The sequence below is a fragment of the Nomascus leucogenys genome, chromosome 15, assembly GCF_006542625.1.
Source record: "Nomascus leucogenys isolate Asia chromosome 15, Asia_NLE_v1, whole genome shotgun sequence".
Lineage (NCBI taxonomy): Eukaryota > Metazoa > Chordata > Mammalia > Primates > Hylobatidae > Nomascus > Nomascus leucogenys.
Genome location: NC_044395.1, coordinates 59,447,523 through 59,691,204, shown reverse-complemented (window position 1 = coordinate 59,691,204; position 243,682 = coordinate 59,447,523). Strand labels below are relative to the sequence as shown.

General features: G+C 49.8%; 4 protein-coding genes across 4 annotated transcripts; 3 read left to right on the top strand and 1 right to left on the bottom strand.

Moving 5' to 3' along the window:
* Window positions 1–12,990: 12,990 nt before the first annotated feature.
* On the top strand, window positions 12,991–69,358 carry CAPN5 (calpain 5). The gene is made up of 13 exons (XM_030829458.1): window positions 12,991–13,178; window positions 30,925–31,124; window positions 39,724–39,855; window positions 55,799–56,007; window positions 57,470–57,662; window positions 58,629–58,822; window positions 59,459–59,536; window positions 61,390–61,585; window positions 62,264–62,386; window positions 63,949–64,145; window positions 65,167–65,282; window positions 65,809–65,945; window positions 66,921–69,358. Exons 2-13 carry the CDS (start codon window positions 30,960–30,962, stop codon window positions 67,101–67,103), a joined length of 1,923 nt encoding a protein of 640 aa, XP_030685318.1. The 5' UTR covers window positions 12,991–13,178; window positions 30,925–30,959; the 3' UTR covers window positions 67,104–69,358.
* OMP (olfactory marker protein) lies at window positions 46,330–46,821 on the top strand. The gene has a single exon (XM_030829459.1). It carries the CDS (start codon window positions 46,330–46,332, stop codon window positions 46,819–46,821), a length of 492 nt encoding a protein of 163 aa, XP_030685319.1.
* A 26,304-nt stretch (window positions 69,359–95,662) lies between the features above and the next one.
* On the top strand, window positions 95,663–165,576 carry MYO7A (myosin VIIA). The gene is made up of 47 exons (XM_030829625.1): window positions 95,663–95,803; window positions 97,439–97,456; window positions 98,803–98,987; window positions 99,557–99,678; window positions 99,759–99,901; window positions 100,155–100,268; window positions 101,169–101,322; window positions 102,338–102,414; window positions 103,054–103,173; window positions 103,847–103,989; window positions 104,993–105,203; window positions 105,727–105,862; window positions 115,088–115,194; window positions 122,106–122,243; window positions 124,115–124,273; window positions 124,731–124,823; window positions 126,903–126,997; window positions 129,915–129,999; window positions 130,608–130,826; window positions 131,270–131,377; window positions 132,263–132,472; window positions 132,833–133,036; window positions 133,388–133,564; window positions 134,032–134,121; window positions 135,550–135,677; window positions 140,349–140,475; window positions 141,031–141,150; window positions 141,740–141,913; window positions 143,084–143,311; window positions 145,118–145,288; window positions 148,266–148,383; window positions 149,115–149,241; window positions 150,266–150,435; window positions 152,057–152,247; window positions 152,896–153,020; window positions 153,630–153,787; window positions 154,647–154,800; window positions 155,986–156,141; window positions 156,557–156,662; window positions 157,742–157,855; window positions 158,874–158,961; window positions 159,147–159,253; window positions 161,487–161,672; window positions 162,156–162,272; window positions 163,284–163,367; window positions 164,191–164,310; window positions 164,938–165,576. The coding sequence occupies exons 1-47, from the start codon at window positions 95,711–95,713 to the stop codon at window positions 165,025–165,027; spliced, it is 6,360 nt and encodes a 2,119-aa protein (XP_030685485.1). The 5' UTR covers window positions 95,663–95,710; the 3' UTR covers window positions 165,028–165,576.
* A 1,672-nt stretch (window positions 165,577–167,248) lies between these two features.
* GDPD4 (glycerophosphodiester phosphodiesterase domain containing 4) lies at window positions 167,249–240,249 on the bottom strand. Its single transcript, XM_004090612.2, is given in 18 exon segments — window positions 167,249–167,582; window positions 172,028–172,043; window positions 178,053–178,105; window positions 179,336–179,418; window positions 183,257–183,404; window positions 194,441–194,505; window positions 194,507–194,596; window positions 197,619–197,840; window positions 210,369–210,525; window positions 220,719–220,801; window positions 221,188–221,333; window positions 222,146–222,223; window positions 223,769–223,862; window positions 223,934–224,032; window positions 228,775–228,834; window positions 231,915–232,008; window positions 237,933–238,036; window positions 240,061–240,249. Coding segments are annotated over 18 exon segments (2,115 nt in total).
* Between the last annotated feature and the right edge of the window lie 3,433 nt (window positions 240,250–243,682).

Below are 243,682 nucleotides of genomic sequence, written 5' to 3'. Positions count from 1 at the left end.
TGGTGATAGCTGGGCACAGGAAGATTGTGAGTTATTTGTGAAGGAGGGCTACGTGTCTTGGACCATGAGGAAAGGCAGATTTATAGCTCATCTGCTTTCTCTTTTTGCTTTCCCTTGGTCCCTCCAGCCTGACTCCCCCTCCCTAATTAGGATTTCACAGTCAGTACAAGATACAGGTCATAAAGACCCCTCTGATAAAACAGGATGCAGTAAAGAAGCTAGCCAAAACCTGCCAAAGCCAAGATGGCAATGAAAAGGACCTCCGGTCACCCTCACTGCTCATTATACACTAATTATGAACTTTAGCATCCTAAAAGACACTCCCACCAGCGCCATGACAGTTTACAGATGCCGTGGCAAGGTCAGGAAGTTACCCTATATGGTCTAAAAGAAAGAGGAGCCCTCAGTTCTGGGAAACCTTGACCCCTTTCCTGGAAAACTCATGAGTAATTCATCCCTTGTTTAGCATATAACAAGAAATAACCATAAAAATAGCCAACTCTAGGCAGGGGCATGGTGGCTCATGCCTGTAATCCCAGCACTTTGGGAGGCCAAGGCGGGCGGATCACCTGAGGTCAGGAGTTTGAGACCATTCTGGTCAACATGGTGAAACCCCGTCTCTACTAAAAATACAAAAATTAGCCAGGTGTGGTGGCAGGCACCTGTAATCCCAGCTACGCGAGAGGCTGAGGCAGGAGAATTGCTTGAACCCTGGAGGTGAAGGTTGCAGTGAACCGAGATCGCACCATCGCACTCCAGCCTGGGGGACAAGAGTGAGACTTTGTCTCAAAAAAAAAAAAAAAAATAGCCAACCCTCGGGGCTGCTCCTCTGCCTGTGGAGTAGCCATTCTCTTGTTTCTTTACCTCTCTAATAAACTGGCTTTCACTTCACTGTGTGGACTCAGAGCTAATTCTTTCTTGATTGAGATCTAATAGCTCTCTTTTGGGGTCTGGATTGGGAGTCCTTTCCAGTAACATCTCCACAAGGCACTACTTGTGGAGATTTGGAAGCACTACTGGTCCCTTGGATAGAGGAAGCACGCTCCCCATTGGATTCTTCTTTATAATTGGATGGAGGGCTCTAATACAGAGAAATTGGATGCTCTGCTAATCTAGAGGTCGGGGCGCTTGTTTGTTCCAGGCCTGGGAAGGCAGGCCATGCCTATTCTATTGATTATATCGGGGAAGTGGGTCACACTGATTCCATAGCTGCCTTTCAACCTGGAGGCAGAGGCTACCACACAGACCCCATTCCTCAAAGTGAGGATATAGCCCCCTTGGTCCCTATAGACACCTTCCCTTGCCCAAAGCTAGGCTGTGTGCCAAGGAAGCCAGATGATCAGGAAACACCATTTGCTTTGAAGGGTCAACCTCTCTTTGCCCCAGGGCTGCAGGGAAAACTGCCAGGCTCTTAGCGTTAAATCAACATTAGAACGGTTTCTTTAGAGATGCTCCTCTGCACCCTGGGACAGTCATTTATGGAATAATTCTGTCGTGATGCAGGCCCCCTCCTCCCAGCAGCCCAGACTCAGCCTAGTCTGTGAATAACAAACAGCTCCATTAACCTATTTTCCCAGCAGAAGAGCAGTCTTTCCAGAAGATTAATTCTGATGCTCCCAAGAACACAGGGATGACGTCAGTTTTTAAAATGTTATCCTTGATTATTGACTCCTGCTCTCAAGAGGTTGTTTTCTTCTTTTTTCGTTTTGTTTTGTTTTTGTTTTTGTTTTTGTTTTTTGAGACAGAGCCTTGTGCTTGTCACCCAGGCTGGAGTGCAATGACGCAATCTCGGCTTACTGCAACCTCTGTCTCCCAGGTTCAAGTGATTCTCCAGCCTCAGCCTCCCGAGTAGCTGGGATTACAGGTGCCCGCCACCATGGTTGGCTAATTTTTGTATTTTTAGTAGAGATGGGGTCTCACCATTTTGGCCAGGCTGGTCTCAAACTCCTGACCTCAGGTGATCCACCTGCCTTGGCCTCCCAAAGTGCTAGGACAACAGGCATGAGACCTGGTGCCCCACCGAGTTTTAGGCAATAGAGTAAAGGATTGGATTTGGATTTGAGCAAGTTCATGCACTGCTGGGGTAGCGGGATCTGGGGCAGGGAGCCCTGGGTATGGTGGGGAGGTGGTGCGCAGTAGTGCACCTGTTCTTTTGGGAAGAAAGGAGTGGAGGGGTCCAGGGGTAACAGGAGCAGGACCCAGCAGGGCATGGTGCCTTGGCGTGTTGAGGGGCGGGAAAAGGGAGAAGAAGAGAGAAGGAAGTGATCTTGGACCTGCAGGGCTGGTCCCTGGAAAGTGGGGGGTGGGGATGGGGTGTGCTTGTCAGGGCCCAGGGAAGACTGGTTCGGCTCTGGCCCCTGGAGTGCAGTGACTGGGGTAGGAGGATTCAGTAGATTGGGACCCCTGGGCCTGGAGCTTGGCGAAGATCTGAGCATCTGTGCCTAGAGAGTGAGTGGTCCTAGGACCCTGTGGAAGCACCTAGGGGCATGGAGAGTTCTCCACGCCCCAACTGCCTCTGACCCTACCCCACCTCTCCCATAGCTTCCCAGCATGCAGGTGAGGTGAGGGCTCTGAGTGTTGCCCGAATGCTCTGCGCCAGGTGTCAGCCAGGCCCCTCCCTGTGTCCCCTTCCTTTATCCGCTCCGTCCTCACTGCTGGGTCCAGGCTGAAGTGTTCTGAAGCACTGCCCTGCCCCTGCTGAGCAATACTGGGCTCTGCACAGAAGTGGGGAAAAGGGAGCCCCCTGCCCCTAAACTCTTGGGGATGCAGCACAGCTGTCTGGGTGGCCTGAGACTCCTGCTGGCCGCCCTCACCCAATCCCTGTTCAAATGGGAGCCCAAGGGCCCAGCTGTGGTGGGGCAGGGGCTCCTTCCCACACTTTGGGACCCCTCTAGGTGCCAGAGTACTTGAAACCTTCAGGTGAAACCAAAGCTTCCTAGCAAATGGGTTCCTGTCCCCACACCCAAGGGGACACCAGATCGACCCCTCCTCTGGGCCTAAATATCTTAAGGCTCAGCCAGGACCCCTTGCACACCCAATCCAGCCATATGCCCCCACCCCCACCCCGCCTCCTCGGTGCTCATTTGTAACCTCCCAACAAGATCATTTTGCCCACTGCCCAGATAGAGCCAATTTATCAAGACAGGGGCGTTGCAATAGAGAAAGAGGTTAATTCACACAGAGCCAGCTGAACAGAAGACCGGAGTCTAATTACTACTCAGGCCAGTGTCTCAGAAAACTTGGACAATGGGGTTTTTAAGAATAATTTGGTGGGTAGGGGGCAAGGGAGTATGGAATGATTATTGTTTAGGTTAGAGATGAAATCACAGTGAGTCAAAGCCATCCTTTAGCACTGAGTCAGTCTCTGGGTGGGGGCCACAAGGCATGATGAGACAGTTTATCCATTTGGGTGACACCTGATCCATCGAGTGCAGGGGCTGAAAAATATTTTCAGCACCGGTCTTAGGTTTTACCATAGTGATGTTATCCCTAGGAGTAACTGGGGAGGTGTAGAATCTTGTAGCCTCTGGCTACATGTCTCCTAAACCATAAATTTCTTTCTTTTTTTTTTTTTTTTGAGACAGGGTCTCGCTCTGTTGCCCAGGCTGGAATGCAGTGGCATGATCTTGGCTCACTGCAACCTCCACCTCCTGCGTTCAAGTGATTCTCCTGCCTCAGCCTCCTGAGTAGCTGGGACTACAGGTGTGTGGCACCGTGCTTGGGTACTTTTTGTATTTTTAGCAGAGACAAGGTTACACCATGTTGGCCAGGCTGGTTTCGAACTCGTGGCCTCAAGCAGTCCACCTACCTCAGCCTCCCAAAGTGCTAGGATTACTGGCATGAGCCACTGCTCCCAGCTGACTTCTAAACCATAATTTCTAATCTTGTGGCTAATTTATTAGTCCTACAAAGGCAGTCTGGTCCCCAGGCAAAAGGAAGTTTGTTTTGGGAAAGAACTGTTGTTATCTTTGTTTCAAAGTTAAATTATAAACTAACTGTCTCCCAAAATTAGTTCTTACACCCCAAAATGAAAAAGGGTAGCTTGGAGGTTAGAAGCAAGATGGAGTCAGGTCAGATCTCTTTTACTGGCATAATTTTCTCACTGTTACAATTTTTGCAAAGGCAGTTTTAGAACTGGGAACCCAGAGCAGAATCAGTCAGAGCCCCATCAGCTAGGAAGTGGGGGCATATGTTCACATATCAGCCTCAGGACAGGGTGGGGGCAGGTGCCACTGCCTCTGGGTCCCAGATTGCACAAGGAGGACACAGGCACCCCTCCTGCCCACCCTTACTCCTGAACCTGTAGGATACTCTCCTGTAGGACGCTGGAGAATCCAGGGACCCTGGGGACCCACAGGCCCCTCTTTGGCAATATGCAGGCAGCAGCCCCAGGTGCCAGCTTGGCTCCAGTTCCCTCCACTAGCTGGGGCCTGGGGCAGGATTTTCTCACTCCCAGGGTCACGGGGCTACATCAGGAGCTTGCAGGGCCTGGCAGGAGGATTTAGGTGGACACTCCTAGCACTTGGGAAAGCAGTCTGGCAGTTCCTCAGAAAGTTAAACATGGAGTTACCCTATGACCCAGCAAGTCCACTCCCAGGCATATACCCGAGAGAGCTGAAGACAGATGTCCACACCAAATCTTGCACATGCAGCCTGGGTGACACAGTGAGATTCCATCTCCACAAAAAATAAAAATAAAAATTAGCCAGGCATGGGGATGCATGCCTGTAGTCTCAGCTATTAGGGAGGCTGAGGTGTGAGAATCAGTTGAGCCTGGGAAGTTGAGGCTGCAATGAGCCGTGATTGCACCACTGCACTCCAGCCTGGGCCACAGAGTGAAACCTTGTCTCAAAAAAAAACCTTGCACATGAATATTCAAAGCATTATTCACAGTAGCCAAAGAGTGGAAAAATCCCAAATGTCTGTCAACAGATGAATAAACAAAATGTGGTATATTAATACAATGGAATATTATCCAGCCCTAAAAAAGAATGAAGTACAGATCCACGCTACAACATAGATGGACCTTGCAAACATTATGCTAAGTGAAAGAAGCTAGACTTTGGAAGGCCAAGGCAGGAGGATCACTTGAGGCCAGGAGCTGGAGACCAGCCTGGGCAACATAGTACAACTCTGTCTCTACAAAAATTAAAAAGTTAGCTGGGCACAGTGGCACACACCTGTAGTCCCAGCTATTCAGGAGGCTGAGGCAGGAGGATCACTCGAGCCCAGGAGTTTGAGGCTGCAGTGAGCTGTCATCACATGACTGCATGCCAACCTGAGCAACAAAGTGAGACCCTGTCTCAGAAAAAAAAAAAAAAAAAAAGCCAGACAGACTCAAAAGGCCACATATTGTATGATTTCAGTATATGAAATACCCACAATAGCCAAATCCATTGAGATAGAGATTTGAGGTTGCCAGGGGATAAGGGGAGGGGGAAATGGAGAATGCTTGGGTATGGGGTTTCTATTGGGGTGGTGAAAATCCCGACCCCTAGATTAGCAGAGCATCCAATTTCTCTGTATTAGAGCCCTCCATCCAATTATAAAGAAGAATCCAATGGGGAGCGTGCTTCCTCTATCCAAGGGACCAGTAGTGCTTCCAAATCTCCACAAGTAGTGCCTTGTGGAGATGTTACTGGAAAGGACTCCCAATCTGAAATTAGATAGTGGTGATGGTTGCACAATTTTGTAAATATACCAAAAACTATAGCATTTTATACTTTAAAGGATAAATTTTATAGCATGTAAATGATCTCAATAAGAAAAGTAAAAAAGATATAGTCAGAGAAGTGTCACAGCCCCCTCTTCTCTGCTATCCTATCCCATTCACCAATTCTTTCCACTCCTTTCCACCTGTCCCTATAGGTAACCAATCTCATCAGTTTCTGATCTTTCCTTCTTGTATTTCTCTGCATAGATGAGCAGACACCTGTGTATGTTCTTATATTGTCTTCTCTCTCCATGTGTGTTGTGGGACTCACAGTGTATCAATTCAATGTGCTCCTTCTCATTTTCTTTTACAGCTGCTTAATGCCCCATTGCCTGAATATACTACGATTTATTCAACCACTCTCCCACTTGTGGGTATGTAGATTGTTTCCAATATTTGCAATCAAAAAGAACGTGTCACTGAAAAAGGCTTTGCATGTGTATTTCCATACTGCCAGAGGTATGGGTTCTGAGTAGATTCTGAGAAGTGGAGTTGCCTCAGGTTAAAGGGGACATGCATATGTAATTTTCTTAGGTATTACCAATTCCCCTAGAATTGTACCAAATTGTATTCCCACCAGCAACAGCTGTGAGTGACTGTTTCCCTACAACTTGGTGAACAGAATGTGTTGTGATCATTTTTATTGTCAGTCTGAAAAGTGAAAAATGGCATCTCACTGTGGCTGTGATTTGCCTCGCTCTAATTACCAGTGTCCTTGAATATTTTTTTCATAAGTTTGAGGGCCATTTTCATATCTTTTTTGGTTAGTTACCTGTTGGTGCCTTTCCCCTCACTTTGACATTGGATTTGGTGGTTTATGGTATTTTGTTACAGCAGCCCGAGCTAACTAAGACAGGTGGCTTTGTTTTTTACACTTAGATCCCTGATCCATTCAGTTTATTCTTTCGTTGGATGTGTGCTATGGTTTAGATGTTTGTCCCCTCCGAGGCTCAGGTTCAAACGTGATTTCTACGGTTGGAGTGGGGCCTGATGGGAGGTGTTTGGCTTATGGAGATGGTCCCTCATGAATAGACTGATGCCTTCCCTGGGGGTGAGTGACTTCTCACTCTCTTAGTTCCTGGGAGAGCTGCTTGTTGAAAGATTCTGACACCCTCTCCCCTCTCTCTTGCTTCTCCTCTTGCCATGTGATATCTGCTCACATCAGCTCTTCTTCACCTTCCACCATGAGTGGAAGCAGCTTGAGGCCCTCACCAGATGCCCAGTCTTGAACTTTCCAACCATCAGAATTGTGAGCCAAATAAACCTTTTTTCTTTATAAATTACCCAGTCTCAGGTATTCCTTTATAGCAACACAACACAAAATATGACAGTGTAACATATGGATTTAATTTTATCTTTTTCCAAATGGCTCCCAGTTGTCCCAGCACTATATATTGCAAAGTCTATGTTTAGTGGGTAGCAAAGACAATATCTCAAATTAGTGGGGTAAAGATGTTTTGGGTCTAATCCTAAATTTTCTAGTCTTTTCCAATTTATCTATTCATGTACCAGAACCATCCCAGTTTTAATTACAGAAGTTTTTTGTTTTTTTTTGTTTTGTTTTGTTTAATGTCTGGCAAGTCTAGCTCTCTCTCATGGTTTTTCTTCTCCAACGTCTTCCTATCTGTTCCTGCAAGTTTATTTTTCTATGTGAACTTTTGTATCAAAATGTCTATCTTCATAAAATACCTTGCTGTTTCTTTTATTGGGATTACATGGAGTTTAACATTAACTTAGTGAGGACTAACACCATTACAATGTTGACATTTCCTGTGCAAACAAAGAGATATTTTTCCATTTGTTTTCCTTTCGTGTCTTTCAAAAATGTTCTAAAAATTTCATCATGGCCAGGCGCGATGGCTCACACCTGTAATCCCAGCACTTTGGGAGGCCAAGGTGGGCAGATCACCTGAGGTCAGGGGTTTGAGACCAGCCTGGCCAACATGGTGAAACCCCATCTCTACTAAAAATAAGAAAATTAGCCATATGTGGTGATGCACACCTGTAATTCCAGCTACTAAAGAGGCTGAGACACAAGAATCACTTGAACCCAGGAGGTGGAAGTGAGCTGTTGTCCAGCCTGATGACAGAGTAAAACTCTGTTTAAAAAAAAAAACATTTCCTCATATAGGTTTATACATAAAGGCCATTATATTTTACATGTTAATTTTGTATCCTGCTACTTCACTGAACTCCTTTACTATTTGAATTAGTTTTATCACTGATTCTCTGGGGTTCTTCAGGTATATTATGCCATATGTAAATAGAAATAGTTCTCCTCCTTCTTTACCATTCTTAGGCCTCCAATTGATTTATCTTGTCTAATTGCATTGGCTAATACATCTAGTACAACATGGAATAGTAGTGGAGATAATGGCATCCTTGCCATGTTTCCCTTCTTTCTTTCTTTCTCTCTCTCTCTCTTTTTTTTTTTTTTTTTTTTTTTAGAGTCAAGGTCTGACTCTGTCACCCAGGCTGGAGTACATGGCATAATCAGGGCTCACTGCAGCCTCAACCTCCTGTGCCCAAGGGATCCTCCCACCTCAGCCTTTTGAGTAGCTGGAACTACAGGCAGATGCCACCACACCTGGCTTTGTTTTTTGTTTTGTAGGGATGGGGTCTCATTTTGTCACCAAGGCTGGCCTCAAACTCCTGGCCTCATGCAATCCTCTCATACCAGTCTCCCAAAGTGTTGGGATTGCAGGCATGAACCACTGCGCCTGGCCCTTGTGATGTTCTTGATCTGGAAATGCTTCCAGTGTCTCTTGATTAAATAAGATGCTGGTTTATAGGACTATATCTTATCATATTGAGAAAGTATCCCTCAACTCCTGTTTCACTGAGTGTTTTGATCATGAATGGGTATTGAATTTTGTTAAAGCTTTCTTGGCATTTATAGAGAAACAAATGAGCATATTATTCTCTCCTTAGGTTCATTCATATGGTACATGCTTGTTGTACATTGAATTGGATCCCATAGAAGGAATCAACCCTGATGATACCTTTATCAGAATTAGGGATACCTTTATCTTGAACTTCTAGCCTCCAGGACTGTGAGACAATACATTTCTGTCATTTAAGCCGCCCAACTTGTCGTTATGGCAGCCCTAGGAAACTAAAGCAATGCTATTAATGGATGGATTTTTCTAATATTAAAGCTACTGTGGAGGCTGAGGCGGGAGAATCGCTTGAACCCGGGAGGTGAAGATTGCATGCAGTGAGCTGAGATCACACCACTGCACTCCAGCCTTGGCGACGAGCAAAACTCCATCTCAAAAAGAAAAAAATCAACCTTGCATTCTTGGAATAAATCCCCTTGGTCTGACTGGTTTTTAATAATATCCAGGATAGTAACAAAATATAAGCAGTGTTTCAGAGAAGGATGGACTTGAAAACAACTCAGAGGTCATCTTGTCTCAATATCCTGATTTCCATCATAACTGTTCTGCCCTGGAGTCCCTTGTGAGCTCCCATTTTTGACCACACAGGGGAGCACCATTAGCAGCTGTTCCCCACTGAAAGTTCTGTGTCTGACCGGCCTTCTCACCCTGCAATCTTGACCCGCCCCTGCTTGCCTGAGCTGGCCAGATAACGGAATGAACTGGTTAACAGGGTGATTTTTAATATTCCTCCTAGAGACACCAAGCCTTAGGAGCCTCCACTTTCAGCCACTCCCCATGCCATGGCTTCCTTTAGGGTTCCCACACAATAGCTAGACAATTAGGTCTGTTGGGATTAAAAAATACATGATTATTATAAGTTTCACATGGGAAATCCTATTACACACAGGAGCAGTGAAGATAGGGGTTTTCTGACCTGGGCAGAGAAGATTCTGTCTTTAGGCTCTGGTAAGATAGAGGGTATAGAGTCTGGCAGAACCAGGAAGAGAGGAGTGGATCAGCTCTGGGTGACAAAAGGCTCTCCCAGGTAGAGGGGAATGGGCTGTGCTATGAGGAAATGAGTTCTCAGTTACAGTGACATCCAAGCAGAGGTGGGACAGCCAGTCAAGGAGCCTGCGGAGGTGACCTTTCCCTGGAGGAGACAGGAAGAGGGGAGGGAAAGGCCACAAGAGTGGAGTCAGACAGGGTAGGTTTGGATTCCAGTTACTAAATGTGTGACCTGGGCATCTCCCTGAGGCTTGGTTCTGTCATCTGGAAAATGGACTAATCAGAGCTGCTGCAGAGGGTGGTTGTGAGAAATGGGAAGTGCACCTCCACATCAGGCCCTGCAGTGGTGCCATTAGATGACTCAGTTTATAAAAACTGACCAGCAGGATCCTGGGGCCAGAGCATCATCAAAGTCCCACCTTTTCCCCAACCTTGTTGGGCAGATCTGGCTCTTCCTGGCTTATCATGGGGACCTCTCTCTCCCCCAAGAGCAGGGCCAATGCTCTCTCCACCCGGCCACCACAGCGGGTGTCCTGGGCAGGTCACTCTCACTAGGCCTCTTTCCTCACCTGTCGGAGAAGGTGGAGCTGCTGGAGATGGTTAAAGGACTGGGCCCTTCCAGTGCTAACCTGCTAGGGTGGCTGGGCTTCTCACTGGCCTTGAGTGCATGTCTCTGCTTCTGGGACTCAGTGTCTTCACAAAATGAGCGGCTGGGCCAGATGACAATAACACCAGCTAGCACATGCTGAGCTCTTACTCCAAGCAAAGGGCCACCATGAGGGCTCCATATGGCCCGGCCCATTTAACCCCACAACAACTCCGTGGTGCGACTGTTGCTATGCTGGCTTTATAGGAGAGGATACTGGCACAGTGAGGTTGGGTCACTTGTCTGAGGTCACTCAGCTAATATGAGCCCAGGCAGAGTCCATGCTTGCAACTATTGCACAATACCTTCTTGTGGCTCCAATGCTTTGAGATACAGAAGGGGGTCTGAGCATCCTCTGAACCCCATTGTTTTGTGGGCTGAGGCAAACATGCCTTCTCAGACACAACCCCAGCTCCACCTTGGAACACATGGGAGTTGCCCAGCCCAGAGACAATGCTGCCCGGTATCCTACACAACTGGGCCTTTATCGAGCCCCATGACTTGCCTGTACCTGGTCATCACACACTCCAGCTAGAAGCCCATTTTACAGACAGGGAAAAGGATAGAGGACCTGCCCAGATCACACAGCCAGTAACTGGCAGAGCGAGGACTGGAGCCCAGATCTACTTGGCTCTACCAAGTGCTGCTGTCTTCCTGACAATGACCCTTGGCCTCTGCCCTCCAGGAACTTTGGCCTTGCAGGGGCAACCTTGGCCCCACCAGCAACTCTGAGAGACGCAGCCTGAGAAGGGCCATAGGTGAGGGGTGGACGCTGAGCAAGGGAGCTTTGGGATGCTGCAGCACAGGGAGGATGGAAGAGTCCTTCAGACGGCCACAGATCAGCATGGGCAAGGTTTCAGGTGGGGAGAGTAGAGCCCCTGAAATGACTCTTGAAGGGCTGGTGAAGCTGCTGCTCCCAGTGCAGGGCATGGAATGAGGTTAGGGGAGATGGGGGAGTCAGATGGGGTGCAGTCTTAGAACACTCTTCTGTGGGTGGCGGGTCTCAGCTGCATATGTGAAAGTCTTCTTTGGTTGGATAGGAGGCTCCTGAGGGGGCTGGGGCTACTCTTAAGGCAGAAGCATCTGGGTGGCCTGGGACAGAGGCAGGGAGGTTGGGGAGAAGCTAGAGAAGTCCAGGTGACTGTGAGGTGAGGCAGATACTCCTCTTAGTGGAAATGAAGGAAAATTGTGAGTCCTTTCAGGGGGAATTTCAGGCAGCTAGCTAGCTTTGAGAAGTAAATGAGCACCTTGACAAGCAAGAAGGTAATTGAAGCTTCAAACAAGGGCCACCCAAATAAGTTAGAGCCACAAGATGTCTGGTTCCCTATAGAAACTAAAGATAACATCTTGACCTATGTCCCTGAATTGTTTTTCACAGCTGTCGCTTAGGCCTCAGATAAGTGAGGGCTGTTCTTTAAATTTTTTCCCAAGGGTTCTGTAAAGAGTCACACCCATAAGCCAATGCTTAACACTCCTATCTGTGGACCCCAGGTTTTTAGACAGTCTTGCTTCCTAAGTCAATTGCAAATCACAGAATCTCTGAATCCACCTATGACCCTGCCTCAAAATATCTCACCTTTTTGGGCCAAGCCAATGTATAGCTCCAGAGTATTTATTTATGACTTTGCCTATAACCTCTGTCTCCCCACCTTTAAAAACCCTTACATGTAAACCATTGGGGAGTCCGGGTCTTAAGCATTAGCTGGCCTATTCTCCTTGCTTGGCACCCTGCAATAAATGACTCCCTTTCTGCTGCTGCAAATCCTGATGTCAGTGTTTGGCTTTGCTGCACTGGGTGGGCGGACCCAAGTTTGTTTCGGTAACACAAGAGATTGACGAAATCATTAACTGAGACTTGGAAACAAATTGGAAGGAGAGAATGAACGGGCCTGAGATGCTCCACCAGCGAGTGGGCTGATGGGCTCATCAGATCAGATGGGCGTCTGTCCTGCTGCCTCAGGGCAGGGGATGGTGGCACCCCTGAGCCCCTACTGTAGGCAAGAACTAGTCACCCCTAAACCTTCTCTATCGGATTCCCCAAGCGGCCTGTGGTGGGTAGAGATTATAGTCCCCATTTTACAGATCAGGAAACCGAGGCTCCGTGCCATCCCAGGGCATTCCGGGACCCAGTCACGGACAGAGAGTCAAACATGAGCCCGAGCCCGGGAGCCCATCGCAGCACGGGATTAAGTCCTCAACACGGGCCGGGGTCAGTTTTCCCACCTGACAGAGGCCCTCTGCTGTTCACAGGAGCCTGGGCTCCCACTTCTCCATCCGAACACTTGGGATGGATGTGAAGGTGGAGCCCGGAAAGGGAGGGGCGCCGCCCACCAAGTCCTGGTTCTGGCAGGCACCCTGGCCCTAGCGGGTCCTCGGTATTAGACGCCGGCCCCAAGTCAACCGCGGCCCGGGCCCGCCCTCTGGGGGCTGAACCCCAGCCCTGGCCCGATCCCTCACGGTGCAGCCAGCCCTTGGGAGGCTGCCCACGGGGATGCGCACCAACCGCAGACAGATAGGCTGGGAAGGAGGGAGAGCGAGGGCCCGACCGAGCCGGTAGAGGCGGTGGGTGCCGCTAGGGGCCCCAAGTCCCCCTTCGACATCGGGGCTGGAACCAGACCGCTCCTCTGAGCGGCCGCCCACGGCGCCAGTGCGCATGGGCGCACCACCCGGCCGCCCACCCCGCCCCACGGGAGACCACGCCTCCGGCTCGCAACGGGCAAATGGGCGGGGGCCCCGGGCGGGGCGGGGCGGAGCCGGGCCCAGCTGGCCGAACCCGGGGAATGAGAGCTCCAGCCCCCGCCCCAGGCCAGTCCCAGCTGGATCTCCGGCCAGAGCCCGAGGCTGCTGCGCCGGGCGGCTGCAGCCTCCGCTCCAGCGCCCGCGCCGTGCCCTGCATCCCGGGAGCCCGGCTGGACCCGCGGCGGCGCTGCCGGTAGGAGGCGGGCGGAGGGAGGCGTGTGCTTGTGTGTGTGTGTGTGTGTGTGTGTGTGTGTGTGTGTGTGTTTCAGGGGGGTGTGTGCGGGGCAGCGCGGGCCAGTGAGTGCTCCGGGACCACGAATCAGTGGAGGGGGCTGCACCTCCCGCGGGCCCGGGGGGAAAGGAAGTGAGCGCTGGCTGGGGGGCGGGGTCCTGGAGGATCCGCCTGGGCCCCCTCGGCTCGTCCCCACCCCCACCCCCACCCCCACCCCCACCCCCCGGCGAGGAGTCTTTTTTTCACCTCCCTCTGGGTGTCTCCTAGTCGTTTTCCTAGTGCGGACGCGTTGGAAGCGCCTAACACCCGGGGCTAGACTGTCACTTCCTCTCATCTTCCTTACAGTTCTCCCTCTTCTCTTCCCTCCTTAACACCCCTTTCATCCCTGCAATCCACCAACCCCTTCTGGGTGCTCCCCCACCCAGGCTTGGGGAAGGGGCAGGGCCGAGGCTCCTGCTGCCCCAGCCTATCCGCTTCTTGGCACTCCTCCCCAGGTTGAAAGGGGGCTTTTCTCCTTGACTGCAGGGCGGGCGCACGTGTGTGTGTGTGTGTGTGTGTGTGTGTGTGTGTGTGTGTGTTGCAGGAGTGTGGGAGAGTGGTCTGGGAGGGAATGGATCTTTGGTTTCTCAGACCTCAGAGTTCCCACCTCTGTTCCTCTGGGTTGGGGGTCTCAGAAGACTGGCCTAGGGGACCAGAGGCGAAATAGGATCATTAACAGGTGCGACGTTCTCTTTCCCAGTCATTTCATGTGGTGGGATTCACCCCCAAGTTCCATACAGATGAGAAGAGTGGGGCACAGAGAAGCGAAGTCAGCTGCCCTCTCAGGACTGCTGAGCCAGAATTTGAACCCGGGTCGGCCTGGCTCTCATCCCAGAGTCTACTCCCTACACCTGTGGTTTAGAGAGAAAAGTACTGAGGGGGACTATCCTAGGACTCTGGGGAAAGAGAGATCTGGGCAGACTTCTTGGAAGAGAAGAGAGGGACTTAAGGGTGAGGCTCAGCCAACTCGATGAGTCTGAGGCCTGCTGGGGGAACCACTGTGTTTCGAAAGGATTGACACCTCCCAGGCTCCTCGGGCTGGTCCTTGCTCCTTTCCCCAGGGTCCAGGGGTGGGGTGGTCTGGCTGCCTTTGCCTCCTGGGCAGGGTATGGTGGGCCCCGCTGCTTCTGCAGGCCAGGCCAGGCTAGTTGCCAGCACACAGAGGTGCTCAGGTGGGGTCTTTGCCCTGAGGAGCCTCTCTTCTGACAAGACAGGCAGTGGGTCCACAGATAAGGCCCTGCCCAGAGTTGTACCCAGTGCTGGGAGCATAAGACAGGGACTGATGGGTGCCCGGGAGCTGAGGATGAGTTCACTTGCAGATTCGTTGGGGCTGGGTCTCGAAATCCACCAAGCAGAAAAGAAAAGGCAGGGCATTGCAGCCCCAAGGAACAGCATGAGTAAAGGCCTGGCAGTGTGAAAATGAATGCTGGTGGGGTGGATTGCAGATTAGATAGGTCAGGTGTGTCCAAGAAGGGTCACCTTTGGCTGCAGTAGTGGGTGGGCTTCCACTGAGGCCTGTAAGGAGGAGGCCAAAGCAGGGAGAGGGCCCTCCCTTCTGCTCTCCTCTGCTCCCCACCCAGGGCTAGGCTTGGCAGGGGAGGAGGGGCCCTGATAAAGGTTCCCAGAGCGGTGTGCTGGGGGCAAGAGGTGCCCAGGGGCTACACAGGGTCCCAGTGCTGGGGGAAGGTAGGTGGGGCTGCCTCTGTGAGATGGGGACCACCATTGGGGGTGGAGCAGGTTGGGAGTAAGTTGACAAGTTGACTGTTGGACAGGGTGGTTGTGAGATGCCTGTGGGTTTTTGTGGGTGACATCTGGGACACTGCTCCCAGGCCAGCACTGTCTCTGTCTGTTTCTGCGCCTGCTTTCCTGGCAGGCTCTCAGATCAGCCCTGGAGTCCTGGTCCCCAAACAGGAGGCCTCCTGCGCCCTCAGTGGGCACCCTCTCCTACCTGCAGGGCCTAAATCATGTGTCTGATCTTCCTCTTGGCTGAGACCATCTCTATACCTTCCTACTTGCCTATGACCTTGAGGCGGAGAACTTCCCTTTTCTGTCTCAGTTTTCTCATGTGCAGAATGGGGATAAATGCTGCCTATTCACAGGGACTCGGGGGATGATGAAGATGAACTTAGATCATGTCACTGAACGCATCTTTCTAAGTACATGGTGTCTGGTAGCCATTGTTACTAATAGCAGCTGGCAATCAGCATCACTTAGTTCCCTCCCTGGGGATGAGGGGCTGACTTTGGGAGAAGAAGGGTGGAAGGAAACAGGCCTCTCCTATTGAAGCGGAAGCCTCTCTTGGCTTTAGTGGGTGAGGGGGACTGCTTATGGGAGCGATCTCTATCTGCCTGACCAAGTCCCCTGGCTTCCCCCAAAAGCTTCTAGCCCCTGAGGAGAGGCAAGGGCTGAGCAGCCGGGAGCACCCTAGAGTACAGCATGTGAAGGTTGAACAGAAAGCCCAGCAGCAGGCCCTGGGCTCCCCCAGCTGCAAAGAGCAGGGTCTGCAACGCCCCCCTCCCCTCCCCGGCAGCCTCCTGGGCAGCTGGCAGCAGTCTCTCTGCAGCTGGGCTTTTCATCCGCTCTGTCTCTGTCCCTATCTATTCAAGTGTTTTGAGTGCCTTCAGAGCCCCTCCCAGGCACCTCTCGAGTGCCCTCAGAGAACTCTTCTGCCTCTCCATCCCTGGTCCCTGCTCAAAACTTTCCTGGGCTCACCGTGGTCCTGAGGCTTGGCCTTCCTGCTGCCCACCTCTGAGCCCTCCTCCGGGCTGGTGGAGACGCCCTGGGATTGCCTTGCTTCAGTGCAGGCAGAGCTGCTCACTTGCCTGTGGCCTCAGGCTTTGCCTTTCCCTGCTCACCCAAGGCAAAGGGGCCAGGTCCCTTTGCGTTTGGAATCTGGATGTCTTAGGAAGCCAGCCTCAGGCTTGGACGGGGAAGCTGTGGATGATGCGTGCTTACCCGCAAGGGCCTGGGTTACTGCTCCACATTCTGGTTGTTTGCACGTGTGCTTCCAGGGACCCGAGCTTTCCCAGGGATAGGGGTCTGGGTGGGCAACAGCTGAGGCTGCTGTGGCCTGTGGGTGTGTGCTGTGGTTTTCTCCCACAGTGGGCATGCGGGAGAAGGGGCTGGTGACCAGAGCACACCAAAGCCCATCCACTGGTCCCCAGCTGCCCTTCACTGTCAGGATGTGCCCCGGGGGATGGTGGGCAGAAGGCTGGGAGCCCATTGGCTTGACCCACCTTCCCTGCCCAGCCAGCCCCTGCTCAGCCAGTGCCCCCTGCTGCTGTGTAACTTCTGCCAGTTGGAGTGAGGTGGGACCCAAGTGATTTGTTACTCACAGCAGGAACTAAGAAACTGATGTGGGGTGACTTGTACAGTGGAGCAACTCAAGATGTAAGAACTTCATTTCCCTCATGGGCTTCTCTGGGCAGGAGAGGTGGGTGGGGCCCCATGACCCCCTGGCTCCCATTAGCTATTCAGGAACGGCATCGTTCAAGAACATACTCCTTTCCTATCACTGTTGTGACAAATTGCCACACTTGGTGGCTGAAAACAACACAGATTTATGCTCTTACAGTTACGGAGGTGAGAAGTCCCCCATGAGTCTAATGGGGCTAAAATCCAGGCTGGCGTCTTCTGTGGGATCCAGGGGAGAGTCCGTTCCGTGTCTCTTCCAGCCTTGGGTGGCAGCTGGCATTCCTTGTGGCAACATCGCCCCAGTCTCTGCTTCTGTTTCATTGCTCTTTCCTCCTCTGCAGGCAGATCCCGTCCGCCTCCCTCTTATAGGGACACTTGTGATTACATTCAGGGCCCACCCAGATAAGCCAAGATCGTCTCCCCATCTCAAAATCCTTAATCGCGTCTTCAGAGTCCCTTGTGCCATACAAGGTGTCATTCACAGGTTCTAGGGATTTGGTTGGGAGTATCTTTGGGGCCGTCATTCAGCCCACCCCAGGAGCTGACTGCAGCGTCACTGCAGGCACCATTCCCAGCTCCCGCCCCCACCCCAGTGCCCACCGAGGCTGGCTTCCCCAGTCACAGTCCTGTTTCCCCCAGGAGGTCACTCACAATGTCTGTCTCCCCTCCAGCCTGGGAGCCTTGGAGGCTGGGCGCTGCTGTAGCCCTGGCCCCAGTGTCCAGCCTGAGCCCCTGGTAGCCAGAGTTCAGGGATGTTTGGAAGAAGGGCATCCCTGGCACGGCCGCATGGGTGGCCCCGATGTCTGGACCCTGCCTGCATTTGACAGTGTGCTGGGCCTTTCAGGGTGGAGTGCAGCTCATTTCAGACATTCACACAATAAGCCCAGTGCTTTGCAGGGTCATTTGATGCTCACCATCACCCTACAAGGGGGTGGGGCTGGGGAGTCCTGCTTTACAGGTGAGAATACCAAGGCCTATTACGGCCAAGTCCTGTCTGGCATGTGGGGTCAGGTGAACAGGCTGGGCCAGTAGAGCAGAAAATACCTTTATTTTACAGATGAGAATTCTGTAACAAAGAGGTTAACTGCTTTGCCCCTCGCTGGCCTCAGTCTCTCCATTTGAGGACGGGTATGTGGACAGGATGTTGCCCAGCCTGACATCTTGGGGCTCTGGTTCACCCTCTGCCTGGGTATGGGGAGCAGGCGCTGGCATTCTAGGCTGCCATGGCCAGGAATAGGAAGTGGCTTAGAGCAGTGCAGTGGGCCTGGAAGTGCTGCTCACCCAGAGACATGGTCTGCCATTGCAGGAGGGGGTAAGCCCTCTGGCGCCTCAGGAAGAACCCTAGCCAAACCCCAGAGCCCCGGCCTGCCTGCTGCAGACCTGCCCCTGTGTGAGTCTCCTTTCCATCCTCCTGGCCAAGGCCACACCGTACTGGGCCCCGCTTCTCTCTCAGGGGCCTGCCTATAGCCTGGCCTCCCTGCCTGCATCCTGGGCCTCCTTTCCTGTTGACCTTCTCATACATCATTGCACCCCATCTCATGCCTGAGTTCTTCGCCTGGCTTTCAGGGCCGGCCGCAACCTGGCTGTGGCAATATTTCTCTACTTCCTCTTCCCTCTCCCCTGCACCCTGTCCTCCAGACTTGGCCTGAATGATTTCTTCCTCCAGAATAATCTTTCCTCCCCCAAACCTTCTACCTCCTCCATCTCTTGAAATCACAATCTACCCTCTGAGATCCCGTTTTGATGCTACTTCCTCCATGCAGCCATCCCTGCCTGGTGTGAACGAATCACTCCCTTTGAGAGCAGACCTCGCTGCCTTGTACCGAAGCCTCTGCCTCTCGCCTTCACCAGGGTGACCTCTAGGGCAGATTCCCATCTGACTCCTCACTGCCCCTTGGTCAGGCACAGGGAAGGTGTGCGAGTGAAGTTGGAATGGGAGACACACCTGAGCAGGACACCCAGGGCTGGAGAGTGGGTCACTGCCCGAGGGAGGGGTGGTGGGCCAGGCTGAGCAGGACTTTGACATGGGACAGGTTCATGCCTCTGCCCTGAATGTCTTCTTTCCCCTCAGAGCCTCTGTCTCCCATTTGTGTAATGAGAACAGCACAACTCATTTCTGAGGTTGTGCAGGAGCTTGCGCTGAGGAATGGCACACTTCGGTTTCCCAAAGTGAGAGATGGGCACTGTCTCACCAGTCTTTAAACCTTGAGTCTTGGAGACAAGTCTAGGGACTCGAGTCTAGGACTGCCTGTGCAGGAAGTGGAGAAAAGGGCTGTCCTGGTGATAAACCCGCCAGATTGAAAAATAGTGTGCAGTGTTCCCCTCCCTGCCACTCAATGGTGAGAGCCTGTGGCCAGAGAGGGCAGGAGCTTTCCTGGGCTCACGCAGCATGGTGAGGTAGAGGTGGCTTCAGTGACCTGATCAAGTCCCATTTTGTTAGGTTGTCTCTCCTGTGGGGAGTGAGCGAGCACACAGCCCCCACCCTACCCCAGGTGAGAGAGAATGTCCTGCACAGGGATGCCCAGCTGTATCTACCTGCTGTCAGCACTTTCTCTGCAGGACCTGGTGCTGGACTGGGAGCCCCAAGGTAGGGTGGCCACCGCACTGGGTTGCCTGGGACTGTGGGTTTCCCAGATGTGGTTCTTTCAGTGTTAAAACTATGGTGAGCTGCTCGCCCAAGGCTTGGCCTAGGGCTGCCCCGTGCCCAACAGTTTCCACCTCCACGAGTGTGGCCAGGTCCTTGGCTTCTTCCTGTCCTGCCCAAGGCCTGCAGGAACCCCTGACCTGGAACACCCTTTCAGAGGCTCCTCTCCCTTGGCCGCTTGCTTACAGATGCTGCTTACACCAGCGGCTCCTGCTGTCCTATACTCCCTCCTGCTTACAGCACCCTGGGCGGGACCCAATTCCCAGATGAAGAACAGCTGCAGGGTCAGGCCTCTGACTCAGTCAGAGTCACACAGAGCCAGGCCTGCAGGCCAGCACAGCCCTCACATGCACCACCAGGGGACATCACGGCTGCAGGACCACCATTCCCCCAGGACCAGCCGGAGACCCCATTCCCCATACACGCTTGGCCCTGCCCGCAAGGCCCTCTGTGTCTCCTAGCAGGGGAGTGGCCTGGTGGGATTTATGTTAGAAAGATCACTCAGCAGCCGGGTGGAGAATGGATTGGACACAGAAACGATAAGGGAAGGGGAGGGGAGAGGAGGAAATAGACAGGATTTCCCAGCCCTGGTGCCAGCTTGCCTGGTGGTGGCTGGAGTGACTCACTGGGCCTGGCTGCCTTGGCTCTGGCGCCAGAACCCAGGAGTCCAGAGCTCTGGGTGGCCCAGGGGCTGGGAGCCTGAGGTGGCTCTGAGCCTGGCTGTCCCTCCACAGCACATTCTCCCTCCCCACCCTGCCATCCATTCCTCAGCACACGGTGCGTCAGAGAGACAGGGGCCTGGGAGGTCACAGTACATCCACGAAAGGACAAAGAGACATGCTTTAAGCATCTTATTAGATGGTGACTTAGGGAGCAGATGGAGGATGGGGTATGGGATAGAAGGGGATAAATACATTAACAAAATCAAAAACACAAATAACCAGGCAGCCACCAAATGGAGTTTCTGCCCTTTCCAGTCCCCTCTGGCTTCTGGCCTTCCCTGCAATGGCTCAAGCCAGGGCTCTTCCAGTCCTGGGTCACTGCATCAGCATCTGACCTTTAGTCTTGCCCCTGGCTCCCCTGTGCCCTAGTAAATGCCGATGCCCCTCTGCCTGGCATCCCCAGCCCTGCAGAGCTGGTCCTGCCAGCTTCCCCCCAGGCTCCACCCACCCAGTGCCCTCCCACCTTTTCCCCCTCCCTGTGCCGCATCGTGCCCTTCTGTGCCCTTGCTGATTCTGGCCTATCCTTCGGGCCCTGCTCAGGTTCCATCTCAGAAGGCCACCACCATTCCCCCCGGCCCCCTCCTCATCAGCCAGCTCAGCGCCAGCCCAGGTCGGGCACCAGCAAAGATGTGCAAGTTGGAGTTGACTGTGTCCCCTGAATAATGAAGCCCCAGCTGTTCAGCCCTCCCCTGTTCATATGGCAAAGGGCAGCAGTGGGGGGTGTCTTCCCTTAAGAGGGGAGAAGAGGTTGAGGAAGGGAGGTGGGGGAAAGGGGGCTTTGATTGGCAGGGAATGGGTGAGGATGTCACCGGCTCCTTCGGCCAGCAGTGGGTGATACCCACTCTGCCAGGCCTGTGCTTTGCGCTGGGCACCACTGTGGGCTATGGGGCAGTGGAGCACAGGAGAAGGACCCTCAGCAGGCATTCCTACATTCTCCCTTCACCCCCACCACTGGCTGGCCATCAGGAAGAGTTGAGGCTCTCTCCCACTCAGCCCTGGAGCCCAGCCCCTCCACATCCACACGTGAGCCTGCCAGTCCAAGTCCTGTGGCCATTCTTCTGGTCTTTCTGGTTTAGTCTTTTCTGGTTAGTCTGTTCCCCATGTGGCAGCCAGATGGGGCTCCCCAAGACAGCCGTGACCAAGTCCCCCCCGCTGCTCAGCACCCTTCCACACTCCCCATCACCTTAGGATGAAGCCAGACTCTGCACATGGCATCCCGGGGCCTCTCGCGGGATCCTCTGCAGCCTCATCCATGATCCCTGCCCCACACCCCTCCCCTCCCCTTTTTTTCTGAGTACCATGCCACCCTCCTCAGGGCTGAAAACATCCCCTTAGGGATGGTCTCTGGCTGGTGTCTCCCCTTCTCAGGTGCAGAGGAAACCTTGCAGGTGTGTGCTTGGTTGGGGTATTGGGGTGCCACACACCTATAGGACCTTCCTGTGGACTGCTCCAAGTATTGAGACACTCTGAGTGTCAAGTCCGCAAGCGTCCTGAGAGCTAGAGGAGGAGGCTGAGACCAGAGAAGTGGAGGCTCGCAGAAGGTCACACAGCCTGCGTGTGACAAAGGCTAGTGCTCAGACCCAGCCTGGGGCACTTTCCCACTCCGCCTCCCTTCCCTTTAGGTCAGCCCACCTGGGTATGTGGTGTCCAGCTGGACAGGGCTACAGCTGTGAAGGGCCCGGATCTGCTGGGACCTGGGTCACCACATTCAGCCAGCCCTTCCTCCCAGGGCCACTGTGCTGGCTTTTTTTGTTTACCTTTTTATTGAAGCATATGTAACTGATCTACAGACAGGTGCATAGGTCGTAAGTGTAGAGCTCAGTGGATTTGCACGGGGACCACACCCATGGAACCACCACCCAGGTCAAAAGTAGTTTTACCAGAACCCCACAAGCTCTCTCATACCCCTTCCAGTCACTACCCCCAAGATAGCCAAGTCCTGCTTTCTGTTCACTGTAGATGAGTTATGCTGGCTTTGCTTGTCTTAAAAAAAATGGATTTTTTAAATAGATAAAAATTGTATATGTTTTCCCATGTACAATGTAATATTTTGAAATGTGTATACATTGTGGAATGGCTAAATCAAGTTAATTATCACACGCGTTACCTCCCATACTTTTTTGTCCTGAGAAGACTCAAAATCAACTCTCGGCTGGGCGCGGTAGCTCATGCCTGGAATTCCAGCACTTTGGGAGGCCAAGGCAGGCAGATCACTGGAGGTCAGGAGCTTGAGACCAGCCTGGCCAACATGGTGAAACCCCATCTCTACTAAAAATACAAAAATTATCCGAGACTGGTGGCGGGCACCTGTAATCCCAGGGAGGCTGAGGCAGGAGAATCGTTTGAATCCGTTAGACGGAGGTTGCTGTGAGCCGAGATCACACTACTGCACTCCAGCCTGGGCAACAGAGTGAGGCTCCAAAAAAAGAAAAGTCTACTTCTAGCAATCTTCAAGAGTATAATCTATTGTTATTAACTATTGTCACCATGTTGCAATCAATCTCTTGAACTTATAGATCTCTTGAACTTATTCCTCTTATCTCACTGAAATTTTGTGTCCTTTGACTGACATCTCTGCAACCTCCCTCCCCACCCTCACCCCTCAGTCCCTGTTAACCACCATTTTACCTTCTGCTTCTATGAGTCCAACTTTTAAAAAATTCCACATATGAGTAAGATCATGTGGTATTTGTCTTTCTGTGTCTGGCTTATTTCACTTAGTATATTGTCTTCCTCGTTTATCCATGTTGTCACAAGTGATGAGATTTCCTTCTTTTTATGGCTGAATTGTATTACATTGTATGTATATACCACATTTTCTTTACCCATTCATCCACTGATGGACTCTTAGGCTAATTCCATATCTTGGCTACTGTGAATAGTGCTTCAGTGAACATGGGAGTGCAGATATGTTTTCAACATACTGACTTCATTTCCTTTGGATTTATACCCAGTAGTGGGATTGCTGGATCATATGATAGTTTTATTTTTAATTTTTTGAGAAACCTCTATACTGTTTTCCATAGTGGCTGTACTAATTTACATTCCCACCAACAGTGTACAAGGGTTTCCTTTTCTCCATATCCTCGCCCACACTTATCTTTTGTCTTTTTTATAAAAGATGTATCTTTTGTAAAAGATTTAAGTCAGGCACAGTGGCTCATGCCTGTAATCCCAGCACTTTGGGAGGCCAAGGCAGGCAGATCACCTGAGGTCAGGAGTTTGAGACCAGCCTGGCCAACATGGCAAAACCCCGTCTCTACTAAAAATATGAAAATTAGCCAGGCATGGTGGCGCATGCCTGTAGTCCCAGCTACTTGGGATGCTGAGGCAGGAGAATGGCTTAAACCTGGGAAAGGGAGGTTGCAGTGAGCCGAGATCGTGCCACTGCACTCGAGCCTGGGCGACAGAGCTAGACTCTGTATCAAAAAAAAAAAAAAGACTTAAAAAAAGTCTTTTTTTATAAAAGACATATCTTTTGTCTTTTTTTAATAAGATATCACACTTTTGTCTTTTTTATAAAAGCCAAAAGGTGGGAGGTGGTATCTCATTGTGGTTTTGATTTTCATTTCCCTAATGATTAGTGATGTTGAGCTTTTTAATTTTTTTTTTGTTTTTCGAGATGGAGTTTCGCACTTGTCTCCCAGGCTGGAGTGCAGTGGCGCGATCTCGGCTCACTGCAACCTCCACCTCCTGGGTTCAAGCGATTCTCCTGCCTCAGCCTCCTGAGTAGCTGGGTGCCCGCCTGGCTAATTTTTTGTATTTTTAGTAGAGATGGGGTTTCGCCATGTTGAGCAGGCTGGTCTTGAACTCCTGACCTTAGGTAATCCACCCGCCTCGGCCTCCCAAAATGCTGGGATTACAGGCATAAACCACTGTGCCTAGCCGATGTTGAGCATTTTTTTCACATGCCTGTTGACCATTTGTATATCTTCTTTAGAGAAATGTCTATTCAGATCATTTGCCCATTTTAAAATCAGATCATTAGGGTTTTTTTGCTATTGAGTTGCTTGAATTTCTTATAGATTCTGGATATTGACTCTTGTCAGATGCCTAGTTTGCAAACATTTTTCCCATTCTGCAGGTTGTCTCTTCGTTCTGTTGATTGTTTTCTTTGTTGTGCAGAAACTTTTTAGCTTTATGTAATCCCTTTTGTCTATTTTTGCTTTTGTTGTCTGTGCTTTTGGGGTCATATCTAAAATATCATTGCCCAGACCAATGTCATAACAGCTTTTCCCATGTTTTCTTCTAATAGTTTCATAATTTCAGGTCTCATATTTAAGTCTTTAGTCCATTTGAGTCAATGTTTGCATATGATGAGAGATACAGAAACTTTTATTCTTCTGCTTGTGGATATCCGGTTTTCCCAACACCAATTATTGGAGAGACTGTCCTTTCCCCTTTGTGTGTCCTTGGTACTTTTGTCGAAAATTAATTGACAAATTAAACGTGTGGATTCATTTCTGGGATTTCTACTCTGTTCCATTGGTCTTTGTGTCTGTTTTTGTGCCAGTACCATGTGGTTTTGGTTGCTATAGCTTTGTAGTATATTTTGAAGTCAGGTAGTGTGATGCCTCCAGCTTTGTTCTTTTTGTTTAAGATTGCTTTGGCTATTCAGGGTCTTTTGTGATTCTGTATGAATTTTAAGGATTGTTTTTTATTTCTGTGAAAAATGTCATTGGAATTTTGATAGGGGATTGGATTGAATCTGTAGATTGTTTTGGGTAGAATGGACATTTTAACAATACTAATTCTTATCTACATATACAGAATCTTTCCATTTATTTGTGTCTTCAATTTCTTTCATCAGTGTTTCATAGTTTTCAGTGTACAAGTCTTTTACCTTCTTGGTTATATTTATTCCTAAGCATTTCTTTTTTCCATAGTAACTATTGTAAATGGGATTGTTTTCTTGACTCTTGAATAGTGTGTTGTTAGTATTTAAAAATGCTACTGATTTCTGTGTATTCCTTCTCTACCTATTTTGTTCAGAATTTTTATCATGAAAGGATGCTGAATCTTGTCAAATGTGTTTTTTTAAATCAGCGAGATGATCATACGTTTTTTGCCCATTATTCTGTTAGTATCGTGTATCACACTTATTGATTTGCATATGTTGAACCATCCTTGCATCCTTAATATAAATCTTACTTGATCATGGTGAATGATCCTTTTAATGTGCTTTTGAATTATTTGCCTTATTATTATTATTATTATTTTTCCCTAGAGATTGGGTCTTGCTATCCTCCTGAGGCTCTTGAGTAGCTGGTACTACAGGCATGCACCATCACACCCAGCTTGTTTGCTAGTATTTTGTTGAAGGTTTTGTATCTGTGTTCATAAGGCATATTGGTCTGTAATTTTCTTTTCTTGTGTCTTTATCTGGCTTTGGTAATGGGGTAATGCTGGCTCTGCTTTTCTATTTTATTTAAATAGAATCATGTAATATTGCTTCTTTTGCTTAATATGCTTGTAAGATCCATCCATAGGGTTGTGTGCAACAACAATTTGTTCATTTTCGTTATTGTTTACTATTCTATTATATGAATATATAAGAACCTATTGATGCATTCTTTCATTGATGAACGTTTAGCTTGTTTCTCATTTTCAGCTTTAACAAATACTACTGCAGTAGACATTCTTGTACATGGTTTTTGGTGAATATGTGCATGCATTTCTATTGGACATATTCTTAGAATTACTAGATTACTAGATTATATGAACACATGATTATATTATTTCTTCAGGTTTTCTAGATATAGTCAAATGGTTTTGCAAAGTGATTATACCAATTTGTCCTCCTACCACTAATGCATAAGAGCTCTACTTGAGATTGTGTGTGTGTGTGTGTGTCTGTGTGTGTGTTTCACTTTAGTCATTCTAGTGGGGGTAATAGCAGTATCTCATTGTGGTTTTAATTTGCATTTCCTTAATGGTTAGGGAAGTTGGGCACTTTTTCTTCCATTTTTAGGCCATTCGGGTATACTTTTTTTCTCATGTTCTTTTCTAAAAGCATTATTGTTTTACCTTTCAGTTAGATTTGAAATCTATCTGGAATAAGTTTTGTATACGGTTTGAGGTAGGGGTAAGACAACTGTTTTTCCTTGTGGATAGCCAGTTGACCCAGCACCATTTATTGAAAAGATAAGTCCTTTCCCCAGTGCATTGTGGCATCTCTTTTGTCGTATATCAGGTGTCCTTATACTTGTGGCTTATTTCTGAACTTTCTGTTCTGTTCCACTGGTCTATGAGACAGTGCCCAGTGAGGTTTGTGATCAGCCTTGTTACTTAGTAGTGTAAGTCCTCCAGCTTGTTCTCTTCAAATGGCTCTGCTTATTCTGGGTCCTTTGTGACTCTGAGGCCCGTTTTGGCTTTGAGGCCCTCTTGCTGCTGGGCTTGGGCTCAGCTGTGTCCTTGGTTCTTATTACACCCCTGGGGCCGATGCTGGCTCCATGACCCCCATCTCTTAGAGGCTCAGAGAGGTAGGTGACTTGCCCCTCCACACAGCTCTGGAGCCTGGCCTTGGCTTCTGCCTCAAGGACAAATCCCTTGGTGTTCCCATCTACAAAATGGCTTAGGTGGTCCAGGGAAGGCTCACGGGTATCAGCCAGCTGGAAGATGAGGCCTTATTCCATCCTGTACACAGCCAGGCTGTCCCTGCTACCTCCAGCAGGTCCAGGGAACAGCAGACTAGGCCACACAGCTCCTGGAAGAGGAGTACAACCATGTCCCAGGTGAGGATAGACTGAGCTTCCCTAAGGCAGGCCTAGGAACAGATGCCACTTTCTTTCTGTCATCTGTCACCTTAAAGACTAGAACCCAGTAAGGCTCAGAGGAGGCTTGCTGATTGACAGCAGCTCAGAGGGATTCCCACCTTGCCCAAGGACACACAGCAGCTAACTGATGCAGTTGGGATGCACACTCAGATCTGACTGACCTGCCAGAAGACTGAGTTCCTGAAGCTCCCTGGTGAGCACCCCCAGCCCCCTCATTCTGACCCAACTCAGAACTTCCACTCTTGGTCCACAGAGGCCTCGCTGTGCAGGCTGGGTCTGACTCACCGCTGCCCTGGCCGCAGGAGGAGGAGGGCTGATACCAGTAAGCCTTCCCTGGAGATGATGGCCAGCTAAGCCATTTTATAGATGGGAACATCAAGGAACTTGTCCAGAGGCTGCAGCCTCTTTTGCAGATCTCAAGCCTCCAGACTCCGTATCCTAGGCTTCCCAAAGCAGGGCCCAGGTTAGCACTGTGCTCATTTTAGGGGGTGCCCTGAGGTGGTAATAAAGATGTCTTTCATACCTCTGAGCCTTTGCGTGAACTGTTCCCTTTGCCTGGAATGGCCTTTCTCTCCTGCCTCTGTGGCCGGGCTTGTGTGGAGGCTTCCCTGCTTTCCTCTTGCTGGAACCTCTGAATGACACGTACTTCATTTGGCCTTGTGTCTGTTGGTCACACTAGACCAACTCAGACAGGAACCCCAAGTTGTGGTAGCCCCCCCATACCTCGCAGGGGTCTGGACACATCATGGGTGAAGCCCAGATGTCGACTGCCTGAGACTGTCAGTCCTCAGGGCACAGAGTGTGAAAGGATACAGAGTGCTGCTCTGCATGGTGGGGTCTTGTTTGTTCCTCACGGTGGCCCAGAGGCCCTGGTACATTGTCTCTTCCAGACAAGGACCATGCAGACCAGTGAGGTGATGCGGCCTGCTCAGGACAGCGGGGGCGTGGGTCGAGTCTCAGGAGCTGGAGAAGGGCTGGGCCGCAGCAGAATGTGCTAGGGCTACAGTCTGGATAGTGGGGATGTGGGCACCGGCTGGCACCCAGCTATCAAGGAGGGGAGGAAAGGAGAGCCAGGCCTGCGCCAGGGTGAAGGGGTGGGCCCTGCTGCAGCAGACCTGAGTGCTGGCGGCTGTGATGTGAAAAGCTGACTCGCCTTGGGAGCCTCCACCACTCTCTGAGCCTTTTTCTCTTCTTGAAGGAATTCCTCCTGCACTCACCTTTGTTGGTTCTTGCAACATAGCGACTCAATCCCTGGAGCCCCACATTGGACCCTGGGATAGAGAGAGGAGCTGGACACGGCCCCTGCCCTGGAGGGGCATGGGGTAGGCTGGGGAAGCAGACAAGTCATGTGCAGATGGGATACAGTGTTAACGGGCGCTGTCCCAGGGGCACCAGGATGGCAGAGGAACAGTGTGTGCAGAGGCCCTGAGGAAACAGTCTTGTGGGAGCTGCGAGGAGCTCCGAGCCCTGGAGCTTCAGCCCAGGGTGGGGAATGGTGGGGATGAGACTGGCAGCAGGAGGGAAGAGGGCAGGCGCACAGGGCAGCTGGGAAGCTCAGGTGGTCCTGAACCCCGCCTAGGGGTTGTGCTCAGCCCAAACAGCTAAAAACACCAGGGAGACAGGAAGTGCTGCGGGCCTAAGCTCAGGCTCAGAAGGAAAAGGCCTGGGTGGAGCAGCTGGCCTGCCTCCTGGTCTATCTGTGGCCTTCAGTGCTCTGCCTGGAGCTAGCAGAGGAGAGCTGACCCTGTCGGGGTGTTGGCCCCATAGATACAGTGGGAGGTGACTTTGGGGCAGATGGAGGGTGCAGAGGGGCAGTCTGTGCAAGGGCCGGGGCCAGAAGAACCTCACATAAGTAGGCCAAGTTTAGCCTGGCAGGCGGGTGAGGCTGGAGGGATGGGGCAACAGTATCAGACCCTCAGCCAGCCAGGCCTGGCCCTGTGCAGCCCCTGGCCCAGCCGAGCTCTCCCTTTGTGGCCTCCACCTCCCTTCCATCCTCCCCAGGAGTGGACCCTCCCAGCAGCGTTGGCCCCTTCCTAGCCTGGAGAGTAGCCAGACCCTCTTTCTCCACCAGCCTGGCTGTGTGACCTGGGCGAGCTTGCTCCCCATCTCTGGGCCCTCTAGGCTCAGAAACACTGGAATTGCAAGAGCTGATTTCTGGGCTCCTGCTTTCAGCTTCTCTGATCTAATTCTTGTAGCTTAAATTGCTTCCTGAGCTGACCCTGCCGGAAACCCGTGGTGCTAATGATGCTCCTTGGTGACTGTGCCAGAAGCCTGAAGCCCGGGAGCTGGCTCTGTGAGCTCCTCCCCTCTCTCCCTCAGACCTCCAAGGCAGGGAGAATGGGTGGGAGGGGCAGGGCTGCTGGCCTCCCTGGGCAGAGGGGCAGCCAGAGAAGTTAAGTGGTTGGCCTGAGGTCACACAGCAGCACTCCAGCAGGCCCAGTATGGATATGGGGGCAGAAGGTGAAGTGGTTTGGGTGCAGAGCAGGGAACAACCGCTCTCAGCTCCCTTGGCAAGTGGGGGGACAATGGCCCCCTTGCCCTCCCTGCTGTCCATCTGTGCCCATGCTCACTGCCCGTGCTCGCCTCCTTCCTTTCCTGTCTCTCCCTTCCCCCTTTCCCCCACATGAGGCCCCAGTGAGGCTCCAGCTCAGCCACGGTGTGTGGGGAGACCCTAAGTGAGAGCGGCAGGGTCACACAGCCAAGGCGGTGGCACTAAAGTCGGAGGATCTGGGTTCCCATCCGGACACCAGGTTTCCAGGGGAGCTTGGGCAGGTCACCTCACCTCACTGAGCCGCAGTTGTATTTTGTGAAAGCTGGCAGCCGTGTGCCCACCGGCACTGTTGGCAGGCAGTACACACGCACCTCTGGCCAGGGAAATGGGACATCTCTTGGGACCACTGGGTGTCTTGTCCCCTTCCCCCTCACTTCTCTTCCCACTGGCATGCTTGGCGGGCTCCTCAGCCTTCAGTTAATGGGTTGACTCCTTCCAGGAGGTGCAGCAGCACTGCGTAATTCCCATCACTGAGATGAGCAAATGGGCTCAGAGAGTTCACATGACCTGTTCAACGTCACCCAGCAGGAGGGTGGTACCACTGGGGCTGGCACTCACACCAGTCTTGCTCTCAGATATCACTCCCACAGCCAACCTGCCTTGCCTTGGTTTCCCTCAGGGCTGGGCTGGAAATTGTGGCCTTTACCCCAAAAGGATTGCACTGTTACCCTGGGCAGGCCCCAGGAAGAGTAGATCGGGGGCTGTGGAGCTGCACCACAGCCCAGATGGAGTTTGAGGGATGGGGGATGGATCATAAATGGGGTGGTCACTCGGGTGCTTGGCCGTCCGAGCATCTCTCGGCGCACCTGATATGCAGGCCCTGCCAGCTGCTGTTCCTTGCCCTGCCCTGCCCTCTACTCCCAGAGGCCTTCCCTGACCATGTTGGTCCAGTCTGTGTCCCTTGCACTTGGTCAGCACATTGGTGCAAAGTTCAGGGCGCTTGGCTGGGCCCACCTGGGCCCCTGGGGAATGGAGGGAGGGTTAAGGAGTCATGGGCCTGCTCTCTACAGAATTGGAGACATCTATTCCCAAGGTGCTGTGAGGAAGGCAGCATGGTGCGGGGAGGACCGGAGAGAATGAATGAATGATGCCGGGAGGGGTACCTGGGGCAAGGTTTTCCCACACCAGGCAGAAATGTGCCACTCTCTAGAGGTGGGGAGGGAAACCCGGAGGCACACACTGCTTTCCTGTGGGAGGCACATCAGCCAGGGAGCTGCCAGGGCTGGCCACTGGTCTGATTCTGTCTGAGGAGGTATGGGGAAGGCTGGTCAAACAAAGGAAGGCAGGGAGGGGGGTGCAGTGTGGGCCAGGCCTGAGCTCTGTGTGGCCTGTGGGCCTGGTATCACCTCTGAGCTTCAGAAATGAGAGAATCCAGTCTGTGGAGTCAGGCCGGTCGGTGCCTGTCCCACTCTGCTATATACCAGCTGTGTGACCTTGGGTAGGCTCCACGCCTCTCTGAGCCTTCCTTGCCTGTGCCATGGGGCTGATGGTGTCCGCTTCACAGGGTGCATCAGGGACCCAGGGAGTCCGTGAGTGACGGTCTTCTTGCCTTCCTGTCCAGGTGTTCCCCCTCCCCTCCCTGGGGCAGCAGCCACCATGTTCTCATGTGTGAAGCCCTATGAGGACCAGAACTATTCGGCCCTGAGGCGGGACTGCCTGCGCAGGAAGGTGCTCTTCGAGGACCCCCTCTTCCCCGCCACTGATGACTCGCTCTACTATAAGGGCACGCCGGGGCCTGCCGTCAGGTGGAAGCGACCCAAGGTCAGTGTCTGGTCCCAGCTGGAGCTGGGTGAGCCGGCCCAGGCCCACCCACAAGGCTGGGTCTGCAGGGACATTGGGGTGGTGGGAGGAGGCATCCCTAGCCCCAGGCTGCTGAGAAAGTGGGGGTGCTGAAACGGTGGGATTTTATCTGGATGGGGAGCTCGGAGAATGGGCTGTAATCCTGTGGCCACCACTGGATTGGTTGAGGTCCAGCCAGGCCTGCACCCCTCACAGGGCATCCACTTCCTCACAGGAAAAACGGGGCAGTAACCTCAGCCCCACTGAGGGTCATTTTTGGAATAAAAATGGGGTGATGTGCATATGACCATTTTTAATAAAATGTAGATTGACATCCAAATGTAAGGAATTTACTTTCCTGATTGTTATCATCATGATTTTGAAATAGTCATTTGTGGTAGAAATGAAAAGGATTTATTATGATGATTAATCAATAATAATAATAATCGTAAAAAAAATAGTAGTACCTACCTCATTGGGTGGTTGTGAGAATTAAAAGAGGTAATGCGTGCAAAATTCCACACACAGCCTGGCAGCCAGTACGGGACCATGGATATTGATAATGATGAACAGGTGGCATCTCTCCGACCGCTCCTCTTGGTCCCTGAGGCTAGAGTGTGTTACACGGAAATGTTTGGCCTCCTGGTGTGATTTCATCCCCTTGAACCCCGATTCCTGGGTGTGAGGGTGGGCTGGGGAGGGGTTCGCTGCTTGTCTGTGGGTCCTGCAGAATGGGGTCCCTGGTGGCCTGGGTGGAGGGGAGGCTGCTGGAGGTTACTCTCCCTGGCCTCCAGGGCTGTGCTAGTGGCACTGAGGGTCATCCCCTCACAATGTGGGAGACCATGCTGTCTCAAGGATGCTCCAGGCCGGGAGAAGACTGTGACTCCCGCAGCCCAGTGATCAGAGGAGGTGTCTTGGAGGTGAAGGGTGATGAGGTTTTTGCCCAAAGGGCCAGGTGGGAAAAGGCAGAGGGAATAGAAACTCACAGGTTGGAGCCCCTCAGGCTCATGTGGGCCTGTGGAGGGCCGTGCCCGGGATGGCAGATCTGGGGCCAAGATGCTCGACCTTGTTCTGTGGGTAGTGAGGTCCCGCGAAGGCAAAGGCTTTCAGCAGCCTGTGACAGGGTCAGATTTGCATTTTCCAAAGTTCCCCCTGATCCCCTGGGCTTTTTGGGAAAATGAAATGTAGTTTTCTAGTTTCCCTCCCAGGCTATGATCTCGAGTCCCTTCTGACTGAAAATACCCTGTAGATGTCCTTGGACTGGGACTCTTGAGAGGCAGAGAAACTGAGGCCAAGAGAGGAAGGTGCGTGTCCTAGATCACCCATGAGCTGCTAGCAGGGGTAGTTGAAGAGTCCTGCCTCCCTGCACCCCACCTTCCCAGCACCAGATAAAGGGCCCCTGGTGCCCTTGACCTCAGTCCCAAGAGCTGTAACAAAATCTCTGGCCCTGTACTGACTCTCTGGAAGGCCCAGGAGCCTCCTGGCCTGGCCACAAGAGTTCTGCCTCTCGGGCCCCCTCTCCCACGCCTTCCTCCCTTCCTTTGTCAAGTAGGTGGGGAGGGAGGCCTTGGCCTCAAAGGGCCTTTGTGAGGCCTTGGCTGCGGGGAGGAGGGCTGGGCACTCGAGCTCTTAGCCCTCTTCCCACTCCATCCCCTGGCTGCCCCCGTCCTGACTCCCTCCTGCCCTCTGGCCATTGCCCAGACGTTTTAGGTTCGTGGCTCCGAAAAGAGCAGGCTGGGCTTGCCGCGGTGAGAGGAGGGGAAGCCAGGTTGGCCCGCTTGGTACTCTTCCTGCTGTGTGACCCAGGGGAGTCAGCTGCCCTTTCTGAGCCCCTTTCCTTGCTGGTTCAGGAGCCATGCCACACCTCCTCCTCTCGTTGCCTTCCTCGCTGGCTCACTTGGTGCCCTGCCCTTTCTAGACACGCAGAGCTGCCCTGCCCTGGATGTGGGGGCAGGTGACAGAGAGCGTATGGTGGCTGGTGTTCAGAGAGCTGTGTGAGTGGGGCCCAAGGGGCAGCAGCGATGGGGACTCAGACCAGGCTGGGGTGGATGGTCCACGGCACTGCCTGGATTTCCTACACCATGTGTGTAGGCACTGCCTACTGGCTAGCAACAGGCCTGCAGGACAGGCAGCCCCTGCCCCACTAACGGGATGGGAGGTTTGTGGAGCAGGAAGTCAGCCAGGCTTGGCTCAGCTTGCTTGGCGGGCCCAGCCCAGTGGGTTATCATTAACGCCCAGCTGCTTGCCAGTGAGAGGGAACTCTGGCCTCAGGCAGCCTTGTTTCGATGGAGTCTTACCTGTGACCATGACCGTTTACAAATGGGAAGTCGTGCTGCATGCCCGTCCATCCCCTCCAGCTGCTTCTCTGTGTGTTGGTCCTTATAGTGGCTGCTCTGTTCTTGGAGGGTCTCCTCAGCCAGCCTCCCAGCCTCGCTGCCTCTCAGATGGAATGCAGAGGCTAGTTTTTGAGCCACAATGAACTTGGCTCCAGCCTTGGCCCTACCTTACTAGAAGTGTGACCTTGAACAAGTCACTCCTGCTTGGGCCTCAGTTTCCTCATCTGTAATTGGGGAAGGATAATTCTTGCTGGTCACAGTTTCTGGAAACTGAAATGACTTGAGGTATCTGTGGTGTCATACACATGGGAGGCAGGTGACAAACTGGTTCCCCTCTCTTGCTCGTCTTCTCCTTGGTAACTTTGTGTTGGAGACCTAGAGCGACCTTGCCTGGGACATCCCATCTCCTATTGACTCTGCAGGTGGGACCAGGCCTTGTCCTCTTGGGTGCCGACCTGGGCACCTGCCTTCAGCCCACACCCTTCACCCACAGGCTCGCTATGTTTTTGTTCTTTCCAGTACAGTGGCCATTCGCCGGCCCCTCACAGGCCTGGCTGGGGAGATGCACGGAGAATGGGGAATGTCCCCAGGCCTGGGAGCTCAGGGTGTCCTTCCTCCTCGCACAGGGCCTGGGCCCTGGTAGGCGGCCTCGTCACCCTGTGGGGGCAGCATCCCCTCATCCAGCATGCTGTCTCTCCCACATCTGGGTATGAGCCTGGAGGTCCTTTGGTGGAATGCAGAGGGGACAAGGCAGGGTAGGGAAGGGGGACTAATGAACAGGCACCGGTTTTGGAACCTCCAGAATTCCCCTAGGGCAGTCTTGGGGGCCCCAGCCCCAGCCCAGTCCCAGGGACTCTTGCCCATCAAGCCATTTCCTGGAGATGACCCTACTCCTCGGCTCCCTGAACATAAGGGCTTTTCATGCCACAGAACAGTCAGTTTGCAGTAAGGCCTGGCAGTGGGGGCACACCCAACTGAACTGCCCAGGAATGACCCCCTTCTGGGCATGTGCTCAGAGATGGGGTTCAGTGGGGTCAGGGAGAGCTTTCAGAGGCCTTGAAGGGTGGGGACTGCCATGGAGGAGAAGGAGGTAGGGCTGGGGGAGGGCAAGTCTTCTGCAGAGGGGATGGGCTGTAGGCTACAACTCCCTTTCCAGTCCCAGATGGAAGTCCCGCGTCCTTCCCGGACCTGTTTCCCACTGTCTAGTTCATTCCTTCTGTGATCCTAGATTCCAGGAGGGTGGTGACTAGGGTGAAGCTGGATGGACAAAGAGTGGGGGAGGAGGACGGACGTGGAGGGAGCCTCTGCAGGTATAGCCCAGGTGCCATGGATCCAGTCTGCTGCATTGCCTTGCCTTGCCTTGTACACCAGGACTAGAAACCTGAATTTCTTGTTGTGCCATGAAGGGAGGTGGGCTGGGCTGTGGGCTGTCAGGTGGAGCTGGTATAACAGGCTGGGAGGGGCTGAGCAGGGGAGCGGTGACTACAGGTGCAGAAGGCTGTCCTAGAGCTGTGTTGCCTGGAGAAATGGTCAACCCCCAGCCCTCAGGGGCAGCCCCTGTACAGCCCAATCCTGTGCGCCGCTTTGTCCCCCCTCCCTCCCAGGGACCTGTCTGTAGCCCCAGTGGAACCTGCCAAGCTTTGCTAAGCCTAGAAGTGGGCAAAGTCAGGCCTGGGCCCTGCTTAGGAGCTCACAGGCTGGTGGTGGGGACCCTAAGGAAACCCAGCGAGTGTGGACAGGGATGGAAGGGAGCACAGGTGGCTGGCACCAGGTAAAGGGCCCCTGGCACCTGAGGACCGTTTCGGAGGCAGCGTCTGCCTCAGGACACTTCGGGCCCCCATTTCCCTCCTGAACCTCCCTGCTTACCAGCACTCTCCATGCCTGCTCTGCCAGCATCACTGCCCTCTGTTTTCTCTCTGGCTCCTGCTGTCACAGCTCTGCTCACATGGGGGGTCAGGGCCTGGCTCCTTCTCAAGGTCCCTGCCTGTGGGCAGAGACCTTCCCTGACTCACTCTATGACCTATGTCCAGCCAGTGGCCCAGGAAAAGTGGAAGGACAAACACTAGGCTTAAGAAGCCTGGCCCCATGGTGGCAGAGGTGAGGGCCTGGGCTTCCCCAACCCCTTGGTCTCGTTGCTATCTAGTGAGACACCCCCTAAGCTGGGTTAGGACAGGTGCAGGGAGACAGGTGAAGGAAGGCTGGCTTTGTCACCCATAAAACCTAGCCCACCTGAGACCAGCCTGGCCAACATAGTGAAATCCTGTCTCTACTAAAAATAGAAAAATTAACTGGGTGTTGGTGGCAGGCGCCTGTAGTCCCAGCTACTCCAGAGGCTGAGGCAGGAGAATCGTTTGAACCCAGGAGGCGAAGGTTGCAGTGAGCCAAGATCACACCATTGCATTCCAGCCTGGGCGACAGAGCAAGACTCCATCTAAAAAAAAAACAAACAAAAAAAACCAAACAAAAACAAAACCTAGTCTACCTGGAGACTGCAGCCAGACTGCCTGAATTTGAATCTCAGTTCACCTCTTCTTGTGTGGCCCTGGGCAAGTGACTTAACCTTTCTGTGCCTTGGTTTCCTCATCCGTAAAAAGGGAATGCCAACAGTGCCCATCTCATAGGGTTGTTTTGCACCGTGCCTGCCACATAGCAGGTGCCCAGTCATTGTGAGTTGTTTCTATTATTGTTCCTTTACAGGTGCCCCAAGGTGGCCCCTGGATTCCAGAGCAGACTCCAGGTGCCACCAACCTCAGGTGGTTTCTGTTGGTTAGAGCTGGTGACTCTGAGCCTCTCCTGGCAGTGGGAACATGCCCGGCTGTCTTCTGCTCTGTCTGCTCCTTCCCAGGCTGCACGATTGCCCCCAGGTTCCTGCTCTGCCACAGCAAGTCAGGGTGATGGAATCTGGGAATCACGACTCCCGAGCTCGGTCTGTCTCTCAAGGACTGGAGAAGTGTCTGGGGCCAGAGCCCTGATCTCGAGCCCAGACCTGGTTGGATCTGCACCTCAGGTCTGCCCCAGCTGTGGTGCTTAGTGTGGGGAGACCCTGGTTGGGAGCCCAGCAGACCTAGGGCGTCCCATCGGATCCGTCCACTTACTTGCCTTGTCACCTTGGACATCACTGTGCTGTCCTGGGCTCAGCCTCCTCCTCTGTGGGATGGGGCAGTCGTGTGTCTGTCTTAGGACACTGGCTGGGAGGATCTGAAGTGGAGGGACACCTGAGTCACTTCCTGCTGTAGACCCTGGTGATGCCAGGTGGTAGCTGTTTCTCTTTCTGTGGCATGATGTGGCTGGGGTCCTCCGTATATGGAAGCCCCTCTCCCTTCCCCGTCTTGCCTGCCCTCCTGGCCTCAGGGAACAGATGCTAAGTCATAGCTCCCTCTGGCTCAAAGGATGGGCTGGCTGTGGGAGGGAAGATAGGAGGGCAGCGGGGAGGAAAGGGAATGTCCCTCCTTCCTGCCTGTGCTTCCTGATGGGGTGCCGTTGGGGGTGGATGAGACCAGGCGGCCTCACTGGGTTTCCTAGACCTGTGCTCTGCAGAAGCCGCTGTGCAGGTTGGCCATGGTGCACCCTGTAGTGCCAACTGGAAGGAGGGGCCGGGTCTCAGGAGCTGCTCATGCCCTTGGGGGAATTCTAGCCCTTTCTCTGACCCTCTAAAACCCTGGTTCTTCCAGGCAAAGGGAACAGCAGGGTCCCCATCTTGGTGGTAACTAGGGGCCCTCTTCCCCATTCTCCCTTGCCACTGCTCTGCTCCACGATCTGTAGAGTCCCTACACAGCCCTGCAGGGATGACCATTTATCTCCTCTGCACAGGTGAGGCCCAAAGTTGCACAGCAGGGAGCAGACATTCAAATTGTGTCTTCCTGCCTCTGGCACCCTCTGCTGGCCGCCTGTGGTAGGACCGCAGAAGCTCTTGGAATGGAACTAGCTCAGGAGCGCCTGCCAGAGTGGAGGCAGGCAGAGGGCTGCAGCCATCTGCCCATGCTGTGTGGTGGGGGCATGGTATTCCACCTCCCTGGGCCTCAGTTTCCTTATCTGTAGAAGGGGATATTGCCCACCTCTCAGTGCCTTGGTGAGGATAGATTGTGGTGTCAGCAGGATGCCTGGTACATGAAAGGCATGTCTCAGTGTTTGCCTGTCCCCACCCTCCACATACCCACAACCCCTGGGGAGCAGTGGCTCAGTGAGGCGATGGGAGAGGAAGAGGAGCCTGCTGTGTTCCCTGGGCCAGAGCTAGGGATCAGGCCAGGCCCTACCCCCGGCTCAGGCCTTGGGGAGGGGTGATTACAGCTGAGGGAACACAGGGTGAGCTGACCCTTCCTGGTTGCATCTCGGTGCTGGAGCCACCCATAGAGGTCTGGGCATAGCTTCCTAGCACCTGAAAATTGAAGGAGACTTTCATTCGCTTTGGGTCAGGCCCTGGGCTTGATACTTTACATACACTGATTCCTCCTCGCAAAGTAGAAATTATTGGCCATGCACATTGGCTCAAGCCTGTCATCCCAGCACTTTGGGAGGCTGAGGTGGGAAGGTTGCCTGAGCTCAGGAGTTTGAGACCAGCCTGGGCAACATAGTGAGACCTCATCTCTACAAAAAATGTAAGAGTTAGCTGAGTGTGGTGGTGTGGGCCTACGGTCCCAGTTTTCGTGAGGCTTAGGCCAGAGGATCGTTTGAGCCTAGGAGGTTGAGGCTGCGGTGAGCTGTGATTGTGACTGCACTCCAGTTTGGGTGACAGACTGAGACCATGTCTCAAAAAAACAAAAACAAAAACAAAAAAACCCCAAAATCCAACAACATAAAGAAATTGTTGTTTCTACTTTATAAATCAGAAAGCCAAGGCTCAGAGAGCTCGCCAGATTGCTGATTGAGGAGCTGGAATTCAGTCTCCAGTCGGAAGCCAAAGCCCGTGCTTTTCCCTTTCACAGCACTGCCTCAGGGGGCTTTTAAGGAAAATACCCCCACAGCAGGAAGAGGTGGAAAGCCCAGGCCAGAGCTCCTTGGGCAGGGTCAGGTGCAGAGGGCACCTGGTACTGGAGCCCCCCTGAGCTGCTCTCTCTTGGCAGGCAGAGCAAGGGGCTTCCAGAAATTAGGAAGGGCTGGGCCTCAGAGCAGCCAGTTGCTCATGGATCATTCCCGGGTCAGCGGCTGCCCTGGCTGGATTCCCTGGCTGCGTCTCCTGGAGCAGCCTCTTGGGCCGTGCCCACCAGTCTCCGTAGAAAATAAAAATGGAGGCTGGGTGCAGTGGCTTATGCCTGTAATTCCAGCACTTTGGGAGGCCGAGGCCGGCAGATCAGGAGTTTGAGACCAGCCTGGCCAACATGGAGAAACCCTGTCTCTACTAAAAATATAAAAATTAGCTGGGCGTGGCGGTGGGTGCCTGTAATCCCAGCTACTCAGGAGGGTGAGGCAGGAGAATTGCTTGAACCCAGGAGGTGGAGGTTGCAGTGAGCTGAGATTGCGCCACTGCACTCCATGCACTCCAGCCTGGGCAAAAGAGCGAGACTATGTCTCAAAAAAAAAAAAAAAAAGAAAAAAAGAAAAAAGAAAAAAAGAAAGAAAGAAAAGGAAAAAAAGGAGTTTTTGCTCCACTTGAGCATTTGCTTGCTGTGTGCCTTTGACAAGTCACAGCCCCTCTCTGAACCTCCATTCCTCACCCATACAATGGAATGACAACTCCTCGCTCCTTGGGTGGCGTGAGGAACTGATGAGACTATGCCAGGCAAGTGCCATGCGGGGCCTGGCCCACCGTTCCCCACTGGCCTTCGCTTTGTGCTCCCCACCTGGGATTTGGGTGTTTGTCCCATGCCCGCACCCCCACCCCACTTGAACCTTCTGGGTCCCTGTGGGCTGGCGGGGCTGGGCACTCAGGCTGCTGGTGCTAAAGAAGGAAGGGAATGGAGCTCCTGCTGGTTAGGGAGGAGCGCAGCGGGCAGGAGGAAGGCAGTGCCCCGGGTCCAGCGCTCTGACATCTTCCCACAGGTTCTTCATCAGCAAACCTTTAGCGGAAGAGCACTCTCCGGCCAGGAAGGGGAGAGGGCATCCCAGGCAGGACCACGGGGTGGGGGGCAAGCGGGGAGCAGATGGGCCGTATGGGGCCCCAAGTCTGTGGTGGGAGGCAGGTGAATCACCACGCTGATGGTCACACAGCAAGTCTGTGTCTGTCATGTCTGTGTCTGTCATGTGTCCTGCCATGGGGGGCATCCGCATGCTCCTCAGCCCCTCACACTCTCTCCTCGCCTTCTCTGCAGGACATCTGCGAGGACCCCCGCCTCTTTGTGGATGGCATCAGCTCCCACGACCTGCACCAGGGCCAGGTGGGCAACTGCTGGTTTGTGGCAGCCTGCTCGTCACTTGCCTCCCGGGAGTCGCTGTGGCAAAAGGTGAGGCCTGGGGTAGGGTGAGCAGGGTGCTGGGGAGTGTGAAAGCAGCCTGTGGCCCTCACTGCCAGACAGGCGGAACCTGAATGTGGCAGATGAGACTTTCAAAAGCCTGTGCCAGGGATGGGGTGGGGGCCCCCAGTACTGGCCAAGCGTCAGAATTGCCATCCCTCACCCTTCAGCTGGACACCCCCAGGGGCAGGCGCTGGGAATCTGTCGGGCTCCCAAGGTCATTCTGATGTGTCCCCCCCAACACTGTTGGGGACACTTGGCAGATTAATACACACCTGTGAAATGTGGAAGCTGTGTGCATCACATTTAGTGTGCAGACACCACTGATGGGGCTCAGGAGACCCCTGACAGACAGAGACCTGCTGTGTGACTCAGCTGGTTGCTGTCCTCCTCTGGGCCTGACTTTTCCCAGTTGTTCAGCAAGGGTGGTTTGGTGATCCCCAGCTTCATGACTCCCAGTTCCAAGCTGCTGTTGTTCTGGACCAGGGCCAAAGGGTTTGGGTTGGAAAGAATGGGCTCTGGTCCTGCAACCCAACCTCCTATCCCAGCACTTGGCAGCAGGGCCTTAGATTCAGTGCACAGGAGGCAGGGAGGCTGGAGTGGAGGCAGAACCTGGCTCCCTGAAGAATTATTGGCAGGGACTGCAGGGGGACTCTGGTCATTGCCCCTTGCTTATCCCTGCCCTTCTGCCATCCCTTGGGAGGGGCTGGCAGTGGGGCTGAGGAGCACTGGACATCTGCATCTCCCAGGCTTGGCAGTGAGCCTCAGCACTTGGTAACTTTGGAGCTGGCCTCAGGTTACTCATCAGCAAAATCAGGACAATCGGAGTAGCTGTCTCTCGGGGAGTGGTGAGGGTAGGACCAAATGCTGCACTCAAAGTGCCTTGTGCGGCATGATGCCTGGCCAAAGGTGGCTGTGCCTACCAGCATTATGATAATTAATATCATAGAACATACAGGTACTCCTGTGCAAGACTGAGTTTTTCCTCATCCTCTGAGGTAGCCCTTGGCCGTCAGAGGGAGCAGTGCCCTTGGGCAAGGCTGAGACTCTGGTAGGTGTCTTGCTCTTGAGTCTGCAGAACGGGGGTGTGACCTCTCAAAGCCACTCCAGGTTGGGCATCCCTGGGGCCTAGCCCCAGTGGTCCTGCAGGGTAGCAGCAGCTGCCTGCTGTAGGGCCCCTGGGGCCTTGGCAGAGGCCACGGTTGCGGCATGTGGATGTGGGTATTCGAAGGGCACCTGAGCCAGGAGGGCTTCCGAGAGCCACCCGTTGGCTCATTTCAATTCTACTCCTCAAGGCCCAGAGAGGGCTGGGGCCTGGTTCTGTGCTGTGGATGTAGGGCTGGTCCTCACTCTCCAGCTTCCAGGCTCCCACCCCCTTCTCTGAGTCCAGAACAAGGTCCCCCTGCCTTAGAGCCCACCCCCCCGCTAGATGAGGGCTCAGTCAGGGGCTGAAAGGGCACATGGGCATTCTGTAGGGCTGTCCCCCACCTCCCACCTTGCCCTGTAATTGCCTGTTTATCTTTCACCTCCCCCGTGACGTGAGCTCCCCACGGGCAGAATTGGCCCAACGTATATGTCCCTGCTGAGCCCACTAGAGACCTGGAGTAGAGAAGGCTCAGGAGAGTTTTGGGAACAGAGCTCCTTTCCAAATTATTGGACTCAGCTACCACCCAGCAGCCCTGTGGTTGGCCTTGCTGCCCCAAACCTCCCAGGGCCTTGTGGCGCCGGGCCTGACTCCAATCTCCCCAGGAGAGGCCATCTGTCTGGCCATTTGTAGGTGGAAGCCTATGTGTCCTGCCCTGGGCTTGACCTCAAGTGGTTCCTGGTGCAGCTCCACCTCTCACCAGTGAAGAACAGGCCCAGGGCGGCCAGGGCGGGTCTGGGCACTCCTGGCTAATTGCACTTTGCCTCCTGTGCTGCTGTGGTGCTATGGGTCCCGGAAGGAGGCTCGGGGCCCTGCGGAGCTCATTACTGCGCCTTCCATCCCTCATCCCTGTTGACTGGGCTGTTTGTTGTCACCCCTCACTTTCTGGGCCTGTTGCCCTGCAGGGCCTCCTTGTTTTCTCCATGGAAGGGCAGTGGGGGCGGGGGCTGCCGAGCCTGAGCTGCACCCCTGCCCTACCCACCTCACACTTGGGGATTCTGAGCCTCAGACACACTGAGCATCACATCCTCGACACATACGCCCCCACCACACACGCCCCCACAGGAAGCCACCCTTACCCCTCACAGGATTCGAAGCCAGCCTGACCTGGATTTGGTTCTGGCTGGGTCTCCTGCTAGCTGTTTTTGTCCTCAGTATAAATTGACCTTTCCAGTGCCCAGGGTCGTGGGGGATTAAAGGGGCCGGAGGAAGGCAAACCCTTGCCTTTCGCGTTCTTTGCACTTGTTAAATTCCCTCCCCAGCCCCCTCTTAGGTGCCCCACCTGTTTCTCTGTTCTGCCAGACATCTCTTGGCCTCCTGCCCTGCTCCTACGAGACCCCTGATGGGGGCATTTTAGCTTCCCCAACTTGATGGTACGTTCCTTGAGGGCAGGGCAGTGGACTTCAGCTGACCAGGTTTTAGGAACTTGAAATCAGGTTGCAACAGTTTGGCTGAACATTTGCCATTGATCCTGGCCTGGCCTAAGCCAAGGTCTGCTGTGAGCTCACCTCTCTGGAGTCTGGGGCAGCCCCGGGCACAGGGGCAGACCTGATGCCTGCTCTGAGACACGGGGCCGGGCCTGGGCCCAGGAGGAGTCAAGCAGCTCCTGGCCAAAAAAAAAGCATGGAAATGACCAGAGTCCCAGTCGAATGCCTGGGTGTCTCTAGGAGGGAGTGCTGGGGTGAGCAGCCCTGGGTGGGGCCTGGGAGGGGCCAGTGGGGGCATTTAAAAATGCCTCCCACGGCCAGGCGCGGTGGCTCACGCCTGTAATCCAAGCACTTTGGGAGGCTGAGGCGGGCGGATCACGAGGTCAGGAGATTGAGACCACCCTGGCTAACATGGTGAAACCCCATCTCTACTAAAAATGCAAAAAATTAGCCAGGCATGGTGGCGGATGCCTGTAGTCCCAGCTACTCGAGAGGCTGAGGCAGGAGAATGGCATGAACCTGGGAGGTGGAGCTTGCAGTGAACCACGATCGTGCCACTGCACTCCAGCCTGGGCTACGGAGCGAGACTCCATCTCAAAAAGAAAAAAAAAAAAAAAAAAGTACCTCCCACTCTGTCCCTGACCCGGTTATATTAGCAGTTCCTGCTCTTTAGTTATCAAGCAGTTCCCTTAGCACACATGGATAGAGCACCAGCTATGCCCTGAGAACCGTAGTAGGTACTGGGGACGAAAGGCTTGAAAAAGTACAAGGATGTACAAAGTCACTTAAGGTTTTCATTCTTCAGACACAATCAGTGTTAAGGGTTTCCTGTGTTTCCTTCTAGTTTTTTTTCCACTTGGTGTTAAGGAGGATTTTGCTTGTTTTGGTTTTCTTTTTTTTTTGAGTTGGAGTTTCGCTCTTGTCACCCAGGCTGGAGTGCAATGGTGCGATCACGGCTCACCGTAACCTCCACCTCCTGGGTTCAAGTGATTCTCCTGCCTCAGCCTCCTGAGTAGCTGGGATTACAGGCACCTGCCACCATACCCGGCTAATTTTTGTATTTTTAGTAGAGATGGGGTTTCACCACGTGGGCCAGGCTGGTCTCAAACTCTTGACCTCAGGTGATCCACCCTCCTCGGTCTCCCAAAGTGCTGGGATTACAGGCGTGAGCCACTGTGCGCAGCCTTGTTTTGTTTTTTTATATGCATTTTTGCAATTACATCTGCAAGTTTAGAGCTTGCTTTTCTCCTCTGTATTTATCCAGGCTTGGGTAGGTCCTCCCAAGGTGTCTGATGGCTGAGCAGAGTCCTGTGGACATCAGTGGGCCCAGTCCCCAACTGCAGCCTCCTGCATCCTGTCTGCTCCCTTGCCCACAAGCCTCAGTCCACCCCCTCTGCCTCCTCCCCTCCCTCTTCCATTCCTTTCCCCCCAGGCCTTCCCTTCGCTCCCACCGCTCATCCCTCCTGCCCAGTCTGTGAGACTCAAGCTCCCGTCAAAACTGCCCCCCACCTTCGGCTTCCTGAAGGTCAGTGCCCCTCTGCTCAGGCCCTCCCCAGGGGTTTTGTGCCCCTGAATCCTCATCAGTAGAAGCTGATCACACCCCCCTCACCCCATCCCTCAGGATCCAGAAATAGGGGATCCTTCTTCCCCAGTGCTGCTTCCGGACCACAGCGTCCCCATACAAGCACTTGGCTCCTTCACTGGACTCCCACCCTCAGCCCACTGTGTTGCTGTCTCCACCAGCCAGCTGCCCTGGCCAGTCACCTGGGCACAAAGGGCTTGGTTCCTCCCATTTCCCAGCTCATTCTACCCCAAGAACTGCTATGTCCCAGGCTTTACTGTGTCCATGTGGCTAACGTCCTGCCCTCTCACTTTGCCCTTTTACCCTTGTCTTAGTTCTCCATCTCCTCTCCATCAGCCTTCACCTTCAGCCGCCTGGGTCACCTGCTGCCACACCACAGCCTGGGCCCGGAACTGCTCTCCCTGGAGGTCTTCAGCCAAAGGCCCAGTCTCTCTGACCTCACCTTCCAGCCATCTTGCTCACTTCCTTTTGGCCCTGGCCAGTACCTGTGTGCTGTCTCCCGACCTTCCCACCTTCCTCTTGGCCTTGGGCTTGTGCCTCGTGGTCCATCACATCACCTGTCCCTTGTCAGTGTCATCCACTCATTCATCCGTTCATTCATTCATTCATTCGATCGTTTGTTCATTCATTCAACAAGCATTTCTGAAGCCTCTGTGTGGCAGGCCCCGTTCTGGTTGCTGGCCTAGAGTAATGACAAGACACACTTCCTACCCTCTCAGGACATGTGTGTCACAGGCGAAAATTGAGCAACTCAACAAATAAAAAGCAGAATGTGGTGCTGGGAAGGTTAGAAACAGCTCCCCCATGTGGAGGAAAGGGAAGCCTCCCATGGTAGTTCCTTAGCCAAGTTGTTCCCCTCTCCCCTGCCCCTCCAGCTACAAAGCAAAAGGTTCTGTGAGGATCAGGCAGTTTGACATCTAGCTGTATGGTTCTCTCAAATACCCTTGGGGGAATTTCTACCAATGACCCCTAGAACTGACCCCAGGGCTTGCAGTGTGGTTTTAACAGGAGCGGGTATTCTGTCTCCCTTGGTGTGCCTCTGCTGTTCAGGTAGCCCCGGATCCCACTGATTGATTAGCCACCATCTCACAATTGACCGTGCTTGTGGTCCACTAGACCCTTCAGATTGTTTTCCATTGTGACACCTTGGCCTTGATTCTGTCCTCTTTTCTGTGTGTGGCGTGTTGTGGTGACAGCAGCTCCCCAACTCCCATCCCCACCCTCTCCCCAACTCCAGCTCCACTCACACACTCCAGTTCTTTCATTTCCCCAGTATAAAGGCTGAGCTCCTTGTTCCGCCCTGGGCCCTGGGGATATAAACATTTGCCAGATTCTTCCTGGGCCCCAAGTCTCCTGGGGGAAACTGAGGATTAATTCAGGTGGAGTAAGTGGTGGGATTTGGGTAGAAGTGAAGCCTGGTCCTGTGGTGGCCATGGTGCAGGGCTGCGGCATGGCCAGCCATCAGTGTCATCCAGGTCAGTAATGCTCAAGGTGCAGTCACTGGCCCAGCAGCATGTCGTCTGGGAGGTGGTTAGGAATGCAGATTCTCAGGCCCACAGAGCCCTGATAAACCAGGAATTCTGGGAAGGGGGTCCAGCAATCTGTGTGTTAAGTCCTGAGGGTGAGTCTGATGCTCACTCAAGTCTTGAGAACCACGGGTCTGGGTGAGAGATATGGTAGCTGGGCTGAGATCCTGGCAGTGAGACTGGAGGGGAAGGGTCCCGGGCTGTTTGGGAAGCAGAATCGACAGGCTTTGGTGTTTGGGTGTGGAGGAGTGAGGGGGAGGTGGGCGTCAGGGGTGGCTCCAAGGTTTGGCTTAGGTGACTTCAGATCTCCAGTCACCAAGCCCTCTCTGGTCCTGGCTTCTCCACCTGCTCCTGCGGGTCTTGCATCTTCTCCTGTGTACCTCCAGTGAGGAGTGGTCCCCACCACCCTCCCCATCACTGCACTTACGAAGTGCTCGCATCTTCACAAACAAGCCAGCACCCAGCCCGGCCCTGGTAGTCAGGGCGGTTGCCACAGCAATTGACATCAGCGACCTGGTCCCCAAGGAGCCTGCCACCTTCCGCCTGCCTGCAGGGCCTGCATTATCGCTTCTGCGGGGACTGGAGTGGAGGCAGATGGGGACTCCCACCCCTTACACACACCCCATTTTGAGAACTGGGTGGGGCTGGGAAGAGCCAGTGGCAAAGGGAGGGGAAGAGGGAAGGGCAGAAAGTAGGCGGGGCCCCCCTTTGGTGGCCTGGTCTCTGCACGGCGTCAGGCTCCAGCCCACTTGGGTCCTTGGCATTGGTGGCAGCAGCACTTGGGCCATGGTGGAGGACAGGCCGCAGCAGCCGCAGCTGGACATGCCGCTAGTCCTGGACCAGGGCCTGACCAGGCAGATGCGGCTACGCGTGGAGAGCCTGAAGCAGCGCGGGGAGAAGCGCCAGGATGGGGAGAAGCTCCTGCAGCCAGCGGAGTCCGTGTACCGCCTCAACTTCACCCAGCAGCAGCGGCTGCAGTTCGAGCGCTGGAATGTCGTGCTGGACAAGCCGGGCAAGGTCACCATCACAGGCACCTCGCAGAACTGGACCCCTGACCTCACCAACCTCATGACACGCCAGCTGCTGGACCCCACTGCCATCTTCTGGCGCAAGGAGGACTCGGATGCCATGGATTGGAACGAGGCCGACGCCCTGGAGTTTGGGGAGCGCCTGTCAGACCTGGCCAAGATCCGCAAGGTCATGTACTTCCTCATCACCTTTGGTGAGGGTGTGGAGCCCGCCAACCTCAAGGCCTCCGTGGTTTTTAACCAGCTCTGACAGCAGCTGCCAGCTGCTGCTTTCCTCTAGCCCACCTGTGTTCTCCCCTGCCCCTGCCACCTTCCCCCCTGTATTTTTGGGGCCATTATTCTCGCTGCTCAGCCTGTCCTCAGCTTGCCCAGAGGCCCCCTGAGTCCCACACCTTTCCTCCTCTGCTTCTCCCTGGTGCCAGCACTCCAGCTCACAGGAAGAAGATTCCAAGGCTCCATAGCCTAGAAGCTGGACTGGCTGCTGCATTGCTATAGATGAGAGAGGCCTACTCGGTGCCAGTGTGCATGGACAGAGAGGCCAAGGCCATCTGCCTTCTCTCTGCTTCATTGTGGGAGAGAGAGACTGAGAAAGACCAAGAGAGATGCAGAGACAGAGATTGAGAAACCCGGCATCCACTTCCTCCAGAGTCAGGGAGACGGAGATGATGGGGCAGTCTCCACGGGGAGCCCAGCAAGCTGGCATTCACTGCTCCCTGGCCTCGGTGCCCTTTGCTGGAGCCTGTGTCTGGGCTGCTGGTCCCACAACGCATTGGCAACCCTCAGGATGTGGGGCAGAGTTGCTGCAGGGGTGGATTTGGGCAGTGGAGAGTGGCTGGCACCCTGGAGGCTGTGTAGGCCCAGCTGTGGCTCTTCTGGGCCTGACTTCAGGGTGGAGAAGTGAAGGGGGCGGTTACACAGAGATCTGTCTCTACGCACAGATATCCATGAGACAGAGTGTGCTATATTCATATGGATGTATTCTAGAGGTCTATTTCTGCCCTAGGAACAAGTGCAGTTTTAGATTATCTGTTGGTCATTGCTGCTGGTTCAAGGATGGCTCTTAACAGGGGCCTGGTCCTGATGACCTTGGCCTGGGGGCTTCCTGAGCTAGGAGACTGCAGTTCAGACAGTGAAACAGGGAGCGGATTAGTAAAGGGGGTTCCCTTTGCCTTGGGGGAAGTTGGAGCTGGAGAGAGTGGATTCGCCAGGGCCTCAGGTATCCCCTGCTGGGAAGTCAGGCTCTTTTGAGCTTGCAGGTCAGGGAAGGCAAGTGCTTCGTCCTGATTTAGCATCTGTTGGCATTTCTTGGGCTTCTTCAGTGCAGCTGAGGGGGGCAGGGCAAAGACGTGGTGGGCAGTTACGACGGCTGATAGTCCCAAGCGGGCTGCAGGTGGCAGTGGTGTGACGGCAGAATGCTAACCTCTGAGGTCATTGGGTGCAACTCACTCACCAAACAGATGGGGAAACCGAGGCACAGTTTTCATCAGATTCAGTTCTGGCTCCGAGCCTCATTCCCCTTCACATTGCGAAGTCCCAGAGAGCCCTCCCTTTCTGGGGGAGTGCCTGACCTGCACCTAACATCAGCCAAGTACAGCTAAGCCACTGTCCCCAGCACCCTGACTTAAGGCCAGCCCTGTGTTTTGTCCTCGGCCAGTCAGGGATGTGTCCAAGACATTTCCCCTCATGAAGCAGAGCTGTCAAGGAACTTGCGGCTCTGGAACAGATGCACTGAGGGCCAGAGGGTCAGGGCCATCCCCTGTGGCTAGGGCTGCCGGGAGGGTGAGCCCCACCTCGGAGGTGTCCAGGCTGGAGCAGCATGCTGGAGCTGAGATTCTGTGGGTGGGAGAGTGGGAGAGTGGCTGTGGGCTGAGCACTGGTCCTTTCTGACTCACAGCTCTGGGGCCCATTCCGGAACAGGCTTGAAGAAGTCCCAGCCATCACCTGCCCTGCTGAGCACGAGGGGAGGCCAGACCCGTGTGCAGTGGCCCTGCCCTTCTGCCTCTTTGCTTGAGTTCTCTCTGCAGCTCTGGGGACCCTCTTAGTCCCGACTGCCTGTCTCCCCAGCCCATCTGTCCCGGGGCCTGAGTGCCTCTGCTGTGCCCGCTGCAGGTCCCCAATAAAGCCTGTGCCCTGGCCTTGGTGATGTGCAGTGTCTCGCCATCAGCCCCCATCTCTTTCACAAGCCCTCATGGCCCCAAGCACTTGCTCCCTAGCCATTTCCCACACTCCCCGAGCCCTTGCCACCTTGCAAGGAGGAGGCCTGGAATAATCGGGCTTCACCGAATCCTGAGGCTGGCCAGGAGCCTCCAGCCCTGACTGTTTATCTGGTAGTCCTAGAGCTGCCTCCGTGTGGGGTGTGCAGAGAGCTGTGCTGAGGGAGGTGCCATCTGGGCACCGCCGAGGGCTGGGGGTAGGAAGGCACCAAACCATGTGCAATCTCGAGTCTCCCTGCCTTTCATGGCCACTGGGCAGGGGGTGGATGGAAGGTCAGAGTTGTGAGGGGTGGGGTGAGGTCAGGCCTGTGCCCGAGTTTAGTCTGGCCTCTGTCACGGATGTGCTGTGTGTCCTCAGGCAGCTCCCAACCCCCTCCCAGCCTCAGGCCTTCCAGAGTGAACAGCTTGGTTCTGTGAAGGTCCTTCCAGCCCCACCCTCTGGGAATTGTGAAACCTGTGCCGGGCTAGACTGACATGGGCAAGATGTAGCCCCAAGTCCACGTGACTTCAGTGCCTCACTTCATCCTTCCTCACAGCTCTGTTCCCTCATCACCACTCTGAAACTCACTCACTTTTGGACAGGGACAACTGAGGCCCAGAGGAGGTGGGCTCCTGCCCAGGTCACAGAGGGCATGGAGGGGCTGGAAGCAGGTGTGGGCGGGCCAGGCTCTTGGCCTGTGGACCTTTGGCCCCATGACACTGGTCCCTGGGATGGACTGGGGAGATGGGCCCCACCCACCTGAGAACCCAGGCTCGGGCTGGGCTGGCTTCTTTTCTGGAGACCAAGTCAAGCCCTGCCTTGGGTGCCTCACCAGTGGTTTTGTTTTGGAATGAGCCCTGCTTCAAAATCCAACCCCACCACTCTCCTGGGTCACACAGCCCCTTTCATGCCCGCCTCAGAGTAGCTGCTGCCCCCTGGTTTCCCTTTCACACACCCCTCACAGCATGCACAGAACCCTTCCCAGCCCCGCACCCAACCCCCGTCCCCGGTCTCTCAGGGGTCTCTGCCTCCCTGACACCTCCTCCCCAAGTTGCCTTCCAGCCACTCCTGGAGTTGCCCGAGACAGAGGAATCCAGCCTCCCACCCTCAGGACAGCAGTAGAGGCCTGGCTGTATCCCCAGAGTGCAGGAATGGCAAATGGCCCATTTTCCCTGAAAACCACAAGAAACCACAGGGAAAGAAACCTGCCTTTCCCTGAGCTCTGTGCCCAGAGAGGCAGCGAGTGTGGTGAGCGACCTAGCCTGCCCCGCCCCGTCAGCTGGGTGGCCCTGGGCAACCTCTGAGCTTGTTCCTCATCTGTAAGTTGGGGCCAGCAATGGCACCTCTCTCGAGGCTGTTGTGAGGGTGAAATGGGCGAGTGTCCACCAAGTGCTCGAGCTTCCCGGAGCCCGCACACGGTCACCCTCCCTCCCTGAGTTTGCCCATGGTTACTGCTCCATCACCATAGACACACGGTCTCCCCTCTCAGTTATCCCGGAGGTGGGGGTACAGGAGAACCTGTGGAGAGCTGAAGTGAGTTGCCTGAGGCATCCCAGGCCAGTGCCAATGGCAGCAGGCGCAGGGCGGAGGGGTGGGCAGGAACCCAGCCTGGCTCTGTGGTCCGAGAGAGCAGCCATGGGGGAGTGTGTCCTCCTCCATCACCATCGCCACCTCAGAGCAGCCCAGCAGAGACCATTAGCCTTCACATGATTGCTGGGGAGCCGGAGGCCCGGGGGAAGGGGGGCTGCCCCAAGGCTGGGGGTCCCTGCCAGGTCTCAGCCACCCCATGAACAGGACTTGCTGTGGCCACTCTGTGGTGCGTCGACACCCTGGTCTCCGGTGGAAAGCAGCAGGGCTCTGCTCTCCCAAGAAGGCAGGGGGTGCCCGCCACTTTCCTGGCCTCCTGCAGTCATGGCATCTGAAACGGGGAGTTTGAGAGTCTTGGAATCAGAAGCTGAGAGTTGAGGAATCTCAGATACTCAGGACCAGGGACCCACTAGTTTTGAGGACTCGCAAAGGCCCGTGGCTCACCTTACCCAGCTTGGGTTATACAGGAAACCTCCCTGTAGCCCCCATTCCACAGCCCTGGTGGCATGGCTCAGAAACGCTCCGCACTGGCCCTCTGGGGTCCCGGGCAGAAATGTGAAAAGCTCCCTGCCTGTGCCCCGCATCTGCACATACCTCCACACACGCACACACCTCCACACACGCATGCACCTCCACACGCACGCACCTCCACACACACACACACACTTGCAGGCTGGTCCTGAGCAGCTTCCCTCCCTGGGCTGCCGACCCCCGCCTTCTCCACTCTGTTGCACAGCTGGGCAGAGAGTCCTGTCTGCCACTACCCGGGGAAGATTTAAGAGCAGCCACTTGGATCGAGGTGGGAGTCTCCAGGGACAATCCAGGAGCCAGAGATGCTGTGGTGCACCCATGGGTGGGACCCTGAAGTTTCTGGGCCCATTCTGCCATGGGTGGCCATTGGTGGATCACATCCCAGGGGGTTATGAGGGAGGCGGCAGATCCCGCCAGTCCTTGCCTTGCTGCCAGGTCAGCCCAAGTCAGTAAAGCCTCGTAAGCATGCAGTAGGTGGTGGGGAGCTTCTCCTTTCTCCTCTTGGGAAGGAGGTTGACCAGGTCATCTCAGTTCCCTCAGGGCAGACTTGGCCCCTGTCCCCAAGGAGCTCCTCCCAGTGGGCAGGGAAAAGAGAGCCATGCTGGGATGCCAGGAGAAGGGGCTGCCAGACGGTTGTGGGGGGGGCTCGGCAGGAGGTCCCTCAAAGCTGCTGCTCAGCTGGCCCCTAAGAGACAAGGGAAGGAGGCAGAGGGAGCCACCTGTGCATGGGTGAGGTGGCTTGAAGTGGCACGGGTGTTTGGTGGTTGTGGTAGATGGGACCCGAAGGAGGGAGTGTTTGAGGGATGAGGCTGAGAGCATGGACTGCCGGGCCAGGTGGCTGGTGTCCGTGGTGATGGGGAATTTCTACTGTAGACAGCGAGAGGGTAGTGAGCACAACCTGATGGACTCCTTGCACCCATCCCTTCACTTTGACACTTGCCAGCCTATGGCTAGTCTTATTTCCTCTACACACCCCTGCACTTTGCCCAGGCAGCATCTCATTTCATCTGTAAATATTTCCGGATGCATCTCTGAACGATAAGAACTCAAAAAAAAAAAAAAACCATAATACCAACTTATAAAATAATCCCTTAATATCATCAAATATCCAGTAATTGTTCTAATTTCTAATTTGTGCTATAAATATGCATAGGTTTTACAGTTTGTTTGAATGAGATCCAAACAGAAGTCCATAATTGCAATTGGTTGATTGCTCTTTCATCTTTTATTTTTTCCTAGTAATTTATCTATCAAAGAAACAGGGCCGTTTGTCCTGTGGGGTTTCCCATGGTGTGGGTTTTGTTGACTGCGTCTTTATGGTGGTGTTTGATGTGTTCTCTGTCCCCTGCATTTCCTGTAACCTGGGACTTAGCTCTAGAAGCTTGATACAGTTTAGGAACAATTTTTTTCTTTTTTTGTCACAGCTGCATCATGGAAGATGTTGTGTACTTCATTCAGGAGGCACATCATGGCTGGTTATCTTTCTTTTTTGTGATGTTAGAAACCATCAGTGACCACTGCCTAAATTCATTCATTCTTCAGTGGTTGTAAAATGCTGGTGGTCTAATATCATCAGTCCTTTCTCATTTATAAGCTAGAAGTCTTTTGCAGTTCAAGACTTCCCTCCATCTACTATTTGGTTACCATCTGGTACAGTTTGTCTACAGAGACAGGATAAATTTCCTGTAATTTTCCAGTTTCAAAAAAATATGAGTTGATTCCCTACCCACCTCCGATAGTGACTAATTGTTTTTGTAAGTATCATTCTGATCTCATGAATTTGAACATATTTGATGTGTTTTAATCCATTGCTGTTTTTGCCCTTATTGATGCTCAAATTAGCCCATCTTTGGCCAGCAGGAACCTCTTCAGGTTGGTTCCTGAATCCTTTGACATGGCCCCAGGAGTCTGTGCTGGCTTCCTTGGTTTCCGGCGTGGCGTGGGAGGGCTTTTGGTGTGTGAGCACATCTATTTAGACAGTCTCCCTCCGGCTCAGCATCCTGGCTGACAGCAGAGCAGCTGAGGGGTGAGAAGGCTGGCTTGGTGCCCACCCCATGCCAAGTGCAGGGGTGGTGAAGCAGGAGGGGAAATGGAGGCCCTTGGGGATCCCAGACTCTGGATCTCCAGGCCCTGGAGCCTCATTAGCAGCTTCTTGAGCCACAGAGGGCTCAGAGCCAAGCCTCGAGTTTGACTAATGATCCTCCCGAGGTCCTAGCAGCCTGCGAGGGCTGCCCTTCCTCCCAGCCATGGAGCCCAGAGCATTCAGAACAGGGCAGGAGCAGAAGGAGGGGGTGAAGGTGGTGGGCCAGGCCCGTGTTCTCAGCTTAGGACTCCCTGTCACTCTGTGCGCTTGGACAGATCTTGTTTCTTTCTGGACCTCAGTCTTCCCATTTGTGCAGTGGGAATGGTAACCCTCACCTTATATGGAACCGCTCTTTTTTTTTTTTTGAGACAGTGTCTTGCTCTGTTGCCCAGCTCACTGCAACCTCCGCCTCCAGGGTTCAAGGGATTCTCATGACTCAGCCTCCTGAAGAGCTGGGATTACAGGCACGCACCACCACGCTCAGCCAATTTTTGTATTCTTTTTTAGTAGAGACAGAGTTCTACCATGTTGGCCAGGCTGGTATCGAACTGGCCTCAAGTGATCCACCTGCCTTGGCCTCCCATGAGACCTGTTTTTGATACAGCTCTCTGTCCTGAAAGCAAAGTGGGGAGAGAGTGCCAGGATCAGGGCGTTTTTACTTAGAAAGGGCACAGAGTTGACAGAAAAGCGGGGATGAGGAGGTGGGGGAAAGGAACAGCCAGTGTTGAGCCCTTGCTGGGTTCCAGACAGTGGCCAGGTTGGGAAGTCCTGGGTTTGAAACCTGCCTCCCTCACTTGCGCCTGTGGGCAGCCTTCTGCCAGCACCTTCCGGTAGTATCGCCTCAAAAGCCTGTCCTGAGGCTCAGGGGTGCTAGTGTGAGCAGCCTGGCCCTGTGCCTGGCACCCAGCAGGGCTCCATCAGGGCAGTAGTACCTCTCGCTGCAGTTAGCTTCAGTTAGCATTTTCATTGTCTTGGTCTCACATGTCCCATTAGGGAGCATTTCCCTTTGCTAACATCCCTGTTGATGGTAAGAGTTTTGTTTGTTGATGCAAACAAAAGTGTCCTTAATGAGCATGCAGTGGGGAGCAGCTTTTGGCTGAAGTCTGTACACTCAGGTGAGTGCCGGCCTCCTGGTGTGCCTCTGGTTCCTCCGCCTGGGTGCCCCCCATACCTGGAGTGGTTTTCTTCTAGAAGGAGCTGCTTATGGTCCCGATGGGGCTCAGCTCCACTTGGTCCCATGCCCAGCAGAGCCAGGGGTCATTCACCCTGACTTGACAGGCTGAGGGGTTTTCCCTTCTCTGCCCAGATTGTGGCTACTGTCCTCATCTGCTTGGGGGACGCCTGTAGCAGCTCTGCGGACGCTGCTGAGTAGGGTCTGGCACTCCCTTCTCGTATAGCCCCGCCTGCACCCTGTGTAGCCTCAGCACTTTGCCTGGGTGCCTCCTCTCCCCAGACTGGGAGCCTCTTGAGGGAAGGGACCATGTGATTCACCTAGTTGTCAGTGTCCAGCTTGGGGCTGGTTGCAGAGTGGTCCACAGTGCCAAGGAGCTTACTTTTCAGAGGCAGGCAGATGTGGGTTTGAATCCTGACTTCAAACCAAGGTTGGTCTGCCTCCAAAGCATGTGTATATTTTCTAGCTGTGTGACCCTGGACGAGTTACATGCCCTCTCTGGGCCACAGTATTGTCATCTGTGAAGTAGGGTTGGATAATAGTCATCTACTCAGAGGTTATTGTGATAATTAAGTGGAGATAAGTCATGGTAGTCACAGGCATTTCCCAGATGCTTCATAAGTAATAAAATCAATGTCTCAGTGTCCCCAGTCAATGTCTCTGAATTCATTCATTCGATCAATGCATGCTTACTAAACATACTCTCCGGGCCAGGCCCTGGGCTAGGTGCTGGGTGCATAGCAGTGACCGAGACCTATATGGCCCTGCCCCCAGAGAACTGACATTCCAGTGATAACATCAGAGCTCAAAGTCACACAGTTACTTAATTATAACTTGGTAAAGGTAAGTATCTCAGATGAGAGCTGCCAAGGGCCATGAGACTGAGATAGGGGTCCTGGCCTCATCTGAATAGTCAGGGAGGGCTTCCTGGAGAAAGAGGATGGACACTAAAGGACAAATGGAAGTCTACTGAGTAATGAGGAGAAGGAAGAACCTGGAACAGGGAGCAGGGGTGGGGGCTGCTGTGGGGGAGGCAGAGAAATGAGGCTGGGGGAGTGCATTGAGAGTTTGGGTCTTATTTTCTAGGGAAGTGACAGGACTGGGTTGGTCTATGTGGGGTGAGAGTAGATGTAGCTGTGGACACTGCTACAGTGTCCCTGGGTGAGGAGATAGGGGATTGGGCCAGGGTGGTGCCAGTAGGATGGAGAGGAGGAGATGGATTTCAGAAGAACGGAGGCACTCAGATTGGGCTGATTGGATGGAGGGAGGGAAAGCGAAGCAGCCAGTGGGGCTGCCAGCCTTGGGGTGTGCTGGATGGGTGGATGGTGGCGCTGGTCACTAGGCAGGAGCTGGTGGTAGATGTGGACAGAAGTCTTGGGGAAGGTTGCAGGGAGGCATGAGAAAGAGGAAAGCTCACACACTCTGAGAACAACACAGCTGGAAGGAGGCGGAGGGAGCCTCCAAGCCTTGTGGAGATGGGAACCTGAGCCTGGAGATGGGGAGGATTCACCCGGGTCTCACGCAGGCTTGTGGCAGAGTTGGAACCCGAACCCAGTATTCCTTTCCATTCCGATTCGCTGGACGCATGTGCCCCCGTTTCCTCAGGAAGCCAGACATCCCCTCACTGTGTCCCCCGATCCTATCCCCCCTCCCCCCACCCAGGTCATCCCAGACTGGAAGGAGCAGGAATGGGACCCCGAAAAGCCCAGCGCCTACGCGGGCATCTTCCACTTCCACTTCTGGCGCTTCGGGGAATGGGTGGACGTGGTCATCGATGACCGGCTGCCCACAGTCAACAACCAGCTCATCTACTGCCACTCCAACTCCCGCAATGAGTTCTGGTGCGCCCTGGTGGAGAAGGCCTATGCCAAGTAGGTGCCAGCAGCAGGCAGGTGGGTGGGAGGCCCAGACGGGGGTGGCACCGGATGGGCTCCTCGTGGTGTTCCGTTAGCCAGGGCTTTAGTCACAGAGAAGCAAGGGGCTGGTGCAGGCACGCGGCAGGCTCAACCGCCAGGCCTGAGGGCATAGTCAGCTGAGCCTGCGTTGGGTGGGGTGGAGGCCTGGGCCCTGTAAGGAGAGGAATGTTGGTTACTCCCATTTTAGGGGGAGAAGACTGAGGTCCAGGCAACATCCTGTAGGTAGCTGGGGGCAGGGGCAGCACTCACATTTAGGACCATTCTCGAAGGTTCATGCTGCCATGCCCTGCCTGGGGCCTTGGTTGGGGAAGTGGTAACTGAGCTGGGGCCTGGTTGTGCAGGGTGGGCCGCGTGCCTGCTTTCCCACCTGCTGGGCCTCCCTCTTGTCCACCGTCTGCCTCTGCCTGGCTGACTGTCCATTCTGTCTTTGCTGACCCCTCCTTCTGCTTCTGTGTCCCCGGTGCCCAGCACAGAGCCCAGCATAGAATGGGCACAAGCAAAGTTTTGCTGAGCTGTGGGGGGCCCTGGGGAAGAGTGACTCGCCCAGGCCATTGCAGGGCAGGGATAGGCCTAGGCCAGGAGGGAGGAGGGAGGAGGGAGGAGGGAGGAGGGGCAGTGGGGTCAGAGGCTAGCCTCGCCAGCTCTAGGGGAGCCACTCCCTGGTTCCTCCTGCTAGGCCCATTTGTCAATCTTGCTGAAAAAATGTGTGTGTAGGGGCAGGAGCAAGGAGGGAGAGAGAGAAAACAAGAGAAAGCAGAAGAGAGGAAAAGGAAAGACAAAAACTCCCAACATCAAAAACCCAAGAAAACACACTGGCAGTTTCCACTTTCAATCCTAAGAAAGGAAAGCCAGCCCCTTGGTGGCCACTGAGTCTCCACCACCTGGATGCAGGCCTGTCTTCCCCACTCCACAGGAGCCGACCCAGTGGCCTTGGTTGTTTTTTGTTTTTTGAAAACACACAGTTTCATTGTGGTAAAATAGACAAAACATAATGCTTCTCATTTTAACCATGTGGAAACATACAATTCGGTGGCATTCATTATGATCACAGTGCTATAGGCCATCACCACTATCTATCCCCAGAACCTTCTCATCATTCCCAGCAGGAGCTCTATACCCATCCGACAGTAACTCCTTCCCCTCCTCCGACCATTGTTGGTACTTTTGAAAAGAGTTGCTTTTTTTTTTTGGACAGCTGATTTTTTAACATTGAGCCACTAAGGCTTAGGGAAATTTAAGCCTTATGTGTTGGCCTGACTGTTAAGAACTGGGTTCTAGTGTTGGCTCCGCCGTGGCCTGCTGTGTGACTGTAACAGGTTGTTTGACCCCTGTGAGTTTCAAAAACCTCCCCATGAGGTAAAGGATGCAGCCTGGCTGGGGAGCATGAGCTGGGAAGTCTTTCCACATTGCTTCCCAGGCTGGCAGGCTGTTACCAGGCCCTGGATGGAGGCAACACAGCAGACGCACTGGTGGACTTCACGGGTGGTGTTTCTGAGCCCATCGACCTGACCGAGGGTGACTTTGCCAACGATGAGACTAAGAGGAACCAGCTCTTTGAGCGCATGTTAAAGGTGCACAGCCGGGGCGGCCTCATCAGTGCCTCCATCAAGGTGAGAACACAGCAGGCCCCAGAGGCGGCCCATTCCCCCTTCACCCTCGCTGACTGAGATGGGAGACAACTGTGACATCCCATGCTCAGGTCAGCTCCTACGTATTCAGACCCTCAGCCTCATGGGGGAGGGGAGAAGTTGGAAGGTGCCACCCCCTGCCCAGACCCTCTAGGCTGTGAAAAGCCTTTCCCACACTGTTCAACCAAAACTTCTTTTCTGATCCTCTTGTGTTATGAACGTCTGTGCACCTGAGGGTAGTCCTGATTTCATTAATTGCTCATGTTTTGGATGAGAAAGCTGAGGCCCAGTGAAAGCAAAGTTCGAACCCAAGTTTAGCACACCCTGTGGTGTGCTGGTAAACTGCCTCTGTAGCAAAGTAAAAAGCCCTGGTTTGTAGCATTTGCTAATTACTGTGGTGTAAATACTCCCACCATGGCTGATTTCCAGCTACCCACGTTTAACAACCAGCTATTAACAACATTCCTGGCCGGGCGTGGTGGCGCATGCCTGTAATCCCAGCTACTCGGGAGGCTGAGGCAGGAGAATCGCTTGAACCCGGGAGGCAGAGGTTGTGGTGAGCCAAGATCGCGCCATTGCACTCCAGCCTGGGCAACAAGAGCAAAACTCCATCTCAAAAAAAAAACAAAAAAACAAAACAATGTTCCTGAATATTTAACAATTCCTGGAATATTTAACAATTTAAATAATCCTGAATATTTAACAACAGCCGAGCCAGTGCATGTGGGCCCCAGCATTCCCCTGGGCTGACCCACTATGGGCACCTTCCTTTACTGAGACTGCTGCCCGTGGGGGTTTTAAAGGTCTGTGAACACAGCACTGCCCCATGACTGCAATTCCCATCCCGTCCTGTGGGTCCCATGCAGCCTCCTGGCCCTCCAGCACCTGAGTCCCTGGTCTGGGTTCCAGTGTGGCCCTGCCTCTCTGAGCAACTGTGTCCTTCCACAGGCAGTGACAGCAGCTGACATGGAGGCCCGCCTGGCGTGCGGCCTGGTAAAGGGCCACGCATACGCCGTCACTGATGTGCGCAAGGTGCGCCTGGGCCACGGCCTACTGGCCTTCTTCAAGTCAGAGAAGTTGGACATGATCCGCCTGCGCAACCCCTGGGGCGAGCGGGAGTGGAACGGGCCCTGGAGTGACACGTGAGGCCTGGGATGGGGGTGGAGGCACAGGGCATGAGGGCTTGGACAAGGACGGGTGGGCTTCTTGGAGGAGGTGGCACCAGGGCTGGGCCTTGAAGGATCTGGGGGAGGATGACGCTAGGAACGAAGAAGGGAGTATTACTTTGGAGTGGGTGTATGGGGTGATGGATGGAGCACAAGAAAGGCCTGGGGCTGCAGGCTGTAGAGGGTGTAGAGACCAGCTTGGTGAGTGGGTGAGGGAGGGGAGCAGGGAGGGAGGCCACAGCCCTGAGCAAATGGGGGACCCCGCTGTGCTTGGCTCATGGTCTTGGTGAGGCCAAGATGGGAGTAGAGCCCAGATGTTAAGTGAAGGAGCCCTTTTCACTGGGGGTCGCACCCCCCTTCCCCCCAGCCTACAGCTTTGCTTTCAGACCTCCCAGCCCCTGGCATGGTGGCAGCTCACAGTCCCTTGTGGGAGGAGGCAGGCAGGGCTTTCTGGAGAGGGGCTGGGCATGGCCCCAGTGCCCCTGGCCACACCGTGCCACTGGAGGCCTGGTGCAAGACTGCCCCTCGTGCCGCCTCGCCTTTGCCAGAGAGATTCTGGTGGGCCCGCCTCTTAGACAGCTCCCTTTCTTCTCCCCGGCCCTCACACCCCAGCTCGGAGGAGTGGCAGAAAGTGAGCAAGAGTGAGCGGGAGAAGATGGGTGTGACCGTGCAGGACGACGGTGAGTTCTGGTGAGTGTGTATGTGCCCTGGGCGTCCGGGGCTGAGGCGGCTTCCCACGGGCCTGGCGGGGAGCACGAGGTGGGGAGTCAGGAGCCAGGCCTCTCCTGCATGCCCCATCATCAACTTGCTGTGTGGCCTTGGACAAGTCGCACCATCTCAGAGCCTGTTTCCTCCTCTGTAAAATTAGTTGGGCAGTACCAGGCCCTTTCATCCCCACCGTCCCCTCTGCCGAACTGAGGGGTCCTGGAGCCGCTGTGGCACCCAGACCGAGCCTTTGGCATGCAGGTCAGGGAGCTGTCTAAGAGGTGGGCCCACCAGGATCTCCCCAGCAAGGGTAAGGAGACATGAAGTACAGTCCAGCACCAGCAGTGTGGTGTGGTCAGGGGCACTGGGGCTATGCCCAGCCCCTCTCCAGGAAGCCCTTCCCGCGGCCTGCCTCCGGGGCCCTCTGGCAGCCTGATTTCTGAAATTAGGTAGCAGAGGCTCCCAGAGGAGCTAGCTTCTAAGCTGAGACTTGAGGTACAGAGTAGCCCTTGGTGGGCAAGGAAGGGGACGTGGCTCAGAGGTGAGAGAACACAGCTGGGTTTGAGAAGGGAGCTAAGCAGGTACATGGGCGAGCTGGGAAGATGACAGCAGCTCAGCTTAAAGAGCCCAGTAATTGGCTGGGTACAGTGGCTCATGTCTATAATCCCAGCACTTTGGGAGGTCAAGGTAGAAGGATTGCTTGAGTCCAGGAGTTTGAGACCAGCCTGGGCGGCATAGTGGGACCCCATCTCTACAAAAATGAAAATTTAGCTGGGTGTGATGATGTAGCCCTGTAGTCCCAGCTACTCCGGAGGCTGAGGTGGGAGGATTGCTTGAGCCCAGGAGGTTGAGGTTATAGTGAGCCATGATCGCACCACTGCACTCCATCCTGGGCTAAAGAGCAAGACCCTGTTTCAAAAACAAAAAGAAAAACCCCAGTAGTAATAAGGGTTCATCCTGCATTCATCCAGCCTGCCTGAGTCCTGAATGTGGGCCAGGCTCAGTGTCACCCTTCAGCAGAACCTGATATGGAAACTCAGTCCCTTCCTGGAGGGGTATTGGCATCCTGTGTGTGCTGGATTCTGTCAGGGCCCCCAGGCAGACCGGGGGCAGATGGCAGTGGTCCTGGCACCCAATAATGAGCCCTTCTGCGGGTGTCAGGTCGGCTGCTGCAGGAGGCCACCCAGGCCACTTTGCCAGTCTTGCTGAGGAGTCAGCAGATAAAAACACAGCAGAACTCCTTGTCTTTAGAAAGAGTTTCTTCCGAAGGCCTTTCTCTTACATGTTCACAGTTAATTCACTATCCCCCTGCCCCCACCAGCCCCCTGGAGGCGTTCACAGTGTGCAGTGACCATAGCAACACCCTAGCCACCGCAGCACGCTCACCATGGGGTTCCCACCATCTGCTTACTCAGGCCTCACAACAGCCATGGAAGATCCTGGATGCAGATGTGCTTTATAAACTGTAGAGGGCAGCAGACAGTAGTTATTAGCACCATTCACAGTAGTAACAGCCAGCGTTTGCCAGTGCGTGCTCTGTCAGCCGAAAGTTGCACTGCCTGCTTTGATTGCATTACCTAATTCCTTCGCTAGCTCTGAGATGGGCACCTGCTGTTAGATTCAGCCCCATTTTACAGGCGAGGAAACAGGTCAAAAGAGAGGTTAAGGGTCCGTGCGATGCCATGCCCGTGCCCTTGTGTGGGCTTAGCTCCCCTCTCAAAGCCAGCTGTGTTCTCTCACCTCTGGGCCATATGGACATATTAGGTGGTTGGGTTGGGGGGCCAGGAGCCTGGGGAGGTGTTGGGGAGGTACCTTGCTCAGCCCCTCCCCACATCCAGGATGACCTTCGAGGACGTGTGCCGGTACTTCACGGACATCATCAATTGCCGCCTGATCAACACATCCCACCTGAGCATCCACAAGACGTGGGAGGAGACCCGGCTGCATGGCGCGTGGACACTGCATGAGGACCCGCGACAGAACCGCAGTGGCGGCTGCATCAACCACAAGGACACCTTCTTCCAGAACCCACAGGTGGGCGTTCTCAGGGACCCCCACCCTGCCCTGTAGCAGCTGCGGGGTGCCTTGCCACTGTCTTGCCAGGGACTCCTGCATGACCTTGGGTAATCCCTGTCCCTCCTTGGGCCTCAGCAAACCTGTCTGTACAGTGGGGGTTAGATGGGCACATCGGTCCCATCTGTGGGTTATGAAGCCCCCAGCCTCACAATCTAACCTGCAGATGGTAAAAATGAGGAAACTGTGGCTCTGAGGGACATTTGGGTGTCTTGTCCTGAGCTACGGGGACACTTAGAGGCTGAGCCAGGGACTCAGCCCCTTGTTTTCCCAACAGCACAATTCTGTCCCTTCCTAGGAACTTGGCTGGGCTGGGCTTCCCCACGGGGCCTCTCCCCACAGCCTCCTCAGTCTGACCCGTGGCGCTGCTTAGCCCTGGTGCTTGGTGTGCTTCTGTTGAGCACCACCTGTGTGTCAGGCTGTGCGCAGAGTGGCCACCCTGGCATTGAGTTTCCCCAGCCTTCATGCAGGGTGGCCATTGCAGGCATTGGTAGGCCCACCTCACAGCAGAGGGACCAAGGCGCAGAGAGGTGCTGTGACTGGTCCAGGCTCTGGAGTCTGAGCTTCCGGGAGGCAGCCAGCCCATGCCTGGTGTGGTCTCATTGCGGTGTCTCTCTGTCTCCTTGGCCACACCTGCAGTACATCTTCGACGTCAAGAAGCCAGAAGATGAAGTCCTGATCTGCATCCAGCAGCGGCCAAAGCGGTCTACGCGCCGGGAGGGCAAGGGCGAGAACCTGGCCATTGGCTTTGACATCTACAAGGTGAGGCCAGCCAGGTCCCCTGCCGTGGGTGGGGAGAGGAAGGGAGCTGGAGTTTGGACTGCCCACGCCTGGGGAAGAACGCTCTAGAACACCTTGGTCACTGCCACCGCTCTGGCTGCCGTGGCGGACATTGTGAGGATGCCGTGGCATGGGCCCCATTTGAATATTCACAGAGGGCCCAGCCTGCCCAGCCTTGGCTTCTATGGGAGCTCTCAGCCTGATTTCTTTCTGCCTAAGACCCACAGGCCTGGGATGTTTGGTGGATGAGGAAGGGGAAGATTGCTGGTGTTTGGGGCCGGGTCCTGGGAGGCCCTGGGCATCTACTGGGCCCCCACTGCCCCTCCTTCAGGGCTCAGGGCCCCTTGCAGCCCCTCAGCCTTCCTGCATTGGAGGCCTTGCTGGGCACCAGGAGGAGGCATCCTTGAGCACAGCCAGGTGGGGTCACCCATGGCCGCACGCCCTGGCCTGGACCTGAGGCCTTCCACGTGTTGTGATGACCAGTGTGTGGTGACAATCAGCACGGCGGGATCCCATGTGCCTGTCAGACCTTGAGAATGGAATGAAGCCACCGGGCCCTGCAGAGGCTGGGTCCATGCTGAGTCCTTGGCGTCTGATGTGCCTGGCCACGCCGTGGCACTTTGTTTATACTCTTGTGCTGGTACATTCATTGCATGCTAGTGTCTTGTGACATATTGTTGTGACTTTGCCATGTGATGATCTTCACTAGTGTGACCAGAACACTTGTTTCAGGATTGTCAGGCAGGTCCTGGCAGTTGGTGATGGCATTTCATGGACACGTGCTGTGACCTCTGCAGATCCCAAAACTTGGTTGTGCTGTTAGAGTCAGAAACCCCACTGACATTGTTACCAGGGGGATTCCTATTGCCCTCTATTTTTTTTGTTGTTTTTGTTTTAAGAGACATGGTCTTGCTCTGTCACCCAGGCCAGAGTGCAGTGGTGCTATCATAGCTTATTACAGTCTCAAACTCCTGGACTCAAACAATCCTCCCACCTCAGTCTCCCTAGTAGTTGGGACTATAGGTGAACACCATCACGCCTGGCTAATTTTTAAGTTTTTTGTAGAGCTGGGGTCTCACTTTGTTGCCCATGCTGACCTCGAACGTCCGGCTTCAAGTGATCCTCCCACCTTGGCCTCCCAAAGCGCTGGGATTACAGGCATGAGCCACTGCGCCCAGCCTCCTTTAATAGTTTTTATTGAGATATAATTCACAGAGCATGCAATTCGGCCACATAAAGTATACAATCTAATGACTTTTGTGAGATCAGAGTTTGTGCAACCATCACCACAATCAACTGTAGAACATTTCATCTCCCCAAAAGAAACCCACTCCCTTTAACCACCACCACCCACTCCCATTGACCTCTTCCCTTCAGCCCTGGGCAAACACGAATCCACTTCTGTCACTATAGATTTGCCTGTTCCGGACATTTCATATAAAGGGATTCCATCGTCCCATCCATGGTGGTGAGAGGGAGACGGGGTGGGCCAGGGTGTTGTAGGGTGTGTCCGCGTGGCCCCCAGCCCCTCCCGCCTCCCGCAGGTGGAGGAGAACCGCCAGTATCGCATGCACAGCCTGCAGCACAAGGCCGCCAGCTCCATCTACATCAACTCACGCAGCGTCTTCCTGCGCACTGACCAGCCTGAGGGCCGCTATGTCATCATCCCCACCACCTTTGAGCCAGGCCACACTGGCGAGTTCCTGCTACGAGTCTTCACTGATGTGCCCTCCAACTGCCGGTACTTGGGGGCTGGCTTGAGGCCAGTGTGGGTAGGGGTGACGTCCACACTGGGCCAACCAGGAACCTGCAGCCTCAGAGATGCTCAGTGTCTCTGGGCCTCCAGCCACTCTGGTCTCATACCAGTGCCCATCTCCTTCCCTTCTCTTCCCTTGTTCCCCTGTCCCAGCATCCCTGGCCATGACTAGGAACAGCTTCTTGTATGTGCACTGCACTCTACAGTTGACAAAGAAGCTTTCACTCATCTCATTTGATCTTCCTGCATCCCTGAGTGGGAGGCCTGACTCCCCCACTTTACCAATGAGATTCAGGGTCCGAGGTTAGAGGGGTTGTCCGAGGTCATGCAGCCAGCAGTGGAGTCGGGCTGAGCCACCCAGCCTGCCTGGTTCCAGGCTTGGGTCTTGTCACCACAATTTCCTGTCCCATGGGGGTGGCTCTGGGCTCCAGTGGACTGCTGGAGCTCTCTCTGTCCCTGTTGGGGCATAGACCCTGTGCGTCCCACACTGCCCTCCTCTGTGATATACAGCCCAGGCTCGGTGTCCCCTGAAGGACAGGTGAGCTCTGCCCACATGCCAGACCCAAGAGGCAGCTTGTGGCATGTGGAGTCAGACAGCTCAGGGTCCTGCCGGCCCAGGCTCCCCAGCTTTCCAGCTGTTTGGGCAAGCCCTTCACCTTCCTGCTGCTTCCTCAGCTGTGACATGGGCATCATAATAGCCTTGCGGGGCTTTGCGGGGATTAGGAATCACCCATAACGCCAGCAGAGGGCTTGGCACACAGCAGGTGCTCAGTAAGGTGCCTTTCCCCTGGGGAAGGATGGGGTACCCTTAATAGGGATAGAGAAGGCAGGAAGCCCATAGGGCTTGGAGCTGGGGACTGCCCATGGGGATTTGCCCAAGACTAAATGAAATCAGGTTTGGGGTAAATACTGCTTCTCTTCCCTCCCCACTTCCTGAACCCCCTCTTCACCCTTGTTTTCCTGGCCCTTCTCCATCACTCCCCTCTCCCCTGCCGCCCCATATCAGGGAGCTGCGCCTGGATGAGCCCCCACACACCTGCTGGAGCTCCCTCTGTGGCTACCCCCAGCTGGTGACCCAGGTACATGTCCTGGGGGCTGCTGGCCTCAAGGACTCCCCAACAGGTGAGCTCTCCCAGGGAAAGTCCCCCGGCCCTCCTGCCAGTTGCCCCATGGCCTCTCTCCGCCAGCACGGATACCAGCCTCAGAGCTCTCCTGCTCTCAGAGGCACTGCAGGCCTGGCCATTTCTGGGGTGATGCCTGATGCTGGGCACATAGAGAGGAAAAGGTTTACCTTCTGCTCTCAGGAGGCTTCCAGCTGGGAGGGAGGCCTCAGGGAAGGCTTCCTGGAGGGAGTGGCCTTTTTCCAGGCTGAGAAGGTATTAAGATACAAAGCCTGATGAAAGGGGGTAAGGGAGAAAGGTGCTCGGGGCAGAGGGAGCAGTGTGGGGAAAGCTCTGGAGGCTGGAGATGGCCAGTGTGCCCCTGCTGGCCGGCCTGTCTCTGGAAACGAAGGGGCCCGGAGGTGGGTCAGGCTCCAGTCTCTCCATCTGAATAACTGAGCTAGGTGGATATCTCACCTGCAGATATCTGTGGCCCTGCTGCAGCCCCCGCCCCCACCCTCACCCTATCTCCCACTCCCTCTCCCTAGGGGCTAACTCTTATGTGATCATCAAGTGTGAGGGGGACAAAGTCCGCTCAGCTGTGCAGAAGGGCACCTCCACACCGGAGTACAATGTGAAAGGTATCTTCTACCGCAAGAAGCTGAGCCAGCCCATCACTGTACAGGTGAGCCCCCCGGTCCGGAGGCCACCTCCTGGGCTCCCAGCCTGAGGCTTCCCCACTCAGAGGGACAAGCCCAGGTGGAAGACCCTCTGACGGGGACCCAGGCATGCTTGGCTCTAGCTGTCTGTCTATCCCTGACCCCTGGTGTGGCTTTGGGAGCTCTCTTGCCACTGCAAGGTCCCTCTGTAGGTGGGTGAATTGGATTAGTCGGTGTGGTCCTGAGACCCATCAGGGTCCATCTCCTGGCTGGTGACAGCAGTCATCTCTGCTGACCTCACCCTCAGCTTTGGGAACTATCCCTCCCATTTCCCCGTGGTGGGGCCACCTGGAAGGTGGCACTGAGCCACTGTGTGGTGGGTGTGGCTGTTTCCCAAGAGCCTTGGGCAGGGCATAGAAAGCCAGTGTCCTCCGCACGGCTTCCTTCTCCTCTCAGGCTGATGTGGCCTGGGGATGATGATTCTGAACTCAACAGTAGGGAGCTCTCTGGCCCCCAGGCTTTGATCAGCATCTCTCTCAGTGAGACAGCATCTGTAAACAAACATTTGGGGCCCCCTGGGGGAGCCACTGTGGCTTATCCAAGTTTTCTTAACACTGAGTCCCACTGGATCAAATCACAGACCTGTATGTCTCAGGGCTGGAAAGACCCCTAGGGGCAGCTGACTCAACCTTCATGTTAAAGATGGGGAAACTAGGGCAGTGGGTGTATCGCTTGTCCGAGTTCACCCAAGATCAACAGCGGAGCTAATAACAGATTTCACTTTATGCATGGGAGGGAGCTTAGCTAGCTGAGGAGCCTGAGGCTCTGGAAGGGGCACCACCTTGCCCATAGTTCGTGGGGAGGCAGACAGCCCAGGGCCCCCGATCCTCAGCCAGGCTTGCACTTCAAGGCCCTGCCACCACCACCAGCACCCCCCATAGACCTATATTCCTGGTCTTGGAGGTAGCCCGCCCCTCCCATGATCCTCTGTCTCTTCCCAGGTCTGGAACCACCGAGTGCTGAAGGATGAATTTCTGGGCCAGGTGCACCTAAAGGCTGACCCGGACAACCTCCAGGCCCTGCATACCCTCCCCCTCCGGGACCGAAATAGCCGGCAGCCCAGCAACCTGCCAGGCACTGTGGCCGTGCACATTCTCAGCAGCACCTCCCTCATGGCTGTCTGACACCTGCCCACCTACCTGGCTCCGACAGTTCCCACCACCATCTGCATGTCCCCACTGGGCCTGAGTCTAGCCTGGGAGCCAGGACACTGGGGTCCTTTTCCCACTCTTCCACTGACTTGCTGTGTGACCTTAGGAAGTCTCTGCCCCTCTCTCAGCCTCAGTGTCCCGAGGGCCCCGAAGCATTCCCTTCTCATGGAGGAGTTTCCTTGCTGAGATTTCAAATAGTCCTTCCCACCTCAACTGTCACCACTGCTAAGGGACTCTATCCGTTGAACACATTTTCCTAAGGCCCTGCTGTCTGCCGAGGAGTGCCAAGAAGATGTCACTTGTTTACACACAAACTGCCACATCCCCAAGCTCCATTCTTGTCCCTTGTGTCCTAGGCCCAACCCAGCCTCCCAGACCTCACTTTCCCCATGAACAATACCTGGTGTTCTCCCACCTTGAAAGGACTCTTGGCTCCTGCCGGGTTCCTGCTCAGGCTGGAATTGGGAAAATATGCAGGTGACATTTGTTCATCCTCTAATCCCGTCCACTCACCCATCCATTTCCTCACTCAGTGGAGATTTGCCAAATGAATAAACGACACCTTTGAGGCCCCAGGTGAAGCGGGGCCCTCCTCCGGCCTCTGCCTTGGGCCTCGCCTCTGTCCTCAGGTCCTCTCAGAGGCAGATACCTAGGGGAGCTGCTGCTGCCTGCTCATTCTAGCTTCCGATTCCATTCCCAGCCCCTGGGTTAAGATCCCTGGAGAGGTGGTGTCAGTGGGGGTGAGGAAGGGCATCTTCCTGACTCCTCTGCCCAGTGCTGGAAGGAGCATGCCTGGGTTAGTGGGCCAGGGGCCAGGCAGCTGGGGGGCTTTGGGGACCAGAAGGGGAGACGGGCTCCCAGAGCCTCTCTGCTGTAAGACCCCAGCTTTTCCTGGAAGATGGGACTCTGGGGTGTGTGGTGCCCACCAGAGTCAGGCCACCCACCGGGCTCAGCAGGAGATAGGGAGCCCCATCACCTGACCACAGCCCCCCACCAACATTCCCCCCAAATGCAGCCTAGGAGGCCGCAGTGCTCTTCTTCCTGTCTGGACCAAAATGTTCCTTTTAGTCCTCAATGTTTTATATTCTTTTTGTTTTGAAAACCGCAATTTTAATCAAGGGTTTTAAAAGAAAATTGAAAGCTTGAACCTCCATTTTTCTTCTTGGCTCCGGTTTTGCTGGTCCTCTGGAGAACTCTTCGTGAGCACTGGCGCCGTGACCCACTTGGGATCTCTGCTGTGCCCTTCTCGGGCTTCCAGACCAGGTGTAGCAAATGAAAAAGTGCAGTTAATTCAAGAACAGGAATCCCTGTGTCCTTGCTGGGAATTCCTTTTGGGAACTTGACTTTTCGACTCCAGATCCTGCTGTCTGGATCAGTGTTCTGGCTGGAGGTGCTGGGTTCTCTGACTTTGCCTCCTCACTCTGTGTCTGGCTTTGCTCCTGGGTCTTGGCCCTGGGCCGTATGAGGGGCCAGGAAATGAACGACAAGGAGGATAAGAGCGTTCTTTCTTGAAAGCCGGGACTTCCCCTCAAGAACCTGGGCCTGGGGCCAGGACTCTGCATGACTGGGAGCAAGTCACTTAAACCTCCTGTGCCTCGATTTCCCCCTTCTATAAAGTGGGGCCAATGATTCTTGTGTGTCAGCACTCTTACTACCAAGTGCTGAGTAAGGGCAAAATAATACCCCTTTCTCTATCTCTGTATGCACACACACTATATATATACATGTTCATGTAATCACGACTTCTCGATGTCTATTTCAAATCAAGGCTCCTGAGTGGGGGGGTGAAGTGAGCCATCTGGCACCTCGGGCTAACACATGGAACTTTGCTCAGCCATGTCCCCTGGGATACAGGGGCACACCAGGAACAAGTGGCAGACCTGTGGGCTTCAGCCTCAGGGCCAGGCCATGCCTGCCACCCCTGACAGAACAGGTTCCACAGTGCTACCCTTGCTTCCTGCCCCCTGAGGTGGGCCAGGCTGGCTCCTGGCTTTGCAGGGATCTCTGGTCCCCAGGAGACCTTGGGGGCCAGGCAGGTAAGGATCAGGGGTGGTAGGGGAGAGCAATTACTTTGTTCACTGTATGCACCCGCAGGGGCCTGAGAGTCCCCATTTGCAGGTGGGTAGGGCCTCCAGCCCACACCACCCAGACCTGGGCTTCACTCTTCTCAGGATCCACCACAGGGTTAGGGGACAGGAAGCCTGTTCTCAATAAATCTTACACAATTCTGAAAAGACTTTCCTGTGTCCCTCTGTCCCACTGGGGGGAAGGGACAATGGAGGAATATTCCCCAGGCCTGGGTGACTGTCGTCTGGTCAGAGGGAAGGCCCCGCTGCCTGCCCGGTGCACCTGTGAGCTGATATTGTGGGGATCATTCAGTCATTCCTTTATTCAGTAGATCTGTATGGGGCTGGCTTTGTGCCAAGGCCTGCCCTGGGCACCTGGGATGTGGGGAACCAGGCATGGCAGTCCCTGCTCTGGAACAGTCTACAAACGAGCAGGGAGAACAAAGACATACTCTGGTCATGACAAACACTACCCCGCACATTACTGATGGGGCAGTGTGGGCCTGCTGGGTTAGAGACGACCTACTCCCTGATCTGTGCATGAAGGGCTGGGAAGAGGAGATGGGCTTTCGGGGCACAGGAAGGTGTTGGGGGACCAGAGCGGAGGCTGCTGACGGCAGACGCAGGCATCTAGGGCCAGGAAGCCGGTGTGGTGGTGGGGAGAAGCAGGGTTGGGATGACTCTGAAAGCAGAATGGACGACTCAATGAAAAACGACTTGGGAGACGGGGTGAGTGCAGTGTGAGGGCAAAGTGAACCGAAATGCCTCGCTTTCTTCACGGGACTGAGAAACGGGCATTGCAAATCGTGTGATCTGCTTAGCATAGTGCCTGGTTCATAGCGTGGCTGAGCACGACGTAGCTGTCATCCTGGTGTTTGGAGGCCGCCCTGTCCCCCACAACAAGCCCACCCCTCTGCCCCATCCCCACAGCTCGCTGCATTTTGTCCCTGTTGCCAGTCGTGTGCCATGGGCTCCCCTGTGCTCCCCCGGGGTCTCATTTCCCCACCCGTCTAGGGCTGATGCCACCGGCCCCGCCCAGCCTGGGAAGATGGAGAGGGAAGACTTGAGGAGTGGCCTGTACTAGGTTTCGGCAGCAGGTGTAAATCCCAGGTGGGGACTGTGTTCCAGGGACTCCTGTTAGGCCCACCAGGCTAAGGGGCAGACGGCATCCTGGGGTCTTCCTGGGTCAGGGTCGTCGGGTCTGAGGGGACCCAGGCCCTAGCAGAAGCTGCCTCCCGTCACAGTCACTTCCCAGCGGTGCTCAGCCCGCCTGACGGAAGCAGCTGGGCAGTGGGGCCTGTGACCAGCAGGCGGCGCTGGCGAGCTATAGCGCCCCTTTGGGTCCCCACCCCAACTTCTGGGCAGCTTCCCTGCAGACACCCCAGTTATGGGGGCTAGGGACCCAAAAGAGACATCCTTCTGCCACCCAAAGCTGCCCTGGAGAGGTGCACGATGGGGCCGCTGACAGGTGCGTGGCTGCCGAGGGCGGAAAGGAGAAACTGCCAGGTCCCGATAGAGCCACGCGAGGTCTCCATCCTCGACAACGCTAATAACAAAGACGTGTGCTCCTCTTTGCTTGGTTCCCCCCACCCCTTTAAATCACAGATTTCACTTCAGTTTATATGTGTCGCTGTCACACGTGGGGTGGCTCCTAGTCAGCTGGTTTGGCAAAGTTTCTGGATGATTACAGAATAACATGTGTCCCCAACCCGCAGAGCAGGTTGTGGGGGCAATGTTGCATTGACCAGCGTCAGAGAACACACATCAGAGGCAAGGGTGGGTGTGCAGGAGGGAGAAGGCGCAGAAGGCCCGGCTTTAGCTCAGCACTCTCCCGCCTGCCATGCTCTGCCTGACCATTCCCTACTCTGAGTCCCAAACAGCCAGGTAGAGGAGGAGGAAATGGGGCTGGAGGAGGACAGCGGGGCTGAGACCCCAGCACATCAGTGATTAAGTCAGGATCAGGTGCGGTTTCCTGCTCAGGTGCTGAGACAGCAGGCAGTGTCCCGCGAACAACAGGAGGCACCTGAAGCCAGCCTGGGGTGGGGCCCAGGCCCAGGTGCGGTGCATTCAGCAGCACAGCCGGAGACAGACCCCAATGACCCTGCCTCCCCGTCGGCAGCCAGTGCTCTGCACAGAGCCCTGAGCAGCCTCTGGACATTAGTCCCAGCCCCAGCACGGCCCGTCCCCCACGCTGATGTCACCGCACCCAGACCTTGGAGGCCCCCTCCGGCTCCGCCTCCTGGGAGAAGGCTCTGGAGTGAGGAGGGGAGAGCAGCAGTGCTGGCTGGACAGCCGCTCTGGGCAGGAGAGAGGGAGAGACAAGAGACACACACAGAGGGACAGCGAGGAAGGGAAAGACACAGAGGGACGCCTAGAGCAAGACTCGGAGCCAGACAGAGGAAGAGGGGACGTGTGTTTGCAGACTGGCTGGGCCCATGACCCCAGCTTCCCGAGTCTTCCGTGCAGGTGGCAGCTGTACCAGGCTGGCAGGTCACTGAGAGTGGGCAGCTGGGCCCCAGGTAAGGATGGGCTGCCCACTGTCCTGGGCATTGGGAGGGGTTTGGATGTGGAGGAGTCATGGACTTGAGCTACCTCTAGAGCCTCTGCCCCACAGCCAGTTGCTCCTGGGACTGGGCTTCCTGCCACCCTTGAGAGCTCAGCCACCACAGCCACTGAATGAAACTGTCCTGAGCCTGGGAAGATGGATGTGTGTCCCCTGGAGGAGGGAAGAGCCAAGGAGCATGTTGTCTATTGACTCTTCTGTGAGCTGGGGCTGGGGTTAGTGGCATCCTGGGGCCAGGGGAATAGACATGCTGTGGTGGCAAAGAGAGAGAGGAGTCCATTCTCTCTGTCTCCTTTGCTTTCTCTCTGACACTCTTTATCTCCGTTTTTGGATAAGTCACTTCCTTCCTCTATGCCCCAAATGTCCCATCTGTGAAATGGGAGTATGAAGACCCACCAGCCAGGGTTGTAGTGGGGAAGAGGTAAAATCAGGTGTAGACATAGAAATATAAATACAGTCTATGCCCCCTGTTGTCAGTTGGAAAAGAAATTAACTTGAATGTGGTCTAGTTCTCATTTTTAGAAATAAAATGTATGTCTTGTCATTTTAACCTGTGTCCCTTAAATTCCATGCCCTCACCACTCTCCTCCATCCCTTGGAGCCCCACATCTCTGGTGAAAGCACTGGCTCTGTCCCCAGCCCTCATGGCTCATGCTGGCATAGGGTGCCGGCTCCACAGCCTGGGCACCATCTTTAGACAAGCGCCCGGTGGCAACTGCCTGCTGGCCCTGTTGAATCCACATCCCCACCAGGCACCCAGACTAGTTCAGGTCTCTGGAAGGACCGTGGGTTTGCTGTGTCCCAGAGCTCCAGGGCAGGGGTCAGGGCTCGGGTGTCAGGCAGTGTCATGGGCAGAGGATCGAATGCCTCAGCGGCTCTGAATGGGCCCTTGTGAAAAATTGATGCGCATTCTAGGGGACCGGTTGTGAGCCAGAGGGGCCTCATACCAGGGCCTGTAGGCTGGGGCTGCCTTTTAAGCTCCCTCCCGAGCCCATCTCTGGGCCTGGCCCTGTGCTGGACAAGGCTGGAGACAAGGCAATGTCTCAGACCCTCTCCCACTGGCCACATCCTGCCCTGGATCAACTCGCCAACTTTAGGGGCAGAGGTGGGACAGACCCTTACCCTGACAACATAATGCATATAGTCAAAATGGGATAAAGGGGAATATAGAGGCTCTTGGCAGCTTGGGGGTGGTCAGGGAAGGCTTCTTGGAGGAGGTATCATCTGAACTGAGCCATGAACCATAGGTGGAAATTCACTAGTCAAAATTTCAGGTAGAAGGGCCGGTGTGCGAAGGCCAGGAGATGGCAAGAGGTGGCATATTTCAGGAACAGTGAGTCACTGAGGGTGTCCAAGTATAAGGGGAGGAAAGGGAATGAGCAGTGACAGAAAAGACTGAGGCATCAGCAGGGGCCAGATTGTGCTGGGCCTAGGGGGCCCAGGCCCAGGTGCGGTGCATTCAGCAGCACAGCCAGAGGCAGACCCCAATGACCCTGCCTCCCCGTCGGCAGCCAGTGCTCTGCACAGAGCCATCCTGAGGGTGGTGGGTGCTCTTGGGAGGTTTCAGGCAGGGTGTGCCGTGAGCAGGTCATGCCCAGCCCATGACCTTCCCGTCAGTCAGGCTTGTCCTTGTCACCCACATTCCTGGGGCAGTCCCTAAGCTGAGTGCCGGAGATTAAGTCCTAGTCCTACATTTGCTCTGGCTAGCTGTGTGACCCCGGGCAAGTCTTGGTCCCTCTCCGGGCCCCTTTACCGTAGGCCCCTGGTGGAGCCAGACTTGCTACTTTCTAGGAGCCCTTTGGGAATCTCCAAATGACAGTGGCTGAGAGAAGAATTCAGCTGCTCTGGGCAGTGGTGCTGGTGACAGTGGTTGAGGCTCAGGTCACGCGGGCTGGGCAGTGGCCAGAGGGAGAGAAGCCAGGGAGGGTTCCCTCGAGGGAGGAGGAGCTGGGGCTTTGGGAGGAGCCCAGGTGACCCCAGCCAGGCCCAAGACTTCCAGGGCTGGCCTGTCCGGAAGCATGACATGGTCTCTCTCCCTGCAGAACTGTGCCTGGCCCAGTGGGCAGCAGGAGCTCCTGACTTGGGACCATGGTGATTCTTCAGCAGGTCAGTGTTCCCACCTCTTTGGGTGGCCTGTCCTCCCCAGCCCATATCCCCTCATCCATATGCTTACCTGTGGGACACCCTCCCCAGGGTGTTCTCTTGGAAAATTCCTACCTAGGCTACCAAACCCAGCCCTCCAGGCCTAGTCTGAAACCTGTTCCCTCTGCTGTGCCGGCTGGGGTTTCCTTTTCTCACTGGCTCACCCCACCGGGAAGAAATGATTTTATTTACACACATCTCTGGATCCCAGGCAGTGGAACAGCACGTGCAAAGGCCCAGATGTGGGAAGGGCCCTGGGGAAGAGGAGAGGAGGTTGGCAAGGCTCCCAAAGCCAGACCAGGAAGGGCCCTGAGCCCAACTTATCCTTAGGGCCTTGGGGAGCAGTGACTGGAGGGCGGGGGGTGACAGGGCTTGAGCTGGAGCCCCCTAGGATTTTATGGGAAGAAGCAGAGGTGCTGCCCCCAGCTGAGTCCTCCAGCCCCCCTTCCTACTGAGGGCCACAGTGGCCTCTGACCCTCAGCCCTTCCCCGTGATCAGTCTGAGGCTCTAATGAGCTCCTGGTCTCCAGAGCAGGAGCCAGGAATGTGGGCCCCGAGCCAGGTGGGCCTGGCAGCAGGCCATAGGGCTTGTGGGGCTGTGCGCTGTGGGGGCTTGGCCAGCAGCTTCTCAGTCTCCAGGGTCACCAGAGGCCAATGGCTCAGCCTTGCCTGGCCACCCTGAGGCTGCACGGACCAGCATGTTTGCATATGAGTGTGTGTCTGTGTGTGTGAGTGAGAGGCAGGCTTCAGGGCAGCATCAGGACAGACATTCTTCCATCCCAGGGGCTGGAGGAGACCCCCTTTAGAGCCCCTTGGCCTGAGAGCCTGTTCAAATGCCCATTAGAGATGGGCAGGATCTAGGAGAGGAAAAGTCCATTCTCTGAGTGTTTGCTGTGTGCCAGGGCCTGGGCACCCATAGCCCTCCAGGGGCGTCCTCCCTCAGGGGACCTCTGAGGCAGGCCTCTGGCTGACGGGACCTCCAACATGGTGGAATCCCGTCTTTACTAAAAATACAAAAATTAGTTGCACGTGGTGACAGGTGCCTGTAATCCCAGCTACTCAGGAGGCTGAGGCAGGAGAATTGCTTGAATCAGGGAGTCAAGGTTGCAGTGAGCCAAAATCATGCCACAGCACTTCAGCCTGGTGACAAAGCAAGACTCTGTCTCAAAACACGCACACACACAAACAAACAAAATCCCTCTTTTCCCACAGCTGCCATTGTGAAGCTAAAATGCCATTTGGTACTCCATGAAAATGCTTCTTCCTTCATCTGCTTCCCTGGTCTGCCCTCTCCTCCTCTCTTCCTGCCACATCCTTCCCTGTCCTGAAAGATCTGCAGAGTGCTTGGCTTCCCCTCTTGCCTGGCTGACTTCTACTCAGGCTTCGTGTGGCCTCTGCTTCCTTCGGGAGGCTTCCCTGCTCTGCAAACCCCAGGGCCTGGTCCACAGTCCTCCTCCTTTCTCTGCCTACTTGGAGCTTCCTGATGAGCCCTGGACATGAGGGACAGCCTTCATCCTATTTCCCATGGATCTTTCAGGATAGGGAAGGAACTGGCAGGAAGAGAGGAGGAGAGGGCAGACCAGGGAAGCAGATGAAGGAAGAAGCATTTTCATAGAGTCTCAAATGGCATTTTAGCTTCACAATGGCAGCTGTGGGAAAAGAGGGTGTGTGTGTGTGTGTGTGTGTGTGTGTGTGTGTGTGTGTGTGTGTGTGTGTGTTTTGAGACAGAGAGTCTTGCTTTGTCACCAGGCTGAAGTGCTGTGGGATGATTTTGGCTCACTGCAACCTTCGACTCCCTGATTCAAGCAATTCTCCTGCCTCAGCCTCCTGAGTAGCTGGGATTACAGGCACCCATCACCACGTGCAACTAATTTTTGTATTTTTAGTAAAGACGGGATTTCACCATGTTGGCCAGGATGGTCTTGATCTCCTGACCTCGTGATCCGCCCGCCTTGGCCTCCCAAAGTACTGGGATTACAGGCGTGAGCCACCGCGCCAGGTAGGAAGAGGTTTTTAATCTGCATTTTGCACATGACGAAACAGGCTCAGGAAGGCTGAGTAATGTGCCCAAGGCCTCTCACTCAACAGCAAAGCACAAGATGGAGCCCACTGGGCCCGGCCTGTGGAACTGCAGAGCGGGTCAGCTCCTGGGGCTCGGGTTCTTTTTAGGACCAAGGAAGCAGCTGAAGCGTACTTCCTGCTTGAGGGCAGGCGGAGCAGGCATTCACCTACTATTCCCTGCCCTGGAGGAGTTCCCGGACCTACGTGGGGAGATAGCTTAGAAACCTAGGAAAGGCACTGTGACAGTGAGTCCCCAGGGGGCACAGGGATGGGAGGGCACCTGGGAATGGGAGAGCCTTCTGCCCTCCCTGGGAGAGGGTGGACAGGGAAGGCTATGAGACAGCTGCAGCAGCCCCTCATGAACATACAGGGACTGAGGTCTCTGGGAGAAGGACTAGCTCACCTGACCTGTGTGGCGTACCTCACTCACATCTTTAAGGACCACAGGGAGGGCTGGCTTTTGTGCTTCAGTATGTCGTGATTCCAAGCTTCATGGTGGGGCCAGGGTAGGGACTCTGTGTACTTGGCCCAGATTTGTGGGCAGAGGGAGGTTTGAAGATAAATGTGTGGGCTGTTGATAACAGTTGGATTGATGCTTTTAGTAAAATATAATGTCCTTCTTTGTTTCTTGTAATGATTTTGACTTAACATCTATGTCCGATAATGTAGTCATCTCAACTGTCTTTTGGTTACTGTTTGCATGGAATACTATTTGCATGAAATCCTTCTACTTTTAACCTATTTGTGTCTTTGGATCTAAAGTGGATCTCTTGTAAGCAGCATATAGTTAGATCATGTGGTTGGTTTTTGTTTTGTTTTGTTTTGTTTTTATCCATTCTGCCAGTCTTTACCTTTTGGTTGGAGAGTTTAATCTATTTACACATGAAGTAATTACTGTTAAGGAAGGACCTCTGCCATTTTGCTATGTTTTCTGTATGTCTTATATCTTTTCCTCCTCAGTTCCTCATTACTGCTCTGTTTTGTGTTTAATTGACTTTTTTTTCTAAAGTACTGTTTTGATTCTCATTTACTCTTCTGTGTATTTTAAAAGTTTTTTTCCTCAATGATTATTCTTAGGTTTACAAATAGCATCTTTTTTTTGAGATAGAGTTTCACTCTTGTTGCCCAGGCTGGAGTGCAATGACACAATCTCGGCTCACTGCAACCTCTGCCTCCCGGGTTCAAGCAATTCTCCTGCCTCAGCCTCCCAAGTAGCTGGGATTACAAGCGTGCACCACCATACCTGGCTAATTTTTTTATTGTTAGTAGAGACGGGGTTTCACCGTGTTGGTCAGGCTGGTCTTGAACTCCTGACCTCAAGTGATCTGCCTGCCTCAGCCTCCCAAACTGCTGGGATTACAGGTGTGAGTCACTGCACCTGGCCTACAAATAACATCTTAAATCTACATCATTGTAGTTTAAGGCCAAATTAGCTTCAATAATAACTAAAAATTATGTTCCTTTATAGTTCTATCTCTCCCCTTTTATGTTGTTTATTGTTCAAATTGCATCTTTATACATTGTGTGCCAGTTAACATAGATTTATCATTATGTTATACATTTGTCTTTTAAATCACACAGAAAAGAAGGTAGTTACAGACCAGAAATACAACAATACTTTTTTTTTTTTTTTAAAGAGATAGAGTCTTACTGTGTTGCCCAAGCTAGAGTGCAGATGCTATTCACAAGTGCAGTTGTGGTATACTACAGCTTTGAACTCCTGGGCTCAAGCAGCCCTCCTGCCTCGGCCTCCCAAGTGGCTGGGAGTACAGGCACCTATCACTGTGCCTGATTAAATATGGCTTTTCTATTTATCTATGTAAGTGCCTTTACCAGTGTTCTTTCTTTATTTTTTTTTTGTATGGCTTTGCATCACTGTCTACTGTACTCTATTTTTTTTTCCAATTTCGTGTTTTTTAAAATACACATAACAACATTTACCACTTAACTTTTTTTTTGAGACAGAGTCTCACTCTGTCACCCAGGCTGGAGTGCAGTGGTGTGATCTCAGCTCACTCTGCAACTTCTGCCTCCCAGGTTTAAGTGATTCTCCTGCCTCAGCCTCCTGAGTACCTGGGATTACAGGTCCCTGCCACCATGCCCAGCTAATTTCTGTATTTTTAGTAGAGATGGAGTTTTACCATGTTGGCCAGGCTGGTCTCGAACCCTTGACCTCAGGTGATCTGCCCGCCTCAGCCTCTCAAAGTGCTGGGGTTACAGGAGTGAGCCCCGTGCCTGGCCCCATTTAACCACTTGAAGGGCATAGTTCAGTGGCATTAAATACATTCACAGTGTTGTGTGACCATCACCACTATCAATTTCTGCAATTCTTTTCATCTTGTAAAATAAAAATTCTATCCATTAAACAATAACTCCCCATTCCCCTCTCCCCGCCACCCTTGGCAACCACCATTCTGCTTTCTGGTTTTGATTTGACTATTCTAGGTACCTCACATAAGTGGAATCATACACTATTTGTCTTTTTGTGATGGCTTACTTCACTTAGCATAATATTCTCAAGGTTCATCCATGTTGTATTAATAGCATGTGTCAGAATTTCCTTCCTTCTTAAGGCTGAGTAATGTTTTATTGTATGTTTATACCACATATTGTTTATTCATTCATCTATTGAGGAATACTTGGGTTGCTTCCATGCTTTAGCTATTATAATTAATACTGTCAGGTGTGCAAAGATCTCTTTGAGATTCTGCTTTTAATTCTTTTGAGTATATATCCAGAAGTAGAATTGCTGGGTCATATGGTAATTCTCATTTTAATTTTTTTAGGAACTGCCATAGTGTTTTTCACAGCATTTGTATTATTTCACGTTGCCACCAGCAGTGCATAAGGGTTCCATTTTCTCCACATCTTTGCCAATACTTATTTTCTGGGTTTTTTTTTTGTTGTTGTTGTTGTTGTTGTTGTTGTTTTGTAATAGCCCTCCTAATGGGTGTGCAGTGGTCTCTCATTGTGGTCTTGATTTGCATTTTCCTAATGATGAATGATGTTGAGCATCTTTTCATGTGCTTCTTGTCTCTTTGTATATCTTTTTTGGAGAAATGTCTATTTCAGTCCTATGCCTATGTTTGTTTGTTTGTTTTGGAGACACGGTCTCACTCTGTCACCCAGGCTGGTGTACAATGGTGCCATCAAACTCCTGCCTATGCCCACTTTTGAAATGGGTTGTTTGTTTTGTTGTTGTTCAATGTCTTTTAATTTTTAGCATTTCTTATAGGGCAGGTCAACTAGTGACAAACTCCCTCAGCTTTTGTTTACATGGGAATGTCTTCATTTCTCCTTCCTTTGTAAGGGATCGTTATGCCAGATATAGAATTCTTTCTTGACAGTTTTTTTATTCTTTCATCATTTTAAATATGCTATCCTACTGCCTTCTGGCCGCCATGGTTTCTGATGAGAAATCAGCCAAGACTCATATTAAGGATTCATTGTATAGAATGAGTCACCTCTCTGTTGCTGCTTTCAAGAGTCTCTGTCTTTGCCACTTGTGGAGAAGAGGCCTATGCCTCCAGCTCAGGGATAGTCTCAGTAGTCGGTCTGGAACCAGGCAAGGTCAGGTTCTTAGCGCCTTGCAGGGTCTCCCCCAGGGGACCTCTCTTCAGCCACCAGCCGCCAGACTTACTTTACAATCTCTTCCCTCTCTTCTCTGATTCTCTGAGTTTGCTGTTCCCTCTTCCTGGGATGCCCTTTCCCCTAATGTCTGCCTAAAAAAAAATCTTAAAACCCAGCTGTCACCCCTAACACGACTCCCTTAGTTAACCATGACTGGCACTCATATACATTTGGTCTAACAGGCACCAATCTGGGTGCATTATGCGTCTTAACCTGTTAAATCCTCATGAGCACATGGAAGCAGTGTCATTTTGTCACCTGACGGATGAGGAAAGAAAGGAACATAGAGGTTGAGGAACTTGCCCAAGGTAACACAGCTTGTGAGTGGCTGAGCTGGGATTGAAACTAAGCCATCTGACTCCAGGGTCCAAACTCTTAGTGGCCGTGCTATCCTATGTCTCCGGGACTGATCTGCCTCTTACCTGGTGGTACCATCCTTATCTGCGCCTGGGTCTGTCCACCACACCAGGCTGGGAGCTCTGAGGACATGTCTTGTTAACAGTGTCCTCTGTACTTTAGTCTGAGCCTGTACTCAGTGAAGGTCAGTTATATGAACTCATGGAAGAATGCCTGGAAGCTCACCACCAGCGCTTCCTTGTGTCTGAGGTCTGGGTCCTGTCCCAATGTACTGCTGTAGATGGGCGGGAGGAGATAGGTGTGCCTGTTTTCGGCTTGACTGGGGGAAGGACCTCTCCTGAGAGCGGTGTCCCTGAGAGGTCACAGGAAGTGAGTGGGAATCACTGATCAGTCAGCTTTGTGCCGGGCAGCAGAGCCCTGGCTCCCCAAGGCTGGGACAGGGAGTGGGGTAGAACTGGGCCCATCCTGATTGTCTCTGAGCCCTGTGTGAGGCATCACCATCTTTTTCCTTGCCATTCCCCCCACCCAGTCCCCTGTCCCCACTCTCCGCTGTTGTTCATTTGTTGGGGAGCAGTTGGCTTCCAGGATACTAGGCAATGCGGAGGGCCACAAATGCAGACTGGAGGCCTTGAAAAGAGAAGAGGAAAAAAAAAGGAGGAAAGAGGGGAGGAGGACAAAGATAGGCAGGGCGAGGCAAGAAGGAGGGAATGGGAGAGGAGTCACAGGCCCTGGGCCTTCCGGGCCCTCGGGATGGGACGGTGGCCTCTGGCTCACAGCCCAGCGTGGACCGACGCCTGGTGTCCAGCCCTGTGTGGCTGCTAGGACGCAGGAGGCCAGTTTGGCCCATTGCAGGGAGAGCTCTGAGCCATCGAGGTGGTTCAGCTGTCCTGGGGAGTTCAGGGGACCCCACACCAGGCCTCCAAGGCCTCTTCTGCAGGATGGACGTGGGCTGCTATTTGACCTTGGGGGCTGCGGGAGGAGGACACAGACTCTTCAGGGGCTTTCCCCCAAACTTACACCAGAAGGAAACTGTATCTGCCCTCACTCCCTAGAGGCAGCCAGGGAGCCAGAAATATCTTCAATGCATCTCTCCTTTAGTCTTAAAAACCCCGGGAGTTTACCGCGTTCTATTCCATAACATCCTCGTGTTTCCTTCCATAGAAAACATAGAAAAAAAACATGACGATTTTTTCCAAAACTGCCGTCAGGTGCGGTGCCAGGTGCCACGTTTATCCCGGGCCTACCGCTGCGGTGCCAGTGAAGCCGCCTGGAATTCCAGGCAAAGTGGGGGTGTGGGGGGTTCTGCCGAGACGGAGGGGGCCGGGGTGGCGCGGGCTCCCCCTCGCCGTCCCGCCCGCGGGCGTCACCTAAGCCGCCGTTGCCATGGGCCCGCGGCAGATGGCCCGGTTTAGGGTTCCGGGGCGGGCGGCGCGCGCGGGATTAGGTGAATTAGGGAGCCGGAGCAGTGCTGCTGTCGCCGTCGCCGCGCCATGGAGGACCCCGCCGACCCTGCCGACCCCGCGCGCGTCCCGCAGCCCGGCAAGTGGGCGCTGGTGCGCAGCCTGAACCAGGCGTTCAAGACCTATGCCGTCCTGCCGGTGAGGCCCGGGCCAGGAGGGGAGACGGGAGACGGGAGGGGGAGGGCCCCTCTCCCCGGGCCTCAGTTTCCCCGCCTGTTAGAAGCTGGGCAGGCCACAAACAGGGTCGCTAGGCTTCAGGGTGTGCATGGACTGCGGCCCTAGGATGCCACCTGCGGTCTCTGACCTCCCCCAGCGTGAACTTGGCCGCAGCTGCCCTTTCCTAGGAGGGGAGGTTTTGCATCTGGGAAACCCAAGCCAGACAGGCCAGGTCTGGGCGGGGGTGTCCTGCATTTGCTGAGGTCCAGAGCAGGGAGCACCTGCAGGTGCACAGAGGGACCCCAGCCATAGTTTATGGACTGGCTAACCACTGGTGGAAGGGAAAGCTCAGCCCACTGCTCCCTCCAAACTATGTTTAGCAACTAGACACTAGCAAGATGCTTGGCTCACGTTTCCCATCTGTGAAAATGGGGTGATAAAACCGGTGTCCCAGAGTGATCATGAAGATAGCGAGGGGCAAAATGTCCTGAAACAGATTCCTTTTCACTCCACAACAGGGACTGACCCCAGGCCTGGTTCCAGAGGAAGGAAGAGGCAGAAAGGGCTAAGGCCCCATGGAGAATTATTAATATTGGCCCGAGACCGGCTTGATGCCTGGGACAAAGGAGGGTAGACAGAAAGAACAACGTGCCTTTGCATGGGTCTCTCATCTTTACATGCACTGACTCCTTCCATTTCAAGGCTGGTGGAAACTGAGGCCCAGAAAGGTTGAGTGCCTCACCCAGAGAGACACAGCATTAGTGGCGGAGCTGGGACTATCAGCCAGATCTCCTATGTGTTCACTGTGGATGTGTGCTGGCTTTCCTGGGGGGAGGCCCCACAGGGGTTTTGGAGAACCCCTGAGAACATTTGAACAGACCCGTTCTAGGAAGTCACGACTCTGGGGCTGGGAGCCTGCATAGCTGGCGGGGCCTGGGAGACCCTCTACCCTGGTCACATATTTGATAGGAGAAAAGCTGGGACTCGCCCCACGTTACACAGCCACACTGAGGGATGTGTCATGTCACAAACGAGATCTTCCATTCAAGATGAGTACCAAACGAGGTGCCCCATACAGTGTGTAAAGTTGTCACGGAACATAGTGTAGGAATGGGGCCAGATGCAGTGATAGGGTGCCTGGGGTAGCCATGGGGATGGGAGGGGTTGGTGGGGTCCTACCTGGAGCCTGGTTCCCCTTTCTCACCTCCCTCCTGCCCCTCAATGAAGCTTCATCTTCTTTCATGGCTTCCTTCCTCCCTTCCTTCTTCCTCTGAGCCAGTGACTCCTGACCCACCCTGATTTTGGTCCTGGCTCTGTCCTCCAGATGCTAATAGTCCTGTCAGTCACTGATTTGATGAGTGACTGTGGCCAGGTTCCTTTCTCTCTTTGGCCCTCAGTTTCCTCAGCTGTAAAATGAGTATCCTTACAACCTGCCTGCATTGCGATGCTTCAAGAACTTTCCCTAGGGCCACAGGAATGTTCCCCTTCAGAAGTCCTAAGACCCCAGAATTCTCCCTGAAGCCTCTCCCCTGCTGTCTGAAACTGTTTTCCTCAAGTCTGGCCTAGAGCAGAGATAGTCTGGTCACTGCCGTCTGTGACAGCCCTAAGTAAGAAGCGTTGTAGTCATGTCTGCTTGCTGTGTGGCCCCAAGTGCTTCACTCAGCCTCTCGGAATCTCCATTTCCTGCTCACATGAAGTTTTTTTGATTTTGGTTGTTTTATCTTCTCCCAGGGGAAATAAACATTTTCTGTGTGCCAGGCCCTGTGCTGGGCTGGGGGATACAGGTGACTCAGAGAGACCCCTGCCTTCCAGCTGCCCTCAGCCTAAGTCTCCAGCTTGCCTTCAGGGCCCATGAGCCATCTGGGCTTGGAGGACTCTATCAGTGCTTCCTGTTTTGCTCACTGAGCTGCATGTGGGGCTGGGCCCAGGGAATGTCAGGAAAGAGCCCTGGATTTGGAGTTTGTCAGACCTGGGCTTCAGTCCTGGCTCTGCCACAAGACAGCTGCGTGGCCTTGGGCACGTTTCTTGACCTCTTGGAGGAGAGAAATTGGAGACAGTCCCCTGGCCACATGCTGTTGCCCACAAGTGAACACGCTCCCCACCCCTTCTCTCTCACCGAGGCCCACTCTGGGCTGGGCTCTGGGGAGCCACAGATGAGGGACTCAGACCCAGCCCTGCCCTAGGGAGCTCCAGGCCAGTGGGGAAGGGGAGCAGACCCGGTGTTGGGCGGCTGTCAGGGGGTAAGCCCAGGGTCAGGGAGTGCAGCTGGGGCTTGGGCGCAAGCAGCTGTGAGGATTAAATGGGGCAGTTTATGGGATGCAGCCTGTGGAGCCCAGGCCCACAGTGAATGCTCCGTAAACAGGAGTTCTCTTCCACTCTCCCAAGCCTCTCCAATTTTTCTTTCTTTTTCTGGGAGGAAGTTTGGGTTTGGGACTAGCCTGACTCTATCATGTGCCAACCTCCCATTCATGTGAAGAGAGGGTCCACTGGGGCAGCTGTGGCTGGAAGACAGCACATAGATGGCAGTGGTCCCATAAGACTATCATGCCATATTTTACTGTACCTTTTATGTGTATGTTTAGCTATGTTTATGTACACAAATATACACCATGGATTATGACTGCCTATAGTATTCAGTACAGTAGCAGGCTGTACAGGTTTGTAGTCTAGGAGCAAGGGGCTACCCCATCCAGCCTAGGTGTGTAGTGGGCTGTACCATCTAGGTTTGTGAAGTACACTCGATGACTCCATATGTTTGCACAGAACTTATCTCTGACATTAACAATGCATGACTGTAGCTGGTTCTGATGGGAACAAGAGGAGGCTGAAAGAGTAATGAGTTGGTCTTGGACTCACTGAGTTCAGCCTTCACTGAGAAATGTGGAAATTGAGGCTCAAAGAGGTCAGCGACTCACCCAAGGCCGGGCAGGGCCTGAAACCCAGTCTTCTGACTCCTAGCCCAGAACAGATTCTGTGGGACTATTACCACGGTTTACTTCATTATGAATCAGTTTTATAAGCTGTTACTTTTTTTTTTTACTTGATATTAAGTTATATTCTTATTAGAATGTCCCAACTCCTAGGGAGTTGGAGTACGACCCAAAAAAGAATACTTTTATTAGGATTAGAATAAAATCTAAGCTTGTATCGCAAGGCCAATAAAGGGCCTATGTGTCCTGGACCCTGCCTACTTCTCTGAGCTCCCTCTCGCCCATCAGGTCCTGCATCCTGGCTGTTCCTTCCTGCCGCAGAGCCTTTGCATGTGCTGTTTCCTATGCTGGGATTACTGTTCCCTGCTTTTCCCTTGGCTGACTGCTTATCACCCTTCAGGTGTCAGCTCAGCGATTCCTTCCATGGAGTGGCTCCATTGGCTACTGGGTCTAGGTTGTTTGGCTCTGTCATTCTCCACCATTGGCTTGTTTGTTCCTTTGAAAGCACTCGCCAGTATCCAAAGTGATCGTGCTGATCTATTTGCTCAGTTGTTTGTCACCACCTCTAACTAGAATGTAGACTCCATAATCACTGCTCAACCCCCAGCATTTAGATTAATCAGTGCTTTGCACTCAGTAGGTAATCAATACGTGTTTGTTGAATCCATCAGTGCTGAATGTGGTTGTTCTTAGTCCATTTCTCTGACTTGGGATTTTATGTTTGGCTCTCACGATCCCTTGCTGAATGAGTAGTGAGAGCCAGGCCCTGGGCCAGGTGCCGCAGGGGACACAAAGCGACATCCTCCCCCAAGGTCAGGGCTCTCCCCACATGCCAGAAGACAATGTGGCTGAACCCTTCTCTAGTGCCCAGCACGGAGTGGTGTCCCTGTGAGGAACCTGTCATGATGATGACGAAAATCAGCCCTGGAGGTGAAGGAGGCTGCAGCATTCACCCACCGTCTGGGTGTCCTCTGGTGTCACCTCATGTTAGAGAGGAAGTGGTTTGAGTGGTCTGGTGTTTCTGTCTAGACCCCAGTGAATCTGTCATCCACATGTAGGGTGTAGATCCATGGGGAGAGCTGGGCTTGGGGAGGCCTTGAGGCCTCTGAGCCTCTGCTAACTCATCTGTAAAATGGGAATATGGCTGTTCTAGAGGGGTATTGATGAGATTGCATAAATGCCCAGCCCAGGGCCTGCACTGCTCCAGAAGGTTGCTAGTAAGTGTGAGTCCCCTTCTCTTCCCTCTTCTGTGGTTGGCTCAGAGCCTCTGATTGTAGCAGAGGGATATAGGGCTGCCTGGAAGGGGCTCCAATCCCCCTCCCTGCTCACCTGGGCTGGGACTCTCTCTCGCCCACAGGGGGACTATGTGTGGATGGACCTGAGATCGGGGCAGGAGTTCGATGTGCCCATCGGGGCGGTGGTGAAGCTCTGCGACTCTGGGCAGATCCAGGTGGTGGACGATGAAGGCAATGTGAGTAGTCCCCTCCCTCCTCCTGCCCCATGCCTTGGGGGCAGATCCAGGCTGACAGCTGCCTTGATGCAGGGAGATGATCTAAAGGAGATGGAGGTCATGCCCATGCCCCCACTTCTGCCTCTCAGATGCCTCCTTCCATGAGCTTTCCCCAGCACCCCAGCAAGAGGGAACCCCCTGCCTGCCTCAGGCTACTTGTTCTGTTTCCACAAGCACTTCAGTCCACTCTGCCTGGTGTTAGAGATGTGTGTGTGTGTGTGTGGTGGGGTTTGAGTGCAAGGGGAGCAGGCTAGGAGCTCCTCAGACACAGAGGTGCTTTGGGGGCAGACTGACTGCATTCAAATCCCATCTCGTCCACTTGTTAGCTGCGCAACCTTGGCCAAGTCTCCTTCCCTCCTGAGCCTCAGTTTCCTCTTTGTAAAATGAGGATAATAGTAAGTATCTCACAGGGCTGTTGACCCATATGTGAGATCACACGCGTAGAACACCTCAGTGAAGTTGGTGATAGTCTGAAAGTTAAATGAACAACCACAGCCTCACTGTGTTGGGTTACTGACATCACATGAATCCACTGTCCACCTTGACACTGCTCTGGAAATTGGTCTCACAGATTAACCCTTTATCTGTGGCCCAGAAGGAAAGGGGCCCCGGAAGTGTAAGTTTTCTAGGTAATGATAGTGGGGCCTTGGGGAGGGAAGGAGAGGCCTGAAGTCTGGGGCCTGCCCTGGAGAAGGTGGCTGGTTCACGTGAGCGCCCGGAGGGGCAGCCCTGGGGCCTCTGAGCATGCGTGCACATGTGTGTGTCACTGGGGGTATGCAGATGGGGTGCAGAACACACAGGGGCAGCTTAGCAGAGATATGAAGAACCCAGGGAGATTCAGCTCTGCCATAATGTGGGCTGTGCCCCGTGGTGTGCCAGGGGCTGGGGCATAGAATTGGACTGAGTCCCTGTCTTAGCCTCCTGGTCTGAGGGAGGAGAGTCAGGAGAAAGAGGGTGCAGGGACTTGAAACCAAGGCTCTGCTGGGGACGAGGGGAGGGCTCAGGACCCTCGAGGCCAGGTGCTTGACGTGGAGTGGGCAGGAGCATCCCAGAGATTCCTGCAGCCCTCAGGTGCATCCCCTCAGAGTTTGCAAGGCCCTTTAACCCAAGTTCTGTCTTTGGACTCTCATGGCATCTGGGGAAGGCAGGGAGGGAAAGAACTGTTATCCCATGAGGAAACTGAGGCACATAGAGGGACCATGCAGCCAGTCACACAGCTAGTAAGTGATGGTGCTGGGATTAGAACCCAGGACCTCTGTCTTCTGTGCATCAGTTTCCCCTGTCAGCCTTATCTCAGCAGTGACTTTGGGGCTCAGATTCTGCTAATCACGTTTGGCCCTTGAGCTGTAGAACCCAAGGCCTGCAGTATCATTCCGGAGGCTCCAGTTCTAGGACCCTCTAGGAAGCTACTGTGAGGGTGCAGCCACAGAAAGGGAGGCACAGGCTGGCTGGCAGTACAGACAGGCCTGCTAACCTGCCCAGAGCCCCCAGGGTGGGGACCAGGGACTCTGTCTACAGGCTTGAGTTTCACCTGGGTCATGTTGCATGTCAGATGGTGTCCCATAACTGCGTCACCGAATCCCAAAGGTCCCCTCCTGCTTCTCCTCCACCCAGGCCCTGAGAGTGGGGGCTGCAGGAGGGGTGGGCATGACTGCTGGCAGGGCAGTTCGGGAGGCTGGGGTTTGCATCCATGGCATTGGACCCCCAGGGCTTCCAGACCCCTCCTTCACAAGCCTTTCCCACCCCCATTCCATTCCCTCCCTCCCAACTCCAGGCTGTCGTCTCTTACCCCTCTGTCCGCCCACAGACTCCTAGCAACTTGAGAGCAGGGAACAGGCCAGTCCCATCTGGTTCCCCAGAGTTCATCAAGGGGTCTGCCCAGGGAAGGCTCTTGGCAAAGACTCGCCGAGTGATGAATGAAAGGTTATGGTTCCAGTCCCCACTGGAATCCCAGTGTCTTGCCTTTGTCCAAGCCATTTCTGTTGCCAGATACACCCCTCCTTCCCTTCCTCTAGGGAGCAAGTTTTCCCTGCTCAGTCCAGGCTAGCTCTTTCCCAAAGGCATCCCTGGTCCCTGGAATTGACCATGTTCCCCTCCCCCAGTTGCTGGCATTTCTTCAGGCCAGGGCCTCAGCTACTGCCCTGGTTACACTTTGGCCCCTGGTAGGTACCTGTGGACCTTGGCCTGCAGGGTGCTGGCCTCTGTTGGGAGTCCTCCCACGCAGGAAACAGTGGGAGCAGCGCAGCTACTGGGCAAGTCATTTTCCCTCTTGAGTCCGACTCGTCACTGTTAAATGGGGTCAGTGATTCTCTTTTAGGGATGTTAGAGGAGCAAAGGTAAATCACAAGGCAGTACAGTGACAATGCCCAGCTCTGGCTGAGCATTTACCCAGCAGCAGCACTCTACAGACCTGGCAGGAGAAAGCTGTTCACAAAGATGGATGTCGTGATCACATCCATCAGTCCTCCCAAAACCCCTGGGAAGAAGGGATTCTTACTCTCATTCCCATTTCACAGCTGAGGACATGCAGGCTCAGGAGGGCAAGTTGATGTGCTCAGGGGTCCGGGGTCAGGCCGTGGCTGAGCACTGTCAACCTGTGTGCTGAACTGTCATGGGGAGGGATGTGGGGACCTGAGGCTGGGGTTAAGTGGGGATGGCAGACAGCCTGCCCAGGAGCCCTCTCCCCTCCTGTCCACACTGGGGCCTAGGATAGAGGCAGGGAGCAGGGACCGCGTGGGGGGATTTTCCAACGGGATCAGCTTGTATAAGAAATAGGGTGCCTGGGAGAGAGGAATGTTCCACACGGGACTGGAAAGTCCAGGCAGGTTCCCTAACGTCAGCACCCACCCCCTCACCCTGGGGCGGCTGCGTGAAAGCCTGCCCCGCGTTGAAGTGCTGCTGGCCCAGAAGTGCCGTGGAGTGTCAGGGAAACTGGGGTGGGGCAGTTTCTGTCCAGCGCAGCCCCTAATCCCCCTGAGGGCCTAGGCAGGCTGCCACCCTCCTCCGAGCCTGTTTTCTCATGTGAAGTGAGGGGGCTGGAATAAGGGACTTCTGGGGTCTCTCCATGACTGACTTCTGCCTCTCATTCAGACCTGGTCCCCCGCAGTCACCAGCCAGCCATCTGTCCCATCAGAGGCTCCCTGCCGCATCATTTGTGCCCAGCCCCTGTGTGAGGCACCGTGGCCTGAGATGTGGCCCTGGAGGCAGGGGGACGGCACAGATGGAGCATGTGAGGGTGGCCAGCACTGTCAGGGGAGGCTTCAGAAACTGGGAAACCTCCGAGCCAAGCCTCGAAGGCTAAGGAGAAAGAAGATAGAGGGAACAGTGGAGCGAAGTCACAGAGGCCTTTGGGGACATGAAACCCGTGTTCCCTGGCTAGGAAGTACCGGGGGTAGCAGGGATGGAGGCTAGGGGTCCCTGTGTCTAGCGCATGCTGGCCCTTGATGCCAGGCTGAGGAGCCCAGGGGAGTCAGGGAAGGGCTGAGAGCCCCAGAGTGACAGGGTCAGGAGGGTGCCTCAGGAAAGGCCTGGGGGACGAGGGATTTGATGGAAGAGCTGGAGGTAAGATGAGGACAGCAAGAGGCCGGGGCCCGGCCAGTGAGAGACGATGGTCTCAATCAGGGTATGGGCTTTAGGGTGGTGAGGAGGGCACTGCCCACTCAGCAGCCTTTTAGAGGGTTGAATGGGCAGGACTGGGTGACCTATTGGACTGGGGTAGTGGTGGGGGGAGCTGATGTCGATTCCTGCTAGTGTCCAGCTGTTGGGGTTGACTATGCCAGAAGGGACCCGGAGGAGGAGCAGGTCGGGGAGGACATGGCATGTGCATCACATCTGCTCAGCGAGTCTCAGGGCCTGAGCTGGGAGGTGGCAGAGAGGTCCCCTTTCCCCCCAAAAGGCAGGTCCTGGGGCTACTGGGTCATGGTATTTGGGGACGGGAGGGCTGAGGTACTCTCAGGCAATGGCCACACTTCCCTGAGAGTCTGGGATTTTGCAAAGGTGCTAGAGACCCTCTGGGGGCGGGGAGGGCCCCAGGGCCCTGAGGAAACCAGGGCTTTGCCAGCTTGTTGAAAGAGCTGGTGCACTTCCCAAATGCTCACCCATCTGCCACCACAAGGCAGCTGGGGAATATTGCAGAGTAAGGAGAGCTGGGCAGGCAACCTGTGTCCTCCACTTCAGCTCACAGGTCCCGAGAGTTCACACCCCTTGCTCTCACAGGTCATAAGCAAGCCCCAGGAAATACCTCCTGGGTGGGTCCACTTCTCCCCATCAGCACTGCTACCTCCCTGCCTTCCAGCTTTCCCTTGAACGTGCCAAGCCTTTGCCAGCCTGAGGCATTGTTTTGCTGTTCCCTGGGCCTGGAGCCCTCTGACCCCCTCCCCCTAATCTTTTTACAGTGGTCTCTTTCTCTTCCTTCATGCCTCAGCTCATGTGCCACCTCCTTGGAGGGGCAGTCCCTGACCACCCCATCTCAAGCAGCTCCCCCCATGACTCCACCACATACACCTGTTGAGGTATTCTTGGCACTATCTGAAATCACTTTTTAATGTGTGTTTTTTTCTTTCTTTATTTTTTACTGGAGCCTGAATTTGAGACCAAGCTTGTCTACCTCTAATTATTACCCTTTCCACTCCATCCTGCAAAGGGCCTGAGGGAACTCTGATCCCCTTACTGACAACAGTCAGGTGGGGCCAAAATCCCTGCCCTGCCCACCTCTTAGGTCTGCGAGAAAATCTCCTAAGAGACGGAGCAGTCCTTGAGGGGTAGAGGTGGCTGATACCATCCTGACTCAACCCTGTTAGAACTGACAGTGTTTGGCTGCGAGAGAGGTCGAGGCCCTTACCCGGGTTGGCACTCACCCCTCGCTCCCGCCCGTCCTGGCCCCTTCCCCTGAAGTGCGCAGCCTGGCCCCCAGGAGAGCACGCTGACGTTCTGGCTCCCCGCAGGAACACTGGATCTCCCCGCAGAACGCAACGCACATCAAGCCTATGCACCCCACGTCGGTCCACGGCGTGCAGGACATGATCCGCCTGGGGGACCTCAACGAGGCGGGCATCTTGCGCAACCTGCTTATCCGCTACCGGGACCACCTCATCTACGTGAGTGCCACCCCGCCCGGTGCCGGTCCAGGCACCCTCAGGCCCCGCCCTGCCCACTCCGCCCCACCCCGCCCGTCTTGCCTCCGGCCCTGCCTCCTGAGACTTTGTCCGCCGTGCAGCTGGGCCCCGGGGCCCCTGCTGGGGCCCATCTGCCGGCAGCCGCTCGGCGGGGGGCTCATCCTCTTGGGCCGTGGCTTTTGTGGTCTGGTTGGGGTGGGGAGCGGTTTGTACTACACAGTTTTCATGTGCCTCTCCAGGCCTTGAAACCAATGGGAGGCCAGGGCGGAGTCAGTGAGCGGCTTGGTGCTTTGCCCAGGCACAGGAGGGCAGCTCTGCTGGGCATTTGCTAAGGGACTAGGACCTGCCATCAGGCCTCAGGGCCAGGAGAGGATGGATAGGGATGGATGGATATCCTCAGGAGGGTGCTAAAGGAGGGAACATGTTCTGCTCCTCCACCCCTCAAACCTTAATATTAGAAACACACACACACCACTGTCCTCCACCTTCAAATGGGGAGGACAAATAAAGATGTCTTCCCCAGCCAGGACAGAGCAGATTCCAAGAGGCTGAGCTCAGAGAAGAGCAGAGCAATAAGAGCCCGTGGAGATCATATACTCTAGAGGTTCTCACACTTTTTGGTCGCAGGAACCCTTTATGTTCTTAAAAATTATTGATCCCAAAGGACTTCTGTGTACTGGGTTATATCTGTTGATATTTGCCATATTAGAAGTTAAAGCTGAGACATTTAGAAAAGTATTAATTTTTGAAAAAGTAACCATAATAAATCTATTATAAGATAACATAAATAACATTTTTACTAAAAATGACATTTCCCAAAATAATAAAAATGGTGAGAAGGGTAGCATTGTTTTTACAGATTTTTTCAAATCTCTTTAATGTCTGGCTTAATAAAGCCAACTGGATTCTCATCTCTGCTTCATGTCCAGTCTGATGTGATATTTTGGCTGAAGTGTATGAAGAAAATCTGGCCTCACAGATGTGTAGTTGGAAAAGAGAAGGCTTTGCAGACTTCCTGCAAGGGTCTTGGACCCCCTAGGCGTCTTTGGTCCACACCCTGAGAACTGCTGCTCTAGCCCAATAGCCCAGTTGCAGACAGGGAAACTGAGACTCCACAGGTTCAGCCAGGCCCAGAGCTGTGCCGTGCCCAGGTCACTGCCTGCTTCTGACACAGCCTCGTCCTCCAGCAGCCCAAGGGCAAAGGAAACCCAGGATGTGCAACCCCCAGCAGGGAGCAGGAGGGACCCCTCTGATGCAGGGCTGGCCTGATTATCTCGAGACCCAGGCCCAGGGAAGGCTGGTACTAGGGGCATTACTGGAGGAGGTGTGGGGTCTGCAGGAGTGATGTCGCTCCCAGCTCAGAGGAGTGGTGTTTGGGCTTCTGGAGGTGGGTGAGGTTGGCTGGTAGAGATGGCATTCAGGAGGGGGCATGGCATGAATAAATGCTGGAGGCAGGGCCATGCCGGCAAGCGATCGGCAGGCACAGTGTCCCTCAGGTTGTCGGGACCATGAAGGGGTGCCAGGGCCCAGGGCTGGAAAAGTCTCAGGGAGCCCCAGGTGTTGTCACTGAAGAATCACAGCAAGGAGCTCTCAGGGCCAGGGGTGCAGTCTCTGTCAGGAGCCCTGGAATTACGGCCCTTCAGCTGCCAGAGCGGTCCTCAGCCACTGTCTGACTCTAGGTCCCTCTGCAGCTTCAGGCTCCAGAGGAGAGGCTGTGTGTGGCTCCTTGCCGTCCGTTGTTTGGGCACAGGAAGTGACTTTTGCAGGGAGCCTTCTAGCACTGACAAAGCCCCTCTCACTCTATCCCTCAGTCAGGCCTCACCTGCACTCAGAGGGGCAGGGCATGGGGGTCTCTTCCAGATGTCATCAGCATCGCCCAGCCAGCGAGAAGGAGCTAGAACTTGAGCCCAGGGCACCCACCCGCTGTATCTCACAGGGACCCGCTGGTGTCTACACCCCACTTCTTGGCAGCCTCTTTGTTCCTCTCCCTGGAGGGCAAGTGGCTACTGGTGGGTCCTGGGGTTGTCTGTGGCCACTCACCCAGGCCTGGGCAGTCCCACCCTTAGGTGAGCAGGGAGCCTGTCCACCTGCCTGCAGGGTACTTCCAGGGCCAATGCTTTGTCATTGTCCCTGTGCTGAGGCTGGAACCCAAGGCCCACTCTCCTGTCAGGATGAGGCAGAGGGCCCCATCTCAGGGGAGGAGCTGGGTAAAATGGAAGTTGTCCCACCGGGCCCCTGCAGACCAGCGTCTCAGCATAGCTCAAGGGCATGAAGCATGTGGGTCAGCCACAGTGCAGGCAAGCCGGTCCTCACGCAAGAGAGTCGGTAGGTCGCCTGCATCAAGGAACAAAGGCAAAAACAGGATTCATAAGGGAGAGGGAGGAAAAAACTTCAGACACCGTGGGCACAGTGAATCTTGTTTATAAAATTAGGAGGGTGGTGAGCTGATCCCTGGGTGGCCAGCAGAGGACAGCTTGGACATTACATCCTCCAGGAGGGTTTCAAAGAAAATAACTTCAGGGATTTATGGGTTCTCCAGAAAGGCTCCAAATCTGAACCATTTGCCTCATTTGAAGTTCTCACCATAACCTTTCTGACTTATTTTCTGGGTGAGAGGGAGGAGGCAGGGCCATTCCCCGTGGAGGGACAGGGTGGAGGCCCAGGTAGGTGTCTAAGCTGCCTTCTTGTCCAGGATTCCTGGCCAGGAAGCCACGCTGTGGCACCTGGAAGGGCCTCAGCTCCAGTAGTCTGCCGACCTTAGATTCTCAGTGTATCTTGGACTGGAGATCCATGCCTAAGAACTGCGGGATTCAAAGAGGTTTCCTTGACTCGCTGAGTTCATGATTCTGTGACTTGGTGGATGAGGTAGGATTAGAGCAGGGCTTTGAAGAAGCAACCGGTCCATCATCCCACCCGGAAACCAAACCTGTCCCTAACCATGGCAACCCCCTGTCCCTTCATGGATTGGGTTACCCTGGGCACAGCACGTGCACTCAGGATTTCCTCCGATTACCATGGCCAGCTCACAGCCTTGGGCCGGTGGTTGCTCTGTTCTTGACTGTCTGTCCTGGGCTCGTCTGCTTCCAGCTTCCCTGTCCCCAGGAGCCCAAGAGAGCATCCCAGGGCCACACATCAGCCCCAGCCACTCCAGAATGAGGAAAGGCCCTCAGAGAACACCTAGCAACCCCTCACTGCATGGTCCCAGAGAGCAAGGACCGTCCCCGCATTGGGTGGAAGGGCTGGTGGGGACCCAGGGCTCCCTAATGCTGAGCAGAGGCTGGAGCCCTGATCTGGGAGGCGGGAGGCTGGTGTCCAGTTTGGTGTGTGCCCTTGGGGACATCCCTATTCCTATCTGGTCTCAGCCTTTCCTAGGCACAACAGGGAGACTGCATGGAGTGGGCACCTTTGTGGCTCTAGGAAGACTTGTGAGCCCCAGAATGTGTTCTTGGTCTCCATGACCTGCTAAATGTTAACGAAGTCCCCAGAGCCGACAGGCCTGGGTGCTTCCTGGAGGAGGTGAAATTGATTCCTGCTACATCTCTGTGGCCTCAGAGAGGCCCCTTCAGCTCCGCCTGGGGAACCCTAGGGACCGCATATGCTGTATCCCTGGTTTGGGAATAGTCCTTCTCTCTCCCCACCCAACCTGTGGCTCCACAGGGCAGATTTTACTACTGTAGATTTGAACAAGAGGTCTGTGCTGGGCATTAATTCTCTGCCAACCTGAATCCTTAGAGTCAGAGAGAGAGGCCAGAGGGCTCAGGGAGCAGTGCTGAGACCTTGGAGGACCGATGGGCACAGAAGCCCGGAGAGGGCCAGGGCCTCATTGCCAGTGGTGGCCAGCCTCCTCTTCCGGAGACCCTGGCTGCTGGCTCTGTCGGTCCCGTGAGTGCGTTCCTGGGGTTTGGGGAAGCCCAGATGGAGAGGCCAGAGCTGGGGCTCTGGTGCCAGGGTTTCTCATTCACCCCACCCCCAACACATCTGCTGTGTGACCTTGGCAAGTCTCCCCACTTCTTGGAGGCTCACTTCTCTCATCTGCAAAGTGGGGATATGACCACACCTCTGGAGGCCTTCTGAGGAGTAAAAGGAGTGATGGGGTGGGAGCTGCAAAGTCCTGAGCCCAACAGGGCTTGCTCTTGCCCTCTTGCTGGAGAGAATCCTCCTCACCGAGGAAAGAGGCCTCGTTTCTCTTATTTGTTTTGTAGATAGATAAGTAGTTAGGTAGATACATACATACATACATAAAAAGTTATCCATTTTTTTTCTGCACAGATGGTAGCATCCCTCCCACGGTATTCTGTGGTTTTCCACTGGCTACATCCCGACCGCCCTTCCCATCAGCATGGCTGGGGCTGCCTCAATGCTGCTGGCAGGCCTGTCCCCTCGCTACCTTCCCTGCAGGTTGCTGTGGCTGGCAGTGGATGCTGTTCACCCAGTACTTCCCCGCCCATTGATCTAGTTGCTCTTTTGGCCGCTCAGCAACCGTTGCTGAGCATCTCCTATGTGCCGTGCATGGTGCCAGGCCCTGGGGGACAGAGGCCTTGAACGGGGACTGTAGAGGAGTCAGCTGGGCATGCTGAAGGAGACCTGTGGGTATGATGATTGTACAGGAAGGTGCCTGGCTTCCTGGAGGAGGCGTCATCTCCGATTGGAACCGAAGGATGAGAAGGAATTATCTGGATGAAGGGGTAGGGGAAGTGTGTCCCTGGTCTGAGATGGCAGGGGATGGAGTGTGGTGCTTTTAACTGAAAGTTTCATATGAATGGAGCCTCTTGGTTGGGAGTTGAGGTTGACGAGGCTGGCAGGGGCCAGGGCTTGGGGCCTTGTGGGCAGGGAGAGGATTTGGACTTTGTCCAGAGGCTGTGGGAAACCGCTGGAGGGTTTTCAGCAGGGATGATGTGGTTAGACTTTTTAAAAGCCCGCGTGGCTCCGAGTGGAGGATAGATTGTTGGGGGGTTGAGTGTGGAAGCCGGGAGTCCAGTGGTGAGGCACCACCTGCAGTGGGCTGCTGAGAAATGAAGGTGGCCTGGCCAGGGAGGCAGCATGCAGATGGAGAGTGGGAGTGGTATGAGGGAGGGGTGTCCAGGGGCTCCCCAGTTTCCTGCCCTGGGCAAGGGATGTGATGGTGCTGTTGGTCGAGTTGGGAAGGCTGGAGAGAGCAGGGTTTGAGGGAAGGGGGAGCTCTGGTCTGGATGTGCTGGTGGCATTAAGTAGGGACATCAGGAGGCTCAGGGCTGAAGGGTTCATGTGCAGGAGGACCCTCTGGGCTGTGGGCAGAGTGGAGAAGGCCGTGGGTGCCATGGGTGGGAGAAAGCCTGGCCCCAGCCCTGGGCCAGCTTCTCACAGCATCTCAGCATCCCCCATGTCCCTCTCTGGACTGCCCGTGCCTTGCATGTAGCCATGGAGCCTGCTCTGACAGCCTCCTGGAAGCTGGTCCATTAGGTCTGCAACAGCCTCTGCCTCCAGCCTGGGTGACCACCATTCATCCTCCACAGCTGCCAGGGTGACCTTTCACCAGCAGACCTCCCAGATGTCACGCCCTTTCACGCCTCTGTGCTTGCTACCAGCGGGTGGGCCCCCTGGCTCTCCCTCCCCTACATCCCTCTCTCATGAAATCTAGGTGCCTCCGTCAGGGCCCTCACACCCCAGCCTCCCCGTGTGTCTCAGTAAAGGGTTGTTGAATGGCTGCATGGCGTCAGCCTGTGCTGTGTGGGGATCATGGGCCAGATGGCTGAGCATCACATTATTAAGAAGAAATCAAGAAGAAAGTTCAGCCGGGCATGGTGGCACATGTCTGGAATCCCAGCGACTCGAGAGGCTGAGGCAGGAGAATCTCTTGAACCCAGGAGATGGAGGTTGCAGTGAGCTGAGATTGAGCCACTGCACCCAGCCTGGGCGACAGAGCGAGACTCTGCCTCAAAAGAGAGAAAGGAAAGTGGCGTTTATGTACCAGGCTCCTGGCAAAGGTTATGTCTTTGCCCTTTAGTCTTTACAACAGCCAAGGGAGGTAGGTGTTAACCTCCCCTTTTACAAATGAGCAAACTGAGGTTTGCCAAAGGGACATTCTTTGGGCCTGGTTCCTAGTCTGATGCAGGTTTCCACCAGAATCTAGCCGGTTCCCACAGCTGGGCAGGGCTGAACTGTAGGGGACGGTGGCTGAGGGGTCTGAGGGCAGGGCCTGGTGGGCTGGGGGTCCACAGGTCCTGATCTGAGAATTCAGCAGCCCTGGGCCATGTGGGTGCCATTCATGGAAAATGCCCTTGTAGCACCTGTTCCCCACTGACCAGCTTCCTTTTCTTCTGCTCTGCACTTTGCAACCTCAGACCAACTGCGGAGGGCGGGTGAGTGTGGCACAGAGAGCCAGCTCCAGCTGGTGTCTTATTTGGCTGCCTGCCTGCTTGGCCTGGCTGCTCCCCTCCAGCCTCCTGCCCCCACCCCACCCCAGCTCTTCCTGCTTGGCTCTCGTGGCACGGTTAGTAGGTCAGCACAGTGAGGCTCAAGTGCTTCTCTCCATGGGTTGATTGGAGGAAGAGGCTTAGGTGGGAAATGAAGGTCTTCCTGGGCCCAGAGAAGGGCAGTTTCTGGCCAGCCCTCCTGGTCCAGGCCTGGAGCCTGGGTCTTGGCCCCACCTTCCCCAGGGTGGGCATTTCCCCCAGCATGCGGTGCCTACAGCCACACTCTCCCTGCATGGCCACAGTAGGCTGAGGCTGCTGGGGCATAGCTGCGGCTCTGCTGTGATGCACTGAGCCCTGAATGGGAGGGGGAGGGCAGGCTGTCACCTCCCCTGGACATCTTTCTTCAGCCTCTCCAGGCCCCGGATATCAATACCTCCACTGCCAATTATGGTCTAGGCCTGCCTGACCTTTTCAAGTTTGAGACATGGGGTGGGAGGAGGGAGAAGTAACCCTGAGTGCCTCACCCTGCTCTGGTGGCAGGAGGGCCAGGCTGTTGTCACCTGTGGCAGGACCCCAAGCCCACAACAGGAAGCCTTGCCTACAGACAGCTGATTTTTGCACTAACAGAGGAGCCCAAGTAGAGAACCCCCTTAAGGCTATCTGAGGTGCACCTGGCCCCTGCGCCTACACTGCCCAGGATGGCTGGAGGTGCTCTGTCCCACAGAGCACAGCGTCTCCCTCTGTCCTGGGGCAGTGCTACAGAGAGTGGGGCCCACCCAGCCCCCAAGCCACTTACCCCAGCTCCTTCAGCTCTTTATGGCTAATTTCTCACACCCCTCTTCCTCACCAACCTGGCCTCCCCCTGGACATGGTCCCGTTGATTAATTTCACTCTTAAAGTTTGGGATACAGGGCCTGGAGGCGATGGTGAGAGCCAGCATTTGCAGAGTACCTACTGTGTGCCATGAATTTTAAAAGGTATCACCTCCTTTAATCTTCACAAACAGTTACGCTCATTTTACAGATGAAGAGAAGGAAATCTAGGCTTAGAGACTCCACCTCTCTCTTCATCAAATGTCACTGAGCACTAACTCCGAGCCAGACCCAGTGCTGGACGGAAGGCCCTGCCCCAGCTCCTAAGGAGGCCCGATTCTGGCTCCAGGTCCACCCACATGACTCCAAAGCCAGGACTCTTCCCTCCAGAGCACCGGAGCAGGGCAGAGCCCAAGAGCTTTCTAGAGTCAGAGTCTCCCACACGGAATCAGCGAGCTCCCCATCTCTTGCTGCCCGCAGACATATACGGGCTCCATCCTGGTGGCTGTGAACCCCTACCAGCTGCTCTCCATCTACTCGCCAGAGCACATCCGCCAGTATACCAACAAGAAGATTGGGGAGATGCCCCCCCACATCTTTGCCATCGCTGACAACTGCTACTTCAACATGAAACGCAACAGCCGTGACCAGTGCTGCATCATCAGGTGGGCGGCCCAGCACCTGTGTGGAGCTCCAGGCTTAGGACCTAGAGCTCCAACTGTGCGTTTCTGCTGATACCTCTAGGGATTGCCCGCGCTGTCGGAAATGCCATCAAGCTCCTCAGGAACCAGACCTACGTAATCTGTGCTGTGTAACAATGTAGAAAATCACCTCCCCTTTCTCGGGTCTTATATCTCTATGCTACCAAAGCTCACATTAGCTTTTGAGGCCAGCCTTGTTTACTGCTGGCTCCTGTTAAGTTATGGTCAGTTGACATCTCAGGCTCTTAGTTTCTTTTGGGCAGAGGGTAAAAGACAAAGCATTGACTGAGCATCTAATATGTGTTGTGCTCTATAGCAAGTATGGATGCAGGGGTATTTGTGTCTGAATGAAGATGAAGGAGAGTGCGGTGGAGCACCAGGCCCTTGAGCCCTGCCCCAGCCCTGGAGGGTCCATATTGTCAGCCGATATTACAGATGGGGGAGCTGGTGGATGGTGCAGCCTCGGCTGAGTTCCAGTTGGGTGGGGAGTCCCTGTGGGTTGTTACAGGTCCTGCCACTCCCTCCCTCTGCAGTGGGGAATCTGGGGCCGGGAAGACGGAGAGCACAAAGCTGATCCTGCAGTTCCTGGCAGCCATCAGTGGGCAGCACTCGTGGATTGAGCAGCAGGTCTTGGAGGCCACCCCCATTCTGGAAGGTAGGACCAGGGTTCCAAGGGGGGGACCAGGGAGTGGGGCGGGAGCGGGCTTTGCCAGTGACGCCCTACTCACTCCGCAGCATTCGGGAATGCCAAGACCATCCGCAATGACAACTCCAGCCGTTTCGGAAAGTACATCGACATCCACTTCAACAAGCGGGGCGCCATTGAAGGCGCAAAGATTGAGCAGTACCTGCTGGAGAAGTCGCGTGTCTGTCGCCAGGTGGGCCTGAGCCCCAGGGATGCAGGAATAGACCCAGGACCCTAGCCTCAGGGGTCTGCGTGGCCCTGATGCTCCTCCACCTGCCCGTATTGCTGCCTGCTTGCCTCTGTGCTGGAAATCCCACCGTGAAACTCACCAATGGGCTTCTCCACAAGCTGTTTGTTAAAATAGTAAACCGTCATCCCAGGCTAGTTCCTGATGGCCTCCTCCGGCCCTCCTCCCCTGGACCCCAACACTGTGCCCACATTTTCAGGCCCCGGATGAAAGGAACTACCACGTGTTCTACTGCATGCTGGAGGGCATGAGTGAGGATCAGAAGAAGAAGCTGGGCTTGGGCCAGGCCTCTAACTACAACTACTTGGCCATGGTGAGGCCCAGGCGGGCCCCTGGGTGGAGGGGCACCCACCCTAGGATTGCAGGGAGCTGGCTGCTGCAGACTCAGCCTTGAGGTCTCACTGGTCACAGGGCTTAGATGCCAGCTTCTTTCTGTCTTGTCTGGACACCAAGGAGAAGTGGGCCCCTGGCCATTGCTGCCACCAAGCAAAGGGTGGGGGACCTCGGGGCATGCACACGGCAGGCTGTCTTGGGGAGCACCACTCCTTTAACCATGGGGAGAGCCCATGTCTGGTTGCCTGGGCTGGGCTGGGGGGGGCCAGGCCACATGGATGTAAGTGTGGGCTATGGCACCTGAAGCGTATACGTGTGTGTGCATGTGTGTGTTGTAGGTGTGACAGGTGTCCCTGGACACTTCCTGTAGCTGGCTGGCACACACGTGTGTGCACACACACACACACACACACACACATCTTGTAGACACCAGAGAATGGGGTGTGCCCACTGTTGGAGCCCTGCTTGTATGCAGTTACCTCTCTTCTGTCTACACCAGGCAGTACCTGCCTAGGGGGTCGAGTCCCTGATAGTGGGTATCCCTGGGGGGCTGCAGGAGCCTAGTAGGGCCTAAGGGCTGTGACTGCCAGGTGGGCAACAGGGGCTGGCCTGGCATCAATGACCTGCCTGCTCTTCATGGGAAGAAGGGGCACCAGCAGCCCCAGATGTGGAGAATGAGTTCCTGGGAAGCCCAGGCTTTCGAGACCCTCCAGACTTTCTGGAGGAGTTGTGGTGCTCACCAGGTGAGGTCAGCACCTGGGACCCCGGGCTGGCCTGGCCTGTCAGGCAGAAAGGGCCTTTTGGGTAGGCAGCCAGGCACTGCCCCTCTGGGGGTACGCTGACATCCTCCTGCACCCCACTCTCCCACCCTGCCCACCAGGGTAACTGCATAACCTGTGAGGGCCGGGTGGACAGCCAGGAGTACGCCAACATCCGCTCCGCCATGAAGGTGCTCATGTTCACTGACACCGAGAACTGGGAGATCTCGAAGCTCCTGGCCGCCATCCTGCACCTGGGCAACCTGCAGTATGAGGGTGAGGCTGCGCCGCACTCGCCCTGCCCCACCCCTGCGCCAAGGGCAGTGCAGTGCCTTGCTGCCCACATGGTATTGGTGACTCAGTTTCTGTCCTAGCACGTGCCTCTTTGGGATGGAATCTGGGAAGAATTCGTCTGTGGGTAGATTTGAACAGGTCTGCTAGCTTGAAATCAGCGGTGGGTGTGGTGTTGCTATGCTGACAGTCCACCACGGAGAGGTACAGTTAAAGTATATTGGGAGTTGTCTATGGACCCTTTAAGACTCACTTCAAATTTGGTTTCTTCCTTAAAGTCAGGTGTCTTACAGAGAGGGTAAATCTTTGAACTAATTCACTCTAAGGTGTGAGTGACTGGATAGCCATCTTTGGAAAGGGAGATGGCTAGGGAAGGGAACATGTTCACTCATCTAACATTCTTGGACACCCACTATGTGCCAGGCTGGGAGGTGGTCCCCTGAGGCAAGTGGTGGGTCCCACTCTGCTCTTGCCCCTGGTTCCCAGCGTGGTCCCCAGGCAGAGTAGGAGCCCCAGGAAATGTGCCCAGAGAATGAATGATCCCAGCACTAAGAAGATCACAGTCTAGGCATCTTGAAAGACTAAGGGACACAGGAAAGGGTAAGCTGACAGAAGGAAGAGCTTGTGCAAAGGTCCTGAGAACAGAGCACATGTCGGGGAGGGGATCCAAAGCTTGTCTAACAGGAGCCAGGGCTGCTGCCAAGAGCCCTGGGAGTGGGGAGACAGCTGCAATGACCAGTGTCTATTCCTCGAATGCCAGGCATGGTGCCATGTGCGGGGCATACATGGTCCCTACCCTCATGTTGCCTGCAGACTCATGGTGAGAACATTAACCAAATACACCTTGACCCGGGGAAGCATTTAGTCACAGTGCTGATGCCCTCCCTGGACAGGGAAGGACCCCGGCAGCAGGAGTGGCAGCCTAGACCTCTTAGGACTGTCCCCTTGCCCCTGTTGCCCACCCTCCCTCCCCTGATGCTGTGCCCCTTGCTGCCAACAGCCCGCACATTTGAAAACCTGGATGCCTGTGAGGTCCTCTTCTCCCCATCACTGGCCACAGCTGCATCCTTGCTTGAGGTCAGTGCCCGGCCTCTCTCCCCTCCATGACTTCTGTCCCTCTGAAGGGTTGAGTTCAAGCTCACTGGGGGCTGGGATGTAGGAACCACGTTGCTGGGACCCTCTGGTTTGGAGAGTTCTGTTCAATATGGAGAAGCAACCGTGTGCAGGTCGTGTGCTAGGCACAGGTCCTAAAGGAGTTTCTGTGGGGATGGCAGGGCAGGCGGGGGCCCTGTGATGCCCTGCGCTATGCGATCCTGGGTGAGTCATCCCTGCCTTCTGGGCCTCAGTCTCCACATCTGGGCAAAGGGCACTGGTGTCCCTGGGTCAAATGCATTGAGTCTGTCTGTCTTTTAGCAGACACTTATTAGGGTTGGAAAACCGGGTTGAATAAAGCCAGAGTCAGGGCTGGTCCTAGAAGGGACAGGTGACATGCTGGAGGGAGTTAAGTGGGGCTGTCAAGGAGAGAGAAGTTCCTTCCAGGCAGCGCTGGGGCAGGTTTCCATGGCTGGGGAGGATTTGGCCGTGGGCCCTGGGGCAGGCATGCTTAGTGGAGGCAGTGGTCTGGGCCAGGCCAGTGCTGGAAAGTGGAGGGGTCTGGGTGTGGGTGGAGGGAGGGGCAGGCTGGCGGGTGAGCACCTGGGGTGTTGCCTGCACCAGGTGAACCCCCCAGACCTGATGAGCTGCCTGACCAGCCGCACCCTCATCACCCGCGGGGAGACAGTGTCCACCCCACTGAGCAGGGAACAGGCACTGGACGTACGCGATGCCTTCGTAAAGGTGGGCTGGAGGGAAGGGGCCGCTTGCTCGCCCTACCCCTCGGGAAGTTGGGCTCTTGATGGGCAGGTGCCAAGGAGTCCTGGGAGGTGGGTAGATGCCTGGGCCGCCTCCCCTGCCTGCCCCTGGGCTGCAGTCGGCCTTACTCGAGTCCCGGGTGCCCATGCTCCTCTGGGGCCTTCCCAGCTCTGGCTGCCCCAGGCCCTTGGCTTTTGGCCTGCTTTGATCAGCCATGTTGTTCCCAGGGACACTCTCTTTGGTCTCTTTGCGGAAGACACAGAAGAGGGGGTCTAGGTCAGGTCCTGTTTCTACAGCCACACGTTTGCCATTCATCAAGCCTTCACCCACCGCATCAGGCCCTGGGCTGGGTTCGGGGACCTCAGAGATAAACAGGGTTGGACAGAGAGATGAGAGCTCCAAGGAGGGCTCCTTCCCCTGCTGCAGGGTCAGGGAAGCCTTCTCCGAGAGGAGCTGTTATCTCAACAGAGCCTTGAAAAATGTGTAGGAACTGTTCAAGCAGGATAAGGGGGCTCCAGGCAGAGGGAACAGCTCAAGTAAAGGGTTGGGGGTTTCATGCAAGGGCTGGGCTGGAGCCAGGCCACGAAGGGTCCAGGAGCCTGGCCTGTCCCCCGGGGGAGGGTGTGGCTGGTGCCAGTGGCTGATCACTGCCTTTCAGGGTATCTACGGGCGGCTGTTCGTGTGGATTGTGGACAAGATCAATGCAGCGATTTACAAGCCTCCCTCCCAGGATGTGAAGAACTCTCGCAGGTCCATCGGCCTCCTGGACATCTTTGGGTTTGAGAACTTTGCTGTGAACAGGTACCGCATGGGGCTCTGCTCGTGGGAATTTCCTTCCCCAATATGGACATAAGAAATATCACGTCTCTCCCTTGCGAAGCACATTTACTGGGTTCCTGGCACACTCTGCCAGGCTGTTCCATCATCACGGTGGACCCTCTCCCCTTCCTTCCCATCCCCTTGTGTCCCTGACCTCCCCAAGGTCAGCTGAGCCTGGCTGGGGTTGTCAGGAGGCTGTACGCATCCTGAACACTTGGGGAGGAAACCTCTGGTCTCCAGGCCCCACTGGCCACTGCTGATCTGCCCAGATCCGTGCTGCAAGGCGCCTCAAAGCAGAGAGGCCAGGCCTGTGCCACGCTTGTGTTGGGGTCTCAGCCACCCTTGGGATTCTGTGCCTTTTAGGGGCCGTGTGAGGGGCTGATGGGTGGCGTCACGTACAGGTGGGTCCTGGAGCCCCGCTTCCTGCTGGCAAGTCAGGACCTGGCAAATCATGTCAGTTCCCTTGCTGTTTGGATGTCTCAAAGCCCTCCTCCAGCACCAAAACACCCACACTCAACCTACTGGGCTGTGTCTGTGGCTCGGCCATGTCCGCAGCCGACTTGTTTCCCAAGTCTTGTCAACCCCCTTCCCACCTCCCAAGGCCACTTTTGTCCCTGTATGGCCCACCAGCCAGCCTCTGGGCTCTTTCTCTCCCAGGCGTCTGCCTGGAGTTTGAGTGCCCACCTGCCAATCCCCAGTCCTCCCCAGAGCTTGATCATGCAAGGAAAAGAGTCCTGAAAAGCCTTAGCTCTCTTTCTGGCTCACGGAGTGACCCTAGGCAAGTCTTTTGCCCTTGCTGGGTCTCTGTGTCCTCCTCTGCACCTGGAGGGAGGTGGACTTGACAATTCCCCTCGCCTCTCAGTTTGGACTCCATGATGGGGACAGCTTGCTAAAGGCCATGCTGCAGTTGGAGGCAGGGCCAGGCCCTGAACTGAGCAGGGTGGGGCCTGAACAACACCCTTACCCCATCCCTGTGCCCCTGCAGCTTCGAGCAGCTCTGCATCAACTTTGCCAATGAGCACCTGCAGCAGTTCTTTGTGCAGCACGTGTTCAAGCTGGAGCAGGAGGAGTATGACCTGGAGAGCATTGACTGGCTGCACATCGAGTTCACCGACAACCAGGACGCCCTGGATATGATCGCCAACAAGCCCATGAACATCATTTCCCTCATCGATGAGGAGAGCAAGTTCCCCAAGGTGGGCCGGTCCTGCTGCCGCCTCCCAGGGTCTTGGGTGCGCACAGCTTCCTTCCCTGCTCTGAGCCCCAGCTTTCCTCATCTGCAAAATAGGACTAATGATTACCTACCTCTCAAGTTGGCTCCGGGGCCAATTCAAGTACAGGCATCTGCCATTTGGGAATCACCTACAGTCCACGGGGTTCTGGGCCAGGCCATGAAGATCCATGCATGCAGTTGGCATGGAATGGATGCTCAGGACACAGCATATATCTCAGAGTTGGGGAGGGGGAGAGGGGAATGCATCCATGATTTCAATCTTGGGAAATCGATTGTCTAAACTGGAATGCACTTTCAAAGTTGTGTAGTTCCAATTCATCCACTTAACAGATGGGGAAATGGGGTTCCAGAGAGCGCCTGTGTGAGGTAGAAATAAAAGGAGGGGAAGCTCCTGAAGAAGAGACAGGGTACAAAGACATGGGCAGGGAGGGGAGTGGGGCCCATGGAGGAGAGGGTGGGCTCACAGCTGCCCCTCCACTCCCCAGGGCACAGACACCACCATGTTACACAAGCTGAACTCCCAGCACAAGCTCAACGCCAACTACATTCCCCCCAAGAACAACCACGAGACCCAGTTTGGCATCAACCATTTTGCAGGCATCGTCTACTATGAGACCCAAGGTACAGAGGGCTGCCAGCTGTCTGTCGCTCCCTGCCCGTGGCCCTGCATTCCCCTGCTCCAGCCCAGGAATGAGATATCCAGAATTTTAAAGATTTTTAAAAACTGTGATTATATATATATATATATATATATATATATATATATATATAAACTTGACTAAAATGGCCAAGTGTTGGATTCAGTGGCACTAAGTACTTCACAGTGCTGTGCATCCAGTACTGCTATCTATTTCCAGGGCTTTCTCACTGCCCCAAACAGAGGCTCTGCATGCATGGGGTGGTAACTCCTTCCCCTACCCCCAGCCCCCTGTAACCTGTGTTCTACTTTCTGTCTGTGAGTTTGACTATTCTAGGTACCTCATATAAGTGGAATCATATGCTACGGCCATACATCATTTAACATTATTTCTGAGAATGTGTTGTTAGGCAATTTGGTCATTGTCAATCATCGTAGAGTGTAGTTACACACCTAGATGGTCCAACCTACTACACAGCTAGGTTATCTGGTATGGCCTATTGCCCTCAGGCTACAGACCTGTACAGCATGTTCTTGTACTAAATACTGTAGGCAGTTGTGACAGAATGGTAAGTATTTGTGCATTTAAACATAGAAAAGGTACAGTAAAAATATGTCACTACCATCTTAGGCACCACTATTGTATCTGTAGTTGGCTGAAATGTCATTATGTAGTGAAGACGTGACTGTATTTGTCCTTTTGTGTCTGGCTTGTTTCATTCAGCATAATGTCTTTAATTTTCTTTTTTTAAAATTTTATTATTATTATACTTTAAGTTTTAGGGTACATGTGCACAATGTGCAGGTTTGTTACATATGTATACATGTGCCATGTTGGTGTGCTGCACCCATTAACTCGTCATTTAGCATTAGGTATATCTCCTAATGCTATCCCTACCCCCTCCCCCTACCCCACAACAGGCCCCAGTGTGTGATGTTCCCACTCCTGTGTCCAAGTGTTCTCATTGTTCATTTCCCTCCTATGAGTGAGAACATGCAGTGTTTGGTTTTTTGTCCTTGCGATAGTTTGCTGAGAATGATGGTTTCCAGTTTCATCCATGTCCCTGCAAAGGACATGAACTCATCATTTTTTATGGCTGCATAGTATTCCATGGTGTATATATGCCACATTTTCTTAATCCAGTCTATTGTTGTTGGACATTTAGGTTGGTTCCAAGTCTTTGCTATTGTGAATAGTGCCGCTATAAACATACGTGTGTATGTGTCTTTATAGCAGCATGATTTATAATCCTTTGGGTATATACCCAGTAATGGGATGGCTGGGTAAAATGGTATTTCTAGTTCTAGATCCCTGAGGAGTCACCACACTGACTTCCACAATGGTTGAACTAGTTCACAGTCCCAATATTGTAAAAGTGTTCCTATTTCTCCACATCCTCTCTAGCACCTGTTGTTTCCTGATTTTAGACCATTCTAACTGATGTGAGATGGTATCTCACTGTGGTTTTGATTTGCATTTCTCTGATGGCCAGTGATGATGAGTATTTTTTCACATGTTTTTTGGCTGCATAAATGTCTTCTTTTGAGAAGTGTCTGTTCATATCCTTTGCCCACTTTTTGATGGGGTTGTTTGTTTTTTTCTTGTAAATTTGTTTGAGTTCATTGTAGATTCTGGATATTAGCCCTTTGTCAGATGCGTAGGTTGCAAAAATTTTCTCCCATTCTGTAGGTTGCCTGTTCACTCTGATGGTAGTTTCTTTTGCTGTGCAGAAGCTCTTTAGTTTAATTAGATCCCATTTGTCGATTTTGGCTTTTGTTGCCATTGCTTTTGGTGTTTTAGACATGAAGTCCTTGCCCATGCCTGTGTCCTGAATGGTATTGCCTAGGTTTTCTTCTAGGGTTTTTATGGTTTTAGGTCTAACATTTAAGTCTTTAATTTATCTTGAATTAATTTTTGTATAAGGTGTAAGGAAGGGATCCAGTTTCAGCTTTCTACATATGGCTAGCCAGTTTTCCCAGCACCATTTATTAAATAGGGAATCCTTTCCCCATTGCTTGTTTTTTGTCAGGTTTGTCAAAGATCAGATAGTTGTAGATATGTGGCATTATTTCTGAGGGCTCTGTTCTGTTCCACAGGTCTATATCTCTGTTGTGGTACCAGTACCATGCTGTTTTGGTTACTGTAGCCTTGTAGTATAGTTTGAAGTCAGGTAGCATGATGCCTCCAGCTTTGTTCTTTTGGCTTAGGATTGACTTGGCAATGCAGGCTCTTTTTTGTTTCCATATGAACTTTAAAGTAGTTTTTTCCAATTCTGTGAAGAAAGTCATTGGTAGCTTGATGGGGATGGCATTGAATCTATAAATTACCTTGGGCAGTATGGCCATTTTCACAATATTGATTCTTCCTACCCATGAGCATGGAATGTTCTTCCATTTGTTTGTATCCTCTTTTATTTCATTGAGCAGTGGTTTGTAGTTCTCCTTGAAGAGGTCCTTCACATCGCTTGTAAGTTGGATTCCTAGGTATTTTATTCTCTTGGAAGCAATTGTGAAAGGGAGTTGACTCATGATTTGGCTGTCTGTTATTGGTGTATAAGAATGCTTGTGATTTTTGTACATTGATTTTGTATCCTGAGACTTTGCTGAAGTTGCTTATCAGCTTGAGGAGATTTTGGGCTGAGACGATGGGGTTTTCTAGATATACAATCATGTCATCTGCAAACAGGGACAATTTGGCTTCCTCTTTTCCTAATTCAATACGCTTTATTTCCTTCTCCTGCCTGATTGCCCTAGCCAGAGCTTCCAACACTATGTTGAATAGGAGTGGTACTAAATACTGCATCCCTGTCTTGTGCCTGTTTTCAAAGGGAATGCTTCCAGCTTGCCCATTCAGTATGATATTGGCTGTGGGTTTGTCATAGATAGCTCTTATTATTTTGAGATACGTCCCATCAATACCTAATTTATTGAGAGTTTTTAGCATGAAGTGTTGTTGAATTTTGTCAAAGGCCTTTTCTGAATCTATTGAGATAATCATGTGGTTTTTGTCTTTGGTTCTGTTTATATGCTGGATTACATTTATTGATTTGTGTATGTTGAAACAGCCTTGCATCCCAGGGATGAAGCCCACTTGATCATGGTGTATAAGCTTTTTGATGTGCTGCTGGATTCGGTTTGCCAGTATTTTATTGAGGATTTTTGCATCAATGTTCATCAAGGATATTGGTCTAAAATTCTCTTTTTTGGTTGTGTCTCTGCCAGGCTTTGGTATCAGGATGATGCTGGCCTCATAAAATGAGTTAGGGAGGATTCCATCTTTTTCTATTGATTGGAATAGTTTCAGAAGGAATGGTACCAGCTCCTCTTTGTACCTCTGGTAGAATTCGGCTGTGAATCCATCAGGTCCTGGACTCTTTTTGGTTGGTAAGCTATTGATTATTGCCTCAATTTCAGAGCCTGTTATTGGTCTATTCAGAGATTCAACTTCTTCCTGGTTTAGTCTTGGGAGGATGTATGTGTCGAGGAATTTATCCATTTCTTCTAGATTTTCTAGTTTATTTGCATAGAGGTATTTATAGTATTATCTGATGGTAGTTTATATTTCTGTGGGATTGGTGGTGATATCCCCTTTAGCATTTTTTATTGCGTCTATTTGATTCTTCTCTCTTTTCTTCTTTATTAGTCTTGCTAGTGGTCTATCAATTTTGTTGATCTTTTCAAAAAACCAGCTCCTGGATTCATTAATTTTTTGAAGGGTTTTTTATGTATTTCCTTCAGCTCTGCTCTGATCTTAGTTATTTCTAGCCTTCTGCTAGCTTTTGAATGTGTTTGCTCTTGCTTTTCTAGCTCTTTTAATTGTGATGTTAGGGTGTCAATTTTAGATCTTTCCTGCTTTCTCTTGTGGGCATTTAGTGCTATAAATTTCCCTCTATACACTGCTTTGAATCTGTCCCAGAGACTCTGGTATATTGTGTCTTTGTTCTTGTTGGTTTCAAAGAATATCTTTATTTCTGCCTTCATTTCATTATTTACCCAGTAGTCATTCAGGAGCAGGTTGTTCAGTTTCCATGTAGTTGAGCAGCTTTGAGTGAGTTTCTTAATCCTGAGATCTACTTTGATTGCACTGTGGTCTGAGAGACAGTTTTTTATCATTTCTGTTCTTTTACATTTGCTGAGGAGTCCTTTACTTCCAACTATGTGGTCAATTTTGGAGTAGGTGTGGTGTGGTGCTGAAAAGAATGTATATTCTGTTGATTTGGGGTGGAGAGTTCTGTAGATGTCTATTAGGTCCGCTTGGTGCAGAGCTGAGTTCAATTCCTGGGTATCCTTGTTAACTTTCTGTCTCGTTGATCTGTCTAATGTTGACAGTGGGGTGTTAAAATCTCCCATTATTATTGTGTGGGAGTCTAAGCCTCTTTGTAGGTCACTAAGGACTTGCTTTATGAATCTGTGTGCTCCTGTATTGGGTGCATATATATTTAGGATAGTTAGTTCTTCTTGTTGACTTGATCCCTTTACCATTATGTAATGGCCTTCTTTGTCTCTTTTGATCTTTGTTGGTTTAAAGTCTGTTTTATCAGAGACTAGGATTGCAACCCCTGCCTTTTTTTGTTTTCCATTTGCTTGGTAGATCTTCCTCCATCCCTTTATTTTGAGCCTATGTGTGTCTCTGCATGTGAGATGGGTCTCCTGAATACAGCACACTGATGGGTCTTGACTCTTTATCCAATTTGCCAGTCTGTGTCTTTTAATTGGGGCATTTAGCCCATTTACATTTAAAGTTAATATTGTTATGTGTGAATTTGATCCTGTCATTATGATGTTAGCTGGTTATTTTGCTCGACAGTTGATGCAGTTTCTTCCTAGCCTTGATGGTCTTTACAATTTGGCGTTCTTTTGCAGTAGCTGGTACCAGTTTTTCCTTTCTATGTTTAGCGCTTCCTTCAGGAGCTCTTTTAGGGCAGGCCTGGTGGTGACAAAATCTCTCAGCCTTTGCTTGTCTGTAAAGGATTTTATTTCTCCTTCACTTATGAAGCTTAGTTTGGCTGGATATGAAATTCTGGGTTGAAAATTCTTTAAGAATGTTGAATATTGGTCCCCACTCTCTTCTGGCTTATAGAGTTTCTGCAGAGAGAGCTGCTGTTAGTCTGATGGGCTTCCCTTTGTGGGTAACCCGTCCTTTCTCTCTGGCTGCCCTTAACATTTTTCCTTCAACTTTGGTGAATCTGACAATTATGTGTCTTGGAGTTGCTCTTCTCGAGGAGTATCTTTGTGGCATTCTCTGTATTTCCTGAATTTGAATGTTGGCCTGCCTTGCTAGATTGGGGAAGTTCTCCTGGACAATATCCTGCAGAGTGTTTTCCAACTTGGTTCCATTCTCCCCGTCAGTTTCAGGTACACCAATCAGACGTAGATTTGGTCTTTTCACATAGTCCCATATTTCTTGGAGGCGTTGTTCATTTCTTTTTATTCTTTTTTCTCTAAACTTCTCACTTCATTTCATTCATTTCGTCTTCCATCACTGATACCCTTTCTTCCAGTTGATCGCATCAGCTATCGAGGGTTCTGCATTCATCATGTAGCTCTCATGCCTTGCTGTTCAGCTCCATCAGGTCCTTTAAGGACTTCTCTGCATTGATTATTCTAGTTATCCATTTGTCTAATTTTTTTTCAAAGCTTTTAACTTCTTTGCCATTGGTTCGAATTTCCTCCTGTAGCTCGGAGTAGTTTGATCGTCTGAAGCCTTCTTCTCTCAACTCATCGAAGTCATTCTCCGTCCAGCTTTGTCCCGTTGCTGGTGAGGAGCTGCGTTCCTTTAGAGGAGGAGAGACGCTCTGTTTTTTAGTGTTTCCAGTTTTTCTGCCCTGTTTTTTTCGCATCGTTGTGGTTTTATCTACCTTTGGTCTTTGATGGTGGTGACGTACAGATGGGTTTTTAGTGTAGATGTCCTTTCTGTTTGTCAGTTTTCCTTCTACCAGACAGGACCCTCAGCTGCAGGTCTGTTGGAGTTTGCTAGAGGTCCACTGCAGACCCTGTTTGCCTGGGTATCAGCAGCGGAGGCTACAGAACAGCGGATATTGGTGAACCGCAGATGCTGCTGCCTGATCGTTCCTGTGGAAGTTTTGTCTCAGAGGAGTACCCGGCTGTGTGAGGTGTCAGTCTGCCCCTACTGGGGGGTGCCTCCCAGTTAGGCTACTCAGGGGTCAGGGACCCACTAGAGGATGCAGTCTGCTCGTTCTCAGATCTCAAGCTGCGTGCTGGGAGAACCACTACTCTCTTCAAAGCTGTCAGAGAGGGACATTGAAGTCTGCAGAGGTTACTGCTGTCTTTTTGTTTGTCTGTGCTCTGCCCCCAGTGGTGGAGCCTACAGAGGCAGGCAAGCCTCCTTGAGCTGTGGTGGGCCCCACCCAGTTCGAGCTTCCCATCCGCTTTGTTTACCTAAGCAAGCAACTAACTAGGTAATGGCGGGCTCCCCTCCCCCAGCCTCGCTGCTGCCTTGCAGTTTAATCTCGGACTGCTGTGCTAGCAATGAGCAAGACTCCGTGGGCGTAGGACCCTCAGAGCCAGGTGCGGGATATAATCTCCTGGTGTGCCGTTTTTTTAAGCCCGTTGGAAAAGCGCAGTATTAGGGTGGGAGTGACCCGATTTTCCAGGTGCCGTCTGTCACCACTTTCTTTGATTAGGAAAGGGAATTCCCTGACCCATTGCGCTTCCCAGGTGAGGCGATGCCTCACCCTGCTTCGGCTCACGCATGGTGCACTGCACCCGCTGTCCTGCACCTACTGTCTGGCACTCACCAGTGAGATGAACCCAGTGCCTCAGTTGGAAATGCAGAAATCACCCGTCTTCTGCGTCGCTCATGCTGGGAGCTGTAGACCGGAGCTTTTCCTGTTCAGCCATCTTGGCTCCTCCTTGTCTTTAATTTTCATCCACGTTGTAGCATATATCAATTGCCCTCATTTTTATGGCTGAATAGTATTTCATTGTGTGGATAAACATTTTGTTTATCCATTTATCTGCTAATGGACATTTGGGGTTGTTTCTACCTTTTGACTTTTGTGAATAGTGCTGCTCTGAACACTAGTGTACAAATATCTGTTTGAGTCCCTGCTTTCAGTTCTTTTGGATGGGCTCAATGCTTGTTCGTACATTTAGGGAAACTGAGGCTCAGAACAAGGTGGGGGGCTTGACTGTCCTTACCTGATACAACATAGCCCATGAGGCTCAAAGTCAGGCCTCAAACCAGCCCAGTTATGCCCTAAGACTCAGCAACAAGACCAAGCATGAGCTTTGAAGACCATGCATCTTCTTTTCCCCTGGGGACATGCAATTGGGTTCATGTTAAAGCTGGAAGCTAAGAAAAGTGGTTAGAACACAGGCTTATCTCACTTGCGATTCTTACAGGGTTTGTCAAAAGACTGCAGACTGCCCTTGCCAATCCCTCCCCACCCACCCTGGTATAAAGGGCCAACCTCAAATTGGCATTAGTTATGGGCTGTGTCTACCCTGAGCCCTGCCATACAGCCTCAAGGGGTCCCACCCATAGTCAAAGGCCAATTAACCCGTAAATATCTATACCTACTATGTACCACAAAAAATTAAAAATTAATTTTTTTAAAAAAAAAAGGCCAAAGATATTCAAACATGCTATAACCCATCCGTTTCTTACTCCCTTGCTGAACTGGTCCAGAAGTCAGCAGTGTATCAGTGAGCCAGGCTGCAGTGGTAGAATCTCATGGCAGCTCAGACTCCCTTACAATATTGGACTGTGAGATCCAACCTTATTGTTGGAAGAAGGAAGCAGACATTCAGTTTGAAGGACTGTCGCGCAAACAAATTGGTCTTTTATTTGGAGTAATAGAGGATTGTATTTCTCAGTTCAGTTCAACCAATATGCTCTTAGCACCTATTATGTACCAGGCTTCATGATGTTGCTGAGGATATGGAAGTGAAAATTGAATAATCTCTATGCTGAGTTATAAAGCTATAGAACGCTAGGTCTGGAGGGAACGTAAGGGTAATCTACCTTAATAGAATTGGAAACTGATGGCCAGAAAGGGAAATGGCTTGCCTAAGGTTGTTAAACAAGACTAAATGACTGGAAAGAATTCTACCAGCATTTTCTAGTTCACAAAGAACCTTTTCAATACAGCATCTTATTTATGATGTGGATTTATGAAGTGGGTGTTGTTAGAGAAGAGAAGCAAGCTTGTGGGCACTATCCTTCCCATCCAACAGTTAAGGAAACTGGAGTCCCAGAATGGGGGTCTTTCTAGGATCACATAGTGAGTCTGTCAGAGCTTTAATGAGAACCCAATTACATCCCAACTGCAAAGCCCACCCTCCATTCCTGTGTGCCCCCTGCAACTCGCCCCTCCCCAGGTGCCAGGCGGGCAGCCTAGCACTGGGTCTCTGTGCTGTCTGCCATTCATGGGCAGCCTATGTCCTGCTCTGTACAGTGGCACTCCCCCTCAGGCATCGGCAGTCCCTGGACACCCTGTCTCTTGCCCCACTCTAGCAACCCCCTCCCCATTAACCAGTTTCCAACTCCTCGGTCCCTGCGAGTGGCAGCCTCCTCTGGGGTCTGTGTGGTGCAGGGGAATCTCCCTAGGCTCCTGGGGATCCTGGGTCCTGGGTGCAGAGAATCTCCTTTGCACCAGTGTCCTGGGTTCAAGTCTTAACTCTGCTCATGGCTTACTTTGTGACGTTAGACAACTCATTTAGCTTCTCTGAACATCGGTTTTCTCCCTTTGGGGGCGGAGGAGGTAATCCCTACCTGTCCCACATAGAAGGAGCTGTGAGGGGTCTTCATAAAGCATAACACACTGTCCAACCACAAGGTGGTTTTAATGAATTCCTTTAATATTAGCTTGTACCAGATCAACATGCATTCTCTCCCAGGCAACACACTTACTTAACAAGTCCTTTTGATATCTTAGTTCAAAAGACTCCTGGTAGCTTTGGGGTGGTTGGTCGGGAAGGAGGCCTGCTTTCTCCTGGAGACTGAGACCCCCCTGCCCTTCTTGAACAGGCCTGGAAGACGGGAGCTGTGTCACTGGGGAGATGGCCCCTCACTTTCTCTATGATCTTGGGCAAGTCTCTGTCCCCTCCAGGCCTCAGGGTCCCCCACGATGAAATGGATGTAGTGGAACTAGGTGGATTTTGAGGGTCCTCTTGGCTCAGATGTTGTGGGTTTGGGGAGGGCCTGCCAGAGCTGGTGAGAGGTGACTGCTGTTTGCTGCTCGCAGGCTTCCTGGAGAAGAACCGAGACACCCTGCATGGGGACATTATCCAGCTGGTCCACTCATCCAGGAACAAGTTCATCAAGCAGATCTTCCAGGCCGACGTCGCCATGGTAAGCCGGGCGCGGTTTCCGTTGTTCGGGAAGGGCCCCCACAGGCCAGGCCTGGGTCTAAGCCCTGCCCTTGTCCAACAGCTTCAGCTGAGCCCCCTGGCCACATAATGGGTATGGAGCTTTGCTATGGCTCCAGGTGGGGCCTGGAGGGGCCTCAAAGGCGTTCCCATCTGGTCCTCTTATTGTACTAACAGGGGATGTGGCTGGGGTGCAAGGCCCAGAGAAGGGTCACCTGAGAGGTCACAGAGCAGAACTGGTCAGGGATCGGTTTACTGTGGGGGCCCACCCCCTGGAATCCAGCTGCTAAAGAGAGCATGGGCAGAAAGAGCACGTCCAGCCTGAAGGATGTGGGGTGGGTGTGGATACTCAGAGAAGCTGGCACAGAGGGCATGTCTGCGCCACCCCCAGACCCCATCAGACAGTGGGAGAACAGCTCCCTCTGCCTTTCCTTAGGCCCTAGGGTGAGGGTCTAGTGGATTTTCTCCTGCAGGGTTGCATGCCTTTTTATTTCATATTTTCCTCCTGTCCCATGGCTTCCTGGAGGGTGCATGAAGGCCTCACGCGGAAGACAGCCCCTGCCCCCCTCCATGCCTGTCCAGGTGCCTGGCTGTCCCCTGCCCTCAGGACCACCAAGGCATCACAGAGCTTCCAGTACCCCAGACCTCTCCCTGGGGGTCCCCCTCTCTCCATGGTGGATTTTGAGTGGTTTTGTGACCCACCACATTCTCCCTGCCCCTCCTCTCCCCATCTCACCCTGCACCGTGGTTCCTGCTGTAGTTTCTCTGTGGTTATTCATCGGGCACTCTGCGCCACTCAGCAGCTGCTGCGAAGGTAAAAGACCCCAGCCCGGGGCTGAGGATGGCGGGAGAGGCCTCAGCGGCCTGGGTGGGGCTTGGTCCCGACCTCCCGCAGTGCTGAGGCTCGGGGGCGGGGGAGAAAGGCTAGGCTTTTTCTCCTTTTTTTTGGAGTGTGCTTTTGTGTGGAGTGGTTTGTGGAGTGATTTTTGTGTTTGGTTTTTGAGTTGTGTGTGCTGCAGACATTTCTTTCTTCAAGGAGGAAATTGACTCCTAGGAGAGGGGCAAGGCTTGCCCAGGGTCCTCTGGGAACCAGGGACAGAGCGGGGACTCGAACGCAGGTCTCCTAAGGCCCCTTGGAGGCATCAATCCCCTGTCCTTCCACCAGGCCCTGGTGGGTCCCTATGGCCATGCCTTGACCAGATCCTCAGATAACCTTGCAAGGCGGGAGGGACAGGTGGCATTTTCTGCATTTTGCAGATGAGAGACTGAGGCTGAGAGAGGGGATATGACTCATTCCAGATAACAGCATTCTGACGGGGAGCTGGGACTAGGAGACACCGTTCCCTGGACCTCCTTAGGTCTGAAACAGCAGCCCTGTTGTGTCCTGAACTCTGGTTCGGGCCGTGGCTCCCACGGTGCTCTAGACCCCAAAGGTGCTGGGTACCCCTTAGCAACAGCATAGTGCTGCCAACCCCTTTACCTCCTTTTCTCTCCTCAGCCCTCCATTTCCTCTCTGCCAAATACTGACATCCTTCCACTTTGGCCTGGTGCTGAGTCCCTCTTCCTTCCTGCCTGCCTGGCAGAGTTCTGAAACAATCCACACACCCCCGGCAGTAGACAGGGCATGTCAGGAGCAAGGAGCTTGTCTGGATGGTGGCCTCTCCCCTCTGCCCACGGATCAGCCCTGGAACAACCTGCCATCCCCACTCACCGTGACAGACCAACACTGTAGGCTGGCCGACTGCTGGGGTGCACGCAGGGCCAACCTGAGAGAGGGGAGTCCCAGGCACTCGAAGCGCTGGCACCCAGGAGAGTCCCCACCCGAAAGCCCTGTGCTGTAAGATGGCTGAACTGCTGAGACAGGCGTCACTCTGGCCTCTCCCACTCTTTCCTCTTCTCCTATAGCCCCGCCGGCCACACTCGGTGGGCCCATCCATTCCTCCTGGTCTTGGGCATACTCTGGTTAAATCCCATCTTCCCCTCCTACCCATTCTTCTCTCTCCTCTTTCTTTTCAAAGCTTCTTGAGGCATCTGGGAATGCTCCATGATATTTCCTCCTCGAGTTTCTTACTCCTGGGATTAGAACCCACTTACTGAGAAATCATGGAGAGGTCAAAGTGCAGGAGCCCAGAGTCTCCAGAAATGGCCCACTCCAGGGGAAGTTTTAGGAGCAGAGAATTAGGATACACCAGTGACCAATCTGATACCAGTTACATCTACTGGGCACCTCTTCTGAGCCAGGCTATGAGCTAAGCACTTATATTTATCACCTCATTCACTCCCCCACTGCCACCTGGCTAGTAATTACTATTACTCCCACTTTACAGGTGAAGAACCGGGGCCCAGGCTGGGTGTGGTGGCTCGCACCTATGATCCCAGCACTTTGGGAGGCCAAGTCAGGAGGATTACTTAAGGCCAGGAGTTCAAGACCAGCCTGGGCAACATAGTGAGACCCTGTGTCTACAAAACAATTTAAAATTAGCTGAACATGGTGGTGAGCACTTGTAGTCGCAGCTACTTGGAGAGGGCTGAGAAAAGACGATTCCTTGAGCCCAGGAGTTGGAGGCCGCAGTGAGTTGTGATTGTGCCACTGCACTCCAGTGTGGGTGACAGAGTGAGACCCTGTCTCTAAAATTTAAAAAAAGAAAGAAACTGGGGCCCAGAGAGGCCAGGGTGCTCGCTGAGCTCACACACCTTGCGACACAACAGGGATTCGAGCGCAGGCCGGCCTCAGGGACTTGTCTAAGGCCATATACAAGCGAGGACTAAAGTGAAGTTTTCTAAGTCCCTACTTTTTAAAAAATAATTTTAATTTTTAAAAATTTACCATGCTGGCTCCATAAACGTCACATCTTAGGAAAGAAAACATACTTCGTAACTGCTAGAAACACAATGGCTTTTTAAAAGGAAGACGAAAATCAGCTTGGTTAATTGTGAGACATTAAGTCACAGTTTATTCAATGACAGTGTACTAGTGGCAATGCTCGCGTCAGGATGGAAGCCCACGCCACCTCTTGCAGTGATCTGAACGCCCGTCATGGGCAGGTCCCCGAGCCCTGAGTTTTCAGCCTTTGACTCCTACATCTGCCTCCCTGGGGAAGCCCTGGGCAGCCCCACCGCAGCCCTTGCTGGTGAAGGGCCCAACCCAGCTGTGATAAAGGCAGCTCTTCTAGGATATTGAGCACCCCCTGATTAATGCCTAAGCCCAGTCATATGTCCTGGGGCCCTGAGCCCAAGAGACACCTATTCACTCTGTGCAGGTGGCCTCCTGCCTGAGACTTCCCGGCCCCTTTCATGTCACACTCTGGGGTCTTCCTCTCAGATCCTTTCTGGGGAGCATTTGACATTGGCCTTTGAACTTTTCACTTCCACCTTTACCCCATCCCCATCTGCAGATTATCCCAGAAAACAGCAAATACCAGGAAGGACAGCATTTTCCCCCAGTGAAATAAAACCAAATCAGAAACCCAGATGGCTACCTACAAACCTTTATTGAGTACCTACTATATGCCAGGCATTGTCATGGGTCTTGGGGACATAGCAGTGAACAAAACAGAAAAAGTCTCTGTCCTTTTGGAACTTAAGTTCCAGCAGAAGAGGGGATAGTTAGAAAGCCAAGACCAGGTGCAGTGGCTCACACCTGTAATTCCAAAACTTTGGGAGGCTGAGGTGGGCAGATTGCTTGAGCTCAGGAGTTCGAGACCAGCCTAGGCAAAATGGCAAAATCCCATCTGTACAAAAAATATAAAAATTAGCTAGGCATAGTGGCACACACCTGTAGTCCCAGCTACTCAGGAGGCTGAGGCAGGAGGCTGAGCCTGGGAGGTCGAGGCTGCAATGAGCCAAGATTGTGCCACTGTGCTCCAGCCTGGGCGACAGAGTGAGACCTTGCCTCAAAAATAATAGTAAAGGCTGGGCGCAGTGGCTCAAGCCTGTAATCCCAGCACTTTGGGAGGCCGAGGCAGGCTGATCACAAGGTCAGGAGATCGAGACCATCCTGGCTAACACGGTGAAACCCCGTCTCTACTAAAAATACAAAAAATTAGCCGGGCGTGGTGGCGGGCGCCTGTAGTCCCAGCTACTCGGGAGGCTGAGGCAGGAGAATGACATGAACCTGGGAGGCAGAGGTTGCAGTGAGCCGAGATCGCGCCACTGCACTCCAGCCTGGGCGACAGAGCGAGACTCTATCTCAAAAAAAATAAAAATAATAGTAAATAGATAGAAAGCCAATAAATAAGTAAAAGCTACAGTGTATCAGATGGTGAGTTGCAGTATAAGGAAAGATTAAGGAGGGAGGAATGCGGCAGTAAGGCTCTGTGATTTTCAGTGGGGGGTTGCGGGGGGGCGGTCAGGAAAGGCCTGCCTGAGAAGCTGAGCAGGAGGTGAAGAAGAATGTGCCCAGCCACATTCCGGAGGAAGGGCTTTGCAGGGAGAGGGGACAGCAAGCACAGATGCCCCGAGGTGCTTTGCAAGCCTATGCCTGCATCCCAGGTGCACCCCAGGCAGGGCGAGGAGGCTGGAGGGGCTGGAGGGGCTGGAGGGGAGGGAACAGGTGTTATAAAGACCAGAGGCCCCTGGGACTAGCTCCTTTGGGGCACTGTGGGTCCCTAGAAGGACCTGGGCCTTCATGCGAGTGAATCAAGGAGTCAGTGGAGGGTTCTGGGTGGGGAAAGGATGTGATTTTGTTTTAGCAGCCTCACTTGGGCTGCTGTGTTGAGAGTGGAAGGGTCCCAGGCACTCGAAGCTCCAGCACCCAGAAGAGTCCCTGTCTGAAGGCCCTGTGCTATAGGGTGGCTGCGCTGGTGAGACAGGTGTGGCTCTCGGCTGTCCCACTCTTTCCTCTTCTCTAGCTCCCCAGTCCCAGGGGAGGGTGGCCTGGAATGTGGGGGATGGAATCAAAGAGACTAGTTGGGGGGTTGCTGCAGGAATTTGAGAGCAATGCTGGTGGCTGGGACCAGGCTGACAGTGAAGGAAGTGGTGAGGGGACAGGTTCTGGAGATATTTTGAAAGTAGAGCCTGTAGGATTTTCAGATATATTAGATGTGACAGAAGAGGCACTGAGGACATTTGCTAGATGTTTGGCTAGAGCAACGGGAAGGTGGGCAGTTTCTGTGAACCCATGGATGTCACTAGGAACCAGTTCAATAGCACTTCAGTAGATCAAAGTGTTGACTGTTACTTGTGTCAGGTAGGCCCTGGCCACGCAACAATAAAGAGGCAGACCTGTCCTGTCCTCTCCTCTTGGGGCTCCCAGCCCAGCAGGGAGGACGGGGAGAAAGCAGTCATTTTATTGTGAGGACCAAGACCAAAGAAGGGTGTGCGTGTGTGTGCACATGGTGGTATGCGTGTGCTCCTAGTGGTGTGTGTATGTGCATGCTGAGGTGTGTGTGTGTATTGTGTGTGTGCATGTGTATGCGGGTACTCATGTCAGGGGCCCTAATGCAGGCTGGGTACAGCCCAACTTGGACGGCTCCCCTCCAGTGACTGGGGTCACCCAGTGCTGCTGCTGGATCAAGTTGAAGACAACCGGGGGCCACAGATCTGACCACCACCCTACTACATTGTAAATACTCCCCAAATATATTCTAGGGCAAAGTCCTAGAATATATTCCAAACACAACGCAATTGGAAAGCACTGCAGATTTCAGAATCGCAGGCACTGGCTCTTTCTTGGAAGGCCTCATCACAGTCTGGTGGCACAGTACCTAAATTGAGTATGAGCATAACACCTTTGTCCCCCCAAATACCTCACATATCTACATCTGCACCCCTGGTTTTTGATGCTACAGGGTATCAGATGAAATGGTGACTCTAAAAATATAAAATCTTGCAACATTAATCAAATGAAGTCAAGTAAAATAAAATAAGAAACTCTCAACCAAATGAAAATTGCCAGGAAAACACTAATCAAGATTCTTTGGAACAAAACCTAAGTCCTGTGTCCAGTTCCCATCAGTCCTGCCATTTGGCTTCCTGTTTGTTTGCGGCTCAGGGCTTCCCCCACCTCATTTCACAGTATTCTCAGAGGGGACCCCAGCAGGGCAGGGAGGTGCAGGGGGCTCGCTGGCTGCCAGGATCGCCCAGGTGTGGCTGGTGGAGCACAGAACCCCTGGCCGCGTCGGTGCCACAGTGCGGGGGTGAGGAGGAGGCTGCCTGTGTGCCTTCTTAGGAGGATTAGCTAGGCCTGCCCCGCCCCCAGCCTGCTGCTGCCGGCTAAGCCTGGGAGGGGAGAGGTCACCGGCAGCTCCCGCCCCTCCTCCTCGTGCTTGCCCACAGGTTCCCAGAAGGCGGCACCACCTTTCCAGGTTGCTGTTTACTGAAATATGCCCTGACCTCTGGCCCTTGTCACAGCCTGGTCAGATGGATAGATAGCATCACCTCCACTTAGGAAACTGAGGCTCTGCAACATTTAGTGACCTGCCCAAGGGCACACAGCTAGGAAGTGGTGGGCCAGGGCTTGAATCTAGGTTTGTCTAACCCCTGTCTCTAGAGATGACCTCAGTGTCCTGAGGTGACCAAGTCCGATTATTCCTTTATACAGGGAAGCGGGGATGAGACTCAGGGGCTGCCCCTTGCTCAGAGTCATCCAGCGCACCAGGGGCAGGGGCAGGCTTGAGACTCCCAGTGCGGAGATCTTCCTGTAGGGTTCACTTCCCCCTGGCCCAGAGGTGGTACCTTTGGAAGTCCTGGGAGGCTTCCTGGAGGAGGTATCTGCGGTCCAGGCTCCAGCTCAGAAGGTGGGGAGACGCAGTTTGCAGGAAAACTTCAAATACCGCCCTGTCCCTCAAACCCTGACCCTGCTGACCTCTCCTCCCGCTTCCCACTGGGCGGCTCCTGGGACACTGGATAGGGGCAGGCACAGCCCCTCCCATCTCTGTCGTCCATCCCCCGCAGGGCGCCGAGACCAGGAAGCGCTCGCCCACACTCAGCAGCCAGTTCAAGCGGTCACTGGAGCTGCTGATGCGCACGCTGGGTGCCTGCCAGCCCTTCTTCGTGCGATGCATCAAGCCCAATGAGTTCAAGAAGCCCATGGTGAGTGGCCCTGGCCTGGGGTTGGCGGATGGCAGCTAGGGTGACGTGGAGGAGCTAGGTCATGAATCAGGTAGGGTGGGAGTGAAGGATGTGAGACTTTATCCCTTTGGGGAATGGGGGGCACCCAGGGAGCTTACAAAACAAGGCCCCCTATTTACTGGAGGCAGCAGTTGCCTTGGAAAGAGCCTAGACTCTGCGGGGGGCTTGCAGCAGGTTCAGATCCTGGCTCTACCACGTACAAGTGGGCGACTGCAGACAAGGCAGTTTCTTCTCTTATGCCTCAGTTTCCTCATAGATGGAAATGGGACTGACTGTACCTACCTCCTGAGGCTATTCCATGCAGTCATGCTTGCAGATGCCCGCACCCAGCAAGTGCCCAGTGATTGGCAGCTGTGGTTCTTGCTGGAGCTGCTTCTTTGAAAGTCCCCTTCTCCTTTGGCCCAGCTCAACCACCACCTCCTCCTGGAAGCCTCCCCCATCTCTTCAGCTGGTTGGGATATCCTCATTCTTGACTTTTCTGAATAACATTTGTTGGGCCCTTTCTGTGTGCCCAGCATAGGCTGGATGGTTGGTCCACAGCCTCCTTCAACCTTCTCAAACAACCCGTGAGAAAGGGACTGTGCTGGTCCCAGGTTAGAGATGCAGGACTGGGGGCTCAGGGAGGTTAAGGGGCTCAGGCTGGGGCCACCTCACTGCCAGCCCTCTTCTTTCCCAGCAGAGGCTCTGGGAGGGTTGTTTACCCAGAAGCCTGCAGGGAGGCACAGGGGGAAGCTGGGGCCTCGGGATCTGGGGAGGGAAGGAAGGCCGGGGAAAGTGGCCTGGAGAGAGAGGAAACAGTCTCCGGAAGCTGACAGGCTGCAAGACCGTCCCCTCCCGCTGCCTCCTGCCTGGAAAACATTCCCCAGAGTGGATGAGGCCTGTCCCCTTTAGCACTCAGGTCTGCAGGGGCCTGAGGGTCGCACAGGGCTCCAGTGAGCTCTCCCTCTAATGCAGGGGGTGCAGGAGACTGAGACCAGGGCAGTCGGGCACAGTCTCCCCTGGCTCTGAAGTGGGACCCTTCCCTCAGCCCAGTCCTCAGCATCTGTGGACTGGGCCTTGGCAAGAGCCTCCTCAAGGATCTTCTGCCTCCCTCACCTCCTGTCCTGCCTGCCCTGGCCCCCAGTGACATTGTTATCAAATGCAGACCTGGCGCAGTCTCTCCCTGCTCTAAACCTTCCCTGGCTTCCAGCATCCATGGATGAGGCCCTCACAGAGCCCCACAGCCTCACAGCCCAGCACCTGCCTTCTACTCTTTCTCCCCAGCCCCTCCACCAACCGAACCCCAGGGCCCTTTGAAAAATGTGCCTCTTCCTTAAGGCAGCTGGAAAGTTGTCTGAATAATCACAGATCTACAATAGCTGCAATGTGAAAGGTCCTCCCTGGGGCTGTGCAGAGCACCCCTCACCTGCACAGCCATAACTTGGCCTGGACCAGCCTCTCTAGCTCCCTCAAGGTTCCCAACAACGTCCTGCGCTTTCAGGCTTCCACACCTTTGCAGAGGCTCACCGCCTCCAGCCTTGGAGTACTCCCCCTCTTGTCAGGGTTAGGGGGATAAAGATGCCTCCTCCATGAAGCTCCCCCCTTGGGTGTCCCAAGGGGAATTAATCTGTCTTCTCTGTGCTCCCAAAGCACACAGCTCCACCACGACAGGCCTCACTTTATGCTCTTTTGTGGATTTGAGCTGCAGATCCAGGTGCCTGTCCCAGCTTTGCTCCTCCCATGCCGTGTGGACTTGGCTTTTCTGAGCCTTTGTCTGGGTTGGTCAAGTGCACAGCAGGGCTGCCTCGCAGCAGGAGCCTTGGCCCTGATGCCCTTGGCTGTGTGCCCGGCAGCTGTTCGACCGGCACCTGTGCGTGCGCCAGCTGCGGTACTCAGGGATGATGGAGACCATCCGAATCCGCCGAGCTGGCTACCCCATCCGCTACAGCTTCGTGGAGTTCGTGGAGCGGTACCGTGTGCTGCTGCCAGGTGTGAAGCCGGCCTACAAGCAGGTACAGGGCTGAGTGCACAGAGGGCAGGAGGGGAGGGTCCCAGCTTTGGCTGGGCAAGGGTCCCAATTTTCTTATCAGGACCATGGGCGGGGCTTGACATCTGCTCAACCTCTCAGGTGCAGCATGGAAAATTGGGGTTCAGGTATTGGAATGCATCAGTGGGCTTTAGTTGCCATGTTCAGCTGGTGAGGACTTCACACATGGTGGTGTAAGGAACAAGACCAGGGCTGCCACGCGGGCCCTGGATGTCAGTTGTGAGAAAGCGTTTTGCAATCATACCATCCAGCTGAGCTAAGGAGAAAACTGGGGCTCAGAGAAGGCAGGACCCAGCTGAGGTCACACTTCGAGTCAGGGGCAGAGCTCGGGAAGAGCCCTGCCTCCCAGCCTCGGGGACACTCCGGAGGCCTTCCCACTGGACAGGCTGCCCATTCCCTTGTGTCCCCCATCCTCACTCCAGGGTGACCTCCGTGGAACGTGCCAGCGCATGGCTGAGGCTGTGCTGGGCACCCACGATGACTGGCAGATAGGCAAAACCAAGATCTTTCTGAAGGTGAGCACAGACGCTTTCCCTGGGCTGCCCTGGGGGGCTGTAAATTCCCATGATGTGGGCTGGGGTGCTCAGGAGAGGGAGGCAGTGCTGGGGTTTTGAGATCCTTTTTGCCAGGCTGTGGTGTGGCTGGAGGAGCAGGTGGGATCTGCCCTCTCTGGTGGGGAAGGGTAATTAGGTGTTTGAGATCATCTACCACCTGGGAGCGGGGTCAGAGCACTGACCACAGGTTACAAAGCACATGCCAGGGGCAGGCTGTCAGGCACACAGCAGGAAGGCAGGGGTGCTGCTTGCCTTGGGGCCCTTTCTGAGCCCCATTTTCCAATCTGTAAATTGGAGTGTGCCTATGTGGGGTCTCTTGAGTGTATCTTTAGGTTCCTTTCTGTGGTTTCCGGCCTGGCAGGGTCCATCCCGTGCTGAGGTCTGCAGCATGCCACCTGTCCATCACTCTATAGACAGCTCAGCTCCCATTGCTGCCTGGGCAGCTGGGGAAGGAAGCAGGAAGCGGGGCCTGCGGGAGTCACGGAGTCACAGCCTTGGAGAGATGGCTGGGAGCTGGCAGGGGCAGGGCAGCCTTAGCAGGGACAGTGAGAGCTCCCAGCGCTGGGCTTCCCCATTTGCATTTCCGCTGTGCTAGATTTCTGGCTGTCCCAGATGACAGGGCTCCTTCCTCTGGTGTGGGGGGTGGGGCCTGGGCACTCCAGGACAGCTGCAGAAGGGACAAGAACCAGCTCTGAACTGGAGGGATCCTGTGGCCTCTTCTCATTTCTCTTCAGCCAAGGGGCTTCAGGCCAGGCCTTTTCTCTCCTTGCACCTGCATTTCCTCATCAGCAAGATGTGATGAATGTTCCCTGCCTGTGCCTCCCACAGCTGTCAGCCAGAAAGCACATTCCATGTGCCAGGCCCTGGGTGGGGGCTTTTCATCCATGAGCTCATTTAATCCTTGAAACAGTCCTGTGGAGAAGGAAATATTATACCCATTTCACAGGCTCAGGGAGAAGTTGAGTTGCCCGAAACCAGGCAGCTAGGAAGCAGGGAGCAGGGCTTCTAGTCTGGGGGGGTCTGATGCCCAGCCCCTGTGTGGGCAAAGTGGGGAAGGCAGGAATCACGATGGCATCTAGTGCCAGGGAACTCGGAGGAGTGCCATCAGCCCCTGACTTACACTGCTAGGCTCTTCCAATATGGCCATGGTTTTGAGAGGCCAAACATGCTCATTCATCCATTCATTCATTCAGAATGCCTCGGCTGAGCATCTCTTCTGTGAGGGCCCTGTGTGTCTATGATTATCTGATGGATTTGCCTCCCTCATGAGACTCTACCCTCCCCAAGGGCAGGGGCCATGTCTCCCTGGTTCATTGTGGCAGCCCCTCCCCTCCCCAGCATCTAGCACAGTGCTGGCACGTGGAGGCGTTCAATTCATATGTATTAAGTGAACCAATGAAGTTTTGTCCAACTACAGTGAGGGTTGGGGTCTTGGGTGAGGAGGAGAGAGGGCTGAAAAAGTTGGCAGACACCCTGGATCATAGGTGGCCTTGAGTGCCAGGGTGAGGAACCCAGGCTCGACCTGGGGAACCATGAGGTGTCACTGTAGTGTCACCATCCAGGTTGTGTTTAGGAGGGTCCCTCTGGCTGCATGTGAAGGAGGGCCAGAGAGGGAGCCAGGGGGCCATGAGACCTTTAGTTAGGAGGCTGCTGCCAAGATTCTGGAGAGGAATGGCAACAGCCCAGCCCAGGTGAGGGACTGATGTGACAGGGACATCTAGAAGCAGGGGGCTTGGGCAGATTGGCGATAGGGAAGAAGACGGTGTGTGTGCGTACTGGGCCTTCCCACCCCATCCAGAGAGATTAGGCACCTTCTGCTCCATCTGTCCTGCCTGGACCTCTGGGAAACAGCCACAACCCCTGTCTGTCCTGGTGGCTGTGGGAGGCTGCCCCAGGGGCCAGAGCCAGCTGGGAACTCATGGGGCCCGACTGAGTTCTAGACCTGTGCTCCCAGTGAAGGAAGAGTGGCCCCCGCTGGGACAGAGCAGGTGGCCCTAGAGGAGACCTTGTGGGGCGCTGCTCAGGAGCTCTGCCTCCTAGGACCACCATGACATGCTGCTAGAAGTGGAGCGGGACAAAGCCATCACCGACAGAGTCATCCTCCTCCAGAAGGTCATCCGGGGGTTCAAAGACAGGTGCGTGTTCCTACCAGCTCCTCCCCTCCTCAGCCCACATACAGGTATACATGTGGTGTTTGGCTCTCCTCTGCTCTGCCCGCATGAACACTAGGAAAAAAACATGTTCACCTATGAAACAAGTGCACACATGCATAGCATGCACACATGATCATGTAAACACAGGAACATAGATACATGATTTACATGGACCCATTGTGCCATGTAAGCCAAATAATGCAATACGTTCACCTACATACGCACATGCACACGTAGATGCATAAGACTCACATGTGGACCCACTGTTCATTTCAGATGCTGATGAAATTTTGCAAAGAGGAAATTTGAGATTTTATAAATTATTAATACAAAATGTGTCTCATATTCTATGTAAGGGATATGTGTACACGTGACAATTCACAAATGTGCAGGACTGACTCCAAAGTGTGATTAAAGCTCTGCGAAAATTCCACAACACACCCCTTTGCAGTTCATATGATCACTCTCTCCCTTCTTCCACTCATCCACCCACCTACCCATCCATCCATCCATTCACCCACCCAACTACCCACTCATCCATCCATCTGCCCACCTACTCATCCATCCATCCATCCATCCATCCATCCATCCATCTGCCCACCATCCATCCATCCATCCGCCCACCTAGTCACTCCTCCAACCACCCACCCATTCATTCATCCATTCATCCATCTATTCATTCACCCACCAACCCATCCACCATTCATCCATCCATCCACCCACCCACCTACCCACCCATTCACTCATCCATCCACCCACCCACCCACCCAATCACTCATCCATCCACCCACCCACCCACCCAATCACTCATCCATCCACCCACCCACCCACCCAATCACTCATCCATCCACCCACCCACCCACCCACCCAATCACTCATCCACCCACCCACCCACCCAATCACTCATCCATCCACCCACCCACCCACCCAATCACTCATCCATCCACCCACCCACCCACCCAATCACTCATCCATCCACCCACCCACCCACCCAATCACTCATCCATCCACCCACCCACCCACCCAATCACTCATCCATCCACCCACCCACCCACCCAATCACTCATCCATCCACCCACCCACCCACCCATTCACTCATCCATCCACCCACCCACCCACCCCATTCACTCATCCATCCACCCCCACCCCCACCCACCCACCCATTCACTCATCCATCCACCCACCCACCCACCCACCCCCATTCACTCATCCATCCACCCACCCCCACCCCCACCCATTCACTCATCCTCCACCCCCACCCCCACCCCCACCCCACCCATTCACTCATCCTCCACCCACCCACCCACCCATTCACTCATCCGTCCACCCACCCACCCACCCATTCACTCATCCGTCCACCCACCCACCCACCCATTCACTCATCCGTCCACCCACCCACCCACCCATTCACTCATCCGTCCACCCACCCACCCACCCATTCACTCATCCGTCCACCCACCCACCCACCCATTCACTCATCCGTCCACCCCACCCACCCACCCATTCACTCATCCGTCCACCCACCCACCCACCCCAATTCACTCATCCGTCCACCCACCCACCCACCCAATCACTCATCCGTCCACCCACCCACCCACCCATTCACTCATCCGTCCACCCACCCACCCACCCATTCACTCATCCGTCCACCCACCCACCCACCCATTCACTCATCCGTCCACCCACCCACCCACCCATTCACTCATCCGTCCACCCCCACCCACCCACCCATTCACTCATCCGTCCACCCACCCACCCACCCATTCACTCATCCGTCCACCCACCCACCCACCCATTCACTCATCCGTCCACCCACCCATCCACCCATTCACTCATCCGTCCACCCACCCATCCACCTACCCATTCATCCCTCCGTCCATCCATTCATCCACCCACCTACCCACCTGTCCATCCATCCATCCATCCACCCGCCCACCCACCTATTCATCCATCCATCCATCCATCCATCCATCCATCCATCCATCCATCCATTCATCCGCCCACCTATCCATCCATCTATCCATCCATCTATCCATCCATCTGTCCATCCATCCATCCACCCATCTGCCCACCTATCCATCCATCCATCCACCCACCACCCACCCACCCACCCACCTAGTCACTCATCCATCCACCCATCCACCCACCCATTATTCATCCATCCATTCATCCATCTATTCACCTACCAACCCATCCACCATCCATGCATCCACCCATCCACCCACTCATTCACTCATCCATCCACCTACCCATTCATTCCTCTATTCATCCATTCACCCACCCACCCACCCACTCCCACAGTTGCTCATTTGCTTATGTGTGTCTCTAAGCATTGACCTGTTCGCTCACTTGCATACTTGCACACCCATCCTTCACTCTTCCTTTATTTATTTCTACATTCAGCAGACCCCTGCTCTCTGTGCGTGGTCTCTGTCCTCTGTCAGGCTGAAGATGACTGTTCTCCTGTAGAAGCAGCCTGCTGTGTGCAGGGGGAACAGCAATGGGCTCACTTAGGATCAGTCAGAAGACACGGGCTCTAGTTCCAACCTATCGAGTCTCAGTTGCCTCATGTATAAAATGAGGAAGTTAGACTGTTCAAAGTTTTGATCTTTATATTATTTTAGTTACTTATTTTTTCATACATTTATTCATTCAACAAATACCTTTTGAATGTCTACCTTCATGGGCTTATGTGACAGGCCTGTGGGGCAGGCAGGGCAGGCATTATTCTACGCATTGTACAGATGAGGAAGCTGAGGCACAGAGGTTATGTGCCTTGCCCAAGGTCACATAGCTAGGAAGTCACAGAGCTGGGACTCAGCATGCCCTCCTGATCCCAAGCCCACCTGTACCCTGGCTGCCTCTGGACACTGCTCACCCGCGCCACTACTGCTTTCAGGTCTAACTTCTTGAAGCTGAAGAACGCTGCCACACTGATCCAGAGGCACTGGCGGGGTCACAACTGTAGGAAGAACTACGGGCTGGTGAGCCTCCCCATGGGCTGCTCTTGCCCAAACAGGCCTTTGAACCCAGCCCCGCTGCCATGGCAGCAGGACTGGCCTGCACCCAGGCAGCACAGCCTGGCCTCGTTGGCCTCCTGCCATTGCCCCGGCCAGCCACTACCATTCATCTAGCCCGAAGTCTGGATCTGGCTCTTGTGGCTTCTTCCAACTGGCCAGCAATGTTTGTTGCTCTCCTTCTGGAGTGTTTTTGGGGGTTGGGAGCACTCTGGGATTATTAGAGATCTCAGACGGGGCTGAGAGTGGCTGGGTCACATGGACCTCTGTGCAGCAGCTAGGCTTAGGGCTTGTTGGGGCTGGATGGGGAGCAGACTGGTTGGTTGCAACTCCTGATCTAGGATTCTCTCAGGGGGGCCCCAACTCAGGGAGAGTCAAGGTCACCTAAAAATACGTTGCCTGAGAGGAAACAGAACTTTCTAACGATGGGGGGGTCCTAATCTGAGAGGAGACTGGGCCATGCCTTCTGGGGGTGCCTGTCTGAGAGTGGAGGCCGGTGCCGTGGAAGCTCCTGCAGGCAGGGTCAGTCTGGAATGGGACAGCAGGCTCTGAGCATGGGGTGGCTGTTCTTGCAGATGCGTCTGGGCTTCCTGCGGCTGCAGGCCCTGCACCGCTCCCGGAAGCTGCACCAGCAGTACCGCCTGGCCCGCCAACGCATCATCCAGTTCCAGGCCCGCTGCCGCGCCTATCTGGTGCGCAAGGCCTTCCGCCACCGCCTCTGGGCTGTGCTCACCGTGCAGGCCTATGCCCGGGGCATGATCGCCCGCAGGCTGCACCAACGCCTCAGGGCCGAGGTGAGGGAGCAAGTCCATAGCACCCACAGCTCTGACCCCTGGGCGGGGAGTGTCCACGCATCACCCTCAGGTGTTGGCCAGGAAGAGGGACCTATGGGGAGCGGAGGGACCTGCGGTTATGCCTGCTCTGAGGAGTGCACAAACCTGGGACCAGACCCTCATTTCCATCCTCTCAGCCAAGGGCAGGGCTGGGACCTGAGTCACTCTTGGGAATCTCTGGGAGACCAACGCAGATCTGGCCGAGCTTTTGGATCAGTGGTGCCTCCAAACCCGCTGGGTGACCTAGGGAATTTCTTGGTTACCTCACTTGTCCTATCTGCCAAATTATTTGGCAAAGTCATGCCCAGTTTCAGAACTCAGAGTCGGGTGGGTGGAGCTGGCGGGAATCCCTGCAACAACAGCTACACACATTTCCATGCCCTCTGGATGCCCCCTTCCCTCAGTACCTGCGGCGCCTCGAGGCTGAGAAAATGCGGCTGGCGGAGGAAGAGAAGCTCCGGAAGGAGATGAGTGCCAAGAAGGCCAAGGAGGAGGCCGAGCGCAAGCATCAGGTGAGCCGAGAGCCTCCAGGCGCCTTAGGTGTCCACTTGCTGGCTTGTCCCCTCCCCGAGCTGGCTGCTCATCTGTCACCCGGCGCTGCAGCCTTCCTTCCATCCTTCAGAGTGGCTGCACTAGACCCACTCGGCCAGCGTTGCCTGAGCTCTCGCTGGGCACCTGGTCCTGTGCCATGCAAAAGGACGGAGGGCTGTGGTGGCTCCAGAGGAAGAGGCCCAGGCCCTCAGCAGCCGCTTTCTAGTTGGGAGATAATACCTTGGTAAAAGCACAAGCCAGCTGATGGCACGAGGGTGCCACGCTGCCCAATATAGAGCCACCAGCCACAGTGGCAACTGAACACTTGCAGTGTGGCCTGTCCGAATGACACAGTGCTTAAGTGTGAAATACACACGAGATTTTGAAGACTTGGTGGGGAAAAAATAAATATAAAATATCTCAGTATTATTTTTATAATATGGATTACATGCTAAGTTAATATTTGGGAAATATTGAGTTAAATATACTACTAAGACTAATCCCACCTATTCCTTTTTGTTTTTTAAAACCTGGCTACTACATGGGTGGCTCACATTCTATTTCTATTGGGCAGCACTGGTCTACAGCCTCAAACCAATGGCCATGGGATGTCTGGGTTGGTGTGGTCCCCATGGAGCAGGCGGCTCCCTGAGAGCCCCGAAGGACGGGCAGGATTGCTGTTTGGCTTGTTGAGAGGCCTCTGAGTGGCCGAGAGGTGGGGAGGTCGGAGGCTTCATTCTCCCCGGCTGTCAGGAGGTGGGGACTGAGGCCCTGGCTGCTGCAGGGGCTCCCCAGGGAGAGCTTGTTCCCTGAGGCTGTGGCACCGGAGCTGACCCCATGTCTTCTGTGTCACCCCAATTGCCCAGGAGCGCCTGGCCCAGCTGGCTCGTGAGGACGCTGAGCGGGAGCTGAAGGAGAAGGAGGCCGCTCGGCGGAAGAAGGAGCTCCTGGAGCAGATGGAAAGGGCCCGCCATGAGCCTGTCAATCACTCAGACATGGTGGACAAGATGTTTGGCTTCCTGGGGACTTCAGGTGGCCTGCCAGGCCAGGAGGGCCAGGCACCTAGTGGCTTTGAGGTACCAGGCTAGGGACAGGGGCTCCAGAGGCCCACACACACCGCTTGTGCCAATCCTCCCTCCTCCTGTGCCCTTGGCCTTAAAGCCCACCCAGCCCCTCTGAGCAGTGGGGAGCAGAGATGAACGGGGTCCGGGCGTAGATCCCAGGTCCTGTCCCTCTCTAAGGCCCTTCTCAAGTTTTTTTTTGTTTGTTTTTTGTTTTGTTTTGTTTTGAGATGGGGTCTTACCCTGTTGCTCAGGCTAGAGTGCAGTAGCATGATCACAGCTCATTGCAGCCTTGAACTTCCGGGCTCAGGCGATCCTCCCACCTGAGCTTCCTGAGTAGCTGGGACTCCAGGGCATACCTCTTGTCTCCTTCAGGACCTGGAGCGAGGGCGGAGGGAGATGGTGGAGGAGGATCTGGATGCAGCCCTGCCCCTGCCTGACGAGGATGAGGAGGACCTCTCTGAGTATAAATTTGCCAAGTTTGCTGCCACCTACTTCCAGGGGACAACCACGCACTCCTACACCCGGCGGCCGCTCAAACAGCCACTGCTCTACCATGACGACGAGGGTGACCAGCTGGTAAGGCCTGCCTGCCTCTAGGTCACTGCTGGGTGGGGCCAGGGCTGGGGCTATGGACTCTGCTGCTGGTGGTGGTCGTAGGTGATGAGGGTGGTGGGTCCCTGGGGGCCAGGGACCAGGTCTGACTATAGTCTTCACTGCAGTGCCCAGCCCGAGGGCTGACCATGCGGGAGGGGGTGTCTCCAGCCCGCTCCCCAAACCACCAGGTCATTTTGACAGCTTTAGCAATGTCCTCCACTCTGGCCTCTGACTTGTGCGCTCTGGCCTCTGACATGTGTACTCTGGCCTCTGACATGCGCACTCTGGCCTCTGACATGCGCACTCTGGCCTCTGACATGCACTCTGCCCCAGGCAGCCCTGGCGGTCTGGATCACCATCCTCCGCTTCATGGGGGACCTCCCTGAGCCCAAGTACCACACAGCCATGAGTGACGGCAGTGAGAAGATCCCTGTGATGACCAAGATTTACGAGACCCTGGGCAAGAAGACGTACAAGAGGGAGCTGCAGGCCCTGCAGGGCGAGGGCGAGGTGAGGCCAAGGTGCCCTCTGGCTGATGTCCCTCCCAGGCCGACAGGGAGGGCTGCTGGCATCGCCAGCCTTGGGCTCCTCTGCAGAAAAAGGATCCTATAATTCATCTCTGCCTCACTGACCCCTGCCTGCCACCCTCCTTTGTCACCTTGTGGGAACAAATGTGTGAAACTTTTATAAACTGTAAAGTGCTGACCATAACTGAGGGGCCTCATGGCAGAGCAGACCGGGGCTTTGCGGTTGGAGCCAACTCCCGTACTATGTTTTTCTGAGTCTCAGTTTTCCCGACTGCCAGTTGGCTAGTGGGGGTGCAAGGGTAGGGGTGAGCAGGTGGACGGTGGCAGTGTGGGGGACACCCTGTAAGCTTCACGTGGAAGCGAGACGGTTCCCCGCAAAGTCTTGCTGTCGGGGGTCTCGACATTGCTTTCTGCTCAGCCACTTGACCCTGATCCCCGCTGGTCCTGCAGGCCCAGCTCCCCGATGGCCAGAAGAAGAGCAGTGTGAGGCACAAGCTGGTGCATTTGACTCTGAAAAAGAAGTCCAAGCTCACAGAAGAGGTGAGGGCAGACGCTGGGGGTCTGGCAGCCCACGGGTGGCCGCCTTAGGTGGCCTAGGCTGGAGCACAGCTGAGCTGGGGGCCCACGGAAGCAGGAGCAGGAGTGGACACTGTCTGTCCTCAGGGGTCTTGGCTGGCCAGGGACACGACAACATGGGTGGGTTGGTGGGCGATCAGGCAGACACGAGTGTCTGAAGAGGGTGGGACCTCAGGCTGGGGGCGGGAAGGGCTTCCTAGCAGAGGGCACTGAGCAGGGGAGGCCGGTAGCGGCACAGGTGAGAGGGAATACACTTCCAGCCAGGGCGCAGACCCGAGGCACGTGGTCCAAGGACCTTTGAGGCATGGGAGATTTCTGTGGAACAAGAGTGCTCATGGAGCATGAACAGGATTAATTTACTTAAATTCATTCTTCAGTCACTTTGCCTTTTCAGGGCACTGTCCCAGCCCTTGTGCTCTGGGGTTGTCCAGGCTGGTGTGTGTGTGTGGCAGGATACATTGGAGAGGCAGACACAAACCAAGGCATTCACAGCCTTGGGGGCCAGGCCCCCATCCCCACATTTGCACATGCCAGTCCCTCTGCCTGAAACTCCTCCTTTCTCTGCCTGGGGTCACCTCCTCCAGGAAGCCTCCCCAGCTCTTCCACTGCAGAGTCAGGGGCTCCCACTTCACCTCTGCCCTTGTCCTGTCCCCACCTGAGGCACAAATCCAGCCTTGCAGGTGTGTGGCCTCGGACTTGAATCCCAGCTCTGCCGCTTAGTATTCAAGGGACCCAGGGAAGAAAATGCCCACTCCGTGGGGTCCTGGGAAGAAGGCAGAAATGGCAGCCGAGGGTGTTCAGTGGTGCTCCCTGTCTACACCACCCACTCCTGCCGCTCGCCTGTCACTCACCCTACATCCTCTGGGCAGAGCTCGGGGCTTGTGCTGTGGGCTGTGTGGGATGAGAGAGGAGAAACATCTCATAAGAACTGGTGTGAGGCTGGTCACATTGGGGCTAAGGGTGTTGGTGACAGGGTGGTGGTGACTGGTGGTTGGAACCTGGGGTATACTCCAGGTGCCACAGTTATGTTGGGGGTGGCACCCCAGAGAGATAGGGGTCCTGCTTGGAGTCAGAGGATCATGTCCCTGTCCTGGCTGAGAGGACCTCCCTGGGGTGGGGTGTGGGGTGCAGGGTATCAAGGAGACGGCCAGAGGAGCTCTGTCCCCAGAAGTGGGTGGCACTGGGCCAGTGTGCCCCGGCTGTGTGGGCCAGTTATTGGCCCAGCATCTGCTGTGCACGTGGCAGGGGTAATGACAGTGATGGGCAGCCCAGTTCTTGTGCTCACTCCTTAGATTCTGCTTTCTGGGGAGCAGGCAGCCTCGGGTGCTGGTGCCCTGGCTGGCAGGGGAACGCCCCTAACTTCACCTGCCCTGTCCTCTCCCTCTGGCCCAGGTGACCAAGAGGCTGCATGACGGGGAGTCCACAGTGCAGGGCAACAGCATGCTGGAGGACCGGCCCACCTCCAACCTGGAGAAGCTGCACTTCATCATCGGCAATGGCATCCTGCGGCCAGCACTCCGGTCAGTGCCGGGAGGCGGGGGCACCGGGGCCTGAAAGTCTTTTGGTGGCTGAGTGGTGCCTCTGTCAACCTAGCAAGAGATTAAGCCAAGCAGGCCTGGGTCTGGCTTCGCTGCTAGCTAGTTGGTGGAGTTAGGACCTTGGTGGAGTTATTTCAGAAAGAATCTCTAAGCCTCTGATTCCTTGTCTGTAAAGGGGGAATCATAAAACAGGTATCCCTTGGAGACATTGCAGGTTCATTTGAAGGCCACAGAAATAAATATCACAGTAAAAAGAGCCGCACAAATATTTTGGTTTCCCAGTGCATATGAAAGTCGTATTTATACTGTACGACAGTCTATGAAGTATGAAATAGCATTATGTCTAAAAAAGGTAGACACCTTGATTAGAAAATAATGCCAAAAATGCTAATGGTCATCTGAAAGTTGTATCTGTTTGCTGGAGGGTCTTGCCTTGATGTTGATGGCTGCTGACTGATCCGAGTGGTGGTTGCTGAAGGTTGGGGTGGCTGCGACAATTTATTAAGACAACAGTGAGATTTGTTGCATAAATGGACTCTTCCTTTCACACAATTTCTCTGTAGCATGCAATGCTGTTTGACAGCATTTTACCCACAGTAGAACTTCTTTCAAAATTGGACTCAATCCTCTCAAACCCTGCTGCTGCTTTATCAATTAAGTTGATGCAATATTCTAAATCCTTTGTTGTCATTTCAACAATGTTCACAGCATCTTCACCAGTAGATTTCATCTCAAGAAACCACTTTCTTTGCTCATCCTAAGAGGCAACTCCTCATCCACTGAAATTTGATCATGACATTGCAGCAACTCAGTCCCATCCTCAGGCCCCACTTCTCATTCTAGTTCTCTTGCTATTTATTTCCACCACATCTGCAGTTACTTCCTCTTGAAGTCTTGAGCCCCTCAGTCATTCATAGAGGTTGGAATCCACTTCTTCTAAACTCCTATTGATGTTAATAATTTGACCTCCTTCTATGAATCATGAATGTTCTGCATGGCATCAAGAATAGTGAATACTTTCCAGAAGCTTTTCCACTGATTTTGCCCAGATCCACCAGAGGAATCACTATCTATGGCAGCAATAGTCTTATAAAATGTATTTCTTAAATAAGACTTGAAAGCCAAAATTACTCCTTGATCCATAGGTTGTGGAATGGATGTTGCATCAGCAGGCATGAAAATAACATTCATCTCCTTGTACATCATTCTTTTTTTTTTTTTTTGAGACAGAGTCTCACTCTGTTGCCCAGGTTAGAGTGCAGTAGCACGATCTCAGCTCACTGCAACCTCTGCCTCCCGAGTTCAAGCAATTCTCCTGCCTCAGCCTCCCGAGTAGCTGGGACTACAGGTACCCGCCACCACATCCAGCTAATTTTTGTATTTTTAGTAGAGACGGGGTTTCACCATGTTGGCCAGGCTGGTCTTGAACTCCTGACCGTGTGATCCACCCGCCTCAGCCTCCCAAAGTGCTGGGATTACAGGTGTGAGCCCCTGTGCCCAGCCCCTTGTACATCATTTTTAAGGGCCCTAGAAGTTTTGGAATGGTCACTGAGCATTGGCTTCAACTGAAAGTCAGCAGTGCATTAGCTCCTGACAGGAGAGTCAGCCTGTCTTTTGAAGCCTTGAAGCCAGCCAGCCAGCCAGCCACGGACTTCTCTCTAGCTATGAAAGTCCTAGATGACATCTTCTTCCAATAGAAGGCTGGTTCATCTACATGGAAAATCTGTTGTTGAGTATAATCACCTTCATCAATGATTCTAGCTAGACCTTCTGGAAAACTTGTTGCAGCTTCTCCACCAGCACTTGTTGCTTCACCTTGCACTTTTATATTTTGTAGACAGTTTCTTGCTTTAAACCTCATGAGGTGATCTCTGTCAGCTTCCAACTTACCTTCTGCAACTTCCTTACCTCTCTCAGCCTTTATAGAACTGAAGAGAGAGCCTTCCTCTAGATTAGGCTTTGGCTTAAGGGAATGTTGTGACTGGTTTGATCTATTCAGACCCCTACAATTTTCTCCGTATCAGCAAATAAGGCTGTTTCACTTTCCTATCATTTGTGTGTTCACTGGAGTAGCATTTTTGATGTCCTTCAGGAACTATTCATTTGCATTCACAAGTTGGTTAACTGCTTGGCACAAGAGGCCCAGCTTTTGGTCTATCTCGGCTTTCAACATGCTTTCCTCTCTAATCATTTCTAGCTTTTGATTAAAAGTGAAAAATGTGCGGCGCTTCCTTTCACTTGAACACTTAGAGGCCATTGTTGGGTTATTAACTGGCCTAATTTCAATATGAATGTGTCTCAGGGAATCAGGAGGCGTGAGGAGAGGGAGTGAGATGGGGGAATGGCTGGTGGGTAGAGCAGTCAGAACACATCTAACATTTATCAATTAGGTTTGCCATCTTCTATGGGCACGATTCATGGTGCACAAAACAATTACAATAGTAACATTAAAGATTAGTGATCACAGATCACCACAGCAAATATAATAATAAAGTTTGAGGTATTTCTAGCATTGCCAAAATGTGACAGAAACAGGAAGTGAGCGCATACTGTTGGAGAAATGGTGCTGGTAGACTTGCTCCATGCAGGGTCGTCATAAACCAATTTGTAAAAAATGCAATGTCTGCAAAGTGTAATAAAGTAAAGTACAGTAAAATGAGGTGTGCCTGCAGTAGCTACCTCATACATAGGCTTGTGGGAAGAAGATAAAGCTATGAAAAGTATGTAGCACCAGACCTGGAGCATAGTAAGCGCCCCGTAGATGGTAGCTTTGATCATCATCATCCAACATGCATTTCCTGCTTTAACCCCGCTGCCGCCAGCTCCCCTCCAGTCACCCACCCTAGGCCCACGGTCAGGGTTACTGGGGGCCACGTGCCTGGGAATCCTGCAAGTACCTCCTTCCCCAAAGGGCCAGGAGAGGCCTTTACCCAGGTCCCTGGGGTCTTGGGGAGTTGAAGGGAAGACCCAGGCGTCACCAGGAGCCACCAAAAAATCAACTCAGCTGATGAGAGGAGGGCTAGGACTTTTCTGAGAACAGTCTGCACAGGACAGGTCTGTCGGGAGAGCTGATGCCATGAATGTGTGCCTGCTGGTTGGGAGGACAGCAGGATGAGGCGGGGACCAAGCCCCCACTTTCCTGATGGGGAAACTGAGGTCCAGAGTAGGGAAGAGATTTGCCCAGTGGTGACTAGGCCTCCTGCCTCCTATCAGGCCCCCGTTTTTATCTCCCCAAGGCTAGTCACTACCTCACCAGGGTGGCCACACTGCCCGGGCCATCCGCCAACAGGAGGAAAAGGCAGCTGCTGCAGGCATGTCTCACGGGCAAGAATTTGCCTCCAAATTATCTCACCATCATACCTAAAGCTGACACTTCTAGAAAACACGGTGCCAGGAGCCCTGAACCAAGAGTCCAAAGGCTGGGGTGTCAACTCCTTGAGGGGCCTCACACGGCTAATCCTTCCCTGCTCTCAGCCTCTGTCTCCCCGTCTGTAAAGTGAATGGAGACTCCCAGCTGCAGGTGATAATGTTTCACTAGTCTGTGGCAAAGTGGGAAAAGGAGGGATGTTTCTAAAGCTAAACTTGTTTTCTTTAAAGGACTGCTCTGAGACTTTGCCCTTCCTACTGTTTGGAAATTTAAAATTACCTTTCTTTTATGAGATAATTGGGATCTAGATAGTGGGCAGGTTGTGTGTGTTATCAATGTTCTCATTTATCATGATAAAAAAAATGGGTAACTTCAGAATTTTCTTTGAAATGATAAACTCTCAAAACTGTTGAGCCACTGAGTTAGGTAATCCCAGCCCTATCCTTCGGGAGAGAAGAGCAGCAGTGAGTGGCCCCTGGCAGTCACTGCATCGTCATGGGTCCTGCCCTTGTCCTTGAACAGGCAGGCTGCAGTCTTAGAGTACCCAGTTTGCAGAAGAGAAGAACCATTCCCAAGAACAAGGACAGCAATAATCGCAGCTGGCATTTATGAGGGGTTCACTGTGCCTGGCACTGTGCTAGGTGCATCATAAGCCTGGGCTCATTCATCTTCACAGCAACCTTGTAAGGATTCCTTTAAAATGAACACCAAAAAATTACCTTGTTTTCATCCCATTACAAAAGTCATACATGGCCCCTTAAGTATTCAAACATTACAGAAATATACCAAAGTCCCTACTCATTCCACCCCCCAGTGACACCCCAGGATGCTTTTCCTGTTTCTGCTTTGTCCGTTGCCATGGGTAGAAGTTGCACCTGCTGCCGTGACTATGGGCTGGGATCAGAGAGGCGAACTCACCTGCCTGGGCCACCAGCTGGTTAGGAACGAGGCAGAGGCGGAGACTGTGCTTCTCATTAGCATGGTCACCTGTGGCTGTGGCTGCTGAGCCCAGAGCAGGATACGCACCACCCTGGATGGTGGGGCCCTGGCTGTGGGAACTGGATTGGAGTTGGGGAGGTGCTTTATGCCTGATGATCCTGTCTCCAAAGTCAGATCCCAGCCCTTGGCTCAGCCCTGCCACCCAGACTCACTCTGCCTCCTCCTAGGTGGTCTTGGCAAGTTGGAGAGGACAGCTGTGTGGTGTCCCACCGGCTACTGGGAGGAGGTAGGGACCGGGGCTGTTCCTCTGGGGTGATTCCCCCTCCCTTGCCCTGCTGCCTGCCCAGGGACGAGATCTACTGCCAGATCAGCAAGCAGCTGACCCACAACCCCTCCAAGAGCAGCTATGCCCGGGGCTGGATTCTCGTGTCTCTCTGCGTGGGCTGTTTCGCTCCCTCAGAGAAGTTTGTCAAGGTAGGAAGGTGCCTGGCCTCCTGGAGTGGGAAGGGGAGCTAGGCCCTGTCCCAGCACTGTGGGGACAGCAATAGCCAGCGGCTCCAAAGGGCCTAGTCACAAGGCCCACCCGGCCACCCCCTACTGAGCCCCATCTTCCTGGCACCCCCTCCTCTCAGGCAGCCACCTCTTTGCCCCACACGCCCCTCAGTCCCATTCTACTTAGGAGGGGGCTGAGTCTGACAGGAGCGTGTCCCAGGCCCTCTGCACCCTTGTCTTGGGGCAGGCCCTGGGCGCTGGGGTCAGAGTGGAGCAGGTCATGGCAGGACCAACCCGACTGGCTGGTGCCGTGAAGGGGTATGGGGAGGAGCCGCTAGGCTGAGCTAGGGGGAGGCCACAGATATGGCTGGAAATAGGCGGTGGAGCTGAGAGGGTAGGGAAGCCACGGAAAGCAGCCTGGCCTGAAGCAGTGGCCTCCAAGTGCCGGGGAGGGCCTGGTGGCTGCCCTCGGAATCCACGTGGGGAGCCCCAGGGGCCGCGGTGGGGCCGCCGCCTCAGTGGGTGCTCTGGCTGCAGTACCTGCGGAACTTCATCCACGGGGGCCCGCCTGGCTACGCCCCGTACTGTGAAGAGCGTCTGAGGAGGACCTTTGTCAATGGGACACGGACACAGCCGCCCAGCTGGCTGGAGCTGCAGGTTTGTGCGTGTGTGTGCACGTGCTCGTATGCATGTGCACAAGAGTGTGTGCAAGTGTGTGCATGTGTGCATGCATGCGTGACTGCGTGTGTGTGTGTATGTGTCCAGTGCACTCAAGTGCCCCAGAAACATTCCCCGCTTTGAGATTCTGTGGTTCCTCAAGCACCTACCCTCAAGTTCTGGAACCCCAGGCCCATCGGAACAGAAAAGCCCCCAAAGGATGAGGGACTCCATTTGCTGGCCTTATGGTCAAGACGACTTGGGCAAAGGAGATTCCCTCTGTGTCTCAATGCCTTTACCTGCCACATGGTGAAGGTCATATGAAGTGATAGCAGAGACCCCTGGCCTGCGGCAGTGCCTGACCTCTCAGCCCCAGGCCCTGGCTCGGGTCTTAAAGGTGCCATTGGGGTGGGGTGCACAGCAGGGCTCCCTGGACACCTGTGACGGGGACAAGCAGTGTCCCAGTGAGGTGCTGGGGCCTGGGGCGCTGGGGCAGCTCCAACCCCACAGAAAGCAGAGAGCCAAAGTCCAGAGGGGCAAGCAGGTCTGAAGGGAAGGAACCCCACAAACCCTCTTGGGGCACTTCCAGGCCACCAAGTCCAAGAAGCCAATCATGTTGCCTGTGACATTCATGGACGGGACCACCAAGACCCTGCTGACGGACTCGGCAACCACAGCCAAGGAACTCTGCAACGCGCTGGCCGACAAGATCTCTCTCAAGGATCGGTTCGGGTTCTCCCTCTACATTGCCCTATTTGACAAGGTACAGCCGCCCGGAAGCACCTCCTCCCGGCCCCACTCCGGGCCGCCAGTGCTGCCACCTACTGGCCGGGGCTACTCACCCTTGAGCACCTCGGTTTCCCCCTGAGCCTGTGCTAATCAGCTCTGCCTGACTCCTCAGGACTGCCGACAACTCAGCCAGGTGTGGTGGTTCACGCCTGTAATCCCAGCACTTTGGGAGGCTGAGGCGGGCAGATCACAAAGTCAGGAGTTTGAGACCAGCCTGGCTAATGTAGTGAAACCTCGTCTCTACTAAAAATACAAAAATTAGTGGGGCACGGTGGCACATGCCTGTAGTCCCAGCTACTCAGGAGGCTGAGGCAGGAGAATCACTTGAATCCAGGAGGTGGAGGTTGTGGTGAGCTGAGATCACACCACTGCACTCCAGCCTGGGCGACAGAGCGAGACTCCATCTCAAAAAAAAAAAAAAAAAAAAAAAAAACAACTGCTGAGAGCTCTTCAGCACCCAAGGGAAAAGCCAGCAGTAGGATGTCCTCAGTCCTGTGTCCTCAGCCCAGTGAATCCTCTCCTGGTGCTGAAGGAAGAGCACGGCACAGGCTGATGGGAGGGCTGCGCAGCCTTTGTGTGCAGATGCGAATGGAATTCCCTCTCAGGTTGCTATGGCATCTGATGGAGAAACTCCTCAGCAAACGGGAGTTCCTTCACACTTGCCCTCAAGCAGCCGGAGCGTGGGTGTCCCACAGACTCACCTCGGAGGCTGGAGCCTCCTTGGCTGAGTGGGCCCTGGGGCTTGGGTGATTTTGCCTCCACCCCCAGCAACGTCATGCTCAGCAGAGGGGCCCCCGCCCACAAGCCCAGGGGAGGTACCATGTTGCTGGACACAGTTTGCCTGGATTTTTCTCACCGATGCTCTTGTGTTTCCAGGTACTGTCTGTTCAGTTTCCCAAAAGGCTTCCACTAGAAAATGGGAATTCCCACGTCACTGTGCCCAGAACTGAGGCTAGGAAGGCAATGGTGGGAGTGCGGCTCAGAGCCCAGGGCTGGGATCTGGTCTGCCTCCTGGGAGCCTTGGACGTGTCCCTGCCCCTCGCTGGGCCTCGGTCTTCTGTCTGAACTGACCGTTGGCCCCGTTGAGGCTCCTTATAGTCCTTCCCTGACTCCATGCCTGCTCCCCTCCCTGCTGTGCCCGCAGGTGTCCTCCTTGGGCAGTGGCAGCGACCATGTCATGGACGCCATCTCCCAGTGCGAGCAGTATGCCAAGGAGCAGGGCGCCCAGGAGCGCAACGCCCCCTGGAGGCTCTTCTTCCGCAAAGAGGTCTTTACGCCCTGGCACAGCCCCTCCGAGGACAACGTGGCCACCAACCTCATCTACCAGCAGGTGGTGCGAGGAGTCAAGTTTGGGGAGTACAGGTGTGAGAAGGTGAGTGGGAGGGAATCTTCCGCCAGGCTCGCTTGGCTCACAGCCTCCTGTTTTCCACGTTTGGGCTGAGTGCTCCTCTGTGAGTCATCATCATCACCCAGCTCAGGCTGGGGTGAGCCTGACTACAGTCAGGCACGCTTCAGGCTCCTGGATGGACACTGCCTACTTCAGGGGTCTCATGAGGAGAGGCGAGATGGCGGGAGCAAGGGCTTCTGAGGAGGTCCTGAATTCCACCAGTGGAGCAGGCCCCCACACTGCTGTAGTGACGGTGTGTGCTGCAGAGGATGTGCCGCAGGACCTGCTGCACCATTCTGAGTATGTCTAGTAAGCGCTGCATTAAATGAGAAATACAGCCATTCCTTGAGATCAGAATTTGCAAATGTGTATTCTTTTTTGTCTTTCTGAGGACAGGAGTTATGTGGTTGTTTTGTTTTTGATAATGGTAATGGTAGCTATGGTTCTGTTGGTGGTTGTGATGGAGGGATGAGAAAGGAGGTGATGGAAATGAAGAGGATGGTTGGTGGTAGTAACATTGGTGGAGGTAGTGATGGTGGAGATAGTGATGATGGTTGGTGGTGATGGTGGACGTAGTGATGGTGTTGGTACTGATGATGGTAGTGATGGTGGGTGGAGGTAGTGATGCTGTTGTTGGTGATGGTGGAGGTAGTGATGTTAGTGATGATGGTATTGTTGGTACTGATGACAGTGGTGGTATTGGAGGTAGGGATGATGTTGGTGATCGTGGTGGTGGTGGTGATGGTGGAGGTAGTGATGGTGTTGGGTTGATGACAGTGTTGTTGGTGTGGGTGGTGATGGTGGTGTTGACAATGACAGTGTTGTTGGTAATGATGGTGATGGAGGCAGTGATGGTGTTGGTGATGACAATGTTGTTGGTAGTGATAATGATGGTGATGGTGGAGGCATAGTGTTGGTAGTGATGATGGTGATGATGGAGGCAGTAATGATGTTGGTGATAGTGTTGTTGGTAGTGGTGGTGATGGTGGAGGTAGTGGTGGCAGTTTTGTTGGTGGTAGTGGTGATGATAATGGTGGTTATCGGTGGTAAGCAAATATTCAGGCAGAGTGCATTAGTATAGCCACATCAGTTGCTAAAATTCTGAAATATTTCAAACTGGTTGGAAAATATCTATTGCCTCCAAGACCCCCAAGAGCCTTTCTCTATGCCCTTGCTGCTGGAGCCCTGGGGAGTCCTAGGTAGGCATCACTGGGGCTGCTGCGCACCAGGCCAGGCAGACAAGGGGCAAATGCCCAGTGGCCACTTGGCTCTCTGAACCCTCTGCAGTAGATCCTGCCAGCTCTTAACCACTTTAACTATCCACCAAGTGCTTAACGGTGGTGATGGAGGCAGTCACAGTGATGCACTCCCCTCACTCTGACCCCACCAGCAAACCCTAGGTGTCTCCCGTTCTCCAGGGCAGACACTTCCTCTTCTGCTGTTTGTCAGCTCTGGTCACTGTCTCACAGGGCTGAGTGTGCAGTGGCTGCTCGATGGGCTGGCTTGTTTCTTTGCGTCACTTCGTGTGCCCCTGGGCAGAGTCCAGCTCCATGCCAGTGCCAAAGGGATCCAGGAGAAGGTGAGGGTGTGGCCCTGCCCTTGGGGAGCTCATGGTTCCTCTGAGCAGACAAGAATTCCCTGGTGAATCAGTGAGAAGCCTGGGTCCCAAAGGCCAGGCTCTGAGAGCTACAGGAGGCAGGGCCAGGAGAGGGGCCTGGAGCCTTTGGTGGTGTGGAAGGGCTTCCTGGAGGGGCCTGGGCCAATGCATGACCGAGGCCTCCCCCAACCTAGGAGGACGACCTGGCTGAGCTGGCCTCCCAGCAGTACTTTGTGGACTATGGCTCTGAGATGATCCTGGAGCGCCTCCTGAACCTTGTGCCCACCTACATCCCCGACCGCGAGATCACGCCCCTGAAGACGCTGGAGAAGTGGGCCCAGCTGGCCATCGCCGCCCACAAGAAGGTAGAAGGGCTGGGAGGAGTCTTAGAGAAGGGATGTGGACTTGAACAACCAAGGAGGTCCCAGCCCTCATCTGAACCTGTCTGTTGGGGCTGTGGGGGATGGGGTGGCACCTGACCTCCCACCTCCCAGTGGCCCTTCCTTCATTGGACATCAGCTCACTCATTCTCCTGCCATCTGTGTGCCAGGCACACAGAGGGAATCAAACTTAACCCTGCAGCCTCTGTGGGGCCATGGGTACTGGGGCGCCTTTCCTGGTCTTGCGCCAGCCACTCGTTGGTGCTACAGCTTCCAGAGCTGCAGCTCAGGAGTGGCGGTGGACGCTAGACAGAGCTTTAGGAATTGCACCTCCTTTTTCCTAAAAGAACTCCAGCCCAACTTCCTGCCTGGGGAGCTTTAGGGACAGGCCCCCTTGACCCCCTTGCTTGGAGCCCAGGCCCATGACCAGCCATGAGTGGTTCCCTCCCAAGCTTAAGAGCCTGGCCAAGTAGAGCAGGGGTATCCAGATGGGGAGAAGGTGGGAGCACTGGCTGCTGGCAGGGGACCCAAGGCTGCCTCATCTCCATGGCCCTGGCTGTGCAAGAGAATTGTCCCTGCATAAAAGTCAAGGGCTCCATAGTCTGAGGATACCACAGACCCATGGTCTCACCCCTCCACCTCGCGGCCTCTGTCCTCACCCGGGAGCCCTGTGCCGCCCTCCACCTGACCGTGTGCCTTCTCTGGTCAGCTCCCCGCCAGCCTCCGCCTCTCCCTGAGTCCTGAGTGCTCCCTGCGCCAGCCTGCTTCCCCCGAGGCCCTTACCCTCCTGAACCCCACTTCAGAGGAGGAGCGTCTCCTCCCTGCCACCCCTCTGTCCCTCAAGTGAGAGCCCTGCCCTTCATCCTGAGGCACCTCCTCTCCCTTGGCCCTCACGTGCCGGCAGCCACTGCAGCCTGTCCAGCTGCCTCCCAAACAGCTGCAGCCTCCACCCCCACCTCCCTGGGGGCCTCCTCGGGGCTCACTGCCATTGTGGCATGTGGTACGTCCTGGGTGGGGTGCTATTACTATGCATTCATTTTATTTTGGGCACTTGTCATGTGCTGGGCACGATACCAGGACCTGGAGACACAGCCCTTTGTGGGACAGACATGGTTTCTGCCCTTTGGAGCCCACAGCTGAGCTGGGTCTCTCCTGAACTGGAGCTCCTCAAAGCGTCTGTCACGGAGCCCTGGGCCAGGCCCCTCATAGAATGGACAGTTGTGAATCACAGTTTTTGTAGGGTGGGAGGGTGCATTGTTCGTTTTCTAGGTCTGCCATAACAAAGTGCCACAGACTAGGTGGTTTCAACAACAGAAATAAATGTATTTCCTTCCAGCTCTGGAGCCTGGAGCTCCAAGATCAAGGTGTCAGCAGGGGCTTTCTCCTGAGAATTCTCCCCTCGGCCTGCAGATGGCCATCTTCTCCATCTGTCACCACACGGTGATGTGTGCACATGCACGTCTGAGTCCAAATTATCCTCCTCTTAAAAGGGCACCGGACATATTGGATTACAGCCCACCCAAAAGATCTCATTAGTGACCTCTTTACAGACCTTATCTCCAGGCCAGGTGCGGTGGCTCACGCCTGTAATCCCAGCACTTTGGGAGGCCAAGGCGGGCGGATCACGAGGTCAGGAGTTCGAGACCAGCGCGGCCAGCATGGCAAAACCCCGTCTCTAATAAAAATGCAAAAATTCACTGGGCGTGGTGGTGGGTGCCTGTAATCCTAGCTACTAAGGAGGCTGAGGCAGGAGAATCACTTGAACCCGGGAGGCGGAGGTTGCAGTGAGCCAAGATCATGCCATTGTGCTCCAGCCTGGGGGACAACAGCAAGACTCCATCTCAAAAAAAAAAAAAAAAGACCTTATCTCCAAATAGGGTTACATTCTGAGTTGCTGCAGGTAAGGACTTTAATATGCAAATATGGTGGGTGGGGGAAGGAAGCGCACAATTCAGTCCATAACAGAGAGGTGTTTTGAAAACATCTTATTTTGAAATAATTTCAAACTTACAGAGAAATTGCACGTTCAGAAAAGTAGGACTGCTGTGTGCACTTCACTTCCCAGATTCACTGGGCGATAGCCACACTTGCTCAGTGATTTGTCTCTCTGCCTACATATGTATTTTCTCTGAGTCATTTGAGCTTGGGTTGGTGACATTGAGCCCTTTGTCTCTGAATTCTCACTGATCTCAGGATGGCACCCCTCATGGGCTCTCTCATGGGTGGAGATGGGGCCGTCTGTGAGCTGCCATACACATCCACCCTTACCTACGCCTGTGTCTACATACTATAAAAACCAGGATTTCACTCTGACCCCTCCAGTGCTAACCCAGAACCCCAGAGTTCTCACGAGGGCTTGGGGGAATATTTTCAGAGAAACACAATGCTGGTGCTTTTGTATCTTACCAAGAGCACAGCAGCACCCCTCACGATCACCTCACCTCCGGGCTCCAGTTCTCCCTTGACACACTGATCTTTCTAACTCCCAGATTCACCAGATCAGTTTCTTGCAGTTGTGGCTGCACTCACAGTCCCCCAGGACCTGGCTCCCCACGCTGTGTCCCCATTCCCTCTCTTCCCAGTCTGCCCTGCGCATACCTCTGCTGCACCAGCACACGCCTCCTACTGACCTGGGGCCTTGGGGCTCCCACATTCTCTGGCTGGAATCCTTGCTTCTCTGTCTCTGCTAAACTGGGAACTCCCTGAAGGGGCAGCTATGCTTTCTCTGACTTTGGGCCCCAGCACCTGCATAGAGGTGGCACTCAAAAGTGCTCGCTGATGTTGATGAATGAGAAATGTGGGGACAGGGTGGCTGCAGACAGATGGGAGCAGGGCAAAGCCACGATGCACAGGAGGTGCAGGAGCCCCAAGCTGCTCCTGGCTAGAAGGCAGCAGTAGCTGATTTTTAGAGCAAACTCACTCATACATTGTCTTCTGTCCCTCTGTCCCTCTCTCCCTCCAGGGGATTTATGCCCAGAGGAGAACTGATGCCCAGAAGGTCAAAGAGGATGTGGTCAATTATGCCCGCTTCAAGTGGCCCTTGCTCTTCTCCAGGTTTTACGAAGCCTACAAATTCTCAGGTACCCCCAGCCTGCGACACTCCCAGTCCCTTGCCCTGTAGCTCCAGCCCACAAGAGGCAAGGGAAATGGCTTGAGCCAGAGGCCCCCATCAGTGGAACTCTTGCCTACGGGATGCTTGGTCTGTTGTGGTCAATGCTGCTGAGCGGGTCCTGACTCCATGGCACATCTTATGTGCTCAGTGGTACACGGGATTGAAAAACTGAGTGTGGATTGATTCATTAAGGCACATACTGTGTATCGAACAGGGTGGCCCAGGATTCAGACAGGGCCAGCCCTGCTGGGCCGACTCTGTGAAGTCGAGAGTAGCCGATACAAACCCACACAGGCCACTGGCTCAGCCATCCTTGGGCCATCGTTACTGGGCACCTGCTCTGTGCCAGGCCCTGTGCTGATGCTGCTGTTCACAGAACCACCAAGTACCAGGGCCGGAGGGAGCCCTGGGCCTCAGTCCAACCCCTCCCCAGATCGCACCTTAGTACAGGGCAGGGACTTGTCCAAAGCTGCACAAAGACCAATGGCAGGAGTGGGACCCGAACCAATTTCCCAATTCAACACTCTCTTCCTACTGCACTTTGGGTTTTGCCAGGTAGTGAGTTTGTGCTGAGCCTCAGTTTACCTATCTGTAAAATGGAAATCAGTGTATTGCCACGTGCCTGGCCGTTATGAGACTGGGAAGGGCTGGGCCTGGGGGTGGGAGGCCTGCCTCTCAGTGCCTTGGTCTCAACCCCAGGCCCCAGCCTCCCCAAGAACGATGTCATCGTGGCCGTCAACTGGACGGGCGTGTACTTTGTGGATGAGCAGGAGCAGGTACTTCTGGAGCTGTCCTTCCCAGAGATCATGGCTGTGTCCAGCAGCAGGTGAGGAGGGCCGCATGGAGACGCAGACAGACAGGGGAAGGAGAGGGGCCGGAGCTTCCCTGCGGGTCCCGGGAAGTGAAGAGGCATGAAGTGACCTGCCTGGTTGCACGTGATTGGGCAGTTTGTGCCGCACTGTGCAGACCCCTCTGGCACCTTCTAGTGGAGGGATGGGCTTGGGCTTTACAGCACATTAAGGCTGTTCTGAGACAGGACTGGGCTGTCAGGACAGGCAGGGGCAGGCGAGTGTGTACAAAAGAGCTTGACCTGGGGTTCAGGAGCCTGGGTAGCACTCACTCTATGTCTTCATTCCTAAAACAGGAGTCTTAATACTTTTCTCACACAACAGTGGTGAGGAATGAATGCAATAATAAACGGGAGAGCTCTTTATAAACTGCGAAGGGCAGTGCACATAGGTGGAATGGTGGGGTGGGTTGCTGGGATTGACTGGCTTTCCCAGCAGTGCAGTGGCTCCCTCCCCCACCATCTGGGGCTTGTAGCAGTGTCTTTGGGTTGTGTCTGATATGGGCTGGAGTCAGACTGTGTCCAGCACTGACCAGACACACGCCAGGCACACAGGATGCAGTAGTGACAAGATAGTCCTTGTCCTCTTGGATATTCAGTCAAGAGAGGAGACAGACATTGAATAGGCCATTTTAAAGCATGGTATGATCAGGGCTGTGGGAGGGCAGGGAGGACTTCCTGGAGGAAGTGGCATGTAGGTTGAGATTTAAAGGGTGAGTAGGAATTAGACAGGCAAAGGAGAAGTGGGCCAGGCCAGTGTGGGTCTCCCTCTGGGCCATGCCTGACTCTGGCCAGACCAGCTCTGACTTAGCCTGAGATGTGTCTGAGCTGGGCCACGTCTCCCACTGGTTGGGGCATGTCTGATTCGACTGGCCTTGATCTCCTTCAGGGAGTGCCGTGTCTGGCTCTCACTGGGCTGCTCTGATCTTGGCTGTGCTGCATCTCACTCAGGCTGGGCAGGACTGACCCCGGCGGGGCCCTGTTCTCCGTGTTGGTCCTGCAGGGGAGCGAAAACGACAGCCCCCAGCTTCACGCTGGCCACCATCAAGGGGGACGAATACACCTTCACCTCCAGCAATGCTGAGGATGTTCGTGACCTGGTGGTCACCTTCCTAGAGGGGCTCCGGAAGAGATCTAAGTATGTTGTGGCCCTGCAGGATAACCCCAACCCCGGTGAGTGTATGGGCTGCCTGGCACTGGGGGTCAGGGTGTTATGCAGACTGTATTAGTCCATTTGTGTTGCTATTATGGAATACTGGAGGCTTGGAGATTTATGAAGAAAAGAGGTTTATTTGGCTCACAGTTCTGCAGGCACTACAAGAAGCATGGTGCTGGCTGGGCATGGTGGCTCATGCCTACAATCCCAGAGCTTTGGGAGGCTGAGATGGGAGGATCACTTGAGGCCAGGAGTTCAAGACCAGCCTGGGCAACATAGTGAGACCCTCGTCTCTACAAAACGTTAAATAAATTAGCTGGGTGTGGTGGCATGTGCCTGTAGTCATAGCTCTTCAGGAGGCTGAGGTAGGAGGATTGCTTGAGTCCAGGAGGTGGAGGCTGCAGTGAGCCATGATTGTGCCACTGCAGTCCAGCCTGGGCAAGAGTGAGACCTCATCTACCTCTTAAAAAAAAAAAAAAAAAAAAAAAAGAAAAATGCATGGCACCAGCATCTACTTCTGATGAAGGGCCCAGGAAGCTTCCACTCGTGGCAGAAGGAGAAGGGGTGCCTGCATCAGAAGAAAGGAAGAGAGGAGGAGGTGCCAGGCTCTTTTAAACAATCAGTTCTCGCAGAGACTATATAGAGTGAGAACTCACTCATTACCATGAGCACGGCACCACACTGTTCATGAGGGACCCACCCCCATGACCCAAACAACTCGCACTAGGCCACCGCCAACACTGGGAGATCAAATTTCAACAGAGAGATTTGGAGGGGACAAATATCTAAACCATATCGCAGACCATGCCCTGTGGCCTTGGCCTTGGCACTCAAGGCTGCTAGGATCTTGTTCCCATCTTTGCCCTGAAGCTAGACCAAATAGCAGAAGCCCATGCCTTCAATCTGTGGCCTGTGGGGAACCTCCTCTCCCCCCCTTCTTCTGGCTCTTCAATACTCATCTCCTGTCAGCTCTCCAAGTTAGATCAGGGTCCTCCTCAGTGTTCTCAAAAGACCCACCATCTTCAAGTGGTAACAGCAATAACAACTACTCTGCCTGAGGCCACTGAGGCCCTGGCCAAGTGTGGGAAAGACAAAGATGAAATGACCCCACCCTGTCCTCAGTGGGGAGGTGGGTGGGAAGCAAATAGTGACAGGCCTGCGACAGTGCAGTAAGCAGGGAAGCCCAGAGCCACAGGAGCCCAGAGGAGAGGCCCCACGCAGACTAGGGTCCAGGGAGGAAGCCCGTGTGAGCAGAGCACAGCAGGCAGAGAGCTGAGCGTGATGCCAGCACAGAGGCGGGAGAAAGCTGGCCTGTCCAGGGAACTGCAAACAGCTTGGTTTGGCTGGGAACAGGCACAGTGAGGGAGGAGAGGCGAGGTGGAAGGAGTCCGGGAGGCCCACTCACAACAGGCCTAGGAGTGTGGGGCTTCCTCCCAAGGGCAATGAGGAGCCACGGAAGGCTTTTGAGTAGGAGCGTTGCCCACTCTGGTGATGGTATCTATATGGAGAGTTGTGACAAGGTGGAGGAAGAGTGGCAAGTGGGCAGACACGAGTGATAACACCTCAGTTCTTCTGTGGGAAGATGTTCCAACTCAGCTTGTCTCTGACCCCGTGGTCCCACTCACCTCTGCTCTACAGCGGGCGAGGAGTCAGGCTTCCTCAGCTTTGTCAAGGGAGACCTCATCATCCTGGACCACGACACGGGCGAGCAGGTCATGAACTCGGGCTGGGCCAATGGCATCAATGAGAGGACCAAGCAGCGTGGGGACTTCCCCACCGACTGTGTGTACGTCATGCCCACTGTCACCATGCCACCGCGGGAGATTGTGGTATGTGGCCTGGGGGCGGCAGATGGGTGGGAGGTGCCATTAGACCCCTCTTTGTCCACTTCCCACAGCTGTACAATAGGTTAATGGTCTAGTGCATCTGTGAAGATGATCTTGGGATCTTATGGGACCACACATTTAAAGTTGGGGCAGCTCTCAAACCTGTGCCAGGTGGGGAGGGGCCTAGAAATGGCATCAGATGAGGAACTGCCAAGGGGTGGGGCCAGGGGTGGGGAGTATCACCCGCACTGTCTGAACAGGCAGTGGGGGCACAGTTGGGAAGGGGGCCCTGCTTCTTCTGGAGCCCCCTTGAGAGCAGCTCTGAGGACTCACAGCCCAGCTTCCCCAGTGGCTCCTGAGCCAGGCTCAGTGGATGAGGCAGCTCTCACACCATGTTCCCCTGCCTCGTCCAGGCTTTTCGACCGACCCAACCTGATCAGACACCCGGGGAAGGGCCCTGAGCTCAGCACAAAGGAGGCAGCAGGGACCTCAGAGACCCCAAGGAGGAACGGGGCTCGCAGGGTCAGAATGAGGCATGGGGTCCATCCCCCTGAAGAGTCTCCCAGAGTCCAGAAGGCTCCAGGGTATACCATGTTGATCCTGGTGGCCGCAGGTGGAGAGCTGACCTGAGCCCCGTCTCTTGGCCCGTAGGCCCTGGTCACCATGACTCCCGACCAGAGGCAGGACGTTGTCCGGCTCTTGCAGCTGCGAACGGCAGAGCCCGAGATGCGTGCCAAGCCCTACACACTGGAGGAGTTCTCCTATGACTACTTCAGGTGATGCCTCCTGGGGAAGGATGGGAGCCACAGGGCTGGGAGCTGCAGGCTTCCGCTACTGTCTGGTCATGTGCTGGGGCTGCTCTGTGAAGCTCCCACCTGTGAGCAGGGCCTGGGTCAGAGGGAGCTGGAGGGCTGTTTCTGTCGGCCAAGATGACCCATCCTATGTGTCTCATCTTATCTTCCTTCCTTCAAGAGATGTCACTGCACCCACCCCAGGCTGGGCATTCGAGACTGAGTCCTGGTGGGGATGCGGGCTGGAGGCAGGCAGCTGGGATTCTGCGTGCCCAGCGCTGTGATGACTATGCTTTTGGGGCGGGGGGTGGGGGGCAGTGAGAAGCTTCCTGATGGAGGCGGTGTGCACTGAGCTCTACAGGGGGTGCAGGGTGGTGGGGGAGGCTGGGACACAGCCCGTGGTGTTCTCGCTGCTGGGGTTTCACAGCTGAGAAAGGAAGGCCCAGTGACGGGCAGTAAAGAGCAGGGCCTGGTGCCCACCCTCAGCCTCTGTGCACAGGGGTGGGGGGGGGGGGTGGGGGTCTCACAACCTGGGGGTTTCTCCCCGGGGCTGCCAGTGATGGGGTGTTGCTGACGGTCCCTGTGCTGTGGCAGGCCCCCACCCAAGCACACGCTGAGCCGCGTCATGGTGTCCAAGGCCCGAGGCAAGGACCGGCTGTGGAGCCACACGCGGGAGCCGCTCAAGCAGGCGCTGCTCAAGAAGCTCCTGGGCAGTGAGGAGCTCTCGCAGGAGGCCTGCCTGGCCTTCAATGATATCCGTGCCACTGGGCTGCGCCCAGGGAAGCCGGGGAGTGGGCAGGGCCCTCGTCTGCACACCACCTTCCTCCTGAGGGCCTGCTGTGGCCTGGGCACGCCTGGGGAGGGTTGATGGAGGACCCCCTCCCTGGCACCTTTTGATATGCAAGGGGCTGCCTCACCCACTGTCTTCTCTGACCCTGTCATTTGGGTGCCAGGTGGATTTGGTGCCTTGTGCTGGGCCAGGCATGCAGGTAGAGCAGGGACCAGCCCAGCCCCTGGCCTCATGCGACCATACACACATCCAGATCAGTGCTGAGATGGGGCCAGGCAGCACTGTGACCTGACCCATGTGACCTGGAGGGGGCAGGGGGAACTTCCTGGAGGAAGTGGTATCTAGGCTGAGCCCTGAAGGCTAAGTAGGACTTAGCCAGGCAAAGGGGAGAGCTGGGGGAGTGTTCCAGAGAGAGGGAGCAGTAGCAAGGCCCTGAGGCACACACTGCAGGGCTGTTCCAGGGCTCTGGGACTTCAGCACAGACAGGATGGGAAGACTGGGCTTAGGCAGGGTTCCCGAGCCCTGTGAGGAAGCTTGGGCCGTGTCCTAAGGCCAGGGTGAACCACTGGGCAGGGGGTGGCATGGTCAGATTCGCGATCTGGGCAGTCCATCCCAGCTGCTGTGAGGGCTTGGAATGTGGGGCTGGTGGCTGTGAGGAGGCGGAGAGAGGGTGGGGCAGATCACGCCGAATTTGTGAGTGCGCAGCCTGAGGGCTGAGGGTCACAGCTTCAGGTGATGCAGGCCCTGTGGGGAATGGGGCCTCTGGACCCCAGGCCAGTGCTCCCTCTATTCGGCACAAGCCCTTCCTTGACAGTCCCCACCTGTGCTCAAGTACATGGGCGACTACCCATCCAAGAGGACACGCTCCGTCAATGAGCTCACCGACCAGATCTTTGAGGGTCCCCTGAAAGCCGAGCCCCTGAAGGATGAGGCATATGTGCAGATCCTGAAGCAGCTGACTGACAACCACATCAGGTGAGCCAGGCACGGTGGGCGGATGAGGGGCAGACCCCCACCTGCTGTAACGGCAGCTCTTTCCCTCCTGAGGCAGCCGCTGGCTCTGCCTGGATGCAGTCCTTGCTCACACAGCCAGGAGCTGCTCATGGGCCCCCTCACATCCTAGCTTGGCCCCAAGGCCCAAGGAGGGCCTAGCAGGAACTGGGAGGTGGTGGCTGTCTTCCTTTGAGTCTGTCCTCTAAGGGTAACAGCCCCAGCTCCTCCTAACGTTTGGCTAGAGCCTCGTCTGGATGCCCCTCCCCTGCCTAGACCCTGCTGTCTGCCTGCAGGTCCAGCTCAGTCAAGTGTCCCCTCCCTGGTGCAGGCTGGGCCGGCTGTCAGCTGGAAGCGCTGGCTGAAAACCCTCATGGGTTTGAGTGTTGGGCCCAATGCCCAAAGAATGCCACCTTCTCCTCCCCCTGGGACAGCCTGAGGCAGGAGTAGGAAGTCAGGCACAGGCTCCTCTCAGTCTGAGAGAAGCTCCACCCTCTCTCCTTACACCCAGCCCCCCGCCTTCCTCCCCAGCTGTGTCACCCTCTACATCTCTTCCACAAATCCATCCTCAAACTACATATCAGCTCTTTTGACAATGCCAAACCTTTGTACATAATGTGCCCACAGCCAGGAAAACTTTTCAGCCCCTTTTCTGCATGCCATAATTTGCTTCATCCTTCAAAGCCTAGTTCAAATGCCACCTCCTCCTAGAAGCCCTCCAAACTTCCCACTGTCAGGCCCAAGAAGCTCAGAGTGGTGGCTGAAGGAGCCTGGGGTGGGACTGGTCTAACTCATTGACACTCAAAGTATAGGTGAATTAAAGAGCTTCTGCCAAAATATAAATCACACTGCTTCCTTCATGGAGAAAGTTTTGCCATGGAAACAAAAAGCCTCAGCTGAAGCAGAGTGCATGGTAACCTGGTGGCTTTTCATTGTGGCATAAGCCCCTTATCTCCATGTGGACTGGTAGCAGTGTGTGGCCTGGCACAGTGGGCCAGGCACACTTTGGGTAGCACTAGTTGCATCTGGCTGTCAGGGAGAGGGGTCAGGAGGGACGGTGCTGCTGTGATGAGCAGCTGAGGGGTATGTGGCCCCCTCACCCGGGGGTGCACAGGTCCTGTGACTCCCGATGGCAGCTGCCCCTGCTGGAGCCCGCGCTTCCTCCTGCAGGTACAGCGAGGAGCGGGGTTGGGAGCTGCTCTGGCTGTGCACGGGCCTCTTCCCACCCAGCAACATCCTCCTGCCCCATGTGCAGCGCTTCCTGCAGTCCCGAAAGCACTGCCCACTGGCCATCGACTGCCTGCAGCGGCTCCAGAAAGCCCTGAGGTACAGCGGCCGCCAGCGCAGGGGCAGACACTGGGGCGGGCTCCTGGCCACACCGGGCTTGTGGGATGAGGACCACCTAGCAGTTGGACCCACCCCTGGGGTACCTCAACTGCCAGCTGGAGAGTCCGGCTGCTCGGGAGTGCTCAGCCCAGAGCTCCCAGGCTATCGGGTGGGCACAGACACCCGGGCCCACTTCATACTCTCCAAGGGCACTTGTGTTCTTCACTTTGCTGGGCCTCCATCGTCCCATTTTACAGATGAAGAGCTCAAGGCTCTGGGAGACTCAGTGGCCGGTCACATCATAGGAAGTGGCAGGCGGGGATCAGAATTGGGGTTGTCTGCCTCCAAGTGTCCTGGTCCCCTGGTCTCCACAGTCCCACGCACCTGCCCCCTGCTGCCCCTGCCGCCTTTTCAGAAATGGGTCCCGGAAGTACCCTCCGCACCTGGTGGAGGTGGAGGCCATCCAGCACAAGACCACTCAGATTTTCCACAAGGTCTACTTCCCTGATGACACCGACGAGGTGAGGGTCGCCGGCTTCTAGGTCTGCAGTGTCCAGGACAGGGCCGGGCTTCCTGGGTGGACACCAAAGGCGGCCTTAAGCCTCTCCCCCATCACCTGACATTTGCCGCCTCGTCCTCCTGCCCCGTAGTGCAGTCGGGGCTCGGGACAAAGGCCATCGACTCCCCAGGTCAGGGGCCCTTGGTTCCTGATCCAACCCCTGCTTCCTGGAGCAGCTTCCTTCAGAAGGGCGCCCCTCCCTCCCTGTCTCTGAGGAAGACTTGCCTTGGAGAAAAGCGCTTCACCCTCTGAGCTGGCTTTGCACCTCCTTGGTGTAGGGCCCCACTGGCCCCCAGGTCCAGGCCTCCCCTGTCGCCTGAGCCCACTTTCCTGCAGGCAGAACCTCGACACCCCTTCCTCCCTCCCCACCTCAGGTGGTTGAGGTTCCCTCCGTCCAGGTCCTGTCTGCCAAAGGTCCTGTCTGTCATGCCCGTAGTCATGCTGCCCCTCATGGTCCCCAGCCCCTGCCTGTCTCAACACAGTGTCTCATTCAGATAAGCTTTTCATTTGAAGAGTCATTTATGAAACTTGTCTGAGGCTGGAGACTCAGAAATGCTATGACAGGATTTCATTTGCAAGGACCAGAGACTTCCTCAAATCCCTTCCTGTCCCTCCAGACATCTCTCCTCCCGCCATCTAAACTTCCCCAGACGCTCAAACCCTCCCATCTGTCTGGGCTGCTTTCCCCTCCACTTTTGGGTTTGCTTTTCCTCTACCTCAAGTCTCCTCCTTCCAATCACCCTTCCAGTCATCCTGCTGTGCTCCCCGGACCCCTCACTGTCACTCAGGCTTGTACACCCTGGCCCAGGACTCTGGACGCCAAGGCCACCTTCTGCTTGGAGGGTGGGGAGTAGGAGACCTGGGAAGACCCAGGCAGGAGTAGCCCTTTCCTTTTGTGAAATGCCATGCCCAGCTCTGGGCCCACAGGAGGGTGTCTGGCATGGGAGGGGGCTCAGTATAGGAGGCATAGCCAGAAGGGCCCGGGAGGACCAGGTGCCAGGAAAGGCCCTGCAGGAGCCCAGTGCTCACCGCCCCTCCCAGGCCTTCGAAGTGGAGTCCAGCACCAAGGCCAAGGACTTCTGCCAGAACATCGCCACCAGGCTGCTCCTCAAGTCCTCAGAGGGATTCAGCCTCTTTGTCAAAATTGCAGACAAGGTGGGTCCTTCGCCACCTTCGCCAAGGTGGGAGATTTGCTGGGGCCATAAGAACTTATGTACAGCAGAGGGAAGAGACAGGAACCGGGAGAGAGAGGGGAAGAGGGCGCTGGCATCTGGCCATCTTCCATCCCTGCAGCCTCCCCTTACATGGAGTGGCTGCCCCCAGCTCTCTCTCTTCTGAGGCACTGCACATGGCTCAAACCCTCTTAGGGGCATGTGCCCAGGTGCTCTGTGTTCTAAAAACACCAGACCCTCACCCTGTCCTAACATGTTCTTTCCAGATTTGCTTTGACTGACCCTTAATTGCCATGCTGGGTCAAATTAACCCTTGAAATAAGGTGTGATCATCCCCACTTGATAGATCACATAACTAGGGCTCAGAGAGGTTAGGTAACTTGTCCAAGGTCACACAGCAGGGACTGAGCTCCAGGTGGGTCTGACTCTAAAGCTCATGCCCCTGCCACCATCTCACATCATGCTTCCCCCAATACCTCTGTCCCTGGAAGTCTTCCAGGCCTAGCTAAAGCCCCCTCCACGGGAAGGCCTCCCTGACCTAGTTAGGTGCCCCATCCTGTTGCCTGCTGATGGCTCTGTGTGCATCTGTGTCTGTCTCCTCGCTTCATGACTGTCTCTGTGCCAGATACTGGGACCCAGAGGTGACCCCGATGAGATCCTAGACCCAGGGGAGCCCAGAGCTGCAGGAGGAGCTGGACATGGATGCCAGAGAATGTCCAAGCCAGGGGCTGGGCCGCATTCTTGGCCAGTTTCCCTTGAGTCTAAGGCAGCGTTCAGTGTCCCAGGCACTGAATGGAATGACCATCACTCCCAGCAAGAAGTGGGCTCTTCTGGGGACACGCAGCAGGCACATGGGGCAGGGTGGGGCTGACACACAGAAACCCATTCTGGCTGGGAGTGGAGTCTTCCCTGAGAAGGAGCTGCCAGACAGGCCTTAGGTGGGAAGGTCAGAAAATGCAGTGTTGCTTAAACTGAGTGTGCTTCGATGGCCCTGTCCCCAGGTCATCAGCGTGCCTGAGAATGACTTCTTCTTTGACTTTGTTCGACACTTGACAGACTGGATAAAGAAAGCTCGGCCCATCAAGGACGGTAATGAGGCTGGGTCCTGGGATCATCTGAGGCCCAGAGCAGGGAGGTGCGGGCTCAGGGCCGTGCTGTGAGGCCCACCTAGGCAGGCCTGAGTGAGGGCCTCCTCTGGGGCTGGGGCTGGGCTTGGGACGTGAGCACTCCTCTGTGCAGGGACCCTCTGGGTGACCGACTGCCCTGTGCTGCAGGAATTGTGCCCTCACTCACCTACCAGGTGTTCTTCATGAAGAAGCTGTGGACCACCACAGTGCCAGGGAAAGACCCCATGGCCGATTCCATCTTCCACTATTACCAGGTGGGCACCTCTGCACTCTAGTTGCCTTCATGCACGGCGAGTGTTGCTGTACTTTGGCCCTGAAAGCACAGACCCACTGCCCTTGCCAGATGTGGGGCCTGTACCAGCCTGGCCTCGAAGGGATTCCTGCCAAGACCACTGGAGCCCCAAGGGACGGCCCAACCCCGATCCTTGTATCTTCTGACTCTTCAGCCCTTAGGGGCTTGACAGTTCCTCCTCTGAGCTTCTGATCCCTACCTGTTCAGGCCCCTCCTTCAGTGCAGGGCTATCCTCTGACTTCGAGATTCTGCTGTTGTAACTGGGTAATTCCAAGGCCTCTGTGCAAACATTTTCTAGCATAGGCACCTGCAGGAAGCCGGGAGGGAAGCTTGCATGTTGAGCCTCTATTATGTGTCTGGCACTCTTCTCTCATTGTGTCCTCCCAACTAACCCCAAGAAGCAGGCATGTTGTCCCCATTTGACAGAGGGACAAACAGACTCAGAGAGGCCACGTGCTGTGATTAGGATCACACAGCTGATAGAACTGGGGTTTGATTCCAGGTCTTCATGACTGCAGGTTGGTGATCTTTTCTGGGCTCAGCCTGCTTACCATTCTGTGGGAGAAAAACCAAGATGCTGGGAAGGGCAGAGGAGGCAGGGACGGTGGCTGCTGTGGCAGAGAGGACACTGGCCTGGGAGTCTGGGATCTGCCTTTCCTCATGCCCCTCCCCACCCACCCCATGCTGCCCACTGAGTACATGGCCCCTGGACTACCAGTTGCCCCAGAGTCAGCGTTGACATCTGCTCCTCCTGTCCCACGTCCCAAATCACTTGCCTGATGACTGTACCTCCTGGATATCTCTAAAATCCCCCATGTCTCTCCATCACCACCTTCCTAACCTGGGTCAGTCTACCATCATCTCTGATCCAGAATGGAGGCAGTGACCTTTTCCCTGTTCTCCTCATCCATTTTGGCCCTCCCAATCCTTTCTCCACAGGGTGGTCATCCTGCTTTCCAGATTCCCCCAGTGGCTTCCCCTTGCTCTTAGGGCATAACCCCCATCCTGACCATGGCCCTGCCTGGTGGTGCCACTGCCTTGCCTTGTACCTGGCTCTCCTTTGGCTCAGCTGGATTGTTTCCACTTCTCGAGTGTGCTACGGGGCCTTTGTAATGTTGGGATGCTCTTCCCTCAGTTCCTTCCCTCACCTACCGAGCTTTTAGATGTCAATCAGCCATCTTATCTTAAAGGAAGTCTTCCCTGTCCTCAAGCCTAGATTAGGTCACCTTGTTATATTCTCTTACAGCACTGTGAAAATTCCTTCAAAGGTTGTCATTACATATCTGTTTGGTATGATTTTTAATGTCTGTCCTTGCCCTGAGACTACAAGTTCCATGGAAGTAAGGAGGGTAGGCATTGTTGCTTAAAGGGCCTGGCTCATAGATGTTCAATGCATACTTGTTGGATTGATGGATGGGTGAATAGGTAAACTGGTGACTCAGTGAACATATAGATGGGAGGATGCTGAGTGAATTGATGGGTGGATATTGGTGAGTGAATTGGTGAGTTAGGTAGGTGAGTGGGTGGATGGGTGGGTAGGATGGATAATGATTGCCTCAGGTCTCTGATTGACAGCGTGTCCTCAGGCCAGCCTCAGTTTCTCTACCTTTCAAATTGTGGATAAGATGATCGTAAGGCTCTAGGAGTCTGTGGGCAGCGCCAGCCCTTCAGAGGCTTCATCTCTGCTCTGGGCCCATTCCCCAGCCTAAGTTCCTCTGGTTTTGGGTCTGGAAGTTCAAGGGGGTGGGAGGGCCTCTGCTACTGCTGCTGAAAGCAGCTGATCTCCAGAGAACTCAATGCAAGGAGGCCAGACTGAAAGGCTCTTCCAAAGGAGGATGGGCCCAGGAGGTGAGAGGTATGTGGAACAGTCTCAGGGTTGCCAGCTGGTCACTCTGAGTTTCTTCATCTTGAAATGGGGCTGCTCATCTCACTGGACTGTTATGGGGGGAAATGAAGTAACAGACATGGCCATGCGCTCCAACTGCCAAGTGCTGAGTCTGTGCAGGCAGACTTGCTCTGTCCCTGTCCTGTGCTGTCTCCCCTGGGGGAGCAGTGTCAGCTGAGGCTGGAGAGGTGGGTGGGCCCATGTGTGGGGTAAGGTGGTAGACCCCGGTGTTCGGGGTCTTGGTGTGGTGGGAAAGGAGCCCACTTCTGCCAGGTCCCTTCACGCCTGTGACCTGCTCTGTCTCTGGCAGGAGTTGCCCAAGTATCTCCGAGGCTACCACAAGTGCACGCGGGAGGAGGTGCTGCAGCTGGGGGCGCTGATCTACAGGGTCAAGTTCGAGGAGGACAAGTCCTACTTCCCCAGCATCCCCAAGCTGCTGCGGGAGCTGGTGCCCCAGGACCTTATCCGGCAGGTCTCACCTGATGACTGGAAGCGGGTGAGCATGGGGTGGGCAGCGGGAATGGTGGGGCCCTGAATGGGTCTCGGGGCACCCCAGGGGCCAAGGGGGCAGATGCTGGCCAGCAGCCCAGGGAGGTGTGTCTTGTGGTTCCTGTACTTGATGAGGCCGCCCACCCTTGTTCCTCCGCCTGTCTTATCCTTCAGTCCTCCATGCCAAGGACTCAGTGGCCACTTGGCAGTCATTTGCCCTGTCCTGGTTACCATGATAACTTGCTTGTCCTTGATACCCTTTGGTCTGCTTGCCTGGGGGTGAGAAGGGAGGTCGGGAGTCCATTAGCTGAAATATGGGGAGAGCCCTTCACAGCCCCCAGGTCTGCTGTCCTAGGCCTGGCCCTGAGGGTGCAGACGGGGCTGGAGTGGGCAGGGGTGGTGTGGGGAGGACTCTGAGCTCTGAGCTGGCCTGCCCTGAGCAGGCCTGTCCCCAGGACTGAGCCCAGCCCTGACCGCCCTGTCCCCATAGTCTATCGTCGCCTACTTCAACAAGCACGCAGGGAAGTCCAAGGAGGAGGCCAAGCTGGCCTTCCTGAAGCTCATCTTCAAGTGGCCCACCTTTGGCTCAGCCTTCTTCGAGGTGAAGGTACACCGTGGGCTTCTCAGAGCAGAGGAGGAGGGGAACAGGGCATTGAGAAAGCACAGAGACTCCTCCCTAGGACTGTGGGAAAGAGCCATGGCCTTGCACACCTGCCCTGGTGAGGGAAGGAGGGCAGCACCCTCAGCCTTGTCCCAGCTTAGCGTCTTAGCTGGGCTAAGTCCTGGGGACAGAGGGACCAGAAGCTCAGCCTGGCAGTGGAGGCAGACATGTAAACAGGCTGGGGTAATGGAGGATGGCCTGTGTTCTGACACAGGGGAGCCCTCGCCCAGGTGGCAGAGCTCGGGAGGCTCTGCCGGGTCTGAGGAGGCCTCCTAGAGGAGGTGATATCTGAGCTTTCCAGGGAGACCCTAGAAAGAGTGCTCCTGGCAGCGGTCCCACATAGACAAAGGCCTGGAGGCGTGAGAACTCAGGTTTGGGAAGGAAATGCAAGCAGTGAGGGCAGGAGGTGAGAGTGGGCTGTGGAGAGCAGCAGCTTGGCAAGCAGGTGAGAGGCTGGGTTTCCTGCAGGGGTGGCCTGCCTTGGAGGGTTTTGAACACAGGTGACATGGCCAGAAAGCCTCTCAGGCTGCGGGTGGAGGAGGGGTCTGAGGGGCACGACAGAGGCAGGAGTATGGTGAGGAGGCTGGTGTGAGAGGACAGGTATGGTCTTGTCACACAGCTAGGATGGGAGGCCTTTTGAGAAGCTCAGCTGTGCGAGGAGAACAGGTAGGTAGCTGGAGGCAGGTGCAGGGTTCAGGAGGCTTTTTCAAGATGGGAGGCCCTTGGGCTGAGAGGGAGGACAAAGCAGAGGATGGCCTGGGGGACCCAGGAAGGGATGTGGGGCAGCACTGAGGGCCCAGCAGAGGTGGAGGCCATAGGTGATGGCAGGGCCGTCAGTACCACATAGGCAACAGGAGAGGCTGACTTTATCCCAGCTGGGGCCAGGCTTCATTCCTGGTTCCAGATGCTTTTCTTGCTCTGGGCCCCCATCTGATGCCTTCTCATCTTTTTTTCTAGCAAACTACAGAGCCAAACTTCCCTGAGATCCTCCTAATTGCCATCAACAAGTATGGGGTCAGCCTCATCGATCCCAAAACGAAGGTGAGCAGGGATAAGGTGGCGAGTGGGGGCAGGCTTCTCTGCCTGAACCTTGGACACAGTCCCGGAACGAACCCCACAAGCCCTCCTAGCCACCATCCACCTCCAGATTCATCCACCCATCACATGGCTTCAAAAGCTGTCAGCGTTTGCTGGGACTTTATCCAACGCTTGCTCCACCAAAATTGTTCTCCTGAAGTTACTAACAAACTTCTTCCTATGGAATCTGAGCTCCCTTTAGTACTTGGCCTTTAAGTATCACTGGATGCTCTGCCCATGCAGGTCGTGGGGCTGGCGGTGCAGGGGTGACTGTGCATCTGTGTTTCTGGGCCAGAGCAGCCCAGCCGCACACCCAGAGGGTCCGACTGGACAGGTGGTGAAGAGGGCTCGTGACCACCATCTTTCCATTGGCTTCATGCATCATGCATTCCTGGCTCTCCTCTGTGTCTTGGTCATTCCTTCCCATCCCTTTTGTGCCTGCTCCTGTACACTGTGTTTCCCAAGGCTCTGCCCTGTCTTCTTCTTGGCTCCCTCCTCAAACTCTCCCTGGACCATCTCATTCAGGCCACGGTGTCAGTTCCCTCAGGCCTCCCAATTTCCCAGTTCTGGCCCCAAGTACCCAACAGCCTCCTAGACTTCCTGGGTGTCCAAACCAAGGTGTGGAGGGGGAGGCACCTGCTTCCCACCACAGCTGGATGGCAGAGCTGGCTTTTCCCTCTGGCCGTGGGCCCCTCTGAGGGCCTGAGGCCTTCTGTGAGGGCATGTGTGGGCAAGTGAGGCCACAGGGCCCAGGCTGTGCCTCTCCATGCCCTTTCTGCTCCCCCAGGATATCCTCACCACTCACCCCTTCACCAAGATCTCCAACTGGAGCAGCGGCAACACCTACTTCCACATCACCATCGGGAACTTGGTGCGCGGGAGCAAACTGCTCTGCGAGACGTCACTGGTGAGGGCGCGTCCTGTTGGGCCTGGTGGGCTCCCTGCCTTGCCTGCAGCTTAGCCAGCCTCCCAGGGCCTGGAACAAACACAGTAGTGTGCGGCTAGGCCTGGGGTCATGGGCAAGGGTCATGCTGGGGCCAAGGTCAGGTCAGTTTGAGGCTCAGCTTAGGTCTGGGGAAGGGACTTAATCTGGGGCTGAGGAACAGACCCCTCGTTCAACAACTGTTGTTTGAGTGCCTTCAGTATCTGGGGATTGAGCCCACGGTGACAGCCCTTTAGCCCCCCGAGTTCAATAGTGGAACCATTAACAATGAGACCTCCTGGACCAAGCTCAAACTTCCAAGGCATAGCTCAACTAAGAGCCAGTAGAGTCACTCCTGGAGGGAGGGATCCATGACTTGGGGGACCCACAAGCTAGGGGCTTAATGTGGGGTCATAACAGTGTAGAACCTTAGCCATCTGGCTGGATGAATTCAACCCTTCAACTGTGCAGATGGGAGATAAGCCCTGAGTGGGAGGGATTTGCCTTTGTCCTGGGTTCTGCCCGTTGCAGATTCCTGGGAGCTGTGCTATGGTCTGAGTGGCTGGTCCTGTCCCACCGTGTGCTCGCTTATCTTCTCACCCCTGCTTCCAGGGCTACAAGATGGATGACCTCCTGACTTCCTACATTAGCCAGATGCTCACAGCCATGAGCAAACAGCGGGGCTCCAGGAGCGGCAAGTGAACAGTCAGGGGAGGTGCTGGTTCCATGCCTGCCCTCGAGGCAGCAGTGGGCTCAGGCCCATCAGCTACCCCTGCAGCTGGGGAAGACTTATGCCATCCCGGCAGCAAGGCTGGGCTGGCCAGCCACCACTGCCCATACCGACTGGGCCTCTGATGTTCTTCCAGTGAGGCATCTCTCTGGGATGCAGAACTTCCCTCCATCCACCCCTCTGGCACCTGGGTTGGTCTAGTCCTAGCTTGCTGTGGCCTTCCCGGTTGTGAGAGCCTATGATCCTTAGATGTGTCTCCTGTTTCAGACCAGCCCCACCATGCAACTTCCTTTGACTTTCTGTGTACCACTGGGATAGAGGAATCAAGAGGACAATCTAGCTCTCCATACTTTGAACAACCAAACCAAATGTGCATTGAATACTCTGAAACCGAAGGGACTGGATCTGCAGGTGGGATGAGGGAGACAGACCACTTTTCTATATTGCAGTGTGAATGCTGGGCCCCTGCTCAAGTCTCCCCTGATCACCTCAGGGCATAAAGCATGTTTCATTCTCTGGCCCGACAGTGTCTTTGCTCAGGGAGGGGAAGTGGAAGGGAAGGGCATGTGGGGTCAAGACAGGGCCTTGCAGGGGAGCAGCCTACATAACGACTTCTTTGGTCTTTACCAAAAGACTGCTTGGGCCAAGCTGGTCTGGGTTTGGGGGTTGGGGAGCTTGAGCTCAAGATGTGCTTTAAGTGGCTTAAAGGGACCAGCTGAGATTGGGATGGGTTGGGAGGAAGTGCTGGACATCAGGCTGGGAGGTGAGGACCTAAGTGCAAGAGCTGGGGGTCTAGAGGAGGAATCAGCTTCTGGACTGTAACTAGGGCCAGTGGAGCCACAGCGGCCCTTGCACCTGCCAGAAACATCTTGGCTCATCAAGACATGTCCAAGAATCCCGAGAACAATGCTGCCTTGGGTTAAATCTTCATGTCCAGTGGGTGCCAGGAAAATGTTACTTTGTGACCAGCATGGGACAACCAGGTTTGGCCATGACTCTGGAGTAGGGCTGCCGGTGGGGGCTTCAGACAGGGAAGGTGTGACTTAGGGGTGGGGCATCCTTGGGCTGTGGCTGGGATGAGCACCTAGAGAAGTGATAGTGGAGAATCCCCTTGCGGGGAGGGTTTGTGATCTGCCCTCGAGGTCCCATACTTCAGCAGAGCCAGGTCCTGCTTCATCAGCATCTATGTGCCTGTCTACCCCACAGGGAGTGCTATTCCTGATCTCCTCAGCTGTTTGTTTGTTAGTGTAGGACTGGCTGGTGTGTGTAAATGGAGGCCTCAAACCAGAGAGCCCTGCTTTCTGGGATGGTAACGTGGCTGTTTGTTAGAGGACACAGCTCTACAGGTAGCCCAGGAGAAATCTGAGCCAGAAGGAAGGTGCTGTGGTAGTCTGCCTTATACCACCATCATAAAGAGGAGGAGGCTCAGGTCCAGAAAGGATGTGTAAGTGGGAAGAGCTCAACTCACTGCTTCTAGCTTTGGGCTGCCAGACAGAAGGGGCTCCAGATACTTGTTCTAAGCTCTGGTTTCCCCTCAAGGCCAAAAGCTCTTGAGAGTGCATGGATTGTGCCCACCCTCTTACTGGGGAATCAGCAAACCACAAGCTATCAGGAAGTAGCCCACTGCACCATAGAGCAGATAATGTGGGGTGGGGATGAGATCTTTGTCCCTGACCCATGCCCCTCTCATTCCGTGGCCCAGAGAATGAGATCACTCAGATGGCATCACTATTGCCCCCATCCCCCAGCCTTCATCACCCTGGTTGATCACGAGGGGTCCAAAGAATAGACCACTACCTCTGGCTTCCTGAGAGGTTGCCTTTACTTATATGCACAGTCACTCCTTTAGCAGAGAATATTATGGAGGTGTTAGGATGAGATAAACTTGACAGCAACCAGTTCCAAGACCACACACAACAGTTATCCCCTTGCCTAGCCCCTTGAGATGCATTCTTGATAGAAAGTGAGAGCAGAATGGTTCCCCTGAGAGCCTCAATGGCCCTTCTGTGTGCCTTTATCAACCACTCCCCACCATCACCACCCTTAGGCAGAGAGAGGAAGAGGAAGAAGCAGGGGAGATGTGGCTAATTCTTCTTTGGAAACACAGAAGGCTATGTCAGATGCAGTGGAATATATTGTGACATAGGACTATTTGGAGTATTCAGCCATGGGGATCTCTTAGAGGTCTCTTATTTAAGGATAGGGGACCTCTATGGAGGGCATGGTTGGCTTATCCACCTTCAGGGTGGGCAATGTAGTCTGAAAGGTAGCCTCACTTGTAGCCTACCTGGTGGGTGCTTGGGTGAGTTCAAAGATCGGTGGTTGAATGTCATGCTTGCCAGGCTTCAAAGGTGTGACAGCATTCTTGATAGGTAGTAGTTTCTTGGATGGTGCTGCAAAATTGAAATGGCCTTGGTGTTCCTTTCCACTCCTGGGTAAAGCTGGGTAGAGGGCTGCTAAAGTCCAAGGACTTTCCACAACTCGGGCAGGAGGTTTCATGGCTATGTGCAAATCTTCCTCATTCTCACTGTGGGATAGAAAAGACACAAACACAGATTCCTCAAATGTCAGTTCTCCACTCTCTGTCAGTCATGTGTGAAATTCAAGTTATCTCTTAAATGTTAGCCACTCCCTTACCCTTTCAGATCCTTTCCTCCAAGCTCTCTCCTCTACCTCAGGCTTTGTGCAAACCTTATTATGGCCCTCCAATTCATCCTAGGGCTGGGGCTTAAGAGTCTACTGCATGAGGCTCTAGCTCACCATGGAAGTCCTCAGAAAGCAGAGACTGACATTTGCTTAAAGTTCATGTATTCCATAGCCATTAAATTAGTTTAGAAAAATGAGAGTTTCCCTGAATTAAAATGAGGGCTTTTTAAAGGGCAGAGACTTTGTCTTGCTTGCCACTACATATACAGTGCTTACAAGTGTTTGTCACACAGTAAATGCTCAATAAATAATTTCTGTCCAACAGAAAAAAAAATTAGATGGTAGATACTTCTAATAATAGAGCTAGGAGATCAAGACCAATCCTTCTCCCAAAGACAAAAACTGGATGATACACAAAAGCAAGAAAACATCTTAAAATTATCTAGGCATTTACAACATACAGAGAAATTGCGTGGCCAAAATCTAGAAGAGTGTGAGAATTCAAAGAAGCCCAGAACTCAGGTTTTGTTTTGTGCTTAGATTTACATTTTTATTACTTTAATTTTTAAAAGTTTTAGTTGTTATATTCAAAGCTTTTTAACCTGAGTGTAATTCAATCTGGATGAAACAGCTACAAACATGAGCTTCCATTTTTTTTTGTCAGCTTTATAGGAGAAAGGGAATTTTTAGATCAATTCCATGACAATATCTTTATAATATTTTCTAATTCATGAACATGATTGCTCCATTTATTTGGGTATTCTCTCACTAAAGTTTTGTAGTTTTTAGTGATCAATCATATGCCTTCCCTTATGAAGGCTTTTTTGATTAAAGTCCATTTTTTCTGATATATTTTTCTGATCTAAGGGATATATACCAGAGGCTGCGAATCTTTGGGCTTATCATAGGATAGTTACCGCTCTTTTTTTTTATTATTATACTTTAAGTTCTAGGGTACATGTGCACAATGTGCAGGTTTGTTACATATGTATACATGTGCCATGTTGGTTTGCTGCACCCATCAACTCGTTATTTACATTAGGTATTTCTCCTAATGCTGTCCCTCCCCCATCTCCCCACCCCATGACAGGCTGTGGTGTGTGATGTTCCCCGCCCTGTGTCCAAGTGTTCTTATTGTTCAATTCCCTCCGATGAGTGAGAACATGTGGTGTTTGGTTTTCTGTCCTTGTGATAGTTTGCTCAGAATGATGGTTTCCAGCTTCATCCATGTCCCTACAAAGGACATGAACTCATCCTTTTTTATAGCTGCATAGTATTCCATGGTGTATATGTGCCACATTTTCTTAATCCAGTCTATCACTGATGGACATGTGGGTTAGTTCCAAGTCTTTGCTATTGTGAATAGTGCCACAATAAACATACGTGTGCATGTGTCTTTATAGTAACATGATTTATAATCCTTTGGGTATATACCCAGTAATGGGATCACTGGGTCAAATGGTATTTCTAGTTCTAGATCCTTGAGGAATCACCACACTGTCTTCCACAATGGTTGAACTAGTTTACAGTCCCACCAACAGTGTAAAAGTGTTCCTATTTCTCCACATCCTTTCCAGCACCTGTTGTTTCCTGACTTTTTAATGATGGCCATTCTAACTGGTGTGAGATGGTATCTCATTGTGGTTTTGTTTTGCATTTCTCTGATGACCAGTGATGATGAGCATTTTTTCATGTGTCTGTTGGCTGCATAAAGGTCTTCTTTTGAGAAGTGTCTGTTCATGTCCTTTGCCCCCTTTTTGATGGGGTTGTTCTTGTAAATTTGTTTGAGTTCATTGTAGATTCTGGATATTAGCCCTTTGTCAGATGGGTAGATTGCAAAAATTTTCTCCCATTCTGTAGGTTGCCTGTTCACTCTGATGGCAGTTTCCTTTGCTGTGCAGAAGCTCTTTAATTAGATCCCATTTGTCTATTTTGGCTTTTGTTGCCGCTGCTTTTGGTGTTTTAGTTATTAAGTCCTTGCCCATGCCTATGTCCTGAATGGTATTGCCTAGGTTTTCTTCTAGGGTTTTTATGGTTTTAGGTCTAACATTTAAGCCTTTAATCCATCTTGAATTAATTTTTGTATAAGGAGTAAGGAAGGGATCCAGTTTCAGCTTTCAACATGTGGCTAGCCAGTTTTCCCAGCACCATTTATTAAATAGGGAATCCTTTCCCCATTTCTTGTTTTTGTCAAGTTTGTCAAAGATCAGATGGTTATGGATGTGTGGCGGTATTTCTGAGGGCTCTGTTCTGTTCCACAGGTCTATATCTATCTCTGTTTTGGTACCAGTACCATGCTGTTTTGGTTACTGTAGCCTTGTAGTATAGTTTGAAGTCAGGTAGCTTGATGCCTCCAGCTTTGTTCTTTTTGCTTAGGATTGTCTTGGCAATGCCTTGTAAGTTGGATTCCTAGGTATTTTATTCTCATTACAGCAATTGTGAATGGGAGTTCACTCATGATTTGGCTGTTTGTCTGTTATTGGTGTATAGGAATGCTTGCGATTTTGTATCCTGAGATTTTGCTGAAGTTGCTTATCAGCTTAAGGAGATTTGGGGCTGAGACTATGGGGTGATTTTGTATCCTGAGACTTTGCTGAAGTTGCTGATCAGCTTAAGGAGACTTTGGGCTGAGATGATGGGGTTTTCTAAATATACAATCATGTCATCTGCAAACAGGGACAATTTGACTTCTTCTCTTCCTAATTGAATACCTTTTCTTTCTCGTGCCTGATTGCCCTGGCCAGAACTTCCAACACCAGGTTGAATAGGAGTGGTGAGAGAGGGCATCCCTGTCTTGTGCCAGTTTTCAAAGGGAATGCTTCCAGTTTTTGCCCATTCAGTATGATATTGGCTGTGGGTTTGTCATAAATAGCTCTTATTATTTTGAGATACATTCTATTAATACCTAGTTTATTGAGAGTTTTTAGCCTGAAGGGCTGTTGAATTTTGTCAAAGGCCTTTTCTGCATCTATTGAGAAAATCATGTGGTTTTTGTCATTGGTTCTGTTTATGTGATGGATTACATTTATTGACTTGTGTATGTTGAACCAGCCTTGGCATCCCAGGGATGAAGCCAACTTGATCTTGGTAGATAAGCTTTTTGATGTGCTGCTGGATTCAGTTTGCCAGTATTTTATTGAGGATTTTCACATCAATGTTCATCAGGGATATTAGTCTAAAATTCTCTTTTTTGGTTGTGTCTCTGCCAGGCTTTGGTATCAGGATGATGCTGGCCTCATAAAATGAGTTAGGGAGGATTCCCTCTTTTTCTATCGATTGGAATAGTTTCAGAAGAAATGGTACCAGCTCCTCTTTGTATCTCTGGTAGAATTCGGCTGTGAATCCGTCTGGTCCTGGACTTTTTTTGGTTGGTAGGCTCTTAATTATTCCCTCAATTTCAGACCCTGTTATTGGTCTATTCAGGGATTCAACTTCTGAATTCAGGTGGGTAACCCAACCTTTCTCACTTTAGTTTTGGGAGGGTGATCTTTGCTGGTTTAGTCTTGGGAGGATGTCCAGGAATGTATCCATTTCTTCTAGATTTTCTAGTTTATTTGCATGGAGAGTTTATAGTATTCTCTGATGGTAGTTTGTATTTCTGTGGGATCAGTGGTGATATCCCCTTTAGCATTTTTTATTGTGTCTATTATTTGATTCTTCTCTCTTTTCTTATTAGTCTTGCTAGTGGTCTATGAATTTTGTTGATCTTTTCAAAAAAACAGCTCCTGGATTGATTTTTTGAAGGGTTTTTTTGTGTATCTCCTTCAGTTCTGCTCTGATCTTAGTTATTTCTTGCCTTTTGCTAGCTATTAAATTTGTTTGTTCTTGCTTCTCTAGTTCTTTTAATCGTGATGTTAGGGTGTCAATTTTAGATCTTTCCTGCTTTCTCTTGTGGGCACCTAGTGCTATAAATTTCCCTCTACACCCTGCTTTACATGTGCCCCAGAGATTCTGGTATGTTGTGTCTTTGTTCTCATTGGTTTCAAAGACCATCTTTATTTCTGCCTTCATTTCGTTATTTACCCAGTAGTCATTCAGGAGCAGGTTGTTCAGTTTCCACGTAGTTGTGCAGTTTTGAGTGAGTTTCTTAATCCTGAGATCTACTTTGATTGCACTGTGGTCTGAGAGACAGTTTGTTGTGATTTCTGTTCTTTTACATTTCCTGAGGAGTGCTTTACTTCCAACTATGTGGTCAATTTTGGAATGAGTGCAATGTGGTGCTGAGAAGAATGTATATTCTGTTGATGTGGGGTGGACAGTTCTGTAGATGTCTATTAGGTCTGCTGGGTGCAGAGCTGAGTTTAAGTCCTGGATATCCTTGTTGACCTTCTGTCTCGTTGATCTGTCTAATATTGACAGTGGGGTGTTAAAGTCTCCCACTATTATTGTGTAGGAGTCTAAGTCTCTTTGTAGGTCTCTAAGGACTTGCTTTATGAATCTGGGTGCTCCTGTATTGGGTGCATATATATTTAGGATAGTTAGCTCTTCTTGTTGACTTGATCCCTTTACCATTATGTAATGGCCTTCTTTGTCTCTTTTGATCTTTGTTGGTTTAAAGTCTGTTTTATCAGAGACTAGGATTGCAACCCCTGCTTTTTTGCTTTCCATTTGCTTGGCAGATCTTCCTCCATCCCTTTATTTTGAGCCTATGTGTGTCTCTGCACGTGAGATGGGTCTCCTGAATACAGCACACTGATGGGTCTTGACTCTTTATCCAATTTGCCAGTCTGTGTCTTTTAATTGGGGCATTTAGCCCATTTATATTTAAGGTTAATATTGTTATGTGTGAATTTGATGCTGTCATTATGATGTTAGCTGGTTGGTTATTTTGCTCGTTAGTTGATGCAGTTTCTTCCTAGCCTTGATGGTCTTTACAATTTGGCATGTTTTTGTAGTGGCTGGTACCAGTTGTTCCTTTCCATGTTTAGTGCTTCCTTCAGGAGCTCTTGTAAGGCAGGCCTGGTGGTGACAAAATCTCTCAGCATTTGCTTGTCTGTATTTTATTTCTCCTTCACTTATGAAGCTTAGTTTGGCTGGATATGAAATTCTGGGTTGAAAATTTTTTTCTTTAAGAATGTTGAATATTGGCCCCCACTCTCTTCTGGCTTGTAGAGTTTCTGCCGAGAGGTCAGCTGTTAGTCTGTTGGGCTTCCCTTTGTGGGTAAACCCAACCTTTCTCTCTAGCTGCCATTAACATTTTTTTCCTTCATTTCAACCTTTGTGAATCTGATGATTATGTGTCCTGGGGTTGCTCTTCTTGAGGAGTACCTTTGTGGTGTTCTCTGTATTTCCCGAATTTGAATGTTGGCCTGCCTGGCTAGGTTGGGGAAGTTCTCCTGGATAATATCCTGAAGAGTGTTTTCTAATTTGGTTCCATTCTCCCCGTCACTTTCAGGTACACTAATCAAATGTAGATTTGGTCTTTTCACATAGTCCCATATTTCTTGGAGGGTTTGTTCATTTCTTTTTACTCTTCTCACTTCATTTCATTAATTTGATCTTTAATCACTGATACCCTTTCTTCCACTTGATTGAATCAGCTACTGAAGCTTGTGCATGCATCACGTAGTTCTCATACCATGGTTTTCAGCTCCATCAGGTCATTTAAGGTCTTCTCTACATTTATTCTAGTTAGCCATTCATCTTTTTTCAAGGTTTATAGCTTCCTTGCAATGGGTTCGAACATCCTCCTTTAGCTCGGAGAAGTTTGTCATTACCAACCTTCTGAAGCCTACTTCTGTCAACTTGTCAAAGTCATTCTCCATCCAGCTTTGTTCTGTTGCTGGCGAGGAGCTGCAATCCTTTGGAGAAGAGGCACTCTGGTTTCTCCCCATCTTTGTGGTTTTATCTACCCTTGGTCTTTGATTATGGTGACCTACAGATGGGGTTTTGGTTATGGATGTCCTTTCTGTTGACGCTATTCCCGTTTGTTAGTTTTCCTTCTAACAGTCAGGTCCCTCAGCTGCAGGTCTATTGGGAGAGTTTGCTGGAGGTCCACTCCAGACTGTTTGTCTGGGTATCACCAGCAGAGGCTGCAGAACAGCAAATATTGCTGCCTGATTCTTACTCTGGAAGCTTCATCTCAGAGGGGCACCTGGCTGTATGACCTGTCAGTCGGCCTCTACTGGGCAGTGTCTCCCAGTTACGATACACGGGGGTCAGGGACCCACTTGAGGAGGCAGTCTGTTCTCAGAGCTCAAACGCCGTGCTGGGAGAACCACTACTCTCTTCAAAGCTGTCAGACAGGGACGTTTAAGTCTGCAAAAGTTGCTGCTGCCTTTTGTTCAGCTATGCCCTGCCCCCAGAGGTAGAGTCTACAGAGGCAGGGGCTTCCTTGAGCTACAGTGGGGTCCACCTAATTTGAGCTTTCTGGCTGCTTTGTTTACCTACTCAAGCCTCAGCAATGGCAGACGCCCCTCCCCCAGCCAGGCTGCGGCCTTGCAGTTCCATCTGGACTGCTGTGGTGGTGGTGAGCAAGGCTCTGTGGGTGTAGGACCCGCTGAACCAGGCACAGGATATAATCTCCTGGTGTGCTGTTTGCTAAGACCGTTGGAAAAGTGCAGTATTAAGGCTGGAGTGTCTCGATTTTCCCGGTACAGTCTGTCATGGCTTCCCTTGACTAAGAAAGGGAAATCCCCTGACCCCTTGCATTTCCCAGGTGAGGTGATGTCCCGCCCTGCTTCTGCTTGCCCTCCATGGGCTGCACCTACTGTCCAACTGGTCCCAATGAGATGAGCCAGGTACCTCAGTTGGAAATGCAGAAATCACCTGTCTTCTGTGTTGATCATGCTGGCTGGGAGCTGTAGACTGGAGCTGTTTCTATTCAGTCATCTTGGAACAGACCTCAGGATAGTTACCTCTCTTGATTAGGTTATGCTATATGACAAAGGTTCTGGGATAATTACTCTGATGATTTACATTACATTACATAGACGTCATCATAGCAGACTGGAGAGAGATTCTCTTGTTGGCTTTGAAGAAGTAAGCTGCCATGTTGTGAGGACCATGTGGGTAGGACTTGAGGGTCACCTCTAGGAGCTCAGACCAAAACCCTGCTAACGGCCACTGAGAAAACAGAGATGACTTCACTTCTACAACTATGAGGAACTTAATTCTGCTAACAAGCAGTGAGCCTGGAAGAGGACCATAAACCTCAAATAAGATTGTAGCCCCAATTGATATCGTGTAAAGACTAAGTAAAGGAACTGTCTAACCCATGTCTGTGAGATAATACATTTGTATAGTGTTAAGCTGCTAGGTTTGAAGTAATTTTTTTTAATATAGCAATAAAAAACTAATATAGGCTGGGCAGGGTAGCTCACATCTGTAATTCCAGTGCTTTAGGAGGCCAAGGCAAGCCGACTGCTTGAGGTCAGGAGTTTGAGATCAGCCTGGGCAACATAGTGAGATGCCATCTCTACCTTTTTTTTTTTTAATTAGCCAATCATAGTGGTTTGTGCCTGTGGTCCCAGATACTAGGGAGGCTAAGGCAGGAGGATTGTTTGAGCCCAGGAGTTTAAGGTTGCAGTGAACCATGATCATGCCACTATACTCCAGACTTGGGCGAAAGAGTGAGACCTTGCCTCTGAACAAACAAGCAAAACAAAAAACTAGTACACACAGCAATAGAATCTATCTAAAAATAAAGGAAATTAATTAAATATTTTAAATGACTACTCAGAAGACTGAGGCAGGAGAATCGCTTGAACCTGGGAGGTAGAGGCTGCAGTGAGCTGAGATCATGCCACTGCACTCCAGCCTGGGTGACAGAGCAAGACTCTGTCTCTCAAAAAAAAAAAAAAAAAAAAAAAAAACAGTCTCAGTAACCTATGGGATAATATACTAACAGCTGTGTAACTGGAATCCCAAAAGGCAGTGGGGGAGCAGAGGCAGAAAAATATTTGAAGAAATAAAGACTAAAATTATGTCCAATTTGATGAAAATTATACTCCGACAGATCTAAGAATTTCAGCAAACCCTAATCAAGACAGTCTCTCTCTCTCTCTCTCCCACATACACACACATGCACCAAGTTAAGCCATCATCAAACTACTAAAAACCAGTACTAAAAGGAATAATCTTAAAATGTAGCCAGAGGAAAAAAGACACGTTACAAACAGAAGAACAGGGGTAAGAAAACTGAAAACTTTACATAAGAAACTACATAAGACAGAAGACAGCAAAATTGACTTAAATTGCTGAAAAATACCCGCTCACACTAGAGGCGCCTTCTGGGGGTAGACATGGCATCAGTAGGTGCAGTAGTACGTGCCCATCCTGGAAGTGGTATGGGGCAACACATGGCACTCTATATTTAGCAAATGAGGCTCCATTCTCCTCAACTTGAATGGATCTGGGCTGTGGTTATGGCTGAGGTCCTGACTTCTGTCTAGTCTTCCTTGGTCCTTCCCTGATTCTAAACTTGGTCCTGCACCTTCTAGATATCTCTTTGAGGTACCCAAATAGTTTTCCAATGCCTTTTCTTTCTGCTTAGATCAAGAAAAACTGGTTTCTGTAACAGGCAACCTAAGAGCTCTTAAAAACGGAAAATGCTTCATTTATTTTCTACTCACCATTTCAACATAGTAGTGGGTAGGGTCAAGTTAACTGAGTACTTTTTCTAAGCCACCTCTTTTATCTAGGTTTATATAGTTTTTCAATTTTACTTTCAAAACTTCTTTCCCAGCCATGTTTCCTCCTCATCTCCATGTTCTTTCACTGCTTGGCTGGATTATTATTATGGGCTGAATTATGTCCCCCCCAAATCCAATTTCATATGTCAGAGTCCTAACCCTCAGTGTGACTGTATTTGGAGATAGGGTGCTTCAGGAGTAATTAAAGTTAAATGAAGCCATAAGGGTGGGGCCCTAATCCAACAGGACTGGTGTCCTTATGAGAAGAGGAAGAGAGACCAGAGATCCTGCTCTCCCCAGCACACACACAGGAAAGGCCATGTGAACACACAGTGAGAAGGCAGCTGTATGCAAGCTAAGAAGATAGTGCTCACTAGGGCTCCTCACCAAATTTGCCAGCACCTTTATCTGGGATTTCTAGCCTCCAGAACTGTGAGAAAATACATTTCTGTTGTTCAAGCCACCCACTCTATGGTATTTTGTTATGGCAGCCCTAGCTTACTAAGGAACAACTACTGATATAATCATAAGCTAGCTGGAATCATCAGTTAGCTTCAGACTTCTTAACATAGCCAGTAGAATGATCTTAAATTCCATGTAACTTGTAACTCAAGTAACCATGTAACTTGAGATCGCCCTGCCTCAGACCTGGGTAAACTTGGCTTAAACCTTCAGTTTCACAGCATATGAAAGACCATTGCCTTCTATTTAATTTATTCAAATTTCTAAACTTAGTTTTTCATGATCCCTGTGGATTCATTCCTGCAACCCTAAGTGTTTCGTCAGTTCCACTCATCTGCCAGCTGGTTCATGGAATATCAGGAGCTTGACCATTGTCCATAAGAAATTAAATTAACTCATGATTTTGTGACTGTTCCAACTTTAAGTCTCCAGGAGTTGCGGAAGGAAATTATATCCCACACCGCACAGTCTTCTGCCTCCTAATTGGTTTCCCTTTGACACTGCATTGGCTTCCAAAACCAGTAACTTACTGTGTGATCACCCTCACAACCCTCAGAGAAATAAACTCTAGCATCCCTTCCCCTTACTAAGCCTAATTCACTTCCTCAGCCCCTTACACAGAAATCTAACCATATCACTTCCTTGTGTGAATGAAAGAGATATGCCATCTCCTAATTGCCAATATGCCGTGACTTGACTCTAGTTTAGCAATTCCAGGACCACTGAAGTTTTCTTCCTGTAGCCTCCAACATATATCACCCACAAGTGATACCCATAAAGCACCTTCCCCCTAATGGGTATGGCAGCTACTCTGTCCTGGACCTAGATGCCTGGCCCAATGATGTCAATGCTATACTTTTACCTTCTTCCTCACTGCTCTTTGAGAACCAGCCCCTCTCCTCTCTCAGGCCACCCTCCACAGACATCTTTCAGTTATCTTCGGCCCCTCTCTAAGTGCCTGGCACGAAGTGTGGACTCAGTGGCTGTATGATACATGAATATATGGAGAAGTAAACACCCATGCTTGAAATCTTCCAGGGGGCCTCACTGCTTAGAGGATGAAATCCAAAATCTGAAGCCTGACGTACAGAGTCCTCCAGAGTCTGTGCCCAGCCTATACTTCCCCTGGTCCCTCCCCCCAACCCCAACCCCAACCCCAACTTTCCAGACACCCTCAGCTCTTGTCAGGGACATGAAAAGCTGCCTCTGTCTCCAGGAAGCAATGGGTAGGGATGAAGAGACAGGAGTGACTTTACCTGTGGGCGTGCTGGAGGTTTCAAACAATTTTTCTTTTTTAGTCTCTCTCCGCCTAGAAGGAAGCAGACCATCCATGAAATGAAGGGGTCTAAAGAACCATGGTCTCCTCTAACGTTCCTCCTCCAGGATCTTCTTCCCCCTTCCATGTTGAAACTTACAATCCTATAGCATTTGCCTGCAAGGATTCCCAAATGTCATTTTCTTCTACGGATAAAAAGATTATGGGCGAGGCACGGTGGCTCACACCTGTAATGCCAGCACTTTGGGAGGCTGAGGCAGGCGGATCACCTGAGGCAAGGCCAACATGGTGAAACCCCATCTCTACTAAAAATACAAAAATTAGCCAGGCATGGGCCAGGCAGGGTGGCTCACCCCTGTAATCCCGGCACTTTGGGAGGCCGAGGTGGGCAGATCACAAGGTCAGCACTTTAAGACCAGCCTGACCAATATGGCGAAACACCACCTCTACTAAAAGTATTTTTTAAAAAATTAGCTGGGCGTGGTGGTGCCTGTAGTCCCAGCTACTCGGGAGGCTGAGGCAGGAGAATCGCTTGACCCAGGAGGTGGAGGTTACAGTGAGTCGAGATCCTGCCACTATACTCCAGCCTGGGTGACACAGCAAGACTCCGTCTCAAAAAAAAAAAAAAATTAGCCAGGCGCAGTGGCAGGCGCCTGTAATCCCAGCTACTCGGGAGGCTGAGGCAGGAGAATCACTTGAACCCAGGAGGTGGAGGTTGCAGTGAGCCGAGATCATGCCACTGCATGCCACTGCACTCCAGCCTGGGCAATAGACTGAGACTCCATCGCAAAAAAAAAAAAAAAAAAAAAAAAAAAAAAAAGATTATGGCCCAGAAAGAAGCAGTTGTTTTCCCAGGGTCACCTAGCAACTAAGGGACAAAGCCAGAGCTAAAACCCAGTCTTCCTGGTTTATGAACTTGCTCTTTGCACACTGCTATGCCGTTTCATGGAAGATGGGAAGGTGGAGGCACTTGTTCTGGACAATATTCAAGCCCTGTCCTCTTTCAACTGCCCCACATTGAATCCATAGTAATAGGCTTGACTAAGCTTTAGTGACAGTCCCTATCCTGAAAATATCGTCTTATTTTGGGGAGGTCAAAGGGGTGTGAGGAACTGCAGACTGCATGAGAAGAGAGGTTCAGATTATAAACGCCATTCTTGCCATGTGGGATTACGGGAAGAGCATAACTCTTATTTTTCTCAATTTCCTATAATAATCCATTTATTTTGGAAAAAATTCATTTAAAATTACGTATATACTTACCAGTGAAAACAAAATATGACAACAATAAAAAGCACAGAAATGATATCTGCAAGGAGCCACATGAACATATAGAACTTTGGTGTCTGAAAAACACAAACCACAGTGAAAGAACTTTATAGTTAGAAAGGATTTTGGATCATATGGTCTAAGTCCCTTGCTCTGCTGCCAGGGCTGGAGGAGGAGAGGAAGAGGGGATAGACAGGCCAAGGAACCTTGATTGATGTGGCATTCTCAAATACAGAGAGTCCCTGCAAGTGTCCTAACAGTCACCCTTATGCATGCAGGGGGCTCTGGAGAGAATAGAACACTTCACACCTTTCATCTCACCTTTCTCATCTCCCAAGTCAGAGGGCAGAGAGGGTCCCAGAGAAGTCACACAAGTCTATTCTGGACCTAAGACCACAGTCCAGGTTCTTGACTTCTACTGCTGTTTTCAAGGCATGGCTTCTCAAACCTGGCTGCGCAGCCAAGTCTTTCAGGGCAGCTTTTAGTAATACAGGTTTCTGGGTCTCACGAGACACCTAAGGAATGAGAATCTCTGCATTTTTAACACATTCCCAGGTGATGCTGAAGCCATGTGTCTGTAAGCCAGCATTTGGGAACCATTGTTCTAAAGTATCACACTTCAATTAAGAATGCCGAAGTACAATTACCCCTTACCTACATGCTCCTCTTCTATGCTCCTTGCCCAAGTCACCTATTTCCCAGAGCTCTGTCTTCTGGGTCCTCTCATTGAGTTTGATGCTCCCTTTCCACCTCCACTGCGCCCTCTCCAATTCCACTTGATGCTAATAGGGCTGGCACATTTTATCCTTTCTCAGGCCACTCTCCACCCTATCCCGAGGTCTTTCCTTGAGCTGAATAATTAATAACACTAATGATCATAATTAACAATGAGCAATTAACAGGAGCCAGGCAGGTGTTCTAAGCACTTCAGGGGTATTTTCACATTTAAGCCTCATAATAGCCCTACTGGTAGAAAATCTTAACCAACTTCCACTGAACTGAGGCTCTTAATCCCCTCTGGGAAAAATATTGACTGAGGGCTGCTGTAGTTGGCTGATTGCTCCAAGAGGCCTACCAGATGAGCAGAATGTTCACAAAGAATCAGTTTGTTTCTCAAATGGCTTAAGTCAACTGTACTTGTTATTGTAATAGTGCAATGTAATTAGATGCTGCTTAAATTTGTGAGATTTGAGTGAAAAAAGTATGTCATTTTCAAAGAAACTAAGTCAAATGCTTTGAAAAACTCAATCAGGACAAAACAGATCATTAAAGAATAAACAGCAATTAGATTAGGTGTAGGTGAAACACTACAAGGGTTTGAGGGATTATAAAAATCTAGGTAGATTCCTCATTCAGATTGATTGTCCTAATGACTTTAAGTTCTTGTTCTGCTTAAAACAAACAATTAGAAATCCTAGCTAGTTCATCTGGATGTTTAAATGAGAGAACATAGAACTCAATCAGCAGAAATATCCTCAAAGAAATGACTGTCAAAAGGTGAATGAATATTTTAAAATAAAATTTGTGAAGTATGTATGTGGCATACTGTTTATAAAAATGACCACAAAATTCCTTCCAAACCTATATGCAGGCCCCTATACAACGTGACTTAGCTGTGCCTCCCTATCAAGAGGTGAAGTCTGTTTCTCTCCCACCCTGAATCTGAACTTGGCCATGTGATTTTCCTTGGCCAATGGAGCATCAGCAAACATAACACTGGGAGAACTTTGAAAAGTCCATGTGCTTTGGGGCTTGCTCTCTCTTGCTGTTGGGAACCCGTCTCCACTAGATGAACACATTCCAGTTAGCCGCCTCGAGGATGAGTGACGACACGAAGAGAAACTTAGTCATTCCAGGTGCCTCTAGACAAATGAACAAGGCATCCTAGACTATCCAGCCCAGCTCACCTGGCTGAAGCCACAGACACCACCTAGCCATCAGCCAGAATTGAGACATGATAAATATTTGTTTAAGACACTAAGTTAGGTAGTTTTTATTAAGCCATCAGCCAGAATTGAGATGATAAATGTTTAAGACAGTAAGTTTTAGGTAGTTTTTATTAAGCATTAAAAGCTAACTGATAAAGTGTATATCATTTTTAAATGATTCCTCAATTTAACTTTCTCAATTACGAGACCAATGACCAGACCAGATTATGTTGGACACAAGTGTGTGTTTCTACTGCACTATTATTATCCCCAATTTTCAAAAAGAAGAAACAAAAAAGCCAAAAACCACAAACAGGTTAACTAATATTTCCACATTCACACAGTAAGTAATGGAGCCAAGATCTGAATCTAAATCTCAATCAGTCTAACTCTGGAGTGTAGGCTGCCTGTTAAGTCCTCTGGGACACCAGCCCCACCTCCCTGAATAAAATGACACATGGCATAGGCTGGGAAGCATGCACTGGGTCCTTTAAAAATGCCTAGACTAGGTGTGGAAGGAAGATTGGTTTTTTTACATATATCCTTTTAAACTTTTTGAATTTTGAATCACATGGATTTTTTAAATATTAAAAGGAAAAAAAATGCATTCAGAAATAGCATCATTTAAGTAAATGTGAACCTCCCAAAGGGACAACTTTGAAACATTACTGATTCAGGGGATAGGATTATGGAGGGGTGTGCTGCTTTCCAAATTATGCATTTTTGTAATGACTGGATTTTAAAATGTTAGAAAAATACATAGTATATACATGAAGGGGAGTTATATGGGGACACGTGGATGGAAAGGCTCCACCTGTGCTGAGGGACCTGCCATTCAAAGCTCCCTTCAGGGTCATCTCCAGAAAGCTGACCAAGCCACCATAGTAAGAAGTCAGCGATTTCTCCTTTCTACCAGAGGGCCTGGATGCAGTTACTGGCCCTGTAAGACTGTGCCTTCACCCTGGATCCCTTTTCCCCTGGTCCTGACCCTGAACAGGTCAGAAGCTCAGGCCAGAGGGTGGAGATCTGGAGGAGATGACTTGAGGCCCCTTCCCTCTTAGGCTTCTCTGACAAAGGCTTTAACTTTCAAGGCCATTTGGAGTTTATTACTTGGGATTGGACTCTAATTCTGAAGTGAGGCTTTTTGACGACTAGAAGTGAACTTTTAAAAGTTATCTAGGAGTGACTGGAAAAGCTACAGGACCTAAGTGAGATTTCATTCAGGGGCAGAGAAAGGCCTACATCACAGACCAGGTTTAAAGAATCAATGCAGCAAAATTAAACTGTTTTCTGTTGTATGCTATTGTGTCCCACCCAGTCAACCTACTCTCTATACAGATAAGAACAAGTTCTGTAGCAATAACTGGTTAGCTAGGGCTCCCTCCACAGACAGCGATAGGATTTGGCTGGGATTGTAAACTGGGTCTCCAGGTTCTAAAGCCTCTGGCAGTAAGCAACAGAAGGCCTAGAACAGGCAACTGGACACTGGCTACCCTCTTCAAAAGCAATTTGTTAGGGCACACAGTTTCCACTTTGGAGTCAAGTACGCTTGGTTTTCTCCCCACTCTCCATGCCATTGTCAATTGTTGCCATGCCTCTACAAAGGCGGGGCTACAGTAAGAAAACTCTGAAGTCAGACCTCATTCTGAATCCTGCCTCATGAGACCACATGCAAAGATATCTTTGAGCTTCAGTTTCCTCATGAAGATGATAACAGTGGCTAATTCAAAGGGTTAAATGACATAACGCATGTAAAGCACATTGTAAGGATTCAATAAATGTCAATTAGTATAACAATACTAATTTTTGCCTTAAAATCCCAGAAGGATCTGTGTGAGAGAATGGAAAATACCACATCTCCAATATTCATAGAAGTCTGTGCTCTTAAGTGGCTGCCCAGGGGATGGCACAGTGGGCAACACAGGGTTGGGGGGACTGCACTGCTATCACACCAAGCCTGGAAGAACAATCTGGACAACCAGCTCACCATGAAGAAGTGAGGGTGATTAAGCTGACTCAGGAGCCCAATGTTGTCTGTGGTCACTGAGTTAATCCTGGAGCACCAGGCCAATGAGAAAAGCCAAGGCTCATTGACGGTGTATACGTTGATAAGGATGTTAGCTGCTTTATAATCTCTGGAACAAAAACAGAACCCACAGGGGATTTAGATCAAGTTTCATTCTCATCGTCTAAAAGGAGAACAGCCACCATGTTTGTGAAAGGCTGTTGCCTAAATCACCAGAAGCAGCTGGTCTAGGGACAATTCATGATGCGATGTGACAGAACGGGTTCATGGTACAATAAGATAAAGGATTGGATTTAGCACTTCTGCTCCTGTAGCGAAAGTGGTGTGCTGGTAAACCAAATGTCCTAAGGAGAATAAGAAAAAGGAAGAAAGAAAACATATTAAAAAAAAAAAAGAAAGAATGGGGAAAAGGAAAAAGAAAAAGGAAAGCCCTATTGTAGCATATGCAAATTTCCATGGTATAAACACTCCTACCATAGCCAATTGTAAGCTACCATTGGTAGAACCAATTTGCAGAGTTTCTGAATATTTAATAACAAGCTGGTACGGAGCTGGCTCTGGCATGCTACTATGTATACTATATATATACTATACTATATATACTATACTATATATACTCGCTTCTGTCAGAGCACTTATCACCCCCTACTCGAATGATCTGCTCATTTATCAGTCTTCTTTACTTGACTCTAAGCAAACTAAAAGCAGAGACTATGTCTTATTTGTCTCTGGATACTCAATACCTAGCATAACACCAGGCTCCACAAATATTAATTGAAAAAACAAATAAATGAGTACCAATCTGGTGAACTTATTAAATTTCAAATATAAAGAATTTTTGCAAGTAATGAAAATAGGGGGAAAACCTAATTTTTCCCATGGCACTATATGTCAGTGGATACTTGTGGACTGTTTATAGAGACAGGAAGAAAATAAGTGGAGGAACACCTAGTAATTCTAGCTAAGTTGTCATTTTCAGGGATTCAATTTCTCAGAAAACATACCACGTAAATGCCTTCAAAAATTTTTTTCAACTCTGAAATGGTATGGCATATTGGAAACTGCTCTGTACAAGCCTGGGTTTAAATCCCAGTTCTGTAATATATGAGCTTAGTAAATTCTTAGCCTCAGTATAGAAACTGTAAAATAATAATGCCTCAACAGAGGTGCTAGCAATTAGTTATCCAATATGTTAGAATTGTCTCTGAACCAATCCCTGCAGATATAAATTTTAAAAATAAAATTAGGAAAAAATAGTAAAAAGTTACTTATTTTTACCTTTTGAAACCAAAACTCAAAAACCAATCACATTCCTTGTTTGTTTAAATTTTAAATTGAGGAGATACATGTGCAGGTTTAATACACGGATATATTGCATGATACTGAGGTTTGGATCTGCTACCCAAATAGTGAACATAGTACCCCATAGGTAGTTTTCCAACCCTTTCCCCTGTCTCTCCCTCCCCCATTTTGGACTCCCCATTGTCTGCCATTTCTATCTTTATGTCCATGTGTACCCAATGTTTAGCTCCCACTTATAAGTGAGAACATGTGGTATTTGATCTTCTGTCTCTGCACTAATTCACTTAGAATAATGGCCTCCAGCTTCATCCATGTGCTGCAAAGGACACGATTTCATTCTCTCTTATGGCTGCATAGTATTCCATGGCGTATATGTGCCACATTTTCTTTATCCAGTCCACCACTGATGGGCAGTTAGGTTCATTCCATGTCTCTGCTATTGTGAATAGTGCTGCAATAAACATACAAGTGCAGGTATCTTTTTAGTAGAACAATTTATTTTCCTTTGAGTAGATGCCCAGTAATGGGACTGCTGGGTCAAATGGTAGCTACATTTTTAGTTCTTTGAGAAATCTCTAAACTGCTTTCCCCAGGGGCTGAACTAATTTACATTCCCACCAACAGTGTCTAAGCATTTCCTTCTCTCTGCAACCTTGTCAATATCTGTTGTTTTTTTTTTTGACTTTTTAGTAATAGCCATTCTGACTGGTGTGAGATGGTATCTCATCAGGGTTTTGATTTGTATTTCTCTGATGATTAGTGATGCTGAGCATGTTTTCACATTTGTTAGTTGCTTGTATGTCTTCTTTTGAGAAGTGTCTGCTCATATCCTTTGCCCACTTTCTTAAGTGGAGTGACATATGTGTTCATGGATTGGAAATTCAATGTAGTAAAGATGTCAGTTCTCCCTCAAACTGATCTGTAAGTTTGATGCAGCACGGTTTTTTTGTACAATTAGCAAGTGGATTATAAGATTCATATGGAAAAGCACAGCCCTACAATAATTAAAACAATCTGAAAAAAAAAATAGTGTGAGAGAGAATCACTCTACCTGATGTTAAGACTTACTATATAGCTACAGTAAGCAAGCTAGTGTGGTATTAGAGGAGATATGGACAACATAAATCAGTGGAACAGAACCGAAAACCATACAATATATCCATACAAATGTGACAAATGTGCAAAAGCAATTCAATGGAAGAAAGATAGTCTTTTCAAAAAATAATGCTGGAGTAACTAGACAGCTACACTTCCTAGAAAAATCAGTAAAAAATAATCCAAAGATGTAAAAATTCGGCCGGAGCCAGACATGGCAGCTCATGCCTATAATCCCAATGCTTTGGGAGGCCAAGGCAGGAGGATGGCTTGGGGCCAGGAGTTTGAGACCAGCCTGGCAACACAGTGAGACCCTGTCTGTACAAAAAAATTTAAAAAAATAGCCAGGTGTGGTGGCACATGACTATAGTCCTAACTACTGTGGAGGCTGAGGCAGGAAGATGGCTTGAGCCTAGTAGTTCGAGACTACAGTAAACAATGATCACATCACTGCACTCCAGGCTGGGTGACAGAGTGAGACTTTGTCTCTATTAAAAAAAAAAATAGAAGAGATAGAATGAGATACTAAAAAATGATTAACTAAAAAATAAAAAGAGAGGAAAGGAGTGACCAAAATAGAAAAAAAATAGCATGATGGTAATGTAAACCCAACTATATTAATATGTGAACTAAATTTTTTTTTCAGGTTCACTATTGTTAACCTTTTTCCCTCCCTTTTTTTTTTTCTTGTTATTATACTTTAAGTTCTAGGGTACATGTGCACAACGTGCAGGTTTGTTACATATGTATACATGTGCCATGTTGGTTTGCTGTACCCATCAACTCGTCATTTACATTAGGTATATCTCCTAATGCTATCCCTCCCCGCTCTCCCCACCCCACAATAGGCCCCGGTGTGTGATGTTCCCCATCCTGTGTCCAAGTGTTCTCATTGGTGAACTAAATATTAATGGAGCAAACATTCCAATTAAAAGTCCGAGATTATCCAACTAGATATAAAAGAACTGACAAAATTTTGTTTATAAGAAATGCACTTTAAAGATGCCAAGTGGTTGAAAGCCAAAAGATAGAAAAAGACATATTAAGCAAACACAAATTATAAGGCGGCCAGTGTGGCAATATTAATACAAGAAAAAGTAAACTTTAGATAAATTACCTTAAACAAGGGACATTTCATCATGAAGGGGCCAATTCACCAAGATCTAATAATCCTAAGTGAAAATGCACCCAATAAAAGAGTTTCAAAATACAAGAAGGAAAAAAACACACACAAACAAATCAACAATCACAATTACAGGTGGATATATTAACAGTTGGATATATATTGGTAACTAACAGATACATACAGTTGGGTATATGTTGGTAATTGACAGATGGCAGTATAGGGAACCATTCATTTTTCTTTGAGTGGGGAAGTTGCTCCCAGAAGAAAGAAGGAGTAAGTCTTGATCTTGAGAAGTCTGAGAAATCTCCTTCTCAACAGGATAACCTTATCTTTTGTAAACAGAATAATAATATTTACTAGGAAGAGTAGCCTTATATGTAATGTTCTTAAAAGGATGTTCCTGTTTAAGTATTTCTGTATTACATATTTTGTAAATAAACATGGAACAGATTTATGAGGCATGGGTCCCTGAAGAATGACACATAAACTAGATAACTCTCTGGGACTATCAAATAGAGATGTTTCATGACTCAACTGCTCCCCTTATGTGTAAGTTAACCCTGCACAGACTCACTTGGAGGCCTCATCTATTACTCTGGGCCACAGAGTACGTGTCCAATAAATAAAGATACCTGCACAGCCACAATCAATGTCTCTCCTTGCTTTGTTTGAGCCTCTTGATTGCCTGCTGTATCCTTGAAATTAATGATAAATCTCGGCAGTAGGTAGGTTATCTGATATGTGAATGTTTGATCTGCAATCTAATCCTTTGTATTAGCTCAACAGAAAAAGGAAGAAAAAATGAATATGAAATTTTCAAAAAGCCTATCAACCAACTTGAACTAATTGACATTTATAGAATACTACACCCAACAACTGAAGAGGGCACACAATCTTCAGGGGGACATGGGAAGCTCACCAAGATAAACCATATAGTGAGCCATAAAATAAGTTTAGAATTTAAGCCATAGAATTTAAAAGGTTTGAAATTATACATGTTTGTTCTCTGGTCACAATAAGCTTAAATTAGAAATCAATAACTGAAGTAGCCAGAAAATCCTCAAATGTTTAAAAAGTTAGCAATACACTTCTAAATAATCCACGAGTCTAAAGAGAAATGAGAAAACTTTAAATATTTTAAGTTGGATAACAAAGAAACAATATATCAATATCATTTGTGGGAGAAAATTAAAGCAATGCTTACAGTAAATTTAGAGCTTTAAGGCTGGGCACAATGGCTCATGCCAGAGGTTGCAGTGAGCCGAGATCACACCACTGCACTACAAACTGGGCAACTGAGTGAGACCCTGTCTCAAAAAATAAAAAAAAAATAAGTTTATAGCTTTAAATGTTTACATTAGAAAGAAGATCTAAAACAGGTCACCTAATTTTCTACCCTAAAAAAGCCATCTATTAGCAAGCACAGCAAATTAAAACTGAAGTCAGTATGAAAATTATAAAGAGCAGAAATCAATGAAATAGGAAAGTAAAGGTGCAATAGGAAAAAGATAACAAAGTCAAAATTCAGTGTTTCGAAATGATTAAAATTCATAAACCCCAAGCCAGACTGATCAAGAAAAACAGAAAAAATAAAAACTTCCAGTATCAAAATGCATTAGAACTAAAGGTGGCAGTTGCACAACAATGTAAATGTACTAAGTGTCACTGAATTGTTCACTTTAAAATTTTATGTTAAGCTGGGCGTGGTGGCTCATGCCTGTAATCCCAGCACTTTGGGAGGCCGAGGTGGGTGGATCACCTGAGGTCAGGAGTTTGAGACCAGCCTGGCCAACATGATGAAACCCCGTCTCTACTAAAAATACAAAAATTAGCTAGGCATGGTGGTGTGCGCCTGTAATCCCAGCTACTTGGGAGGCTGAGGCAGGAGAATCACTTGAACCTGGGAGGCAGAGGTTGCAGTGAACCGAGATTGCACCACTGCACTCCAGCCTGGGCAACAAGAGTGAAACTCTGTCTCAAAAAAAAAAAAAAAAAATGTGAATTTCACCTCAATACAATTTTTATTCAAAATTTTTTTAAAACATTAAAAACAGACCAATAACAAGGAGTAATAAAAAGTAATACAAAGTCTACCAACAAAGAAAAGCCCAGGACATAATGGCTTCACTGCTGAATTCCACCAAACACTTAAAGAACAACTAATATCAATCTTTCTCAAACTCTTTCAAAAAAATAAAGTGGAAGGAATACTTCCAAACTCATTTTACTAGGCCAGTATTATACTGATACCAAAGCAAGATACGGACACTACAAGAAAAGAAAATTACAGGCCAATATCACCAATGAAATCCTGAGACATAAAAATCCCAACATAATACTAACAAACTGAATTCAACAGCACCACAAAAGAATCATTCACCATAATCAAGTGGGATTTCTCCCTGGGATACAAGGAGGGTTCATCATATGTAAATCAATAAATGTGACACACTGCATTACCAGAATGAAACACAAAAACCATATGATCATCTCAATAGATATAGAAAAAGCATTTAACAAAATTCAACACCCTTTCATGATAAAAACTCTCAACAGATTATGTATAGAAGGAATATACCAAAATACAATAAAGGCCATTCAGGACATGGCCACAACTAAAATCATACTCAATGGTGAAAAGTTGAAAGCTTTTCCTCTAAGATCAGGAACAAGACAAGGATGCCAAATCTCACCACTTCTTTTTGACATAGTACTGTAAGTCTTAGCTAGAGCAATTAGGCAAGAGAAAGAAATAAAAGGCATCCAAATAAGAAAGAAGTCAGATTTTCTCTGCAGATGACATGACCTTTTATATAGAAAATCCTAAAGAATCCACAAAAAAACTACTAAAACTAATACATTCAGTTTATCGGTTGCAAAGTTGCAGGATACAAAATCAACATACAAAAATCAGTAGCATTTCTTTCTATGTACTAACAACTACCTAACTGATGAAAATAAGAAAATAATCCCATTTACAATAGCAACAAAAATAGAATTCTTAGGAATAAAACTTTACCAAGGAGGTGAAAGACCTGTACACTAAAAACTATGAAACACTGATGAAAGGGGCTGGGTGCGGTGGCTCACACCTTATAATCCCAGCGTTTTGGGAGGCTGAGGTGGGTGGATCACCTGAGGTCAGGAGTTTGAGACCAGCCTGGCTAACATGAGGAAACCTGGTCTCTACTAAAAATATAAAAAATTAGCAAGGTGCAGTGGTATGTGCCTGTAATCCCAGCTACTTGGGAGGTTGAAGCAGGAGAATCACTTGAACCCAGGAGGCAGAGGTTACAATGAGTGGAGATTGTGCCACTGCTCTCCAGCCTGGATGACGGAGCAAGACCGTCTCAGAAAAAAAAAATAATAATTGATGAAAGAATTAAAAAAAAAAACACAAATAAATGAAAAGTTATGTGTTTATGGATTGAAAGACTTAATATTGTTACAATGTCAAAATTACCCAAAGCAATCTACAGATTCAACATAATCCCTCTCAAACTTCCAATGTAATTTTTCACAGAAATCGAAAAAAAATCCTTAAATTTGTATGACCACTAATGATTTCCAAAAGCCAAGGCAATCTTGTGCAAAAAGAACAAGGCTGGACACATCACATTCCCTAATTTCAAAATATATTATAAAGGTGTGATAATCAAAACAGCATGGTACTGGCATAAAAACAGACACACACCAGTGGAACAGCATAGAGAGCCCAGAAGTAAATTCACATCATTATAGTTAATTGAATTTCAACAAAGATGCCAAGAACATATAATGGGGAAAGGATAATCTCTTCAATAAATGGTGTTGAGAAATTGGATAGCCACACGCAGAAGAATGAAATTAGGCCCTTATCTCATACCACATACAAAAATCAAATCAAAATGGATTAAAGACTTAAATGTAAGACCTGAAACTAAAACTACTAGAAGAAAATGGGAAAAGCTCCACAACATTGGTCTCTGGGCAATGATTTTTTGGATATGACCCCAAAAGCACAGGTAACAAACGCAAAAATAGACCAATGGAACTACATCAAACCAAACAGTGTCTGCACAGCAAAGGAAACAATCAACAGAGTGAAGAGAAAACCTATGAAATGGGAGAAAATATTTAATAGCGAAAAAACAAATAACCCAGTGAAAAAATGGGCTAAGGACCTGAAGAGATATTTCTCAAAAGAAGACACAAATAGCCAACAAGCATATGAAAAAACACTCAATATCACTAATCATCAGGGAAATACAAATTAAAACCACAAAGAGATATCATCTCACACCTCTCAAAATTTTGGCTATTACAAAAAAGATGAAAGATAGTAAGTACTGGCAAGGATGTGGAGAAAAGAGAACTCTTACACACTGTTGGTGGGAATGTAAATTAGCACAGCCATTATGGAAAACAAGGTGGAGGTTCCTCAAAAAACTAAAAATAGAACATACATATGATCCAGAAATCCCACTACTGAGTATATATCCAAAGGAAGTGAAATCAATATGTCAAAGAGATATCTGTACTCCCATGTTCATTGCAACACTATTCACAGTAACCAAGATATAGAATCAACCTAAGTGTCCATCAAACAGATGAATGGGTAAAGAAAATGTAGTATATACATACAAAGGAATACTATTCAGCCTTTAAAAAGAAGGAAATTCTGTCGCTTGTGAAAACATGGTTGAGCATGGGCGACATTATGGTAAGTGAAATAAGCCACGCAAAGAAAGACAAATACCACATGATCTCCCTTATGTGTGGACTCTAAAAAAGTCAAACTTACAGTGGGGTACGGTGGCTCACACCTGTAATTCCAGCACTTTGGAGGTGGAAGTGAGGGAATTGCTTGAGCAAGACTGCGTCTCTACACAGAATTTAAAAATCAGCCAAATGTGTTGGCATGTGCCTGTAGTCCCAGCTACTTGAGAAGCTGAGGTAAGAGGACAGCTTGAGCCCAGGAGGTGGAGGCTGCAGTGAGCCAAGATCATGCCACTGCCTTTCAGCCTGGGTGACAAAGCAAGACCCCATCTTTAAAAAAAAAAAAAAAAAAAAAAGGCCTGGCGCAGTGGCTCACGCCTGTAATCCCAACACTTTGGGATGCCAAGGCAGGTGGATCATGAGGTCAAGAGATCGAGACCATCCTGCCCAACATGGTGAAACCCCATCTCTACTAAAAATACAAAAAATTAGCTGGGCATGGTGGCGCACACCTGTAGTCTCAGCCTGAGGCAGGAGAACTGCTTGAATCCGAGAGGTGGAGGTTGCAGTGAGCCAAGATTGGGCCATTGCACTCCAGCCTGGTGACAGAGCGAGACTCTGTCTCAAAAAAGAAAAAACAAAGTCTAACTTATAGAAAAAGAGAGTAGAATGTTGGTTACCAAAGGCTAATGTTGGTTACCAAAAAGTAGAATGTTGGTTACCAAAGGGTTGAGGGAGAGGGGAAATGTTGGTCAAAAGGTATAAAGTTTCAGTTAGATAGAGGGAATGTTTTGAGATCTATTGCACAGCAGGGTAACTATAGTCAATAATAATGTATATTTCAAAACAGCTGAGAGTAAATTCAAATGTCTTAACATGAAAAAGACATGACATATATGTTAATTAGCTTGATTTAATCATTCCATATTGTATAAATATATTAAAACATCACATTGTACCCTATAAATATATACAATTATGATGTCAATTAAAAATAATATAAATTTTTAAAATGTCTTTAAAACATTAAAAAACTTTGTAGCATCACAAATAAAACAGAGGGCAATTCTATACTCATATACTTTTGATTAAAATAATGCATTTAAAGCATTCTCAGTTAAAATGGCAAGAATAATCTCATTAAACCTTTTAACCACTCCAGCAGGTACCACTGTTATTCTAATTTACAAAGGAGAAAACTGACAATTAGGAACTTTTCCAAAGTAACCAAAGTAGTTGATGGCTAGGCCAGGTCTAGCAAACACAGAACTTGACACATAACAATAGCTCAATAAATGGAAGTCATAATTATTTTTCAACTACTAGATCAATCTTAGGATTAAGAGAGAAGGAAATCATTCTAGAGCCATTTTGTATTTGAAAAAAAAAGTAGAAGAAAATAGAAATATGCTCAAAATAGAAGAGTAGTTGAGTAAAGAAAAATCTTCTGAATGGGAATTACAGAGTAAAACATATATAATTTTCCAATGCTAAAAGAAAAAAAGACACTATTATATGATCAATCCATGGCCAGGAAGGCAGAAAAAGCAGGAACAGAAACAGATGCATGCAACAGCCTTTTATTAAACCCAAAGTAGACTTTGGATATCTATTATCTATTATCTATATCTATATCTACATAATCTATAGATTATAGATAATATCTATATCTAATATCTATAAACTATAGATACAGATATTATCTATATCTAGTTTAGATATTAGATATAGATTATAGATATCTATATCTATAGATTATATCTATAATCTATAGATATAGATAATATTGTTACAATGTCAAAATTACCCAAAGCAATCTACAGATTCAATATAATCCCTCTCAAACTTCCAATGTAATTTTTCACAGAAATCGAAAAAAAATCCTTAAATTTGTATGACCACTAATGATTTCCAAAAGCCAAGGCAATCTTGTACAAAAAGAACAAGGCTGGACACATCACATTCCCTAATTTCAAAATATATTATAAAGGTGTGATAATCAAAACAGCATGGATATATTATCTATATCTATAGGTAGATTATAGATATAGATATTATCTATATAGGTAGATTATAGATACAGATATAATCTATCTACAGATAGGTAGATAATAGATATCTAGATATTATCTATCTACAGATAGGTAGATAATAAATATCTATATATTATCTATCTATAGATAGGTAGATAATAGATATCTATATATTTTCTCTAACCTGTTATCTATCTCCCTCCCTCTGTCCCTCCCCAAGGAAGACTTTGTCTCTAAAGCATTTAGAATCATATAAAAAATTAACCTTAAATCTAAGACAAAGGGGATATGGGTTAAATTAAGCATGTTTAATAATAGTTTGGAAAAGTTATCATTTTATTCCCAGGTGCTTTTAATTCTGAAAATTTGTCTCTAATTGTATATTTATAAATACAGTGGTTAATAATTTTAGTTTCTTCTCATGCTTAGCTATTTTTACATTTTTTAAATAATGGTTTTGTTATATTCTTAATTATCCCTTCCAGAAATATGGCTATCTGGATCACAAAGCCATTTACAAGGTACTGCCATCCATCTGGTAATGGTAGGAGGAAATAAACAACGTTTTGCGTTCTGACTTTGCAATGTCCATCTTTTACATAAGAACAGAAATGCCAAGCATACAAAAAAGTGTACTGAATGGTGAAAGATTAGAGTACACAGGAGAGGCTAAAGTCTATGTTCCAGGAACATAGTCAACACTTGATAAATGTTTGTTGGCATAGGGAGGGAGGGAGGGAGGATGGGGTAGGAAAAAGAAAGGAGATTCAAAGAAGATAACCACACACAGAAATTCTAAGATGGAAAGGGGAAGTTAAGTAGTTTAATTAGAATGTGTATTTTGTGTAAGTAAGGCAATATGTGCCAAGAGAGGTGTGGTCAAACACTTACCTTAACCCACTAGGGAACAACTTCTTGTAGTCAACATTTATTATACTGATATTGTTTTTAGCAAGGAGTTTCAACGGATACTAAATGGCCCACATGCTGAAAACCAGGAGCCACGGACCTGACATATTGCCTATCATGAGTTGGCAACCAAAAAATCTGTAAGGAGAAACAAGAAGTCCTTCAGTAAATAATCAGCTATACAGGTACGAACAGCCCCATACAGCCCCATAGAGAATGGAGGGAGCTCCATTCCAGCACAGGTAGTATTGTACAAAGAGTAGAGAGAGAGATTCTAGTCCTTGGTGAAAGAGTCAACATGGGCTAGTATTTTCTTTGTTTTGTTTTGTTTTGTTTTGTTTTGTTTTGTTTTGTTTTTTTTTGAGACGGAGTCTCGCTCTGTCGCCCAGGCTGGAGTGCAGTGGCGTGATCTCGGCTCACTGCAAGCTCCGCCACCCGGGTTCACGCCATTCTCCTGCCTCAGCCTCCCGAAGAGCTGGGACTACAGGCGCCCACCACCACACCCGGCTAATGTTTTGTATTTTTAGTAGAGATGGGGTTTCACCATGTTAGCCAGGATGGTCTCGATCTCCTGACCTCATGATCTGCCCACCTCAGCCTCCCAAAGTGCTGGGATTACAGGCGTGAGCCACCGTGCCCAGCCCTGGGCTACTATCTTCTAATGAACTCTTATAACGGGGCTTTCACTAGGGCCACTCTGGAGCTTAGTTTTCTCACGACCTCTCCATTTACCAGTTAACATCAAGTGTTAAGGGCCTACTGTGTACACAAAGACTCATACAAGCCAAGTAGATTAGTTGATAGATGTGGGTGAATAGTGAGAATCAAAAACATCTTTCTGGTTAATGATGTTAAAAATCATCTTTGAGGCTGGGTGTGGTGGCTCATGCCTGTAATCTTAGCATTTTGGGAGGCCAAGAGTTCGAGACAGGCCTGGGCAACATAGGGAGGCCCTGCTTCTATTTTATTTTTAAAAAATCATCTTTGAGAGGAGTCATTTCCTGCCAACAGGGATGCTATTATGACTCATCTATGAAATACTTCCATTTGTAAAAAGACATAATGGTTTCACTCACAGCACTCCCATATTCTGAGAATTTATGGGATTTGGAACAACTGAATGCCCAAATGCAGAGTTGCTTCTGAAAAACATTATGAGCAAATCTCTGCTCAATTAAGAACCAGCTCTCCTTTCTATATCATTCATCATGCCAAGTCTTCAAAGCCTTAATGTTACCCAGACTCTTTCTAATGGATCTATGTTGGTGTGGTGCGGGTCACATTAGATCGTTATTACACATATTCCTCTTTAACAGAGTGCTGACATTTCATTTGGTTTGGAATAGCAAACAGTCTCAATGGTTTTCCCCGCTGAGATAAATTTAACTGGGTCATTCCTAGATTACCACATGTAGCTGTATAAGTAACAATCTTCATTTCCATAGGAAGTAAAATTACTTAAGGATCCCAGGGTAGATGTACAAGGTAGGTCAAGTTCAACTGCTGTGCTCCTAGTGAGAGGCGCCAGCATGCTGGCAGCCCTCACAGCCCTCGCCTCCTCTGCCTGGGCTCCTACTTTGGCGGCACTTGAGGAGCCCTTCAGCCCACTGCTGCACTGTGGGAGCCCCTTTCTGGGCTGGCCAAGGCAGGAGCCGGCTCCCTCAGCTTGCAGGGAAGTGTGGAGGGAGAGGTGCGAGTGGGAACCGGGGCTGTGTGCAGCGCTTGAGGGCCAGCTGGAGTTCCGGATGGGTGTGGGCTTGGTGAGCCCCACACTCGCAGCAGCCAGCCGGCCCTGCCGACCCCGGGCAATGAGAGACTTAGCACCCGGGCCAGCGGCTTCGGAGGGTGTACTGGGTCCCCCAGCAGTGCCAGCCCACCGGTGCTGTGCTCGATTTCTCGCCAGGCCTCAGCTGCCTTCCCACAGGGCAGGCCTTGGAACTGCAGCCCGCCATGCCTGAGCCTTCCCCCGGCCTCCATGGGCTCCTGTGCAGCCTGAGCCTCCCCGACGAGCGCCACCCCCTGCTCCACGGCACCCAGTCCCATCGGCCACCCAAGGGCTGAGGAGTGCGAGTGCACGGCACGGGACTGGCAGGCAGCTCCACCTGCAGCCCCGGTGCAGGATCCATTGGGTGAAGCCAGCTGGGCTCCTGAGTCTGGTGGAGATGTGGAGAACATTTATGTCTAGCTCAGGGATTGTAAATATACACCAGCATCCTGTGTCTAGCTCAGGGTCTGTGAATGCACCAATCGACACTCTGTATCTAGCTACTCTGGTGGGGCCTTGGAAAACCTTTATGTCTAGCTCAAGGATTGTAAATACACCATTCGGCACTCTGTATCTAGCTCAAGGTTTGTAAATACACCAATCAGCACCCTGTGTCTAGCTCGAGGTTTGTGAATACACCAACTGACACTGTATCTAGCTGCGCTGGTGGGGCCTTGGAGAACCTTTATGTCTAGCTCAAGGATTGTAAATCCACCAATCGGCATTCTGTATCTAGCTCGAGGTTTGTAAACACACCAATCAGCACCCTGTGTCTAGCTCGAGGTTTGTGAATGCACCAATCGACACTCTGTATCTAGCTGCTCTGGTGGGGCCTTGGAGAACCTTTGTGTCGATACTCTGTATCTAACTGATCTGATGGGGACCTGGAGAACCTTTATGTCTAGCTCAGGGATTGTAAACGCACCAATCAGCGCCCTGTCAAAACAGACCACTCGGCTCTACCAATCAGCAGGATGTGGGTGGGGCCAGATAAGAGAATAAAAGCAGGCTGCCCCAGCCAGCAGTGGCAACCCGCTCGGGTCCCCTTCCACATTGTGGAAGCTTTGCTCTTTCACTCTTTGCAATAAATCTTGCTACTGCTCACTCTTTGGGTCCACACTGCTTTTATGAGCTGTAACACTCACCGCGAAGGTCTGCAGCTTCACTCCTGAGCCAGCGAAACCACCAACCCACCAGAAGGAAGAAACTCCGAACACATCCGAACATCAGAAGGAACGAACTCCAGACGCACCACCTTAAGAGCTGTAACACTCACTGCAAGGGTCCACGGCTTCATTCTTGAAGTCAGTGAGACCAAGAACCCACCAATTCCGGACACACTAGGACATGCTACCCACCTCCCAACCTGTGTCATAAATACGGAGACAGACATACCAGATGTTGCTTGATTTTAGAGGCAAAGATCACACTTACTACTTGGCGGACAAATGTGTGTCTGAGAGGATGTTTTGGTGGAGGGCCATGAAGATCAAATATCACAAATTTTCTTTCCTTCTCTGCAAGTGTCAATAAATCAGCTAGTGTTGGAATTGACTGATTTCTTGCTCTTTCTGTATATGCGTCTGATAGAGGTTTCATATTGTAAAATGGCCTGAGCTAGAAATAAATACATCAAGAAATACATCAAAAGCACTTTCCAGTTCTCCTACTATGTAGCCACACATCCAGCTCTACCTCAGTTGCTCCACTATCATTCAATCCACCAGGCCCTCTGAAATACTAGTCCTAGATAACAGGTGACAAGGAGAGAAATAAAATGTAACCATCATCAATAATTACAGTGTTTGGAATGGTCTCTTCTATATCCTACAACCTGTTGTATTTGCACTGAGGGTAATGTTCTTATCCTGGCCTTCCTTTCCAGCCTTTTCTCCCATAACTCAAGATAATACATCCCTTTTCAGTCATGCTGGCTTGCCACATGGGCTCTTGCTATTCTAGTTTTGTGTAATAGGAAGAACACATGCTTTGGCTTCAACTGAATTTAATACCAGCTCTACCCCTCCCTTGACTTCCTTGCCATATCCACTTGTTAAAATCCTACCCTTCAAATGCTATTTCCCTCATGAAGCTTTCCTTTAATCTTCCTGAACTAAAGAGACTTCAAGGCTGGTGCTGTGGTCATGCCTTTAATCCCAGCAGGCTGAGGCAAGAGGATCACTTGAGGCCAAGAGTTTGAGGCCAGCCTGGGCAACATAGTGAGACCCTTGTCTCTACAAAAAAATTTTAAAATAGCTGGGTGTGGTGATACATGCCTGTAGTCCTAGCTACTAGGGAGGCTAAGGCAGAAGGATTACTTGAGCCCAGGAGTTTGAGGCTGCAAGTGAGCTATGATCATGCCACTGCACTACAGCCTGGGCAATAGAGTGAGGCCCTGGGCAATAGAGTGAGGCCCTATCTCTAAAAAAAATTAAAAAAGAGACTTCAATGGCTTTAAAGCCCAATGGCCCATTTTTATGGCTCTGTAACTGTATGTCTCATTCATATATAGCTAATATATGTAAAAATAGCTAAGCATGAGAAGAAACTAAAATTATTAACCACTATTTATAAATATACAATTAGAGACAAATTTTCAGAATTAGAATTTGGACATGTCTTAGTACATTAAAGTTCAATCCTGGCTCACTATGCTTCTTGCTATGCAACCTTGGTAATAAAACCATTTAAATTCTCCAAGTCATCATTGCCCAAATTATAAAATAGAGGAGAGAAAGAATAACCTATATATTTCTTAGGATTATTTTGAAGATTAAATATGATAAAAATATTTACAGGGTCTGGGAGTATGTCTGGTACATAGATAGAAAAGTATACAATTCACATTAGTTCCTTCACTCTCTACTGACTCTACTGGAGTGTATGTAACTCCCTCTTGGTGGGAACTGTCATATATTCTTTGAAATGCACAGCATTTCACCTAACACATGGGAGAACACACATATGTTTGCTACATTAAATTTAATAGATGGCAACTTTGATAATCACTTGCCATTTTTTAGATCATTTGAGTGAAGGCAGTGTAAAAGGCTACCTCCCAGGAGAAGGAAGCAGTAGAAGGAAGAAGTCACATTTTCTTAAGACTCAAGTAATCTCTCTTTTTCTCTACACAACTTTATCTTCATTCTCTTTCACACCTCTCCTATTTCTTCTTCTTCTTGGTTTCACCTAAATAAGCTGCCTTTGTTAACATTTTTCTCAGGAAAGAAACAATCACATTGCACAGTATCTCCAGAAAATTGCTAAGCCAGAAGGCAGATCATTGCTAGGCCAGAAGGCAGATCTAAACCATGGTTTAGATCTGATTGAAAGCTATAACTAATGGTTTTCTTAATTCTCATGACAATAGAAATATGCTTCAGAATTCAAGATTTTCTTAGCTACTACCAGACCTAAACCAACTGGTTCACTTAACTGTTAAACCTTCTTGTGAGAAAAATTGTTAAAAGAATTTATGGGAAAGACCAACACAAGACCAAAAATTCAAAATAGCAAAGATGGTAAATATTTAATCAATATAAGAGTTTAAAACTAGACTCCAGTAAACTTTAAATAGTATTATGGGGATAGGGCTAACAGCTGAAGTACATTGTGCCTCTTTAGACTTAATCAGAAAAATAACCTGGAATGGAAAAATGCCTGTTTAGACTATATCCAACATGTGATTGAATGTTTTCAAAAAGCCACAAGAAGTAACAAGCTAGAAATGAAAATAAATTTCTGGTCCTCCAGACGAAACATCTGGTTCCTCAAATAAAAATAAGATTAAAAGGTCCTCTGTTCTCTGTGCCTCTGTGTAGACATATTAAAAGAAGAAAGGTTATTGGAAGAGCCAGTGTATAATATTGGTTAAGAAATAGAAAGACAAGGCCGGGCACGGTGGCTCACGCCTGTAATCCCAGCACTTTGGAAGGCCGAGACAGGCGAATCACCTGAGGTCAGGAGTTTGAGACCAGCCTGACCAACATGGAGAAACCCTGTCTCTACTAAAAATACAAAAATTAGCCGGGTGTGGTGGCACATGCCTGTAATCCCAGCTACTCGGGGGGCTGAGGCAGAAGAATCGCTTGAACCGGGAGGCGGAGGTTACGGTGAGCCAAGATCGCATCATTGTACTCCAGCCTGGGCAACAAGAGTGAAACTCCGTCTCAAAAATAAAAAATAAATAAAAAAAGAAAGAAATAGAAGGACAATCAAACCTGTCCAATGATGCCACATCAAGGAAACATTCCACTGAATAGACAATTCTGGTAAGAACTAACTGTAACTACATGTGAACAATACAACTTTTTTTTTTTTTTTTGAGACGGAGTCTTGTTCTGTCACCCAGGCTGGAGTGCAGGGGTGCAATCTCAGCTCACTGCAACCTCTGCCTCCCAGGTTCAAGTGATTCTCCTGTCTCAGCCTCCCAAGTAGCTGGGATTACAGGCATGCATCATGACGCCCAGCTCATTGTTGTATTTTTACTAGAGACAGGGTTTCACCACATTGGCCAGGCTGATCTTGAACTCCTGACCTCGTGATCCACCCATCTCGGCCTCCCAAGTGCTGGGATTGCAGGCGTGAGCCACCATGCCCGGCTAACAATACAATTTTCTTGTTGATATGGGCACCACCACATCTACCATTAATTGCATTACTATTAAAAAATCAGATCACCAGAGTACTACAACCACTTAAGTAGTGGGAGTATCTAACAATCCTGTCTTTTTCCATGTCCCAACATAAAACTATTACTTTGAGACCATTGTCAGAAGAACATCTCTTTCTTCTCTATGGCACTTTCCCTATACATTTATTTATTTTTAATGTTTATTTTTCTTGAGTTTTGTTCTTATTGCCCAGGCTGGAGTACAATGGCACAGTCTCAGCTCACTACAACCTCCACCTCCCAGGTTCAAGCAATTCTGCGTCAGCCTCCTGAGTAGCTGGGATTATAGGCACCCATCACCAAGCCCAGCTAATTTTTTTTTTTTATATTTTTAGCAGAGACAGGGTTTCACCATGTTAGCTAGGCTGGTCTCAAACTCATGACCTCTCCCCTATAAATTTAAATATTAGAAGCTGGCAAGGTGGTTCACACCTGTAATCCCAGCACTTTGGGGGGCCAAGGCGGGCAGATCACAAGGTCAAGAGATCGAGACCATCCTGGCCAACATGGTGAAACCCTGTCTCTACTAAAAATACAAAAATTAGCTGGGCATGGTGGTGTGTGCTTGTAGTCCCAGCTACTCGAGAGGCTGAGGCAGGAGAATCGCTTGAAGCCGGTAAGCGGAGGTTGCAGTGAGCTGAGATCATGCCACTGCACTCCAGCCTGGCAACGGACCGAGACTCCATCTCAAAAAAAAAAAAAAAAAAAAAAATTAGGAAGCTACTTTGCAAAAAGGACCACAAGAGGAAATGTACTACAGACAAATTGTTTTTAGAAGCCTCAAAAGGTTCTATCGCACATTATCAAATTACAGCTCATATGAACATTACTATATTGATTCAAAAAATAACCAAATAGACTTCTGGTTTCTGGTTCCACATGTAAGGAGCTTGGAAGCTGTCACTCCATCCTAACAACAAGTAAAAAGTTGAACAGAATGAAAAATCAACAACTCTTCTTGGATATGTAATAGAGGTGAGGACACAGGGCAAACTGCTGCCCAGAAAATTGGAGACACAGGTGAAAGGAGATGAATCCTATCTTACCAGAATGAGCCTAATAAATGGAAACCACTAAGGAAACCAGTGCTGGGGTAGGAAAACTTGAACCATCATTGACAAATTCCTGGAGGATTAGTGTGGACAAGTCTGAGAGTTAAAAAACTCAAGGGGACACCTTGAGATACATGATTATGTTGTTTATTTGAAATCTTTCTACTTTTTTGATGTAGGCATTTATTGCTGTAAACTTCACTCTTAACACCACTTTTGCTATATCCCATAGGGTTTGGTATGTTGTGTTTCTATTTTCATTCATTTCAAAAGTTTTTTAAATTTCCTTAAGTTCCTCATTAACCCACTGATCATTCAGAAGCATGTTGTTTAATTTCCATATATTTGTACAGTTTTTAAAAAAGTATAACATCTTATTTGTAAAGCTTAATTTTGACATAAAATCTTATAAACACAGTATTATCTGATTTTTACATTCTCTTTTATTTGAGCCAATAAAATTTATTTTTTTAACTTTTATTTTAGATTCAGTGGGTACATGTGCAGGTTTGTTACCTGGGTGTATTGCATGATGCTGAGATTTGAGGTATGAATGAACCCATCACTCAGGTACTAAGCTTAGTACCTAATAGTTTTTCAACCCTGGCCCCCTTCCTCCTCTAGTAGTCCCAATTTTCTATTGTTGCCATCTTTATGTTCATGTATATCCAATATTTAGCTCCCACTTATAAGTGAGAACATGCAGTATTTGGTTTTCTGAGCCTGTATTAATTCACTTAGGATAATGGTCTCCAGCTGCATCATGTTGAAAGACATGATTTCACTTTTTTATAAGTGCATAGTATTTTGTGGTGTATATATTTGTACAGTTTTGAAAGTTCCTCTCATTGATATCTAGTTTTATTCCATTGTGGTCAGAAAAGATACTTAATATGATTTCAATTATTTTAAATTTGTTGAGATTTGTTTTGTGGCCTTACACATGGTCTGTCCTGGAGAATGTTCCATGTGCTGATGAAGAGAATGTGTATTCCATAGCTATTTTATGAAATATTCTGTAATTGTCTGTTAGGTCCATTTGGTCCAAGTACAGTTTCAATCCAATGTTGATCTTTTGTCTGGATGATCTGTTCAATGCTCATAGTAGGATGTTAAAGTCACCAACATTTACTGCATTGGAATCTTTCTCCCCCTTTAAATATAATAATATTTGCTTTATATGTCTGGGTGCTTTGGTGTTGAGTGCATGTATATTTATAATTGTTACATCTTCTTGGTGAATTGATCCCTTTATTATTTCATAATGACCTTCTTTGTCTTTCTATAGTTTTGGAACTAAAGTCTGTTTTATCTGATGTAAATATAGCTATTCCTGCTTGCTTTTGATTTCTGTTTGCATGGAATATCTATCCCTTCACTTTCTGTCTGTATGTGTCTTTACAGGCAAAGTCAGTTTTTTGTAGGCAGCATATAGTTGAGTCATTTCCTTTATTCATTCAGGCAGTCTATCATTCAAGTGACTAATTGGTTTACATTCAAGGTTATTGTAATAGGTGATGACTTGCTGTGGTCATTTTCTTAATTGTATTATGTTTGTTTTGTATATTCTTTGTTTCTTCTTGTTTTTCATTTCAATTTGATGGTCTTCTGTAGTATAAAAGGTTTGATTTTTTTCTCTCTCCTTTGCATATCTGCTCTACTGATGAGTTTTATGCTTTTGCGTGTTTTCATAATGATGATTATCACCTTTTTGCTTCTAGATACAGGGATCCCTTGAATATTTCTTGTAGGGCTAGTCTAGTGGTTTTGCATTCCCCAGTTTTTGCCTGTCTGGGAAAGACTTTCTCCCTCATTTCTGAAGGATAGATTGCTGAGTCAAATATTCTTGGCTGCCAATATTTTTTCTTTCAGTACTTTGAATACCTCATTCTACTCTCTCCTGGTCTGGACAGTTTCAGCTGTCAGTCTAATGAGAATTCCCTTATATGTGACTTGATGATTTTCTCTTGCTCTTTTTAGAATTATTTGTCTTTGACTTTTGACAATTTGATAAAATATGCCTTGGTGTGGACCTTTTGGGATTGAATCTATTTGGGAACCTTTGAGCTTCTTAGGTCTGGATGACCACCCCTCTCCCCAGATTTGGGAAGTTTTAAGCTATTGTTTCATTAAATAGTGTTTCTATGGCTTTTTCCAACTCTTTCCCTCAGGAACATCTACAATATGAAAATTTGTTTGCTTAATAGTGTCCTTTTTTGTAGGCTTCTTTATTCTTTTTCATTCTCATTTCTTTTTTTCTCTTCTATCTGGGTAATTTTCAAATGACTCATCAAGCTCAGAGATTCTTCTGCTAAAACAAGTCTCTTGTTGAGGCTCTGGACTATATTGTTTTATTTTGGTACTTGAATTATTCAGCTGCAAGGGTGTCCATTTGGTTTTTTTTATTTTTATTTTTTTTTTGAGACGGAATCTTGCTTTGTAGCCCAGGCTGGAGTGCAGTGTTGTGATCTTGACTCACTGCAACCTCCACCTCCTGGGTTCAAGCAATTCTCCTGTCTCAGCCTTCCAAGTAGCTGGGACTACAGGTGCATGCCACCACACCTGGCTAATTTCTGTGTTTTTTAGTAAAGACAGGGTTTCACTATATTGGTCAGGCTGGTCTCCAACTCCTGACCTCAGGTGATCACCTGCCTTGGCCTCCAAAAGTACTAGGATCACAGGCATGAGCCACCACATCCGGCTGGTTCTTTTTTACTGTATCTATGTTTTTGTTGAATTTATCATTGACATCATGAATTGTTTTCCTAATTTTGTTGAATTATCTGTTTTTTTGTATCTCATGGAGTTTCCTTAAGGTAATTATTTTGAATTCCTTTTCCAGCAATTCATTTATTTCCTTTTCATTCAGGTCTGTTACTAGAGTTATGTTCCTTTGGTGGTGTCATATTTCCTTGCTTTTTCATTTCTTGTGTCCCTGTGCTAATGTCTATGCATCTGGTGGAATAATCACCTCTTCCAAACTTTCTAGAGTGGCTTTTCTAGAGAAAGATTTTCACCTGCAGTTGGGTCTTAGTGCACTAGTTGAGAAGGGTGTGGTGACTTTGTTCCTGGGTAGGTGCAGTGGTATAGTCTCTGTGCAGCTTCTTTGGCTGCATTCAACATTAGCAATAACTGTGGGCATCTCAGTGGCTTAGGGGTGTGGAAATTTGTTGTCACAACAGCAGAGGTGTATGTTGTTAATGTCCTTGGTCCACAAAGGCTTTTGGGGTTCTCCAATTCTTGTTTTCTCTACAATGAGGAGACTTCACTGAGGGGATCCCTCTTGGTGTCAGGTCTGACATGGCCTACAATCAACTGCCATGGTGCTGGATTCCAGGTGCAAATGTTTAGATTGGCAGAGTCCTAGGATCAGAGTCTCACAAACCTATTTGCCCTCTCTGTGAACCTTTCACTCTCTGTGGCAGGGTTGGACATAGGTTGCCCACACCATCAGACTCTAACCCCTTAGCAGCTTGAGTCCAGGGAGTTAGGCTGTAGCTGTGACTCTACTCTTGCTAGGCAGGGAACAGCCCTGGCCTGACTCTAAGGAAGAAGGTGTGTTCTGGAGGTTTAAGCCTAGGGCACAGGGAATGGCTATAATTTGGGAGCTTGAGCCAACAGGGCTCAGTGGCAGCTTGGGTGCCTGGGGATGAGGCACCATGTAGTGGCAACACTAGACTCTAAGATGGTAGGATTCAGCAGTATCCCAGACTCTGTGAGGCCAAGTGCAGCAGCAAGTACCCCAGTATGGCTGGTGTTTGGGTCCTGGGGGGAAAGAAGCAGCACAATGTGACTCCATTCCTTAGGGATGGCACTATCTCAGCAGCTTAGACTCTAGGGAGCTAGTCCAGCTCCAGGGAAGCAGGGTACTACAATTGTTTGGCCTGTAGGGTCAGGTATCTCTGCTCAGACACTGGTTTGTTTCCCTGGGATGAAGGGTACTATGTTAGCTCAGCCATGGAATGTGAGTTGCTCAGCTCAGTCAAAACATTGATTCTCCAAGGGTTGATGTGCCACTCTACTCAGGCCTTGGGGGCCTGACTGTTCTGAGCAGCCCAGGCACCATTTCCCTGCCACACAGGGCTCTGACAAAGTACTTTTTCCTTGAGAGGGCAGTGCACAGTTTCAACTCAGGACCCCAGTGGCAGGGCATAGCCAAGTCTGAAAGAGGTAGATGGAGCTGTTCTGCCAAAGCACCATATCCCCAGGAAAGGGTACACAGCTCCATCTCTAGCCCAAAGGTACAGGGGGAGGGGTAAATGAAACAGTTCTATCTGCTGCTTGGCTCCACAGGGAAAGGTGTAACAGTTGCTTGGCCTGGGGATGTTAGGCCACTCTGTTGGGGTGGTTCCCCAGCAGTTTAGCGTAAGGGATGAAGGGGTGCTGTGGCTACTCACCTCTGGAGCAAGATGTGAGTAGTTCCAGGATGGCATTGCACAGTAGCCATGTAGGCCACGGGGCAGGCACAGCTGGCTACTTCTCTGAGGGGAACACAGTTGTATGGCCTCTAGGTAGCTACCCCAGCTGGGCTTAGGGCCTGTGAGGACTGCAGACCCCAATAGGGGTCCAAGGTGTTGCTGGGGGCTGCTAGGATCCTCTTGCCTAGCTTTTCACCATAGAGAGAAGTTCCTCCTGGTTCCCGGCTGATCTCAGCTGGGGGATGAGGTGGCAGGGTCCTGTTGTTTCCTTCCATTCTCTATGTGGGTCTCCTGAGTTTCTGCGCTCACCAGGGTTTCTGTTACTCCTTTGATGCACTCTGGTGCTGTCCTTTATTTTCATTAAAATATGTTTTTTTTATCTATTGTTTTGGCTGTCTTTGTGGAAGGGATGAGTGCTAGTATTTTCTAGCTGAATATCTTGCTGTCATTTCTCCTTTGAGTGGGTTTTGTTATCCTGCTTGTTCCTTCATTAATGTGACAAATAAAACTTGTACTCATGTCAACTATGTATCTGCATGAGAATTATATTTTTATCATTTCTATAATTATACTTTCACAAAAGGATATAACAATGTTCCACGGAAGTATTGGTTGGGCTAAAGAAACAGGAATTCAGTTTAGCTTCCAGTATCAACTCCCAGAATGTCTGTATCTATTCTTATTTTGTTATAAGATTAACTACTTGATTTTCACAATAATCTCAAGACTAATGTATACATTAATAAATAATGACCAATTCACCACCATGATCAATCAATAATCATACCCAACCAATAAAGGATCATCAGAATAATCTTTACTAATTTTTTCACTATGGAAAAAACTACCCAAATCTCCAAATCTTTTAAATCACATGATAACACCATTTCAACTACCTTCTAACCATACAGCATGAAAGCCAAGAAAGCTCCACGATCAAACCTAAAGTCTCCAGATAACCATATTTAAACCCCAGGTTTCAGGATGCTCTTCAGTAGCCATTGAAATAGGATAACTAAATGCTACAAGCAAAGCACCTAAACACCCTAAACATGCTAAAACAGAGCTATTAATCCTAAAAAATGCCCACCAAAAGTCATTACAATAACAGAAGCAACCCTATCACTTACAACTAACCCAAACATTCAAAACTGCAGACAGTTTTGAAGAAATGTTTGAAAACCAAAAATAAGGCCGGTGCAGTGGCTCACATCTGTAATCCCAGCACTTTGGGAGGCCGAGGCAGGCGGATCACGAGGTCAGGAGATAGAGACCACGGTGAAACCCCATCTCTACTAAAAAATACAAAAAAAATTAGCCGGGCGTGGTGGCAGGTGCCTGTAGTCCTGGCTACTCGGAGAGGCTGAGGCAGGAGAATAGCGTGAACCCAGGAGGCGGACCTTGCAGTGAGCCGAGATCACGCCACTGCACTCCAGCCTGGGCTACAGAGCAAGACTCTGTCTCAAAAATAAATAAATAAATATAAAAAAAAGAAAACTAAAAATAAGGATGCTATTTAATAAGTTATTAAGTATTAAGTGTTTCTGAATGTACTTAGAATTATGAAAAAAATTAAATTCATGGTTCCCACATGGTAGCTAACCATGACCACTGACATGAGAAACAACTGTTGTCTTTCAGCAGTAAGGACCACTAAGTTCCCATAAAGACCAAGAAAAAGCATCTATTAATTAAAATTCATCAACTCTACTGTTCCATCAAACATCTCAGCCTGATGAAACTTTGGCTCAATTTTAGGAGTAAGTTTAATTCTGTGAATCCTAATAAGACTTTTATCAGCCTTATATTATACATCAGATACAATAGGCTTTTCATCTAGAACACACCTTTGCCAAAATATGAACTATAGCTAACTAATTCAATATATACATCCTAATGGAGCACCTCTAGTTTTTATGTGTCTATGTATGAGACATATTGCAGAAGCTACATATACTCAGAAACCTAGAATATCAGAGTAATCACATTATTTTCATATATGGAAATAGCATGTATAGACTATGTACTCCTATGAGGACAAATATTCTGAGCAACTACAGTAATAAATCCACTTTCAGCTATTTCTTATATTAATACTAATTAATACAATGAATCTGAAGTGGAGTCTCAGTAGATGATACAGTTTGGATATGTGTCCCTTCCTAATCTTATGTTGAAATGTGACCTCCAATGTTGGAAGTGAGGCCTAATGAGAGGTATTTGGGTCATGGGGGCAGATCCCTTATGAATGATTTGGTGCCCTCCCCTCAGTAATGACTGATTTCTCATTCTATTAGTTCATGCAAGAGCTGGTTGTTTAAAGGAGCCTGGTACCTCCTTCTCTCTTTCTTGCTCCCTCTCTTGCCATATAACATGCCTTGCTCCCCCTTCACCTTCTGCCATGAGTAAAAGCTTCCTCACCAGAAGCCGAGCAGATGCTGGTATCATGCTTGTAGAGCTTGTAGAACCATGAGTCAAATAAACCTCTTTTCTTTATAAATTACCCAGTCTCAGGTATTCCTTTATAGCAACACAAAATGGACACAGTAGGTAAGTCCATCTGTACATAATTCTTCACTTTTCCCTATTTTTACATGAAACATGATCAAACGGCCCTCAGGATTAACATCAAACATAAATAAAATTCCATTCCACCAGTACACAATCAAAAATCCCTTAATATTTCTTTTCCTAATTACACTACTACCATATAAGTGAGCTATTACCACAGCTGACCCTCACACCTTGCTATCTCTGCTGTCACATGTGCTAGCAATATGGATGCCTGCTATCTATCTTGTTGAGATGTTTATTTTCAAAATCAAAGTCTCAAATGAGTATATCTGATTGGTCAGAACCTAGGTCACATGAATTCCTAGTCATAAAATAAGCTAGAAAACATAGGTTGTTTTGTTTTCTTTAATCTATCTTGAGAAAGTAGGCTTGACCTTTATCAAATGCAATTCTGACTTTTTACCCATTTAAAAACACTCAAGGATAATTCTAAACTCTTTGACTTGTTATGTAAGCATTGCCATAATCCTCATCAACATATTTTCCAGATTATTCTCCCAATCTATCTCTCATCTACTTCCTACCCCTCTCCTTCCGTCCTCTCTTCTTTCCTCTATCCTTCCCTCCCTCTCCTACACACACACACACACACAACACACACACACACACACACACACACACACACACACACACACACCCTGTTGCTCCAGGATAATCTCTGAAACACATCATCATTACTGCCCTTGCTTTCCTTTGGTAATGATCTTCCCTCAGCTCAAATGGTAGCTGTGCATAAAGTATTCCCCAATTTCTTCCAGAGGAACGATTCATACTTGCCTCAAAATTACACTGTACACTGCACAGCACATGCTTTATACTGTACCACATCCATTATTAGTCTATACATCTCCTTCCAGAATCTCCCATCCACATTCCCCAGTCTGAGTTAGGAGTTGTTCTTGTGTGCTCCTGAAGCAACCTGAAATTAACTCTAGTTTTGCACTTATCACAATGTATAGTAACTGTCTGTTTCTTATACTAGCCTGTGAATTCCATTAAGGCTGGATGTGTGTTTATTCACCATTATATTCCATGTGCCTTGTACCATTAGGTGCTCAAAAAATATTTGTTGAATGGCAAGCAGAAAAAATAAAAAATATATGTCCTAGTCTGCTCATCCAGGAAAATGTTATGTACATGTTGGCCATACTGTAAAAGCTTATGAAATATTTGGGTAAAAACAAATTACGAGATAAGGGTAAGTCTACAAGTTTGTCTTCAGACTTCCTAGTGAATGTAGAAAGCAGCAATTAGACTGACTTCATTACTGAAAAAGCCCTCCTGCCAATACTATAGTCCTGCTACCAAAATGGGATGAAATCATGTGGATACTTGCCTATCTTCATCTATGGCCTTTATTTTCAGGAGCAGCACATGATCTCTTACAAAAATTCAATGCAGGTTTGTGGAACTTGGGAATGTGTCTTACCTCTGGTTTTACAAACCATTTGCCTGCATTCAGAGTCGACAGGAAATCCCAATTGAAGAAGGCAGGGTTCTTGAAGGCATATTCTGGCTGAACTTCCCAGATATTGGTTGTTCTTCTCAGGTCAAAGTCATGCATGAGGAAAGGCACATGATCATAACTGTGGCAGAGGTAGAAAAGAAGGGCAGGGTTAGATAGGCTGAATTTAGCTACCTTGGTAGACAGGCTCCCTAGAAAGTCCTTCAAGGTCACAAGTGTCACTAGGGCTCCTTACTCCCTCTCAAATCTTAGAAAAGGGCTATATATCAGTCATTTACACTTTGATGTCAATATTTTTCTGCTCTAGGGATCAATCTTTCATGATATATAATCACATTAGTGATGGTGAAAGAATAGCTTCTCTATTCAGGGGCTTTCTGGCATTAGGAAAACGGCAGGCACAGTAGTGACCTGAAAATAAAGTGAATGGAGGTAGGGATGATACAAGGTCCTCAGGTTCCAGGACCATACTAAGCAGGCGTCCACACAGTTTTCCTGTATTATTCTGATCCTTTCCCAGCTAGGCACTGCACTGAGTATTTCTTTTTGTTTGTTTGCTTGGTTTTTTTGTTTTTTTGAGACGGAGTCTTGCTCTGTCACCCAGACTGGAGTGCAGTGCATGATCTCGGCTCACCACAACCGTGATCACACAAGTGATTCTCCTGCCTCAGCCTCTCGAGTAGCTGAGACTACAGACAGGCACCACCACACCTGGCTTATTTTTGTATTTTTTAGTAGAGACAGGATTTTGTCATGTTAGCCAGGCTGGTCTCGAACTCCTAGCCTCAAGTGATCCGCCCACCTCAGCCTCCCAAAGTGCTGGGATTACAGGTATGAGCCACCATGCCCAGCCTACACTGAGTATTTCTGGTCCTACACTCTCCACATCAGATAGTATCATAAGGTAAGCTCCTTGTTCTTCTATCTGCAATTTGCTTTGGAGAATCTCTGATTTTATGAAATTATCTCTCCCTTTCTCATTAAAATATCTATGAAGAGAACATCTATAATGAGGAAGATAAGGCTTGGAACTTACTCTTCTGCCATAAACCACTAGAAAACTGGACAAAATAAAGGAAATAACTATTTTCAGTTAATGGACAAAAGGATGCACAATATTATTACAATCTCTGAGAAAAGCAATAAAAAAATGACATAAGCAATTCCATCACCCAGGCTTCTTTCCTCCAAGTGAATACTGAATTCCAGTACAGGGTGGGGGAACCTAAAAGGGACCTAGCTGTCTTGCTGAAATGAGAAGAAAGAGATTAGAGTAAGGGGGGAGCCAAGACAGCTAGAATTTGTGGGCTAGAGTCCCATAAAGGATAGAGTTATGCAAAAACAAAGACACAGTTCCAAGAAAATATGCAAAAGTCTGTAAGTCTACGGCTAGATATCAATCTGTATGTGTACAGAGTAAGACTATGAAGCTTGGCAAGAACAACTTCTAAGAAAAGAAAATATTACCAGACAGTTCTAAGACAATCGGAGCTTGCACAGGGGTATGAATCATTCAAGTTCCATCCAGCAAGAGAGGAGAGTCCTCAGTAATTACATAGGCATTCTTTAGAGACTCCAGAAGATCACACCTTAGAAAAGGGGATAATTGGCTGGGCGTGGTGGCTCACTCCTGTAATCCCAACACTTTGGTGGGCGGATCACGAGGTCGAGATCGAGACCAGCCTGGCCAACATGGTGAAACCCCGTCTCTACTAAAAATACAAAAATTAGCCAGGCATGGTAGTACATGCCTGTAGTCCCAGCTACTCGAGAGGCTGAGGCAGGAGAATCGCTTGAACCTGGGAGGCAGAGGTTATGGTTAGACAAAATCGCACCATTGGACTCCAGCCTGGGCAACAAGAGTGAAACTCCGTCTCAGAAAATAAAATAGTTGGGGGGGGGGGGGGGGATAATTTAGAACTACAACGGCCTTAGAGCCACTTTAGATCCTCTAAAAAAGAGCTTAAAAACAAGCCTCCAAAGAAAAGACCAAACTAGTCTGGAAGTAACAACTATCTGCTAGAAAATGACCAACCCTAAAGGATACAAGATATAGCACCCAACAATGTAAAACTACAAGTCCAGCATGTAATCAAAACTTACTAGAGATATAAATAAGCAGGAAAATGTGACCGTGTGGAAGAGGAATTACTCAACAGGGACAAACTCAAAAGTGAAAGAGATGACAGAATTCATAGACAAGGGTGTTAAACAGTGTAGAACAAAATTATAAAGGTGTAAACAAGGTATGTAAAGGAAAACATGAACACAATGAAGATATACATACAAGGTATAAAAATGGAAATTTAGAGACAAAACATAATAGCTGAAATGAAAATTTCACCACATGAAATTTAAAACAGATCAGATATTGCAGATCATGCAAAGAACAATGAATTTAAAGATGTAGCATTAGAATCTATCCAAATGAAAGCATGGAAAGAAGACTGAAACAAAAAAGAATGGGGAATCAGTGACCTGTAAGGCAATGATCAAGCAGTATTATATATATGTAAATGGAATCCTAAAAAAGAAGGGAGGGGCAGAAAAAAACATTTCAAAAAGTGAAACTAAAAATTTTTTCAAAATTTCATGAAGATTTGAACTGAATACTGAATTCTTTCCTGGCTAAAAGTCTCCAAACTAACGTCTTCAAATTCTCTTTCCATTTTTCTCACTTAGACTCAGTGGAATTGCTACTATCTTTTTCCTGCAAGGATATCTTGTAATACATAAACTACAGGCAAGAAAAATCTGTCAGATTGCCACTGCCTGCTTCCACATTAACTGAAGATGCTTTGGGCCTAACATCTTTTTTTTTTTTTTCTTTTTGAAACAGAATCTTACTCTGTCACCCAGGCTGGAGTGTAGTGGTGCCATCTCAGTTCACTGCAACCTCTGCCTCCCAGGTTCAAGTGATTCTCCTGCCTCAGCCTCCCGAGTAGCTGGGATTACAAGTGCCCACCACCACGCCCAGCTAATTTTTGTATTTTTAGTAGAGATGGGGTTTCACCATGTTGGCCAGGCTGGTCTCAAACTCCTGACCTCAGGTGATCTCCCTGCCTCGGCCTCCCAAAATGCTGGGATTACAGGCTTGAGCCACCATGCCCGGCCAAATCTAACATCTAGACACCTCAACTGACTGCCCTCCAGACTAAGGAAACTGGTTTATAGATTTCTCCAAACATTACATTTGTTTTTCTTCCATTTGAAAGCTCATTTGCAATACTAACTCCTGAAATGAGACACAGCTGTTTAATGGGACTGGGCTATTTCCAGAAACAGAAGACTGGTTTACGGGGATCCTTTGCCACTCAGCTATTAACTCAGTTTTCCCAGCAACTCAGCTTTTAGTGTGTGAAACCTCTAGGGAAGCTTCAGATAGGGATGCTGGAGCTCAGAAGCCTACACCCAAAATGTGGTATGCTGACATGCTGAAATAAAGAAGGCTGTTAAGCATAATGGTTTAAGCTCTTTGGCCCAGGCAGTTCTGAATAATTAAACTGTATTAGATTTCCTTTTGGCAAAACAAGTGGTATCTGTGCAATAGCTAATACCACTTGTTGTGAATAGAAAAAATTTCCAAATAAGCTAAATGGTTATGAGAGGTGTGTACCACAGATCCCCTTAAATGATCTCTTTAGCTGGCTTCCTAAGGGAATGGGAAACTGGTTTTAGTTCCCCTTACAAACTCTTATTATTGTCCTCTTGCTCTTCTTTCTATTCACAACAGACAAGAGGGACTAGTAACAAAAGAACTGACATTTTTGTCATGCAGAATCAGAACCCTATACCTGGCACTCAAGAACATTTACAGGCTACTACAAAGCAGTTTCATTCCTCAAATCCTAATTATGGTCCCCTTGACCCTTGTCAGCAGGAATCAGCCAAAGCAGTCATGGACCAATTCCTCCTTAATGAACACACTTCAGGATTGAGGGATAAAGAAGATGAGGGGGTACTGAAGCCATCCTCACAGGCTTAACAAGAATTCTGGACAGAAATATAGCTCTAATTAAGTATTAATCAGGCTTCATTTTGAACCACTTCCTTGTAATGGAAAATCATTTGACATTGACCATTTGCATCCCCAGTGTATCTATAGATACGATTTCTGACATTAGAATCACAAGGCTTTTGTTTAAGAATTGCTTAAGATGTTTTTCAGATCCCATATTCCAGTAAAACAGCTGATGTGAACCAGTTTGAAGACCCCCACAGAGGAACAGAATCAGCATGAGAATATAGTTTCTTCATCTCCCTGTCCCTTGACTTCACCCTGTACTCTTTGACCAATCAACGATCTGCACACTTCAGCCCACTCCAAAACCATTAAAAACTCTAGCCCCAAACTCCTCAGGGAGATGGATTTGAGGTTTCCTCCTATTTCCTCATTTGATGACTCTATCACTAAACCTCTTTCTCTGCTGCTGCAAAAAAAAAAAAAAAAAAACAAAAACAAAAAAAAAAGGAGCTGGGGCTAGGGGTGGGCATATGTGGAGGAGAATACAGATAAGCATCCAGAAGATTTCTTATCAAAACATAAGACAGAAAACTAGGAAATAACAATTTTTACATGCTTGAAGAAAACAACTGTCAACTTAGAATTCTATATGCAGCAAAAATATTCTTCAAAAATGAAGGGAAAATTAAAATATTTCATACAAACAAAAAGAAGAATAATTCATTTCCAGCATACCTTTACTGTAAAAAAGATTAAAATAATTATTAGACAAAAAGGAAACTGATGCAATTCAAAACTTGGATCTACACAAAAGAATAAATAGTGCCAGAAATGATAAATACATGAGTAAATATAGAAACTTTTTTCTCATTTTTTAAAAACAATTAACTATTTAAAGCAAAAAGTAATAGCAATGTATAATGAGGTTCATGATAGCACCAGGTCATACTATGAGAGAGATGAAATGTTAGTGTACTGATAAAAGACGTATGCTTTACACAAAAATGTATAATACTCAAAGGGAGAAATAAGTTAAAGATCATATCGTAAACTCTAGCATAACAACTAAAAAAAAAAGAGGTATAGCTAATAATCCAACAGTAGAGATAAAGTTCTAAAAAATGCTCCATTAGTCCAAAAGGAGGCAGGAAAGGAGAAAACAAATAACAAAATGATAGTGCACTTGCCATGGGTCTAAAATTTAAAGGGGTGCCAAAAACTAATAAGCAAGATAAATACTATTTTAATACAATATTTAAAAGACAAAACCAATGCAAAAATCCACTATAAACAAAATATTAAATTTTAAATGAAGATAAGATACTATTACTGCTTTTTCCTTTTGCCTCAGGTTCTCATATGGCTTGGCATGACATATCTTCATTAAAATTTTTGACATTTTGTTCATCATGGATGCTAAAGGGTAGGCAAATACCAACAGAAACTAGTTATCACACATACTTGTTACGTGTGACATTTACATTTATTCCCCTTAAAAAGTTAGGTGGAGACTGCGTTAGCAGAGAGGGAATAAGAACAATAGGCACAAACATGCTTATTGGGATCTTTCAATCTAACTCAGCTTCTATGGACTTCCAGTGACTGTTGGCAAGATTTCTCCTATTGGTCTGCATGAGGAGGTCAACATGTCTTCAGGATCTGTGTGTTTCTGCAATCCCCAGAAAACTCAATTCAGTGTTCTCCAGAGAGGTGTATGGCTGGCTGGGCTTTTATGCTAGAACTTTTATAAGAGGACTGGGAATAATAGCAGCCAAAAATTTTGCATAGATCTTCTCAGGATCTCCCATAGGCTTTCACTCAGATGCAAATAACTTGTTCACATTACTTGCTTTTTAGGTTTAAAAAATGTCTCTGCCTTTTCAAATGCTTCTCAAAAATATGTTCAAATGAAGGTTTCATATAAACCTGTTTCACATTTAAGAACATAGCTGCAATTTTATAAAGTGGGATGAGCACTATCAAATTCACTTTGGGGTGAACTTGGTGTAGGGATCAAACATCCTTTATAACTATTTTATCACAAATCTCAAAAATTCCAACATTTTAAAGGCAAGAAGGGAAGAAGGAGCCAGCAAAAGAAGTCACATAGGAAACAGCCAGGTAGGAAGAAAATCAGGAGAGTATGGTATTCTAATTGCCAAATGAAGAAAGTGTTTCAAAAATGAAGGACTACTCAAATGCTGAGAGGTTAAGATGAAAACTGAAAATTTACTATGATGTTTAAGAAGTTTGAGGTCCCTGATAACTTAGTAAGAGCTCTGAGAAGTGGTGTAGAAGAAGCCTGGTTGGGATAGCCTCAAAAAGGATTAAAAGTTATCCAAAACAAAGGGGAGGACTGAGAGAAGGCAAAGAAAGGCAACGTTGGAGTTCAAGACACTCACCCTAAAATATGACTGAGGAGGCCAGAAGATGCCATCCCACTATATACATCTTTGGCATATTGATTATTTTGAGCTGGTTATTTTGAGAAACTGCAGACACAGGAGAAGCTCTGAAAAGTTGCCCTTTTGTAAAGGAAATTTGTATTTATAAAGGAAATTTTCATTAGTAAAAGTATCTGTACCAATAAGAGAGCTGCTCTGAAATCATTTTATTATCAAGAGACTTATATCTGTATAATAAGACAACCTTTATTCACCACACATTTTCTTCCCTCTTCTTCCCACAATTTGTCACTGCCCCCACATAGCCCCTATTCCTTTCTATAGCTCAGGAAACCATACAATCTTCAATCATCTGGCCTTTTCCTTGAGTTCCAAATTTTTGTGGGACTCCCATGTGTACATACGTAATTAAAATTATTTTTCTCCTGTTAATCTGTCTTATGCCAATTTAATTTGTAGACTAGCCAAAGAACCTAGAAGGGTGGAGACTAACACAAACTTTTGCACCTCTAGAGCAGTACAGACCACTCTTTGGAGGAATGTTGCTTAAAAGAAAGTGAAGACATGGGGCATAAACTGGAGCAGGATATAGGGCCTAGAAAAGTTTTAAAATGTCAGAATGGATCATCTTCTGATTTTAGAATCAGTTTGTCTATATCTTTTCTTAAAAAAGCTGACGAGATTCTTTTCTTTAAATTCTATTTTGAGAGGACTGTAGATTCACATGGGTTTGTAAGAAATAATACAGAGAGATCCTATATACCCTTAGCCCATTTCCCCCAGTAGTAACATCTTGCATAACTATACTATACTATCACAAGGAAACTGACATTGATAAAATCTATGACCTCATTCAGAGTTCATTCATTTTACATGAACTTATTTGTATATTTAGTTCTATATTTAGTTTACATGAACTTATTTGTATATTTTGTTAATTTTATCACATGTGCAGACATATCACCACCACCACAGTCAAGATACAGAACAGTAAATATATAAGAAGAGTTCTGTGTTACCTTTTAAAGTGGGAGCCACCTCTCTCCCTACTTCACCCCTGGAAACCATTGATTTTTCTCCATCCCTTTAATTTTGTCATTTGAATGTGATCTTCAAATGGAATCATACAGTATATAACCTTTTGAGACTGGCTTTATTCACTCAACTTAATTCCCATGAGGTCCATCCAAATAGCAGCATGTTTCAATAGTTCATTCTTTTTTTTTTTTTTTTTTTTTTTTTGAAACAGAGTCTCGCTCTGTCGCCCAGGCTGGAGTGCAGTGACGCCATCTCGGCTCACTGCAAGCTCCGCCTCCCGGGTTCACGCCATTCTCCTGCCTCAGCCTCTCCGAGTAGCTGGGACTACAGGCGCCCACCACCACGCCCGGCTAATTTTTTGTATTTTTTAGTAGAGACGGGGTTTCACCATGGTCTCGATATCCTGACCTCGTGATCCGCCCGCCTCGGCCTCCCAAAGTGCTGGGATTACAAGCGTGAGCCACCGCGCCCAGCCCATTTTTATTGCTGGGTAATATTCCACAGTATGGATGAACACAGTTTATTTAATCATTAAACCTCTTAAAGGACATTTGGGTTGTTTCTAGATTTGGGCTATTACAAATAAAACAGCTATGAAAATTAATGTAAAGTTTTTTTCTATATGAACATTGTCTTCTTTTCTCTGGAATAAATGCCCAGGAGTACAATTTCTGGGGTGCATGGTAAGTACATAATGTGCCACATAATGACATTTCAGTCAACAACGGACCTCATATATGACAGTGGCCCCATAAGATTATAATGGAGCTGAAAATTTCCTATCACCTAGTGACTTTGTAGCCATAATATTGTAGCACAGTACATTACTCATATGTTTATGGTGATACTTGTGTAAACAAACCTGTACAGCCAATCATATAAAAGTATAGCACATACAACTACAGATAGTACATAATACCTGATGATGACAATAAACAACTGTTACTGGTTTATATATTTACTACACTACACTTTTTACTGTTATTTTAGAGTATATACATTCTATTATATATTTAAAAAATTAAATGTAAAACAGCCTCAGGTTGTCCTTCAGGAGGTATTCTAGAAGGCATTGTTTTCATAGATGACCGCTCCATGCATGTTATTATCCCTGCAGACACTGCAGTGGGACAAGATGTGAAGGTAGAAGACGGTGATATTAATGATCCTGACCCTGTGTAAGCCTAGGCTAATGTGTGTGCTTGTGTCTTAGTTTCTAACAAAAAAGTTTAAAAAAATTAAAATAGAAAACAGCTTAGAGAATAAGGTTACAAAGAAAGAAAATATTTTTGTACAGCTGTACAATGTATTTGTGCTTACACTAAGTGTTATCACAAGAGTCAAAAAGTTACAATAAGCTGGGGTTAATTTATTATTGAAGAAAATTTTTTTATGAATTTAGCACAATCTAAGTGTACAGTGTTTATAAAGTCTTCAGTAGTGTACATAATGTCCTAGGCCTTCACATTCACTTACCACTCACTCACTGACTCACCCAGAGCAACTTCCAGTCCTGCAGGCTCCATTCATGGTAATTGCCCTATACAGGTGTACCATGTTTTATCTTTTATATTGTTATTTTTACCATACTTTTCCTATGTTTGGATATGTTTAGATACACAAATACCTACCATTGTTCTACAATTGCCTGCAGTATTCAGTACAGTAATATGCTGTACAGGCTTGCAGCTGAAGAGTAACAGGTCATACCATATAGCCCAGGTGTATAGTAGGCTATGCCATCCTCTATGATGGTCACACAATGATAAAATTGCCTAACAACACATTTCTCAGAACGTGTGCTCATCATTAAGTGAGATATGACTGTATTTAGTTTTGTAAGTAACTGCCAAACTTACTTGGAGTGGCTATAGAATTTTATGTTTCCACCAGGAACATATGAGTGATTCAATTTGTCTGCCAGCATTTACTGTTCTTGCTATTTTTTAATTTAGCCATTCCGATAGGTGAGTAGTATTAGTTTTAATTTGCACTTTCCTAAAGGCTAATGCAGTTGAACATCTTCTCATGTACTTATTTGCTATCTGTATATTCTCTTCAGTGACATATCTACACATGTATTTCGCCCATTTTCTAATTGGATTGTTTGGTTTGTTTTTGTTTTCATTTTACTGTTGAGTTTTGAAAGTTTATATATCCTAGATACAAGTCTTTTGCCAGATATGTGTTTTACAAACATTGTCTCCCAGTCTGACACTTGTCTTTTCATTCTCCTCATAGGGTCTTAGAGCAAAAGCTTTTCAGAATGAATTCCCTGGAATTTTCTTCTTCCCCCATCTCTGCTTGGTAAAATGGTATTTTTCCTTCGAGGCTCAACCCAAACACAACTTTGAGCATATAGATTTTTTTTTTCCCCACACAACAGGAAGCGACCTTTTCCTCCACTGAGGTTCCATTGCACTTATTTTTCTCTGGAAGGCTCTTGCCACAAATGGCCTTATTCTGTAGTTATCTGTAAACATTCCATGTCTCCTTCACTAGCTGGAACATCTTTTAGGTATGACTATATCTTATTCATTTGCATCTCCCAAGCACTCAGAAGGAGGCCTGGAATACAGCAAATGCTCAAGGAATGTTAAATAAATTGCTAAGGTAGTACACAGAGTGAAGTGGTAAGCACGGTTTGCAATGGGGTCATATTTGAATCATGTGTGAAGACTATATCCAGTGTGTCTGATTTGTAACCCTGTCATTGAAAACATGGAGACGCAGAGGTGCGGTTTGTGAGATGTGGTTCATCTGTGTAGTATGTGCACATATGCCATATGAACACAGGAACAACTCCCCAGGGCTTGCTGTCTCTACACCTCAGGCCAGGCTGGTTCTCTTTCACAGCATTGAACTTATCTCCCCTCCTCCCCTCACCCCAGTTCCCTGCTTTCTTACCTTAAGCGTGTATCAGTCTCCAATCCATGGGCCCCATGTTCAACAGCTTTCTCAAAGGACATCATGGTATTCTCAGGCCCCAACTGTAGAAGAAAAGGACATCAGGCCCTAAGCCTCAGAGTCTCTCCTCCCAGCATTCCTTTTGTGGTAGGGGTAGAGCCCAGTAGGATTTTGGGGAGCAGAGCTTGGCTCTCTCAGATCTCCTTTCAAAATCTGTATACCCTCCGTCCAAGCCGATTCTGGGGCTCTGCTCATCTGAGACAATGTCACTGGGCACAGTAAAGAGAAATGGACTGGGAGTTAGGTGGCCTGGATTCAAGTCCAACCTTTACAATGAACTCTTTATTCTTGCCATCTTAATGCAATCACTTTTTCTCTCCAGGGGCTCCCATGGTTCTCAGTTTTCTTCTCTTGACCACATACCCCATACATACTTATTTTCACCCATGTTCATCATGCTCAGACCTACCATGGGTGCACCTCTATGTCCAAAGATCGTTGGCTTGGGCCCCAAATTCTCCTTCTCCTGAATGCAGGGAGAATAAATCCCCAGTGGCATCAAATAGAGACTTAAAAGGATAAGAAGAAAGGGTAATCCAACAGCCACTTGTAGACCTGAAAAATTTGGAAGGAAGGGGAAGTGGGGAAAAAAAAAGATAAAGAGAGATGGAAAATCATTCCAAGCAAAGCAGCCGTCTGAGTAAACCCACAGTCCATGGGTTTCATTGACTGTGTACTGGCTAATTTACTTTCTATTTCTGTGACATTTCCACTTACTTCCAGGGATTTGGATATAGAAGTATAGAACTGTACAAATATAGGGCATTATTATTAAGGCAACTTTACTGGAACTGGAAATGGACAGAGGGCTCAATTGTACAGGGGCAGATAGGGAAGGAAAGGAAGGAGAAGGGATGTTAAGGAGCGGCTTCTCAGGAGGAGGAGGAGCTTGGCTGATTCTAAGAAAGCCCCAGAGTCTGTAAAGATCATCCTAAAACATCTGTATATTTAAGGCAGTACAGTATAGTGGAAAGGGCACTAATTGGCAGAAATCTGGGTTTAAAGCCAAGTTCTGCCACTTCCTAATTGTGTGACTAAGGACAACTTAACCTCTCTGAATCTTCATTTTCTTCTGTAAAATGGGGCTGTCCTGCTGCTTATATCAACCTTACAGGTTGTTATGACAGTGTTGACTCATAATAGTTACTCTACAAATATTAATCATTTGCTTCCCCTCCTTCCCTCCCTCCCTCTCCCTCTCGTGCATACACACACATTCACATACAGAGCCTGTACACAATGCCTGAGATAACCAGCCATTCCCCAAGACTTACTATTTTAGACCTCTGAGAATTTTACCCATTTGTACATTTTCAAGTTACCACCTGTGCTTCAGTGACTTTCAGATCTCAGTCTCCAGCTCTAACCTCTTAACCTTGTGATTACATTACATTTCTTGAGTCTTTTTTTCTCAGAATGTGTCATCCTGTATCTTCTCATTCTAACTAAAATTTAGGAAGTGAAAAAGAAAAGAGTTCATTATTGTCCCCTTTAAGCCCTTGCCCCGAAATACTTTCTAAAATTTACCCTCCACACACAAGCATATATATATATATATATATATATATATATATATATATATATACACACACACACAATGGCAGCACTATCTATGCAGTCTTTCTCTTGCCTGCACACCCCCACAGGTCAGAAAGCAAATACCTCTTATTTTTTTTTTTTTTTTTTTACTGAATTTTTTTTTTATTATACTTTAGGTTTTAGGGTACATGTGCACAATGTGCAGGTTTGTTACATATGTATCCATGTGCCATGTTGATTTCCTGCACCCATTAACTCGTCATTTAGCATTAGGTATATCTCCTAATGCTGTCCCTCCCCCCTCCCCCCACCCCACAACAGTCCCCGGAATGTGATGTTCCCCTTCCTGTGTCCATGAGTTCTCATTGTTCAATTCCCACCTATGAGTGAGAACATGCGGTGTTTGGTTTTTTGTCCTTGCGATAGTTTACTGAGAATGATGTTTTCCAGTTTCATCCATGTCCGAATACCTCTTATTTAAAAAAGAGGAAAAAGGAGACCCAGAGAGAAGAAGGTCCTATTGGTTTATCCATAGAGTGGTGAAAGATAATTCCATTCTCAAAACAGTTTAGTGTACAGATCCAGTTCTTTTGATTCCATTACACTGGGGCAAACGATGAAGAGGAAACCAGTGACAGAGACAGACATTTAACCTTCTGCTGTAAGTCCTCAGGTATGACATGGTCTCACAGGGGACTGCTTTGAGTTACTTGGATGTAAGCAGAAATCTCCGCACCTAGTATTAGTTGAAACTACTAATATTTGCTGGGCACAGTGGCTCACGCCTGTAATCCCAGCACTTTGGGAGGCTGAGGCAGGCGGATCACGAGGTCAAGAGATTGAGACCATCCTGGCCAACATGGTGAAACCTCATCTCTACTAAAAATACAACCAGGCGTGGTGGCGCACACCTGTAATCCCAGCTACTTGGGAGGCTGAGGCAGGAGAATTGTTTGAACCCAGGAGGTTGCAGTGAGCCGAGATTGTGCCACTGCACTCTAGCCTGGCAACAGAGCAAGACTCTGTCTCAAAAAAAAAAAAAAAGAGAAGAAAAAGAAAAAGAAACTACTAATATTTGAATATAAATGGAAAGAACTGTTCCTTGTACCAGCACTTTGGTCAAGTAAAATTAAAACGGCCTCTACTGCGTCACCCACCATCCATCTTCAGACAGTCAATGTATAATAATGTAGAGAAAGATCTTGTTTTTCCAAAAAAAGAATCCCTCTTTAGAAGAAGGTCTGTTTGGCCACAGAAATACTACGACAGGCCACTGGCCACTATGACAGGGTAGTGAGTGAAAGCACAGGAGCACGCCTGAGTAACAAGCTAAATGAATTTCAACGAGGCATACGGGCAGCTAGTTCCCAAGCTTCTGTTTTCCTGAGTGGAGTATGCAAGCTAAAGCCAGAGCTGAAGAAATAGGCAGGGTTCTGCCCTATGTGACATACCTTCTCTTTCCAAACGTGCCACGTAGAAGGCCACAGGCCAGAAAAGGATAACCATCACAGTTATGCTGACCAGGTGCACGTAGGGAGCAAAGATCTGTGAGAAAGCCAAAAGTCAGGCTGGATACATCTAGACAGCTAGTGCTGGAGCTATAGGATGATGCTTACCTGCAGTCACACCCCAGCTACCAGCCATCTTTCTTTCCAGAATTTGCATATAATGAACATTAAAATGACACACAGAAGAATCACTAGCAGAATCAGGATCTAGGGAAGCAGAAAAAAATCTCCTGACTTCAAGCACTAGGCTTGGATCAGAACTGTCCTCAGGAATTGTATGTGTGTCTTCACAATGTCAGGGACCTTATCTGCTTCCTCATTCTTTTAACATAATAATGTAGAGAAAGATCTTGTTTTTCCTGCAAATCCCCAGTATTAGATGGAACCAATCATTCACCTTCTTTGCTTCTAAGTCTTTGCTGTACAGCATGGCTGGAAAAAATTACACAGCTAATTTACCATTACTAATTTACTATCTCCAGCCTCAGCTGGGTCCTCAACATTGCTTGGTATCTCTTACTCAGATTCAACAGTTGCCATTAAAGTCTTCACCATTTCTTTAGAACTCAATTGTATACTCAATACAATTATAAGTAAATAATACTCTGTAATTGCCTTTTCAATGTCTGTTTTCCCCAACAGACTATCAGCTTCATGAAGTCAAGGTTAATATTGGTGTTGTTTATGATTACACCCTCAGCGTCCTGCAGAATGTCTGGCACACAGTAAGCAGCCAATAAGTATTTATTAAACAGATGAAAAAACCTGCCTGCCAGAACACTGTATACTTCAGACAGAAAGAACATTGAGACCAAGAAGACCTAATTTTCCTAACTTCCTCCCTTTCAAATGTATAGTTTTCCTACATCTGTGCTGCCCTCTAGACAGTACTCTCTCTCCTTTCCATAATCTCTACATCTAAAATAATTGAATCCATAATTAAGTCTTTCACAACTCTTTGCTGACTTCAATGATAAATTCTACCAGACATTTAAGGAAGAAATATTTCCAATCTTTAACAAACTCTTTCAGAGAACAGAAAATGACAGAATACTTTATAGCATCTCATGAGTCAACAAAACATTATACCCAAATTTAACAAGGACATTATTACAAGAACAGAAAATACATACATAGATGAAAAAATTTTAAACAACCTATTAGGAAAAACTAAATGCATCACAACACAAAAGTTGAATTGCCAGAGTCATAAGAATCACAGATCTTACCCAACACCAAACTTCACTATGGATTTAAAGGATACAGGAAATCACAGGGGACAGATAAAAGATTTTCCAGTGGCAGGCTGGGAGCGGCGGCTCACATCTATGATCCCAGCACTTTGGGAGGCTGAGGCGGGTGGATCACCTGAGGCCAGGAGTTCGAGATAAGCCTGGCCAATATGGTGAAACCCCATCTCTACTAAAAATACAAAAATTAGCCAGGTGTGGTTGCGCACAACTTTAGTTCCAGCTACTCGGGAGGCTGAGGAGGGAGAATCACTTGAACCCAGGAGGCAGAGGTTGCAGTGAGCTGAGATTGCGCCACTGTACTCCAGCCTGGGCAACGGAGTGAGACTCTGCCTCAAAAAAAAAAAAAAAAAAAATTTCGAGTGAATATGATCATGTCAAATGCAGCTACTCATATACGGTCTTTCCTCTCCTGTATTAGTATACATTCTGGTTTTGGACTTAAAATGTAAGGTGTGTTTTGAGCAAAATATGAAGAAACACTGCTTCACAGGAGTCATTTTGGTTTTCTGATTATAGAGCATCATTATTTTATATTCCATTAATTATATAACTTTAGCCAGCCATGACTTCTACCACATGAACCTATATAATTCCAGGTTTGTTTACAATAAAACCAACCTAAATATATCTAGGTATATCCTGCTAGAAATTTTTGCAGATAAGGAGCTGACAAATATCTTTAGTTTGTTTACCAGGAGGTCAGGTTATTAGCAAGTTTACAAGGAGTTTGGGTTGATGCCATTCACTTCTCTCTGGGCATCTGTAGGTAGAAGGGGAAGGGGTTCTAGGCCTGGTGCTAATGCTTTTCTTCCTAAATTTATTCTGAGTACAATAAAACTGAAATTCCAAGCCCCACAAAATCTCCCTTGCCAATAAAATCAGTCTCTCCTCAGAAGTCTGATAAGCCTGGTCCTTCCTGGTTTGAAGACCTGAAGACTCAACCAACGTAGTTAACTTCCAAGGGAATGCCAACTCTTAACAATCACCCTGCACTTTTCATTGCCTTCAGACTCTGTGAACTAGATCCCAGAATGCCTCAGAAGATGAAGGCTTAGAAAACAAGATTTTACTAACAAATATTGGCAAAAATCCTGTAGAATATGTGTGGGAGTGAATTCTAAGGGTGCTAGATAAGGAAAAGAGAACATAATTTTAGATCAGACTAAATTTATTGATATGGGTGCACTTACCAGAGATTCTGGATTTAATATCCTAGAATCCAGGTATTAAGCAGTTCAAAGAGGTTCTGAATGTTTGGTTATCTGAAGCCTAGGCTCATTGGTAGCCTATACTCAATGAAATTGGGATGCCAGTAATTTCTTAGTATAATATAGAAGAAATAATAAAAGATTTATTAAGAAAAGGTGCTAGAACGGTATCACCTATGATCAGCTAACCTACTCCCTATATTGCGTTTTTTGGGAGGTCTCAGAAGACGCTGGTGAGGAAAGTGTCAGCATCCTTGAAGAGCACTGTGGTGGCCATCCTGTATGCCTGAAAAAAGGTGAGAGATGCTGCCACTAAAACAGTCTTCCTGATTTCAAAGGGGATGATGTGCTTCTGCTGTGGCAGAGGCCAAGTAGCAGTACTTAACTGGCACAGGCAACATAAGCATAGCTTTTATAATAGACACAAACCTGGAATGGTAATCAGAATGTTTTCAGGGATTCTTGGTATTGGTTAATTTATCATGGTGTCTCAACTCCAAAATAGATGTTGGATATCAATAAAGCCTATTTGTTCAATTTTCAAATCTATATTCTTTCCCTAGAAAATCTCATGGCTTCAAGCTCCATCTATTCTAACAACTCTAAATTTATATTTCCAGTTCATACTTCTCATTTGAGTAAGAGGATATTGATATGGCTTGGATCTGTGTTCCCTCCAAATCTCCTGTTGAAATGTGACCACCAATACTGGAGGTGGGCACAGTGGGAGGTGTTTGGATCATGGGGACAGCTCCCTCATGAATGGCTTGGTGCTGTCCTTGCAGTAATGAGTGGGTTCTCATTCTGTGAGTTCACATGAGATCTGGTTGTTTAAAAGGGCCTGGCACCTCCTCCTCCTCTTTCTTGCTCCCTCTCTTGCTATGTGATATGCTGGCTCCCCGCTTGCCTTCCACCGTGATTGTATGCTTCCTGAGGCCCTCACCAGGACCAGATGCCAATGCTATGCTTCCTTTACAGCCTGCAGAACCATGAGCCAAAATAGACCTCTTTTCTTTATAAATTACCCAATCTCAGGTATTCCTTTATTAGCAATGCAAATTGACTGAGTCAAGACTTAAGGGGACCACTCAAGAGTTTGAAATGTTTCTGGATTTGGGGAAATAAAAGAAATACAAGAAATGGTATCAACACTATGCCTGATGTTCTCACTCATATTTGGGAGGTAAAAAAGCTGATCTCATGGAAGTAGAGAATAGAATGATAGTTACCAAGGGCTGGGAAGGGTGGGTCAGAGTGGGAGAAATGAAGAGGGGTTGGTTAACGAGAACATACCATTAGATAGAAAGAATAAGTTCTAATGTTTTATAGTATAGTAAGGTGACTACAGTTAGCAATAATTTATAATATAAAATAGCTTCAAAATAGTTCAAAAAAGTTTCAAAACAGCTAGAAGAGTTGAAGTGTTCCTAACATAAAGAAATGATAAACGCTTGAGATGACGGATATCCTAAATTCCCTGATTTGAGCATTATACATTGTAGGCTATATCAAAATTATCACATGGATCCCACAAATATGTCTAATTACTATGTATCAATTTTTAAAAACCATACCCAAAAAAGTCTATAAAAAAGCAAGAGGCTGTCACTGGAGCTGCTCAAGCCCATGGGAGAACAAAACAAGGATGCTATATTGGAAATATGCTGCATGCCTGCAGATGGTGGGGCAAAGCTGACTGTCCTCTGGGGACCAGATACAGACCCTGTGAAAGAAATCATGCTGGTGTTATTTTAAAGATATCCAAACCCAAGAGAGGGTAAAAAGGACTCCAAAAAAGAAATTTCAGGGGGCTACAGGACGACAGGCATTGACTCCACCAAGAGAGTTATAGTCAAGATTCTCAGTAGGATTTCTGAAAACACACATAGAAAAAGTCCACGGGAAAAGAAGCAACTGTATGTTTACCCGGAAATCAACCCGATTCCCTTCTCCCCTCTCCTTGTGAGACTGTGCTCGTTTCTCCATCTCCTCTTCCCCTGGACCCCACTCAGGCGGAAAAGAGGTAGAACGACCACCATGCCCTCTCTGCCGCTATGGGCTTCAGGCCCAAATAGGGGAGGGGAAACATTTTAAGGTTAATAAAGTTGGAGCTTAGGTTATTACAGTGAACTGAAATTTTTAATCACTGAAATGAGACTATTCTTGTGACTAAAAAGTACTGGGAAATGAATGGAATGAGTGCCTAAGATTTTAATGGAATGGGAAGAACAGGGCTACAGATTGAGTTTAATAGGAAGTAGTGAGAACAAATAAGAGTTTGGGTTCAGCTCGGGTTCAGCTCCTTCCATAAATCAGTTGCAACGTTAGAAATTTAATTATTTCAGTTAATATGGTGTAAGTAAATCTCTTCTCTCCAAGGAGAACAATAACAGAGAAGACACAGAACTGAGTACCAAGGAGCATGTTCAGGCCTGGTCTAAGATTCAGTCCTGGTCTAAGGTTTCCTATGTGGATTCAGATGTCCTACCTTATGACACAAGTGCAGGTATAGTTCAATCCCTTCCCAAATCAACAAAAATCCAACTAACTGCAAAAGCAAACAAGAGAAAAAGAGTTATTTTGAAATCACCAAGTTGCCACCCAAAGCACTGTTCCTACAGCTCCAAATTCCATTCACAGTCTGGTAGAACACTCACTTCTTGCTATACCTGTACTTTATTTAGTCTCTGGGAGTTTTCCATGCTGTTTGCCTGAAAAAGCTCCCTCTCCCTATGCCACTGACTCTTCAAAGCCAGTTCAAATCTCACCTCCTCCTATTTATAACTTTCACCCGCAACCTCAGGAAGAATTCTGTGTTATCTTCTCTAAGATTTCATAACAACTACCACACTGATACTCTTCCTGAGTTCCTGCCCATTTCTTTGCCCTGTGAGGAACCTTACTCCTGGTATTACTTGGACTCACTTGTAAGAGAAGAAAGGTCAGGAGGCAGCCCTTCCAAGGACTCTTGTTTCGGGGAATCAGGGCTGTTGTTACAACTGTCAACCACTGTTGTTAACACTGGTATAGATTCAATAAATCTTGACTTTTAATCTAAATCTAGCCAGTCACCAAGTCAATATAAAGATAGAAACAGAGAACTGGAGTCCTCAGATGCCTAGGATATTAATGATAATTTGATGTGAAAGGCACTTACTTCTTTATCAAAATAATTTCATGTGTATTTCATTTGTTCTTTACTTAACCCTATACCATTTTATTAAATATTATCATTCTTATTTGAAAAAAAAAATGAAACTGAGGTCAGAAGAGTTACATGCCTTGACCAAGGTTACACAGTAACCTAAAGATAGAACTAGAAATAGAATCCAGGTCCCCCTCCTTTTTCACTATTGTTGCCATTGTATGTATCCAAAAAGAGGTAGGGTAGAGTAGAAAGTTTGTTAAAATATATTGCTTTATTGGACACCAGAATTCATTCCCACCTTAGAACCTAACTATACCATTTCATGTTTATTGTGCATAAAAGTGGTACAATTCAGTGGTCAGAGTTTGCCCTACAGCACATCCTTCATCTACATTTTCCCCATGTAAAACAAAAAGTTTCTAATTGGTATCTCTGCCTATAGCCACCCTCCAAACCACAACATCGAGAATAATTTTCCTAAAATAGAAAACTGATTTATATCAAAGGTCTTAGCCTTTCTTTCCAGGCCTTCCAAAATCTCACAAACCTATCTTTTCAGCCATGTTTCCTTTTTTTTTTTTTTTTTTTTTTTTGAGACAGAGTCTCACTCCAGGCTGGAGTACAGGGTGGCTCGATCTCAGCTCTCTGCAAGCTCCGCCTCCCGGGTTCACGCCATTCTCCTGCCTCAGCCTCCCGAGTAGCTGGGACTATGGGCACCCGCCACCACGCCCGGCTAATTTTTTTTTTTATATTTTTAGTAGAGATGGGGTTTATCGTTTTTTATTGGGTCTATTTGATTCTTCTCTCTTTTCTTCTTTATTAGTCTTGCTAGCGGTCTATCAATTTTGTTGATCTTTTTAAAGAAACAGCTCCTGGATTCACTGATTTTTTTGAAGGGTTTTTTGTGTCTCTATTTCCTTCAGTTCTGCTCTGATCTTAGTTATTTCTTGCCTTCTGCTAGCTTTTGAATGTGTTTGCTCCTGCTTCTCTAGTTCTTTTAATTGTGATGTTAGGGTGTCAATTTTAGATCTTTCCTGCTTTCTCTTGTGGGCATTTAGTGCTATAAATTCCCCTCTACACACTGCTTTAAATGTGTCCCAGAGATTCTGGTATGTTGTGTCTTTGTTCTCGTTGGTTTCAAAGAACATCTTTATTTCTGCCTTCATTTCATTATTTACCCAGCAGTCATTCAGGAGCAGGTTGTTCAGTTTCCATGTAGTTGAGCGGTTTTGAGTGAGTTTCTTAATACTGAGTTCTAGTTTGATTGCACTGTGGTCTGAAAGACAGTTTGTTATCATTTCTGTTCTTTTACATTTTCTGAGGAGTGCTTTACTTCCAACCATGTTAGCCAGGATGGTCTCGATTTCCTGACCTTGTGATCCACCCACCTCAGCCTCCCAAAGTGCTGGGATTACAGGCATGAGCCACAGCGCCTGGCCCGCCATTATTCTTCATTATGCCCTACATACTAACAGAACTGACCTTTCCCTCTCAGCAAGACATCCTACATTTTCTGTCTTGCTTAGTCATGAAGTTCCCTCAGCCCACAATGTTCTTCCTCATTATCATATCTGTATGTCCAAATCTAACATTCCTTTAAGATCCCACCCCAGTGACAAGGAATAGTTATAACTTATATCTCACATCTACCTCTATGAAGGGCACTGCATGAAAACAGAAATTGCTTAGCTTTTATTGATCTCCGTATACTCAGCACTTCTCACAATGTTCTACTCATATAATGATTAATAAGTTTTGTTGAAAGAAAAAGTTCATGCAAATACCAACGGATTTGGGGGCTAGGTTCTTCTGCATCAGACAAGAATTCAATAGAGAAAGGAATGGTGAAGTCAGAGAAAGTTATCTGCCCTATGTATAAATGGGCACTGCAAAACTGTCTAAAGTTATCCTCCCATTTCCACAGACTTTTCTCTTACCTGGCATAAATTTCTCACACTAAGTGACACTACTATGTTATGCAACAGAAGCAAGGTCACACTATTGCCAAAGGCTTTTGCTAAACTGTACTTTGCATCTGGGCTAGGTGACTAGCATTTGTACATTAGAACAAATTTAACAAATAAGCAAATTTTTATAAGACCCAGAAAGACTGATTTTCAGAAGATGGGACATGAGATGAGTAAAGATACTGCTGCTGTGAAGCTATGGGTATCTAAAATGACAATATTGAGGGAACCATAGGATAGGGTATGAAACAAGGAAATAGAAAAAGGATGTTCCATTACACTTTCAAAGGGCCAAACTGGCAAGACACAACCTCTAACAGAACAGGCTTTCCTTCCACGCCCTATTCCTTGTGCCTAAAATTCAACTAGCTAATGTAAATCCCAACTCTACTAAAACAAGAGTGATCTTAGGTTCTGAGAGCCCCCAGTAGCAACTGGATACTATACCACAGGCAGGAACACCTCATCAGGCTACTCAGGAAGGGAGTGGAAGAAATAAGAAGCATTACTCACCAACAGCAATGAAGAGTAGGCAGTCAGGATCCCAGCTAAACTCAGAATAAAAATAGACCAGAAAAACCAGTATCCTGTTCCTAGAAAAGTGACCCTGAAAAAAATGTGTTTCAGTTCTTAAAATACTGCAGAAATCAGTAGCATCTGTGTCAAGGATGGGGACAAAACCAGACTAGATAAGGCGTAAGAAAATGTAGGGAGATAAAAAGAAGCAGTGTGTGAACAGCAGCTTTTGCGGATAATTATATGAGGAGTTTTAAAGTTGTGTTCTGTAGGCAATTGGGGATGTTCATGGGGTCTGTAAACGCAGTAGGATTTTAAGTTATTTAGAATACATATTTAAAAATTATGTCCTCTTTTAAAAAATAACATAATACAGAAATTTGGGAATACCGGAAGAGAAACAATACATCCCATAAATTTACTGCCTGAACAAAACTAACACTTTACACTTTGGCAGGCTCCTTGTCCACATGCATATGTATTTTTGGGCATAACTGCAATCACAGCCACCATATTTTCTAAAAAAGCTCCAATTTTTCTGTTCCTAATGTAGCATATGAGAGAAAATTGTTAATGATTTGTTAGGAGATACAATGTTATATTTGGTGTAGGTATTACACAAAGAAATTTGAATCTTCATCTCAAGTAAACAGAAATTTCCACCTCTCCGTACAAAACCTGGAGCAATTAAATTTTTTAAGAATTAAACTATAGATTAGTGAACATATAACTACACTAATAAGAATTATAAAGGAAATTCTCTTGGACAAGGGCTGTGAGATAAACTAGGAAGAAACAAACAGGCAAACAGCCTTACTAGCAAAAGGTATCCCAGATCAAGACTGGGAAGAGTGCTCTGTAGAAGATAAGCTCACAATCAGGAATCAGAAAACATGTAAAGGATGTCAACAAATGAACCCTATGAGCCAACAAATAGAAAAACTTTGACCCAAGAAAACATAATTAATAGAACAATCAGAAAAGAGCCATAAAATAAATATATTTAAGATCTTCCATGATGCAAAGGAATGATTCACATCCATGAAACAAGAATAGGATGTTTTAACCCAAGCACAGGTGGTTATCAAAACAACCAGAGATCTTGAAAAAAAATTTTTGAAATAAAAAAAAAAACCATGAAATCTGGCCTTAATAGCACTCTAGATGTAGTCAAAGAATTAATCAGTTTAACCAAATTGTGATATTGACTTCGCTTTCCAAGTAACAAAGAAAACTTAATGTTTGTCATTTCATGGTACTCCTCTTTCTTCTAATCATTTTACTGGTCACATTGATATTTTATTTTAATCCCTTTCAACCTGAAAGGTTTTCTTTTGGATATCCGATCACATGTAAAAATTACTATTAGTTTGGTTTACTTCCAAGCCCTCTCACCAAACTCAGGTGAAGTTCCCACCCCCCAGCAATGGATTATAGGCAAAAGAAGGACCGTGATTTGGCTTTTTCTCTCTCTCCCTCTACTTCTTCCCATCCCGGTAAGTAACTGTACTTACTGTTGGTGATGGTAGTGGTGTGAAAAAAGGGAGTGAAAAGAGTGAGAAGGAGTTTGCTTATGTGACTGCCTGAACATCAGTGGGAGCTGAAAAAGGAAGTCTCCTTTCTTGGCCATCACTTCTTTAAGCTGGGAATATACAATGCCGATGACTATGCAGTAGGCCTACTCTACGTGAATGTGTACAATTTAGGCTTCTTCTGACTTAGTATTTTTAAGCAGTTTTCTCTCCGCTCTGGACCATTGTGTTACATCCCTCTAGCAGCATAATCACACCTCCATTTTGGATGTAGGCCTACTCACTCAACCAAGACAGCTTTATTGGGGCAGCCTAGTCAATGCAACCTACTCATGTAAAATCCATATTTTCTGTTATCATTATAACAATGTTTAAAGAAACCTTCAAGGACCCCTTCCCTGCTTTCTCACAGATGTAAGATGCAGCTTTCTTGAACCTTTCCCCAATACATATTGCAATGTTTTCTATCAGCATCACCAACTATCAGCTGACAGTAACTCTAGATGAGAAAAAAAGACACATTGATGGTGGAGGCCCTAGGAACCCTCACACAGTGAGAAATGGAGAAACAACACACACAGAGGGGAAAAGAGAGAAGTTACAGTTACCCCACCAAAAAATTCTGCTCTTTCTAGCTAAGGGGAACAACTAGAAAAGCTAGACAAAATGTTTTGAAAAATCTAAATGAAAGCATCAGACATCTACCAGACAGTGAAGAACTATGGAGCCAAGATCCAAATAAGGAAGGAAATCCAGAGACAGTGTAGCATTTGGGGTAATTTTTCTCTAGAAGAATTGGCTGAGGTACAGGAAGCTCTTGTAAACTTCACAGGGCTACAGGGGAGAAGGTAATCTCGTAAACACAATACACTTTGATTTGGAACCTTCCAGGGTTACATTCTAGGAGTAAGCACAAACTTTTCCAGTTTGTGACTTGTGGGGAAATGAATCCTAGCTTTGAAGCAGCTAACTGTGTGAACAGATGTTATTAGTCTGCTCCCCCTAGGTACTGCCTTGACAGCGTACACAGCTTAGGCCTCTCCCTAACAGTCATCTTCTATGGGACACGAACGGGGTTATTTTTTAGACAGGGAAAAAAAGATTCTAGATGAAAGATGAGAGGTGCATGATAAAATGAAGAGCAATAAAAAAGTAAATATGTAGGTAAATCTAAAAGAATATTAACTATACAAAACAACAATAATGTCATATGCGGTTGGAAAAGTATGTAGGATTAAAATATATGATGAGAATGGCTTATAACTCAGAAGGAGTTAAATGAAGTTAAGGTGTTTCAAGATCCTTGTATTATCCAGGAAAAGGTTAAAATACTAATATAAGACTTTGGTAAGTCAAGATTACATGTTGTAATTTCCAGGGTAGGTACAAAAAAGACAGCAAGAGTTAGTAGAAGAGAAAATATGGGTATTCCTTCCAATTTAATAGAGGGAAAAAATGAAGGAATAAAAAATACTTAATATAAAATAAGGCAAAAGAGGAAAAAAGAACACAGGGCTGGGTGCGGTAGCTCACACCTGCAATCCCAGCAATTTGGGAGGTCCAGGCGGGCAGATCACTTGAGCTCAGGAGTTTGAGACCAGCCTGGGCAACATGGCGAAACCCTGTCTCCACAAAAAAATACAAAAATTGGCTAGGTGTGGTGGTTTGCACCTGTAGTCCTAGCTACTTGGGAGGCTGAAGTGGGAGGATCGGTCAAGCTTGGGAGGCAGAGGCTGCAATGAGCCAAGATCATCATATCACTGCACTCCAGCCTGGGCAACAGAGTGAGACCCTGCCTCAAAAAAAAAAAAAAACAAAAAAACACAGAACTGATAGGACAGTAGCATTAGGAAGAATATGGATGTAAGCTCAAATAAAATATATTAGTGATATATTAGTACAGAGCTATTTTTCATTTGGAACATAAAGACAAATATTGCCAAACTGGATTTGAGAAACCCAACCATATGCTATTTATAAGAGAAACTTCCAAAACATGAGCTACAGAAAGGTTAAAAAAATAAAGGATGGGGCTGGGTGCGGTGGCTCACACCTGTAATCCCAGCACTTTGGGAGGCCGAGGCAGGCGGATCACGAGGTCAGGAGATCGAGACCATCCTGCCTAACACAGTGAAACCCCGTCTCTACTAAAAATACAAAAAATTAGCCGGGTGAGGTGGCAGGTGCCTGTAGTCCCAGCTACTCGGGAGGCTGAGGCAGGAGAATGGCATGAACCCCAGGGGCGGAGCCTACAGTGAGCCGAGATCACACTACTGCACTCCAGCCTGGGCAACAGCGAGACTCTGTCTCAAAAAAAATAAAATAAAAAAAAAGGATGGAAAAGATAAACCATGCAAAGCTGTATAGCTATATTAGTTATTATACAAAATAGTCTTCAAGTTAAAAACATATGAAGAAAATGAAAGACTATGCTGCAACTTTGCACTAAGATTGAAGACTTCATTGGTACTGAGACTTGTGCCTGATTTACAACACTGCATCCCGGCAGACGAAGATCACAAATTGGGGATGGCTGCAAGGAAGATCATGGAAACTAGCCAGTACGCATCTCAGTCTTGGGAACAATGGTGAGGGTTCCAAGCCATGCTTGTGGTCAGTGAAAAAGCCTGTTGTGAGGGATATTTCTGTAAAATGCCTGGAAGAGCGATTACAAAAAGTAGCTAGAGACCAGTGCTTGACTGAGGCATTGTCTAATGAAAGTAATATGACCAGAGTGACCAGTGTCATTTTGATGACCAGAGTTTCTTCTTACCACCACCACGCTATTTTTGCTGTCTTGTGGTAAGCCCCAGGACTTTGATACTACTCAAGGGATGGGGAGAGAGGCAGAAAGATTTGGATATTAGACTTTGCATAAACCTTGTCAACTATGGATCTCAGACTGGTATTTTAAAATTTATAAATATAAAGAAATGAATTATACCATAGCATTTATATTTTAAATTGAAATACAATTTCTGTGGAATAATTCAGAACTGGCCCATAAATGAAACTGAAGATGAACCAGTGAGAAGGCTAACTGAAAACCCCCAGTGAATAAGTAGGCAAAGGAAAATAAATTTTAAAAGAAATTAGTTAAATAAACTTGTTTTGAAACTAAATGATTCAAATTAAAACAAAAAAATTTCATCAAGAAAAAAATTATGCAATATTAGAATATCTAGTGCTGTCATATACCTGTTTTAAATAGAAATTGCTATAACCTTTTGAGAAAGTACTTTGGCAACAGACATGCTTTTTTTTTTTTTTTTTTTGAGTCAGGGTCTGGCTCTGTCACCCAGGCTGGAATGAAGTGGCATGATCTCAGCTCATTGCAACCTCTGCCTCCCAGGCCCAGGGGATCCTCCCACCTCAGCCTTCTAAGTAGCTGGGACTATAAGCACACATGACCATTGCTGGCTGATTTTGGGGCATAATGAATTTTAACAACGTTTATTCTTCTTGACTCAATAATGCCACTTATGGGAATCTATTCCAGGAACATTAGTCAGAATACAAAGATTTACCTGCATTACTAGTTTACAAAAACAAGAAAATTGGACACACATATAATGCCTAACAATTAAAAATGGCTAAGTGTATTATAGCATCTGTCATGAAATATTTTTAAACCATTTTAAATGATGTTCATTAGGAGTTTAAAAATTTTGTTAAAATGTTTATTTTAAGTGAAAAAAGAAAGCAAAATTATGTATACAATATGAGCATAATATAAAAATAAACATAGAAAAAATATACCAAGTGATTATCTCTCAAGAGTGAGACTAGGCAGATACTGTATTTTCTAACTTTTTGCATTTTACACATAAAATAACAAACCATGTTTTACTTCTACAAAGAAAACAACAACTGTATTCCATTTTTAAAAGCGCCATATCCGAACAGATCCTTCTCCCCCAAATACCAAATAACAAGATTTGCAGGAAGGTTAGAAGACAGCAAGCCAGAAAAGGGCTGGGGACATTCCAGAGTAGGAGTTTAGCCATGAAAGGGTACTGGAAAGGGATACCGGTCACTGTGTTCAGAATCCTAAGAAGCCTCCTAAGAACAGTAGGGAGAGGAAGAGGGTATAGGAGCAGCAGAGAAGGCAGGGTTCAGGGATAGAGATCAGGAAGACCAACTAGTGTCAACATCAGTAATTCAAAGAGACTAAAGAAAAGATACCAGGGAATCATTATCTGAGTAGAAGGACTGTGGATATTGGAAGCATGAAAGATTCCCACTGAGCCATATTTAGTCTAAGTATGAGACTGAACACAGTGGAAGAAAGTACAACAGGTTAGGGTGCTAAGCATCCTACCCCTGCCCCAGAGGCAGGCCTCTCACCCACAAGCTGTGGAAAGCCCAGTTTTGTCCGCCTTCCCTACTATATCACCAGATCTTTTCAGCCTGAGGTAGAATCCAGGTGGCTATCAGACCAAAATGCCCTTACACAAATGAAACTACAAAAAGTGAAACTCACCAGTCAAAGTTAAAGTATTCATTGGATGTTTCTATCCACAGGAACAGCAACATCAGAGACAAGACAAATGAAATCACCAGGCACGGGCAAAATAATTGCTCTTTCTGGGAAGAGAAAAAAGAAATCTAACTTAGCTCCATTTATCCTTGTTACCTCAGCAGTTTCTGTATACACTTGCCAAAGGTCAGCATAGTTGCACTGCCATGCATTACCCTCCTGAGGCTGGAGTGATCACTCTCTTTACCCCTACCAAATCCTGTATATGCCTATTTACAACCTTTCTTACACTGAACTGGAATTATGCATTCATGTTTTATCTGATGCTACACTGTTTCTTCTTTGAGGAAAAGGAACGTCTCTGTATTACCAATACATAGCATCGTTTCTTGAATGCAGCTGGCTCTCAACAATCATCTGTTGAATTCACCTGCCTCTCCAGCTATCAAATGTTTTGTTCAGTAATTAATTTATTGATTCATTCTTCATTAATTAGTTCATTCAGTCATCAATCTACCCCACTGGAGAAGAAAGGGGGAATCAGAGTTAAAGAATAATTTTTTTTAAGTAGCTATTTTGTTCTAGTAAAATGCTAGGGAATTTCACAAGCTACTTTCATTTGATTTATTTCTCATTAGAGCCATATGAGTTGGGCATCAACCTCATTTTTGCAGAAGAAAGCTCAGAGAGGTAAAATAATTGATTCAAGATCACACAGCTAAGAAGTGGCAGGGACAGGACTAGAACCCAGATCTGTGTAAGCTCAAAGCCAAAATGGAGGTTATCATTATGGAGAAGGTACCGCTTTCTCTGAAGGCAAAGAAGTCTCCCTGTGTTAGTTTTGTCCCTTTCTATAAGTCCTCCACACAATCAAATAATCATTCCAAAACACAGCTCAGACTACTTCATCAGCTTGAAGTCTTTGGGGATTCTTTATTCCCAACATGACAGAAGTCAAATTCTTAAAACCACACAACATTGGACCCATATCCCTCTCTAGCTTCTTTTCCCCTCACTTCTTCACATTCATATCCTCTCCTTCATCTAAAATAAACCTTGTATCAATCTCCAAACTCACTATGCCCTTTGACTACTCCTCCAATACCAATTCTTCCACCATCCCCAATTCTCTACCTATCCAATTCTTAATCACCCATCACCTTCTAAAAGGTGGCCCTCCTCTTGGTATGTGCCTGTGTACATGCACATACAGTCATAGCACTTCTCTTACTATATTGAGATTGTGTGTGTACTTATCTTCCCCACAGTAGACTGAATTCCTTAAGAGCAAGAACCATGCCTAAAGCACTTGTATTATCCCCAGTGACTAGCATAGAGGCCAAATATCTGGGCAGGAAAGATACAGTGGGGACAGAAGAACATTCCTGCCTACTCCAGGGAAACCTCCCATTTCCTACCCCTTTCCTTGTGTTCCCCACCTCAGGTATAAGAAATTAATGACCCAATTGGTCTGATGCTGGGACTCTAGCTGGATCATGTTTACAAATAAGTAAAGGTACATGATTTTGCTCTTCTGTTCTCATTTCAGTGTGCTGATCATTTAATCACTTATACCATGTAGCTCACCAAAGGGTTCCAACATATGGCTTACAAATAGAGGCCCTAAAAGAGGCTAGTCCACGTGCCACCATTCAGCCTTACTAGAGTTCTTCCTTAGGAAAAATCACCACTAGCTTGACCAATAATAAAGGAGCACCTTGTTTCTCACTTGCTGTTTTTTTTCTCCTGAGAAGAGAAATTCACAGAGGAGAGCAAATTACAATTCAGGCATCCCTGTAATCCCTAATCAAAAATATCTAATTGCACCCAAACATCACTTTTTCTTCAAGATTCACTGAATGAATAAATGCAAAAGTGAATTAATGAATAAACATAAAAGAGGTAGTAAGGAAAAGTAAAGAATAAAAGTGAAAAATGAAGTGAAGGAAAGAAAATGAAGAAACCAAGTACATGTTTCAGTAAGTTTAACATTGGTGCAATACTTTTATGGAAGAAATGGAGCCCTAGCATCCCCAGTCCTGGAGACCGTAAAGAGCCCTCATGGGGCCAGCGGCCAGCCTATGCTCCCCACATCTGAGAAAATGTGGTCCAGCTCCTTATCATTCTGTACCCAAGTGCAGCAACAAAATCCAACTTTAGTTTTTTCCCATTGTCTGAATTTCCAGAGGCAACTATAGCAGCCAGTAAGGAAGGTGACATAGCACTGGTGGCTGAAGATGTGTGGAATCCATGGATTAAGCTTTTTTGGTTTTCCTGTCTTATTCCTCTTGTGCTCAATCCTGTTGACCTTCTTAAACATGATTCACCCTTTAGCTGGAAAGACAAATAAAATAATCAGGATCTAGTGTAGCTCCCCTTAATGTACCTTATCCCATCATTCTACAGAAAATTTTATCAAAGAGAGATGGATTTTTAAAAAACTGTTTATAATCAAAGATAATATACTGGATTTGGGGCAGAAGAACAGAGTTTCTTCCTACCTTTCCCACTAACTTGTTGAGTGTTTACTGTGATCACTGCATCACTCTAGGTTTAGTTTTCTCACCTCTAAAATGGGACAATATTCCCTGTCCTCACCAACTAATAGATGCTGAAAGAATCAAAATAGATAATATATACAAATGTGCTTCTCAAATTGCAATATGCTGTTGAAATAACTTGAGACGTTAAAGGCACGGGTGAGGTACATGAAAATACCATCTTTGACTAGTAAGTGACTCAGACACACAGCTGGCTGCTCCTTCCCTTTCTCTCCTCTCCCATATGGAATCAGTTAGGGTTAGCTTCAATTATGAATGATGGAATCTTCAAAACAACAATGGCTGAAATGTGACAAATCTATTTTTCCTTTGCCAACATAAAATATTTCAGAGACAGAACAAAATATGTAGTATGTGGCTTCACAATGGCACTGAGAACACAGGCACCCACCACAACCTGCACCTGTGTACATCATCAAGGAGCCTGAGGACAGGCCAACATCACCTGGCACCACTGCCACCACCAATGCCTACCCACATATGCCACCTGGGTACCTATAGACTGACCCACCCATCCTATTGCTGTCACTGCTAGCACCAGTGAATGTTACCTGGGAGACCAAAGACTGGCCCCCTAACACTACTGCCATTGCTGACACCACACATGCTGCCCAGGGCTCCAGGGTCCCACCCACCTGCCCTGCACACTGCTAACAATGCCAGTACCCAAGCAAGCCACCTAGAGACCTAAAAATTGGCCCACTTCGACCTGCTAACACCAGTGCCTGTGTACACTGGCCAGGGGTCCAAGGACAGGAACAATCGGCCTGCCACCACCACCACTGGGGCCTGAGGATTGGCCTGCCTGATTTCCCCATTCCCAGCAAAGCCTCACCGCAGCCTGTGCTAACAACCACAGCCTAAACCACTGAAAAAATCACAGACACCACTGATATTGATTACAGCCAAAGAAATCCCAGGGAGACTATACTACTGGATGAACCCAGAATAAAAACTAAAGTGCCCCACCCAACCAACTCTATAGATACATCTACAAGAAAAAAAAAATCTTCCCTATGAAAGCCAACCCAAAAAATCAGAAAAAGCAACTGTTACAGCAGATGTGCAGATATCAACATAAGGACACAAAACAACATGAAAAAGCAAGGAAACATGACAACTTCGGAGTAATATAATAATTATCCAGCAAGAGATTCCAATGTAAATGAAATGTGTGAAATGCCTACAAATAATTTAAAATAACAATATTAAATATACTCAATGAGATACAAGAGAACACAGATAAATAATACAAACAAATGAGAAAAACAATTCAGAATCCGAATGACATAATTCAACAAGGAGATATTATTTCAGAACCTGAAGACAAGTCATTTGAAATAACCCATAAAGGTGAAAGAAACAGAAGGAGGGGAGGGGAGGGGAGGGGAGGGGAGGGGGAGGAGGGAGAGAGAAAGAAAGAGAAGGAAAAGACGAAGGAAGGAAGGCTGGCTGGGCACAGTGGCTCACACCCAGCACTTTGGGAGGCCAAGGTGGATGGATCATTTGAGGTCAGGAGTTCGAGACCAGCCTGGCCAACATGATGAAATCTCGTCTCTACTAAAAAAATACAAAAATTAGCTGGGCTTGGTAGTGCACATCTGTAATCCCAAGTACTTGGGAGGCTGAGGCAGGAGAATCACTTGAACCTGGAAGGCAGAGGTTGCAGTGAGCCAAGATCGCACCACTGCACTCCAGCCTAGGTGACAGATCAAGACTCTATCTCAAAAAAGAGGGAGGGGAGGGGAAAAGGAGGGAGGAGGGAAAGAGACAGAGAGAGAGAGAGAGAGAGAGAGAGAGAGAGAAAGAGAGAGAGAGAAAAGAAAAGAGAGAAAGAGAGAGAGAGAGAAAGAGAGAGAGAAGGCAGGCCAGCCGGCCATGGTGGCTCATGCCTGTAATCCCAGCACCCTGGGAGGCCGAGGCGGGGGGTGGGGGAATCATTTGAGGTCAGGAGTTCAAGACCAGCCTGGCCAACATGAAGAAACCCCATCTCTACTAAAAATACAAAAATTAGCCATGCATGGTAGTGCACGTCTATAATCACAGTTACTTGGGAGGCTGGGGCAGGAGAATTGCTTGAACCTGGAAGGCGGAGGTTGCAGTGAGCTGAGATTGCACCACTGCACTCCAGCCTGGGTGACAGAGCAAGACTCCATCTCAAAAAAGAAAGGCAGGCAGGCAGGGAAGGAAGGAGGGAGCGAGGGAGGGGAGGGAAAGAGAGAGACAGAAGGAGGGAGGGAAGGAAGGGAGGGAGGGGAAGGAAAGGAGGGAGGGAGGAGGGAGGGAAAAGAATAAAGAAATCCTACATGACATTTTGGAAACCATAAAGTGACCAAGTACTCGAATTTTGGATATTCCAGAAGAAGAGGTGGGGAAAAGCATAGAAAACCTATTTAATAAAATAATCACCGAAAACTTCCCAAGTCTTACAGGGGATTTAGACATCCAGATAGTGGAAGCTCAAAGATCCCCAAATAGATTCAACCCAAAAAGGTCTTCTCCAAGGCACTTTATAGTCAAACTGCCAAAAGCCAAAGACAGAGAATTCCAAAAACAACAAGAGAAAAGAATCAAGTCACATATAAGAGAAACTAGTCAGACTAACAGTGGATTTCTCAGTAGAAATCTTACACGATAGGAGAGGATGGCATGAAAGAAAAACTTTTCTTTCAAAGTACTGAAAGAAAACAAAGACCAAATGGACCTAACAGATATATACAAAACATTTTATCCAACAATTACAGAATACACATTCTTCCCATTGGCACATAAAACATTCTCCAGGATAGACTACATGTTAGGCCACAAAACAAGTCTAAACAAATTTGTAAAAATCTAAATCACATTAAGTATCTTTTCTGACCACAATGGAAAAAAATATAAATCAATAACAAGAGAAATTTTTGAAACTGTAAAAATACATGGAAATTATTTTAACAACATGGTCCTGATTGACCATTGGTCAATGAAGAAATTAAGAAGAAAAAAAAATTATTGAAACAAATGAAATGAAAAAACACATACTAAAACCTATGTGATACAGCAAGAGGAATGCTGAGAGGGAAGCTTATACCAATAAACATTTACATCAAAAGTAGAAAGATTTCAAATAAATAATTATGCACCTCAAGGAACTGTTAAATCAAGAACAAACCAAAGCCCTTCTATTTCTCAACAGAAGACATACAAATA

Bases quoted from the DNA above. Each gene is read 5' to 3' on its own strand.
- CAPN5 (XM_030829458.1), top strand. From the start codon at position 30,960: ATGTTCTCATGTGTGAAGCCCTATGAGGACCAGAACTATTCGGCCCTG. The intron at 31,125-39,723 runs GTCAGTGTCTGG...CCTTCTCTGCAG, and splicing joins TCAGGTGGAAGCGACCCAAG to GACATCTGCGAGGACCCCCG. The intron at 64,146-65,166 runs GTACTTGGGGGC...GCCCCATATCAG, and splicing joins GATGTGCCCTCCAACTGCCG to GGAGCTGCGCCTGGATGAGC.
- OMP (XM_030829459.1), top strand. From the start codon at position 46,330: ATGGTGGAGGACAGGCCGCAGCAGCCGCAGCTGGACATGCCGCTAGTC.
- MYO7A (XM_030829625.1), top strand. From the start codon at position 95,711: ATGATGATTGTACAGGAAGGTGCCTGGCTTCCTGGAGGAGGCGTCATC. The intron at 130,827-131,269 runs GTGAGGGAGCAA...CCCTTCCCTCAG, and splicing joins ACCAACGCCTCAGGGCCGAG to TACCTGCGGCGCCTCGAGGC. The intron at 161,673-162,155 runs GTGAGCATGGGG...CTGTCCCCATAG, and splicing joins CACCTGATGACTGGAAGCGG to TCTATCGTCGCCTACTTCAA.